We start from the raw sequence: 245,017 nt of genomic DNA, 5'->3' as shown, positions 1-245,017 counted from the left end.
AAAAACGAATTCTGTGGGGATATAAAAATTTGACAATATAAGCAGAGGTTACAGTAGCTGTTACATTTAAATATTGGATGTAGAAGTGCAGTATGTTGGAATAAAACGTGATTGAAAGTTGTCTGTTTTGCCATTGAAACCTATGGGGATGGGTGGGGTTACACAGCTTTCTGAAACCGAACAGCAGGGGGCGCCCGACCTGTGGTGGCTTCACTTTTGAGAGACGATGCTCTGTCCAGATATACACAGTCTTTAATATTCTGATTTTCTGACATACTGACTTTTAGGTTTTCATTGGCTGTAAGCCATAATCAACACAATAAAAGAAAGAAACACTTAAAATAGATCACTTTGTGTAATGTATCTATATAATAAATTAGTTACTGAATTACTGAAATAAAGTAACTTTTCAGTGAGTTCACATATATATATATATATATATATACAAATACATACATTCAGTTTTGTCCAAAAATATTTAGAAAGATGCATTATCACAATGAATTTAAAATAAACAATTCAGAAGCAGTTGAAGTGCACTGTATTTAAACCGATTATACTTGCAGTCTTTATATTAATTTGTTGAAGCAAATATTCCCAGTGGTTTTCATTAAGCTGATAAGGTCCCCAAGCTGAAAGTGTCAAAATTACAAATAAAGAAGCAGCTATAAAATAAAGCCTTTTAACAAGGCTCTTAACTTACCTTTAAAACTTAGGTTATGAGGGGTCAGTTAAATGCCTGTGAGTCAGCAGAGAGTCAAGAGTTCTTAGTCACATTTACACAGCTCTATATACTTACAGGGGAATTCCTACAGAAACGTACAGACTTACTTCTACTCCTTACATTTTTTTGCATAATTATCTGAACTATCTACTCATTACATTTTAAAAATAGCCTAATTACTCCTATTTAATTTTGGTTTGTGTTTAATTTCCGGACTCTTATCATTAAAAAAAAAACCCTATCCAGATAAATCTCTCCATCCAGATAGAGTGAATCTGATTGTGGTTGGATGTAGAGAAGTATAAACATATACCATTCCGACTCCCTATTGGTTTATACTGTGATCCATCACACCTGCACATCAAGTCACGCCCCCCACACTCCAGCAAGAGCATAGCAGACGTATATAGCTTAGTATGAACATGACCCGTGCAGAGAGACTCAAGAGAACTCGAGCTCTGGAAATGTCACAACTAAGATATAACTTGAATATATTTGCATTGTATTAAAATGCATTCATTTTCAATGAACATATATGCAGCTGAAGCACTTGGTAGTCTAGTGCATCCCAACTTTATTAACATTAACATTTTAATATAACATTATAGTCATTGTGGCTTTTTAGAAAATATGTTTTAATGAGGAAGGGTAGTGCACTATAGGACTCTGTGGTGCTGCCTAAGCTTTTGTCCTTACATTTCATTTACTTTAATACTTTAAAATAGTTTTGAAACCAGTACTTTTACACTTTAAAAAAAAAGCTTAAGAGTTGGTACCTCAGCATTTAAAGAAGTATTTTAAACCTTAGTACATATACTTCTACCTACAGAGTAATGCATGTGAATACTTTTCACATCCTTCAATTGTGACACATATGCACATGGGCTTTATTGGGATAATATGTATTATTAGTGGTTAAAAAAAGAGGTAGGCCTATGTTGTTTGAAATTATTAACCAGGATCTCACACACACACACACACACACACACACACTTAAACAAGAGGATGGAGGATGGTGGCAATGAATGGAGTCATCCAGGGTCTCTGCTGCCCCTCCTCTGAAGACCTCACCCCTCCACTTTTGGCTCAGTTCTCCCGTATAAACTGAAATGCGGTCAGTTTTAGAGGTTTAGCATGGAGCAGTGTGTTCTCAGGAGGAGCTGAAGGAGAGCGTGGACCCTGTTCTGGAGTCTTAGCTGAACTTCAGAGGAGCGGGATGAGCAGGGAGCCGGAGCGGCCGCGGGTTCATCTCCTGCCCGGCTGGTTGCTTATTTTCAGCCTAATGGCACTGAGGGCTCACGCCATCGAGACAGGTATGAAGATGGAAGCTCAGTTTTGGAGATTTATCAAGGATTTCTTTATTGGTGTTGGCTAAAGTATAAATCCGTTCCGGAATTTCGTTCCAACACGCACGGGCAGTTCTGCTGCAGCAGAGCCTTTGCGGCGGTTGGAAGTAAATCCTGGGATGGATTTTAAATTAACCGGACCTGGATCACCCACATGTATTAGTTAAAGTTTACAAAAAGAGAGTTTTTGTTTAGTCTGATTCTAAAACCCCTAGTTAATTGTTAATTGTGGCTTTTTAATAATAATTAAAACCCACATATCTAGATTTAGGCTACATAAATATCTTTAAATAAAAAATAATAATTAAATACTTATTATGGTACATTTAACAGCAGCGCAACTTTAATTCAGAGTTTATTTTTTTCCCGCCACTGTGATTAGCTGTAATTAGCTTAAGAAGCTAAAATAGCACACAAATATATTTTTATATAATATATGCACTCACAAAATAATTAATATTGTGAATTTATATAGAGAATGTACCGTTAATTCTGGTGGTTTTAGTTTAATAATATCAAAATAAAGTGTCTAAAAATATGTATATTGCAAATTTATAAAGTAAAATGTAACGTTACACCTTTTTATGTGGTACAAAATCCTTGATATTGGGAATGTAAATAACAAATGTACAGTCGATTTTATTTATGACCTTAACAATCTTCTGTGGTACGAAATTATTAATATAGCAATTTTTTTTAGCTAAATATACACGGTTTATTAGCTTAATATGCTTTTGTTCTACCAAATTATTTAGCATGGTTTGTTTCTTTCTCTATGATATTAACATCTGAACAAAAAAATAATATTTTTAAAGTAAACCTTCACATTTTAACATTTTTCATTTGTAAAATAAAACAAGTATTTTTTTATTTTAAGATTTTTTTTAACATATTATTATATTATATTATATTATATTGTATATTATACAGGAGATTTACATCTAAAATTAAGTCTAAAGGAATGTTTTCATATCTACATATCTTTCAAATTTTTAAATAAATCAATGATATCATCTAAATAGTTTTTTTTATTCCATGCAAACAATTTAGAATCATTTGCAACTAACTACAATACATACAGTTACAAATCTATATATTATAATGTTGTATTAATTTACTGCATTTAAATTACTCAAAACATTAAACATATTTGAAGAATACTTTATATTTTAATATATTACCCTTATAAAGACAAACTCGTTATCCAAAAAAATGAAAATATTTGTCCTTTGAAATTTATTTTAAAAAGTGTATATTTAAACATATATCTAAATATGTTTACCTTGTGACTAAATCCACCTGAAACCTGTGGATGTAATGTTACTTATGTTGCCCTAAACAGCCATAACATTAGAATCACTGAGAGGTGAAGTAAATATCATTGATGCTGTGGTTCCTGTGGCTTCTTTCAAGAGCTGGAGATATAAATTAGGCAGCAAGTGAATGGTCAGTTGTTGAAGATGATATTGCAGCATATTGGCAGCATACGTATTTGCAGCATGAATCTGAACCATTTCATCCAGAGACAGTTTTTATTTTTTTGATATCTAGATGACTGAGACACAGGGTCAGAACATCGCCAAAATATTAGTGCTCAATGAAGGACAGTTGGTGACCCAGCGTGTCCGGGGCTTATTGATGCTTATTGAGGGACTGACCCCACAGTTTACAAGGCATATTAAAGGACCTGCTGATAGCAATAGTCTTGGTGCCAGATACCCTGATACCACAGAACACCATCATTTAGAGATCATTTGAAGTTTTGGTGGCCCATAGGAAATATACACAATTTTAGTCAGGTGGTTTTAATGTTATGGATGTTCCTAGCCACTATGCCCTACGATTACACTTGGTTACTTACAATTCTTTCTGTATTGTGGTTTTACTGGTCTTGATTACTAGTGGGAACCCACATTGGATTTAGGCTTGTGCCTTTTTATTTTAACCAGTAAAGCCGTTTACGAGGAACGCACCATTCTGGCTCTGCTCATTTTTAGCAAGTTCAGTTCAGGGAACATGGTTACGGAATATTTTGAAGTATTGTTTCTTTCCCACTGATGGAGGCTTTCTCAGGACATTCCAAGAAGTCAGGCATCAGGGATTCACCGGTTACCCCTGGCGACAAAGCTAATAAACCCTGGAGCGGTTATAAATCTTCCTATTATTTGGTTCTTGCCACAGATGGGGGGACGCAGAGCCAACTCCCCCTTGTGGTCTTGCTAGATAAACAATTAAGGTTTGCTTTGGGTTCTCGTTTCGGAGGAGTACAGTAGGTCAGGCGAGAGGCGCAGATGTCTGTGTACGTCTTCTGCACGTACAGTCTTATATCACTGTAGGAAAAGACTGTGGAATGCACATTAATCTGATGGGTGGGTAAATGTCTCCACAGTGAATGTGGCCGATTTCTGCGGCCAGACGGTTCAGGCGGACGGCATGGTCGTCAGATCCCACCAAGAGTCACGGAAGTATTACTTCGTCACCAAAGGCACCGACTGCCACCTCACCATGCTGTCAGCCACGCCCCGGGACAAGGTGCAGTTCCACTTCCGCTTCTTCCTCGTCTACAGCCTGCTGAGGGTGTCCCCCTTCAGCCCCGTGCCTCTTTCGCCCGAGTCCGCCAAGGGGCCACCGTTTTTAGGCCCGACCCGGGCTGAAACTCGAATGGAGCCCACTCCTGGAGAGGGTGCTGCTGCAGAGGCAGACCCCTGCCACGCTGGCTCCTATATCCAGTTCTACGATGGACGGGATAAAACGGCACCCCCTATTGGCCCACCGCTGTGTGGCAAGAGCCCGCCTCGTCCGGTCCTGTCGACTGGGCCCTATCTGACCCTGCGATTGGTGACCAGAGGGACCCAGCCCCGGGTGGACTTCGTGGGAGACTTCACATCATTCAGACTGGGTAAGAAATAGGGTATAACCTTCAACCTTTAACCTGTGGGAGTCCTAACAAGTGGGCGAGATGGTCTATATGGCGAGGAATAATTGCAGACATCCCAAGTTGCAAAAATTTCATATGCACTTTAATATGCATTTAAATCACATTATGCACACTAGGATAGCACCTTTGTCTTCCTCTCCTTCTCTTTCCCACACATGTTTGGGTAAAAAAGTCTGTGTCGCCTGTGTGCATGTGCTAAAAAAAAAAGAAAACCCTATCCAGATAAATCTCTCCATCCAGATAGAGTGAATCTGATTGTGATTGGATGTAGAGAAGTATAAGCCCCCCCAAGACGTATATAGCCTAGTATGAAGATGATCTGTGCAAGACTCAAGAGAACTCCAGACAAACTCCAGTCCAACTAAGCGTCTTTAATATATATATATTCTACTAAAATACATTCATTTACAGTAGGCATATATGCAGCTGAAACACTAGGTAGCCTAGTGCATCCCACTTTTATCAACATTAACATTTTAATATAACATTATAGTTATTATGGTTTTTAGAAAAATGTGTTTTGGGGAGGACCCTGTTGTGTGGCCTAAGATTTAAATTTAACTTTTATACTTTAAGTAGTTTTGTAACTTAAAGTAATTTTACACTTTTACTTGAGTAAAAAGCTTGAGTTTATACTTCACATTAGTACTTCAAACTCTACTATCTATACTTATACCTGAGTAATGAAGGTGAATACTTTTGACACCATTGTCACTGTATGATGGCTCTGTAGGGTTTAATCAGTCTGAATGCAGTGGGGAGCCCTACTTCAACTGCCGTAATGGAAAGTGCATACCCATGAGTCTGGTTTGTGACGACGACAAAGGACTCGACAACTGCGGTGACGGAACAGACCTGCAAGACTACCCAGGATGCCTCAGTCAGTATAGAAAAATAAAAACAAATATACAGCTCTGGAAACAATGAAGAGACCACTTCAGTCTCTGAATCAGTTTCTATGATTTTGCTATTTATAGATATATGTTTGAGTAAAAGTAAAAGGCATGTCCTCTTCCACCAGTCTTACACACTGCTTTTGGATAACTTGCCAATCCTGGTCCATCTTCCTCTTGAGTACATTCCAGATGCTTTCAATTTGGTAAAATCAAAGAAACTTATAATTTATAAGTGGTCTCTTATTTTATTCCAGAGCTGTATATATATTTCTTATTATTTCCATTTTCTAGATTTCAGAACCCTATAGCTTAACATTATTAAATATGAAGTCATACCTTAACTCTTTTGTATGTTTCAGGTTTGTTGTCTACAGCAGCTGCCCGTCAACCCATAGTGACTCCTTCTCCAACCGTGCTGAACCTGCCTACCCTCAGGGCAACACCTCTGGAGAAGTGTAGTGGGCCTAATGCCATCCCCGACTTGGACTCTATTACAGGTAGACATGTAACTTCTTCTGATGCAAGTTTAGAACTGTACAAGGTGTTGTTAGAAAAATAATTGCACCCAGAAGGAAGTGGAACATTTATTTGCAGAAAATGAGAAATGGCTAAAATAACAAAAAAGATGCAGAGCTTTCTGACCTCAAATAATGCAAATAAAACAAGTTCATATTCATAAAGATTTAGGAGTTCAGAAATCAATATTTGGTGGAATAACCCTGGTTTTTAATCACAGTAGGGATGCAAATTATCGATTAATTCGTTAATCATTAGTTGATTGATCTTATCGATCGACTTTCGATTAATTGATAAGCGGCGTTTTTACCTGAATTTTAGTGTTTCAATAGGGCCTTTAAAAATACCAGCTAAATAGTTAAAACACTGAGCTCAAAAAGTATATATTATATTATGATAATTATATTGTATTATATTATATTATATATTCCTCAAGTAATTATGCATTAGGAAAAGAAAGCAGACTTTTTATGGTATAAGAAAATACATTCTTTAATTTAAAAAAAGAAATAAATTAAGGATCAGTTTTTGCGTTTTTGTACCATTAGACATATATATAAAAAAAAAAGAATAGAAGAAATTAAATAGAGAGCCAAACAGATTATTATTGAGCCTATAGATTATGAAGAAACTGCATCTAGGCTATTAATTAGGAAATCCTCAACAATCCTCAATGCAAAGAGATCCTGAAACCCTGTACCGTCAACTGTCTTGATCATGCTGCATATCCTCTCTGTAATGTCCTCCGCCCTTCTCTCATCACACGCTCGCGCTCTCAGTGAAACTGTGACGGCGTTCAAATGATAACTGAGTGAGCTAGTGGAACTGTTGTATTTCAATACCGCATTACACAGAGAACATTTGACTTCTTTGCCTAAATTAACACTGTTGAAATGGTCCCACACCGCACTTATTTTCGCCCGCTTCATTTTGTTTTCAACCCTGGTCTCTCGCGAGTCGTGTTCACCTCTCGTTCTCACGCTCTGTTCAAGTTACTACAGTAGCGCCCTCTAGCGATTAATCGCGAGTAATACATTTTATTCGAGCAACCTCTTGATCGACAATTAATCTAAAGTCGATTAATCATTTGCATCCCTAGTTTTCATGCATCTTGGCATCATGTTCTCCTCCACCAGTCTTACACGTTGCTTTTGGATAACTTTATGCCATTCCTGGTGCAAAAAGTCAAGCAGTTCAGTTCGGTTTGATGGCTTGTGATCATCCATTTTCCTTAGATTATATTCCAGAGGTTTTCAACTTGTTAAAATCAAAGAAATCATTTTTAAATGGTCTCTTATTTTTTTCAGAGCTGTATTCATATATTAAGCAAACAAATCTGCCAATGGAGTGTGCACATTTTTTAGTAAGTCTCAAAATGAATGAAATAAGACTTAAATCAAGCAAAAATAACAGATTTACTGACTTAAATTTGGACACAAGAATCAGAATAACCTGATTGATGACTTGTTGTGCTTATTTTTAAATTTACATTGCTTAAAATAAAAAAATCTGAATTAAGTCTGATAAAGATCATTATTCCTAAACTAATAAAACAATAAGAGCAAAATAAGAGAAAAAAATAAGATACCTTAAATTTAGATTATTGTTTTTGCAGTGCACACATTTTCAGTCAGGGATAGGTCTGGCAATGTGGCTGGCCATGGCATAGCATCTGCGTCTTTAAGGCAAGCTCTTGAGAGGGCAGCAGCATGTGGATGAGCATTGTCCTGTTGTAATAGCACATCGAGGTGCATTTACTTCTTTACTATCTACCACCACCGAAAAAAATGCAGTCATAGTCATCAAAGAACTGAATTTTAATTCCCAGCCCCTACATACAGAGTTCTTCAAGTTCTTTGTTTTCTTTGTTTATCTAAATGAAACGTGAATGGATGACGCACTTTAAAATAAATGACAATGAGCAATGGCCGCCCATCCGCCTGCAGCTGTTCTTTTGGTCGTTTGTGTTTTTTATGTCCACTAGAATGGTGTAACTGTGAATGACAAAGGTGATAAAGCTAATTGGGGAACGCGTGAATGCTCACTGTATCTTCCTATAGACACAGCCATAAATCACCTGTCAGCTGTAGAGACCAGAATCCGATAGCGCCCTAAAACCATTGTGCAATTTATGAGTCTGCAAATAGATGCTACGCTGGTTAGCCCCAAGTCTGCTCTTTGTATTTGGAAAGTCCACAAGTGCTGAAAAGAAGTAGAGCAATATACTCCAGCAGTAATGAAACTTGGCAGGTTGGAGTGACACATTATAATTATAGCTTATGTACACCAAAAACATTTCAACCAAAAACAAAGAAACATTTATCAACTGTCTTTCCATTTTGAGAAAAAACATTATTAAGAGCTTTATTAAAAAAGAAATATAAGCATAAATAAAGCACATTTTAGTATTTTATGTAAAAAGTTGCGTAAAAAATGCGTACCAAAGTACACAGACTCATCATCCACACCTATAGCACAGTTGAACCTGTTATGACAATAAAATTGCTTATTAAAATTTAGGAAATACAGGCATATACAAATTTTAAGCAGGACTGGTATGTTTCATTGACACATTTCAGCTATTAATAAAAAAAATATATGGTTAAGGGTTTTTAGGTGCCTCCTTAAAAGGGGTGCAACAAGCTGTATTTGTCCAAATCCAGACAGTAGGAATTTTTCAGCATTCCTACAGAAAATATGCAGTAGACTATATGCACAGTTATTGAGATTATGCACAAACTTGCATAACGCTGCTGATTGGCGTCCGACTATGGCGAGTGCAAGTCACATACTATACATACTATAATACCTAAAGACCCTGACAAACTGAAATCAGCAGTTTGATTTGTGGTAAACATTTGATTTCAAGTAATCCTGTCATGTCTCTCCCATGGTTTTCTCTCTCAGACTCGCAGACGTACGTCTCTCTGCTGGCCCTGTACGTGGTTCTGGGCGTGACGGCCGGCTCTGTGGTGCTATGCTGGTGTTGCTGGTCCCCCGGCTGGTTCCTGTGGCGGGTGAGTGTGTGTCGTTTCCTGCCCTGCTGTAACTCCTGCTGTGCCTCCTGTCAGCTGTGCGGCCGGAGCTGCTCCCCAAACAAAGAGCATCGTCTGGCTAAGGTCACGCCCCAGGCTGCCCCCTCACCCGTGGCCTCGCCGACCACCGTGGCCGTGTAGACTCACAGAGGCTCCACAAAGGACCAGAGACTTGGCGGGAAACAGGCGGCACTCCAGGATGGACGCTCAATAAAGGAAAGCTTTTGTTTGACGAAGGAGGTCGTTGAATTGGTAGAGTGTGTGTGATGATTAGGGCTTGACCGATGTGAACATTTTGTCACCAATGTCTGATTTAAAGAGCGCAGAATTCTCAAGACTGATAATGAACAGTGACGTTCATTAGCAAACATTTTAGTAAAACAGTGCTTTAGTCACAGTTGACAAATAAACAGCTGTTTGGTTATTGTTTCCCTTGCATTTGGGCATGCATTTGAATGATATGAACATTTTGTGTTTGATAGTGATGCAGATATTTATTTTCTTATGTTACATAAGGTCACTTCATTCACAAGGTTTTTATTTATGTTGCCAACATATTCAAAGCAAAAAATGCTCCTGTATAGTATTGAAAACATGGAGAACATTGGAGAAACAATGATATTATTCTGTACAGAAACACTTGACAAAAAAACCCTGAATAACCTTTTTTCTCAGTGTAGGGGCCACCTAATTTACTGGCTGTCTAAGGATTCACCCTATCGTGGATCAAATAATCACAAATTGAACTGGTTTGTGCTGGTTTGAGACTTCCAATCCCATTTCTAATTTTCACCCCTACCCAGATACAGATATAAAGCAATGGGGCGCTAAGTTCAGCAACCTAGCTGCTGGATAGCTAGTTAACTATAGGGAAACGTATGTCTTTAGAAGGGGCAGGTGGTGAATCAATTAATTAGTATTATCTACTGCATACTTCCTATGTGGTGGGGAGCTAATATGAACTTTTATTAGCTTTTATTTTATTTTATTTTTCCGTTCCACCTTAAATGCTGCAGCCTCTGCCGCCTGTTGCACCATTTAAGGTGAAACGGTAAAGTTAGTTAGCAATGTTTTTTATATTACAATAGAGATTATCGCACATTTTAACAAAGAAAATACTCAAATTTGTTGTTTTTTTGGTCGCTTATGCCTCCATCTTGCCAGTGATTCTTAGGACCAAATGGTAGAGCAAAAGGGTAAAATGGGCTTAGGCGCTGAAGCCATGACCCAGGGACCATGTGTTCAACTTCTTGGTTATGCTGCTTTGCCAACAGCAGCCGGAGCCTGAGAGAGCACAGTTGGCCATGCTGTCTCTGGGTGGCTAGATGGTGCGCTGTTGTATCAGAGCTGTGATCTGGCATTTTGCACTGGTTTCCTCATAATGCTGCATTAGTGGCTGTTCAAAAAGTGGTTGTGGCTGACCTTACATGTATCGGAGGAGGCATGCGTGAATGTAAGACAAGACCCATCAATCAACAGCAACTGTTGAATCGTTACTACAGGGTGTTTCGAACATCCTGGTTCTAATTTAGCAAAACATCAAATAAAAAACAACACTGCAGCGTGGTCTTGGTAAACATTTATCCCTGTTGTGTAAACGGGGCCAATAATATTCCCTTCACCTTTATTGGTTTTAAAGTTATGGATGATATAATTTGATTGGTGGAGATAACATTCCTGGGGGTGTTTTTCTCAGATTTCCCAGAACTGTGTAGAAGCCCTTTCCCACTCCCAGAAAGAGCAGAATGGTCACTGCTGGCTACAGAAACAAATGGCCCGAGGAACTAAATCCATTCACATTCCCTCTCGCTTCTTTTTCCGAAAAAAATATTTGTTCACAAACACTTTCATTATTCCTCGAGCCAATGTTTGAAGATGCTTACATACGCCGATTAGTCTGGGTGTCAACCGGTGCATTTCTTCGACGTGATCTGAGGCATTTTTCTCCCAGCTGTTGCTCAGATACTAAGCTGTGCAGTGAAGTGTGTACCCACTCTGAGAGGGATCTGCAGGGAACGTCCCTGAGATACACCAGGAAGTCACTAAGCCAGCAGCAGGATGCTGCTTAGCATTAGTTTGGTTTGGTACATCAGTACTTGGAGATGCAATGAAAGGATTTTTTTTGCCCAAACTAAACAAAATTAAACATTAAACAACAAGGATCATGGAGAGTGTAGGTGATTTTACTACATGTGACCATGCAGCATTATTATGAGAAGATGATCTAGGCAAAAAAAGTCAACTATTTTAGGAAGGTGACGATATTTATGAAACACTCAACATTTTTAAACATCCCAGCCGACAAACCAATGAACTACTATACATTTACCTCAGCAGTGCTATTCTAATCATTAATTTTTTTCAGCAGAGCTATTCTAATCATGAATTTATTTCAGCAGTGCTATTCCTATCATGAATTTATTTCAGCAGAGCTATTCTGATCATTAATTGATTTCAGCAGAGCTATTCTAATCTTGAGCTTATTTCAGTAGTCAGTACCTCAAAAATATATTTTTACCTCAGTAGTGCTACTCAGGTCACATGTTAGTTAAATGATCCTAAAAAAAAAAGAAAAAAATCCTAATTTTAGAGAAAACACTGCAATATGACTTAAATATATTTTTATTCTTTCACTTTTTCGGCCAAGCATCGAAAGTGCTTTTTTCATTTTCGGGCACCTATTTTCCCTTGATAAATATTCACTGCATTCCTATCAAGCTTAGCATTATGCAGAACGACATTTATTTGCTTTTTTATATACAGTTATTATAGGATGCAGGTGAATTAAGTAAAAGGCAGAAAATTTGGTGTGGGTGTGTCCATATCATAAACCCCAACCCTCGTAAATTCCCACCTACTAGGAATCGCTCAGAGACCTAGTTTTGATCACTGAGAATGTCTTTTTTTTTTATTCTGTATTAAAAATTGTTACACCCCTAATATTTACCAAAATGTCACTGTGTTTAATATAACCTGAGGTTATTATAATTCAGTGTACTGCTGTACTCTACTATGCATTCGCCCTGTTATTTCTCCTAATTTCTGGCTCTATGTTGGATTAAGATAAATTTGACTGTAAAGGAAGTGAGATCAGACAGGTAAAACACGTTATTTGTAATTAATTTCATAGATATTTGTAAGAATTATTAAACCGTATACCAAAAAGACCTGATAGGATAGCTTTCTGTGCTGTCATTTGAAAAGTGCCTCACTTCTTGTGGATCTGTCTTTCTCTCAGATAGTTTATTGGATGCCACTGTAGATGATTTTTGTAAAGATTGTCGCTCTATTGTGATACTTTTCATGATGTAAATACAACTGTGGGGTGGAATGAATGATGGTGACAAGGTTTTGGCTGCTTAAGAACAATACAGTACTTTTTTCATACAGATCAAATTAAAGCAGTATTGAACTAAACATAATGAGAATGTGTGTTTATTTTGGAATAAAATATTACAGATGTGCTTTGTTTAATCAGTTTTTTGAGAATGTTATCTTAAATCATTACATACCAGGTTTGACAAGGTTTTAGACCTTGATTAGCAAATGAGGCCTAAAGACATGCCACCTATTGTAATCAGAAAGTGTCAACTGATTTCAATCTGAAATGATTTAGACAACTTCCAACAGTTAGTGGACGTGACCCACAAGCTGGTCCCAACATAGTCTTTATGGGTTTGTGAAAGCTGTTCACAGTGCTGCAGCTAAGCAAATACCTTAAGATAAAAAAAATACAGTAATCAATGCCCACGTCAGAAGAGTCTAATAGAAAAAAAATAAGAAAACATTTCTGAAGAGTGGAAATTTATCAAGAAATTACAGTTCAGGGGATCTTTGGAAGACCAGGAAAACTTCTGGAGAGAATCACTCATATGCTGGTAAGACAGGCAAATCCAAAGCTCCATTCAACTACCAAGAACTTGAAATAAAGACACAAACTTTTTCCCAAAATTTTCCACACTGCAAAATATCAAATCAAATCATTTTTTCCAACCACATCAGCTTTTACTGGTTACAGCAACAGTGCCCCAGCTAATGCTGCTGATACAAGAGCTACTGCGAACATGTAAATATAAGAAAAGCAATCTCAGTCTTCACCTTCTCATTCACACTTTGTTGACCCCTTAAATGCCTTGAACCTTGTACAAGGACTACAGGTGTAGTTAATACAAATCCCTTTTTCTCTGCAGTAAAATAAGTTATTTACACTCTGGAAACTTTAAGGGCTTTAAAATCTCCTACAGGACACTTGAAGAAGCTGCCTGTTCACTCTCTACTCCACTTAATTATTTCAGATCACTAACAGTCATTTTTCCAAGTGGTACAAGCAGTATATTACACTCACCAACACAAATCCAAAGCATAGGTCAATATACTGTTGCACTATTTAACTCGTTTAAAGTTTAAAGATCTAAGAAAAATAGTTAAATATATATATTTTTTAGTATGAAACTTCTTCTGCTTGCCTTAATTAGTGTAATCCACATATAATATGAAAATGGTCCATCTCACATATTTGTGACCACAACCTGCAAAAAAATAAAACTAAAACAAAATTGCAATGCTATTTTCAATGTTATGTAAAACGATTGTGTTTTATATGGTGATGTTTTCAAAGTAATAAAGTAGAGAAACATTACAGTAGTAACATTATTTATTTTAAGAAAGAATTGTGAATTATCCTAATTGGACCATTACCTTTTAGAGGTTTTAACACCATTTGGTTGCACCAAATATTGATAGAATTATTAGCAGTGGAGTTAGTAATGAAATATTTTGAATAATTAAACATGCACCAGGTCAAATTGACCTGGGAACACCATTGCTGTTCCTGACAAATTAACATAACAGGAGGGTTTACTTCTCTACTTAAAAAGAAAGACTGAAACGAAGAATATCCAGCTCATTGAGCTGCAGTGAGCTCATAGTTGAGTGTGTTTGTAATCTAACAGTGACTTTCTTTCTGCCACATTCGGCTCCAGAATAGCTCAGTATTGACAATGGAGGCAGGGGAAGCTTGGCAAGCGCTCCAACCTCAAACTGTGTGTGTTGCTACTGTAACTATGAGCAACCTTTCAGAGCAAATCCTCTCTCCTTTCCCTTTCAAATGATTTATATAATCTCTCGCCCTTTGCCCAAACATCCCTCTCCAGGTTTAATATCTGAGGCCTTTGTTAAAGCGACACGGCGGGATTGCTGTGAATTGATGGTCAGCTGTACCTGAAAACACTGGACTGACCCCTGATTTTACTGTGTCCTCAAACGCAGGCCGAGTACAACAGCGGCATTAAAGCTGTTGGGTTTTACAGGTTAGATTGGGGCTGTTTGGTTTAACCTCCATTCATAAATCCTTGACTGTGTTTCAGGATTGATGACAATGGATTGTTTTTGCTGCTATCTCTGACACACACACACACACACACACACAAATAAAGGCCTTGTCCTGCATCAGTTTTTTTTGTTTCTAAACAAGGCCAAGTTAGTTGTGCTAAAGAACAAAAGATAAGGCCTGCATCTCATGCACTGATGAGAAAGGCTTGCTTAAAAAAGGGATATAAAAGAGAAAATAAGCAGATAATAAATTTTATCTATTTTCATAAAAAACACAATAAGCCATTGCTCCTCTATTTTTATTTACGATGCACAGACATGGGAATTGTGGGTCAATATCTATAAATGTATATCATATTTGATCCTGATTATTAATAATCACAACCCCTGAGAGCTGCTTGGTTCATTAGCTATGAAACAAAAGGACTTTGAGGCCACGTCTTAATGGCTATGATTTAATTAACTTGTTCCCACGGCTTAATAAGTTGTGGCCACACCTTAATTATCTTGTTGCCAAGCCAAAGGTTCTCGTTCCAATTCCTTAATAAGTCGTGTTATCTATCATATTGTTATATGTTGTCTAATTCTGTGAATTTTCCTGTTTAATGAGCATGTTGGTTCCAAGAATAACTAAAGAAGTCTGTACCTACTAATAACTTGGATGGTGTTAATTGTCAGATTTTATTTGTATACTTGTTTGTTTAATACATAATAAAAAATAAAATAAAATAAAAACTTGCCTAAAATAGGAAGACTTACTTTTGCCCTATTATACATTTTCCGGGGATTTTTATTATGAAATAACTGGTCGCCAGTATGTTACATAATAAAAATATTAAATAAAATAAAAAACTTGCCTAAAATGGGAAGACTTTACTTGTGCCCTATTACATATTTTAACGGGGACTTTTATTATGATACAACCGGGCGCCAGTATGGTACACACTAAAAAAATAAAATAAAACAAGCAACGTAACTCAGTACAGTTCATACGAGACTGTAAAATTCCGCGTTTCCACGTCGAAAGCCGTGGGAGGAGGAGCGTTTAGAAACGTGAATATAATAGTAATAATAAGACGATCATGAATAATAAAAAACTTTACTTTACTTTTGCCCTCTTATATAAATATATATTTTTATTGGGACTTTTGTTATAAAATAACAGAGGGCCAGTATGGTACACAATAAAATATTTAATTAAAAAACTTGCCTAAAATTTGAAGACTTTACTTTTGCCCTATTACATATATTCTTTTTCTGGGACTTTTATTATGAAATAACCGGGCGCCAGTATGGTACAAAATAAAAAATTAAATAAAATAAAACTTGCCCAAAATTGGAAGACTTTACTTTTCTCTATTACGTATATTTTTTTCCGGGGGACTTTTATTATGAAATAACCGGGCGCCAGTATGGTACACAATATTTTTTTTTTACGTTTTCCTCAATAAAAAAATTAAATAAAACAAAAAAAAATTGCCTAAAATGGGAAGACCTGATTTTTTCTCTATAACATATTTTTTCCGGGGAACTTTTATTATGAAATAGCCGGGCGCCAGTATGGTAGCCCCCGTGCCGCTGTGTTGAGTGTCCGGTGCTGAGAGCAGGCGTGTGCGGGTTGTGCCGGTGAGCAGTTTGGGACTGAGAGCGCTGAGAGCGGGGCAGAGCGGGGCTTTCTGCGGGTGATCGGTCCTCTCCACTCACCAACATGTCCTACTGCAAACAGGAAGGTATGATCCGGCTCAGATCTGCTGATCTGCTGCTCTGCGTTCCTCAATGTCATCGGGCTTTAGCCTGCTAGCCCGCCATGTGTTCCTGTTCCCTAGCTTTATCCAATCACCATCACTCTACAGCATTAAACACCTGCTAGAGGCAGAGTACCTGAACACAGGGCTGAGTTACTGCAGTGTGCGGCTGTATAATGATCTGATAACTTCAGTTAGTTCAGTTATGTATGTGTGGTTGTGTAAACTGTAGCTTGGAATATTAAGTAACAAGCTAATAAGTAGCTAATCATCTACCTGTTCCTGGGGTCAAACTCTGTGACCTCCATGGTGTTGTGTAGAGACACAATATAGGGATAGTATGAAAAAGTGTGTCTTGAAAGTGTGTAATCAGCTTTTCAGTTCTGTATCAGTGTCTGATGCAACCTACAGGCAAAATCTCAATTAGATCATCCTTATCATGATCATCATCCTTATTAGGCTTATCACATTAACCACATTAACAGTATTTTGTACGGTATTTTGTCTCAGAAATGATTGCGATAAACCATATTATCATTATTTTAAGGTCATTTAAATAGCACTGTATTTATGATGATATAATAGCATAAAAAAAACATTATATCATTTAAAAGAGACAACAAATTTGTTAATCAATAATCATAGTTTGGGAAATATATACACTTTTTGTTCACCTACTGCAGCCTAGACTGTGTGTACAGAGTCGCAGTTATTGAAGAAAGTTTAGAGCTCCTGTGTTTCAAAAATAAATATATATACACATATACTTTATGATAACATCACAGACAGAAAAAATACAATATATTGCAATATTGATCATTATTCCCCAGCCCGGGTTCAGATTAGCAAAAATTTAGTTTTTTCTTGTTGTCAACACACCTATTCTAATTAATTAGGACATATATTTGTTTGTTATATTAAATTGGTCCTTTTTATTATATTTTATATATTTTTTTAGAATCATCAGCATGGTCCAATTTGGCCAGTTTTCAATGGCCTCGCTACTAGTTTTTTTAGGGTATAATTCTAAGTTATAAAGTTATAATGGGTGTCCAGACGCTCTGTAATTTGTAAATGTGTATATTGGCAGATATATATGTGCGCAATATCAGATATGGACATTAACCTATAATTCGCACATCGGGGCGTCACAAGAGAGAATGTTCATTCAGTTTATTTAATAAATGTATGAATGAATGGCTAAAGTGGTTGCTCAAGTGGGCGATATGAGGAAATTGTATAATTATTGTGATCAGTTTTGCTACAGCAGCACAAAAGAAGTATGAGAATCATTGATATTGTCTTTGACTATTAGAAAATACAGCATAGTTACAATGAATTGTCCTAAAAGCTTGTGTATGTGTCTCTGTGCTGTTGTCCATAGAGTATATATTGCATTTTATTGCAATATAATCACAATATGTTTAGACAGTATTTATACCATGTTGGTAAATGTAGTAGTGGTGGTGGTTGATATATGCGACACCATGTTAACGCTAGTCACCTGAAACATTAGCTTACGTTTACATGTATACATTAAAACTAGAGGTCAGATAAGGTAATCATATAGAAACACCAAAGTCCGGGCTCACAAGGTTGGAATTGCATTAGATAAGTTTGATCAATGGTCATTAATGCTTATACAGTGTTGATATAAAAATATAATAGTATTGCAATATGTTATGCAGGTTACAATGGTAGAAAATCCCAAGATTGAGCATTTGCTGGAATTGCTTTTTCCCAGACTGAATGTACTCACTCTTTTTCTCGTCTTCATGGCAGGTAAAGATCAGATCATCTTTGTGACCAAGGAGGACCACGAGGCCCCAAGTAATGCCGAGCTGGTAGAAGATGACCCTAACGATCCTTATGAAGATCACGGTGAGCTTCTAACTTTATTTAGTTTATAAGTATCACGTTAAAAGGGAGGTGTGTTCAGTTTTCTAACTGATTACGGAATAATGGCACTCTATTCCAAATGCTCAAGCCTTTTCCACAGCCTTTACACAACAACAGCTTTAATAGTGCAGTATTAAAATAATTATACAAATAAAAAACACCTTGCTAGCATTTTTGGGCGAAGTACTGAGCTAATATTAGAGCTAATGCTAAGACTGCTCAGAAGTCATTTTAATCAGATATATGCTCATATTTATCATTTTTGGAGGAAATTCAGTACCAATCGTTAGTTCATGCACACCTTAAATTGAGTGTTTTTTTTCACTTATGTAAAATGTTCTGCATTGTAGATTAATACTAAAGTCATCCAAAGTATGAGAAAAAATAATTTAATATATAATATTTAGTAAACAAAAAAAGTGTTAAACAAAGCAGAATATGTTTTACATTTTAGATTTTGCAGGTTTGCATATCTTGGCTGGATTTTCTCAGTCAGCTTTATGAGGTAGAGTCAGGCTTTCAGTTAACAGCTGTGCTGAACTCATCAAGAGTTAATTACTTGAATTTCTTGCCTCTTAATGTGTTTGAGATCATTAGGCAATATCCCTATTTTAGCCCTATGTTCCAATCCATATTATGATAAGAACTACTCAACTAAATAAAGAAAATACTTTAAGAAATAAAGGTCAGTCAATGTGGGAAAAAAAAAAAATCATTAAATTACTTCAAAACAGTAAGATGAAACTGGCTCTCATCAGGATTGCCTCAGGAAAGAAAGACTAAGCCTAAGAAACTGTAAGTTAACAGCTTCCCAGATAAGAGCACCTAAATGCTTATTCACAGAGTATTTTGGTTTGTTTAACAAACAAGTTATTACATTATTTCTTATATATTTCTTTATAGTCTGGATGACTTCAGTATTAATTCTCATAGACTCGTTAGTTTTTAAGCATTTTTGGGCAAAGTACTGAGCTGTTATCATAGCTAATGTTAAGTATGGTCAGTTTTATTCACATCATGACTTTGTGACTCCTCCCAGGTCTGATTCTACCCAATGGGGACATAAACTGGAATTGCCCGTGCCTGGGCGGGATGGCCAGTGGTCCCTGCGGTCAGCAGTTCAAAGACGCCTTCTCCTGTTTCCACAACAGCAAAGAGGAGGTTAAGGGCTCTGAGTGCATAGATTTTTTCCGAGGCATGCAGGAGTGCATGCAGAAATACCCTGAACTGTACCCGCAGGAGGACGACAACGAGAGCGCCCCCTCTGGGGAGGCGGAGGCAGAGGCGGTGCTGCCTGCCGACTCCACAAGCTCTGACTCTGTTTCTGCTTCTGTTCCTACCTCAGAGGAAGTAGCGTCTGGAACAGAAAGCCCAGCTACCAGCTAATGTCACACACACTTTAACTCTCGGCCTGTTGATCTGAATCTTGATCTCACTGCTACTCTTTGACTTACACAGAGTCTCACACACACACACACACACACACACACACACACACACACACACACACACACACAACTACACACCCGGACCGACTGCCTCACCTGCCTTCAGGATGATTACACCGATGATTAAAAAGACGAAGACGAAGCTGCTGAGGAACTCTCACCTCTTAAAGACACTTAAAAAGAAGCAGACTGACGATAATAATAATAACAATAATAATAGTAATAATAATGAAGAAATATAGTTAAAGTATACTATTATAGGGGCATCCGTGGATTGATGTGCTCTTAAATAAATATTACACATCTGGATGTGTGAGGTATGCACTGTAGGAGAAGAGGGGATTAAAAACATGAAGAAGTGATGTATTGATTAGCTTTTAATACAGATCAAATCACCAAATCAGTTTTGAGTTCTGATAATTAATAGTAATTTATATATATATATATATATATATATATATATATATATATATATAATAAGTTACACATGCACTGCTTTTTTTCACAACTTACCAGCTGAACGCCACTACTGTAGACAACTAGACTTGCTTGATATACAGTACCGTGCAAAAGTCAGAGCACCTTTTCTGAATTCAATGTTCAAAGTTCAGTCGAAACTGCTATTTCATTTTAAGTGTCAAGAACATGTTGGGGAAAATGCTAAAATCAGAGGTTTGAGTGTTTTAGTTTGATTCTTACACCTTCCATTCTTTTTAAAAGATCTGCTGGGTGAGAATCTTCCACACATTCTGCATGCAAAGCTGGAGTTAGCTGATCTGTTAAACATGGTGGTGGAAGTATTGTGAAATCAACAGGACTCCAAAGTTCAGTCTTAGAAGTTGTAACCAGACCATGGTTCAGTAGATCTGGACTGAGACTACCTCTTGTGGTCTGGACCGTGGTTCACGACCCCTTTTCACACCTGCTAATTTGGTTTGGACCCAAACAGAAAAATCCTATAGTATGAACCAAATGATCGCCGGATTACACTTTTTGATTAATTAGTTATTCTTCAAACAAATATAGCCACAGTGACCATATGCTAATAAAATTGGACACCCCTGGTCCAGAAGGACTTGCATAGTTGTTAATATATTAAATATATTAAAATATATTAAAAATCAGTTTTGATGGAAACATGAGATTCAGTAATTAAAGGTTGGCTCCTGAGGTTTGCACAGCACTGTATCCTATCCTATTTAAAATTGTCCATAACATACTTTTAAGTGTATTTTTCTACTTCTCCAGAGTGGTCATTCTGTTCTTTAGAGGGCTCATACTGCAGAAAATTTTGATTTATAATTAACACACTAGCATACAGCATAGTACTTCATCTGAATTAGCTTATTTCTGACGAGTAATGATTAATACCAGGCTAAAAGAGCAATGGTCTATATTTGATATTCTCTGTGTCTGGATCTCAAATACAGTTCTGAGGAAAAAGTATTTGGACATCTGAGGAATTAAAAAGGCAAAGCTGTTTATCTAGACAGTAAGATTGTATTTGTTTTAAAGCTCTAATATTAAAATAAATACAAGTAAACAAAAACTGATTTTAAGTTGAGTGTGATCATGTTAGATTAACTAAACGTCTAAATATTTTCCTATCCATCAACCAGTGTTTTGTTAAAGTTTATGTTTTGACCAACACAAATTCACAACTGACTTTATTTCAGTTTATTTGTATTTATTTATATCTATTAAGCTTTAAACATGCTTAGATAAACTGCTTTCTTATCTGTCTACAGTACAGTTCTGTATTAGCTCCATTACTTCATTACCCGTATGCACTGTGTAGGGATTAGGGAGATATTTGAGATTCATGCTGTGTGTCCAGGTCCCCAAATATTTTGTTAATATGTGTGTAATATGTGTGATTGGTGTGTGTGTGTAAACTGTCCATAGAATGGAAAGAAGGCCTTACCTATCCTAGGCAGGAACTCTTTTTAGCCTCAGAAATTCCATGTTTCTGCCCATAATTTCAGATTTTTGTCTTGTTTTTTGGCCTAAGCATTGTTATATGTGACTACATATTCTAATTTAGTGTTCTTATGGCTCTTACTGGCTGAACTCCTACTAAGTGCTACAGATCGTCGTATATGTCTGTTTTGTTCAGTACCAAAAATCCAATTCAGTTGGGAATCCAATAAACACGCCTTCTGATAAATCTATACTGTTTGTTGATCGGCTGTTTTGGCTGTTAAAAGTACATTCCATCCATATCAGAACTGCTCTATTATCTATCTGCAGTATTTTTGCTGTCAATATATAAGCCCATTCAGTTCATCGCTGATTTGCAGGTTAGAAGAACTTTAATAAAACCCAATAATGTTCTAGCTAGTCTGGTTCTGAAAGGCTGGTGCCCACCAGAGTTTGGTCAGAGCTGGTTTAGGGAGAGCCTACCCAGTTCCTATCTTCCTTGTTATGTCAGAAAATGACTGCATACCACTAAAAACTATTTTGATTTTTAAAAATAATGTAATGTTTGGGTAAATGTAAACACGCTGATTTAATGCTGTCTGCCTTCATTCAGACTAATAAAAGGCAGAGTCGGGAGGACCCCAATTGCAGAATATACAGAAATGTGATATTTCAAGGGTCCTTGTAATTAAGGTCTTAAATTGTATTAAATTTACTGGAAATTTGCTGTAGGTATTACATTTTCAGATGGTGCGTTTAATGCCGGTGGGAAAACACAGTGGCCCACCATGAACATCTAATTCGGGGAGAGAACATGAGGTTAGCCGAGAGCTAGCTAACATTAGCGGCGAGCTAGCTACGTTACCGAGAGAAGAACTAAGATTAGCGGAGAGTTAGCTAACATACTGACCTTACCGGCGAGTTAGCTAACGCTACCAGGAAGAGAACTAAGTTTAGCGGAGAGTTAGCTAACATGCTGACCTTACCGGCGAGTTAGCTAACGCTAACGAGGAGAAAACTAAGGTAGAGGTCTGCGCGGGACTGCTTTTTTAAACCCGCTCCTGCGTGTTTTTGTCCTGTTACCACCTGCTCCCACATACACATTTCTGCCGCTCCCTTATATGAATTGAATTAATTACATTTAGTGCTTCAAATTTACTTATATCTATGTTTAAGTAAAATGAGCATTGTTGTTTTATTCTATAAACTACAGACAACATTTCTCCCAAATTCCAAATAAAAATATTGTCATTTAGAGCATTTATTTGCAGAAATTAAGAAATGGCTAAAATAAAAATAAAGATGCAGAGCTTTCAGACCTCAAATAATGCAAAGAAAAATAAAACAAGTTCATATTCATAAAGTTTTAAGAGTTCAGAAATCAATATTTGGTGGAATAACCCTGGTTTTTAATCACAGTTTTCATGCATGTTGGAATGTTCTCCTCCACCAGTCTTGCACACTGCTTTTGGATAACTTTATGCTACTCACTCCTGATGCAAAAATTCAATTCAGGCAGTGCAGTTTGGTTTGATGGCTTGTGATCATCCATCTTCATCTTGATTATATTCCAGAGGTTTTCAATTTCATTTGGTAAAATCAAAGAAACCCATCATTTTTAAGCGGTATCTTTTATTTTTTTTATTTTTCCAGAGCTGTATACTCTTGTTCATGCTGACAAGAGTTCTACTTCATATATGGATGGGGCTTCAGTCATCCCTGATTCATTTTACAGTAAATGGGCATACAAGAGGTCCTCAGAAGCTACTTTTGGGTAGTGTACCTCTTGGTGAGAGACTGTTGATTGCTAGACATGCCTTTACAACACATTCAAAAACTTTTTTCCTCAGTTGACAGACTTTGAGAGGGGGTGCATCATAGGTTCTGTCTCTGCCTGTCAGTCAGTCATCCATCATAATTTCTTTCATTTCCTGTGACGTTGTGAACAAGCAACCTGGACCTGGGCTGCTACAGACTGGAATTATTTTGTATTAAGTTAAGAATCCAGGTGGGTGGGGGGTCGAATACTTCCGGGAAGTCAAAGTATATGACAGTCAGTCACCCCTAGTAGTGATGTGAGGGCTTAGTGATATGTTCATGACGTTCTTCCACATGTTGCCCCGACAATCTTCAGCACCCTGAACTTATAAAACACTTCTGGATAAAAACAGATGTGGCTTGTGAGTTCTCCATGGTTTTGGTATCTCCATGTCTCTGTTAACATCCTTTATGCTGTGTCATATACATCCCTGCCGTAGAGCTTCTGAGACCAGGAAACCAAGTGTAGGGGTCCACGGCACTACCAGACTCTGCATGGTGACCAGCAGCCGTCCTGATTCTACCTCCTCTGGGCCCGCCAGCAGGTAGTCCACTCCTGATTGAGAAACAAAGAGTTGTATTTTAAAAACATCATAATAAATACACCATAGTCATAATAAAACATATCTGATATATTCTAAAGGGCATGAGGGCAGTACCTGGGTTGAGGACGGGGCAGGTGCAGCCTCGACTGGTCCAGGACAGAGGGTACAGGCTGTGGGTGCCCTGAGAGAGCAGCAGGAGCCCCGAGCGAAGCACCTTCCTCACCTTCACCTGCACCACGGCATGAGTGCCTTTATCATGAGCCGACAGAACACTGGCTTTTATGACTGCAGGACAGAGAAGCAAATATTTTGTACACATATATTAGGGGTGTAACAGTACGTGTATGACCGTCACGGTTTGAAGTTCACAGTTTGGTTGGCAGAAACGCAATTAGAATATGTGGTACAGCCTATAGGAGAGTAAAATGAACATTGTTGTTTTATCCTTTAAAGGACGGACAACATTTCTCCCAAACCCCCCCCCCCCCCCCCACAAATATTGTCATTTAGAGCATTTATTTGCAGAAAATGAGAAATGGCTGAAAGATGCAGAGCTTTCAGACCTCAAAATAATGCATAGAAAACAAGTTCATAATTATAAAGTTTTAAGAGTTCAGAAATGAAGATTTCATGGAATAACCCTAATTTTTAATCACATTTTTATGCATCTTGGCATGTTCTCCTCCACCAGGCTTACACACTGCTTTTGGATAACTTTGTGCCACTCCTGGTGCAAAAATTCAAGCAGTTCAGCTTGGTTGGTGGCTTCCGATCATCCATCTTCCTCTTGATTATATTCCAGAGGTTTTCAATTTGGTAAAATCGAAGAAACTCATACTTTTTAAATGGTCTCTTATTTTTTTCCAGAGCTGTATTTTCCAAGACAATGCAAAACCACAGGCTGCACACATTATAAAGGCATGCATAAAAAAGAAGAGGGTACTGGACTGCCTGTATTTTGTCCTATTGCAAGACGAATGGGCCAAAATAACACCTCTAAACAATTTATCAATTGGTATCCTCGATTAAATGAGGTTAACCAGACAAAACGTGAAATTTCTCTAGAACAGAGCGTTTCAAACAACTCTAATAAATGACTTTACTAACTTTCAACCATATATTTGTCTGGATATATTAAAACATTTAAATACTCCCCCTTAAAAACCAAGTTGAAGCAGATAAAAAAGATCAAATATATTTTATATTGCAAGATTATATCTTCTTGCTCTTACCATATGAATGTTTCATCTTACACAGGTCAGATACACTCTTCAGCTTCCTCTCTTTACAGTTGCATTTACCTGTGAAGACAAAAAAACACATATATAAATAAACATACACAGTTTTTTATATCACAGACACAGACTGATAAAAGTGCAGAACTTCCCAGGAAAAAAAAAGCAAGGCCCTGTTAGCTCACCTGTGTAGTACAGTGCAGAGACAGCGAGCTCTTTGGACCACACTTTGTCCTCCTCGTGTGGCCAAAAGTGGGTCAGGTCAGGAATTTTGCCTCCAATGGGAACATTGTAAAACTGAGCGTTGGCTTTGCTGTGAAGAGAAAGAGGATACAGCGTGAACACAATAAAAGAGAAAGAACAGAAAAGACAGAATATCGCATTCAGAATCGCTGTGAACCAGACAGAGAATGTGACTCTTAAGGGCAAGTTCACAGAGATACAAACAAACACTGGAGTACAACCCCTTTCAGTTAGAGAAGTATAGAACCACTCCAGCACTGGGCAGTGTAGTAATCAGGGTTCATACACTTTTTAACCAATACATTTCCATAATTTTTTATGACTCTTCCATGCCTTAAAGGCAACTTTTTATAACCATAATTTTTTTTTAAATCAGTTTAAAACATGGGCAATAAAAGCAAAAATCAACTAAAACTAAAATCAAAATTTATTATATCAATTTATTATACCAATTTATTATAGTAGGTCTAAAATTAATCTGATAAAAATGTTAACACACAATCTTTAATAATAAAATGTGTGTCAGATCCTGAGAGCTCCATTTTGTAGGTCTACAATAATTACTGAATTAACTCTGAGCTGACGTATTTTTAGCTTTGATGTGTAGAACAAATTTCCCTTTTTTTCCAAAACTTTCTGGGAATTTTTACTTTTCCAAAACTTATACAGGCCTGGAAACTGCCTTCTACACACATGTACTGCAGATTCATACTGGAATAAACTCACTCCACAATTTGCTTTTGTTAGACTGTAAAAACTACATACCAACTGCAGATTCATACTGGATTATCATAACTCCATATATGTTACTTCAAGGCTGTAAAAGCTAAATAGGCCCCAGATTCATACTGGAATAAGATTAATACACAATTATTAGTGCCAAGTAATAAAACTACAGATTCATACTGGATCAAAATCTCTGCATATTTATTACTGTCACACATGCACTGCAGATTCATACTGGATTAAAATCACCCTACATTTATTACTGTCATGTGATAAGGCTTACACACTGCAGATTCATACTGGATTAAAATCACAGCTCTGAGAATAGAATCTCTTCCATTATACTAAACCGGGACTCAGTGAGAACAGACTCACCCGTCTGAGCAGTGCCCTGTTACGGGGTCACAGGTCAAAGGGCACGTGCAGGGTCTGCAGCCACCCAGTCCGAAGCCCCAGTGTCCAGGAAGACAGTGACCGCAGCTCGTGCCCCCAACTCCTGGCTTACAGTGGCACTGCCCGCTTCTGGGGTGGCACCAGGTCCCCTCTGCACCGTTCAGTGCTGGAACAGATCCTACTGGATCACACCAACAGCCTGAAACAAGAGTTTAATTTCAGATTAGATACTGAAATGACATTCATAATGTTCCATTTCTGAAATTTTGTATTTTCAAAGACAGGTAATGTTTGTGTGAAACTTTAAATATGAATAAAATTACAGTACTGAGGCTTAATATCTAAATAATATAAAATTATTAATCCAAATGTGATAGAACATCCTTTTTAACTCTTGACAGAAGCGCAGTTTTTAGATTTTATTGTTAAATCAGGGCGGGAGAAAAATCAGTAAGTCAGTACAAGTGATTTGACTGAATTATAGATTATAGTTGATTTTTAACCCTTCTATTATCTTTGGGGTCAGTTTGAGCACATTCATTGTTTAGCCTCTATGAAATAAAATAATTGTTATTATTTTTGTGCTTCATATTTAAATGACTTTTCCAAATATTTTTAACAACCAAGTCAATATACAGCTCTGGAAAAAATAACAACTTAAAAACAACTTAAAAATGTCTTTGATTTGACCAAATTTAAAACCTCTGGAATATGAATATTGCATTATCTGAGGTCTGAAAGCTCTGCATCTTTTTTGTTATTTCATCCATTTCTCATTTTCTGCAAATAAATGCTCATAATGACATTATTTTTATTTGTAATTTGGGAGATATGTTATCCGTAATTTTTAGGGAAAAAAACAACAATGTTCATTTTACTCAAACTTATACCTATAAATAACAAAATCAGAGAAACTGATTTAGAAACTTTTTTTTATTATAATTTTTAATTTCTGTGTTAATTCAGAAAAGTTTTTCCAGAGCTGTACAATTATTATTAATTACCATTTTTTATTTCTGTGTTAATTAAATTATTAATTTAATTGTTTTCGTGATTTTTGAATTTAGCTGTATAAAACCTAGGAACTATCAATATTTTTCACTCTTTTGTGTTGAATAATATGGACAACACTATTACAATTTTATGACTTCCTGCTTTAGGTCCTGACCACACAAAACTTATATGTAAAGCAAGAACCACAGGGAGTTCACCAAGAAACATAAAATACATTTTATAACAGGTTTAATTCTAATCATATTCTGGATGACAATTGCTTGGGTCAAACTGACCCTAAGAGATATAGGGTGTAGTACATTTGAGGATAACAGGAGGATTAGGTGAAACTTCTCTGGGATCAGTATTGTGGTTTTGCTACCAGCAGGGGGAGACAGAACAGTATATATATATATAATGATAATAAACCTCAATATAAAAAAAAAGAAATAAATGAATAAATTAAGCATATATAGAGCAACAGTTTATATAGTATATAGTAAAACAGCGGTAATAATCGTCTATTTAAAGGTAAGCTGGTGTCAGATTAGCTCAGGTGTTCTTCACCCCTACCCCCCCCCCCCCACACTGCACCCACCCCCACCCCCCCCTTCTTACGTGTGCAGGCCTGTGGTGAGTTCAGCGGTCTGGCTGGGTGGCGGTGGTACCCCGGCCGACAGCGTTGGCACCTGCGACCCACTGTGTTGTGCTGGCAGTTATCACACACGCCTCCGCTGATGCCCCCTGTGGAGCGCCACACCCTCTGGGAGAAGTGGCAGCTCTGTGCATGACCGTGACATTCACACTCTAAAAATGCAGAGAGAGAAAGAATCAAAACATTTACATATTTCTGAAATATACAGGATGATCAATCAAAAAGTCAGACAAGCAATGAATTCATTATTGTGCTATTTAACACAGTTGGTCTGTACCTCAAAAAATGTAAATATCACTGAAAAGTTATTTTATTTTAGTAAATCAGCTGAAAATGTAAAACTCATATATTATATAGATGTACTACACACAGAGTGATCTATTTTAAGCATTTATTTATTTTATTGTTGATGATTATGGCTTAAAGCTAATGAAAACCTCAAAAATCAGTGTCTCAGAAAATTAGAATATCATATATGACTTATTGATTTTTTGGCAGGAAAATGAAATCCACATCTCCATAAATGTTGTCAGCAGAGGGAAGCATGAAGTGCTGTAAGATTTTGTGGGAAAAACTGCACTGACTTTAGACTTGATAATAAAACACAGTGGATCAACAGCAGCAGATGTTGCACATGACTCTCCAAACCATCACTGATCATCAGTAAATTTTACATTTCATTTGTAAATCAAGGGAGCAGAGTTTGGAGGAAGAGTGGAGAGACACACAGTCCAAGCTGCTTGAGGTCTAGTGTGAAGTTTCTACAATTAGTGATGGTTTGGAGAGACATGTCATCTGCTCGTGTTGGTCCACTGTGTTCTATCAAGTCCAAAATCTTACATCACTTCATGCTTCCCTCTGCTACTGACAACTTTTATGGAGATTCAGATTTCATTTTTCAGCAGGAATTGGCACACTGCCCACACTGCCAAAAGTACCATTTGGTCTTATATAATATTCAAATTGTCTAAGACACTGATTTTTGGGTTTTCATTGGCAGTAAGCCATCATAGCCAACAATAAAATAAATAAATGCTTAAAATAGATCACTCTGTGTTTAATACATCTATATAATATACGAGTTTCACATTTGGAAGTGAATTATTGAAAAATAAAGTCGATTTTCATTGATATTTTAATTTTTTGAGATGCACTAGTACATTAATTGCAGGCATTTTCATACTTTGGCAGGGGTTTGGTTCCCCGCTGCTGCCGTTGGCCGCCCTCCAGGGACGATCGTTGTACAGGGGGGCACACCTCTCACAGTGAGCACCTGCTGTGTGGTGAGCGCAAACACACCTGCCCTGCACCTGTTAGCAAAACAAACAGGAGCATATGGGTGATCCTCAGTACCGCACCTCAGTTACACACACCACAACAGAGAGCAGATCATAGCTACTGAGCATCTGCCAACAAAAGCCAATTATTAGATACATTACCTACAGCTTATTCACACAAAGGAGCTTGGTTAAAAGTGTTTCATGTACTTCATGTAATCAGACAACATTAAATAAAACAGTTATTTGCTCGGGTGATTCAAAGTGATCAAATATTATTCCCATCCGGAACGACCATGTTTGTGTTTTTCTCAGACGTCCTCTAAGAAAATTACAGGCTGAATTACTTACTGATTTTTGCTGAAACAGATACACATCTTTGAGTTTCGTCTCCTCGCGTTTAATAAAATAGCTATTTGTCCACTGCCACCCACCGTAATTACACTGTGAGCGTGCATTTCCACAGAGATCCACGTAAGCACAACAGTGAGTGGAAATGGAGGAGCTACTGAACACGATGTCGTGTGACCGAGAAAGCCAAAAAAATTAATTGGTCTTCCTGTTTTTTTTTTTATGCAGTCTGGATGCACGAGTTTTATCACTGAATAGAAGTGTGTAATATTTTTCACAGACGTCCTCCTGAGAAACTAACCCAGAAGGTTATTTGACTCTGCTCTAAAATATCTAGATTTTATTAATTTCACTGTGTGAAATGATGTAATATATTTTAAAATGTAGACTAAAGTTGGCAATTACAGGACATCTCACGATACAATATTATCATGATATGTTGTCCACGATAATGATGAGGGTCTTGATACTGTGATTCTATGATGATTTGCGGCATTTGTGTTAATGTAGAGGATAAAATACTCCTAAAAAGTAAATAACAGGAATTATGGAATTAATGGTGTCAGTTTCACAGAATTTAACAACCAATTCACTTCACTGTAGGTTTACCCTATTTATTTGTTTATAGCGCTACCATGTGGAGTTTTATCTAATTTTCTCCCAATTTACACAGCCAATTATCCAACCCACTCGGTAGGACTCCCCCCATTATTAGTAATGACCCAACACCAGGAGGATGTAGATTAGCACATGCCTCCTCCAATACATGTGAAGTCAGCCACTGCCTCTTAAGCCACGCTTACGCACGCTAGGAGGAAAGCCCAGCGACCTGGTTCCAATACATCAGCTTACAGATGCCTTGTGCTGCGACATCACCCTTTGGAGTAATGTGGGGAGACAGCGCCATCTACCCACCCAGAGACAGCAAGGCCAGTTGTGCTCTCTATGGGCTTCGTTAGCCGATGGCAAGCTACATGAACAGGATTCGAACAGGCGACCCCTGATCATAGTGGCAGCGCTTGAGTCTACTGGACCACTGTGAGCCCCCTTGAAGCAGTAACTTTAATAAGTCAAATAAGGAGGCAGGTCTTAGGGAGCGCCTATGTTTTAATTAAAATACTGATACTTGATGGCACATATGGATAATTATCTTAACTGAATATTTAAGATATTTTGTCCCACCCCTAAAATACACATGTTGGAACATAGTAGATTATAGTAAATAGTTTACTGCAGTTTCTCACTCACTCACCACAGTGCTGGTTTGCACGGCGTCTCGTCCTCCTTCAGCAGGCAGGCAGTGCTCTGCGTGGCCATGGCACAGGCAGGTTCCTCGGGCCAGAAGCGAATACACAGCATACGGGGCAGAAAGGTCCCGGTGTGCCGAGCTGCGCAGTAACTGTCCAGATACGCCTGGGCTGATTCTGTGGTGTGGAGCAGTGTGTCTGCAGTGGTGAGGCTTCAGGAGGCGTATTCGTAGGTTAGTGAGGGTCAGGACTGAAAGAGCTTCAGGGCTGTAAGGGTCATCTATCCGGCCAGCTTGACCCATAGAGCGGTAAATGACCTGATGAAAACATATTACATCAATATGATTACAATACACACTGTCTGGCCAAAAATAAAAAAATCTTCAACTGGTGTTGCTGCAGTTGGTCTGTAGGTCTAGGTTCAGCAACAGTATGTGCTGAAAGAATGAGGTCAGCTGACCTTAATACCTGAATATACTGAATATAGATGTCAGGATTCATGGGGCTGGAATTGTGAAAGAGTGATTCAGGGTTCAGGGAGCATGAGATCATCATTTTCACACATGGATTGAGAGAGAGTTCACCACAGAGTCCAGACCTTAACCTCATTGAGAATCTTTGGGATGTGCTGGATGGAGAAGAGCTGCTTTGTGCAGCTGTCAGACTCTACCATCATCAATGCTGCTGCAAGATCTTGGTGAAAAATGAATAAATTAATGCAACACTGGATTGAAATAAATCTTGTGACATTGCAGAAGCTTATTGAAACAATGCCACAGCGAATGTGTGCCACAGCCAAAGCTAAAGGCAGATATTTTTTTTTTGCTTTTCAAATATTAATTGTTTACACAGGGGTTATAAAGACTTAAAGTAGGTAGAGTTTAACAGATGTTACCCACAAAAAGGAAGGAGTAAAGGTATAAAGCCTGTTGGGCATGATGGAGATATTAGGGGTGTGCCATATCGTATCGTACACGAAAATATCGCCATTTTTTAAAATATCGTGAACGATATTATACCCTAAAATATCTTGCCATATCACCCACCCCATTTCCAATTATATATCTACTAGAGACAGATTATATCTGTCCAGTATCATTGATTTTACTTTAATCCTGGATATATGGAGATATTTGGAGTGCATTATTATTAGCATCATGACATTCTAGATCATTGATTTCTGTTACAAATCTGATAAAATTCTTGCATTTTTAATATCTCACTTAGGAGTGTGCAGTATTATATTGTATGTAATAATACATTTTTTTTTTATTTTCTTGCAGTGTATATTGTATTTTTTAAAAGTGTTTTGTCATATCGCCAATAGTATCGTTATCGCGAAACACAGGGACACAACTACAATGTGTATTTTAACACATGGATTTATTATGAAAAATATATATTTTTAAAGCATAGATGGGATTTGGCTCACACAAAAACTACATTACATCTTTAAAGGATTTTAATAATTATATTTAATGGTAAAGTTTATAGCTATAGTTAGAGAGTGGGTGGCAGATAACATGCTATAATGCTATTTTTTCAGTGTTTTAAGTAGTTTTTATTATTATTTTTTTAATTACACACCTTACTTTTGCAATTAGGTCAATGTACGAGACTCTATGCTTAATGATAAAATGTATTTTAAGGTTGTGTGGACAGTAGAATGGCCCATATATGTACTTCTCCTTACAGAGTAATGAATGTGATTTTTGACTTTTGACACATTTGGTCCTGTATGTATCGCTGAGCTGTTGGTGTCCCTCGCTTCACTACTAGGGGTAACTGACTATTATTTGCGATGACTTCCCAAAAAGTACTAATTTCAAGCCCTGGATTCGCCTCTTAAATTGAAACAAAGAAAAATTTTGTTCATGACATCCCTGCAAATGAACATGATGATGGATGGCTCCTTGCAACTCACTCTCGAAGCCTTATAACTGGGTAAATGTCTTGAGTGCGTTATAAACTCATGTCTAGCAGTCTCAACCACAATCTCTCACCAAGAGGAACACTATCCAAACATTTTACATACTGTAGCCTCTGAGAGCCTCTTTATATGGACATTTTGTAGCAAGACCCTGACTGCATTAACTGATTACAGCAATCCGAAGTGCATTGTTTTCTTTGTCAATGACAGCAGTTAATAATTTAAAGTCTTCCCTGGAACTTTAAATTCTACATAATGAATGAGGAAAATATAGGGCAGGCATGTTCTGCTCCTCCAGACCTCTGGGGCCAGAATAAAACATACCTTATAAAGGCAGTGCAGCTATATGAGAGCAGTGTGTGACTGACAGGAATAATAGGTGTAAAAGCTTCAGTTATTCAAAAACATACTGGAAATGCCTCACGTTGGCTCAAACAGAACCGGTTATAAAAGGCTTCTGAGCCACCAGGCTCTCCCAAAGGCATCTCACTACAAAAGGCATTGTGCACTGTTTAAACAAGCAGCACTTTAACACAAGAATATTTAGTCCAGTCCTCAAGGGTCAGGTCACTTTCCCACCTTTCATTTACCAAAGAGACGTCAAATAATTGCACTGCTTTCAAACTATTAGCTCTCAGTGATAAGAAGAAGTGGATTTGGCTTCAAGGGCCAGATCTGATTGCATGTAATCTAAAAACCTCTGTGTTGATATTAATTCTCCTCGTGGGGATACACCTAATGCACCTAATCCATTGAATTAAGAGCATCTGAAGACATTAACAGGATGAAGAAGTGCTTGAGAAGCTCTATATGCCCCAGTGTCCTACATATAGATCAGTTTTATATACAGTTAATAGAAAATACCATCAATAAAATTGCTAAATTGACAAAAAGAATAATGCACATGCTTTCCCCACAGCCCTTTAAAAAGGCTCACATTACAAGCCTCATTGCTCAAATCCGATTTTTTGCTCAGATTTGCCCATACAAGTTTTCCCAAAACATACTTCACTCTCCTCTCTCACTCTCTAGCTATTTCCATCAGTTCATAAAGACACTTCAAAAAGACATCAATCACCAACAGCAATAACATTAAAACAATTCATTTGACTGTTCACATTTATGTCGCATGTTCATGGATCAGATACGTATCCGATTTAGGACCACATGTGAAAAAAAAAATCGGATTTGGCACGTTCACACAGCCATGAAATGAAATCAGATCTGAGCCACATTGAGCAAGAATCAGATTTGAGTCACTTCAGCCTGGTAATGTGAATGTAGCCTAAGAGGCTACTTTTGGGTAGTGCACCTCTTGGTGAGAGATAGCTGACTGTTAGTTATGCCTAGCTAGTCATGCTGCTAGTCATGCTAGTCACATCACTGGACTTAAAAAAGCTGTATGGTTGTTTCAACAAACTGTCCGCCATTTGGACAGTCCATCAACCATCTACAGTACTGTCACCTTTGTTTGTAGTGATGTCATGAATGAAATCATGAAAACCCCATGTTCTTTTGGGATTTCCCAACCTTTGCTATGGAGGGACACACTGCCCCAACTGTGGTCACGTTCAGTTGCTTTTTTTTAATGACAGGGCTTCCAATTTGCATATTTCAGCCGGATAATGCTCACCTACACAAAGCATGCAAGGTTACACCTACATATATCAGCATTACATTCACACATAGAAAGCTCATCTTTGTGAGTTATTTTATATTTTATCAATAAGTGTATATTCAGGTCATCGCAGAGTCTGAGCCCATAATTCTCGATCGTTACCTCTCCTCCAGTGCACGGCACCGGACTTGAATATCTGGACGTACAGAGTGCCCCCTGCTGGTGCACATCATCTGCCTCTCCGAACACAGCACTGCAATTTTCGGCAAACAGCTTCAGCGCCTCCCAACTGCGCCCAAAGTCCCGCGAGCGCTCCAGGCTCATGGCGGCGGGGCGGGGCGAGCGGAACACCATCACCACATGGGTGAGGCAGAAACGGTCCTCCAGGTTCAGGTGGATCTCGTCCTGGCCCCCTGCGGCCGCACCTGAGTCCCACCAGGTGTTGGGGTGCAGGAAGGGGTCGTCCACCATCAGATCAGGGGGGTGAGGATCCTCCTGGATGGAGCTGTTGTTGCAGCAGGACGCGTGTGTGTGGAGGGTACTGAGGGTCCTGCCAGCAGCCAAGTTACCCACAGGGGGGCTGCAGGCATGGCCTGCACATCTTGAGGCTGAGAGAGAGAGAAAGAGAATAAGGATAGGAGCAGAAAGGGAGGGGGGGGTGGAAGTGGGGAAAAACACACAAGAATGATTGATGCTGAGTTAAAACATCAAATAGGGGGTGGCCTTACTTCAAATGAAACACAGTAGTTCTGAAATTCTAAACGAGTAGAAGCGTTCAGGGTCTGCATTATCGCAGCTCTGTGTTTGACAGCCAGAGAAGGCCGCAGTTTCTCAGTCAGGGAGCTGCCAGCTGTACCTCTTTGGAACATGCCATGAAGAATAATGGTTCAGTTTAGATCTGAAATACTGGATCAGTATCAGTACAGATACCTGATTTCTGCAGATTTCAGATTTCATCTGTTAGATGGGTTGGATCCATACTTGATGCTGTTTCTTAATCAATGGCAATTTTTTTATAATATAATCCTCTCTCTGCATTGCATTTACAAACTTGCCAATAATTCTGTATTAAATATACAGCTCTGAAAAAAGTTAAGAGACCGGACTTTAGTTTCTGAATTAATTTATCTGATTTTGCTATTTATAGGTTTATGTTTGAGTAAAATGAACACTGTTGTTTTATTCTATAAACTACAGACAACATTTCTCCCAAATTCCAAATAAATATATTGTCATTCAAAGCATTCATTTGCAGGAAAAGAGAAACGGCTGAAATAACAAAAAAGATGCAGAGCTTTCAGACCTCAAATAATACAAAGCAAACAGCAGTCCAGAAATCAATATTTGGTGGAATAACCCTGTTTTTTTTATCACAGTTTACATGCATCTTGGCATCATGTTCTCCTCCACCAATCTTACACACTGCTTTTGGATAACTTTATGCCTTTACTCCTGGTGCAAAAAATCAAGAAGTTCAGCTTGGTTTGATGGCTTGTGATCATCCATCTTCCTCTTGTTTATATACAGTATTTACAGCATCTATTGACTGTTGACTGCTCTTCATTACATATAACAGCTCTGTCTGTTCTTTAATAATGTTCATATTGGAATATTAGTATATTTTGTATCAGCTTGTCGACTCGATTTATACATTTTGATGTATCCTTTAAACCGTGTGCCATGAGTGTTATCAGAAAGTGCAAATATTGGCAGAGTAAGACTGGCCCTAATAGCATCTATTCAGAGCTGAAGTTACAGCCACCACCCTCCACTACCCTTCTTTACTGCTGAGCGACTGCGTCTGCGGCCCTGGCAGTGCTGGGCTGAATTCCCTCCAGTGATTATGCAACTGACAGTAATCGGACAAAACGCGCAGTTAGCTGATTTGGCTGCGAATGAAAGGCTGCAGAGTTAGCAGCATTTACACTATTTCTGTCACAGCTGGGTTTAGCCAAACACCATACTGACCTCAGGGATATCTTTCAGACGGGCTGAACTTCACTGAGCTGATGAAAATAAAGACGTTGTGCTTCAAAAGCATCAGTATTGTGAATATTCTTCTAGGGCAAGAACAAAGATTTGGTATTTCTTTGTTGTAAAAACAATGCTTCTTGGTAATAAGTCTTATAATTTTTCTTTTTTTCCTTTATATTTTCCCATTTTCTCCCCAATTTACAAGCCCAAATATCCACCCACTCATTAGGACTCCACCCCTCACAAGTGATGCCTCAAGACCAGGAGGGGGAAGACTAGCACATGCCTCCTCCGATACATGTGACATCAGCCACTGCCTCTTTTCGAATTGCGTGTAGCATCACAGCACATTTAGAGGAAAGCGCAGCGACTTGGTCCTGAGTGATGTGCCAATTGTGCTGCTCTCACAGGGCTCCGGTAGGTAGGGCTCATGTATTTAATATTGATGTACAATGCAGAAAATAATTTAAATAAAGAAAAACACTTAATAGAAGGTGTGTTCAAACTTGACTGGTACAGTATCTCCAGGAGAAACTTTAGTCATCATTGAACTGTTGTCTTCTCTTAAATAATAAAAGAGACAACTTAACTTACAAAAAATTATGTTTTTCTTGATTTTACCAGTTTTCCAAAAGCAGTGTGTAAGACTGGTGGAGGGAAAAATGTCAAGGTGCATGAAAACTGTGATTAAAAACCACGGTTATTCCACCAAATATTGATTTCTGAAGTCTTAAAACTTAAAAAAAAAATTATTTAGATTTTTGGAGTAATGTTGTCTGTAGTTTATAGAAAAAAAACAACAATGTTCATTTTACTCAAACATATACCTATAAATAGCAAAATAAATAATACATATAAATAAATATAAACACATTGCAACGTGAGATATCTAATCTACAATGAGTTTAGACTGGTCTATAATAATTCAATTGTCTGCTCGGATGACTAACAAACAATACAGGCCCAGGTTGCTTAATTATTTATTATCATTCCAAGCATTTTTAATTATTAATTAGTCACAGTGATTTGCATAATCAACAACCCATGTTACAAAAAACTCAAACACTGATGAATAGATAAAATATACATTATTTACATAAAATTCTCTGTATAATTCAACTTTAGGATCTGTTGAGCTGAGATTAATTACACACACACACACACACACCAGCTCACCTGTCACACAGTGCAGGATGGAGGCCACAGTGAGGATAGGCAGAGCCGGACTCTTCATGCTTGGCGGTCCCGGGTATCACACACAGCCGGCTGCAGAGATGCGCTTCTTCTTCCAGCGGTCAGTCTGCAGGTCCTGGAGCTCCATGCCTCCTCTCTCATTGTTTAATAGCCTCCTGCTGTTTAAAAGCAGCTGTCAGGACTCTCCACTGGAGCTCAGAGACCGGGTTTATCTCCCTGAGCTGAGCTGCGGTGATGAGACTCCGCTGAAGCTGCTGGTTTAAAGCTGCTTTGTGCTGCTGCTCTTCAGAACTGCCTGAGTTTTGTTTTGGTTTCTGGACCCCTGCCCCGCCCCCGTGTAATCTGATTGGTTGGGCACGTTGGGGCTGCGTTCCAATAACAAGCCTACACCCAACAAGTGTACTCGGGTACTTCTACTCTAGGGCATTTAGAGCAGGATTGGAACAGATCCCTGACATTGTTTCTGGACCATTCCACCGAATGGGTGGCATTTGTTTGTTATAACTCTTCCAAATTAAAGTAAAGTAATTAATTAAATCAAGCTGCCTGAGTTTTACTAGTTTGACCTATATATATATATATATATACATATATATACATATATGTATATATATATATATATATACATATATATATATATATATATATATATATATATACGTATATATATATATATATATATATATATATATATATATATATATATATATATATATATATATATATATATACGTATATATATATATATATATATATATATATATATACATATATATATATATATTGGTCAAACTAGTAAAACTCAGGCAGCTTGATTTAATAATTTAATTACTTACAAGGTTTATAAACAGAAGATTTTTCTCAGTCCTGTTACCAAAACTCTTTTCTCTAATTCTTTTGATTTTGTTTTTATTTGAAAGAAATGGTTCACTACATGTTCAAATAATTGATGTTTATGACAAATAATCACTATATATGCACGTACATTGTGTTTTTCTAAAATATTAAAAGCCATTTTTTTATTTTCAAGAAGACCCAAACCTGAAATTGATCAAATTTATTATCATGTATTTTTTAATCACATTAATAAATCAATAAACAAGGGAATAATACTCATTCCTGTTACTGGTACTCACTCCTGTTACTGGCACTCATTCCAGTTACTGAAACTCAGTCCTGCTACTGGATCTCAGTCCTGTTACTGGCACTCAGTCCTGTCACTTTTTATGTTATGAGCAACAGGATTTAAAGTAACAGCAATTAATTTGGATCTGGCTAAACTGAATGAACTGGAATCTATTTCATAAATCACAGTCAATTTTGGAAATCAGAGGTGATACCCAGACAGATATCTATCTTACACTGTGTTTAGATTGGTCTATAATAATTTAATTTTCTGCTCGAATGACTAGCAAATAATGAAGAGGCCCAGGTTACTTAATTATTTATTATAATTCCACACACTTTTAATTATTAATTGCTCACAATGATTCTCATCAGTAAGATGTATAGAGAAAATATTGAAGAATACACAGAAATCTTCTTTTTAGCTAAAAATTCAAGCCTCTTGTGTCTATAGATTTTTTTCTTTGTAATAACTAATGATATGTGTTTTAGAGTCAAGCAAGTGTTACATTTTGCAATATATTCATTGTAATCAACATTTTATACGATCCAATAAAAAACTGTAGTTAACAGTAATATATTGTCATAACAACAGAAATTTAATGGTGCTAAATCAATGCTAATTAATAATTATTTTACTGATAGTTTTGCTGAAATTGCTGTCTAAATGTTGTTCAAAAACAGACAATTAATGTATTCCAATTACACAGATTTTATTTTCATAAAATCACACAATACATTGCAGTCAACAGTGTATTTTTAACATTTTTTAAAAAAAAGTTGCATAGACCCAATACATTCATATTCAACAGTTTTGGCATCAGAGTAAAAAAAATACAGCATTAGTACTTGAAAAAATCCAAATAATCTGCTTGATGTTGAGAAAATACCACTGCATTCCAGACCCCCTGCACACTCCTCACCACACACTATAGTCCACCAGTTTTATGGTTAAGTGTAAAAGCAAGAGGCGCGGAAAGTTCTAGTAAAGTCACATCAAAGTTGTTTACGCCTGGCAGAAGATATGCAAATAAAGTGCACCAGTACCACTTCAGCATTCTCCTGAGAGCTTCTCTTTTAATTCTGTAAGCCTGAAGCAGCCTGCTATAATACAAAATAACACACACACACTCTCTCACACACACACACACACACACACACACACACACCAGACTGTATTTAAACTTTTTTCCTATTCTGTCAGTTTTCCTCTGCTGGAGTGTGACCTGTTGGAAAAAGACTGACACTGGATTAGTTGCGCAGGACGAAGCAATTATCACTCACCCTCTAATGAGTGGAAAGAATGTAGTATAAAAGAAAAGAACAAAAGATGGGCTAAAAAAGAATAAAAATAGAAAGACTGGCCAGTTAAATAATTCCTGTGTCCTTTTTAGACAGGCACCATTCAGCCCTGCTGAACAAAATGCTCAAGACCAACTTCTGCCAGTAGCTTCTTGAAAAGCTGGACATTCAGAAAAAAACATAATAGGCCCAAAGTCAAACATCTGTTCACATCCAACATCAGACCATTGAGGGCTCAACATCAAACATCGGTTGATACCCAACGACAGACCAACACAGGCCCATCCTCAGCCCAACATAGGCCCAAAGTTAAGGCCCAACATCAGACCAATGTAAGCAAAATGACAAACATCTGTTGACACCCAACGTCAGACCGACATAAGCCCAACATCGGTTGACACCAAGGGTCAGGCCAATGTAGGTCCAAAATCAAACATCAGTTGACACCCAACGTCAGACCGACATAAGCCCAACCTGACACCAATGTGGGCCCAACGTCAAACATCGATTGACACCTAACATCATACCAACGTAAGCCCAACATCAAACATTGGTTGACACCAAAAGACAGACCAACACAGTCAAACACTGGTCAACGTTGGGTGTCAACCGATGTTTGATGTATGGATAACGCTGGCCTGATGTTACCAGCCATAAACAAGACTGATTTTATGGTGTCAGTTTGAAAAAGTTTTTAAATCCTTTGTTTCTTTCAGTGTTTTATTTTAATCCCACAAATCTCCAGCCTTTCTGTGTTAAATTTAAAACTCATTTTTATTTCTTTGACTTCTAGATCTGCTCTTTATTAATTCCCTCTGGCTCCATCTTACGCCACTGCGCCTCACTCGTTCCTGCTTTCATCCGTCTCCCCAGCACTCTGCCTGATGTCTGGCTCTTTTCCAGACCTTAAACCATACAGAGAGATTTCCTTCATCTTCAACCTTGCTGCTCTACACACTTCCGCTGCCCCACAGGCTGTGTGTGTGTGAACAATGTCTTTATGGGTGATCCCATTAATCCTTCTGGTGGCAAATCAGCTGTTAATATTCAATATTTCCAGATGTGTCAGACCCATTTTGGCCTGATTTAGAGACTGTTAGTGCCTTTTGACAGCAACTCAAAGGAGACGAGGGATCTGTGGGGGTTTTGTTTTAATGGCTTGGCCTATGTGTGTGTTTGAGATTGAGCCAAGATGTTCTGATAACCAGGAATACAGCAAAAATGTTTTTTTTTTTCAATAGCACAACCTACTTGCATACTGGGTGTGTTCTCCAGTTTCTGACGCTCACCATCAGTGTGTAGTAGTTTCCCTCAGGCTACCTTAGGTGAACATTGTCATTTTTTAACTTTTTTAACTTAAATAAATGTATTTTATTCACATGGCCATAAAATAAAAGTAGAATGGATGTGCCATGCAACTGATATAACACAAAAACATTATTTATATTCACTTACAATTTAGGCTTATAAAATATCTGTTTCTAATTAACTGAAGTTGATTTAAATCCAGCTTATCCAGGCTTACAGTGTATGTAAAATAAATGAATAGTTTCAATGTTTTATGACTGGATTAAAGCTAATCAAAGCTAATTTTACCACTTCAGAAGGGCTACACTCGAAAAGAAGGGGTAGGGGTAAGTGGTAGGGCCAAGGGGTGAAATGGGATTGGGCCAGGACTGCTACAGATTGGAATCGCATATAGTCTTTAGCAACAAATCCACAATCTGTTTGAGGGCCACTATTGATCAGATGTTCTTTGGGTGGTGGACCATTCTCAGCACAAATGTGACAATTGATTGGTAGTATTCACCATGACACTTTAAGAAATACTTAATGGTTCCTACTGCTAGGTTGAGAGCAGTTCCACCACCCAAATTCCAACATTCCAGCTGAGAGCAGCTCTGTAGTCAAAAACTGAACCCTACCCATCGATGCAGTGCTTCAAAGAAATGGTTCGTAATAAAGTTGGCAGTAAATACATGTGGTTGTTTGCCACTGTAGATTCATTACTGCAAACGGCACGCACGGCTGCGTGTTTGCTGTTTAGGTTAACGTAAACAGTTGTTAAGCTGCTTCCAATAAAGCTGTATGTGCATGCCAGTGCTTATAGTTGGCCGCCAGTTCTGGTTTGAGAGTGAAATGCATTTTGAAGAGTTAATTGAAGTGGCGGTAATTGTGTGGGATTTATTGTGTGGGGAGAGCAGCTGGGATTGAGCCAGGCCCCATGCAGGAAACGTTTTCACCAGCTCATTACAGTAACAGGGGGAGCAGCAGGCCAGAAGTTATTGTCTGGTTATTATCCATTGGCTCCCTGATGGGACAGTCACTGGGCAGCTACCTGACTTATACAGTATGTTCACGGCTCATTGATATCTAAGTACTGTGAGTTAGCTTTAGCGCTTATGGGCCCCTGTAAAAAGTAGGGTTCTTGTTTACACAGATATTACATATAAATGTAAAAAAAAAAAAAAAAAAAAAATATATATATATATATATATATATATATATATATATATATATATATATACATATATATTAATTTGATGGATCATAATTAGCCATTTTTATTATAAATGACCATAATAACCCTTTAAAATGAAGCAAGCTGTAGTTATACAGGTATATATTACTATGTCATGTGCCTTTGACACTGATATATGTAAATGACCTCTGTTCCGATTGACCATTGGAAAGGAACATAATTTAAAAGGCACTCCTTGCAACTTTCTAATGTGTATCAGGCTGAACATATAATACAGTTTTATTATTACTATGTCATATTACTCTGTTCCTAGCAAAAGTCTAAAAGTCCAATAGTCCACATATTGCTCTCAGGACAGAAGAAATTCTGTAGGAGGGTTCTACTTTTTTTTACAAATTTTTAATTACTTTGATCCTAATTAGTTCTTTATACATATCCATAATCCTTTAAAATGAAGCAAGCTGTAGTTACAGTTATACGTACATAATTTAAAAAGTTTCTAATGCGAATCGGGCTGAAAATACGATTCCATTTTAACATGTATTATTGTATAAAACGTTCCCTGGTCTGTTCCCAGCAAAAGCCAAAATTACGCTGCCCTCGGGGCAGAAGAATTCTGTAAGGAATCTCACATACTGTATTTCTAAGTGTATAATTAAATGTATAATTAAGTGTTTTTTTTTAAATTAATTATACCGCAGTTAGTTCCGACCTTGCAATATGATTGGCTGAGAGGCGTTCTATGAGTGCCGTTATCAGCCGGTAATACACTGTAACCACCACATACAGCTAACCTAGCAACGATGCAGCGCTTACAAGCCAAACACGGAGTGTTTAACTCACGGAGTGTTTATAACCAAACTGATCGTATTTTCTCATCCTCTTAAACTCAAAATCAATAAACAATAAACAGCGATAATCAAACTGTGGTATAATCGCAACAATACACTCAAGGTTCATGCTTTAACATGTAATATTGGCACTTAAATATATGTTTTAGTCCACACCTTATTTTGATATGATTACAAACACATAGTGGCCCACTACAATAATACACACAGATAGAGAGAGAGAACATAGAGTGTATATTGGGGTGTGGTTGTCAGGTGTGTATTTGCACGTAAACTTTTTTTTGTATGTTTGCCCACATGTGTGTGTGTGTGTTTGTGTAAGTGTGTGTTTGTGTGTGAGAGAGAGAGAACTCCCATGCAAACATCTTTCCTGTGTGAGGGTAATAGGGTTTTGTACTGCTTTGATCTGAGAGAATGAATGACACAGATTAAGCTGTCAGACCGGCCACTGCTGATAGAGTCCAGATGGGGCGCTGTGACAGGCCGCTGCCCCTGTGGAAAACGCAGGCGGGTTGCCAGAGAAATCCAGTTTAAGCGTGCATGTGTGTGTGTGTGTGTTTATTTTCAGTACCTTGTGTAACGTTCATGCCATTCAGTTCACATGGTGCCTGTTTTGGAGGTTGTGTGTATAGCATGCGTGCGTGCCAGCCACTGTAATAATGCCTATTTCCACATTTATATAGGCTAGCTATAGTGCGGCGTTGTGTGTCTGTGTGGACGGTTGGTTGCATGCGTGTTTGCACTTGAGACAATATTCATAAACACTCACACATGCGCTCGCTCACATAATACGTTCGACTTCAAACCGATTAGCTTTTAAGAAGCTGAAATGAGAGGAATGTTTGGATTCAATGCGCACTGGGAGAGCTCTTCAGTCTTCAGCTCTATTACAGCAGAAACGAAGATCTACAGCTCGCTAAGGCTTCAGTCACGCACAGGGACACACAGTCACACAGTGTCGGTACTGAGAATTCTGTAGGAGAGCTTTGGAATTTTTTAAAAATTAGATTAGATCATAATTTATTATGTATAAATGGCCATAAGCATTTAAAATGGAAAAAAAATGAAATTTAAAGGTATATGTCTGAGTAATATTGATGTTTTATTCTATAAACTACGGACAACATTTCCCCCAAATTCCAAATAAAACAATTGTCATTTAGAGCATTTATTTGCAGAAAATAAAAAAGGTATAAATCAACAAAAAAATATGCAGAGATTTCAGATGTCAAATAACGTAAAGAAAACAAGTTCATATTCATATTCAAGTTTTAAGAGTTTAGAAATCAATATTTTGTGAAATAACCCTGGTTTTTAATCACAGTTTTCATGCATCTTGGCATCATGTTCTCCTCCACCAGTCTTACACACTGCGCTGAGTACAATAATACTGCTCTACTAAGCAGAAGAAGAAGAGACCAATCAGGATGTAAATCCTCCCAACACACATTCAGAACACTCTTGGAAACTGGAGAAAACTGCTACAGGAAGAGTCACGTCTGGCTGACCCACATGGCAACAGCTTTAGCCTTTAGCTCGGATTAACGCGATTGGACTAAGTCTCAGTTTCAGCAGTGAAGAGAAGAATTAGCGGTCTTACAGCTGAATAACTGCAGTAATAAGGTTATTAAAAAGATGAGAATAAAAAATGGTGGTGTAAAACTTTTGACTGGAAGTGTATGAGAGAGCCTTTATGGCCTCTCTTGGTTCTGATCTATGATCTGTGTTGTCCAGAGTTCTGTCTCTTAAAGTCTAAATGAGAAACAACCATAAAAAAAACCCTGGATTCAGACTTCACTCAACCTCCACTCATCCTAAATTTCTTTCTTTCTGAACTCGGATGTCCACCTGGTGTCCACTCTGACCTCTCAGCCACTTTCTCCTCTCAGAGGTCATGGGATCACCATTAATGGTCACCCAACAAACAGGCCACTCTTTCATTCATTCCCTCATAAAATATATGTTACACCGGCTGGGCTGTAGTGTTTACATTTCACCCATTAACTTGGATAGATGATGGTCATATAACACTGCAGTCCTACTGCTTAACCTCCTTTTGAGTCTATAAATAACAAACCCCAATGCATTTTAACTACATTTCCACCTCTAACTGATTAGCTATTGGCTATTGAATCATTGACAAAAACTCTTTGTCAGTTTGTGAATTGTTTTTTCCATCTCAAATTGCAGCAACAAACATTTGGATAAGATCCAGCATCTAATTGTGTTTCAAAGCCTTTCCACAACTTCCCAACTAACAGGCAATGTTCCCACAACTTTAATGTCTAATGTTATCTAAAGGTTCTCCCAATGTTATTAGAAAATGTTCCCACAATCACATTAATAAAAGTTTTTTTAGAAAAATGTTCTGGGAATGTTAAGAAAACTGGACAGATTCATGATAAAGGAACATTCTGTGAACATTAAATATTGTCTGCAAATAAAGTTTAAGTGACATACTAAAAATGTTAAACAACCTTGTTAAATGTTCCCCAAGTGCTAGGAAAAAAACACTTTCCCACATTACATTAATGTAACTATTTTAAAAGTTGAATTTAATTTGTACAAAATTATTTCCAAAGTAAAATTAAGGGAACATTAAAGTTACGTAACGTCATTTAAAGTTCCCCAAATATTAGGAGAAAATGTTTTCACAATTACATTTATGGAACAATCTAAAACATTACACAATCCTTATTAAAAGTTCCCCCAATGTTAGCAAAAAAAATGTTCCCATTTAAAAAACAGTGAGAGGTTTTGGAATTGCTAAGGAAACAAGACAGGTTAGAATTGAGGAAACAACGACAGAAGTGGCAATCAGACCCAGAGAACCTGTCATCAGGGTCCGTGGTTATGATTGTAGACACACAACTACCTCGAGCACTCTGGCTGATAGGCAGAGTGATAAAGACACTACCTGGACCAGACGGAAGAGTGAGGACTGCAGAGATTCAAGTGAAGGATCGACGTTACATTCGACCTGTTGCACGTTTAGTCACTCTTCCAGAATACCACAACAATGAATGAAGAACACCTCTGGACAGATCAAATATGCATTGCATATTTGGGGGCGGCGATGTTAGGAAGGCCAGCCAGGCAGCCAATCAGAGACGTAATTAAGGGAATGAGCACCAGGTGTGTTCAATCTAATGGGGGAGGGGCTTCTAATTGGCTGCTACTTAGAGTTCAGCACACACTGTTTCAGTTTGGGTTAAATCTTCCTCTTGTATGGGTTAGTTTTGGAGCTACCTTGGCTAATAAAGAAAAAACCAGTTGTCTTCATCTTGCTTGGAGTATATTCTCTGCTGCGAACACTACCACACCTAACCAGCACTCACTCCACTCCTAAAATCATTAACAACAACATTCAATGAACATTAAATAATGGCTGCAAATAAAGCTCAGATCATGTGCTAATAATATAGATTTTTGGGACATTTGGGAAATGTTCTAAGAAGTTATGTTTGTTAGGTAGTTTGTTTTATTGTTGGCAGAGTTTATTGAAATGGCTTATTTGAACCAACAGCTTGGACTAATTTTTGCTATTTTTTAACTCACTTATGGAACTTCATTTGACAGCATTTGATAGGTTCTAATTGTAATTTTAGTTTTAATTTTACTTCAGATGAACAGTAATTGACCCATACAAACGTCTTACTAGAATGCACACATTGTTTACTGCCATTCTAAATAGATTTACTGAGCTGTACATAAAGCATGCAAGATCTAATAAATGTGAGGTTCAGCTGTATATCATTCATCAGGCTCTTTTCCACAATGGAGGCTTATTTGAGTTTAAATTAGACCACACAGTTCTCTTCTCACATATTTCATTAAGACCCCACATTCAATTGTGTTTCAAAGTCTTCATACGTCACTCTGGAGTTGTTGGGTGTATTAGAAACAGCTGCTTTGACTAATGACAACTGCATTTTCTTAATTATGTACATTGAGTTAATACTTGCCACATCTGTAAAAATTACATTGATGTAAATGGGTCCAGGCGTTACAGTTCTATAAACCATTCATTACTGTCCTTAACTAGTTTTTGAAAAGAATTCTAAAAAAAAAGCACAGACCGCATTCAAAGCATTTAGCACAGGAGGAAGGTTCAGTGTAGCAATATGTGTACTGCATTCTATATTTATACAGTTATTTTGGACCCCCTTGGTCAGCTGGCTAAGCGGTGCCATTATGATTAGGAGATCGCTGGTTTGAATCCTGTTCATGCAGCTTGCCATGGGCTACTGGAGCCCTGAGAGAGCACAATTGGCCTTTCTCTCTCTGGGAGGGTAGATGATGCTCTTTCCCCTCATCACTCCAAACGGTGATGTCGATCAGCACAAGGCGTCTGTGAGCTGATGTATCAGAACCGAGTCTCTGCACTTTCCTCCGAGCGCCATAAAACGTGGTAATAACACAACAGTGATGACTTTGTGATAACAATAGAAATAGCACAGTAGTGACATATATACAGTAGTGTCTATATATATATAGACTCCGCATAGTCTGCCTCCTGGCATCGGCTGCTATGCTCTGCGGAGTCTATGTATATATGTCTATGATATTATCAATGGAAGATAGCGGCGCATGGAGCTGAAGCTAGCGTTATAGAATGTAAACAGTGTTTTGTAATAAGCTTTTTGTGCACTTTTTAAGTTATTAATGCTTTGTGTCAAGGCTCTCCAGATTCTAGCAAGTAGGTGTGGAGCTACTTTGAGTCTCAATAACGGTGGAAAAAATGATTTATCGGGGCAAATTGTGCCCCGTGTCACCCAGTTTGAAGGGTTTTTGGGCAAACTGTTAAAATTACTGGATCTCAGAAAGCTGTGGGACAACAGAGGTGTGCTATTCATCTAAGGCAGTGGTTCCCAACCTATGGGTCGCGACCCAACCTATGGGTCGCCAAAGATCCACGATGGGTCGCGAAGCCCTCTTGATTTTAAGGGGTTTAATTTTAATACTATATATAGTCTAGGGTAAGCAAAATTCGCCGCGCTGCGCTGCGCTCTCTCTGTCTCTCTCTCTCTCTCTCTCTCTGGCGCGTGCGCGGGCGCTCTCTCCGGCAGCGCGGAGCTGAATTCAGCGCGAGGCTGAATATAATAATATAATAATATAAGAATATAAAACTCAGTTTAGTTAAATAAATGAAAATGAGCGAGGGCCTGTAAAGGAATCAATTATTGTCCAATATTTGGACAGGTTGAGGTTTTGGTGAGCTGTTTTACTGATTTGAAACTGAAACTGAAACTGATATTATTCTTTTTTTTTAATTTTTTTTATATAAATTATTTTTTATTCATTTTAAATAGTTGTATTATTTTATTGATCTAATTATTTTTTTCTTCATAAGATAAAAATTCCTTATGTTTTATGTATCAATTTTTCCTTTTTTACGTGTTTATTTTATTCATCTATAGTAAATGTCAGTTTTTATTTGTCATTTCTAACCCCCCCCCCCCCCAACCCAATTATACACTTACATCTTTTACATTTGGGGGGGGGGGGTATGTTGGGTCACCAAAGCTTACAATGGTAAAAATATGGGTCCCTGAAGAAAAAGGTAGGGAACCACTGATCTAAGGTAAGTACTTCTTTTTATCATGTTTTGCTACGCTAAAAGTCAAATATTTTACACTGGAGTTCTCCTTTAAGGGCCTCAAACGATTACAGTAATACAGTATTGACTGACACTGATCCAAGTAAAACATCCTCAGTAACCATCTCAATAAATCAGTAAGCTCGATAAATCAGGCATTTATTAGCTGCCGTATTTTAGTTTATTCCGATGGATTCTGAAAATTACATAATAGCCCTAAATTGGCATCTGCTTCCGTGCATCATTTTGAGGCCTCCAGCATTTAATACACAGGGCACAGGTTCAGTACAGTAACATGCACGGATCTCATTTTACATGCTTCACTCACGTGCATTGATAACGTTTGGGTCTGCACGATTTCAGATGTGTTCAGATGTCGCCAGCGACCCATGCAAGCCCCTTAATGCCGTACACACTTCCTGTACCAGCCCCCTACTGCTGTTAGGCATCCTGGCTGGATTTACTGAGCCGTACGTAAAGCACTCAAGGGCTGATAGATGTGAAGGTTTAGCAACTTTATATTGTTCCAGGCCCTTTTCACAGTTAGACCCTCAACCCCTCACCACCGCCGAGCCCTCAGAAAAGAGGCTCCATATGGGGATCATGAGGGACTAAACTTAGAAGCACATGCTGCTTTCATTACCGTTAAATAGGAGCCACACTCAAGCAGGCGTGACCTCCACAGCCGCCACAAAGCCCTGTAAAAACCAAATGCGAAAGGGGGTGATGAGCAGCACTTGAGGAGGAGAGGGTTTCATGTGAATACAGCTTGAGAAAGATGGCGTTTGTGTGCGAGCGTAATGTGTGTTTAGATCATTTGTTCATTTTTAGAGCCCTTGTTGAAAGTGGATTGACTGTTGACAAGACAGGATGAGCCAAGATAAATAGAAAGGCTCAACTACAGCGTTTAGGATTTATGACTTTTGGATCTTTTGGCTGGTTCGGATGATGCCCAACCATGCACAGAATTGCTAATATACTCTTTTGTTTCTCTGATTTTGCTATTCATAGGTATATGTTTGAGTAAAATGAACATTGTTGTTTTATTCTATAAACTACAGACAACATTTCTCCCAAATTTTAATATAAAAAATTGTCATTTAGAGCATTTATTTGCAGAAAATGGGAAATGATTGAAATAACAAAAAAGATGCAGAGCTTTCAGACCTCAAATAATGCAAAGAAAACAAGTTCATATTCATAAAGTTTTAGGAGTTCAGAAATCAAAATTTGGTGGAATAACCCTGGTCGGTTTTTAATCACAGTTTTTATGCATCTTGGCATGTTCTCCTCCACCAGTCTTACACACTGCTTTTGGATAACTTTATGCCACTCACTCCTGGTGCAAAAAATCAAGCGGTTCAGCCTGGTTTGATGGCTTTTTAAGTGGTCTCTTATTATTTGTGGATTTTAGGAGTGTAGAGTTTTAATCAAGAACCTATTTTGATATAATTCACTTGTGGTGTGGTGCTCCAAGTCAGCCAAGATGTTAGGGATCCTGGTGAGCAAGATGTACTAACACTGGAGTAGTGATGCTATAGGAGAAGCTGGCTTATGGTAAACACTATTAAACGAACTATTTATTAAGTATGCCGGTACAGCACCTACTGTTCACGCGCAGACCTTGAGAATACATACATATGCCCATTCACAATGCTATATTTTAAATGCACCAGTGTTTAATATTTAATTTTTAGTCCCAAATATTGTGTCCTTACTTTCTTAGAGGGGTCTTACTCGAAAAAACGTTTTTTTTTCACTAAGAAACACCACATGAACTCCCTTTAAAGTGTGATCCTTAAGTCAGAAATTATGTAAATGATTTCCAATGTGGCTGAGCACACTGTGAAAAAAACAAACATTTGAGCAATAGGTTATAATCTCTCTTTTTTCAAGTTGTTTTTTCAAGTTGTTTTTCAAGAGTCAACCTTTCAATGCACGTTTTTATGTTAGTTTAATGAAGTGGTCAGTTAGAATGAACTAGTTAAATGAACTTGAGACTGTGAGTAATAGCTTATACCTTTCCCATTGGCTTCTGAAACCATTTATTTGCATAGTGGGTGTGTCTCCCAGGCTACCTTCTCTTATTATTTTGTTATATTTTAGGCATTGGTTGACTGGTCAGCCTCAGTGTTGATGGCAATAAGAGCAAGTTACCATTCGTTGCATAGATATGTTTCGTTTATTTCTAAAATAAGAACCACCCGACTTGTTTGGGAATACAGCATAAAGTCTTCATTCAGGACATGTACTGTAAGGCCACATCTCCATGCAGATCTTGTCAACAAGGTCAAACACCTGTCAGCAATTAATGACTAATAGCCTTGGCCTGCAACAGTATTTGAACAGTACAGATAATGCTGTCCCAGCGGACTGCATTACATTCTCTCTGCAGCAGATCAGCACAGATCTCTCCCTAAGGACGAGTGAAGTCAGTGTTAGGACGGAGATGAGAGAAGTGTCAGTCATCCAGCGGAACATGAGAAGAATGAGTTCAGGATGACTGTATGTGTTCAGTACATCATCTAACGCCAAAGACAGTCCTGAAGAACCCCAGTCCAATGCTGGGTCTTGAGCTGGTTTTGAGCTGGAGAATTGAAAGCATTAATGTAGGAAATTAACTACTATTGCTAGCTCCATATTCCACATCCAACAACTTGGAAAGGCAATGTGCCAGCAGCTGTGTGTGTGTGTGAGTGAAAGAAAAAAAGAGATTTAAAACATATATGATCATAAACAAAAAGTAATCTAACTTCTGAACTCAGCAGTTGAGTTTACTTCAATAAACAGCGCAAAAAAAATGGTAATACATTATCAGGTTCTGTAAAAAAATGAGTGAATTACGAAAACAGGCTGCAGCCAAATCTAGTGAGATGATTATCTACATTAAAAAATATAAAAATTCCAAAAGAATCACAGGCGTTAATGTGTGTGTTTTTTTTAACAATTTTATTTGTATTTTTTTTCCCCATTTTCTCTCTCGGGGCTCCGGTAGCCAATGGCAAGCTACAATAACAGGATTCGGCGATCTCCTGATGATAGTGGCAGCGCTTAGCCCGCTGTGTTAAAGTTGACAGCACTACTTTTTACACAAGATGGTGAAATACTTTTAATAATTCAGCATGTGTGGTTATATATAACGTGTGTGTTCTTAAAAAAAACAAAAAACAAGCAATAAATTTGTTACCAGTTTCTGACATGTTATATTAATTAATTTATTTTATCACACAACGATAGCATCATTAAAACAATGGTTGTTTCTGATTAAGGACCATTAGTTTGAACTGTTTTTACTCAAAAACAGTTTAATGCTGCAGATGAGAAGCATAACGTAGCTGATCAGATTCTACTACTGAAAATCCAGTTAGCCAATCAGATCACAGGCAGGAAGTCAATTTATCAATTAGATTTTGAGCAAGATTGAGGGTGCATCCCAATTGTGTGTTAACTACTAATACTAACTTGTGCATTCTAAAAACAAACAAACAAGCAATAAATGTGTGACCAGTTTCTGATGTTATATTTAATATTTCTTTTTATGAAACAATGATAGTGCGATTAAAACAATAATTGTTTCTGATTAAGTACCATTTGTTTTTGCGTCAGCATACCTTCAAATCTTTTCTTTTAGAGTTATAGCAGAGGTGACAGGGGCATAAATCACTGACTACAGATTTAAGTGTAGCACATTAAGGATAAAAAGCATGCAGCTGTAATAATGGCGCATAATCCTCCGGCGCTGAGTCTATGCTCATTAGCTCTATACACAGGGTCTACGGCCTGTCGGCTTGGCCTACGTCTCCGGCCTGGTTCCTCCAACCCCTAATGATCCCTCTGTCACGTCCGTTTCCGCTTCTTTAAAGTGATGGGAGTCGTAAGCCGCGCTCCGAGTCAAAAGGCATATTTGCCGTCTCGTTTTAAGTTTCACGCGAATGCTTGACCTTCGACCTTGGCTGACCCTGACCTTGGGTGTGCAGTGATGCACTTGCCTGTGAGTGACACGTGAGCTCAGACATGTAAAGAAGTAGCTCACGGGCTTCACTGAGCACGCTCAGGACGATATGAAGAGAGTACAGTGATGTGAATGAGATTATGGTTATTATGGGTTATTAGGTGAGCGATGCCTAAGGTTTCAAACAGGGCCTCAGTGTGGATTCTGTGACCTGCTGGCCTAAAGGTGTGGGGATCACCCTTCAGGAGCTTGGCTTTTATAGCAGAGAGTGGCCTCTGGAGACACATTCATGCAGGAAAGGGCAGAGAACCAAGGTCCTGACGGGGAAAGCCTTCCATTATGTACACGTTGACCATCATTAGTGCCATTATATTCACCATTCAGTCTGATGTGGGGTCAAGAATGTCAGTTTGAGCTGTTATTTGAAGTCTAGAACTCAATTAAAGAGTTACTTAAAAACAGTTTAATGCTGCAGATGAGAAACATAAAGTAGCTGACCAGATTCTACTACTGAAACTCTAGTTAGCCAATCAGATCACACATAGGAAGTCAATTAGATTTATAGCAAGATTGAGGGTGCATCCCAATTTGCGTATTAATTAGAAGTATAGAGTAAAATTAGTAGTATAGATAAAAGTGTTAAAGTTGAGTATACAAAAAAAACTCACGTCTGAAACTAAAGTTCTTCTGGTGGAAAAGCATTATGGGTGATGTATGGGTTTAGAGGCAGGACTGGAGGAAGAGCTGATTGGCTGAGCAGCAACAGCAGTGCCTCTGATAGCGGTCAGCTGACTGACCTCCAAACTACACGAAAACAAATTTTAATTGTTTTAAACAGGACTGGTATGTTTTATTACTTCAAATAAACACATTTCATTTATTAATGGAAAATTTAATAACTGGCTATAAGGCTTTAATTTTTTATTAACTTGTTTTTAGCCTAAGAAAACATTACTATGTGATCTGTTTTGTTAAGCAACTTTTAAACAGTACATCTACTGAAAACCTCATGAATATAATCAAGAGGAAGATGGATGATCACAAGCACAAGCTGAACTGCTTGATTTTTTGCATCAGGGGTGGCATAAAGTTATCCAAAAGCAGTGTGTAAGACTGGTGGAGTAGAACATGCCAAGATGCATGAAAACTGTGATTAAAAACCAGGATTATTCAAACAAATATGGATTTCTTTGCATTAATTGAGGTCTGAAAGCTTCAGCCACTTATCATTTTCTGCAAATAAATGCTCTAAATGACAATATTTTCATTTGGAATTTGTGAGAAATGTTGTCTGTAGTTTATAGAATAAAACAACAATGTTCATTTTACTCAAATATATACCTATACATAGCAAAATAAGAGAAACTGGTTCAGAAACTGAAGTGGTGTATTTTTTCTGTACTTTGTTAATAGTTTTGAGAGTGGAAAATGTATTTTTATATATTTTTTTGCTCAGTTGCTCCATAGGAACCCATTCATTTTGGTTTTGGAGATGCACAGCTCTGTTTAGTAATGGTACAGTCCCTCCACCAACCCCCCCCCCCCCCCCCCCCTCTTCTGGGAATGGTACTACCCTAGCGACCGTTGCCGCGTGCTGTAGTTACCGCAGGGACGCAGCACAGATTGCAGCACTGAGAAGTTTGTAGTTAAGTTAAGCTGAAAAAGGTACGATTTTAATAAAAATGGGATAAAATAAGATATTTTAGATCACCTTTTAACATAGAGCATTTATATGGATGTAAGAGTAGGCGGTAACAAAACTGTGTTATATTTTATTTCAAAGGATATTTAACATAAGGTGTTTGTTCCACCTTAAACCCGTTATATGTTTATATTTAAATTCTACACTTGCGTTAACTATCTACTAGTGCATCTAAAAAAATATTGTTAACATATTACTCACAAGTTACTTTATTTCAGTAATTCAGTTTTAAATGTGAAACTCATATATTACATAGATGTATTAAACACAGAGTGATCTATTTTATTCGTTTATTTATTTTATCATTGATGATTATGGCTTACAGCCAATGAAAACCCAAAAATCTGTGATTTAGAACATTTGAATATTATTTAAGACCAAATGGTACTTTTGGCAGTGTGGGCAGTGTGCCAAGTCCTGCTGGAAAATGAAATCCGCATCTCAGTAAAAGTTGTCAGCAGAGGAAAGCATGAAGTGCTGTAAGATTTTCCAGGACTTTGGACTTGATAAAACACAGTGGATCAACACCAGAAGATGACATGTCTCTCCAAACCATCACTGATTGTGGAAACCTCAAGCAGTTTGGACTGTGTGTCTCTCCACTCTTCCTCCAGACTCTGCTCCCTTGATTTACAAATGAAATGTAAAATTTACTGATGATCAGTGATGGTTTGGAGAGCCATATCTGTCATCTGCTGGTGTTGATCCACTGTGTTATATCAAGCCTAAAGTCAGTGCAGTTTAGTTTCCCCACAAAATCTTACAGCACTTCATGCTTCCCACTGCTACTGACAACTTTTATGGAGATGCAGATTTTATTTTCCAGCAGGACTTGGCACACTGCCCACACTTCCAAAAGTACCAATTGGTCTTATATAATATTCTATTTTTCTGAGAATCTGATTTGTGGGTTTTTATTGGCTGTAAGCCGTAATCATCAACAACAAAATAAATAAATGCTGAATTCATGAAATAAAGTAACTTTTTAATGATATTTAATTTTTTTTTTTTGATGCACTAATAAACTGCCAACAATGTACGCACTGCTGTCTAACAACCTGTCTGTATTACAGGCTAACAGCTAGCTGTGAGCTATGAAAAAAGGCCAGGGACAACAAAACCATGGCAGACCAGTTTTCCTACCACATCCACCCACTACCACCAAACCTGAGGAACACAAACCCACCCAGCATCAGCACCACAGGGGCAGACTGCCCCCAGTGAGGAGATATCCCATAGCAGAACCTAGGATCTTCTACTCTGAGCTGATTAGCTCAAGCCCAGCCCAAGCCCAAGCCCAATCTCAAGTGCAGGTAAAAACTGTTGTTTTTGGTACATACGTTTTTTGTACACCACAGATGGCAAGCTGCATGAACGGGATTCGAACAGGCGATCTCCCGATATCTCCCGATATAGTAGCAGCGTGCGTAAACATGTTAACATCTGGGCTTGATCAACTTTACCATAGCTCGAGAAAAAAATTTATGTGTAAATATACAGTATATGCTTATAGTAAGCAAAAAAATATGCTATTGGGGTAAGCATTTTTTATTAGTAAGATTAAGTATTACTTAAATCAGGTAAAAAAAATCCTGATTTTATATCTTAAATTTGGACACAAGAATCAAAATATTTTCACTGGTGGCTTTTTGTGCTTATTTTAAGCTTAAATTACTTTAAAGAGTGGTGTAAATTCTAAGAGAGACTGTCTGTCCCAATTCAGTCTAAACTTTGGGAACAACAAATTGCAACACATCAAGAGATCAAATTTAACATTTAAAAGAGAAGACAAATAAACACTGAGTTTAGTGCTGTAGCTCAGTTTTAAGGTGTGAGCTTCTTATAGCCTAGGTCAAGGTGAGCAACAAATCTATTTCTCACATCCTCAGAGAGTTCTTTGCCATGAAGTGCCATGTTGAATATGCAGTAGGTCATTGTGAGGAGATTGTACCCAAAACACCAAATTTAACAGCCCTGGCTCCTAATGAGTCTGAGGGAAAATTACAAAATTGGGCACAATTTGGACATTTGTGATGTGTACCCTCTCGGAATTGTTCACAATGGTGGTAAATAGAATTAGACATGGTTGAATTTTGTGCAATGTGCAATTACTGCTGATAATTTGACTTATAATCAGTGCTGGTTGTAATCTTACACACAGGTCCCAGTGTTTGAGCCGAGTTTGTTGTGCCAAGCTGGATATGCTCCCAACACTTCGAAAGGTAAATCTGTCTAGATTGCTATTAATTTTGGTCTGTTTTACTGTGTGTTATTTTGTGAGTAATAATTTAAGTTCGCTTACATATATTTTTGCAGTAATTTTTGACAGTCAGTTATGCTTTTAAAATATTATGTAATATACTAGTGATCTGGAAAACAGCTGTATAACCTTGGCCAACATGCTGTAGCTCAGTTTTAGGGTGTAAGCAGTCTTCTTTTTTGTGGAGAGCAGCAATTCTATTTCTTACATCCTCAGAGAGTTCTTTGCCATGAAGTGTCATGTTGAATATCCAATAGCCAATATGAGGAGATTGTACCCAAAACCCCACATTTAACCTGCTCCACATTCACACCTGACAACTTGTGACTCTAACAAGTTGTATTTACATTACAGTGTTAATTAATTAAAGAGTAAATGCATTTCCAGGATATTATGGGTTGTTGATTATGTCAGTGCATCATTGCAGTCCTAGATTGATTGATGTTTAGCTTGACTTATTTATATATTTATATATTCTGACCACAGCAAGCATTTTCCGGACTCCCACTGACCTCTTCAGTATCATAGAGAAGGACAGGCATGGACCAACCACAGAGATCCTGCAGAAATCAGACTTCTCCTCAAGGGGCTACACAGCTAAAGTGCAGTTGCCTTACAAACACCCACCCGGCCAACCTCCCCGCAAGCTCGTGATCGAGAGGTGAGAGAAGGGCATCATGTAATTAGATCTCTCTTATTCCTTTAGTTCAGTTTGATTTATTAGAAATAAAAATATTTGCAGGGAAAATTTGAGTCACAAATGTTTGCCATAAATAAAACAGTCTGGTTAAATCTTCATTTCTCTGTGCTCTAATAGTGACGTGCTATGTTACTGAACTTTCAGGCTGAGGCAGGAGTATCTAAAGTTAGACATCGATGAACTCCTGGCTGATCTTGGCATTGATTCCAAACAGCTGATACCAAGAGAGCTGAGCAGTGAGGGCCACACAGAAGACGCCCACACATCCAGATCTAAAAGCCCCTCTCCACCTGAGGCAAAGAAACCATGCCCACCAGTTTCTAACTACCTTCCTCTGGAGGTGAGATTGAGCACTGAAGCCAAGCCATCAAACCAAGGAGTGGCATAAAGTTATTCAAAAGCAGTGTGTAAGACTGGTGGAGGAGAACATGATGCCAAGATGCATAAAACTGTGATTAAAAACCAGGGTTATTCCACCAAATATTGATTTCTGAACTCTTAAAACTTTATGAATATGAACTGGTTTTCTTTGCATTATTTGAGCTTTGCATCTTTTTTGTTATTTTATTATTTGTTATTTCTCATTTTCTGCAAATAAATGCTCTAAATGGCAATATTAAGTCCGCAGAAGCTCTGGTTGGGATAAGGTAAATAGATGCCTGAGTAGCCATGCTTATTTTCAGTCGGAACACGGCATTCATAGTCAGGCACGAGTGAAGGACTGCCGCTGTTCTCCAGACTTTATGTGGCTTTATGTGGGAAATCAAACAGAAGTTACAAATCTCTGTGTATCTCCTGTTTAAACAGTGTAAAAGACTGCAGCAGCAGTAAAACTAAAGTGTGTGAGGTATTGTTTGTATGATACTTATTTATTGTTTGGTAAGTGTATGTGTTAATTTTGTTTTAAATTGTACCCTCCAGATATTTGACAATGAGGAGTTTGACTGCAGGACTCCTGAGGACTGGTTAGCTCTGGGTTTTGAGCTAGACTCAACTGACCACAAACCTGTCCCAGCCAAGGCCCTCCTGCCAACCAGTGACAACATCTCAGACACTGGTACAGAGCGTTCTCAAACCTTTCTTTCTTCCTGGAATCAACCTGTTTTTTTTGTGGGTTTGGGGATTTAGGTTAATATAAATATGTTGCTGGGTGAAATTGCAGTGTGTTTTCGAGCATATTGTTGGGTTTATTTAGTTCATTTCGGAAATGTGTACACCGTGTAGCGTCAAATTAAGATATTTTAATAAAAGTTTGACTCATTACTCCATGCGGTGGAGTAAAAATACAATTCTAAACTTATGTTTATTTTTAATAGAGAAATTTGTATTTTTGTATTCATTTTTTTTTTCTATAAGCTTATGTAAAACGGATTTGAAAGATTTTAGTGTGGCATAGTTGTGTTCTATCTATACCAGGGGTGTCCAAACTACGACCCGCCGGCCATTTGCGGCCCGTTTCCTTTTTTGGAGCGGCCCGCGAGGTATATTAGAAATAGAATGAAAGTTGGCCCGCTGTTAAGCAGGTTTTTATAATGTGAGATTCAAAGTCAAGAGAGAGTGCGCATTTCTAGCGCAGAAAAACGCGGCAAAGAATCTAAAAGCGGAGAGAGTGCGCATTTCTAGCGCAGAAAAACGGGTCAAAAGAGTCTAAAAGCGGAGAGAGTGCACATTTCTAGCGCAGAAAAACGGGCCAAAGAGTCTAAAAGTTAAGGAGTTTAATATTAAGAGACATCATGAAATTAAACATCAATTTGAAAAATCTTAGTTTACACAACACTGTCAAAGATAAAGATAGTTAGTCAAGTAAAATGGTGTGTAAATTAAATAATCAGGAAAAAGTATTATTTAAAGTGGTATATTTCATTATTTGTTTTATTACAGAGTGTGGCCCGTGACTTCAAATATATTTCTCCTTCTGGCCCCCAACAAGAAAGTTTGGACACCCCTGATCTACACATTTTAACAGCAGCAGTACAGTTCTATTTTTATTATTTTTTTTTTGCAGTTTATGACTATTTTACTAACATTGGAATAATTTCAAACTTGGAGGAGTTTGGAGGAGTCTGTGTATGCATGTTAGAGATTCTACGCAGTGGCCATGAAGTACTGTAGTGAATGTATTTTCTTGCGACATATAGTATTATATGTATTATAATATATATTATTACTTTGTTGTAATATGGTGATAATGTATCATGATAATATTGTATTGTGAGCTGCTCTGTGATTGTCTCCCCTACTCTAGAGTACATGTGGCAGTCTGTGGGGGTTCTGGACTATTGCCCTGAGAAGAAGCAGTACCTGGTTCAGAAAGCGGATCCACTCGGCCGGATCAGAGACAGAAACGGAAAACCAGCTGTGCCTGGAGCTCAGCGGAACAAAGGCAAGTATTTAAACTCAGAGAAACAGTTCTTTACATTATTACTATAACAAAGTACTGTATATGTCTTTCTATCTGTTTCTTTCTTACACCGCAGATTCACTGCTGGCAGGTCAGTTTTGGGTTCCGCGGATCAGGCTGATGTTCTGTGCTGAGGACCCGCGCATTTTTGCTCAGAGGGTCCAGTTTGCCCTCAACTCCAGGAAGACCACCGAAGCCATGCTGCTCTACAATCTCTGTGTGGACTGCATGCCGTTCTCCAGCGTGACGCCCACTCTCGATCCTACCAGCCTCCAGCGCATCAGAGACTTCACCCTCAGCACACCGGGCCTCAAACTGCCGCTGTAAGAAACTTAAAAAAAAAAAAAGTGCTCTCAATGTATTTTTTCTCATTTTTAATCCATTTTCTCCCCAATTTACAAGGCCAGTTACCCAACCCATGCATTAGAACTCCCCTATCACTAGTGATGCCCCAACACACCAGGAGAGTAAAGACTAGCCCATGCCTCCACTGATACATTTTAAGTCAGCCACCGCCTCTTTTCAAACTGATGCAGCATTGCTGAGTAGCATCACAGTGCGATCAGAAAAAAGCGCAGCGATACATCAGCTCACAGATGCAGCATTGTCCTGATCAACATCACCATTTAGAGTGATGAGGGGAAAGAGCACCATCTACCCACCCAGAAAAAGCAAGGTCAATTGTGCTCCCTCAGGGCAAGCTACATGAACGGGATTTGAACAAGCGATCTCCCGATCATAAAGGCAGCGCTTAGCCCCTCAGACTCGGACCACTCAGAGCTCAAGTGGTCTTAATTTGAACGTGCTAATGCACACAATTTGTCTTGAAACTTTAATGCATTATTTATTTCCAAAGCGAATTAATAGCTTAGACAAAGTTTACAGAGCCTGGTGACGCATTAGCGGTTTTATTTAGCTTCTGTTAATTTCAGAAGGTAGATTACGTTTTATTTATGCTGAAATGTATTTAATAAAATAAATAAAAACAAAATCTCTCTCTCTCTCACACACACACACACTCAAACACTCACACAGCTGATGGCATGTGTCCTCTTACCAATTTGCTGAATGTGGAATATGGAGCTAGACTAGTGTTTATTTCCTGCATTATAGCTCTTTATTAACCTCAGTAACTCATTACCACCTAAAAGATTCAATTTTAAACAACCCCAACCCGAAAAAATACAGGAAAACACCAGCATTTAATAAATGTAATCAGAATATTGTAGTGATTAATACAAATTAATATTTTAAGTGATTATTTAATTTAATTCAGAGAATCTAACACAGATTATTTTATTTTCATTTAAACACACTCTATTTAAAAGCTTTAATCTTAAGGGAAAAGAAAAGGTACTTGATCAAAAAGTAATTAATGACAGAATTCTGATTAATCAGATTTTTTTTATCACTAGAAAAAAAAGGTCAGAAGCAATTGTTTCTGTTGGTCTTTTTATCATGACATTTTAATGTTATGCAATAAGTGAAAAACAACAAAAAAAGTAATGTTAATGCTTCTATTTTGCTTTTTTTCAGGTTTATATTTTACAGTACTTAATTGAATAATATTAGACTGTATATTGTAATAATACAATAGTATTAGTACAAAACTGTATATTATTTAAACCTACAGAATCAGGGCTTATTTAATAGATTATGTTTTCAGTGCTGTTCTATTGGCTATACGGTTTGTTCAGTCAGTGATTCATAATTGTCTGTATTGTGCCTGTGCTCTTGTGTGTGTGTGTGTGCAAATCAGTCTCCAAGAGCGTATGAAACGTCTGGAGAAGGAGGTTGAGCTGCATTACAATCGCACCATGAACAAACTGAGCTTTGACTGGGTCGTGCAGAATAAACCTGAGGAGTTCTCTCATATCACCCTGCCCCAGGAGGAACCAGAGAGCGTGCCCCAATCAGGTATCTGTGTGTGATGTGGTGTAATTGAGTGAATACTGTACTGTACATCAGCATTTTGTGCATGTTTTATATACATACATGATACTGACATCACAAAAGATTGATACATTATTCATATGTGGTGAAAAAATGATTTGAATTTTTGCACCAGGTGTGAGTAGCATAAAGTTAACCAAAAGCAATGTGTAAGACTGGTGGAGGAGAACCTGCCAAGATGCATGAGAACTGTGATTAAAAACCAGGGTTATTCCACCAAATATTGATTTCTGAACTCTTAAAGCTTTGCATTATTTGAGGTCTGAAAGCTCTGTATCTTTTTTGTAATTACTCATTTTCTGCAAATAAATGCTCTAAATGACAATATTTTTATTTTGAATAAAAATATTTTCATGGTTGCATTGCACTGTTTGTACTGTCTGTGCTGTGCTGTGCTGTCTGTACCTGGCAACCCTGAGTCAATGCACCCATAGAGACCCATAGTGTCTGACATTTTAAACCTGTTGTCTATATAAACCTGCAGGCTTGGTGGCTGTGCCAGACTACCCCTTTAAGAAGAATCGTGCTGCCTTTGCCTTCAACTACCTGCTGACCAAGCCAGAGGTCCTCTCAGCTCTATCGAAGGTTAGAGTAGAGTGCGACCGAGTTGCAGCCATGAGCCTCTTCCAAGTCAAATCCTTCAAGCCTCTACGCCTAGAAGAGTTTGAGCTGGCTCAGTCCCAAACATACACACAGGTAATGTTCTGCCAACACAGGGTGATCCATTTAACCAGATGTTATTTATGTAGACCATAAAGAGCTCTTTAATTTATCTTTCACTCTGTTCCTCCTCAGGTGCAACTCTTCCTAAAAGATTCCTGGGTGTCCACTCTGTGTCAGGGGATCTGCTCCAGCCTGAGGCACGTGGGTAAAGGTTGGTTTAACCTGAAGGAGTCCTGTTGGGAAGTGTACCGCATGTCCAAGATGTGTCGAATGATGGCATTGGTGCGCTACAGCCTGCAGGACTCGCTGCGTTTCCTGGTGCAGGACTCGCTGGCCAGCCTGGCCAAGCTGCTGATGGACGCCTGCCACAGTGTGCTGGACTGCCCGTCTGAGCTCACCTGGGGGCCTGACCTTATCAACAGCCCATACATGTGAGAACAGCTCAAGTCTTAGTTTTTGTAAATGTGTTTATATATATATATATATATATTATTTTATTTTTCATTTTTCCCCATTTCTCCCCAATTTTGCACAGCCAATTCTAACTCCCAACCTACTCATTAGGACTCCCCCTATCACTAGTAATGCCCCAACAGAACAGGAGGGTAATGACTAACACATGCTTTCTTCGATACATGTGAAGTCAGCCACCATCTCTTTTTAAATTGCTGCTGATGTAGCATTGCCGAGTAGCAGCGCAGCGACTCGGTTCTGATACATCAGCTCACAGATTCCTCGTGCTGATCGACATCACCCTAGGAGTGATGAAGGGAAAGAGCGCCATCTACCCACCCAAAGAGAGCAAGCCCAATTGTGCTCTCTCAGGGCTCCGACAGCTGATAGCAAGCTGCATGATAGGGATTCAAACCAGCAATCTCCCAATCATAGCGGCAGCTCTTTAGACCACTGGACCACTCGTCATTCTGAGTAATGTAAATGTAAATGTTTAGATCCATGTTCAGACACACAAACATCATATGATATGAAGTCTATATTTCGTAAAATGTGAATGTCGTTGCAAACGGATCATAAACTAGTTTGGGCCTAGGCTTGCTTTGTCAGTGTGCCATAATGGATGCAGTTGGTCAAGTTTCCTGGACGTTTCCAAGCATATGGTGTAAAATTATAGAGACAATTTGTTCTTTCTGGACCTGAATTTGCTGCCTGTGCCATAAGCACAAATATCAGTACACACTAAGCATTGGGATTTAAACCCAAAACCTCACATTCCTAGCTAAGCAAAAAGTACAGCTGAGCTGTTTAGTCCAGTGGAGCAAAATTCTAAAAAGGGCTTTTCCTTTCTAGACCTGAATTTTCCACCACAATTGGTAAATTAGGAAAATAAAAATTGGAACTGGCAACCTCCTAGTTGCTAACAGACCAGAGGATAATCATTGCCACAATGGATGCAGTTGGTCAAGAAAAATCTTTTGACAAAATTTAGCCTGGTTACAGTTTATATTTCCGTTTTTTCTGCTTTGCTGATGAGTTTGCATTTAATTTACAGGCCCAAGAAAAAACCAATATTCTCAGTGGGTCTGGTGATTGATCAGAGTGGAGTCCACTATAGCACTCCGCTGGAGAACTTTGAGACCTCTGTTATCAACCTAATGGACAAAGGCATCCTGTCCACACATAATGTGCCTCAACTGGAGAAGGTTAATAATAGACACCATCAACTGTAGATATCGCATCAACTGTAGTGTAGACAGCATGATGTTTAGCTGCTTATATCTGACTTTTCTCTCTCTTTCAGTTTGTGATGGAGAATTTGTTCATCAGTGGAGTTCCTCTGCTGGAGTCGGTGGGTCTGTATGAGCTGGAAGTGAAAAAGCTCAGAAAGAGAATAAGTCGTACCCTCAGCCAGGCTGCCATTCCTCTCCGAGCCTACGCCCGAGAATACGAGGGTTACCTGGATCTGCACAACTCTGACATCAACACCCTTCTGAAGTACAACTTCCTCTGTCTTATTTCATTTCATTATTTTCTGTACAGTTCAGGCTGCTTTTTTTGCTTTTAGATGGTTCTTTGGGATTCACACAAATGTTTTCTATTCTTCTCTTTCTGCAGGCATCACAGTGAGGAGAACATCACCCCAGCAGACGTGAAGCGGGAGGTGGAGAGGCACCTGATGGAGAAAGAGAATTTAGAAAAGTCTCTCCCATCCACTATTATTATCGGGCCGTTCTTGGTTGTTGTGGAGACTGTGCGACGGAATCTGTCGGAGAAATGCAGCACACTTGCCAATGCTGTGTTGGACAGCTTTGCTCTGAAGCTTCGCAATCAAGTGGATCAGGCAAGTTTTCTGAAGAAATTGCACTTTTCCAACCAAATTTTGCTGCCCATACCAAAAGCACAAATATAGCACCCGTTTAATATTGGGATTTAAACCCAAAACCTTTCGGTTGATAGCAAAATGGAAGTTTCCATGCATTTGGAGTGAATTGGAAATTTCTGGAGGGGATTTGTACCTTCTTAACTAGAATGTGCCGCCTGTGCAAACGACACAAACATTAGTACCCATTTAATATTGGGATTTAAACCCAAAACCTTTCTGTTGATAGCAAAATGCAATTTTCCAAGCATTTTGAGTGAATTGGAAATTTCTGGAGGGGATTTGTACCTTTTTAACTAGAATGTGCCGCCTGTGCAAACAACACAAACATTAGTACCCATTTAATATTGGAATTTAAACCCAAAACCTTTCGGTTGATAGAAAAATGAAAGTTTCTAGGCATTTGAAGTAAATAGGAAATTTGTACTGTCTGGACTTGAATGTGCCACCTGTGCAAAAAGCACACATATTAGTACCCATTTAGCTTTGGGATTTAAACCCAAAACCTTAGATTCTGCAGATTTTCAGTTTGCAACAGCATAGCTGTTTAAAAAAAGTGGAGCAAAATCTTGGGGAGGACTTTTTCTCTCTGGACCTGAAGTACCTTTCCAAGTACCCATTTAGTGCTGGGATTTGAACTCACAACCATCTAGTTTAATCCATCCAGATGAGTTATTTGGGGAAATCAGAGCATTAATTGCGGAACAGTTGAACAGCAATTTGTACTGTCTGGACATGAATTTGCCACTGCCAAAAATATGCGAATCAGCACCCAATCGTACTGAAATTTATACTAACAACCTTCTGGTTGCATGATAAATGGAAGGTGTTTGGTTTTCGGTTCAGCAGTAGAGGTGTAGCAAAATTCTGGGAAATGTTTTACTTTCTGAAAAAGAATTTGCCATCTCTGCCAAAGACACTGACATAAGTACCCATTTAATGCTGGGATTTGAACCCACAACCATCTAGTTGCTAGCTATCCAGTTATTCAGTTAACAGTTTAACAGGACTTTTCCACCTCAACTTCAAATGGCTACATCTGTTTAGTTATTTAGTTAAGATTTGAACCCACAACCTTTAATTTTCTTGCTTATAAAAGACTGTTGTGTTTTTCAGGCATGTGAGGAGTGCAAATCCATCAGCAGAAGGCTGTATGAAAAGCCTGACAGCATCGAGGAGCTGACAGAACAGAGGGAGTGGATCAAACAAATCCCAGATCAGCTGAAAGCTCATGAAGTAAAAACCCATTTCATTCAGTACTACACACATAGAACTAACTGTTTTTGTTACACAGGGCAACAGTAGCTTTTTAATTTTACTTATCTGCTGATCTGATGCTATGCACTATGCTATGAAACTATGCGATGATATTGAATTTTTTAAATGCATAATTCCACTGTATAATGCTGTTTTCTCATCTTGCTGTATTTTTTTTGTTAAAACTCGTTTGCAGGAGCTGTTATCAAAAGTCATGACTGACTATGAAGTAATAGATGAGTTTTTCTACAATCTCCCCAATGAGGATTTCAAAGCAAAGTAAGTCAAACAGCATTGTTGAGTTTACTGCTACATTACTTTAGCCAGGCATAGTATACGTCTACAGAAATCAATATTTGGTGGAATAACCCTGGTTTTAATCACAGTTTTAATGCATCTTGACATGTTCTCCTCCACCAGTCTTACACATTACTTTTGGATAACTTTACACTCTAAAAAACAGAGGTCCGATATGAGTACTTTTTTGTACTCAAAGGTACACTCTTCATAATTGTACCCTCAAAGGTATAATATTGGTCTTTACAGGGTCAGATTTGTTCCCTCTGAAGTACAAAGTCATTTCTAACAGCAATAAGTACAAATTTGTTCCATTTAAGCCGCCAAAGGGTACATTCACTATTCTGTATCACTGTACTAATAAACAATATATATTTAAATTGCACATTTTTTATTTGAAAGCCAGACAATTTTCGATCATCAAGTTTTTGAGCCATATTTAGTTGATGATAATGTTTATAATTTTTATAATCTTTATTGGCACAAAAACCAAGGACTTTCACTGAAAGGTACTTTTTTGTACCTCAATATAAGGTACAGCCCCAGCGACAAGCTTTGTTCCCTTTTAAGTACAAATCTGTACTTACTTTCCTTAGTGTGTATGCCACTCCTGGTGCAAAAAAGTATAGCAGTTCAGCTTGGTTTGATGGCTTGTGAGATTTTCAATTTGGTAAATTCAAAGCTCAAAACTCATAATTTTAAGTGGTCTCTTATTTTGTCCAGAGCTGTATAGTGTGTAAAAGTATTAGGCTTCTCATTCTTTTATTATGGGTGCCATAATAGGACAAATTTGACGTCTCTCTCTGAAAACGCGTAGGCAAAAACACTAACTGTCTAACCACAGGTTAAACAATGGTGTGTTTGTGTTTTTTAAAGGTGGGCAGCGAAGGCTTGGCCCCTGAAGATCCTCACTCAGATAGAAAGTGTGCAGGTACAGCACCAGGAGGACGAGGACCGCTTCCAGAAGATTCAGCTGGCTGACCAGAACAACTTCCAGGAGCGTCTGGAGTCCTTACAGGTTAGAGATTCTCTCAGTTTCAGCACCTGAGCATAGTGAGGCAGGTAAACCCTCCTTTATATATGTAGCAGGCCAAGCTTTATGGTAAGTACCTCCACCTTGTGGAGACTTGAGGTATGGCACCAGTACATTGTGTTGCTAAAGTGTCTGTTGTGTGTGTTGCATTGAATTGTTTTGCTGAAGTGTGTGTGTGTGTGTGTATGTGTGTGTGTTTCAGATGGTGGTTGCAGGTTTTTCAGCCTACACAGATGTTAATCGAGCTCATGAGGTGGCGAATGAAGTGCGGCGTATTGGAAAGCAGCTGAAGGAGTCTCAGGCCATGGCTCAGGTTTATAATAACCGTGAACGCCTCTTCAGCATCCCTGTCACCAATGTATGTGTCCAATCTCAAACACATTTTTAACTGGGATAATAGAGTTCATAGTCTCTCAGTAGGATTTTGGCTGTGTCCCAAACCACACACTTCTGTATCTAACTTTTTACACTGAGTAATCTCACTTGATCTGCCATCATTAAGCAGTGATTTACCAAATAAGGTGTTGCTACAGGGCATCTGCAGAAGTCTTATTTCAATTACCTATACCTATGTGGAATGTTAAAATGCCTTAAATCTATAACTCAAACATCTTAAAAATGACACAGACAATAAATACAATTTCACACATTATACATTGCATTTTGCAAATTTGATATTTAGCTTACTGATTACTGATAACAGACTGACTTAACGGTAGCACCATAAGAATCAGTTTCTATAAACTACAGATAACGTTTCTTCCAAATTCAAAATAAAAATATTGTCATTTTGAGCATTTATTTGCAGAAAATGAGAAATGGCATATATATATATAAAATAACAAAAAAGATGCAGAGCTTTCAGATCTCAAATAATGCAAAGAAAACAAGTTCATATTCAGTTTTAAGAATTCAGAAATCAATGTTTGGTGGAATAACCCTGGTGGTTTTTAATCACAGTTTTCATGCATCTTAGCATGTTCTCCTCCACCAGTCTTACACACTGCTCAGTTTTACTGAACACGAGCGGCTGGTGGAGCAATGGAGACTTCAGAAGGGGAAACTAAGACCTCAGTAGCTCATTCACCCATAGTAAAAATAAAGAAATGAAGGAGTGAAGTTTCTGACTGAGCACTCTATCTCTCTCTCTCTCTCTCTCTCTCTCTCTCTCTCTCTGACTGAACATAACATAACCTGGAATCGGATTTATCTGCTTTGAAAAGAGACCGCATCACACCCGCCTAGCTTAAAAAGATTCTTCGGCATGCTCTGTGCAATTACCCATTCTTACCAGAGAGGGCCCTAAATCCCCCAAATACGAAAATTTGCAGACATCAGCTTTAGATATTATCTGTCTCTAGTAGATATATAATATAAAATGAGAACAGTGTACGATACCATATGGCACACCCCTAGTGGCACATTCTGTAATATTTTACCCCCTAATTTTTGTGATTTCTGCAGTACGATCGGCTTCAGAAGCTTATCCGAGACTTCCAGCCGTTCCAGGACCTGTGGTTGACCACCTCAGATTGGCTACGGTGGCATGACGGCTGGCTCAATAACCCGCTGTCCACTATCGACCCAGAAGAGCTGGAGCGCAGTGTCAGTGATGCCTACAAAACCATGCACAAGTGTGTCAAACAGTTAAAAGATGTACCAGGTAAGCAGAACTAAATACTCACATAGTAATTAAACCAAATCAGAACTTTTAAACAACGCTTCTCTCTTTGTCCCCTTTTTTAGTATGAAATTACTTTGTCACCTCTCCAGATAAAATTACAGCAGGTTTTGTTAATTTTTTTGCACCAACTCTCATTTGGAGGGAAAATACATGACAGAAATAATATTTAAGACAAAATATATATTTTAATAATTTAGATTCCTGCTTTATGACTAAAATTAAAATTTGAATACTTACTAATTTTGTCTTTTATCATTATAATTGTTTGAGTCCAATTATAATCTATAATCTAAAATTGTAATCTCATCTTTTTTCTTCCTCTCCCAGCCTGTCAGGAAATGGCATCCTACGTTCGTGGCATCATCGAGGACTTCCGGCCCTTCATCCCGCTGTTCCAGGGCCTGCGGAACCCGGGCATGCGCAGCCGGCACTGGGAGCTGCTGTCCGAGCGCATTCAGATGAATGTGATGCCGAAAGCCAGCCTCACGTTCTCCCGCTGCCTGGAGCTCGGCCTCGAGCAGCACGTGGATGAGATCGCCCGGGTCGCAGAAGTGGCTGCTAAAGAGTATGGCATCGAGCAGGTGCGTCAAGGAAAACAGCAAAACAACAGTAATCAGCCCTTTAATCAGGCATTTAAATGGTTTTTTAAAAGGTCAATAAGAGCATTTGTTTTTCTGGGATTAAAAGTGTGAATTCAGCTGTAACTGGAAATATCTGCGCCGCAAAACTGTGCTGGACTGAGGTGCACAGCTTTTGGCACATAAGTTTACAAGCCCGTGCCCAACCATGTGGATAGAAGCCATGCAGTTACCTCGTATTTACTCCTGCCCCCCTTCCTCACACTTCTCAGGCAGCAGCAGCCTGTCACTCACACAGACTCAGAGACAGCGCTGTGTATCTACTTCCTGTGACAAGGTTCAAAACATTGCAACATGACATGTTTGATTTAATTGTCTTAAATGGCATCGCATGTCCTGCACATCACGATGACGATGCTTAAACGATATATTGTGCAGCCCTAGTGTGAAATAAGAATCTGCAATGTCTGTAAAGTTAGGTCAGCCTAAAACAATGCTTATTTTAGTTAAAAATTCACCTAACTCACATTTTTTAACTTTACAATATATCTTAGTTCTGTCAACTGTTCATTCGTTCAAATCAATTAGTGGGGGCTGTCCCAGAATGTGAGGCTTCTGTGATGGAGTACTGAGCTTTTTGATCTCATTTAACTTCATGAGCAGCAGTTAGACCGAAGGGCCACTCAAGTGCAGTGAAATTACACTACATAAAAACACATTTTTAAGTAAATTTACCTTTCCGTTTGTTCTCAGACATGAAACCTACATCATTTTACAGCACTTGGCTGGAGCAACTGACTAACTGCATACAGTTTAAGCACTTATTCATGTCATATATGTGATTAGGCTCTGGACAAGATGCAGCATGAATGGTCATCTGTGGAATTTGAGGTTTTGCCATATAAGAACACGGGAACCTATATCCTGAAGAGTCCTGACGAGGCGTCTCAGCTGCTGGATGATCACATCGTGATGACCCAGAGTATGTCCTTCTCACCGTACAAGAAGCCGTTCGAGGAAAGGATCAGCGCCTGGGAGAGCAAGCTCAGGATGACTCAGGTAGGGGCTGGATGCAGTTAAGATAGATGATGCACTCTAAAAAAGTTAATAATCTATTTCTATTTTATAGTGAGTGCTGTTTATACACAGTTTATTCGTGTTTTTGTAAACTGACCCCTGCTGGCAGGATGTCCTGGAAGAGTGGCTGACCTGCCAGCGCTCCTGGCTCTACCTGGAGCCGATCTTCAGCTCGGATGACATCAACAGGCAGTTGCCCTTGGAGGGGAAGAGGTACCAAACTGTGGAGGGCACCTGGAGGAAGGTGATGAAGGGAGCTAATGAGAAAAGACAGGTGAGAAAAGACCTTATTCTTTAAAATGAAAAGGTATAGATACAAAAATAAGGTATCTATGGTGTTAATATTGGTGTGTGTATCTATGGTGTTAATTTCGGTGTGTGTGTATGTGTGACAGGTGATTGAACTCTGCCCAGACCCTCGTCTGTTGGACAGCCTAAGGAACTGCAACATGCTTCTGGAGCAGGTGCAGAAAGGGCTGAGTGAATACCTGGAGACCAAACGTGGAGCTTTCCCCAGGTCAGTAATCCACAATCACTAAAGCATACATTTACTATAGTACAGTTATTGCGGATTTTTTGTACAGCACATTTACGCTACTGGGCAAAATGTCTTGATGTTCATCATAAAAGCATGTCTCGCCTTCAGTGATCTCTCACCAAGAGGAACACTACCCAAAAGTATCCTCCGAGATCCCTTTCATAAGGCAGTTTTTTCATGTGAAAAGAAAAAAGACTAAACCACACTTGTAATAATTTACATTTCTGCCTGTTTTATCAATTAGTGTATATCAAAAACTGTAAAAAAAGATGGATGTTGTGTCTCCGTTCCCGTTCATTCAATGAAAAAGAAGCCAAAATCTTCCGCCATGTTGGCGATCCTGATACCCGAGTCTGCGCAGTAGAGACCAGAGGAGGGAGAAAGACTGTGGAGAGACAGCCTACTCATTTACATAACCCCGCCCCTGAGGGCTGCCTCGCGGTCACAGGCTGCAGAGCGGGGAGGAGCGGAGCTGGCAGTCTGTTATTGGTCCCGCCCATAACCAGCCCTTTTACAATAACCACACCTATTTTGAATAGAGCTGAATAACGTTTTAAAAAATGAATTCTGTGAGTGTATAAAAATGTAATAATATAAGCAGAGGTTACACTAGCTGCTGCATTTAAATAATGGAGGTAGAATTACAGTATATTGGAAAAAAACGTGATTAAAAGTTGTCTGTTTTGCCATTGAAACCTATGGGAATGGGTGGGGTTATACAGCTTTCTGAAACCGAACAGCAGGGGGTGCCCGACCTGTAGTGGCTTCACTTTTGAGAGACGATGCTCTGTCCTGCTATACACAGTCAATGGTGTATATGTTTATTCTTGGCTTTTAGATTCTATTTCTTGTCTGATGACGAACTTTTGGAGATTCTATCTCAGACCAAAGACCCAACAGCTGTTCAGCCTCACCTGCGCAAATGCTTTGAGAACATCGCCCGGGTCAGTCTACATTTAAACACTTATACATACATACACACACATACAGAGACAAACGCACATACATAGATACTCTGTATTTCTAGGTTTAGAGTATCTATATACATACATACACGCTGTTCATCCATCAAACTGATCCTTTTGTGTTATTCAGCTCCATTTCCAGCCAGACCTGCAGATCACACACATGTACTCTGCAGAAGGAGAGGAGGTCAAGCTGTTCCTCCCAGTGTGGCCTTCTGGGAATGTGGAGGACTGGCTGCGTGACGTGGAGAAGTCCATGAAGCTCAGTCTACGGGACTGTATCGACCGATCCCTCAGGGTCTACCCAGAGGTATATAAAGATATACAGCGCTGGAAAAAATAAGAGAGCACTTAAATATATGAGTTTCTTTGATTTTACCAAATTGAAAACCCCTGGAATATAATCAAGAGGAAGATGGATGATCACAAGCCATCAAACCAAGCTACACTCCTGAATTTTTGCACCAGGAGTGGTGTAAAGTTATCCAAAAGCAGTGTGTAAGACTGGTGGAGGAGAACATGCCAAGATGCATGAAAACTGATTAAAAGCCTGGGTTATTCCAATAATTATTATTATTTTTTTGTTTGTTTATTCAGCCATTTCTTATTTTCTGCAAATAAGTGCTCTATGACAATATTTTTATTTGGAGTTTTGGATAAATGTTATTTGTAGTTTATAGAAAAAAAAAAAAACAATGTTCATTTTACTTAAACATATACTTATAAATAGCAAAATCAGAGAGAATGATTCAGAAACTGAAGTGGTCTCTTATTTTTTTCCAGAGCTGTATATATAAATGTATGTAAACTATATTGTAGGAACCTCGCACAAAGTGGGTGCTGTCGTGGCCTGGGCAGGTGGTGATCGCGGGCTGCCAGACGTTCTGGACCACAGAAGTCTCAGAGGCTCTGGAGAAGGGAGACCTGGCTGAGAGACTTTACCCTCAGCTCCAGATACAGGTACTGTCCACTAGGGGTGGGACAGTAAATCGATAAAACGATATATTGTATTGCTTCTATTGTATCGGTAGGTAGTGTCAAATATCAGTATTTTTATTTACACATGGTGACAATAATCAAATTATAAAGTAAACCTGTGGTGAAGAATATTGGTTGACAAATTCTGCAAAACTGAATCACAGTATCGTGATATCATCATCAGTATCGTGGAAAATGTATTGCGATAGTAATGTATCATGAGACCCTTTGATGTCCACTCAGACAGCCACAGTTACCGTGTATTTGTGTGTGTAGCTGGGGGACCTTGTGCAGTTAGTACGGGGCCGCCTGTCTAAAATGCAGAGGACCATCCTCTCTGCTCTCATCGTGATTGAAGTGCACGCTAAAGACGTGGCCGCCAAGTTGGTAGAAGAGGGCGTGGCCAGCGTCAATGACTTTGAGTGGATAAGCCAGCTCAGGTCAGAAGACTTTCTAAACTTCTCAAGTATTATATATATATATATATATTTATATTCTGATTTGACAGCATACAGAGCATGTGTATATATGTGTTTGTGTGTATGTTTTTTGCAGATATTACTGGATGAGAGATGATTTGTACATCAGAGCGGTGAATGCTGAGTTTCTCTATGGCTACGAGTACCTGGGTAACTCGGGTCGACTGGTCATCACCCCACTGACAGACCGGTAAAACAGTCTATCAATGGTCTTAAGACCCTTTAACCCCTTAAAATGCCTTGTCCTGAATACAGGCTACAGATCTAGGTGATATAAACCCCTTTTTCCTGCAGAAAATCTATGTATTTACATTCTGAAAATTTGAGGGTTTGAAATCTCCTACAGGGCACTTGTAGAAGCTGCCTGTTTTCTCTCTACTCCACTTAATAATTCCAGATCAGTAAAAGGAATCAACCCAAATTGTGCAGGTTTAAAAAAAATAGATGTAAAAACTAAACAAACATAATGAAACTAAACGTTTGGAGGAGATAACAAGTTCAGGAAAAGATTTCCTTCTAAATTTCATTCGGGATAAATAAAGTATCTATCTGTCTGTCTGTCTGTCTGTCTATCTATCTGTCTATCTATCTATCTATCTATCTATCTATCTATCTATCTATCTATCTTTATTTCTATCTATCTATCTATCTTTATTTCTATCTATCTATCTATCTATCTATCTATCTATCTATCTATCTATCTATCTATCTATCTATTTATATTTCAGCAGATTTTATGATTTTATTCATTATATTTTGACATTAGCAGATTTACTTTATTCATTTTTTTATAAATTCTATTACAGCTACAATTATGATTTTCAGTAATGATCCTTATCAAACCAGAAAGCTTTTTATGTAATGCTTGAATAAAAATCCTCAAGATTTTGTGGTGTAATGTCAGGTACACAATTGACAAAAAGCCTGGCATATTAAGGGCTTAAACTAAAAGGGTGACATTGTCCATATTCAACATGTTATCATACATATCAGAAATGCTCTTTCATACTTAAATAACTTAGTTTTTCTGTCTCCTCAACCATATCTATGAAGCTTTAAATATAATAATCAACAGCCATGCATGTCATATTAATAGATTTTTACTTATTACATACAAAGTCTTATATTATGTCAAATCATGCTTTATAAATGCATCATTCAATGCTTATGAATGTGCTATAAAACATTCATTTTTACAGGTGTTATCTGACCCTGATGGGCGCTCTGCACCTGAAGTTCGGAGGAGCCCCAGCAGGTCCAGCTGGCACAGGAAAGACTGAGACCACCAAAGACTTGGGCAAAGCTCTGGCCATTCAGACTGTTGTCTTCAACTGCTCAGACCAGCTTGACTTCCTCGCCATGGGCAAGTTCCTCAAAGGTCTGGCTAGGTAAGTCCTGAACATCAGAAATCAGCACATTAAAATACTGATTTAAACTTGCATACATTTGCACTGATGCTATTGTAGGTAAGGTGTGCCGCACACACAAGCTGTGTTTGGAATGGTTCCCTTATTCACTCCTTCACTGTTCACTATATACCTTTGCTATATAGTCAACTGAATAAGGTTTTTTTTCTTTTGTGCTGCTCTGAGGATATCTGACACAAAACCACCGCATTGCATTATGGTATACATTGGAAATTCTAGAATATATCATCTGTGCAATACATTTTGCAATGCATTATGAGTGTTTTATAGGTAATTATCCACCTTATTCTACTTGTTATTTTGTAATCTTGTTATTTCTTAATCAACAGCCATTATCACGGTGATAATACATGTATTGAATAAGTAATACAATATACTCAGTTAGTTTCAGGGTGTCACATTATTTAGAAGAAGAGGAGAATTTAGCTTGAACATTGGAGTTTTGAACACAACACAAAAATATCGGGATCTTGAGGAGTTCCATTTATCTTATTTCCACCTCCTTCCACAGAAGAGAAGCTTTGTGGTTTAGCTGTGTGGAGCTAAATTTAGCATAAACATACATCCAAACATCCATACATCTGCTCTTATCATTTTATAGAGGATAAACCAACATCAAAATATCCTAAACCAGAGAAACGGCTCAAATTTACCTCATTCATCCACATACGTAATTCCCTTTCTTTAAAAGACAGTGGATATAAGTTAGCGCTAGCGCTAGCAAACTAGCTTCGCTAAGCACTCCTATATTTTTGTGCGTTAGCTATGGTTAGCTATGCTGCAAATAGCTGTAAATATGGTTTATTGCCTGTTCGAATGCTGGGTTAGCATAGTTAGCATAGCATACTCTATCAGTAGTGTCCACAGCAGTAGGTGGAGATGGTGGGTATAAAATGTATTGTTAAGATTTTAATCAGCACTACCTTTAAATGGCTGATGCACCATGTAGTGCACTATTTCTGTATTCCTGTAATAAAGTTTGTGTGTTTGTATATGTGTGTGTGTGTTTGCAGTTCCGGGGCCTGGGCATGTTTTGATGAGTTTAACCGCATTGATGTGGAGGTGCTGTCGGTTGTGGCTCAGCAGATTGCCACCATTCAAAAGGCCCAGCAGCAAAGGGTGTGCACACTCTCATCACAAAAACACTAATATAACTAATCATTTTGTGTGATTTTTGTGTCATTCACTCTGTTTGTAACGGTTACTGTGTGTAAATGTGTTTAGGTGGAGAGGTTTGTGTTTGAGGGAACAGAAATCCCACTTGTTCCTTCATGCGCTGTTTTCATCACCATGAACCCAGGCTACGCCGGCCGAACTGAACTGCCCGACAACTTAAAGGTAAACATTCTCCAACTTGTGGACAAAAACAAACATGTCAGAGATTTGCACATCTTTATTGTGGGGTGGGGCTCCCTCACCACTATGAAGAAAGTATGATAGCCGTGTCAGTCAACTGCGGAGCTTCAAAAGTGGCTTGTTGGTTTACAGGAAAACTGCGCTTTTAAGACAAGCAGATGTGGACTGTCTTGTATGTGGCAGCAAAAACATAGATGAGTGATGACTGCAGTAGTGTTCATGAATGTATGATGTGTTTCTAATATAGTAAGTTCTTACTTTCAGGCTCTTTTCCGTCCAGTTGCTATGATGGTTCCAGACTACGCCATGATTGCTGAGATTTCGCTGTACTCCTTCGGCTTCAGTGACGCCAAAGTGCTGTCCAAAAAGATCACCAGCACCTTCAAGCTCTCCTCCGAGCAGCTCAGCTCCCAGGTAAAAGATTTTTAACTTACACAAAAGTGTTTTGACTGTCCGTGTATTGTCATGGACTAAGCAGTGTGAAAGACTACAGCAGCAGTAAAAAGGTGAAGCGAACTCCCCTTTGCCTAGTCAGAGAGAAGAGGAGAGAAAAGAACAGTGTGACTGGTTAAAGGTAATGCTTGCACTAAACTAATGTCCATGCAAATAAACACAATGGCAATATCAAGGGCGACAAAAATTATTGATGTCATAATTTAATCTATATAGACTATATAGACATGCAAGGGGGCACTTTTGGCACTATTAAATAGGTGATCAGTAGTCAGCCAACTGACCAGAGTGGATTGAAAGCAAGCGAAGACATGCATAGGAATATACTCCACACTTCAGTGGCCTTTTATTGTTACTTTACTTCAGCGAAATTAACAAAATGGGTTTATTAACAGATATGAATTATCTTTTTTATTGTGTAAAGACTCACAGGGCATTCAACAGCAAATGCATCACAGATTAATACACCCAGACAAAACAAGAAAACAATTTTTAAGTAAATTTATGATATTTACTATTATGTTTAAGTAATTGATACATAGTAATGATGGGTCTGACACATCAGGTTGTAAAAAGTGCGGTAAAAAGCTTCTTCTGTGCAATTTTACACTGCTGATCACAGTAGCACGCAGAAAGCTCCACATGTAGAATTGTCCACATTCTTATCTGTTTTACCATGTGTGAGTATGTTCTTGTGTGCTCTGTTTTTGACAGGATCATTATGACTTCGGGATGAGAGCTGTGAAAACGGTCATCTCTGCTGCCGGAAACCTGAAGAGGGAGAATCCTGAGATGAATGAGGTGAAAATCACACTTATCTGTTATTATTGTCTCTCTACACTATAGTATATGTCAAGTGTGCCTTCTTAATGAATGCGTCCAGCTACTCTTATACCTGTAAAGTTGTGAGGTGTTATCTTATAACATTATAACATTGTAACATTAAGGCATTACCACCCACAGTGGGCAGTGCAGTGGGTATTAATGGCCATGACCAGCAGCTTACAGAAAAGAGACATCCATGTCTGACATCCAAAAGCCAGGCGGCTGATTCCATCAGAAACAAACCAGAAAACAGCCAATCAGAACAGAGATTATGCACATTTATTTTTCTTAAAGGTGTAGTACCTTACAAAAAAAAAGTTTGTTTAATTTTGTGGAATACAGAGAGGTTTAATATTAATGTAAAACTGAGTTAAGACTCTTGCAGTAAATCCATATGGTTTCTGCTGTTGTAGGAGCTGATCTGTCTGCGTGCAATCAGAGACGTAAACGTCCCCAAGTTCCTGCAGGACGACCTTAAGCTCTTCAACGGCATCGTGTCCGACCTTTTCCCCAAAACCCGCGAGGAGCCCATCGATTACGGCAGCCTGGAGGAGTCAATCCGCAAAGTCTGCGATGACAAATGTCTGAAGGACGTTAATGGTAAAACCAGTGGTCGAAGGTCTTTTTTTCTGCACATTTTAGATGCGTTTTCTATTTTTTTATAACAATGTTATTACATTATTATTACAATGCTATTAATGTTTGTGTTATAACTATTTAATTATGCTTGTTTTCAGGCTACATTACAAAGATTATTCAGCTGTATGAGACCACAGTGGTGAGACATGGCCTGATGCTGGTGGGACCGTCAGGTTCAGGTAAAACTAAGGTGAGAACTTCTATACTTCTATACAAGTTCTTTGTAAGTCCATTTATATGGTCCCTCAGCTCAGTCTGTATGGTTCTTATTTTAAGATCTCTAAACTCTAGTTTTGAAATGATTATAAGGGATAGTTTTTGCCAGAATATTAAAAAAAAAATGATCATTGGAACCATCCAGACAGTGGTGATCATTCCCCGTACCCAACACCCCCAAAGCCTCATGAATTCTCCCTGTGTCTGTCAGTGTTACGAGGTGCTGGCAGCAGCCATGACCGCTCTGCAGGGTCAAGCCTCGGTCAGCGGCGGCGTGTACGAGGCTGTGCAGACGTACGTCCTCAACCCAAAGTCCATCACTATGGGGCAGCTGTATGGAGAGTTTGACCTGCTGACCCACGAGTGGTGAGTCGCTGGGTAACATTTCACAGGAACAGTTATACACTGGTCACAATCACAATGAGTATTGAATAACTCTATTTAACTTTCTCAAAATGTGATCTGTAAAATGCCTTATATTGGTAAAAGCATCCAATCGCCTGCACTTCATTTGGTGATGTAGGGCTCAGTTGGAGCTGCTTGGCCATGGAAACCCATATCATGAAGCTCTCTCTATATTCTACTGTTTTCGAGCTAATCTGAAGCTACATGAAGTTTAGACCCTTTTACAAAGTCCACCACTTTGTTATTAATTTGCTTTTATTCCCAGTCACATCTGCTGTGTTATAGTATCACTGACAGTTGGCTGTGGAATATTTAGTAGTGAGGACATTTCACGACTAGACTGGATGCTGTATCCTATCACAGTACCACAGAGCTGGAGTTCACTGAGCTCCCGAGAGCCTGAGACCCATTCTTTCACTAATGTTTGTAGAAGCAGTCCCAGCATGACTAGGTGTCTGGTTTTGTACAGTTCTCTGTTTTGTACAGGTGGTTTGACATCACAAATTTTTGACATTTTGTAAAAGTTAAATCGATTTTCACTATTTATTTTGTTCAGTATTTTTCGTACGGTCCCTAAAGTGTCACTTAGTGCCTAATTCAATAAAGATGGTGGTTAAAGTTTGTGTTTTATCATCATTAGAACTGCACTCTGATATACGTTCTTATAGGTTAGAGCCCCTGATTTAGATTATATTGTATTTCTGGCTGTGATGTGTGTCTGTATGTGTGATCAGGACCGATGGGATCCTGTCGTCTCTGATCCGCACTGGAGCCGCTGCCATGGACGAGGAGAAGAAGTGGTACATGTTTGATGGTCCTGTTGATGCTGTGTGGATTGAGAACATGAACACAGTGCTGGACGACAACAAGAAGCTGTGCTTGAGTTCAGGGGAGATCATCAAACTCTCTGATGTGAGTTTAAACTTACTGACTTGCTGTGTCTGTGTGTATTAAATTCTGTTGAGTGAAATACGTCTTTAAACCAGCTCGATCATGCTTCCTAAACAACTTACTTCATAACTAGATCGTCTTATTTCCCTGCAGATTTAACAGCCTGGCCAGTTCAAGCTTAGCTTTGAATCAGCAGGTTTTGACTTATTACTACTGTGTTATTACAAAGTTAATACAATTTTGTTAGTACTGTTTTATTACAATTATTTTATTATAGTGCTTTAATTATTGTGTTTTTTCAAATATGTTATTACCATGTTATTACGGAGACCAGTATGACTGAGCTTCATTGAACATCATGACTAGCATGGTCAAATTGGTAAATCAGCATGACCCCCGGGGTGACCTGTGTTTTTACCAGTTTAGACCATCTAAAACCATTTATAGCTAAATCCCTATCCGGGCGCGATTAGTTTCACAGGGGGACGTCTGTGAAAAATATTTCACACTTCTACTCAGTGATAAAACTCTTGCATTCAAACTGCAATTAAAAAAACAGGAGGACCGGTGAGTTCAGTAGCTCCTCCATTTCCACTCACTGTTGTGTTGTTACGTGGCTCTCCATGGAAACGGTTCGCTGCAGTGGACAAATAGCTATTTTATTAAACGCGAGGAGACAAAACTCAGATATAGAGTTCAGTGAAAAATTGTAGATAATTCAGCCTGTAATTTTCTCAGAGGACGTCTGAGAAAAACACATACACGGTCGTTTCGTATAGGAATAAAATCACAGAGGACCCCCTATAAACGAGAAAATTACCCCAGGATAGGGCTATATTTATTATTTTTACGGCAGGATTCAGGCTGTATCTTATCTGTGTATGTGTACAGGTGATGACACTGATGTTTGAGGTGCAGGATCTGGCTGTGGCGTCTCCAGCTACAGTGTCTCGCTGTGGAATGGTGTATTTGGAGCCCAGTATTTTGGGGCTCTCTCCGTTCACGGAGTGCTGGCTGCGCACTATTCCCACTCTGCTGCAGCCGTACGCTCAGCAGCTCGACTCACTCTTCACCCGGTTCCTGCAGGTCAGTATGAGTGGCTTCAACAATAAGGGATTGCATTGGTTTACAATGCAGAGATTAAGGCAAATTCCCATTTCACCCTACTACTTACACGTACCCCTTGTTTTCATGTGTAACCCTTCCCATTGGAACAAAGTAAGGTTTTGAACAACCCTTCAAGCACCCGATACGTCATCAGTAGGCTTTTTTAGCCCTTCAAACTGAGTTTTTTCAGATGCACACTTCAAACCAAGAAGTATGAGAATCATGACAAGATGGCAGAACATGCAACCGAAAAAAAAAAACACCCAATCTCAGTAGTTAGGTAGCTAACTTTCCGGTTCCACCTTAAATGGTGCAACAGACAGCAGGCAGCATTTAATGCGGAACGTCTGAAGCATTTAATGTGGAATAGAAAAATATAATAAAATAAAAGCTAATTAAAGCTAATTTTAGCTCCTCATCACAGCGGAATTAAGGAATGGACAATAATAATTAATTTCTGCACCTTCTTCCCACTTTCTGGAGACATACAACAAAATACGCTCTAAAGTTAGCTAGTAAACCAGCAGTCAACCAATTCTTAGGGGCAGGATTTCACGTCTTCCCCTTGTAACTCTGTAGGGGTAGGGAAAAGTGGTAGGGCCATAGGGATGAAATGGGATTGGAATTTTTTTTTTTTATGAAAAAGTGATGCAACCTTGATCTGACCTATCCCAACTATCCAATACACTTCTCATATTTAAGCTAAACGGCTGTTCAGGTGCAGTTTAACCTGAATTATTCCCCAGATCACTACTACAGCTGAATCCCCTCTACTGTTGCACATGTAGAATTCATTCTTAGTTTTAAATTAGTGCTTAAATCAAAACACATTTATGTGTGTGTGTGTGTGTGTGTGTGTGGTTTCAGCACTCGATCACATTTGTGCGGAAGTCGGTAACTGAAGTGATCACCACGATGGACAGCAACCTGACCTGCTCTCTGCTCAAACTGCTAGACTGCTTCTTCCAGCCTTTTGTTCCACAGGAGGTTTGACACACATTCAGATTTTTAATTAGAATTAATATAAACAATAATTAAGTTCTTGGTGTAATTATTACAGTACGTTTGTGTGAGTGTATTTGTGTGTGTGTTTGCAGGGAGAGAGGCCTCCTTCTCAGGAGAAGTTGGACCGTGTGTGTGAGCTGATTGAACCTTGGTTTATCTTTTCTCTTGTATGGAGTGTTGGGGCCACTGGAAACGCTGCAAGCCGCCAACGCTTCAGCTCCTGGCTCAGGGAGAAGATGGTCCAGGAGAAGGTATTTAGTCAGGGCAGATCATTGCTGATCATTATGAGTGTTACTGAATATGAATACAGTATTTGAATAGAACTAATAATAGGGTTATAATTAAACCAGTGGGTGTGGCACCATTCCTTATTAAACTTGTATATGATAATACACTACAACTCTGGAATTAAAATTAAGAGATCACTTCGGTTTCTGAATCAGTTCATATTCATAAAAAGTTCAGTCCAGAAATCAATATTTGGTGGAATAACCCTTGTTTTATAACCACAGTTTTCTTCATCTTGGCATGTCCTCCTCCACCAGTTTTACACACTGCTTTTGGATAACTTTATGCTGCTTTACTCCTGGTGCAAAAATAATTAAAGCAGTTCCGTTTGGTTTGATGGCTTGTGATCATTCTTCTTCCTCTTGATTATATTCCTGTCAGGGCCAGACAGGAATGAGACTGGTGCAGATACAATAAAATAACTTTTATTAAAGTTATAGAGTAGACAGGGGTAGTCAACAGAAACAGGGTCAGTAACAAAAATGCACAGTGTAGAGAAACCATACCATAACCGGAGGACAGTCCAGAGTTCATACACGGGTAGGCAGTATCACAGGGTAGGCAAAAATCCAGAGTACAATAAACAGTCCAGGTCATACACGGTAATCCAACACAAGGGAGCAGGCAAAAATCAAAGTCGGTAGAAAACAAAAACAAGATCATACACGGAGAATAGCAAGGGCAAGAGAAACGCTTTGTATTGTAGGATTACCAAACAGATACTCGGCGAGGTGTGAGCGTGAGCATGGTCCTTAAATACACTGAGTAATCAGTACTCGGGACTTCCTGGTGGCGTCATGTGACGTGTCATGTGATCGGGAGTGTGTGTTGTGTCATGGAGTGGTGCGTTCTGGGTATTGTAGTTGTTACTGTGAGAATCGCAGATAGAGCTGGATGTGGGAGACACAGACGTGCTTTCAGCACCAGACATGACAGTACCCTCCCCCTGAGGGACCGGAGCGGAGGCAGAACGGGGCCGACCCCGGCGACGACCACCCGGCGGACAGGGAGTACCGGCGGGAGGTGCAGGTGTCGGAGCGGAGGTGCCAGACAGACGGGGCTCACCAGAGCGAGAAACCCGACGAGTTGGAGCAGAGGAGGTCGGAGGACGCTTGGGACGTCCACGGGGCCTAGGAGCAGGCTTACCAGGAAAACGAGCATGAAACTCCACGAGCAAGGCAGGGTCCAGCACGTCTTTGGCAGCCACCCAACAACGCTCCTCCGGACCATACCCCTCCCAATCGATAAGGTATTGGAGCACACCCCCACGTCTGCGTGAATCCAGCACCTCCCGGACAGCATACGTGGACGACCCCTCCCCCTCCACAGCCGCGGGTGGAACATCAGCCGGTGCAGCGTCAGCGAGCGGACCCGGGACCATAGGCTTGAGGAGAGATACATGAAAAGAATTATTAATACGATACTGAGGGGGTAACTCCACCTTGTAAGTAACTTCATTAATACGTGACAAAATCTTAAGAGGACCAATAAACTTAGGCAGGAGTTTTCTACAACTACCCTCAAACCTAAAGTCCCGGGTAGAAAGCCACACCCGATCTCCTGGTTGGTAGTCTGGGCTGTCACCACGGTGCTTGTCAGCACGCTCCTTGTACACGCGCAGTACCTCAGAGACTTTACGATGCGTGTCTTCCCACACCTGCTCACTGCGCTTCATCCATTCATCCACAGCCGGCACATCAGTGGACACCGCTGTCCAGGGAGCTAGAGGAGGCTGAAAACCCAGAACACACTGAAAGGGGGTGAGGCCAGAGGTAGTATTAACTAGGGAGTTTTGTGCAATTTCAGCCCAAACGAGGTATTGTGACCAATCAGTGGGATGTTTGAAGCAGTATGTGCGGAGGAATTTCCCGAGTTCCTGATTAACCCTCTCACATTGACCATTACATGTAGGGTGGAAACCAGAAGTGAGACTGACATGTACACCGAGATGTTCAAAAAATGCCTTCCACACACGAGAGGTAAATTGAGGACCACGGTCAGACAAAATATCTTCGGGGATACCAAAGTGTCTAAATACATGCATATAAATAGCTTGAGCAGTTTGGAAGGCAGTAGGCAGAGCTGGGAATGGAATAAATTTAACCCCTCTAGAGAAACGATCAACAACAGTGAGAACTGTAGTATAACCCTCAGATACAGGCAGATCAGTGACAAAATCAACAGCAATATGCGACCAAGGTCTCTCAGGTACAGGGAGAGGTAGTAGCTTACCGGCTGGAAGGGTTTTAGGCGTTTTACATTGCGCACAAACAGAGCAGGAGGTAACGAATGAGTGAACATCAGCACGCATGGAATTCCACCAGTAACGGGCAGAGAGTAATTGTAACGTGCGTGTGACACCAGGATGACCAGAGGTTAAAGCGGAATGAGCCCAGGTGATGAGCCTGTCTCGAAACTGGACGGGTACGAACGTTTTACCCTGAGGACAGTCCTCAGAATCGGGCTGATTAGCGTTACTTTGGCGAATCTGATCGTCTAACTCCCATTGAATGGCTGCGATCTGAACAGAGGGAGGAAGAATGCGTTCAGCCTCCTGGGGCTGGGATGCGCTGTCCACAGTGCTGTAAACCCTGGACAGCGCATCAGCTTTAGTGTTACGGTTTCCCGGACGGAACGAGATCGAGAAGTTAAATCGAGAGAAGAAAAGAGACCAACGTGCTTGTCTCGGATTAAGTCGTTTAGCCGTGCGGAGGTATTCCAAATTCTTGTGATCAGTATACACAGTAAACGGATGAACGGACCCCTCCAGCCAGTGACGCCATTCTTCTAGAGCTAATTTCACAGCAAGTAGTTCCCTATCCCCTATCCCATAGTTACGCTCCGCAGGGGAAAGCTTGCGTGAGAAGAAGGCTACAGGAAACAATTTGGGTGGCGACCCACTACGCTGAGAGAGAACCGCGCCAACACCCGATTCGGAAGCGTCCACTTCCACTACGAAGGGCAACTCGGGATTAGGGTGCCTAAGTACAGGGGCTGAAATGAACGCAGCTTTCAGCTCACAGAAAGCGCGATCCGCTTCGGTTGACCATTTCAGGATTTTAGCAGCCCCCTTAGTGAGGGCAGTAAGGGGCGCAGCAATGGAGCTAAAGTTACGGATGAACCGCCTATAAAAATTAGCGAAGCCAAGGAATCGCTGGAGTTCTTTAATGGTCTGGGGCACAGGCCAACTAGTAACGGCAGTTACTTTGTCATCGTCCATAAGGACACCGGAGGAACTGATAACGTAGCCGAGAAATGTGACCCTTTGAGTATGGAACTCACATTTCTCGGCTTTGGCAAACAGACTATGTTCTCTCAGGCGTTGGAGAACTTGACGGACATGCTGAATGTGTGTGGGGAGATCTGGTGAATAGATAAGGATATCGTCTATAAAAAGGACAACAGAGTGATTAATTAGGTCACGAAATATGTCGTTCATAAAGGACTGGAATATGGCTGGGGCGTTAGCAAGACCGTAACTCATGACCAGGTATTCATAGTGGCCGTTGGTGGTGGAAAACGCTGTTTTCCATTCGTCACCCTCCCTGATGCGAATGAGGTTATAAGCACTACGGAGATCGAGTTTGGTGAAGTACACGGCATTACGTAACTGTTCTAATGCTGCTGGGATTAACGGGAGCGGGTAAGCGAACTTTTTGGTAATGTCGTTTAAGCCTCTGTAATCTATGCAGGGTCTCAAACCCCCATCCTTCTTCTTCACGAAGAAGAAACCGGAACCAACAGGGGATTTGGATGGGCGGATGAAACCCTGCGCCAGAGCTTCACTAACATACTCTTCCATAGCCTTCTCCTCATCACGAGACAATGGGTACACACGAGCTTTGGGCAGTACAGAACCCTCTATTAAATCAATAGAGCAATCATAGGGGCGATGCGGAGGTAACTCGGTAGCTTTGGATTTACTAAACACATCAGAAAAATCATAGTACTCGGAGGGAATAGCAGGGGTATCTACAGAATTAGGGCTTTCAACAGAGGTAGATTGCAAAGAGAGTGAATTTAAAGATAAACAGTTCTCACGACAGAAAGGAGACCAGGCAGTGATGTCTCCCAGGCTCCATGAAATGACGGGGTCGTGTGTCTTTAGCCATGGCGCTCCCAAAACCAGTGGATGTTCCGTGCGTGGGAGCACATAGAGAGAGAGCTGTTCCACATGTAGAAAGCTGGCCTGAAGGGTGAGAGGAAGAGTCTGCTGGGTCACAGGTTTGGAGCGTACAGTCTTTCCATCAATGGCATGGATGGGGATAGGCCTAGGGAGATCCTTCGTGGGTATGGCGTACTCCTCCACCAGATCCAGGCTGATAAAGTTCCCCTCCGACCCAGAATCTACAAGCGCTGAGACACAAAACACATCCGTTGGAGTGGTGATAATAACAGGCAACACGAAACATTTTTCTTTAAGTTCAGAAACAGGGGTACATACCACGTTAGCGCGTGGAGTACACTCCACGCGCTGTCCCAGAGCAGACGCTTGAGCAGAATTGGGCCGGAGTTCACAGTTAGCCCTCAGATGACCTGGACCACCACAATAGGGGCACAGGTGAAGGCGAATGCGACGCTGCCTCTCAGTGACAGATAGTCTGGATCGTGTGATCTCCCTAGGTTCAGAGATGGATGCAGGTGCAAATTCCGGAACTGGATTCCCGGACTGGAGTAGTGCAGGGTGAACCACAGGCGTGTGGCTAACAGCTTTGGGTTTACGGGAAAGGAGCTGATCCAGACGGATAGACAGAGTGATCAGCTGATCCAGGGTGAGTGAATCGTCCTTGCATGCAAGTTCTCTTTGAATCTCGGGGTTAAGTCCGTGTCGAAACATGGAGATGAGAGCAGGATCGTTCCAACCGCTGCTAGCGGCTAACGTACGGAACTCCAGAGCAAAGGCTGCCACAGATAGTTTACCTTGCTTCAAGGTAATCAGAAGCTCTCCACTAGATTGCCCATAGCGTGTATGATCAAAAACGCTGCGAAAAATAGACAAAAAAGTGTCGTAGCTGGATTCAGAAATGTTCTCCCAAATAGCTGTAGCCCAGTCCAAAGCCTTGCCAGACAACCGAGAAATTATAAACCCGATTTTAGCTTTATCAGAAGCAGGAGGTGAGTTGCTAAAAAACACGGAGCACTGGAGCAGAAACCCATTACACTTCTCAGTGTTACCGTCATAGACTTCGGGTTTACACACAGCGAAAAAGGGAGTAGTGGTTTCGTTAGGGCTGGCTACAGGACTAACCACTGGGTTAGGGTTCTGGGTGGATAAACCCCGGAGATGACTTATAATCTCGGCTAGCTGCTGCTGTTGGTTAACCTGGTGGCGTGCTAGCTCGTCAACAGCTTGGGTCACACCAGCGAGCGTTTGCTGGTGCTGACCTAAAAGCCGACCCTGGTTAGCCAAACCAGACTTAATAGACTCTGTATCCGCAGTCTCTGTCATTATGGCCGAGTATCTTGTCAGGGCCAGACAGGAATGAGACTGGTGCAGATACAATAAAATAACTTTTATTAAAGTTATAGAGTAGACAGGGGTAGTCAACAGAAACAGGGTCAGTAACAAAAATGCACAGTGTAGAGAAACCATACCATAACCGGAGGACAGTCCAGAGTTCATACACGGGTAGGCAGTATCACAGGGTAGGCAAAAATCCAGAGTACAATAAACAGTCCAGGTCATACACGGTAATCCAACACAAGGGAGCAGGCAAAAATCAAAGTCGGTAGAAAACAAAAACAAGATCATACACGGAGAATAGCAAGGGCAAGAGAAACGCTTTGTATTGTAGGATTACCAAACAGATACTCGGCGAGGTGTGAGCGTGAGCATGGTCCTTAAATACACTGAGTAATCAGTACTCGGGACTTCCTGGTGGCGTCATGTGACGTGTCATGTGATCGGGAGTGTGTGTTGTGTCATGGAGTGGTGCGTTCTGGGTATTGTAGTTGTTACTGTGAGAATCGCAGATAGAGCTGGATGTGGGAGACACAGACGTGCTTTCAGCACCAGACATGACAGTTCCAGAGTTTTTTTAACTTGGTAAAAATCAAAGAAACCAAGAACAAGACAGAGTGGGACTTTAGGGAGCGTAGAAAAAGATACAGGACAAATTAAGTAATGAATAAACTTAATATAAACAAAATGTGATCTTTTACTGTAATTTTATCCATGTTGGTGTGTTTGTTGTATGTTGTGCAGATAGAGTTGTGCTTCCCAGAGGAGGGACTGGTGTACGACTACCAACTGGATGATTCAGGAATCAGTAACCTGCATGAGGATGATGAAGATGGCAAGGAGGGGAAGGTGTGTACAATGTTTATTGTTGTTTTAAATGTCTTTAAGTGTTTATATAATATAAGGCATATATTTGTGGATATATATTGGAGATATATTTGTGAATTTTTGATTGGTTCTGTAATTAAATAAGACATTGTCTGGTGTGTTTTGTAAGGTTCATTGGGTCAACTGGATGAAGTACGCTGCAGATGTTGTCATCACCCCAGAAACCAGCTACTCTGACATCATTGTGCCCACTGCTGACACCATACGCATGTCCTTCTTGATGGACATGCTGCTGTCCAATAAGAAGCCAGTATGTATACTTATTAATGTAGTGGCTAAAATCTGTTCTTAAAGTCTTGACCATTTCTTTCGTTGGATACTAGGGGTGTCACGAGATCTCGTGGCACGGGTGGCGGAGATACGTTCTGTCATTACTAGCCCACCGCGCTCCACAAAACCAGCAAGCTGATTGGCTGTTTCTCCTGAGAGAAAATTTATTTGGGGCTTTCATTTGCCGCCCCTTTAGTGCAGCGCCCCTATGCGTCGCATTGGCTGCATACTTCCTTTTTACGTTGTATGTCTGGCTGCATTTTGGCTCCAGTGGAAATAATAAACGGTAACAGAGTGACCAAAAAGAAACAAACCATATGTAAATACTGTAAGTAAATCCTACACGTGACTGTTTCATAGACAGTTGTACTAATCCCTAAAAATTCTGTCTCTGTTTGCACTTCAAGCATAGTCTTAATATGACTGGTTGTGGTTTGCACTTATTGTTTGCACTATATAAGACCTAGAAAAGTTTTATTTTTATTTTTTATTCTTATTTTTTATTCTTATTTCTATTTCTTATAGAATCAATGTGTGAGTGAAACCAGTCTGTTAAGTTTGCGTTATATTTGTCAAACAAAACTCTATTTTTTAAGCCATTTTTCATTTTTGAGGTTTTCTTTAAAATTTTAATTTTAAATCTCGTCTCGTTCTCGTGAACCCGATATCGTGTCTCGTCTCGCCTCGTGATATTAGTGTCTCGTCACACCCCTATTGGATACAAACAACCACTCAATCAGACAGAAAGAACGAGTCTACACGTGTTAAAAGCTGAACGACGGTTGAAAACAGTGTGTTCGCCCCGTCTTTACTGAAGATCTTACGTTACAAGGAAAAAACACACAGTTACTCTCTCTCTCCTCTGCATGCGCGAGCTTCACATGTCATACCTTGCTCAGCATCACCCCCTAGTGGCTATTCATAATAGAAATTCTAAATATTAAACTGAAAGCTGATTAAACAAAGTACAACTTAGACATATCATTATACAGGTATAATGTAACATAAATATTTTCTAATATGCAAATATTACATATATTCAAATAAGAACAACTAATTGTGAGCATAAATTATTGAATAGAAAATGGCACTGATACTTCCGGCCCCTAATTGCTCAATATGGGAATGAAATTACACTAAACTAAATAAACATTTTTTATACTTTATTCCACAGTAAGTGGTTGTACTAAGATCTAAACCAACATACACTAGTTAACATCACACTAGCTAAACAATAATCTGAATGAAAATGTCTTTCATTGTCCATAATGTTCCATAATGTTTATTTTCTAGCATGCTTTCTAGTGTAATTCTAGTTTTCAGAAGTTTTAAATAGAACCACATTTGAAGCCAATCTAAAAATACTCTATTATTAATATTAATATAATCGGTTATTAATAGTAATTTCAGGAAGAGTAAAAGAAAGTTGAGTTCGGATGAACAGAAATTGTAATGTTTCTCATGAATTTCATTATAAACAGTTCAGAATGAGCTTTTAAATACACTACCTAACCAAAAGATAGATAATACACTAATATTTCACTGGACCACCTTTAGCTTTGATTTCGGCATGAACTCTTCAGACCACATGACCTTCTTGCATTGCTACAGAGTCTGATATTTTTTTTTCCCTAGGAAATTTAAGCTGTTTTTGCCCCCAGTTATCCTCATTTATTAGTGTTTTTCTTATGGCAAAACAATGTTTTACTCAATATCCATTTAGTTCCCTTTACATTGTGCGTGTGGAAATGCTCTTACTTTCACTATTAAACATAGCCCTGAGATCTAGTGCTGTTTTTCTACCATTTGATTTTGCCAAATGTTTAATAGCTGATCACTATCAAGATTTTTTTAACCACATTTCTTTCTCAAAGATGATGTTTCCTCACTGTCCTTTCAATTTTAATGATGCGTTGGACAGTTCTTAACCCGATTTTAGTAGTTTAGCAATCTTTTCCACGACCACATGATGCCTCTTTCCACATGGTTGTTTAACAAATGAGAAGCTACTCACTGCATCAGTTAGGGTTGAATAACTTTTTCATTTCCTTAGTTAAATCCAACAGTTTATATATATATATATATATATATATATATATATATTTTTTTTTTATTATTATTATTAAATGAAGAAACAGAGCTGTTATAGCAGAATGAATTAGCAAATTGAGTTGCTTTGATGCTGTTCACTATGGTTAATGTGGTAGTCTTTAAAGGAGAACTCCGATGTAATGATAAAAGTTCTTACCTTTAATGAATAGCACACCTCCGTTCTCCCACAGCGTTCCGAGATCCAGAAATTTTAACAGTTTGTCCAAACACCCTTCAGACTGGGTGACACGTGGCATAATTTGCCCCGATAAATCATTTTTTCCACCGTTATCCAGCTCAAAGTAGCTCCACACCTCCTTGCTAGAATCCGGAGAGCCCTGACATTTAAAACAATGTGTTAATAGCTTAATAAATTAATAATAACTCTTCTTTAATCAGTACTTTCAGTAGCATTAGTTTAGTTACTGGCTCATAAAATGGTACTGCATATTTAGAACAACTGTAATATGTTTATGTTAATCACTTCATGCGCGCTGTGTGTTGTTTTAATCCCTCAGGTGCTGTGCATTGGGCCCACAGGCACAGGGAAGACGTTGACTATGTCCGATAAACTGCTGAATAACATGCCAGCTGAGTACATTACACACTTCCTCACATTCTCAGCTCGCACTTCTGCTAACCAGACTCAGGATTTAATCGACAGCAAGCTGGATAAAAGGTGGGCCTATTTAAAAATAAAATCTAATTCTAAAGAATGACCCCCACATATATAGAATAGAATATAAGATGATATTTCTTCACTAATTTATAAAGTATGGGTGTTTTTAAATTTTCTTGCTTTTTGATGTGAATTTGATGTGATTTTTATTTCAATGATCCTACAGTATATAAATTAATATAAACCTGAAAGCGTTCTTTAAATGTTTTAGAAGTAAAGCTAAGTTTTCTTTTTCTCACTCAGAATTACTAAAGGGTGCTAGACTAGTTAAACAAGGTTCCATCTTTTCATCTTTCCACTTTAAATTCCACCTTAAATGCACACGCAACAATTTGTATTTGTTCTCTCACTCCCACTTTTAAATTGATAATTATTGTAGTGTAATAACCATTTATACACAGTCATAAACACAATCATAAACACAGTCATAACCCTTGTGTTTGTGTGTTTCAGACGGAAGGGTGTGTTCGGTCCTCCACTGGGGAAGTACTTCATCTTCTTCATCGATGACCTTAACATGCCCATGCTGGAGACTTACGGAGCGCAGCCGCCCATCGAGCTCCTGCGCCAGTGGATGGACCATGGGGGCTGGTATGACAGAAAGCAGATAGGTAGGTCTTTTACAGCCTTTTGCCATAACTGTGTAACTACTTAAAGAGTCATATTTATTTGTGTAAAATAATGTAATGTTACTCTACTTCCTCATTTTTCACTTTATATGTTGTTTGTGTATCTCTTAGCTTGTCAACAAATGCATGTGTACAGCTGTTCTGACTCTCTCCACCTGTAGGGAGAGTCCACAAACAAAGAAAAAAAACCAAAGGTGCTTTAAATTAGCTTTGTTTTCAAAGAGCAAAGTTTGTTTTCAACACAAGAGAGTGTGAGAGGAGTTATCTTTAAAGGTGACCATCTGCTAAAATCCATTTTTTCTTTGTGAAATACAGTAGGTCTCTCTGAGTTTTATATGATGCTACACATGAAACTCATCCTCATCCTCAACCTCCATTGTCTGCAGTAGCTTGTAAAAGAAACTATTCAGAAAAACGAGTCGATCAGGAAAAGCACCGTGTCTACGACAACCCGTGAATTAGTATTCATGGCCACGCCCACCTTGGATCATAAATGTCCCCAGGCAGCAACGTCGTCTCGTCAGAACAGCATGGCAGTTTTTTCCTGTGTTATTTGCGCAAACATCACAACAGTGTTTTATGCTTTATCCAGTAATTCAACGCAATTCAGAACAAATGGTTAAAATTTGTCTATAAAACACCACCAGTGAAGTACAATTGAGATAGATAGATTTATTTGTAGTAGAAGAGTTCTGTTTACACTAGTTAAAGGTAAAAGTCCACCCCTGGGCTGGATTTTTACTTTCTGGACCTGGTCTACCCACCTCTGTGTGTAAATAACTATAGCTTTAAATAGGATCTCCGGTGGATTTGGCGTTTTACAGAGACTCTAAGACTAGGTCAGTGGCTGAATGCATGTAAAGTAGCAGGGCATTACTCGTGTTTTAAGTAACATATGATATTGTAAAAATCTTTATCTTTATTTTAAAACATTTCTAACTGAACTGTTGTCCGTCTCGCTGCCTCCTGGCATTGCGGTGCTGTTAGCCAATCAGAGGCGATATGTTTGCATGTATGAATATTAATAAGCAAGAGAAAAATCCTAAAATCCTTTCGCTTCTTCTCGCCCACTTCTCTGGCAGACTAAAACAGCTTTATACCAAATCACCGGAACACTTTTTTTTTTTTTTTTTTTTTTTTTACAAAAAAACACCTCACATGGCATTCATTCATACTAGAGACCACAAGTAGATCTTGTGAAATGAATGAAAAAACAATAGAATGAGACTTTTAATGAAATGGCGACTCAGCAGTGGAAACTCTTATCCACCCTCCAACCCACTATCAAGAGAGTAAACAACACTCCTCCTTTTCTTTTACCAGGAACCTTTAAGCAGTTGGTGGACATCAATTTCGCCTGTGCCATGGGTCCTCCCGGCGGAGGCCGGAACCCCATTACCCAGCGTTTCACCCGCCACTTCAACTGCCTCTCCTTCACAGAGATGGCGGACTCCAGCAAGAGGACCATCTTCTCCACCATCCTGGGCAGCTGGATGGGTGAGCTGAAGCTATTTGACAGTCGTAGATCATCCAAGAAAAGAGCCGTTCGGGTTGTTTTTGTCCTGTGTTGTTGTTTTTCACTCATCAGATAATTGTCAGTCTCTCAGGGAGTCGATGCAGGTGATGTTTTAAAGCATTAAAAGCACAAACATGGTAAGCATGAGTTTTCCCACAGGACTGTTATAATAGTTTTAAAGCAAAACAAGGATATTCTGTGTTATTTACTGGTTATTATACGCCAACTCACATAGGAACTGTGGGATTATTTTATTAATTTCCATTAATAACAAAGATCTGAATGTTTGAGAGGTGTAGGTGTTGTCAGTGGTTGTTATTTTTGTTCTAAATATTTAACAATTGCAATATTTTAAAAGAAGTAGCTTATAATAATAATAATAATAAAAATAAAAATAATACATTTTAAATTCAAAACAGTGCTCCAAACTATTTTAGTTTTGAATTTATATTTCTGTTTAAAACTTGCAAATATTCAAAACTTCTTTTTTAGTTATGGATTATCACAATAAAAACAACAGGACTGCAATTCAAATTCTTAACTGTAAAAGTTTAAAATGAGAAAGAAATTCTAATCTGTGCTGCAAAAAAATTGTGAAAGTTTCAAATTAACTGTGAAAAAAAAACGTGCTCCAAAATATTATAGTACACAAAAAAATCTGTGTTTTATGTTTTCAGTTTGTGAATTATTTAATTTTTAAAATAATTTGAACTGTGCTTATTTAATTATTGTGAAAGTTTTTTTGAAAAAAAAAAACAGATTTTTTTAAGATGTAAAGGTTTAAAATATGTAACTTAAAAATATTTTTTGGTTAAAATTTGTAGTCCATAATAATAAGCCTTATAATAATTCAATATGTTTTGCTTCAAATATCATTGACATAAAGAGAGAGAGAGAGAGTGTAATGGAGAGACAGGGGCAGGAGAGTTTTTTGTTATTTAATCAGATGTGGGTAATATAAAGCTCTGGAAAAAAATAAGAGACCACCTAAAAATTATTTTATTAAAAATAAAAATTATATTATTAGTTTCTTTGATTTTACAAAATAAAAAATCTCTGGAATGTAATCAAGAAGAAGATGAATGATCACAAGCCGTCAAACCAAGCTGAACTGCTTAAATTTTTGCACCAGGTGTGGCATAAAGTTATCCAAAAGCAGTGTGTAAGACTGGTGGAGGAGAACATGATGCCAAGATGTATGAAAACTGTGATTAAAAAACAGGGTTATTCCAACAAATATTGATTTCTAAACCCATAAAACTTTATGAATATGAACTTGTTTTCTTTGCTCTGCATCTTTTTGTTATTTCAGCCATTTCTCATTTTCTGTAAATAAATGCTCTAAATGACAATATTTTTATTTGGAATTTGGGAGAAATGTTGTCTGTAGTTTATAGAATAAAACAACAATGTTCATTTTTGTAACGCGGGACCAGACGGGAGGCGGACGTAAAAGCGGGTAAGACAGACTTTAATGAATAATAAGTAAACAAACAAACAAACAGGGGAATAACGAATAAATATATATACATAAACAAACAGGGAAAACCAACACAGAGCTAAGCTAAACAGATAAGAACAAAACAAGGTTAGGGAATATATAAAGGAATAAATACGTAAATATGTACAAAACCAGGAATAGTAACAAACTAGAGATAAACAAATAATACAAACTAAACAAAGAACTAGAAACGTGGCAAAACTATAGCTAGGACGTGACGAGACAGACAACGTTGGAAGGTGCAAAGACCGACCGCAAACGTAGACTAACAGGTACTATTTATACTAAACATGAAACAATGAACACCTGGGGAGACAGGTAACGAGGGGCGGAGCTACAAATTAGACACGTGACGGAAAATTACAGGAGAAACACAGGGGAACAGAGCGAGACCGTGACAATTTTACTCAAACATAAACCTATAAATAGCAAAATCAGAGAAACTGATTCGGAAACTGAAGTGGTCTCTTAATTTTTACAGAGCTGTATATTTAAACTTTTAGAACAGAACCTTTGTGATACTTGTTCCTTCATCTATTTCTCCAGAAAAGGCTCCTCAGCTGCTGCCACTGAATGAGCCGGTGGTGGACGCCACTATTAAGGTTTATTCCACCATCACCTCTGAGCTGCTGCCCACCCCGGCCAAATCCCACTACACTTTCAACCTGCGCGACCTGTCTAAGGTGTTCCAAGGGCTGCTCATGGCTGAGGCTGGAAAGATAGAGGTAATGTTTACTACACCAAAACAGTGTTAATAAGGATGGAAGGACAAATGGTACAAAGTCTATTGCCCTATCCAGTCAGGATTAGTCTCTCAGGGGGATCTCTTTTATAGGGGTCATCTGTGATTTTATTCCTGTTCGGAACGACCATGTACATGTTTTTCTCAGACGTCCTCTGAGAAAATTTCAGGCTGAATTATCTACTGTTTTTCACTGAACTCGTTTTTCATGGTCCTCCAGTCATTTTAGTCCCGTCCGGGCGCACCTCCCTGAGATTCTTCTCCTCGCGTTTAATAAAATATCTGTTTGTCCACTGCCACGCACCGTAATTACACTTTGGGCACGTGTTTCCATAGAGATCCACATAAAAACAATAGTGAGTGGAAACGGAGAAGCTACCAAATGAAAGAGTTTTCTCAAGTAGTAGAAGTGTGTAATATTTTTTAGTCCCCCTGAGAAACTAATTTCTTCCAGATAGGGCTTATGAGAATCAAGAATTAAAAAATTATACATTGGACACTGTTTGACTAATCAGTTTGGTCCGATCAAAAGAGTAGTTCTTGGTCTGGATCAATTGAACCAGAAGACGTAGATAATAAAGACGTAGCAGTGTCGCTGCTGGGTGATGGTGGGGGTGATTAAGTTAAGTAAAGCAAAAATAAACCATGTAAACGTCGACCGACAGCGCTACACTGAGGAATTCTGTTGAGTGTTACCACTCAAGCACTAAACGGCTTATTGTGGTTAGTGGCTAATGCTAATACTGCTCCAGCAGTGCTAGCCGAGGTTAGCAGCAGGCTACAGGCCGATAATACTCACTTCTGAACGGCAAAAGAGCTAGCGCGGTTAGCCGCTAATGCTAATACTGCTCCAGCCTCAGTGCTGGAGAAACTTATAATGCAAAAAACATGGTTTTACTATATTCACTCTTTTAGGGCATTTTACACTGACTGGTACATCATTATTTAGCCCTGTAAGTGTTTGGTCACTTTGTTTGTCCCCCAGGATAAGGTTCAGCTGCTGCAGCTGTGGTACCACGAGAGCTGCCGTGTGTTCCAGGACCGGCTGGTCAGTGCAGAAGACAGAGACTGGTTCGATCAGCTCCTCCAGCAGCGCATTAAGGAGTTCGGCTGCAGCTTCCAGGAGGTGGTGCCCCACCGGCCTCTTCTCTTCGGAGACTTCATGATCCATGGTGCTGAGAACAGAGTATACCAACTTATTGAAGACAGAGAGAAGGTGGGGTGGCTTTTATGCCTAATTTATTGTTTTTTTTTATTGCGAAAACTGCTTTGAAGTCAACTGTTCTGCAGTTGGGTTCAACAACCCTCTGAGCTGGAGAGCTACTAGTCTGTAGCACTTCACATGTATATAGGTCTGATCACACTGTTTCTCCTTATTTTTCCTCTCTCCACCTTTCCTGCAGCTGGTGCGGGTCGTAGAGGAGTATATGGAGGACTATAATCAAGTCAGCACCACTAAAATGAAGCTGGTGCTCTTCATGGACGCCATCCAGCACGTGTGCCGAATAAGCCGGATCCTTCGGCAGCCGCTGGGGAACGCTCTGCTGCTGGGGGTCGGAGGCAGCGGCCGCCAGTCCCTAACCAAACTGGCCACATACATGTAAGGAAGTTATAGTTGTTAAATTTCTTTTAGTTAAACAGTTTTGCAAATATGTTTTTTTTTTTAATTATGATATAGTATATACTTTTTAATTAACCACCCAAAGCAGTACCTACAGTATTTCTAATAGAGTAACTAATAAAATCGTGGAATGCTGTTACCATATGTTTCGCACTATAAGGTGTAGTTAAAATCCTTTTATTTTTCCATAAATGGACAGTGCGTCTTATAAACCAATGCTCCTTATGTAGGATTTCTGCCGGTCAGGTTGTAAGAAGCTGTAAAGCAACTTTGCTGAAGTACAGCATTATACGGGAGTTTAGTGAAGTTTCTCCAGCTTCACTGGAGCAGTATTAGCGTTAGCCGCTAAATCTTTATCTCTTAATTTAATTGTAGAACATCTAGAGAGAAAGATAACACAGAAATAGTTATTAGGGCTGGGTGATATGGCCCTAAAATAATGCAGTGATATTTTAGGGTATTTTTGTGATAACGATATTCTTGACATTGATTTCTTTTTTTATTCATTTCAAGAATATATGCTGCAACAAAATAAATACTTTAATTCAGTTTAATTCAGTGTTAATATTGCATACGTTCTTACGTTTAGTAAAAACAAAAAAAAACAAACAAAAAAAAGTCTCTTTTATAAATAGTATCTTATGGTATAAGATCCTGATTTTGCATAAAATAATAATAGTTAACACAATTAAAAATGTAAAAAAATAAATAAAACATATTTAAAGCATGCACTAAACAAACATTAAAAGTAAATGAAATCAAATGATACGGATTTATTTCTTTTACTGTGATAAAAACATCACTACCGCATCATGTGGGAGACCAGGGTTCAATTCCTGGTCTGGGTGACTGAATGCTGAGCTACACCAATAAGAGTCCTTGGGCAAGACTCCTAACACTAAACTGGTCCACCTCTGTAATCAGCTTAATGCCAAAAATGCGATGTAATGTAATGTATTTCGATATGGTATAAAGATATGGCACGCTCCTACTTTAGCACTGCACTAACAGTGTCAAAATTCCCGATTTTAGCACACTCAGCACACTCTTAACTCGGGTCAGAACACACAAGCACCCGCGGCCCCCCAATGTGTTCCCCTCAAAGCCGAAACACATTGACCACACCATGAAAACCAACCTGTCATTATAACTGAACAAGTTCCATATCTGAGCGTTCAAAACATGTGCTAGTGATCATAATACTGAGTACAAAGCCATACACGTGAAATCGAAGCCATCAATTAGTGTCATAAATACAAAGCAGTGCTCGTGAAACACAGTGAATGTGTATAATGTGGCCACACATGTTGGACATTAAGGTTTTAACACATGACGGGTCACTCACGCACACAACAGTGCACACAACCCTCCCACAATGCTCACTATCAGGGCTTTCTCAGCCTTTCCCACCACATAAGGGACAGACATGTTTAATAGAAGCTAAGCAGTAGCATGTCTGCTGTTATATTGTTATATATCATGGATCTCTGGAATACAATCAAGAGGAAGGTGGATGATCACAAGCCATCAAACCAAACTGAACTGCTTGGATTTTTGAACCAGGAGTAAAGCAGCATAAAGTTATTCAAAAGCAGTGTGTAAGACTGGTGGAGGAGAACGTTCCAAGGTGCATGAAAACTGTGATTAAAAACCAACCAGGTTTATTCCACCAAATATTGATTTCTGAACTCTTAAAACTTTATGAATATGATATTTTTCTTTTGTTTTCTTTGCATTATTTGAGGTCGGAAAGCTCTGCATCTTTTTTGTTATTTCAGCCATTTCTCATTTTTTGCAAGAAAATGCTCTAAATGTGCCTCTTTGAAAAGTGTCTGACTTCACATGTATCAAATAATGAGTGGGATTGATTAATTGGCCTTGTGAATAGGGAAGAAAATGGGATAAAAAAAAAAAAGTATTTTAAGCATAAGTAAAATTCATGTAAAGGAAAAGAATGCCATATTTTTACCTTACCTTATACCTTATTTTTATGCTTTGTCCGTATACCATATGGTAAGTCTTAATAATATCATAATTACTTTCACAAGCCAACATTAAAAATTCTGTTGACTTTACATTGTGTAAATGTTGTTTTATAATAAATAGACCAACAGAAATATTTGCATTCTTTTATAATGCATATATTTTGTAGACACAACAAAGTTGAAGAAACGAATACAGTTAGTATTACTAATACAATAGCGATATTGTATTTTACATTCTATGATTTTTTGCTTTGTTCTGTATCTTCTGGGGCTCTGTGTTCTTCTTGGCTGTGTTCCTTTTCATTTTTGCATGCTGAGCTGATGTGTTCTTACATGTCATGTCGTCCTGTGCTGTTCTTTTGTCGTCTATGCTGTTGCCATTGTTGTCGTCATAGTCATCATCATCATCATCCGCATGGATGAAGGAACATCACCTCCAACTAAACCTCTCAAAGACTGAACTTCTGGTCATACCAGCAAAACCTTCTATTCAACACAACTTTGCCATAACCATCGACTCTCTCTCTCTCTCTCACCGACAAAGGTTGCTAGGAACCTGGGTGTCATGGTTGATGACCAGCTTCTCTTCACGCACCATGTGGCCTCAGTTGCTCGATCCTGCCGTTTTGCGCTTTACAACATCGGAAAAATTTGAGCGTTTCTGACGCAACAGGCCACCCAACTCCTGGTACAAGCTGTGGTAATCTCACGCCTCGACTACTGCAATGCCATACTAACTGGCCTCCCGGCCTGTGTAGTAAAACCACTACAGATGATTCAGAATGCAGCAGCACGTCTGGTCTTCAACCAGCCAAAACGGGCACATGTCACTCCGCTGCTCATTGAGCTCCATTGGCTACCGGTTGCTGCTCGCATCAAATTCAAAACTCTTACAATCGCCTACAAGGTGATGACAGAACAGCTCCTTCCTACCTGCACTCACTCCTGAAGGCTTACGCTACCTCCCGGCCGCTGCGCTCCTCCAATGAACGTCGCCTCGCTTTGCCAAACATTCACACAAAGCAATCCACACTGTTCTCATACAGAGTTCCCCAATGGTGGAACAAACTACCTTCCACTACCAGATCAGGAGAATCTCTCGCTATCTTTAAGAAACTCCTGAAGACAGAGCTCTTCAAAGAGCACTTACTCTCCTAACACCTCTAACAAACTAACTAATTCTAACCTCATCTCCTTCTTCCTCTTCTCTACTCCTCTATCCCATTATTTCCCTCTGACCTCCTTAAGGCCCTATAGATCTATAGATGTTTTATTTTTAACTTCTATTATTTTTGTACTTAACCTCTTCTATTATTTGCACTTCAATATTGTAAGTCGCTTTGGACAAAAGCGTCTGCCAAATGTAATGTAATGTAATGTAATGTAATGTAATCCTTATAGACATTGTCTGTCTTGCTTTGTCAGATCTGAGTACGAGTGCTTCCAGATCGAGCTGTCTAAGAACTATGGCGTAGCAGAGTGGAGGGAGGACATTAAGAGCATTATGATGAAGGCTGGCCTGAGGAACGTTCAGATCACCTTCCTGTTTGTCGATACGCAGGTTTGAGCCTTATGATTATTTATCTTTAATATCAGTACACCATTAATACACAGGCAGGGACTAGATTAGAATAACTTTTGTAACTTTTTCAAATATTTGCCATGTTAGATATCTGACCCAGTCGGTGACTGGGAGTCAGGAGTAGCGGCTACATACTGCCAATGGAATCACGGAGAAAGAGAGAACCATACGAAATGCACTCCTGAATTACCAGAGCTGTTTATAGAGAGTCTGACCACTTTCTGTTTCCCACAACCAAAACACAACCAGTCGTGTAGTGTGAACAGCATAAAGACTGCTTTGAAAAAGCCAGTCATGCAACGTTCCTGTAAACAAACATGGCGGTGTTGTGCTGAAAAAAAGCACCCCTCTCCGCTTTTATTAAGTAGACGCGCTGCAGAGAGAGGGTGCTTTTTATGGCGGGGGTGTTGAATTTGGCACAACATGACAACAACCGGAAAGCCCACTGAGCAGTGTGTGAGGTAAGCGTGCTCGGGCACGGATTGTTTAAGCGTAGTGTGAATGCAGGCCAGCGGGGGAGAGGGTAGGGGGCATGATTGAACAGAACTGTGCCTAGTGTGAGTTCACCCTTAAAAACCGGTCTTGCTTGTTTTTTTTTTTTTCAGATTAAGAGCGAGTCCTTCCTGGAGGACATTAACAACATCCTGAACTCGGGCGATGTGCCGAACCTGTACAGCGCGGATGAACAGGAAAGAATCCTGACCTCTATGAAGCCCGTGGTGCAGGACCTCGGCCAGCAGCCCACCAAGGCCAACCTCATGGCTGCTTACGTCAAAAGAGTCCGCAGCAACATCCACACTGTGCTCTGCATGAGGTCAGAAAAAACATACCAAACATTTCTTACACTGATATCATATTGTTATTAATAAAGTAGTGCTGTCAATGTTAAGTTGTGATAAATCTGGAAACTTAAATCCCTTAATGTTTTTTTTTTTGTTATTAAACGCAATTTAATCATGTCACCTAGATTTTGTTTTTTATTTAGCTTTGTAAATACAGCTTTGTTTACTACTGCTAAGTTCAGACATTAGCAACCACCTAGCAACCGCTTAGAAACAACATAGCAACCGCCATAGGCACCTTAGCAACACCTTAGTAACCATTTAGCAACTTCATAGCAACACAATAGCAACAAGCCACAAATCAGCACTGCAATAACACTCACAATTTCTGCAGGAAATGCAATCTAGTTTATTCAGCAACCACCTAGAAACCACTTTGAAGCAACATAGCAACCGCCATGGAAACCATAGCAACACCTTTGCAAACACCTAGCAACATCTTAGCAACCAGTTAGCAACTTCATAGCAACCACCACAGACACCATAGCAACACCTTAGCAACCACCTCGCAGCACCGTAGCAACCACCTACGAACACAAATACCAAGATACCATAGCATCACCTTAGCAACCACCTAGCAACACCTTAGCAACATCATAGAAACTAGCCACGAATCAGACCCACAATTACACTCGTTTATACTGATATATGAATTAACCCATGCACACACTTGCTGGCACGTTTCCAGGTGGAATATGGAACTAGTGTTTATTTTCTTCATTAATGCTCTGAATTATTTTTGTCTTTCTCTCAAAAATACAAGAAAGTGGCGTTTAATTTTTTTGACTGCATATTGTTGTGATAAATACAATATATTTTTTAAACAATTGACACTAATTCTAATTAGAAATATAATTAAAATCTTCCACGGATCTAACACTGATTATTTTACTCATGTTTAATGCCCATTATTGAAAGCTTATTCTTAATGAAAAAAGAAAGAGTATGATTCATCTTGATTAATCACAGATTACTTTTGTGATTAATCAGATTTGTTTTGTTTTTTTATCGATTGATACTGTTATAAACCTAAATTAAATACATCATATGGATTAGTGAAAGGTCTCGTGTTATAAAAAGCACTCCTCCTGCAGTCCAATCGGGGAGGTGTTCCGGGCGAGGCTCCGGCAGTTCCCCTCTCTGGTCACCTGCTGCACGATCGACTGGTTCAGTGCCTGGCCACAGGAGGCGCTGTTGTCTGTGGCGGCGTCCTTCCTCAACGAGCTGCCTGAGCTGGAGGCCAGCCCTGCTGCCCTCAAAGGCCTGGTGAGGAAAAGACTGATACACTGCAATAAACACCAGTGTATTTAAGTTGAAAGGTACTGTACAGACTGACAAGTGTGTGTGTGTGTAGACAATGATGTGTGTGGAGATCCATCAAATGGTGGCCCAGAAGTGTGAGCAGTACCGGGCTGAACTCTCCCGCTACAACTACGTCACACCTAAGAGCTACCTGGAACTTCTTAGTATCTTCTCTAATCTGATTGGCCGGAAAAAGCAGGAGCTGCATGGAGCTCGGCAGCGCATGAAAACCGGTTTGGACAAGGTGAGAGAAGCTGGAAAATGAAAAAAGTTTTTAACCTTTGAAATGGGTTTAAATTGATGCATCTTGTTTAACACAGTTTCATGTCCCCAATATATAATATTATATATTAAATTATTTATTTTTTTATGAATCAAGCGTTACATGTACACCTGTAACACTCAACTTAGGGGTAAAAAGGGTACCACGTCAACCATACAGAACCATCTGAAATGGCATACCAACTGCCTAGTACATAACCTAACCTAGCAACACCCTAGCATCCACTAAACATCATAGAAACCCCTTGGCAGTAGAGTTTAGATTGTCTGCCCAAGCACAACCCGATGCCGGACACAAACTCGGGCGGGGTGGGTCGAGATTTTCCACCACTTTCCTCGGCCCAAGCTCAAGAACATGTTCTGTGATGTAGGCGTATGTTTTTTAATGCTATTTTTATTTTATATAAAGCTATGGCGTGATAATCAAGTTGGAATGATATAATCATGCAGCCCTGGGGCTCACGCACACGTGAGCTCCTCCACTTGTCTGCATTACGCATTTAAATTTCAGCGCTGTGTGTAGCTGTTCTTAATAAACGTTTTCTTAAAACGGTCTATGCTTCTTCAGTGTTGCAATGTTAATTAATATCATTCTTTGGGCCTGATCTAAGCTCTACTTTGCAGCAAACCACAACAACCTCAGCAACCACCATAGCAACAACAAAGTACCCACTCATTAGGACTCCCCCTATCACTAGTAATGCCACAACACACCAGGAGGGTGAAGAATAACACTTGCTTCCTCCGATACATGTGAAGTCAGCCACCGCTTCTTTTCGAGCTGCTGCTGATGCAGCATTGCCGAGCAGCCAGCGCACTTGGAGGAAAGCACATCAGCTCACAGACGCCCTGTGCTGCAGACATTACCCTAGGAGTGATGTGGGGAGAGAGCACCATCTACCCACCCAGAGGGAGCAGGGCCAATTTTGCTCCCTCTGACGCCGGCAGCTTGATGGCAAAGCTGCATGAGCTGGGGTTCGAACCTGCGACCTCCTGCTCATAGTGGCAGCGCTTTAGACCGCTGGACCACTCGGCGCCCCTGAATGACATTATTAGCTGGTAATGCACTGTAACCGAAGCTCTCCATGTATTACTCCACCACCTACAGTTAACTTAGCAACGATGCAGCGCTTACAAGCCAAACAGCGCAGCTACAAACAGAGCAGCAATGGAACTATTTTAAATTTCAGAGTTTTTATAAACAAACAGATTTAACTGTTGTCCTCTTTAACTCAAAATCTTTAAGTAAACAGTGATAATGGAACTGTGGTATATTTAATAGCTCTCCCTCTCATTTATAATTGCGTATGCAACCCACATATGAATATGGAGACAGTTATTTAAAGGTTAATCAGATTATTCTGTATGATTTAGTTTTTAGGATGGCATTGTTTTTTTTTTATTATTTGTGTTTGGATAAACAGACACGTATGGGTTGCATCACTGTGTGTATATATGTGTGTTTGTGTGTGTGCAGCTCCTGAGCACAGCTGAGGATGTGAGTAAGATGCAGGAGGAGCTGGAGACGACGCGGCCTCTCCTGGAACAAGCAGCCAAAGACACTGTCGTCACGATGGAGAAAATCAAGGCATTATTCACTCTAATTGACTCTAATAAATATCCCATAATACAACACACTTAACCCCACTACACCTAGAGTGGAAAAGCCTTCTTCTTATTATGATTGTCATCGTGTATCTATCTGTGTGTGTGTGTATAGGAAGATACAATGGTTGCGGAGGAGACTCGTGCTGCGGTGCAGGAGGAGGAAGCTAAAGCAACTGAGAAAGCTAAAATATCAGGAGCCATCGCCGCAGACGCTCAGAAAGACCTGGATGAAGCACTTCCTGCTTTGGACGCTGCTCTGACCAGCCTGAAATCTCTTAACAAGAATGATGTCACTGAGGTGATTGATATTAATAACTTCATTAAGTACAAAGCTGGATAAATTTCATTGACATGCCACTATTTTAGTTCCCATCCCATGGCTCTTGCCCTGATGTAGCACCCACTGTGCTGTACTGTCCACTGCTGGTGGTGATGTCCGCAATACTAATGAAGGAGTCACAGCCCAAGTCTTTGTTGTTTTTTATGAGTGTTAAACCAGAGTCACACTAAACAATTTTAGCCCAGATTTTCGTTGATTGCCGACAGTTTTTCGTTGATCATCAAAAAAAAACTCAGCTCGGAGGCAAATCTGGGATCTCTCAGCGCTCACACAATCGAGTATTGTGAACTACTGAAAGCTGAAGACTGCTCGACTGATCGCCGACACCTAGCAAATATTTGGGATGCTAGATATCCGACCCAGTCGGCGACTGGGAGTCAGGAGCAGCGGCTACATACTGCCAATGGAATTACGAAGAAAGAGAGAACACCAAAATAGGCTGGGGTTCAAAGGGTTAAAATGCTTCAAAACTATAAAATATTATGTCTGCTGCACTAAAACATTTTAAATAGTTCTTGAGTGTTGAGAACATAGGTACATATTTAAGTATAAAACTAATCAGACATTTATAAATTCAGATTTTGCACAGTTGCTTCATATGAACCCATTCATTTTGGCCTCACTTTAAGTGCGTATTCTCCTCTATAGAGATTTTCTGGCACGGCATCGCTAGTTCTCGTGTGTTTAGTCTCTGGTGTTCTCGTGAAAAAACAAGCTGTGAGTCTGCAATTTCCCACATCGAGAAATTGTGTAATTTGTTGTGTAGTGTGGAAGTCTCAACAACCAAAGGACTCGTGATTACAGCTCAACCAATCAAGTAGTGTGAACAGCACACTGACTGACGAATCAAAAAGTTGTAAGTTGTAGTGTGAAACTAGCATTACTAAATTGTGCAAGTATTGTTGTATATTGTTGTCCAGGTAAGGGGAATGCAGAGACCTCCTCAAGGTGTGAAGCTGGTCGTTGAGGCGCTCTGCATTATGAAAGGCATCCCACCTAAGAGGGTGGCTGGTGAGAAGCCTGGAACCAAAGTGGATGACTACTGGGAACCTGGCAAGGGTCTTCTGCAGGACCCCGGGAAATTCCTGGAGAGTCTATTCAAGTTTGATAAGGTCAGGGTATACACACACACAAACACACACACACACACTACTCATCTTAGGGCGTTTTCACACCTGTAATTTTAACCACAACAAACAGTGCTGGTGTGAAATCACTCCTAAACTTCATCAATCATTCCATGTTTTTACAGGACAATATCCCGGACTCTGTCATAAAACTGGTGCAGCCGTACATAGACAACGAGGAATTCCAGCCGGCCTCCATTGCCAAAGTGTCCAAAGCCTGCACGTCCATCTGCCAGTGGGTGCGAGCCATGCACAAGTACCACTTTGTGGCCAGAGCTGTGGAACCCAAACGAGTGAGGACTTTTATTTTGTTTCCTTTGCTTGTCTGGCACCATACTATCGATCACATGACATTCTGCTACTGCGTTTGGGACCATGACCTTTACACTGTTCAACCATGCTGCCCTCTTCAGTTCAAAGATCATAATTGCAATATTTATATTACTATTTACAAATGTCATGGAAATACTGTTTATTTATTTATTTTTTACTTAATTTTTATCAAGTTTTAACATACAAAAACCTAGAAAAAAACTAAGACAGAACAACAGAAAAGGCAGGCGTTTAACAGGGGTCTTCAAAGGGACATTTAAATGCTAAACATATATAGTATATTTTTAGTAGATAAAGAAAAAGAAAGGCAAATTGTAACGATTACTACAGAGTAGTAATGTGTTAGCTAGTTTTCAATATTTTAATATCAAGCACTAATATACTGAGCAATAGAAAGGATAACTATAGGCCGGTCAGAAAATACCAGGATCGTCTACGGAGCCCAGGACAACACCACGTGAGAAACAACACTGCACCCCGTCTCTGGAATTTGGAGCTTAGTGGAAGCCTCCATTTATTGAAAAGGTAAGTACGAATACTATTAAATAAAAGAAAATAATAAACAAAAGATATAGAATATTCAATATGAATAATACCAATATTATCTTTCCCTGATGTTGTTGTATGTGATACTATTTATATTACTACTACCCGGGTAGGAAAATCTATAATAATAAGAATTAAGTTCAATTAAAATAATAACACAATATACATATATCAAAACCACAACAATATAAAGTTCTTTTTTCTTTTGTTTCACAGGTGGGAGTTGGAGTTTGAAGTGTGGGTATGTGCATAGAGTCCAGTCTATGGCATGGTGAATATTTCTCCTACCGCTCTGAAGATGAATAAAGGTTCAGCAATAAGGGAAAAAAGGGGTTTCACAGATCAGAGTTGTCCACAGTACTTGCAAACAGCTTTCAGGGTCGAAGTCCAGGGAGGCTCGCCATCAAACGTAGGAACGAGGGAATCCAATTCGAACTCTAGTCAAAAAACCTGACCTATAATAGGTCATAAAACTCAGTCAATATCAAAGTTTAGCTCTATATGAACAGATATCAGCTCTAAACACAATAATTCACACTTAACTACACATATTCACAATATAACTGAACACATTTACAACATTTTAGGATTTATGTACAGAGAAATAAAGATAAATGCACCGCTTGTCACACAAGGGGTTAAATTTCTGCAGCGCGGGTCTGTACTGCGCGCGAATTTGTGGCGCCCACTTCTCTCGGCCACACACGGCCCAGCCTGTTTGCTAAACAGGCTGAAAAATACCCGAAGTGTATAAATACGCACTCTCTACCTCTACAGATCCCACTCCTTGCTTAGTTTCAGTTATAAGAGTCAAAGATAATTTTAAACAGTTAACTTATATTGACTCGTTTAAGCGCTGGCATCGCTAGAATTCCATAAAAAATACATTGTTAGCTTAGCATAGTCGTTAGCTTAGCATAGTCGGCTAGCGCCGTAAGTATTAAAGTAACTCACCGATGCAAAAAAACCTCTGTGTATCAGGCTAATAAGCTCCTCATTCACCACAAACTGCGTCTTGGCTCCACCAGCTCAGCGTTTTAGAGTAGATGAGAGTTATTACTGGTAATAATAAGGTTTCTATCACCTAAGTTTGGCTTGTATCTAGCTTTCTGTCAACTTTCTTCCAGCATTCACCTGCTCCTGACGGCTGCTTGACCCAAAAGGAAGTGCTGGGTCAGGGTCAACAGTATTTCCCACTCATGTCAGCGTAATACGATCACCATATTGGCTGCAATAGGTGACGTGCTACTAAAACAACAAAGTATTCCCAAAATATGAAAAATAATTATTTATGGATTAAATAAAGTTTATTTTCCTCTAATATTTGTGTCTGTATTTATTTACATTATTTTCCCAGCTCCTTATTTAATTGACTTATTTTATTTATTGTGTTTTTATTAAGAATTAGCTATTCTTAATTGTAATAGACTATATATTAATTATGTGCCCTTTTTAATAATAAAATGTACTTTTTAAATAATTCAGACTTTTATAACCTGGGTTACAAAATCATGTGAAGACACAAAACACATAAGGTCTAAAATGGAAATTACAGTTTATGAATCAATTAAATAAATCAGCTCAGAGCCAAGTAAGATTTCTAGTTTCTCCAGTATTTTTCTCCAGTATAATTTTGAATTCATGTCGTAATGAAAAAGTCATTTTCTCCATGACACAAATCTCCTGAACAATTTCAACCCACTCAGAAAAAGTTGGAAATTCTTTACCTAACCACTTCTTAGTTATAGCTTTTTTTTACTACCATCAATAGTATTTGTAACAAATACCTATCCTGGTTCCTCAATTCAGCTGGTACAGGAAATACTGTTTAATACTGTATTAAACACTAATGCACAAGTTGCATATACTGTATCTCTGAACAGCAAGCTCTTGCAGAAGCACAGAAAGACCTGGCAGTAACGCAGCGTGTTCTAGATGAGGCCAAAACCAAGCTGGCGGCGGTGGAGGAGGGCATCGCCACCTTACAAGCCAAATACCAGGAGTGCCTGGCCAATCGTGACGAACTGGAGAGCAAGTGTCAGCTGTGTGAGGGCAGACTGATCAGAGCAGACAAGGTGATCAGAAACTGTTCAACATACACCTCTCCGAAAATCATACACCTGTCGAATTTAAAGTATAACTGTATGTCACACACATGTCTAAATGATTTGTAAATATATACCTGTCCAAAACACCTGTCCTAATACACCTGTCCACATTACCTATACAGCATACACCTGTCCAAAGATCACTTGTATAACATACTCTTGTCCGATTCACCTGTATAATATATGCCTGTGTAGATCACCTGTACAACAAACACCTGTCTGAATTACTTTTCTAATATACACCTATCAAAATGACCTGTAAATATATAACTGACCAGATCACCTGTACTACGTACACCTGTCTAATTCACCTGTATAATATACACCTGTCTGAATCACCTGTACAACAAACACCTGTCTGAATTAACTTTCTAATATTCACCTATTAAAATGACCTGTAAATATATAACTGACCAGATCACCTGTACTACATACACCTGTCTAATTCACCTGTATAATATACACGTGTCTGAATCACCTGTATAAAAGACACCTGTCCAGATTGCCTACAGAATATACACCTGTTCAAATAACCTGTATAACAGATACCTCTCTGAACGACCTATATAACAAGGACCTGTGCAACCCCTTTGCTTAATATAAAACTATCCAAATCACCTATAAAATATACACCTTTACTGCAGCTGATTGGAGGGCTGGCTGATGAGAAGGTGCGCTGGAGTGAGACGGTGCAGCACTTGGAGTATCTGGTGGAGAACGTAGCTGGAGACGTGCTGCTGGCTGCAGGATACGTGGCCTACCTTGGACCATTTACTGTGAGTACACACTGGTGTGTGCATATGAAAACATAGGGCTTTTTGTAGTGTATCACAACTGTGTTATGTTCTAGTGCATCTTAAAAAATTTGAATATCATTGAAAAATTTCTTTATTTCAGTAATTCTCGTATATTATATAGATGTATCACACACAGAATGATCTATTTTCAGCGTTTATTTCTTTTATCGTTGGCCATTATGGCTTACAGCCAATGAAAACTCAAAAATCAGTATCTCAGAAAAGTAGAATATTATAAAAGACCAATTGGTACCTTTGGCAATGTGGGCAGTGTGCCAAGTCCTGCTGGAAAATGAAATCTGCATCTCTATAAAAGTTGTCAGTAGCAGAGGGAAGCATTAAGTGCTGTAAGATTTTGTGGGAAAACAAAACTGCACTGACTTTAGACTTGATAATAAAACACAGTGGATCAACACCAGCAGATCACATGTCTTTCCAAACCATCACTGATTGGTGGAAACTTCACACTAGACCTCAAGCAGTTTGGACTGTGTGTCTCTCCACTCTTCCTCCAGACTCTGCTCCCTTGATTTCCAAATAAAATTTAAAATTTACTGATGACCAGTGATGGCTTGGAGAGACATGTCTGTCATCTGCTGGTGTTGATCCACTGTTTTATATGAAGTCTAAAGTCAGTGCAGTTTTGTTTTCCCGGATAATCTTACAGCACTTCATTCTTCCCTCTGCTGACAACTTTTATACAGATGCAGCTTTCACTTTCCAGCAGGATTTGGCACACTGCCACACTGCTAAAAGTACCAATTGGTCTTTTATAATATTCAAATTTTCTGAGATACTGATTTGTGGGTTTTCATTAGCTGTGAGCCACAATCATCAACAATAAAAGAAATAAACGCTTATAATAGATCACTCTGTGTGTAATACATCTATATATATGAGTTTCACATTTTGAACTGAGTTACTGAAATAAATAAATAAATAAAATTCAATTATATCATTTTTTTAATTTCTTTTTTGAGCTGCGCTAGTATGTTGTGTGTATATATGTTGTGTGTGTGTGTTCTGTAGGGCGAGTATAGAGCCTCGATGGTTGAGGAGTGGTTGCGTGGTTTTAAGGAGCAGCAGGTTCCCCACACAGCCGAGCCAAACCTCATCTCCACCCTCGGAGACAAAGTCAAGATCCGCTCCTGGCAGGTCTCAAACACTCTTCTGCATACTTTTACACAGCACTATACTCTTACACACATGTATAATTTGTGTAGATGTCACTGTCAATGTGTGGGTTAATGTCTTTGTGTGTGTGTGTGTGTGTGTGTGTGTGTGTGTGTGTGTGTGTGTGTGTGTGCAGATCGCAGGCCTGCCCAAGGATAACCTCTCTGTTGAAAATGGAGTGATCACTCAGTATTCACAGTGCTGGCCTCTGTTCATAGACCCTCAGGGTCAGGCCAATAAGTGGATTAAAAATATGGCAAGTACCCCAATATTCAGTATTTAGCATAATGCTAACTGCATGTATGACACACTGCTATCTACAGACATGAAGAAAAACAAGGCTATATTGTAGAACCTAACCTTTAGGGCTGCATAATTTTGGGTATTTAGTTTTTCTGCAAAATACAGCTCTGGAAAAAATAAGAGACCACTTAAAAACGATATTTGAGTTTCTTTGATTTTACTAAATTTAAAACCTCTGGAATATAATCAAGAGGAAGATGGATGATCACAAACCATCAAACCACCAAACTGAACTGCTTGTATTTTTGCACCAGGAGTAAAGGAATAAAGTTATCCAAAAGCAGTGTGTAAGACTGGTGGAGGAAGACATGCCAAGATGCATGAAAACTGTGATTAAAAATTAGGGTTATTCCACCAAATATTGTTTTCTTATTTGAGCCCTGAAAATTCTGCATCTTTTTTGTTATTGCAGCCATTTCTCATTTTCTGCACATAAATGCTTTAAATAACAATATTTTTATTTAGAATTTGGGAGAAATGTTGTCCATAGTTTATAGAATAAAACAACAATGTTCATTTTACTCAAACATAAACCTATAAATAACAAAATGATATACATGATACAAAATAGTGAAATAAATCGTGTTGGGTAGATATAATTAATAAACTTTAGATATTGTCATGCAAAATGAGGACAGTGTGATTTTTTTTCTGTGTATCCAGCAGCAAAAATGTACATTTACAAATGTAATTTAACATTGCACAAAACATTGCATGTCCTGGGATGTATTGCAATATCAATGCTAAAGTGATATATTGAGCAGCCCTACATAGTTGTATCCATACGATCCATAGCTACAATTTTGCTTTCTTGAAGATCCTGAAAATGTTCTTTCTCTGTCTCCAGGAGCGTGATAAAGGACTGGATGTGATGAAGCTCAGCGACAGGGACTTCCTTCGTAATTTGGAGAACGCCATACGGTTTGGGAAGCCTTGCCTGCTGGAGAATATAGGGGAGGAGCTGGACCCTGCGCTGGACCCTGTTCTGCTGAGACAGGTACAAATCAACCCCATTCCAAATACGTTTACTTTCCATATTGTTCCTCTTGTTCACGGTCTAAATATCTGTGGGTGTTGTGGCACTGTGGTCAGTAGGGCTGTTTCAAGGCATTTTTGGGGCCCCAGGCAAAATGGGTATAATTTATCCAAAATAAATGATCACTTACCACTGTCTTGTTTTTTCTCTTCTTCTTCTATTCTTTTCTTTCTTTTCTGGCTTTCTGATGAATAAATCAAACGCTTCATGATTGCTGAAGGTTCATATTTTGCCGACTGCAGGAATAATGAACCTGGCTGGCTGCTGCCTACTGTCAGTAACTAGTGGGAGGGACTTTCTTTAGGGGGATTCTGATAACAGTGTTGTTGCACTTTTACTGCTTTGACCCTCACAGAATTTGGATTTTTTTCTCTGAGCAAAAATCAGTTTCTCTGATTTTGCTATTTATAGGTTTATGTTTGAGTAAAAGGAACATTGTTGTTTTATTCTATAAACTACAGACAACATTTCTCCCAAATTCCAAATAAAAATATTGTCATATAGAGCATTTGTTTGTGGAAAATGTGAAATGGTTGAAATAACAAAAATATGCAGAGCTTTCAGACCTCAAATAATATTCTTAAAGTTTTAATAGTCCAGAAATCAATATTTGGTGGAATAACCCTGGTTGGTTTTTAATCACAGTTTTCATGCATCTTGGCATCATGTTCTCCTCCACCAGTCTTACACACTGCTTTTGGATAACTTTATGCCTTTACTCCTGGTGCAAAAAGTCAAGCAGTTCAGTTTGGTTTGATGGCTTGTGATCATCCATCTTCCTCTTGATTATATTCCAGAGGTTTTCAATTTGGTAAAATCAAAGAAACTCATCATTTTTAAGTAATAACTTATTTTTTTCCAGAGCTGTATAGAGGCTAATAAGGACGCTTTATTTCTCACTATGTCCGTGTGTCTTCCTCACTCAACCCTTTTTTTCCGTTCTGATGGCCTGACATCATAGTGTGGGAGGGCAATTTGGTATGATGTTCATTACAGGAACATTAATAGCCCTGCAGCCCTTTCTAAATGCACACTCCAGTACACTGTTCCAAAAGAACAATGCTTATCCACATGCTGCTTCTCTTTAAAATGTGTGTGTGTTTGTGTGTTTGTGTGTGTGTGTGTGTGTGTGTTACTCAGACATATAAGCAGCAGGGCACTACAGTACTGAAACTGGGAGATACTGTTATTCCATATCACAATGACTTCAAGATGTACATCACCACCAAGCTTCCCAATCCACACTACTCACCTGAGATATCCACCAAGGTCACCCTCATCAACTTCACTCTCTCACCCAGGTACCCCAGCTTGTTATCCAATTTAAATTATTCATTTTATTCATGTTTTTGGCCAGATTTGGTTGCATATCTTGCTATGCAGGTTTTGAGATATTAAAACCATTCCAACTCCAAATTTCTTGATCTTATTTTGTGATTCATGCTTTTATATACATATATAATAACAACCACATAGCAACAGCTTAGCAGAATGGAAATTTAAATAATTTCTTGTTCATTTTTTATGTATTTAATTTGTATGTTTAACTGCATCTGCTACTGAATAATATTTTTTACAGTAAAAACTACACAACACTTATTGCTGAGAGGATGTTTTTTTAAGTTTTACATAATGAACAAGAGCTAGAAATAAACATTCTTAACTTGTTAAAATATTTGTTCGTCTTAGATTTTGTTCCAAGCCGTTCAGATTGTTTCTTTTCATCCTGAAATATTTACGCAGTTTAAAAAAGGCAGCTGGCATTTTCCAATTATGTAAAAAATAAAAAAATGCCACACGGTTCTGTTTTATTTATGTTTAAATAAATGAATAAAGATGCTGTAAAAAATACATGAATGCATATTTCAAGATGCTGGCTCCAGCGTGACTCAGGGGAAAACGTGTTTAAGCTTCCAAGGCTGACAGCCAGTGTGGTGCAGTTGGGTTCAGATGAACAGAGACAAACACACTTAAACACACACATCTTGGTGTATAATCTCTAGTATTGGCCTATGGAATCAACTATTGGCCTATGGAAAGAGAAACTATGGACCCTAATGTCCCCATGACATGATCATAGCAGAGAATCTCTAATAGAGAGGAGAATACCCACCTTCCGGGTTTATCAGGCCACCAGAGGGCGTTTCTGAGTGAGTCCAAAATGAATGGGTTCATATTAGAGCTTAGATTGAGCCCAAATATTGGTCTGTGACCTAGGCGCCTTTTTTAAATGCTATTTTAATTTTATATAAAGCTATATTGTGATAATCGCAATTAACAAAGTAACAAATCAAACTGTTTAAAAAAAAAGGCTCGGGCAGAGTATCTAAACTCTAGTTCATATGAAATGATTGAGCAAAAACATATACTGTTTTGTACTGAAAATTGTACTAATTTCCTAATATTTAAAGCCTTTAGCATCAGCCCCCCAACCAATCAGCTCACAGTAGCAGAAATATTCCAAAATGTATAGTAAGGGACATCCCTAAATCCCCAAATTTACCCTGAAACAAAATGTTCACTTACACTTACACTGTTGCACACAAACAGCGACTCAAATCATTAAAACTACACTACCCAGCAGCCCCTACACATCACAACCACTGCAGGAAGTCAGGCAAGATATAAAAAAGGTGTAAAGCTGCTAAAATTACTACATATAAACACTAATGCTCTCCAGACCACCCTTTTATTCTTCATTTTTTATTCTTCATCAGCCCTCAACCCTCCCAGGTCCTAGTAACACAGCCCAGTATAATTTAAATACTATACATACTGTGTATGTCTACGCTGTCATTGTAATCTATATATGTATCTATTGTATGTGTTGTGCAGTGGTCTGCAGGACCAGCTGCTGGGCCGGGTGGTGGCTGAGGAGAGGCCGGATCTGGAGGAGGCGAAGAATCAGCTGATCGTGAGTGGTGTTCAGATGAAGCAGGAGCTGAAGGAGATCGAGGATCAGATCCTGCTCCGCCTCAGCTCGTCTGAGGGGAACCCTGTAGATGATGAGGAGCTCATCCGAGTGCTGGGAGCCTCCAAGCTTAAAGCCGGAGAGATCCAGGTCAGTAAAGTGTCGAAATATGTCTTTAGAGCACAACACATTCATAAAAATAAAAAAGACTCAAATGAACTCAGTCAGCTCATCATTTTCTTTTTAACTCATTGCTTAAAACATAAAGTGTGATGTTTTTAACTTTTTTAAACCTTTTTTAACTGTTTTAACCTTTTTAACTCATTGCTAAAAACATAAAGTGTGATGTTTTTTTCAACCTAAATATGTTTTCACTTATTATGATTAATAAGTGATTATTTTAAATACTGTGGGTTTAAAGAAATGAGTTTTGACAACTTCATGAAAAAAATTATGTTTGTATTTGTATATTCTCAAATTAAATCTAAATGAGTAAATTTAGAGTTAGTAAATACAACAGACAACACACTAGGTAAGAAAGACATGCCCAGTATGCAAATATATGGTGCCAGCCAATGGGAAATGTATGTTTTACAAACATAAACTGAAGAAGACCCTACGTCAGCGCATGTGTATTATATTTATATTTATAAGTTGTATTTACTCAGCATGATAATACTAGAGTGTAGGTGTAGAGTATAGTAATGATTCTCTTTTTATTTATTTTGTCAACAGGCTAATAAGCTAATTAGCATTTTTGTCTGCAAAATCAAACCAAAATCTCTGAGAAACGTAATGTCTCTAAACCATGAATTTTATTAAAAAAAAGAAAATATATATATATATATATATTTATATATTCTTTAGAAAGGAGTTTTTCCTTGCCACTGTTACCTTTGTGCTTTAAAGCTGCTTTGTAATTAAATTTTTGTAAAAAAAAAAAAAAAAAAATGTTGTAAAAACAGAGTTAAAGCACTGAAAATATCTGACATCTTTGACCATTTCCAGGCTAAAGTGAAGGTAGCAGAGGAGACCGAGCAGGACATTGATGCGACGCGGTTGGAGTATGTCCCCGTGGCCGTTCGCACCCAGATCCTCTTCTTCTGTGTGTCTGATCTGTCCAATGTAGACCCCATGTACCAGTACTCACTGGAATGGTTCCTTGGCATCTTCTTAGCTGGCATCGCTAAGTCAGAACGGGCAGGTAGGCTCTTCATCTAAAAACACAGTCACCATTACTGAGTATATCACTGTCTCATACTGCACTACTCATGTAAATGTAGTGCTAAAATGTCACACGACTCTCCCTCTGTCTCCCTCTGTAGACACACTGGAGCAGCGCATCATCAACATTAATGAATATTTCACATTCAGCCTCTACAGCAACGTGTGCCGCAGTCTGTTCGAAAAACACAAGCTCATGTTCGCCTTCCTGCTGTGCGCTCGCATCATGATGAACGACAATATGATTGACATGGTGATCTCACTGTCTGTCTGTCTGTCTTTCTGTGTTTCTATCTGTTTGTCTGTCTGTTACCAAAATTTTTAATTCAACTTAACTTAGTTTTGGGATTTGGGGCCCTCTCTGGTGAGAATGGGTAATTGCACCGAGAATGTGGAAAAATCATTTTAAACTGGGTGGGTGTGATGCGGTCTCCTTTCAGAGCGAATGAATCTGATTCCAGGTTATGTTCAGTCAGAGAGAAAGAGAGAGAGAGAGAGAGCTCAGTCAGTAACTTCACTCCTTCGTTTCTTTGGTTTTACTATTAGTGAATAAAATACTGAGCTCTGAGTTTTCTCTTCTGAAGTCTCCATTGCCCTACCAGCCGCTCGCATTCAGTAAAACTGAGCTGGTTTTTCTTTTAGAGGCTGTACGTGTGACGTAAGTACGTAAAGACGTGTGACGTGGCCAGAAGAAGAACTCCCGTGAAAAGCGAGCCGACACCCCAGTTTTTATAATGAATATATATATTAGGCTTAGCAGGGATGATCGTTCAGCACACTGGTACCATTAAACACAGTATTTTATCCCTTCTTCACTCAGAAATGCGTCTGCCACATTAACTACGTTTTATTTTTCTTTACTTGTTGTTTAAAATGTTGTTGGCTTAAAGAAAAATAAATAAAGGTAATTTGCTCTAACAACCTACAACACTGAGGCCTTGCAGCTACTCAATATATAAAATACATAAAATACATACTCAGGAGAAAGTAGCTTGTTACCAAAATTGTTGCAAGTTAGTAAAAAATGCTAAAATAAAGCCAGTAAATTCAGTAGCCCTGCTAAAAAAGAACAGCCTGAGCTGTTACTCCAAGCTGATTTAGCTGTTTAAACTGGTTAATTTGGTTAAACTGGTTGACCCTCCTTAAACTCTTATAGGTTTATTGTAAATTTTACAGTAAGATAGCATATTACATATAACTGTATAATATGAATAGTAATTTACAGCTATTTTTAGTATTAATTTTAGTATTTAGTATTTAGTATTAGTTTTTGGCATGAATATATACATTAGCATTTAGTTTAGTTGCCATTGAGGTACAGTTTTTTTAGTACTGTATATTACTGTAAAATTATAGCAAGCCAATCACTATAAAGAAATACTGACAGCAGAGATGCTGAAATGGTCCTAGATTGAAGTTCTCAGCCAGAATCAATTAATACTTTGCAGTAAGGAAAATGGTAACTTGTTCTTATAGCCTACAACTATATGGCCAGGCGGTCAAACAGCATTATATACAATATAGCAATGAATAGCCAAAGGAGTGTAGCCCTGGTGGGCAAGATTTCACACTGATGGTGTTTAAGGAGTGGCACTAACACGCCCATTATGCATTATGCATTAACCTCATGAATCCCAGATAAACATTATTATTTATTTATTCGTTTTAATGCAGAAGTTATGAGTAATTATTTGAATCCCACAGGGTTCGATTTTTGGACCTATGATACTGATGTTAATAATGACTAATGTATTTATAAAATAAGTTTAAATACAGGGTCTACAATATTTATTTCTTATTTAAAATATGAGATGGAAATTTGACTATTTGTTTAAGCCTTAGCTTGTTTTAAGTTTTGACATCTAACCTCGGTTTTCAACTTGTTAAACAAATAGAAAACAGTATGATGACATGGTCTAATCGTAGTGTCCTTTCTCCAGGCTGAATGGCAGTACATGCTCTCTGGAGGAACAGTCCAGCAGCAGCTGCCCAACCCATCGTCCAGCTGGTTATCAGAGCGAGCCTGGCAGGAACTGGTGGCCCTCAGCGATCTGCCCAACTTTAGAGGCCTCGCTGACACTTTCTCTGAACATGAGCTTCAATACAAGGCCATCTTTGACAGCAGCCACCCACACAGGTAACCAAACACAGAGCGGCTGTAGCAGTGCTGCTGGAGTTTTTAAACGCTGTGTTCACTCGTTGTCTCCTCTATTAGAATCTATATTAGATCCATAGTGTATACAGTATGTAAAGTCAGAGACAGAAGCTCATCTGTTGCTGTACAGCTTGTACAACAGCAGTGCCCACAGGACGCTGCCCACAGGACGCTCAGTCCAGCAGTGACTTTGAGGTGTTTAAAAGCTCCAGCAGCACTGCTGTGTCTGATCTACTCACTCATACCAGAGTATAATAATGAATAAGTCACCACTTAGAAATTATGAGTTTCTTAGATTTTCCCAAATTGAAAACTTCTGGAATATAATCAAGAGGAAGATGGATGATCACAAGCCATCAAACCAAACTGAACTGCTTGAACTTTTGCACCAGGAGTGAGTAGCTTAAAGTTATCCAAAAGCAGTGTGTAAGGCTGGTGAAGGAGAACATGCCAAGATGCATGAAAAATGGGATTAAAAAACAGGGTTATTTCACCAAATATTGATTTCTGAACTCTTAGAACTTTATGAATATGAACTGAAAGCTCTGCATCTTTTTTGTTATTTCAGTCATTTCTCATGTTCTGCTCTAAATGACAATATTTTTGCTTGTAAGTTGAGAGAAATGTTTATTTTACTCATACATATACCTATAAATAGCAAAATCAGAGAAACTGATTCAGAAACTGAATTTTTTTCCAGAGCTTTATATTATCTACTTTCATATTTAACTATGTATATGTTTAATACGTTTTAATTACAGTATATTAAAGTACCTTTCTATATAAAAATATGACATACTTACTGTATATGTAGCTTTGTACATGTAATAATATGAATATTATAATATAAAATTAAATCCCCACATACAAACAGACGCATAATAGAATAGAATAGGTATATGTCATGTGCATTATATATGTATTTGTGTGTATGTTTGTGAATGTACAGAGAGCCTCTTCCAGGTGAGTGGTGCAGTAAACTGGACAATTTTCAGCGTTTGCTGGTGCTGCGCTGTCTGCGCGTGGATCATCTCACACACGGCCTACAGGACTTTGTATCTGCGCAGTTGGGCCAGCGTTTTATAGAGCCTCAGGTAACGCTGCATTTCCACTGCACTACTGCTGAGCTTTATCTCTCAGTGGCTGTACACATCTTCCAAATTGCAGAAAGTTATTGTAGTAAAAAAATACAAATAAGAAAAATACACTATATTGCCAAAAGTATTCGCTCTTTGACTTTGCACACACATGAGATTGAATGACTTCCCATTCTTAATCCATAAGGTTTAATATGATGTCAGCCCTCCATTTGCAGCTATAACAGCTTCAGCTCTTCTGGGAAGGCCTTCCACAAGGTCTAGGAGTGTGTTTTTGTTTAGTCAGAAACTAATGCTGTATTAAAAAAAAAGCCTGGTTTGCAGTCTCCACTCTAATTCATTCCAAAGCTGTTCTATCAGGGTTGAGGTCAGGACTCTGTGCAGGCCAGTCAAGTTCTTCCACGCCAACTCTCAAACTTTATGGAACTTTTTGTGCAGTAGTGCACAAACAATGTTGGAACAAGTAGAGGACGTTCCCAAAACTGTTACCACTCTACACTGAAACTGACAAACTGGCTAAAACTTTTGCCATGTGGGTCAGCCAGACGTTTCTTCCTGTACTAGTTTTCTCCAGTTTCCAAGAGTCACTTTCTGTCTTCATCTGTAATTTCTCTAAAGAAAAGACTTCTACTTTTATAGCTTTTTATAGCTAGCCAAACAAAACATGCATAAAATGGGAGCATTGCTTTTACTGGAAATAAGTTGTCATGAGTTGTTGTCATTCCCAATCACGACTGGACTTCTTGCACAGGTGGCATCCTGTAACGGTGTTACACTAGCCATACTCTGTAAAGAAAGCCAACATAAAGGCACCCTTTGCAGTAAGAAAAGTGGTAACTTGTTCTTATAACCTACAACACTGGAGCATGAACTGGTCTGCTAAAGCATTAAGAGAGCATTTCCTGAAAAACAATCCTCACCATTATCCTCCCTTCACCAAACTTTACAATTTGCACAATGAAGTTAGAAAAAAGATCATTCAGACCACTTTTTGCACAGGTGCTGCATCCAGTAACAGTACCATGCTGGAATTCACTGACCCATTCTTTTATTAATGTTTGCATGAGTTGCTGCTTGGTTTTATTATACACCTGTGGCCATGAAAGTGATTGGAACACCTGAATTTAATTGTTTGAATGGGTGAGTGAATGCGTTTGGCAATATAGTGTATATGGAAAGGTCACTTGTTCAGTCTCTGCTAAACCACAGAAAAAATCGATGGTTTAAATGTGGAGGCTAAATTCTATTGTACTATAAAGGGCGATCTTAATCTTGATCTTTACCGTGCTCTCTCTCTCTCTCTCTCTCTCTCTCTCTCTCTATCAGACGTCGGATCTGTCTGCGGTCTTTCAGGAGTCATCACCGTCCACTCCGCTCATCTTCGTGCTGTCTCCTGGCACAGACCCCGCCGCTGACCTCTACAAATTCGCTGACGTCATGAAGTTCTCCAAGAAAATGAGTGCCATCTCACTGGGCCAGGGCCAGGTCAGACTAAAGGGGGTTCTGGAAACACCACCGCCAAACACAAATCAAATCACAGAACACATTTTCTCATACTGTGAAAATTATCATTTTACTTAAAGGTCTCATTACATTGTTTTTTAATTCATTTAAAATGTGTAGTTATGGTCTCTAGTATGAATGAATGCAGTGTTTATTGAGACGTTTATTGTGAAAAAAAAGTGCTCCGGTGTTTCTATTTAGCCCTGCTTTAGATCACTGAGTTAGAGGTCTCTGAAGAAAGAAAGGTTTGGCTCTTGCGGACCCCCGCAATCCCTACCCCACCTGCAGCAGAGCGGCGCCAGTCACCCCACAGCATTGATATCGTTTCTCTCAGCTAAACTAGCGCTGCTAAATTTTTACCTCAGACTTCACCATGTTGAAGCCCAAGAGTCCGCTCTATATCATGACCGGTGTTCTGTAGAGTTGCGCTGCCTAGTCAAAATGTGCTTCCCTAATGTATATTTCAGGTCTCTGTAAAACGCAGAATCAACCGGAGATCCTATTTAAACCTATAGTTATTACACAAAATAGCTAACGCTAACTAACTGATGTACACAGAGCTGTAGACAGTGTCAGCTCTGCTGCAGCCCGGGTTTAGCTCTGCCTGTGGGCGGTCCCGAGAACATGTGGGCGAGGCCACAACTCGTTTTTCTTGAAGAAAAGTTTCATGTGCAGCATCATATACAACTCAAAGAGACATATTGTATTTCGCAAAGAACAAGAAAAAGTGGATTTTAGCTGGAGACCTTTAAATTGGAAGCTTATGACTAAATTATACAGACTTTATAATGTTTTGCTTGGTATTCAATATGGACTATTAAATCTTACTACTGCAAAACTAATGGGTACATTCTGTGGTTTTAAGGTCTCTGTAGTCTTCATCTAGCCATGATGTGTCTTTTTTTTAATGTCGCAGGAATGCATGGAATTTTCCCATCACCCTGGACTGGCCTCCAGTAAATTTTAACAAAGCAGTGATGTAATAAATCCATCTCTCTCTTCCTCCACCCTGCTGCTAATTATCAGCTTATTCTGAGCTTCTGTATCAGCAGTCGTGCTCTAGGTCACTTCCTAAGGAGCTGCTGCATTCCTTACAAGCTCAGGGTTACGTCTGCGGCATTCAGTCACAAGCCAGCGTCTCTGAGCTCATAGCTATTACACTTATATAGTTACTTATTAGAGTGCAGAGCTGGATCTGGGTTTGCCTTTCATGGATTAAAGCATGTGATGTCTCATTAAATGTGGATTTATAGTAGATGATTGATACTGAAACTAATGCGAAAGAACAGAGAATAACAGACTGTAAATATGAAGTTTTCTAAGCATATATAAAATGTTGAAAAAATATATATAATTACCATATTTTTCGCACAATACGGCACACTTAAAATCCTTTCATTTTCCCAAAAATTGACAGTGTGCCTTATAATCCGGTGTGCCTTATATTGTATATGAATTTTACCAGTCAGGTATTAAGGAGCTGTAAAGCCACTATGCTGAAGTACAGAGTTATACAGAAGTTTTTCATCGAAGTTTCTCCAGCACCAAGGCTGGAGCAGTACGTATTAGCATTAGCCACTAACCACAGCGCTAGCTGTTTCACCATTCAGAGGTGAGTATATCAGACTGTAGTCTGCGAATCGCTAGTTGTTGAACTGTCAGGCGGCATTTACTAGCGATAAGTGCTGCTAACTTCGCTAAAATATAAAAGTATTGAAATCTAAGCTTACTGTAAAAAAACGGCAGCGCTTTACTTACCCAAATAAACTGTTTTCAGGAGAGAAATCTGTGTAGATTAACATCCAGCGCTTGTTTCACTTTGAAAGAAAAGTTTATTTTTGAGAATTACAGTTTTGTTTACTTGGGCCTTCTGATTTAGAAGGGACACCCTTGTTCCTTACTATTGTCGCTTAAAATGTGCCTTATCTATTAAAACAGAACAGAAAATATTGCGGTTCATTGATAGTGCGATTTTAATACAGTGTGCCTAATAATCCATAAAATACCGTAGCAAATTTTTAACAGGTCAAATTCACACATTTATTTTAACAAACATAGTTGCTCCCAGAAGCAATTATCAGTTTGTATTGCTATTCAGAAAATCTCACTGTCATCATTGTGATGATATTTTTCGTATTCTGCGATATACTACTACTTTACCACTGACTACTTAATTTTTTTACATTTTTATTTACAATGCTACTTACCTGCTGAAAGCTGTTAAATAATGAATTATTTGGTAAAAAAAAATCACCCACTCTTTTTAAAATCAATATATGTTTTTTTGTTTAGTTGTTTGCAAAATACTTTTACAATAAAACAGTTTTTTCTTTCTTTCTTTTTTTTTTTGCAATACTAACATTTCATTTTAGTTCATTTTTTTTTTCCTTAAAGGCCCTGGCAGTCTGCTACTGCAAAATTTTCGACACTGGATTTTGTAGAATTTCCAGTTATTGACTGGTTATTTATTATAATAGCTGTTTGATGAATAATCCTTTACTTTAGTAAAGTGATTTACCTTAACCTATAGCTAATCAACACACTGTATCCAGCAGCTGTTTCTGTGTGTGTTTCAATCCTCTTTGTTTGCCTCTCTCTTTTCCTGCTCTGCATCCTGGGACAACACCGGCCATTCTTCCTCTGCTATCAGGGTCTCTAGCTCTTTGATTCTATTTTAGTTTATCAAGAGTGATTCTGCTTGATCTCTATGTGTATGTGTGTGTGGTGTGTGTGTGTGTGGTGTGCTGTGCTGTGCTGTGGCGTGGTGTGCGCTCTTTGTCTCAATAGTGATTGCACTGTCAAGGTTTAAATGTCATATCTGACGTATTCTTTCAGTGTGTCGTGTGTCGTGTTTGTGTTGTGTTTGTTGCTGACGTCTGATCATGTGGAGGTCTTCACAGACTCAACTCAACTTAACTCAACTTTTTCCAAGAAACATTAGCATTTCTTTTGCTTTTGAAGGGAATAGCTTGGTGGTGGGAGCAAACCAATTGTTTCTTTTTATTAGTAACAGATGAAAACACGACACATTTGGGTTCTTTTAAAAGGTTTATTTGGAACGGTGGGAAGTTGTTAAACTTTTCTTGGAATTATTGTTGTTTTATATAGTTAATTAAGGCCCGTTCACCCTCAACTAAACACATTCATTTTGAAACAGAAGTTTTGCGCTATTTTAAAGGTTTATTTCATTTTATTAAAGCAGCAGTGCCTAACATTTCCACTTTTAAATTGAATGCAATAGAATTCCTAAGTCGGCAGTGGACAAAATAGTGTAATTAAGGGTATCGGAGTCCTTGCACGTGCATCGGTGCAATGTGTAAAATACTCATCTTAAAAACAGAGGAGTGGTCTGGTAGGTTTGCTGGATGTAATTGTTCTTTAAATTTTAAAAGTAATTAATAAATGAACAAAATGAATAAAATAACGCAGATTTTCATAAGGCATGTTTTTTTTTTTTTTTTTTTTTACATGAACCTGCATTAAAAGTAAAATGCAGGTGTAATTACACCTTCCCACCAGAGATGCTGCTAAATCCCCAAATCCCCAAAAAGTAATGACTAGTTGCAAAAGAGTCTGAGTCTCATATATTTGAAGAGGTGCGTGTTAGTTTTTATCCTACGAGTGTTGGTGTTACTAAAAAGATGCTTTCGGACCTCAAATAATGCAAAGAAAACAAGTTCATATTCATAAAGTTTTGAAAGTTTAGAAATTCATATTTGGTGGAATAACCCTGTTTAATCACAGTTTTCTCCTCCACCAGTCTTACACACTGCTTTTGGATAGCTTTGTGCCACTCCTGGTGAAATTATATATATATAATATAATTACATAAATTATTACCATATTTTATATTCTAATTGATTTTATACACAAAATACATATAAAACCAGTCGCATATGTAATTGCAGCGTAGTGATTGTATTACATTAAAAATGCTGTCTACACAGTTCTAAAAATGAAATGAGTGTAGTAGCCTGTGCTTTAGTCTCCAGTATTGTGTGAATGTTGAGAGTTGTTGCTGTATATGCTTTTTGTAATATCTGTGTGTGTGTGTGTGTGGGTACTTCAGGGCCCCTGGGCTGAAGCGATGATGCAGAGTGCGATGGAGAAAGGGGAATGGGTGTTCTTCCAAAACTGCCACCTCGCCCCCAGCTGGATGCCCTCCTTAGAGAGACTCATTGAGAATATTGACCCCAGCAAGGTGATGCCACTATGCCACACATGGACATGATGTCATGCCTCACACACACACACACTTTACACACACCACATTCAGAGTAACATTCAGTCCATTAACAGAGCAGCCAAACGTTTGTTTAATTGCAGAGCAAAATGTCCCCAAACTCCACAGACTGCACTAAAAGCTTCTCCCCGTCATTAGCTCTGCTTTCTGCTCCTGTGCTTGAGTTCATCTGAATATGTGTGTTCGTGTCTCTCTCTCTCTCTCTCTCTGTATTTCAGGTCCATCGGGATTTCCGTCTTTGGCTCACCAGCCTCCCCAGCAACAGGTTCCCAGTTTCCATCTTACAGAACGGATCTAAAATGACCATCGAGCCGCCGCGGGGCATCAAGGCCAACCTGCTGAAGACCTACATGAGCCTGAGCGATGACGTCATCAACTCCTGCTCCAAGGTACTGCTACAGTATATCTGTATAGTATCAGTAGTTCGGCTCCTTTCCCCAGTGACTGTATAGATTATATGTATTAACAGCTCTGGGATAAATTAAGAGATCACTTCAGTTTATGAATCAGTTCCTCTGATTTTGCTATTTATAGGTTTATGTTTGAATAAAATTAACATAGTTGTTTTATTTTATAAACTTCAAACACAGTTTTCTCCTCCACCAGTCTTACACACTGATTTTGGATGGCTTCATGCCACTCCTGGTGAAAAAAAAATCAAGCCGTTCAGCTTGGTTTGATGGCTTGTGCGTTTTTTTATTTGGTAAAATCAAATCAATCGTTTTTAAGAGCTGTATATACTGTGTAATTGTTGTAAATGATGCATACTATAATTATATAAATTATTACTATATTTTATATTCTAATATATTTTATAAATACATATAAAACCAGTGTATTACCCTGGGCTTTAGTCTCCAGTATTGTGTGAATGTTGAGAGTTGTTCACAGTTTTCATGCATCTTGGCATCATGTTCTCCACCAGTCTTACACACTGCTTTTGGATAACTTTATGCTACTCACTCCTGGTGCAACAATTCAAGCAGTTCAGCTTGGTGGTTTGATGGCTTGTGATCATCTATTTTCCTCTTGATTATATTCCAGAGCTTTTCAATTTGGTAAAAAAATTGGTCAAACAAAGTCATCATTTTTATGTGGTCTCTTATTTTTTCCACAGCTGTTTATATTGTATATAAAAGCTGCTGCCTCATTGTTTTTATTAATTACATATATTGAATATGCAGTCAGCGGTTCAGCTTTATGTCATATATACATTCAGTAGTTTAGCTCCTCCTCCCGGGTCTGTGTGTATCATATATTTTCTCTCTCTCTCTTTCTCTCTCTCTCTCTCTCTCTCTCTCTCTCTCTCTCTCTTTCTCTTTTCAGACTGCAGAGTTTAAGTCTCTGCTGCTGTCTCTGTGTCTGTTCCACGCCATCGCTATTGAGCGCAGGAAGTTCGGACCGCTGGGCTTCAACATCCCGTACGAGTTTACAGATGGAGATTTGCAAATTTGCATCAGCCAGCTCAAAATGTTCCTTAACGAGTACCAGGACATCCCCTTCAAGGCATAAATACACACACACACACACATACACACTGTAAGAGTGGACAAAAAGTCCAGTTCACACGAACGTATCCACTACATTCAGTAAATCAGTTACATTATTGTCATCATAAAAACACAGAGTTCACATCAATCTGAACATAAAAATCCTGTGATTTTTACTAAATGATCCTCATCACCAACATCCAGTGGCTGCTCCCCTAGTGACGGTGTAGATATACTATGTTTATTAAGAAGCAGTTAAGCTACTTTGCTGTAGTTCAGCATTATACAGGAGTTTTAGTTAAGTTTCTCCAGCTCCGAGGCTAGATCTGTATTAGCATTAGCCGCTAACTGCAGCTCTAGCTCTTTTACCATTCAGAGGTGAGTATAATTGGAGTGTAGCCTGCGTGTTTACCGCGTTAAAACAAGCTACCTGCGACAAACCGCTAGCTGATAGCGCCCTGGGTCACCAGGACACTCAGTTCACTTGGTTCCTCACTGTTGTTCTATCGGGTGGCATTTACTAGTGCTCAGCACTGCTGCTAACCGCGGCTACCGTTGCTGGTGACCGTGCTAAAATATTGGAAATCTAAGCTTACTGTAAATAAACAGAAGTGCTTTTCTCACCCAAAAAAAAAACTGTTTTCCGGACAACAATCTGTGTAGATTAACATCTAGTGCTCATTTGACTTTGAAAGAAAATGTAGTGCTTAAAATGCACCTTATACAGTAATCCGGTACACAGGGTTCTAGCAGGTCCTTAAAGCCTTGAAATGACTTGAATTAAAATCTACATAATTAAGGTCTTACATTGTCTTAAATTTACAGTACATTTGCTGTGGGAAAGCACATACTAACATTAGCGTGAGTTAGCTAACGTTACCAGAAAGAGAACTAGGGTTAACGGAGAGCTAGCTAACATTAGTGGCGAGCTAGCTAACATAATAACATTAGCAGCGAGTTATCTAGCTACATTACTGGGTAGAGAAATAAGTTTAGCGGCGAGCTAGCTAACATGGTAACGTTAGCGGTGAGTCAGCTAATGTTAGTGGAAAGAGAACTAAAGTTAGCGGAGAGCTAGCTAACATATAAACGGAACCAACTTTCTGAAGAGTCACTACATTACTACACACCTCCAAACTTCATGTAGCTTCAGATTAGACCAACATTAGTAGAGAGTAAAGATCCTTATGGAATAGGTTTCCATGACTGAGCAGCTCCATCCAAGTCATGAAGAACCCCTGATCTAAGCGGTACCTTCTATGGTCTCATCCAAAGAACTCTTTGTAGCACAGTTTACTTTCTTATGTTTTGTTTTAAGGCTCTAAATTTCCTTCCCCCAGCAGATCACAGCCAGATTTAGAAGAGTTTGGTTCGTGTTTATGAGCAAAAACAGAGCAGAAATGCTCAGCATACCTGTTTGGTCAGTGTGATGTGACTGAGTGCCTTAGCAGAGTACGAAAACATTCAGAGACACCAATGCATACACACACAACACACACACACACACATATATATTTCTTAAGCTTTCTAACTGTGGAGTCATAACTGTGGAGAGCCTTTCACTATGCTTAAAAATGCTAAATGTAGTCCCACCTTATTAAGACAAATATTTACTTATTCATTTACTTATTATAAATGCTTATATTTGTTTATATTGACTGTCATTCATTAAAACTGTGAAGCATGTTATGCTATAAGTGTGCTTTAACTCATACACTCTTTTTTCTGTGTCCAGGTGCTGAAGTACACTGCTGGTGAGATTAATTACGGGGGTCGTGTAACAGACGATTGGGACCGCCGCTGCATTATGAACGTGCTGGAGGATTTCTACTGTCCGGCTGTTCTGAACCCGAACCATATCTACTCGGCTTCTGGAGAGTACCGTCAGATCAGCACCGACCTGAACGTCAGGGTCTGTGTCTGTGTCCAGCACTGGCCACTTTATTGGAAACCTTTGATATACAGCTCTGAAAAAAATAAGAGACCACTTGAAAAGTATGAGTTTCTTTGATTTTACCAAATTGAAAACCCCTGGAATATAATCAAGAGGAAGATGGATGATCACAAGCCATCAAACCAAGATGAACTGCTTGAATTTTTGCACCAGGAGTGAGTAGCATAAAGTTATCCAAAAGCAGTGTGTAAGACTGGTGGAGAAGAACATGATGCCAAAAGGCATGAAAACTGTAATTAAAAACCAGGGTTTTCCACCAAATATTGATTTTTGAACTTGCAAATAAATGCTCTAAATGACAATATTTTTATTTGGAATTTTGGAGAAGTTTATATAAGTGTCTGTAGTTTATAGACTAAAACAGCAATGTTCATTTACTCAAACATATATATATATATATATATATATATATATATATATATATATATATATATATATATATAGAAAAATCAGAGAACCTGATTCAGAAACTGAAGTGATCTCTTTATGTTTTCCAGAGCTCTAGGTTTGCTACTATGTAATGAATGATGTGAGTGAGCCTGATGAAGTAACTGAAGTAACTGTATCTATCTGCAGGACTACCTGGCGTATATACGGAATTTACCCATCAACGACACGCCTGAGATATTCGGCCTGCACGACAACGCCAACATCAGCTTCGCCCAGAACGAAACGTTCGCCCTGCTGGGAGCCGTCGTCCGGCTGCAGCCCAGAGCAGCTTCCAGTGGGGGTAAAGCCAGGGAGGAGGTACTAAGCAGTGGCTTTGTATGATACTAATGATCAGTAAAACATTTGGACACAATGGGGAGCTGGGATTAAAACTGATTCTTATTCCCAGTTCCACTAAATTCTCAATGTAGAATTCCAGACAATAAAAACTAAGTGAGCAGTATTACTGTATTTTTTGCACTATCAGGCACATTTAAAATCCTTTAATTCTGCCAAAAATCATTGCGTCAATCAGTGTGTCTTAAAATCCAGTGTGTCTAATGTATAAATTTTAGCAGACAGATAATAAAAAGCCGTAAAGCCACTCTGCTGAAGTACAGCGTTATAAAGGAGTTTCAGTGTACCTCCAGCACTGAGGCTGAAGTAGCATTAGCATTAGCCGCTAATTGTGCTAAGCACTAGCTCTTTTGCTGTTCAGAGGTGAGAATATTATCAGCCTGTAGCCTGCTGCTAACCCCAGCTAGCACTGCTGGAGCAGCATTAGCATTAGCCACTAACCGCACTAAGTGCTAGCTCTTTTGCTGTTCAGAGGTGAGTATTATCGGCCTGTAGCCTGCTGCTAACCCCAGCTAGCACTGCTGGATCAGCATTAGCATTAGCCACTAACCGCATTAAGTGCTAGCTCTTTTGCTGTTCAGAGGTGAGTATTATCGGCCTACTGCTGGAGTAGTATTAGTATTAGCCACTGGAAATCTAAGCTTTGGACAAAAGCGCCTGACAAATGTAATGTAATGTAATGTAAAATAACCAGAAGCGCTTTACTCACCCAAATAAACAGTTTTCAGGAGAGAAATCTGTGTGAATTAACATAGCTTGACTTTAAAAGTATATATATTTTTTTAAAGAAATACAGTTTTCTTTACTTAGCTAAGCTTTACTTAACTTAGTTACCTCCTAATAGGAAACATGGCGACACCCTTCTTCCTTTCTAGTGTCGCATGCGATTTATAATCTTGCACCTTATAGTGCGAAAAATACATTATGTTAAACCTTCTCCTCACACAGGCTTACCACTACATATACCAGTAGTTTCATACAGTATGTACAGTAAACTCAAAATTTAAGCATTTGGAAATGTTAAATATTTTACGTTTGTGTGATTTAAAAAAAAAAAACAGCATATGAAAAACAGGAGAAGAGTCTGAAGTTCTGTTTTTTGAGTTTCTGGTTTTCATGCAGATTGTGGAGGAGATTGTGGCTGGAATCATGGAGAAAATTCCCAACCCCTTCAACGTGCAGGAAGTCATCACCAAGTACCCAGTGATGTATGAGGAGTCTATGAACACTGTGCTGATCCAGGAGGTTATCAGGTGCACAGACCTTGACGTCTATATTTAATATTTTAACCTTTTCTCAAAATACCGTACTGTATGACTTTTTATGTCAAGACTTTATGAGTTAAATCATTTCTAAAAAAAATGATTCTGAATGATATCAAAACAATCAAATGTGTGAGTGGAAATTTGAATTTGCATTGTTTTAAATGTTTTAAGCTCTGAACGGATTTCAATTGAACATTGCGTTTATGACAATATTTGTAGATGGTATAAACTTTCGATATCTAATGTGCACCAGCTGTGTTGTTCACTCATGCTTTTTCAGTGATAATAATAGTGTTATTAAGGGTGTACATACTAAAAACATTTAATTAAGATATAGTTGTTTTCTATTGCCTCTCTTAATTTAAAAAAACATTTTCGTTAAATGAAATAAATAAAAAACAAACAATAATTGTCGATTTATTTATAATCCTTGCAGACTGACCACTTAAGCAGTTGTACATTAGCTGGCAGAGCTCTCTAAACACAAAAAAGAAGAAGAAAATACAATCACTATAAAATAAAACAAACCTACAATGAAAAATCCAAATACAAAACTATTATAACCATGCCTCTCTCTCTCTTTGTGTTTCTGTCAGGTATAATAAGTTGTTAGCAGTGATCTCTCGGAGTCTCAGTGATCTGGTGAAGGCCCTGAAAGGTTTGGTGGTGATGTCATCAGAGCTGGAGCTCATGGCTAACAGTCTCTTCATCAATGCTGTTCCAGAAATGTGGAAAACCAAGGCAAGAATACGTCACCCTTTACCTCTGTGTTCTTTTTTTTTTTTTACGTTTACCTAATCCTTCTTATTAGATTGAAAGTACAGAACATTTACTGTGTGTGGAATCCTTTTATTTTGTTAATAATGTCTAAAACGGCTGGTGTTCAGCATGCCAGAGAATGCATTTTGTATGTATGTTATGTATTTAGATTGTTCTTTGTTGTATTAATAGTAAGTACATTTATACATTAGTACACTATACAGTACCAGTCAAAATACACTTACATACTCGTTTAGATTCAGTGCTTTTTCATTATTGTAGATTAAAACGTAAAGTTATCCAAACTCATATGGAATTATTTAGTAAAACAGTAATTGCGTCTCAGTCAAATGTAACCCTACACCTAACTCTAATTTTTTAATCCTTTTTTACGGTCAGATTCGAAGTTAGATTTAAAGATTTTTGGTCAGGGTTAGGTTTAGTGTTGATTCATGGTTGAGGTTAGGCTTAGCGTTAGAGTTGGGGGTAGAGTTAGTTTCTATATAGCATAGCAGGGGTCTGCAATTAAGTTTGGCCATATATTTTATATTTTCCAAGCCATTATCTGGCGGCCCACAAAACAAAATTTTGTTTTGGAAAATGAAGTGTAATGGGATGGAGTGCTACAGATTAGTAGCTCTGCAGCCCAGAGGGTTGTTGAACCCAACTGCAGAACAGTTGATCTCAAAAAGCAGGTAAACCCGGAAAGAAAGGAAAAAATAAATGAACACACCGCTCCTCATGTGGGATCAAACCCGCTTCGACCGGGTCGTGGTCCAAAACACTACTGCTGCCCCGGCTAGTGAATTAAGACATGACTGGGGAAAAAAAACACTCTTATAAGGAGATAGGGAGCCGAAGAACGGGTAAAAAAAACAGGAACAGGCAGAAACTAAAGTCACGCCCAGACAGGGAAGGGATATAAACAAAAGCTCACCAGAGAAGCATTGTAATTTTTTTTTTTCACTACCATTCATTATAGTTTAAACAACCTCACGAACCAGATGTTATTGCTGACCTCTGCTATAGATAATTTTTTACACTTAACTAAGATTTCAGTTGTATTTAACAGATATATTTTAGCATGTACACACATACTTTAGTATGTAATATAAATTTGTAAATATAACAAGTCAAGACTGTGATGTAAAAATTTTTGTTTTTTGAAATTGGCTCGTTTTCCAAACCTGTTTTTGCTGTGCTGGATTTTGTTTTAATTAGTTAATTTAATGCTGATGTTGGCACAGGCGTACCCATCTCTGAAGCTGCTGGGCTCCTGGGTGTCGGACCTGCTGCAGCGCATCAGGTTCCTGAACGATTGGATCTCTGGCGGCATTCCCTCCGTGTTCTGGATCAGCGGATTCTTCTTTCCACAGGCCTTCCTGACCGGCACTCTGCAGAACTTCGCCCGCCACGCCGTCCTCTCCATCGACGCCGTCAGCTTCGGCTTTAAGGTTTGACCACATAATAAGTGAAATGGAAAATTTCCATTCAAAGTTAAAATATGGGCAATTTTTGGATCCAATCTACAGATGCTACAGATCTTCATCTTACACCCACAGGTGATGAAGCAGCCGGTGGTGGAGTTAACAAAGCGTCCGGAGTCGGGCTGCTACATTCACGGCCTGTTTGTGGAAGGAGCTCGCTGGGATCCCCTCGCTGGCCTGCTCACCCAATCACGGCCCAAAGAGCTCTACACAGAGATGGCCGTTATCTGGATGATCCCTGTGCCCAACCGCAAACCCCCTCAGTCTGGCGTCTACATCTGCCCCATCTACAAAACACTCACACGCGCTGGTGAGCTGTGTCTGTGTGTGTGTGTGTGTGTGTGTTTGTGTGTGTGTGTGTGTGTAGCAGAATGGTAGATGTCTTCCTAATGAAATCTGAGCAGCACTGAGAACTCTGAATGATTCATGACTCTCTTAGTTTTGGCATTTCATCACAGAGCTTTTTCTCTCTCTATTTCCCTCTCTCTCTCTCCCTCTCTTTTATTTTTTTATTGTCTCTTTTATTTGTTTCTCACCACTGTCTCGCACTTTCTCTTCTTGTTTCACTATCTCTCTTTTTCTCTATTTTTCTTTGCACTCTTGCTGCACTTTTCACTCCCTCGTTATGTGTCTCTCTTTTTTCTCCTTCCATTTGTTTCTCCCCACTTTATTTTTTTTCTCTTTTCTTGTTTTGTTTCTGTCTCTTTTCTCATCTCTTTTTCTCTCTATCCACTCTCTCTCCATGTTTCATTGCACTTTCTCCCTCATTTTTTCTTCTCTTTGTTTCTCCTTATTTTATAGTTTTTTTTCTTTTTTCTTGTTTCTCTCTCCATCTATTTTTCTCTCTATCCACTCTCCTCCAATTTTTCACCACTTTCTCTGTTTTTCTGTTACCACTCTTTTTTTCTTCACTTTTTTCGTCTCCTTCTTTTTGTTTCTCCTCACTCCTCACCCTCTCGTTCTCCCTCTTTTTCTCTCTCTACATCATCTTGCATTGTTTCTTCACACTTTCTTGCTCTTCTTATCTTTCCCTCATTCTCTCTTTCTATTTCCCCATATATTTCCTTCTCTTTCTCTGTCTCTGATTTCTTTCTTTCTTTTTCTCTGTCTTGTTTTTCTCTCTTTCTCTTTTTTTCCTTCTGCTATTTTCTTGCTCTTTCCATTTTCTCTCTTTTTATTTTTCTTTAATCCTTTCTTCTCTCTTTATTCTCTGCCAAATATCCCCCCCCCTACTTTTCCTCCCTCTATTTTACTACTCTCTTCCCATTTTTACCCTCTTGTACCCCTCATTTCATATCTCTCAATTTCTCTCCCTTTACTCTCTTCTCTCCATTCCTACTATCTTCCTCTTTTTCTCTGTCTCCATTTCTTCCTCTTTCTTTTTTTTCCCTGCCCACTTTCTCTTCCCCTTTCTGTACCCCTTTTTTTTTCTCAATGCAATTTCTCTACACCTCCTTTTCTCTCTCCCTCTTTTTTGGCATTTATCATTCTTCTTGCTTTTCTTTTTTATCCTTCAATATTTTTTCTGTCTTTTAATGCTTTTCTCTATATATATTCCGTCTTTCTTTTTTCATATTATTCTTCATTCTTTATTTTTTTTTTCCAACTTTCCAATTCTCTCTCTCTCTCTCTCTCTCTCTCTCTCTCTCTCTGTAACAGGAACTCTGTCCACCACTGGTCACTCCACCAACTACGTGATTGCAGTGGAGCTGCCCACGGACCAAAGCCAGCAGCACTGGATCAAGCAAGGGGTGGCGCTAATATGTGCTCTGGACTACTGAACACACACATGCCACACACACACACACAGCCATATATACACACAGCACACACACAGCCATATATACACACAGCACACACACAGCCATATATACACACAGCACACACACAGCCATATATACACACAGCACACACACAGCCATATATACACACACCACACACACAGCCATATATACACACACAGAAGCACCCACTCTCTTTCTCACACACAGTGTCTTGGCAGGAAGTTCACACTGAACCAGTTTACTATTTAAAACTCTTTTCTGATAAACGTGTTTTTATATGCCAGCACTTGTTCTCACACTTGTAATCTGTCAATCAAATACTGTCAGAGCACTTCAACAATAAAGTTTCCTTCAGCATCTGAGAAGAAACGTCTTTCATTGGCAGTGAACAGCATTTTCCGCTGTTTTCATAAAGCGAACCATTTGTTTAAAGTCATATAACTGAATATAACTCCTGTATATCTCTCCTGCTCTGTCTGTGCTGCTGGTTTTAGCTGCTCTGTTGCTTTAAGAGACTGAAGTCTCTGTGGAAACTGAGGGGAGTGACGCAAAGGCTGCTCTCTTTCTCCACACCCGTATTGGTAGGAAGTCCCGCCCCCTGCACAGGGACTGGCTGGAATTGCCCCACCTTCTGCTTTCAGATTGGATAATAACTGTTGCATTACAGTTTTAAAGTTTTGATAATAGTAATAATTGTATTTAATTATAAAAAAAAAACAATTAAAAAGAAGATTTTGTGAAAGAAAATTAAATTTCCTTTAATTTCAAAAATATAATATAAAACAAACAAAACTTAATTTAATACAGAGTAAATAAGATATATTAATACATTTAATCTATTTAATCTGCTATACTTTTTACAGTGGACTATCACTTTATCATGCTGCTACTTTGCTCAATAACAGTTGTTATTCTTTGTATTATTTTCTTATTTTTATTTAGCTTATTCGTTTGTGTAATATTACTTTATTTACTTTATTATATCTATCTATATCTATACATACAATATATTTATTTGTTTCTTCGATTTTACCAAATGGAAAGTCTCTGAAACATATTAAAGAGGAAGATGGGTGATCACAAGCCATCAAACCAAGCTGAACTGCTTGGATTTTTGCACCAGGAGTGAGTAGCATTTTATCCAAAAGTTATCCAAAAGCAGTGTGTATCTCGACCAATCTAAAATCTTAAAACTTTATAAATATATATATATATTTTTGCAGTATTTGAGGTCTGAAAGCTCTGCATCTTTTTTCTATTTGTTATTTCAGCCATTTCTCATTTCCTGCAAATAAAATGCTCTAATTGACAATATTTTTTTTGGAATTTGGGATAAACATTGTCTGTAGTTTATAGAATGAAACAACAATGTTCATTTTACTCAAACATAAACCTATAAATATCAAAATCAGAGAAACTGATTCAGAAACTAAGCTGTATATAGAGATTGGTCGAGGACGATGAACTACTAGCCAATCCCAGCGCAGAAAGGAGGCAGACAGACGGACACTCCTGTCCAATCCCGTCGCTGGGGGCGGGGCTTGTCTGAAAACGGACGTGGTTAGGAGCGCGCTAGTTGGTCAGTGGTGGGATGGTGAAGGCAGAAGGGACAGGACTGGGGCAGAAAGATGAGCGTGGCGGAAAGCGCACGCAGCTTTCTACTGAACAGCTCGCGGAGTTTTACATGGGGATAAACTGAGGGGGAAAGCGAGGGCGGATCTGAGTCATTTTAGAGTTTAAATGACTGTGTTTTAATGACTTTTTAACCTTAATGCCAAACAGGATTTTTTTCTTGCCTAATGAAACGGATTTTTAATGAAATAAACTTTTTTATCTGCTAGTTTTCATGTTTAGTCAGTGTTGTGCTCTGATTTACTGACTGACTGATCCGGGGATCATGCTTCAGAATGGGAAGCCTAAAGAGGAGCAGAAGCCGGAGCCGGAACCGGAGCCTGAGCTCCAGAGCGAGGCGGACTCCGCTCAGAGCGAAGCCGCCAAACCGGCCGCGGACAGCGGCTCCACTCTTTTCCCCATGCCGGTGGCCTCCGCCGGATACCCCAAACTAGAAATCAAGCGCAACGCGGTGACGGACGACTACAAAGTCTCGAGCCAGGTGCTGGGTTTGGGCATCAACGGCAAAGTGCTGGAGTGTTTCAACAAGAAGACTGGAGAGAAGTGCGCTCTGAAGGTACAGAAATAATAATAATTTGCAGCCTAGTTGTGTCTCTCACTTTCTGCAACTCACGTCAGTGTGTAGTCATTCCCTCATGCTACCTTAGGTGAATTTATAGATTATATATTACGACAAACTACAAGTTTAACCCACGTTTACTTTGAACTCAAATAAATGAAGTCTGTTTTAAGTAAAAGTAGATATTTCCCAACATGCTCTATAAGTTGCAGCCAATTTGTGTCCCTCACTTTCTGCCACACACAGTTTGCAACAACATATACATTTAAACAGAGATCTGTCTATGAGTTGAAGCAAATTATAATAATAACAGATCTGTTGGTGTTCCTCACTTTCTGACACTCACTATGCGTAGTCAGTGTGTAAAGCTCAGAAATAAATTATTATAAATAATTATAAATATATATTATAATATATATATATATATATATATATATATATATATATATATATATATATATATATATATATATATTATAAATAATAAATTGTCATTCCCCCAGGTTTAAAAATATAAATTGACTAAGAACATCAAAATATAACACATTAGAATAATAAAATAATAAAATAAATAAAACAAATAAAATAATAAGAAAAATATAAACTAATTAAAACAATCACAGGTTTTCCGGTGGTGTTTAGAAGCTAAAAGTTTAAAATAGTTCAGTGACACCAGCGAGCTGAGCTTCAACGTTTCCTGTAGTGAACTCCAGCTCGCTGGTGCTCTGTAGCTAAAAGCAGACTTTGCCAGTTCACAAAAAAACGTACGTAAAGTAGAACATATATTACGATTGACTTCCCTGTAAAAAACTGTCCAATAAAAAAACAAGTATCTCCAAAACAGCAACTTTGAGAGAAAAAAAACTTTTAAACTTTCAATGGAAGTCATTGTAAAAAAAAAAGTTTATTTCAGGTAATTTTTAAGCATTTCTATTGGTCCGTTCATCAAGACATTTTGGCACAGTGTAAGGGACAGCTTGTCTGTTCAAATTATGTAATAAACTAAAAATGTACAAAAATGGAAATATTTGTTTTTTTATTGTACAACAACGATATAAATTTGTTTGTGTTCCACACTTTCTGACACCCACTATGCGTAGTGAGTGTGTAGTCATTCCCCCAGGTTAAAATATATTTTCCAACCGTAACATATACATATACAGCCACATATACATTTAAACATTATAGACTTATTTGCATTGAATCAATTTTTAATAATCAAGTTTTATGTGTTGCCATTGTTTGCTTTTTTTATTGAGAGTGCAGTTCTTTAGCCTTCATGGGGCATGGCATTTCCCATGACATTTGGCATGCCAGTGAATGATCAGGTGAAGGTGGTGAACGCTACTCAAAAGGTTGAGAAGACACACATTTTCCAAGGATTAGTATAAAAGTGTGTAACAAAAACATTGTTGCAGTTTAGTTCATTCACAGCTAAGCATTTACACTGACATGTGTAACATGTTGTATAGTAACACGTTGAAATGAGATAATTGGGGTTAAAAATACTTTGCGACAGGTCTAACAAATTAACAGACTTTTATACAGGAGTTCACAGTTTAAGTTTATAGTGGAAGTAAAAAAAAAGTCCTTGAAAGGATTGAGAAGTGTGACACAAACAATTAAAAAATGGGCAGAGTTCATCTCACAAATTCGGCCGTAATAACTTCTCTAACATCCCCTGAACTTTACCACGCTGTACTGTATTCTAAATTGAGCATATGGGTATTATTAGTGTTTCGTTTTTGAGTGTCGGAATATTCCAATCCAGTCTTCTATGAGAAACTGGACAATTCCCACGTTTCCCATGTGGTTTTTCATGACACTGAGTGGGGTCAAATTACTGGCAACCTCAAGTGTGGACTTAATTAAGTGATATTTTAGAATTTCTGGTATTTCTGCTTTGCATACTATATAACAGGGATGCTTTATAATCCTGAAGATGAAATGATGATACGTGAAATGATGTTAATTTATTGTATGATAAGTTGACTAATTAACCTAATTATTGCAGTAGATTTCTAAGAATGGGAAGCCAAAACCTCTGACAGGCTCTGAGATTTCCATACTTCCATACTTTAACTCACCGCATGATGTCAGCCAGACTGACAGACACTGGAACATAAAGCTATCTGGAGTAGAACTTAGTTCTTGTGGCATTCTTGTAGTGGTTTCTAAGGGCTATCTGCTTCCTATCCACGCTGGAAGTCTTCATGAGCTTCATGATTCGGGATTATTCTTACGTGCCCATGGTTTGAATTGTTTGCTTTTGGTAGAAGATCTTCTTCCATGCAGTCCATTCATCAGTTGTTGACACTTTAAGAGCAGGTCACTGAAGTACTGAACCTGTCAAGTGTCCTGTTTTGGCTGGGAAACTACTGTATTTTACCCCTCTTACCCAGCGTCCTCCCGTATTACTATTTTCCCGTAATTTTCCCGTATTATAATATAAGAAAAACATTATTAATGAGGAGGAAGGACACTGGCCATTATGTGAATAGGAAATCTCTTAACGCCAGTCATGGTGCCGGTTCAAGGATGAACCAAGTTCCGCCTCTCAGGAGAAACAGCCAATCAGCTTGCTGGTTTTGGGGATGAGAGTCATTGGGCTAGTGGGCTAGTGGGGAAGCCCCTTAGGACTAATATGTATTAATATTTCTTTCAAAAAATTGTTTTAGTGAGTCTTAAAAGGTAAAAGGACAATTTAGAAACAAGTAAATGGTTTACATTATCACATTCCCTCGTTTAAAATCCAAAACTTGACAGCTATGCTGTAGACGAAGTCCCTCTATTGGTAAAGATGATCTCAGCTAAACGTGTTGCACGTACTTTTGCTGCCGTCACTCTGGCGGCTCATTTATCCCTAAGGTCCTGTTACCTCAATAACTGATCAATACACAGAGCTGTCTTCCTTCTCTCTGAAGCAGGACACTCGACACCTTGAGTCTCACCCAGTCCGGGCCTGAAGGGATCTTGTGGACTGCTGACAGCTGTCAAACACGTGGGTTGTTTGACCATATTGATGACAGGATTAAGGGACTACTTAGTCGAAGTGGAGGGTAGTAGGGCCTGTGACTTCATCCAGTGACTGATGCCAGGACAGGGGTATTTTTATGTCCTGAGAACACCTGCTGAAGGTGTTCCATTGGTGAATGTTATGTTTACACCTCAACTACTTTGACCTCTGTTGGGATGACTGAAAAGCCTGTAACTGAAGTTCTAACTGAAGCTCCTTTTAGACAAGCATTTTGGTTCTGGTTACCCAGAACTTGTCTAGACATTACTTGAAGGAAATGGAAGAGTTATACATTGCAAATGTTCTTTTTTTGAAGTTATATTCTGAGATATTAAACAATGTAGGGCCATGATGTCAACCGAGCATTCAAAACCCAAAGAAAAACTGCAAAAAAACAGTAATCTGCCCTTTTATCAGGCATTTAAATGGCTTTTTAAAAGGTAAATACATTTATTTTTAAATTATTAAAAGCCTGAATTCAGCTGTAACTGGAAATATCTGCGCCGCAAATCTGTGCTGGACTGAGGTGCACAGCTTACGACCCGTGCCCACGTTTACAAGCACGTGCCCAACCATGTGGATGGAGGCCATGCAGTTACCTCATGTTTCTTAGGCAGCAGCAGCCTGTCACTCACACAGACACAGAGTCAGCGCTGTGTATCTACTGCTTGTGTCAAGACTCAAACCGTTGTAACATGACGTGTTTGATTTAATTGTCTTAAGTGACATTGCACGTCCAGGGATGTGACTATTGCACACACACATCACGATGACGATGCTTAAATCGAATTATATAAAGATATATCATGCAGCTGTACCAGATGTTACATGGACTTTATCCCGTCAGCTTCCTAGTGCAAAATCTGGGTAATGTTAAGTAAGCTCCTGTAGGAATAGAGCAGGTAGTTTTCCACAGAATTCACAGTGGACCTGTTGACGATGTTTATCATACAGCTGGCACAAAACCAAGTTCCTACTAGTATGAAAGGGCATCTCAGGAGAGTGTTCATAGAGTTGATTTGCCAGCTGAATCTGATTCTGATTCTCACACGGCAGAACGAGTGCAACACTTTCTGTTTTTAAATAAGGGTTAATGAACAATAGATACAGGAAACACCATTAATAAATCTGCACAACAAAGGGAGTCAGATTCCAGCGCAGCACCTTTTTTCCTCTCGTTCGTTTAAAAGCTGATCATAGCCTGCCTCAACGTCCTGTAATTGGTCCGAAAGTTTGAACCAACTAGAAAAGCTTTCTAGCTTTCACATTGCAGACGATTCGGACTGTGGTTTAGTAGATCCGGACAGAGAGTCTGGTCTTTAGGTAAAATTAATCTCTAATTAAATTAAATTAAACTTTTTTTCTGAGCTGTGGTTCAAGTCTGAAAGTCCAGACCAAACAAAGCTCCTTAAATCACACAGAAGAGAGAGAATGAATCAGATACGGAATATCCGGCAACATGTTCGAAAGAGCAACTTCAGAGAATGTCCAGACCTGATTTTCCAGACTTTGTCTTGTCTAAACTAGATGAAACATTTCCTGTAGGTAGAACAAATTCACTTGGAAAACATGTGGCTGTTTGCAACATGTTTGAAAGAACAACTCTGGAGAATGTCTAGATCTACGTTTCCAGACCTTTTTTCTTATCTAAACCATGCAGAACTTTTCCTAGAGGTAAAATGCATCAGACACAAAATAAATGTGTGGCTGTTCAGAGAAGTTCCAGATCTGGTTCTCCAGACATTTTCCTTGTCTAAACCAAACAGACCATTTCCTAGACGTTGAACGCGTTATAGACATATGCAAAAGGGCAACTTTATGAAGATCAGAGAATGTTCAGATCTGATTTTCCAGACTTTTTCATTTTTAAACCAGGCAGAAGATTCCTTGTAGTGAGAGGGTAATTCCAGAGAATGCCTGGATCTGATTCTCCAGAACTGTTTTTTTTTCTAAACCACACAGAACATTTCCTCTATATAGAATGTGTTCGACACAGAAAATCTCTGGCTATCTACTACATGTTGGAGTTTTTGCACCAGTAGTGGCATAAAGTTATCCAAAAGCAGTGTGTAAGACTGGTGGAGGAGATCATGATGCCAAGATGCATGAAAACTGTGATTAAAAACAGGGTTATTCCACCAAATATTGATTTCTGAACTCTTAAAACTTTATGAATATAAACTTGTTTTTTTTTTGCTATTTGCTTTCTCCAAATATTTGCAATTTGGGAGAAATGTTCTCTGTAGTTTATAGAATAAAACAGCAATGTTCAATTATTCAAACAAATACCTATAAAAAACTAAATCAGAGAAACTGAAGTGGTCTTTTAAAAAATTCCAAAGAAAAATAAATTAATAAAAAATACATTAACTAAAAATAAAACTGCTGGAGAACACTTCATACTTTATCACGTCTTGTTTGTACAAAACAGGTTAATATGTTAATATTTGCTGTACTAACCTGCCGAACCCACACAATTAAGATTAGTTTATAGTACATACCTAGTGTAGTGTTAGTTTGTAGTACCCATTTGGGACACAGCCCCACAGTTCTTCAGAATAACACTGATCAATATTCCCAAATCACATCATCAGCTTAATGTGGGATGGGGGTTAGAGCTGTGGAACTAGAGCGCATGGTTGTGGGTTCAATACCCAGGTAAAAAGTGCTCTGACCCCAGCTGTCTGTAGCAGGTATTTGGGTAGCTTTGCTCCTTAACCCTTGTGTGGTGTTCATATTTTTGTTACTCATTTACTTTGTTACTTGTATTTAATTCAGCAAAATTAAGCAATTTTACATTAAAATGCTTTACACATGCTTGCTTCACCTAAACTGCAAGCAATATAAACAGCTTACATGGTTAATATTTGCCCTTTCCCTTTCTTATGTTACATTTCTTTCAAAAAAGTGCTACTCTTTTTTTATTAGTTTTTTTTAATAAAATGTAAAAGAAAATAAATTAAACTCAAGATATGAGTAGAAAATTTGTTTAGTTTCAAATTTACAAATGAAGCAATGTTTATTAGCCCTTGGCCAAACATACTGTATGTAATATAAATGTGTGTGTGTGTGTGTGTTGGGGTGTACAGTGTGTGTTTATTGAAAATGTGTTTTGATATATGTTTTTCACAAACAATGAGCCAATGCCAATGAGTTTGAGTTAGAAAAAATATTTTTTTAGTATCATTTGATGAAAAATGAAAATGGGTCCCACAGACCTGAACACCACACAAGGGTTAATTAACTCAGTAATTAATGAATGAATTAAAGAGTCTTTTAAAGAGTAAAGGTACAGCTGTGTGGTTGACTGGGTCTACAGTACATGTGCTTGAGTGTGTGTCTGGTGTTTGTGAGACGTTATCCATCCATAACTGGACTGACTGCACAGCTGGTCTCTGAGTTCCTGGAAGACGTGAGGAATGTTTTTGGGTCATCAGATCCCGTGCGGCTCCCGCGATGGATTTGTGGTTGCGCAGTGGAAACACGTCACCGGCGAGTCTGGATTTACTGCCGACTGTAATCCAACAATACGAGAAGATCAGAGGGGTGATGATCAGAGTGTGCGTGTGTGTGTGTGTGTGTGTGTGAGTGTGTGTGTGTTCTTCTAACAAATGATCCCTAAAAACTTAATCAATTTCCTTACAGTTAAATTAGCTTTAAATAGAGCCTGGATGAGTTAAATTTACCATTTTTTTTACCATCATTTGTGGGCCCCAATTTATTTATATAATGTTTATTGAAAGCTTATTGAAAGAGTTCATTTTAGTTACTATGCCTATATTGTAAGTTAAATTAATTGATCTAATTTAAATTGTATGGCCTAGAGAATAAACTAGATTTAAATTTAATATATAAATGGAGAAGGAAAATGCTACAGAAGGGGTCGGCAATTAAGTTTGGCCGCAGGACAGATATTTTCCAAGCCATTACGTGGTGAGCCACAAAAACAAATCTGTTTTGGAAAATAAAGCGTAATGGGATGGAGTGCTACAGACTAGTAGCTCTCCAGCCCAGAGGGTTGTTGAACCCAATTGCAGAACAGTTGATCTCAAAGCAAGTAAACCCAAGAAAAAAGGAAAAAAATAAACACAAACTGCTCCTCACGTGGGATCGAACCCGTTTCATCTGGGTCACGGTCCAATACACTACCGCTGCCTCTGCTAGTGAATTAGGACATGGCCGGGGGGAAAAAATGCCCTTATAAGGAGATAGAGAGGCCAAGAACGGGCGGAAAAATTTGAAGCGTTGAATTTAAACACAGTTTTTATAAGTTGATTCAACTCAACTCAAGATCTCTGTTTGAATGCAAATGTGGCCACAAATGCTGATCTAAACTCTAAACTAGTTGAGAGATGTTTAAAAAATGTCACATTTTACATCAACTTAATTTATTTTAGTTCAAATAAATAACCCAATTTTTAGGTTTACAGAGTTCACTATAGTTTCTGGTGCTGTTTATCAGCATGCTAAAGTTTACGGTTAGAGTTAGGGGTAAACCTCAGGTCCGCGAGGTTAAGTTACACTATCTGGACCACGCCTGCAGTCTTAAAAATAAAGGTGCAAAAATAGAACCCTCTGGATTGATGCCACACTCTGAAGAATATTTAATCTGTGGTTCTTTAAAGCAGACTATTCATTAATGACCCCCAGACAGTCAAAACCATTTTTTCCAATTAATAGCTAAAATGTGTTCTTTTGCCGTAAAAAAACGTTTTTATTAAGGTAGTTTCCTCCTCTGCAGCGCTCTCTCAGGTTTAACTGTGCTATAGGTGAGTATAATGTGTACACAGACACATCACAAAATGCATATCAGTACATCAATAATACCACCCCCTGCTGACGTCCAACCATCCGGGTCTCATCGCTAGCAGCTCAGCCAATCAGCTCTCCCTTTCCCCGCCCCTAAACCCATACATCACCCAGTGCCCCTCCCAAATTACCACTTTCATTTTTTAGCATTTTCTCAAATTTGAGCTGAGAGTGGAGTCAGCTAAAACTAAAAGCAGAGGGTTTAGTGCCCCTTTAAGAATCACTTATTTAAAAAATATATTAAAGAGGTGTGTGCCAAAAAAACGATATCGCAAAAATGCCCTGAAATATTCTGATATTAGTTTAGGGACATATCGCGCACCTCTAGTGAAATGTGTTAGCTGCTTTATTGTAAGCTTTATTGTAAATGGTTAAAGTGAACAAACTCTAAAACTAATCAGCTAATCAAGTTTTGTTAATATTTCAGAAGTAACACTGCAGGATAAACCATATCAGCTCTAGTTTCCGCTTCCACCTTAATGGAGATCTTGATGTGATTTGGGCCTGCAGTGAGGAGTGTGTTCTGTGTTTTTTATTCACCAATAAAAAACTTTGGAGGACTTCCAGTCCACTTCCAGTGTTAGCTTCATTAGCTTTACTCTACACAGTAAATCTTCAGATTAAAGCACAATATAATTGGAAACCCAACTTTCAGAGGTTTTATCATTTTAACTACATCTAGAGAAAATGGAAAAAGGCTAAAGATAAAAGATAACCACTTTTTTATCTTTATCACGGGCGCTTCTGTGGACAAATCAATATCGTCATTAGAATTTAATCAGCTCATACTCTGAAGGTGTACGAGAAGGTAATTAAGCAGATGCACAACGAGCCAAAAGTGCTCCAGCTAATGGATTCTGGTGCGGGAGGTTTTAGCACGGAGGAAATGAGTGGTAGTTGGAGGGAGGCTGATTAACTGTGGCAGACAGAGTTTCCCTTTCATCTGGGACCAGTTTGGCTGGCTGTTTTCTGAAGGGTTTATGGGATTTACGTAAGGCTAGACTCAATTTGCGGCTGACAGTACGATCTGGAGTGTTGGTTATATAACCAGGCCTCCCGTGCGGAAAAGGGGGAATGGTTTAGGTTGTGAACCATCCTTTTTCTTTTAGTAAATGAAGGAGAATTAGCATAAATGTGTAAAATGTGTCTAAGCCAGACTTAGAACTTTTCAGAAGTTTTGTTCGTCAGTTTGTTGGCTTGTTAGTAACCATTTTTGGTACCACTTTAAAATAAGACTACCCTCATAAAGGTGTATAAGGGTGTTTATTAATGGTTATTAATTAGGTTGCAAATACATTAAAACCCTTTTTTTTTTTTTTGCAAAATAGTGATTCCACTCTCATTTATACCTCTTTTATCTTTCTAGATACTGATCTTACTTTGTGTTTTCCATCAATCAGCATTAAACCTGCCATATTAACATATTCATAATTATGTTTAACTATTTACCATAAATTAAATGACTAACCTGAATTAAATTACTAAAAAGTAAACAATGGATTACCGTTGCCTTTTCAAATGTATGTGTTGTTACAGCTTATCATTGGTTTTTAAGGCATTTACAACTCAATCAATAATAATTAATTATCTAATTTATAAACCATGTATGAATCCTTTTTAAGGTAGTCTTATTATAAAGTGGTACCTTTTTTTGTTTTGTTAATTTCTGACATGCCAATTAACCTTTCGCTAATATTAATTATTCTTATAGACTATTTAATCCTAGAACACTAACGTTTAAATTAGTAACACCATCACTAGTGTTGGGTTTACTCTGTATGACAAGTTTTGGAACCCTTCTTTAATTTTACTACATATAACATCACATAAAAAAGGTACAATGGATGACCCTATAAAAAAGCAGGTAATCCTTAACAGGTGATGTCCTAACAACAAAAAAAAATGCTGCTGGGAACTTAGTCTTTGGTCCACCCATTCCTGGGACATGTGAGTGCCTGATTTAAACACACAAACACTTACATTAGGTAAATGATGCATGAAACACCCATAAAATATATTGCTCTCTATCACTAACATGAATGAAAATCACCCGAACGCATGCCTCTTGAAAAAACTAAAACATTTTTTTTCTTGTTGGAAGTTGGACCATGCATTTAGCTTTGACACGCCCACAAGCGCAGAGTAAGGGAAGGAGCCACATTGACAGGTCTTGTGGGCTACCACAGTTACAATGTGACTAATGTAAAAGAGCATGACATGAGAAACTAACTAAACAATGACTTTTCCTATTCTGTGGTCTGACTACAAAGCCTTTACAGTAGATCCCGCCTCTCACCTACTTCCAACAACCAACACTATAAAGACCTGAAAACAAACCAAATCCACCACACCCGCTTCTGACCTTGACTGAATGAGCATTTCTGACTAAACACTGAAGCTTCTTTTTATGTCTACTTCAGGATACTCTTTAGATTGTTCCTGGGGGAGGCTGATTAGGATTTAGTTCAGTTTTTGGTTTCTACAACACCAAATCAGGAAAGGTTTGGACAGTATGGAATATCCCGGCACTGCATCAAGACCAGTTATTCAACAATAGCTGGTAGAATCAAATAAACAAAGGATTACTACAATAAAGCCTAATAAAACTCATAACAGAAGCCTTATGTGGGTTGATGTAAAAAGGAGACTGAAGGGAGTAAACCCCAAAACAAACACCTACTGAAAGAGGCTGCGGTGAATGACTGGAAAAGAATCACAAAAAAAAAATGCAAAAGTTTACTGATGTCAATGGATTACAGGCTAAAGAATTTGCAACTAAATATAATTCTTCTCATTGTGTTATTATAAGTCATATTTACTTTAATCTCTTTTAAGCTTATCTGTTCCTATACTTTTACTTAGAAATTAAATGGTAGGTTCAGACAAAATGTGCTATCTTCTGAAAGGTGTATCAGGACCATCAGAGACTCACGCTTATATGGTTTTAACAGTTTAAACACTTTAATAACAAAGGGGATGGGCATAAAGGGAGAGTCTAGGGCAAGCAGGGTCAATAACAATGCGTCAGTAACTAAGGTCATACACAGGTAATGCAGCAGAAGGGGAATAAGCAAGAGAGTGGCCAAAAATACAAGCTAGGTCGGTAACAAAAAAACAAGCAATAAAACTGGGCAAGGCAAAAAGTGTAATCGATAATACAGAAACGGGTCAAAACACGAAAAGCCAATAAACAATGAGAAACACGTAGAAGAGCTAGGCAACCTAGATTCAATACTCAGCAACAATAAGAACAAACAGAGGGGTATTTATACTCAAAGGTCCAGGTGCAGCAATCAGTAGCTAGGCGAACCGGAACTCCATAGTGACACTAGAACTGATGAGTCATCAATCAACCAAAATGTTTTCAGTCTGCACCAGAAATAAAGGCACTGGCCTCACTTTTCCAATACTGTTCCAATACGTTTAAGGGTGAGAGTGTATATAACCAGTTTTGTATATATCTGCATAGATGTATATGTGGCTGCATACATAAATCAAATTGCATATTCATGCTTATAAAATTATAAATACACTGTGCCGCTCATGTATGTTGCTCAGCAGCAACCGTAGTCTATTGTTAGCCATATATATATATATATATATATGTATAATTAACCCACCAATTTAGTCCCAGCTAGGTTTCTTCACCACACGATAGCATCACGCCGGGAGTGTTGTGATGTTTAATAATTGTGATTTATGATTAACTGATGTTGTTCGGCTAAAGGTCAACAAAACATTTTCAGCCTACACAATACTGTACAGTCTTAATTACCGTATTTTACACTGTGGGAAAGAGTCAGTTGTGCTGCATGAAAGCACCTCGCTGTCTTTGTTCTCCTAAACACTTCCCTTTCTGCTAAAAGTGAACTCTGATTTACTGGCATTAATAACGGCTCATCTCCTGGGTCGTACATGAATGTCATTACAGTCTTTAAAAAGATTATGGTTTTAGGGAAAGCCTTTAATTAGGAGACATAACCTAGTGAAAAAAAGTAGATTAAAGTATATTAAGCATTATTATGCTTTAGTGCACTAAAGTGTTCTTGTAGCCACATTATTATTAATCAGTATATTTAAAGAGTGCTAAAATAGAACAACGTTTTTTGTACTTATTAAACTTTTATCACAGTATAAAAATAGTACAAAAGTCTTACTTAAATTGTGCTAAGTGTACTTAACTGTACTAAAATGGAACTATTTTAAATATACTAAAGTTATATTTAAACATACTACTTCATGTATGTAACTCCATATTTTAAATATGCTTACAGTAAAATTATAATATATTTAGTATGTATTACAACTGTATTACTATTATACACAGAGTATATTAGAAATGTATTAAGAATTGATGTTAAATATATTTACATTACATTACAAGAGTACAAATATGCTTCTTGTTCCTGTCTTTTGTAAGTAGCACACTTCTAGTATACTTCATTGAGTATAAAAATATATTTTAATATACTGTACTACAATTGTTTAGCGTATTTTATAGGTATATTTTGAATTACATTAAAATAAAAGTGTACTTCACAGTAGTCTATTTTTTATATATACTATATTGTACTTAAAAAAAACTATGATGAAAGTTTGCTTTCAAACATTTGATGAAAGCATAATATTAATGTACTTTTAATATATTTTAAGTAAGCACATAAATCTATTAATAAATTAACAGCATACTTGAACGTTTCTGTTTTTAAGTATATATATATTTTTTACCAGGGTTATGTGGAGGTTCTTTAGCACATTAAAACAGAGGGGGTATTATTTAGATAATAATATTAAGACTTAGAGTACCAGTCAAAAGTTTGTACACAACTTCACATTTTTACTACATAGTAAATGAATAGAGAAGTGATCCAGACTATGAAGGAACACATAAGGGAATATGTAGTGACTTAAAAGTGTTACACAAAGCAAAACAATCTGTCCAAAAACATTTAGGCGCTCTTATCTGCGGTTAAGTTGTTAACTTGCGGTTTCTGAGACTGGTAACTCAACAGAGGAAACTCCTGCTCTTCCTTTCCTGGAGTGGTCCTGATGAGGGCCAGTTTCATCATAATGTTTTTAATGGTCTTTGCCACTGCACTTGAGGATACTTTTAAAGTTTTTGATTTTTAGAGTAGGTCAGTTTAGGTCGGAGTGGCCTGCAGTAACAGGTGCTTAAGTTATGAGTGATTAATCGAGCACCAGTTTGTACAGGCAAGAGAAACAGGTGGAGCTCAGATCACAAGTGCCGTCCTTCACATGTCCAGCCTCGTATAAACAACATAACCTTCATAATGAGGGAATGATCTTTTGACTTTTCCTTTAAAATGATCTTTGTCTGAAAATCAGATCAGCCTGTAGTTTTGGGGGTTAAACTGAATAGAATGCATGTAGTTTAATGGCGTAAATTAAGTAATACGTCTAATTTAATTGTTTAAACTAAGCACCACATTTGTAGTTTAAGATATTAAACAGAATAATGTGTTTAATACACATTAAGAAGGTCAATTTAATTGGTTAATCTACGTAATACAGTATTACTTACTACTTAAACTGAGAGATAAACTGTATCATAAGCCTGTAGTGTAATGGGTTAAACTTAATATAATAAAATAAGCCTAATTTAATAGATTCAACCAAGCATGGTTTTTGTAGTGTAATGGGTTAAATTAAGTGACCTGTCTGTAAATGAATATGCTAAATGAAGTAATTCAAGTTTAATATAAGTGGTTACACAAAGTAATACATTTGTAGGTTGAGAAAAAAATAGGATTTCGGCTCTTGCTCATGAATATTTATACATGCAAACATATCGCCTCTGATTGGCTAACGGCACTGCGACAGTGAGAGTGAGATGGACAACAGTTAGAAACGTTTTAAAGTAAATATAGACATTTTTACTCTAATAACACTCTTTGCAATGTCATATGTTACTTTACAACATGTGTAATGCCCTGCTAAGTGCAGGTTAGCCACTGACCAAGTCTTAGATTCTCTGTAAAATGGCAAATCCACCGGAGATCCTATGTAAACCTATAGTTATTTACACACAGACGTGGGTAGTCTAGGTCAAGAAAGTAAAAATCCATACGTTTTTTTTTTTACTACTTTTAACTGGTGTAAATAGAACTATTCTAAAAATATACCTACATATCTCAACTGTACTTCGCTAGGGGTGTTCTTCCATAAACAAATTCTACCTATTTGTTCCTTAGCTCTAAATTACTGGGTAAAGCATATAACACTGATGTGTCATTTGCACAAATAACACAGGAATTAACTGCCATGCTGTTCCTAGCGCTACCTGCCAAGCCAAGGTGGGCGGAGCCATGACTACTAATTCACGGGTTGATGTAGACGCGGTGCTTTTCCTGATCTACTCTTTTTTCTGAATATTTTCTCCATTTCTGCAGACAATGGAGGTTGAGGAAGAGTTTCATGTGCACAATAAATATACAACTCAGAGAGACCTATTGTCTTATTTCACAAAGAACAAGAAAAGTGGATTTTAGCAGAAGGATACCTTTAAAGGGTTAAAATATCTGACTCACACAGTCAGACCATAGCAGGGTTGTGTATTGTTTGATTTCTCTTTCTGGAGACGTATTATTATCACTGAACACACTGTGTTCAGGCCACAGAAACGTGGGTTGCTATGAAACAAGAATGAACCTGGTTGTTATCTTCACTATGTCCTGTGATTCATTCATTTACAGCCGCCGTAATTTACAACCTTGGTAACGTTTTAATTAAGTGTGTGAATGGCCAATATAGTAATAGTACTGCTGAAGGTAATGGATGTGTACTGGTCTAATCCACTGGGCCAGGCTGGAAGGAAGCCATCCTTTTAATGTAATTCCATTAGGTAGATCCTGATCTTTGAGAGAGAGAGAGAGAGAGAGTGTGTGTGTGTGTGTCTCAGACAGTGTGACAGCTTAATCGAACCTCAGAGACCGATCTGTCTCTATCACAGTAGGCCTCTATCTAGGAGCCTCTTTACTCAGAATAAGCCCAATATTCCGTCCAGCCCAGTGGCCACACTCTGTAATAAAACAAATAATGAAATATACCACTTTAAATAATACTTTTTTCCTGATTATTTCATTTACACACCATTTTACTTGACTTACTATCTTTATCTTAGACAGTGATGTGTAAACTAAGGTTTTTAAAATTGATGTTTAATTTCATGATGTCTCTTAATATTAAACTCCCTAATTACGGCAACTTTTAGACTCTTTTGCCCCGTTTTTCTGCGCTAGAAATGCGCACCCTCTCCGCTTTTAGACTCTTTTGCCCCGTTTTTCTGTGCCAGAAATGCGCACTCTCTCCGCTTTTAGACTCTTTTGCCCCGTTTTTCTGTGCCAGAAATGCGCACTCTCTCCGCTTTTAGACTCTTTCATTAGCCAACTTTTATTCTATTTCTAAAATACCTCGCGGGCCGCTCCAAAAAAGGAAACAGGCCGCAAATGGCCTCCATTTAAACAGTAATTTATACTTCAAACTGGCATTCTAACAATACAGCTTTTATACATGATTCAGTCTGATTCTTCCTGCACTCTCCAGTCTGTACTAGCACACCTTTTTCTTGTGAAGTGTAGACCTACAGGTGGGCACACAATTCTACCTAACCTCTGCAATTACCACTCAACAAAAGGGCGTAATTAATGTGCTCCGTTTTTGTGGAAAACATTTGTACCTCTTACTCATAAACAGTGCCATTCATCATACTGTATACTACTGTGTGTTTAAGAAAGAAATCACAGGCTTTTTATAGCCTGCATGTTACGCGTGTTCTTGTTCTCAGTCACGATTTCTGAGATGTTCTTCATAAACGGCACATAAAAATAGACCCAATCACGAACAGGTTGTGACGTGCTAATGACTCCTAGGTTCTTGGGTATATATTTATCTAAAGTATATAGTGTGATAGAATGAATATAATGGGATATAATGGCATATATAAATTAAGATTATACTTACTTTACTCAGTTTTGCACTGATGCTAAAAGGCTAATGTAGCTAAAATCTGATCCCTGCTACTGTCAGGAAAGAAAACTCTGGAAAAAGCTCCAGAGACAGGGCAGGACATTTTTACACTTGATAAATTAATGCTTCTAATTAATTTGTCAGTTTCCAATACAGAAAATCGACATAAAATTTTTTTTTTTAAAAGTTGGTTAAAAAGTCTTTTTAATATCACTTATGATTTACGACCCCAGATTTAGTCTGCTGCAGTCAATGAGTAATATTTGACGTCTGATATTTTCTTTAAAACAGTTTAGAATAGGAGATAACAGTGCTAAGCTAACACCATTAGCAAACACTTAATCTCCATAAATATAAACATATCTTAATCTGCTCACACATTCTGATTAAGATTTTAGTCAGCCTTTATGTGTATTTTAACAAAAAAACTATATTTATGACACAATAAAAAATTCAAAGATATTTAAATAAGAGTTTTTGGTTATTATCCAAAAATTGTAAAGTTTACCACAACAGGTTTGTCAAACACTTACCAGTGATTTATGGCGAATTCAACCAAAATCTGTGCAAAATCTGTCCCAGATTGTTGTCGTTAGCATTGTTACAGGTTAGCATTGTCTGAGGTTAGCATTATCGTAGGTTACCATTGCCCCAGGTTAGCAACCTCGGTTAGTGATTAATGGCGAATCCAACCAAAATCTGTTCTCCTTTTTATGTCCCAGATTATTATCATTAGCATTATTACAGGTTAACATTGTCTCAGGTTATCATTGTCAACGGTTACCACTGTCCCTAGTTGGCATTGTCCCACGTTAACATTGTCCCAGGTTAGTATTGTCCTCGCTTAGCATTGTCCTAGGTTAGCATGGTTAGCATTGTCATCAGTTAATAACGCATTTCACAGTATTTTGCAAAGTATTCCGAACATCATGAATTTCCACAGTAAACTAACCAATAAGCACAGATCAGATATCAAACATGTCTTTCCTAGAAATATTCCCAAAATAATTTAATTAACACATTTGTTTACGGTGATTTAGGACTGCAGTTAGCTACATGTGTAAATACAGCCCTAAAGAGACCACTTAAAAATAATAAGTTTCTTTGATTTTACCAAATTGAAATCCTCTGGAATATAATCAAGAGGAAGATGGATGATCACAAGCCGTCAAACTAAGCTGAACTGCTTGAATTCATGCACCAGGAGTGAGTAGCATAAAGTTATCCAAAAGCAGTGTGTAAGACTGGTGGAGGCGAACATACCAAGATACATGAAAACTGTGATTAAAACTTCTTACTCTTAAAACTTTATGAATATGAACTTGTTTTCTTTGCATTATTTGAGGTCTGAACGCTCTGCATCTTTTTTGTTATTTCAGCCATTTCTCATTTTCTGCAAATAAATGCTCTAAATGAGAATATTTATAGAATAAAACAACAATGTTCATTTTACTCAAACATATACCTATAAATAGCAAAATCAGAGAAATTGATTCAGAAACTGAAGTGGTCTCTTAATTTTTTTTTCAGAGCTGTATGAGCCTTGGTTACTTGTTGGTTGTTAGCACAATGCTAGATAAATGTTTTTGTATGAGATTCGGTTACTTGTTACATATTAGCCATATTAGCCTCACAGCTGTATGTTGTTGATGTTGTGTCCAGCTCTCTGACACTGGCTGGTTCAGATTGTTCCACTGTGGTTTTGCCTCCGTTTCCTGTTGTTCTGTTCTGATTCTGGGTTTCGTCTCTGTTCAGTCTGAGCTGGGTTTTAGTTCCTTCTCTGCTAAAAGCTCAGTTTTAGCAGGGTGAATGGACTACAGTGTTGTACAGTGTTTCTGCCATCTGGACAATGACTGGAGGGTGGAATTACGTTCCTCCACTTTTGAGAGAAAGTGAGAGGAACGGAAAAGCAGAAGAGTCTTTAGTTTCAGGACAGAGTGCCAGGTTTTGGTAAAAGTTGCCAGAAATAACACGGGGAGACATCAGCACCAGTACATTTCAGCTTTGAGGTATTATTTTATTTGGTTAGTTGTGTATTATCCTGCTGTGCTGTTACAAAAACCATGTGAAAACTGGTCTACAGAGAGCTGCCTGGTTAATTTCAGTTCAGCATAGCAGGAAATGCTAGGCTAATATTGCTAATAAACAGTGGACTAAAAAACAAAAATAAAATCATAAAAAGCAAAGATTAAATAAAGTATATTCAATAGGTGGCTCTAACATGCCAAATGTTATTAGGTATGCAACTAGTCTCATCTTGTCCCATGACTTGAGCTTCCTTTATGCAGGGCATTTCAAGGGCGTTTCAAGGCATTTGGGGGCCCTAAGCAAAATTAAGCCCATTACATACCATCACCTCCAACCCCTCAACCACTTCTGGACCACAGCAGCACAGAGCTAGACTGCAAATATAACTATATAAAACTCAGTGTAGTTAAATAAACTTACGATGAGTAAGGACATGTAAAGTCAATCATGTAAAATCAAATATTGTCAAATATAAAGGATAGATTGAGGTTTTGGTGTGTTTTTTCCATAAGCTTCCATAAGTTTCCATAAGTTGTGTTTACTTTACTTTTTTAAGGCAGCCGGTTTGCTCAAAGTGTTAGGGAATTAAAACTTGAGTTAAACTTAAGCATAAATTTAAACATCAAGTTATTACAACTAAAGAAGAACTTGATTTATTTCTAAGGTAGACCAGGGGGAATCACTTGATCAAGCAACAGACTAAACTGGCTGTTGGTTCAACTCAAAGATCTCAGTTTGAATGTACAGTATATGTGGCCACAAATGTTAAAATAACTCCAAATAGTTGAGTATAGTTTAGAAATGTCAAATTTTATATAAAACAGACTTAAATCATTTGAGTTCAAACAACCTATGAGTTTAAAGTGTATGCTTCTTCAGTGTTGCAATGTTAATTAACCTTATTCTAAATGGATTTCGCTCATTTAAGCAGCCCGAAAGAGGTTTTAAAAAGCTCAGTTTTTACACTCTACTTACTTACTAAAAAAAATATATGATCAATGTGCATGCTGCTATCCCATGATCGTGGAATGTCAGTTTAGACAGACAAAGGTTAACATCTTTCAGAAAAACAGGTCTGACCCTCAGCCCACGTGGTTACCCTCATTCAGCGGTGAGGAAATCAGACACACAGGCGTGAACTCTGTCCTGTTCTGAGGAGGTTATAAAGTGGGAATGATCGGCCTGGGCGTGCTGCAGATAAGAAGACTTTTAATGAACTGTGAACTGAGCGGCGCTCCGCCCGGCCTGCACCGTAATGCCCTGCCGGTTCGCTTTACAGTGAGCTTATTTTAGACCCTCCGATTATAGCTGTGTCATGCAACACGTGCACTGGATAACACATGAGTCATTCACTGCACAAGGCAAACAAAGAGTCACACACTTGGCATGCTATGATGCTAACACAAGAGTGTGTGTGAGAGTGTGTGTGTGTGTGTGTGTGTGTGTGCATGTTCAGAGGTGACCTGACCTCAATGTATTTCCTTTTGGTTGACATTTGCTTTGTTATCTTCTGTGTAAGAAACATATACAGCTCTGGAAAAATTAAGAGACCACTTCAGTTTCTGAATCAGTTTCTCTATTTTTGTTATTTATAGGTTTATGTTTGAGTAAAATGAATATTGTTGTTTTATTCTATAAACTACAGACAACATTTCTCCCAAATACCAAATAAAGTTTTAAGATTAAGGGTTAACAATAAACCTGTTTTTAAATTACAGTTTTCATGCATCTCCTCCACCAGTTTTACACACTGCTTTTGGATAACTTTTTGCCATCACTCCTGGTGCAAAAAATCAAGCAGTTCAGCTTGGTTTGATGGCTTGTGATCATCCATCTTCCTCGTGATTATATTCCAGAGGTAAAATAAAAAAACTAATGATTTTTATGTGGCCTCTTATTTTTTTCCAGAGCTGTATTTGACTGTAAACGCGAGATCAGAAGAGCTTGGAATCTAGAGCTGGTTATGTTCAGAAGCTGATATAAAATAAAAATAATTTCTTCTCATGAAATGGTTCTGATGAAATACATGCTTTTATTTGCTTCTGGTGAAGTGATGTGAAGTGATATACTGGCAGTGATGCATTCAGTTGTTTTGCTTTCAGGAATGCAGTCATTGTATAAACTGGTATTTGGGCTTTGTGGACTACTCATTTCCTGTAGCTGCTCTTTGCATGGCTTCATCTGGCTTTTTAAGGCTGCAAATAGTAATCATGTTGGTTAGTTGATTAGTAAAGTATTATTTCGGCCATGCTACCCGTCAATATGTGGCTCAGCACATGCATAAAACTCTAATTTTCACTGTTTCTATGTGTTTTTCCTTATAACTTGGGTGTATTGTCCAACCTGGACTCTTTTTGGTCATCGTTTGCTTGAGTGTTACAACCATGTAAAAAAGGTAATAAAAAAATATAATAAAAAAACTATAAAAATGGTTTCTAATCACCTATATTGCCTTAACTTTACACTGATTTAGACTATTCAAATATCATACAGAGACTTTTACTGCGAGGATGTTCTAATATTTTGTATTTTACCTTTAAATACACACTAGGGTAGCATAAAAATGGAAAGAAGAATGGCTTCTGTTCCCAGCTTTCTCTGTTGCTTCAAAACGATAAAAACAGCTGAACATGGGATTGAAATGCTCAGAAGGTTAAGTTTAAATGTGAAATTAGAAATTCTGAGTTTCTTTGATTTTACCACATTGAAAACCTCTGGAATATAATCAAGAGGAAGATGGATGATCACAAGCCATCAAACCAAACTGAACTGCTTGAATTTTTGCACCAGGAGTGAGTAGCATAAAGTTATCCAAAAGCAGTGTGTAAGACTGGTGGAGGAGAACATGATGCCAAGATGCATGAAAACTGTGATTAAAAACGAGGGTTATTCCACCAAATATTGATTTCTGACCTCTTAAAACTTTATGAATATGAACTTGTTTTCTTTGCATTATTTGAGGTCTGAAAGTTCTGCTCATTTTCTGTAAATAAATGCTCTAAATGAGAATATTTTTCATTTGGAATTTGGGAGAAATGTTGTCTGTAGTTTATAGAATGAAACAACAATGTTCATTTTACTCAAACATAAACCTATAAATAGCAAAATCAGAGAAACTGATTCAGAAACTGAAGTGAATGGATCCATTGAACTTGAATGGATGCTGGGTTAAGTGTTACGAGAATTCCCAGTCTTACTTTAACCTTATTTTAATTTTTAAGTTTGGTCTTCTCTTTAATAACATCTCTAGTGATAACCACTCCACCATATCCATGCAGTCTCTAAATAAGCCAGTCTGTCCTTGGTCAAACTCGGCCTTTTGACCTCCTACAGTCATTATTGGTTCCGTCCTGTATCTCACATGCCCTGCTATCAAACTGTAGTCCTTTATCCTAACACACACACACACACACACACACTAATCATGGTGAGGTTGATCTGCAGCAGGTGTGTTTAGACAGAGCTGAGTGTGAGTTTGTGTTCGACTTCCTGCTCTTCGGCTGGATCCTGCCCTCAGGAGACACTCTTCCTCATTACTCTCCGGCGGAGGCGTGTGTTTGCTCGGACACGATATATTATTCAAATCAATCCGCTCGTCTCCCGCTTCTTCTTTATAGCAGAGACTATTAAATCACGCAGCGACTCGGCCCAACCTGCAGACTCAGGAAATTAAATGCTGCCATAAACTATAAATGGTCGATAAAGTAGTTGTGCCAAAGGGGGAAGTTGTTAGTCCTGAAATGCACTCAGTGGAAATCTAGATTCACTCAGAGGATATATACTGTATGTACCAGATGTTTACCAAGAATGCACCTAAAAATAATTCAAACAGTGCGAAATAAAGAAACTCAGTAAAGCATGCTGAAATGTTTGTTGTATAAGCTTTTGCTTTGTGTGTGTTAGGGGTGGGCGATATGGCCCTAAAATAATATCACGATACTTCCAGGTATTGTCGTGATAACGATACTCTTGGCGATATGACAAAACACTGAATAAAAAAAAAATTCAAAATACACTACTGCAATGCAATATGATTGCATATGATACTATATGATATTGCACATCTCTAATTGAGATATTAAAAAAAAAGAATTTTATCAGATTTATAACAGAAGTCAATGATTCAGAATGTCATGATACTAAAAATAATGCACTCCATATATCTCCATATATCCAAGATTAATGTAAAATTATTTATTTATTTATTATTATTTGTCTCTAGTAGATATATAATGGGAAATAATGAGAACAGTGCAAATTTTTCTTTTGCTAAAACAGTAAAAAAAAAAAAATAGAACCCTAATGTGATAATTAGCACGATAATTCAGGGTATAATATTGTTCACGATATTAAAAATTGTTGGCGATATTATTGCGTATGATACGATATGGCACAGCCCTAGTGTGTGTGTGTTTTTTTCTCTTAGCCATATGTGATTAGTAGGACCTAACAATTCTAAAATCTAAACTTTGTGTTTGTAGAAGAAGTCATTTTTGCAAATAAAAAATTAGTAGTTTATGTATTTCTAAGTTTATTGCAAATTTTTTCCCCAATTTCAGTTGCTAGTCAGCTGTATATTCCTCATCACTAGTGATGCCCCAACACACCAGGAGGGTGAACACTAGCACATGCCTCCTCCGATACATGTGAAGTCAGCCACCGCTTCTTTTTGATCTGCTGCTGATGCTGTAGCATTGCCGAGTAGCATCACAGCGCACTCGGAGGAAAGCGCAGCGACTCGGTTCTGATACATCAGCTCACAGATGTAGCCTTGTGCTGATCAATATCACCCTATGAGTGATGAGGGAAAAGAGCGCCATCTACCCACCCAGAGAGAGAGCAAGGCCAATTGTGCTCCCTCAGGGCTCCGGCAGCTGATGGCAAGCTGCATGACCAGGACTCAAATAAGCGATCTCCCGATCATAGTGGCAGTGCTTTAGACCACTGGAACACTCGGCACCTCTAAGTAGTTTAAAAAGTAAATTTTTGCTTTCTACCGTAAGTAAATAGACAAGTTTCATACATAAAATTTTATGATTATTTTACCTAGCCCATATTTTTGGGATATTGCGTTATTGTACTATTGCATTCTGGGATATTGCGTTATTGTACTATTGCATTCTGGGATATTGCATTATTGTACTAGTTCTTCCGGCTCAAGGAACCATGTTTTAATGTGTATTACACTAAATAGTGCAGCACAAAATGAGAGCTTGCTCCTACAGTAGTGTTAGTATTAATAATTGTATCATGTTAACATTATTAAAAAAAAGGATTTAGCATAACACTGAAGCAAGTCCGCGTAAATGCATACACCCACACACACACTCACACACACACACACACACACAACCACACGCATCCAAATGCATAGCATAGCATAACACCCTAGGTCAGCAATCCTGCTGCGGGTTAAGCTTTAGATAAGACAAACGGGATTCCTTTCTAATGCAAGATGACACCTATACAGCGTGTGTGTGTGTGTGTTGGAGGGATGAGTGTGAATGATACTAGTATATCAGTGGAATATGACCCTAAAATAATATCACAACATTTCATGGTATTTTCGTGATAACGATACTCTTGGAGATATGACAAAACATTGAATTAATTTTTAAAAATATTTCAAGTATACACTACTGCAACAAAATGAAAATAGAGAATTTTATTATTGCATACGATATGATATGGCACACCCCTAACTAAAATATAAAAAATAAAATAACAGAAGTCAATGATCCAGAATGTCATGATACTAAAAATACACTTCAAATATCTCCATATATCCAGGATTAAAGTAGTATTAAAGTCTCTAGTAGATATAATAATATAATATAATGGGAAATTATACACAGCGTGAATTTTTCTTTTTGCTAAGAACATCAAAAAAAGTAGTGATAATAATAATAGGGGTGGGTGATATGGCACAATATTTCAGGGTATAATATCATTCATGAATTCAATGATATTCAAAAATGTTGCCAAAATTATAGTGTACATTATGATGTGGCACACCCCTAAATTGACCATACTGCACATTAAATGTACTTATTAACCCTTGTGTGGTGTTCATATTTTTGTTACTCATTTACTTTGTTACTTGTATTTAATTCAGCAAAATTAAGCAATTTTACATTAAAATGCTTTACACATGCTTGCTTCACCTAAACTGCAAGCAATATAAACAGCTTACATGGTTAATATTTGCCCTTTACCTTTCTTATGTTACATTTCTTTCAAAAAGTGCTACTCTTTTTTTATTAGTTTTTTAATAAAATGTAAAAGAAAATTAATTAAACTCAAGATATGAGTAGAAAAATTGTGTAGTTTTAAATTTACAAATGAAGCAATGTTTATTAGCCCTTGGCCAAACATACTGTATGTAATATAAATGTGTGTGTGTGGGGGGGGGGGTGTACAGTGTGTGTTTATCGAAAATGTGTTTTGATATATGTTTTTCCCAAAAAATTAGCCAATGCCAATGAGTTTGAGTTAGAAAAAATATATTTTTTAGTATCATTTGATGAAAAATGCAAACGGGTCCCACAGACCCGAACACCACACAAGGGTTAAAACAGCATAACATATTGAAATTACAAGTGAATCCAAAACTTTTTGAACATAAGTGTATTTTTATCCTTGAGAGTGTGTGTATGAGTGTGTGTGGTGTTTGGGTGGTGTGAGCTTTGCGCTGAATGAACGACTGACCAGAGAACAGCTGCGGGATGAATCATTGGCCGCCCTTCAAATCCTCAGTCAACATGTTTAACTCAGCTCTTTACCATAAAGAGCTATTAGCCTTCAGGTTTACACACAGACCAGTGGCTCTGAAACGCACACTCACACACACACACACACACCGGTCCGCGGTTTACGATCAACGGAATGGAATGCGTAAGTGGGTGGAGGTCAGATTGCATTACACATTAACGCCTCCTCTCATTATTCTCACAAAAACAGCTCTGGGCTTTAATTGATTGAAATCGATGCTCAGTTTGGCCTATCGGTGTGTTTTTCTGCTTGTTTGTTTATTTGTCTGCCTGTAACCGCGTGATGAGCAGCAGCCTAATGAAGGCCCGCTGAGGATTGGTGTGTATGGTAATGCGTGCTATCTCAGGGCCATTGTTAGCTAGGATGAAGAAAACCCAGGGCGGTGTGTTTTGTCTGTTTAAATAATGAATATTTTCATTTGGAAGCGAAAAGTGCTTCATCATGTTCAGTCACTTGATGCGCTACCATTTAGCATTCAGTCTGCTCACTCACAAACAGAGAGGCTTGTTTTTATACCTCATGCAGACGTGGGTCCCAAGAGTATTACATATAACAGTTAAAACACATACAGCAGTGTTTCTTACATTTACTTTGACTTTTATTTCATTGCAGACAGTATGAACCCAATGTATTTTAAGTTTAATCTGCTCAGCTTTATTTAAGTTTTTAACGTACACTGTATTGCCAAAAGTTTTGATGATGTGAGGTTTGGATGGAGCTGCTCGGATATGAAAACCCATTCCAAACCCATGGCTCTCTACACTTTACTGTTCTTGAGCTAATCTGAAGCTTCATGAAGTTGGGAGGTGTGTAGTGATGTGATTGGGTAGAGGGGTGGATTGGATGGATGGGTGAGTGGGTGGGTGGATGGATAATATAGAATACATTAAAGGGTTGGGTGGATTATATGGTTGGGTGGTTGGGTTTGTGGATTGAGTGGGTGAATATGATGGGTGGGTGAGTGTGATTTGGATTGGGTGGATGGGATTTGGATTGGGTTGGGGGGTGTGATTTGGATTGGGTTGGTGGGTGTGATTTGGATTCTGTGGGTGGGTGGTTTTGCGGTGGATTGGGTGGGATTTGGATTGGGGGTAGGATTTGGATTGGGTGGGTGGATTAGGTGGGTGTGATTGGCTTGGATTGGGTGGGTGGGTGGTTGATTGGGTGGGTGTGATTTGGATTGGGTGTGTGGGCAGTGTGGGTGCATTGGTGGATTGGGTGGGATTTGGATTGGGTGGGTATGGATAGGTGGATTGGGTGGTTATGGGTGGGTGGATTGGAGGGGTAGAGGTGAGTGGATTGGGTGGGTGTGATTTGGATTGGGTTGGTGGGTGTGATTTGGATTGGGTGGGTTGGATTGGGTGTATTGGGTGGGTGGAATTTGGGTTGGTTGGTTGGGTGGTTGATGGATGGATTGGTGGATGGGTTGATTTATTTTATTGAGTATTTGTTGCTCTAAGATTTTTAAGGGCGTTTTCATACCAGCACTATTTGGTCTGGTTAAAATGGTTTGTTTGCGCTCTTGGTGCAGTTAATTTGAGCAAGTGTGAAAACAGCATTCACACTCGGGTGTGGACCAAAGACCAAAGACCCAAGAGAGGAGGTGTCTCGTTCCGGCCCCAAGCCAACTCTGGAGTGGTGAGAACGTGAGCCAAACTTTATCCGACCCAACTATCAAATATACTCCTTATATTTGAGCTAAACAGCGGTTCAGGTGCAGTTGAACCTGATTTATTACCAACATTATTACTACAGCTATTAATTAATGCCAAGACTGGCTGGTCTTTAAAGGAGGAAGGGGTCTTTAAAGAAGGCCTTCAGTTGGTGTTTGTCTGACTGCAGTTTTTCTGATGGTTTAGTTTTGTCCTCAGTAAGTGAAAAGCTGCTCAGTTGAGTTGAGGTCAGCTGACTGGCTCTCACTTGTAAGAACTTCCTGTTTCTTTGCCCTAGGAAGCTCTGGAGTTTCTTTCGCAATATGAAGATTTGAGTCCTTATCTGTCTTTTCTGAGAAGCACTTAAGATTGAAGCTGCATTTTACTGAATAAGAGAAGAAAGTAAAGCTCTATACACTTCCTCATTGTGAGAAACGTTCTAATAACATTGCAAACTATTATTATTATTATTATTATTATTATTATTATTATGTCACTTGTTTTCATAACGTTCCTGGAATGTTATCTCTGTAACCTTACAGATTTTAAAAGTTTAATTAATGAATTAGTCACATTATTTTATTTGTGTATAAATTATAAATATATAGAAACCCTAGAAATAATTGCAATACATTACATTATTGAAAAACAGAAAAACAAGCACACACTCACACGCATTCACACAGAGGTGTGTGGTGTGTGTGAGCGCTGGGCCAGACGGAGATGGATTACTCTCTGCTGCCAAAAATACTCAGTGATGGAAGACGTGTGTAATGTCAAGGCCTCTCCCCTATTCCTGTCGCTCTGTCAGTCGCACTGCAAAATCAGGGGTCTGAAACAGAGAGAGAGAGAACCTGAGACAGAGGGAGGGTCTTAAGGAGTTAAAATAGATTTAATGAATGACTGTAAATATAACATTCCTCCTTTTCTGCTGTATTAGTGGTGTTCATTAGGGGTGGGACACTATATTAGTAATATACATTGTATAAATGTATAAATGCATGGGACAATATACATTGTACACATTGTATTTATTTTTTTCTGAAACATAGATGCTGTAAACTTAAGCCCCCCAATATTAAATTTCAAATGAATAAGGTAAACATGCAGTCAAGAATATTAGTTATTAATTCTGTGAAACTGAGACCAATAAGTCTGCTTTGAAGGATCATAGAGAATCTTGAAATATACTGAGTATCACAGTATCGCAATATCTTTGCTATCGTGGGCAACATATCATAATAATATAGTATTGTGACGCAGCTTATTAGCAAAGGGGCTAGGCTTACAGGAGTAGTAAGGGACAGGCAGGGTCAGAAACAGTCAGGCAGCAAATATTAACAACATATCAGAGCGTAGTCAGGCAAAAACAGGGTCATACATAGTAAAGCCAGAAAAGATAGGGCTAAGGCAAAAGAGTAGTCGTAAAAAAAACAAAAATACAAAATTCAAAAGGCAATAAACAAAGGAAACGAGTTGTAGAAGAGCTTAAAAAAAACTAGATTAAATATTCGGCAGAGAACACAGCAAATTGAGGGGTATTTATATTAGACAGGCCAGGTGGAAACAAGCAGTAACTGGGGGAGTGGGAATGCTGTTGAGTGTCAGGGAAGTATGGTGTGAGTGCATGCTGGGAAATGGAGTCTTTGAGTAGTTCAGAGACACTGTGATTCCCACCCCTATGTACTAGTGATTTATAATAATTGCTTATTATACTTATATACCTGAATTTGCTGCTGTACTCAGGCAGTGGAAGCAGTTGCTGGAGAACCTTGTTGAATTTAGGGATTTTCTGTTTTCTGTGTTTTGTCCCTTAAACTATGTCAAAATTACTTGATAAATGGACCAATAAAATTCTCCAAAATAACTCTTTACATTGACCTCCATTGAGAATTAAAAAGGTTTTATCTCTTTCCTGTTGTTGTTTTGGAAATGGACATGTTTTTCATTGGACAGTTATCAATGTTATCAAACTATTTAAACATTCTGCAAAATTGACAGCTCTACAGGACTAGGATAGTAATAAACTGTAAAATCTAGTTATGTTGGCTACTTTATTGTACCTTTGTCTCTTTCATATTTTAATATTTCGAATTGTCTTACAATTTGAAGCACCAACAGGGATGCTTTTTATGTACAAGCAGCAAAAACTATGACTCTGCTTTGTCCTGGGCTTGTTTTTTCTTGCTTCTGCAGTCTGTTTACTTTTCTATTTGCCAGTTTTGCTTCCTTTTGGCCTCTTTTGTCAGATATTTGTGTACTTTAGAGAGGAGCAGGCACAGGTACTCACTGTACGTGATGATTAGTGTGAGTCTGTCCCAGAGAAAAACGCTCCCAACGCGCTTCACTGAATTTAGATAGTTCAGTAAATTGCATAACACGGATGGATGGTTTCGCATTGTGCTCTCTGGTGAATAACTGCTTAGCTTTGGGGTCCAGAGAGGAGCTGAAAACTCTATGAAACCATGCCAGTTCCACTCAGATCAGAGAAATTTGTTAAAGTATGGAAAATGCTGGAGTCTTGGGTTCAATTCCCTGCTTGGATGCAGTATACTTGGTCTCTTCTTGTCTGTGTGAGTTTTCTCCAATGAGTCCGGTCTACTCTACAGTGCAAAAACATCATGAGATCATGTAAACTGGATATTATGAATTGCCCTGAAAATTGGATACTCTAGAGTGATCTATTTTAAGTGTTTATTTATTTTATTGTTGATGATTATGGCTTACAGCCAATGAAAACCCAAAAACCAGTAAAATTATAATATTATATAAGGCCGATTTTTACTTTTGACAGTGTGAGCAGTGTGCCAAGTCCTGCTGAAAAATGAAATCCGCATCTCCATAAAAGTTGTCAGCAGAGGGAAGCTCTGTAAGAAGTTCTGAAGATGCTGTAAGATTTTCCAGGAAAACACTGCATTGACTTTTTTGGACTTGATATAATAAACACAGTGGATCAACACCAGCAGATGACAGGCATGTCTCTCCAAACCATCACTGTTTGATTGTGGAAACTTCACACTAGACCTCAAGCAGCTTGGACTATGTGTCTCTCCACTCTTCCTCCAGACTCTGCTCCCTTGATTCCCAAATGAAATGTAAAATTTACTGATGATCAGTGATGGTTTGGAGAGACATGTCTGTCATCTGCTGGTGTTGATCCACTGTGTTTTATCAAGTACAAAGTCAGTGCAGTGTTTCTACATGCTTCCCTCTGCTGACAACTTTTATGGAGATGCGGATTTCACCATTTGTAATTCATCCTAGCTTCTTTATTTGTCATCTAAAGCTGATTTGAAAGCTTTAAAAAGCTTCCTGAACTTCTTACACATTAGTATTTCCTCAGAACTTCCAAACACGCCGGATCTAATCAGATAAAGGAGCAAAAGCATTCCAGTCTGCTGGGTTAATGGAGCTTTTCCCCTTTTCCCCTCCTAACCGCCTCTTCCTTTCCTCCTGCAGATCCTGTACGACAGCCCGAAGGCCCGGCGCGAGGTGGAGCTGCACTGGCGGGTTTCAGGAGGGCCGTATATAGTGCGCATCCTCAGCCTCTACGAAAACATGTACCATGGAAAAAAGTGTCTGCTCATTATCATGGAATGGTGAGGAAAGGTCACTGATTCAACTACATTTCCCAGCATGCTCCACTCCCACTTCTTTGTAATGCATACTGCAGGCCTCAGTCACCAGCATATGGTCACACTGACTGTAAATGGTTTTAGCCTACTTCCTACTGTTTCACCAAACAACAAAACCTTATTTACTCACTTCCCAACCTCTCTTACTGATTCCGTATTTAAATCACCTCTTTCCCGATTGGCTGTTTTTTATTGTGCCTTGTTTGAAAGAAAGCAGTCCGAGTTAAAGCACCCTAATGAATTCAGTTTGAAAGGCTGTAGGCTGGTTAGATGGTGAATGGTACAGGTGGGACAATACATTGAAATTGCGATATATCGTATTGTTTTGATTGTATCGTATGATATCGATACATGGTTTCATATTTTGATATTTTCTTGACACATAGGAACTTTAAACTCACTAAGTAAAAAACATAATTTAACTAAAGTTAATGCTTGATTATTCTACATGGTGGCGCTATAATCTAATGAATAAGGTTAACCTGTGGTGAGGAATATTAGTTGATAAATATAATGTCCTAATATATTGTGATATTATCGTTATTATGGGCAACATGTCATATATATTGACATGTGAAATGTCATGAGACAAGAATTATAATGTATCATGTCCCAAAACTTTTGGCATGTCCCATGGAAACTAAAGAACACTGACCTGTGGGATATGTAATAGGGCTTATATATGTCACTTTTCTGTATGCATGGACAGTTTTAGCCAGATGCCACCAGTCACCATCATTAGCTGATACTTTTATATGGCTACCAGATCAACCATAATCAATGTGACGACATTTTGAATGTAAAGTATAATGTGTTGGACGAGGCTAGTGCTAGTCTTCACCCTCCTTGTGTTGAGGCATCACTAGTAATGAAAAAATAAATAAAATAAATAAATAAAAAATTAATGATCCTGGAACATTCTATAAAAAAATTGTAACATATTCGTTTTTAACACAACATACCGCTCCCATTTGAACACTAAAATTATGGAAATGTTAAAAGTAACATTCCAGAGGCTCCGAGTGGCCATCAGCTGCCAGAGCCCTGAAAGAGAACAATTGGTCTTGCTCTCTGTCTCTGGGTGGGTACAGTAGATGGCGCTCTCTCCCCACATCACTCCAAAGGTTGATGTCGATCAGCACAAGGCTGCGTCTGTGAGCTGATGTATCAGAACCGAGTCGCTGCGCTTTCCTCCGAGTACGCTGTGATGCTACTCGACAATGCTGCATCAGCAGCAGTTCAAAAAGAGGCGGAGTCTGACTTCACATGTATCGGCGGCATAACTAGTGATAGGGGGAGTCATAATAAGTGGGTTGGGTAATTGGCCGTGTAAATTGGGAAGAAAATGAAACTTAGAAATAAACAAATTCATTAATAAAACATGTGGTAACATATTTTTGATGCACATGAGCAACACACCACTCACACACACACACCCATATAAACACATACACACACTTGTACTGAGGAACTCACCTCAGGAAGTAAGTTGCTGCTCTGAGGCTGTGGTTTTAAAGTCTCCAGTATTGCACAGTTCACACAGTATTTCCCTCCTTTTTCACACCCAGTGTAAACATGTGAAGTCAGGCCAACATAAAAAGACCCAGTCAATGATGACAGAGCATTTTTTAAATTAGCTTAGTTTAATAAAAAAATGTTTTATAACTTTCAAAAAATATATTTTTTAAGTTTGGACAACAACTGAGCCTTAAATACAAACTTTATTACATTTTAAATTGAGTAAGATGTTTAGTCTGTGGCTCCTCCCTTCTCAATTTGTTTACTGTTAATTCCCATCCGCAGATTAGAACTCCCTTGTCACATGGAAAGGCCTCCCTCTTTTTAAGCTACATTCACATTACAAGCCACATTGCTCAAATCCGATTTTTTGCTCAGATCAGATTTGTCTATCTTGACAGTTTACATTCACAAATGTAAGTGATCTGTATCTGTGTGTAATGTAAATGAATCAGTCCCTGAAATGCTGACTCACATGCTCACATTGATACCCGTATAAACGTCACCACCTACAAAAAAAACTCATATTAGAGAGACGAGAGACTCGTAGCTTTATAAATTGAAATGGATGCGTAAGCAGCTCATATGTGGAGCATCTTTTGCTGGAGTGGAGAGTAAACAGCTGGTCTGAAGTTCATGCTCAGGTCGAGGAGGTGAAAAAAGGCCAGGTGGTTTGCTTTTGCTGTTTTTTTGCAGCTATAGCTGCACAGCTGCACCAAAAGAGATGTGTGGGTATGAGAGAGAAGCATGTAATGCTAATGCTAATGCGTAAAAGCAAAAAGACTCATGAATTCCGCATGAATTTGACCATTCGCATACATGTCGCATATCCATGGATCGAATACGTATCTGATTTAGGAACACATATGAAAGTGTATCAAATCTGATTTGACCCCTTTTTATTTACACAGTCATGAAAAAAGAGATGTGATCTTGCTAGTTGTACTGTGCAAAACAGAAGCCTACAGGCTCTATAGACCAGTTACGATAATTGAGCCTTGTCTTTCTTACATTTATTTTAGTTGAGATTTTAGCTTAGCTTTTAGTTTTGCACTAAAGGGAGTAGCAAGTGAGTCAGCTTCATAAAAACACACACAGACACACAAACACAGAGCACAGTTTTACTGCTGCTGTAGTCTTTAAAGGTCACCTTCCGCGAAAATCCGATTTTTCTTGTTTTTTGTGGAATACAGTAGGTCTCTCCGAGTTGAATGTGTACACCTGCACATTAAACTGTTTTGCAGCCCCCATTGTCTGCAGGAGCTAAGCAAAGAAATCCCCCCTCCCCCCCTCCGTAAAACGGGTGAATTTTGAATTATCTTTCTGCCTACGTAGGCAGAAAATCACAGACCAGCCCACCTCGGCTCGAGAAACTCCCAGAGGCGGAGCTGAAGCGACGCAACATCACCGCTCATCAGTTAGGAGGTGGGAGGCAGTGAGCGGCAGAGCGGTGGAGGGGCGTCGCAGTGCTCCTAGCCAATCAGAGGAGAGATATTTGCATGCTGTTTGCATGTATGAATATTCATGAGCAAAGCTGGAATCCGGTCATTTTGGACACACCCCTAAAACAGTCCATTAAAAAAGAGCTATACAGAGACACCTGAGCACTTTTTTTTTTACAAAAACGGCTCACATGTCATTCATTCATACTAGAGACCACAACTAGACATTTTAAAATGAAAGAAAAAACGACGGAAGGTGAGCTTTAACACTGTTTGATCAAGCGATACACATCTGTATATCTGTAAATTCTCTAAGCTCTGAGGCATCTGGAAAAGATCCTGCTTGTTTATTGTGCATATTTTCATATTATCCCAACCTGATTTATTTATGATGAAATAAAAGCTCTCACTGACCAGATTAAGAGAAAATGAAGTGTTATATTAGAAGGCCAGGTCAGTGAATTACTCTTCAATCTGTTTCAATCTTTTTCCCTTACTTTCTACTGAAAAATGCAAATAATTTCCCTTGCTTTTATACCAGTCACTCAAACATCTTCAGTCATTCAGGGTGACTGAGAGCATTTGTTGTTCAACTGTTCTGTTCTGATGTATTCTGACACAGCAGTTTTATGGCGTATGTGGGTTTCTGGTTTGTGTGAACAGTTCAGGGAAACAACTTGTAGTATCGTTTGCAAAAGCCAACTTTTTGAGGGAAATCCCACTAGTTCTAAAAAAAATGTTTGCGTAAATAAACAGTTAAGTTGTGAACGACAAAAAATGTCCAATTGGTAAGGAGTGAAGAGCTCAGTTCTGGAGGAACTCAAAGTGTTTATTTTTTTAGTGGTGGTAAATAAAACAAGAATCACATTCCATTTGCTTTATTTAATCTTGGATTTAGTCATTTCAAAATTTTTAAGTAGGAAATTGTAACTGGAATGCCCCTACAAGTCAGATTTCTTACTTGGAAATCCAATATGGCGCCACTGCAAATCAACAGCAGTAAAAACACAGTGTAAAGCCCTATCCTGACGGGATTAGTTTTTCAGGGGGACGTCTGTAAAAAATATTTTACACTTCTACTCAGTGATGAAATTCTTGCATCTGGACTGCAATTGAAAAAACAGCAGGATCAGTGAGTTTTAAGGCTTTCCTGGTCACATGACATCGCGTTCAGTAGCTCCTCCATTTCCACTCGCTGTTGCTTTACGTGGATTTCCATGGAAACTCTTGCCCAAAGTGTAATTACGGTGCACGGCAGTGGACAAATAGCTATACGGGACTAAAATTACTGAAGGTCCACAGAGTTCAGCGAAAAACAGTAGATAATTCAGCCTGTAATTTTCTCAGAGGATGTCTCAGAAAAAACATACATGGTCGTTCCGGACGGGAATAAAATCACAGAGGATCCCCCATAAAAAAGAAAATTAACCCAGAACCCCCTGAGAAACTAATCCTGTACGGATAGGGCTTAAGCCTGAATCACAGCCAGCTCAGAAACTGATGGGGGATTGACTACAAACTGACAGTGAGTGTCACAAAGTGAGGGACACAAACAGAGATACAGTTGTGGTCAAAAGTTTACATACACTTGTAAAAAAACATAATGTTATGGCTGTCTTGAGTTTTCAATAAGTTCTACAACTCTTATTTTTCTGTGATAGAGTGATCGGAACACATACATGTTTGTCACAAAAAACAGTCATAAAATTTGGTTCTTTCATAAATTTATTATGGGTCTGCTGAAAATGTCACCAAATCTGCTGGGTCAAAAATATACATACAGCAACAAAATTTGTCAATTTTGGTGATGTAGCGAGTTGTGTCAATCAAATTAGCTTCATGTCATGGCCTCTTCACTTCTTGTAAGTGATTCTGATTGACTACAGCTGTTGACTTCTCATGAGCCCATTTAAATAGGGCTCATTTGACCCAGTGATTAGACTCAGCTACAAAAGCTACAATGGGAAAGTCAAAGGAACTCAGTGTGGATCTGAAAAAGCGAATTATTGACTTGAACAAGTCAGGGAAGTCACTTGGAGCCATTTCAAAGCAGCTACAGGTCCCAAGAGCAACTGTGCAGACAATTATACGCAAGTATAAAGTGCATGGAACAGTTGTGTCACTGCCACGATCAGGAAGAAAACGCAAGCTATCACATGCTGCCGAGAGGAGATTGGTCAGGATGGTCAAGAGTCAACCAAGAATCACCAAGAAGCAGGTCTGCAAGGATTTGGAAGCTGATGGAACACAGGTGTCAGTCTCCACAGTCAAGCGTGTTTTACATCGCCATGGACTGAGAGGCTGCCGTGCAAGAAAGAAGCCCTTGCTCCAGAAAAGGCACCTTAAGACTCGGCTGAAGTTTGCTGCTGATCACATGGACAAAGATAAAACCTTCTGGAGGAAAGTTCTCTGGTCAGACGAAACAAAAATTGAGCTGTTTGGCCACAACACCCAGCAATATGTTTGGAGGAGAAAAGGTGAGGCCTTTAATCCCAGGAACACCATGCCTACTGTCAAGCATGGTGGTGGTAGTATTATGCTCTGGGGATGTTTTGCTGCCAGTGGAACTGGTTCTTTGCAGAAAGTAAATGGGATAATGAAGAAGGAGGATTACCTCCAAATTCTGCAGGAAAACTTAAAACCATCAGCCCGAAGGTTGGGTCTTGGGCGCAGTTGGGTGTTCCAACAAGACAATGACCCAAAACACACATCAAAAGTGGTAAAGGAATGGCTAAACCAGGCTAGAATTAAGGTTTTAGAATGGCCTTCCCAAAGTCCTGACTTAAACCCCATTGAGAACATGTGGACAGTGATAAAGAAACGGGTTCATGCAAGAAAACCATCACATTTAGCTGAACTGCACCAATTCTGTCAAGAAGAGTGGTCAAACATTCGACCTGAAGCTTGCCAGGAGCTTGTGGATGGCTACCAAAAGCGCCTAGTTGCCGTGAGAATGGCCAAGGGACATGTAACCAAATACTAATGTTGCTGTATGTATATTTTTGACCCAGCAGATTTGGTGACATTTTCAGCAGACCCATAATAAATTTATGAAAGAACCAAATTTTATGACTGTTTTTTGTGACAAACATGTATGTGTTCCGATCACTCTATCACAGAAAAATAAGAGTTGTAGAACTTATTGAAAACTCAAGACAGCCATAACATTATGTTTTTTTACAAGTGTATGTAAACTTTTGACCACAACTGTAGATGGTTTCAGGTGTGTCAGTGTTATTGAATTAAAAGCCTACAAAAAGGCATCCACTGATTATGGGAGGTGGATTATGCATGCTGGTGAAGTTGAAAAAGAAAAAGAAATGTATAAAAAGTAAACTAAATCACCAGCAGGGAGCGCCAGTCTTCCTTTGCGTTTCCCTTTTATTTTTGACACTTAAAGCGCAGTCCACACCAAAAACTGAATCACAAACTCTCACTTTGCTATTTATTTTTCCATTTTGCGTTTTCATTTTAATTCTGTCAGACATGCAGCCTATTGCAAAGGAAAATAAAAAGGTTACCATTGCATTTCGATTTTAGTTTTGTCATTTATTATGCAGTTCATCGAGAAAAAGCAAGCCCAAAGTGAAGCTTTGATTTTTCTTTTTATAATTAGCTTTTTCATTTTAGATTTGACAATGAAATAGCCGAATGGCAATGAAAATGAAATGGCAAAAAGCCTTTATAATTTTAATTTTAATTTTGTCACGTATGACCCATGCTCAAGTGAAAAATTAAATTGCAAATGAAGTGATTTAATTCCTCATTTTTAATTTTGTCATAATATTTTCACACATGTTTGGGAAAAGAAAGAGCAAAACGGTATTTGCATTTTCATTTTAGTGTTTTCATTTCAGTTTTATTTTTGGCAGGATTTACCTCCCATACACTGATATGTTCTTTGAGGAATATAATGCTGTAGAGAAAGTGAGTTTGCTGCAGTTTTTTTTTAAAGCCGTTAGTTCCACAGTTTCCTTCTGGTTTCTGAGGTCAGGCCTGGATTTAGCAACACTGGGTTCAACGTTACAGTAAACCTCGGTTAAGGCTGTATTACAAGACGGTGGGCTGGTGTTTTTCCACGAGAAGCATGTCTGTGGAGCTTGTGAAAGAATTTGTCTCTCTCTCTCTCTCTCTCTCTCTCTCTCTCTTTTCTCTCTCTCTCTCTCTCTTTTACGTTTCCTTCTCTGCATATTTTCTTTCTCTGCATTTTTTCCACTTTTACTCTCTTTTTCGCTCTCTCTTTCTGTCTTTGCTCTCTGTCTCTCTATATCTCTCTCTACCTCTCACTCACTTTTTGTGCTCTCTCTTTTCTCTCTCTCTCTGTCTCTCTATATCTTCCTCTACCTCTCACTCTCTCTTTTCTTTCTCACACTCTTGGCCTTCTCTCTGTCATACTGTCTCTTTCTCACACGTTTTTCTCTCTGTCTAGCTTTCTCTTTCTCGTCCTCTCTATCTCTCTCATTATTTCTTTCTCTCTTTTTTTCTCTCTCACTCTCTTTATTTGCTCTTTCTCATCCTCTCTCTCTTTCTCATCCTTTTTTGCTCACACTCTCTTTATTTTCTCTTTTTTCTGTCTCCCTCTTCTTTCTCCATCTCTCTATGTCTTTCTTTCCCTCCCCCTCTCTCTCTCTCACACACACTTTTACTCTTACTCTTTTTTCTTTACACTTTTTATATCTCTTATACTCTCTCTTTCCCACACTCTCTTTCTCTCTCTCTCTTACTCTTTCTTTCTTTCTTTCTTTCTTTCTCACACTTTCGATCTCTTTCTATCTCTCACACTCTCTCTCTTTCTCTCTTTCTGTCTGCTTCATCAGCAGTTTTTTGAGACGGGAGGTTTACTCTGCCAAATTCTCACAAAAAATGTTCCATGATTTAATGAGGCCTTAGTTCTTTTTCTGAGTACAATCTCACCCTTTCTCTCTTACTTTCTCTCTCTCTCTCTCTCTCTCTCTCTCTCTCTCTCTTTCTATTTCATTCTCTCTTGTTTTTGCCCTGCAAGAACCCCAGTACAGACCCCCAGTATTCACTCCTCACTCAAACAGAGGCTGTTGTGCTCTGGTGTTATGGTCAGGGATGTAAGTGTGTTCAGTGCCAGATCACCATTCAATACCATTTTAATGGCTTTGATGTCCGGAAGACTTCTGTATGTAATCTATAAATAACCAATTTATATATATATTTTTCAGTTATATTATATTATTATTATTTATTATTATTATATGAATATATTACAGTTCAGTTATAGTTACTATCTCAGATAGTTTCAACATGATTGGTCGAGAGGTCTTCTATGAGTGTCCCTCTAACAACAGCTTCTTTACCTCTTTTTGTCAGTTTTATACTGAAAAAAAAATGTTATATGTTCGTGTGTGTGTGTGTGTGTGTGTGTGTTTGTTTCGCGTGTGTGCTCGTGTGTGTTTGTGTTTCAGTATGGAAGGAGGAGAACTCTTTAGTAGAATTCAGGCAAGAGGTGACCAAGCCTTTACAGAAAGAGGTAGGTTTTTGCTAACACACACACACACACACATGCAATACACAGTATTATATATATATATATATATATATATATATATATATATATATATATATATATATATATATATATATATATATATATATATATATATAGAAGTGAGGCCTTACTCCAACTCCCACAATTCACTTCGCCTTGTCATGAGCACACTGGCCAATGTTCAGTTTTACTCAACAGATTCAAGATGTAGTCTATTCTGTTCTATTAGCAGCATTTTTCTACAGGGGCTCGACAAGCTCTATGTGTGCATTTGCACATCTGTGTCAGCAATGGATGTGACTAAAAAGTAAAGCTGAATACAGTCCTTAGAATATGTGTCCACAAATATATGCACTTATACAGTATACTGTGTATAAAAAAGTAATATTTGTATTAGTATTATATTTATTATTTATACATATTTACAGAAACATACATTTGTTTTTGGAAATATATTGAGATCTGCTCACACAAAAAGTGTTTATATTTATATTCTTAACTAACATTTGCTGAGAATGTACACATAAACCCACACAGCCGGAAGCCACAATCATCAGTTAACCCAGAAAACGCCCAAACAAAACCCCCTCTATTCCGGCTCTGTTAAGTCCAAGTCTGATTAGGAAGATAAACAACAAGTGTCCTAAACTGTCCTTTTCACTGTACAACCACACACACACACACACACACACACACACACACACACACACAGATAACCCTGAATTATTTACGTCATTTAATTCAACTAGATGTGGTGAGTTTGTTTTAAGTGCAATATAAGAACTGATTTTGACTGGTTTGATATATGGTATCTCCCAAAAAAGTGAATACACCCCTCTCATCAATAATCTGCAAATATCTTATTATACCTTTTCATGGGACAGCACTAGCAGTCTTCTTTATATGCAGCCTAGACAATCTTTTATGGAGAGCATTAGTTCTGTTTCTTACATCCTCAGAGAGTTCTTTGCTATGAGATACCATATTTTGTCTTTAAAAATGAATAATAAACACTGTTTGACTATTTTAGTTACAGACTTTTAGCAGTAATGCACATCGTTACATAAACAAAGTGTATCTACACTCTTTTTGTGTTTATATAGAGGGTTCTGAGATCATGCGGGACATCGGCACAGCCATTCAGTATCTACACAACATGAACATCGCACACAGAGACATCAAGGTAACTTTGTGTATGCATGTGTATAAATCTAAAACCATCAAAATTTCTTATATTGGATATATTAGTATAAAAGTTCAAAAATTATTATGAAAACACTACCAAAAAGTATATTTTTATAATTTAATGTCAATTAATCACATGAAATTTCCACATAGAATTAAAATGTGACTTTTACATCCAGGAGAAGCAAAGAAATGGGTGGGAGGAGAAGGGAAAATGGATGACAGCAGTGAATAAGAGTATCAGTGGAGGGATACACCACCTAAATAAATATATATATATATATATATATATATATATATATATATATATATATATTTGAGGTGCTGTTTCTTTAAAAAAAAAACACTCAGTGTTTCTAATGAAATGGCGCAAGTGGCTAAATACTATTATTGGCTATTTTTGTGGATTGTCAGAAATATTCCCTTATACTCACATGATAAATGTTTTTTGCAGCCAGAGAACCTGCTGTACAACAGTAAAGATTCCAACGGCGTCCTCAAACTGACAGATTTTGGCTTTGCTAAGGAAACGTCGTTGCACAATCCTCTGCAGACGCCCTGCTACACTCCATATTACGTCGGTAAGTTAGTGTGGGTCCCCTGCTGGTGGTGTGATCTCTACCTAGTGGGCTGCTGATGAACTGCAGGTGGTTTGGTGGTGATGGGTGACATCAAAAATAAATCAAAGAAAGAAAATTAATCATATGATTGGTTTCATGGCCTGTAAAAGTTTCTTATTAATGTGTTGTTAACAGATTATTATTATATTCATGCCTCATGGTTTACATAAACCCTAACTTCTAGTAAAAGCACTGCTTAGTGCTGATGAAACTGCAGCTTTGTGCAAACATGGTGTTGTTGGTACTAGAGAGCAGCTCATCACCTCACTTCCTCACTTCCTGAGTTGCTACAGGAACCAGTTAATCGTTTTTTTATTTAGACCGTTCAATGCTAAAATATAAAGTAGATATATAAAATATTTAATTTTGATCATTTAGTGCAGTAAGGAAGAAAAGGCCTTTCATGCATTTTTCATCCATGTTTCTGATCAGATTTTTCCATTCTTGTAACAAAAGTAGATTGGATTATACCATCAGATTTTTGTTACAAGATCAGAAAAGTGAAAAAAAAAATTCTCCACTATATTTGTAAAAAGTGGAGAAAATTAAATATTATTGTATATAATTATCATATGTAAGTTTCACACCAAATTGTCTGCTTTTAAATTTGGCCCTAAACTGTCAGAATATTAAATTGATAAACATTAAACTGACCAACCAAGCTGACTACATTTTTGGGCCTTAATTTCAAAAATATATATTTTATTGAGATTCAGATTTTTGTTAAAAGATGCAAAAAGTGAAAAAATCATATTCGTTTCCTGGAATTCTGGAATAAAAAAATTGTGGCAACCCATTTCTTCTTCACTATACTTGTAAAATGTGGAGAAAATAAAAATATTTTTTATAATTATCGTGTATAAGTTTCACACCCAATTTTCTGCTTTTAAGTTTGGTCCCAAACTGTCAGAAAATAAAATTGCTAAATGTTAAACTGAACTTCTAAGTCTTGTGTCCACAAAAGAGAAGCTAAGACGTAACATACAGTGTAGAAAAAAAAACTGGGAGGCCAAAATAAGTCCAGGCTAGACTAGAAGCTAATGCTAATGCTTTTACCATCGCTTCTCTTTTTCTTGTTTTCTGAATGTGTGATTACAGTAACAATATCCTGGCTGCAAATTGTTTTATTAGCTGGCTATATAAACCCCACGGTAACTGCCGCGGTAACTCTCAGCACAGCCCTGGTATTTCCCCCGGTAAACAGTGCTGAGCTAGCTAGCATTAGCTAGCTATATAAACCCCACAGGCTGCTGATGCCACGGTAACTCTCAGCTCAGCCCCAGTATTTCCCCCGGGGAACAGCGCTGAGCTAGCTAGCATTATTTAGCTATATAAACCCCACAGGCTGCTGCTGCCATGGTAACTCTGAGCACAGCCCCGGTATTTCCCTCGGTGAACAGCGCTGAGCTAGCTAGCATTAGCTAGCTATATAAACCCCACAGGCTGCTGCTGCCGCGGTAACTCTCAGCACAGCCCTGGTATTTCCCCCGGTAAACAGTGCTGAGCTAGCTAGCATTAGCTAGCTATATAAACCCCACAGGCTGCTGCTGCCGCGGTAACTCTCAGCACAGCCCTGGTATTTCCCCTGGTAAACAGTGCTGAGCTAGCTAGCATTAGCTAGCTATATAAACCCCACAGGCTGCTGCTGCCGCGGTAACTCTCAGCACAGCCCTGGTATTTCCCCCGGTAAACAGTGCTGAGCTAGCTAGCATTAGCTAGCTATATAAACCCCACAGGCTGCTGATGCCGCGGTAACTCTCAGCTCAGCCCCAGTATTTCCCCCGGGGAACAGCGCTGAGCTAGCTAGCATTATTTAGCTATATAAACCCCACAGGCTGCTGCTGCCATGGTAACTCTGAGCACAGCCCCGGTATTTCCCTCGGTGAACAGCGCTGAGCTTGCTAGCATTATTTAGCTATATAAACCCCACAGGCTGCTGCTGCAATAACTCTCAGCACAACCCTGGTGTTTCCCTCGGTGAACAGCACTAAGCTAGCTAGCTAACGCTAGCTATATAAACCCCACAGGCTGCTGCTGCCGCGGTAACTCTCAGCTCAGCTCCAGTATTTCCCCCGGTGAACAGCGCTGAGCTAGCTAGCATTATTTAGCTATATAAACCCCACAGGCTGCTGCTGCTGCTACGGCTACTCTGAGCTCAGCCCGGTATTTCACCTGGTAAATCTCACTGTGAGCTGTGGCCGGGTGAGTGAGTGAGAGGTTTCTTTCACAGTAATTTTCTCTGACTCGTTTACTGCTTTATTTCTCAGTATTCATTTCTGAAGTATAATCCTCTGTTTATCCAGTGCGAGTTATCCATGTGTGTGTTAGTCACTGCAGTGCCCCTCACACAGTACCAATTTTGAGCATTTTTCAAAACTGAGCCAGGGGTGAAGTCAACTGAAATCAGGGGGTTTAGTGGCTCTTTAAAATCAGTGGTGAGCTAGCTAACATTACTGGGGAGAAAAGTAAGGTTAGTGTAGAGCTATCTAACATTAGCGTACAGCTAGCTAACATTAGTGTACAGCTAGCTTATGTTACGGTGAGTTAGCTAACGTTAACGGCGAGAGAACTAATGTTAGCAGAGTTAACATTAGTGGTGAGCCAGCTAACATATTAACGTTAGCGGAAAGTTAGCTAACATCACTGGGGAGAAAACTAAGGTTAGCGAATGTGACATCAGCAGCAAGCTAGCTAACGTTACTGGGGAGAGAACTAATGTTAGCGTAGAGCCAGCTAACATTAGCAGTGAGCTAGCTAATGTTAATGGGGAGAGAACTAAGGTTAGCGAATGTAACATCAGCAAGCAAGCAAGCTAGCTGTCTATGAGTGGTGAAGTGGAGCTGAAGTAAGCTCGTTTTTAAAGTAAGTTATAAACAATGATTATTAATTCCTCAATCAAATATTACAACAAATGCTGTTAGTTGGATGTTTAACGTTGCATTTTGGGTGAAATTCGATGTTAAAAGTGGGTAAAACCTAACGTGAACTAGTCGATAAAGTTTTCCCCACCCCTTAGCCTCAACGTTGTTAATCCTTCCCCACCCACCCGTTTTCGGCGACGCGGGCAGTTCCTCCCTACCTACCGGAATTTCAAGAGAAAACACAACGTGGATGGTCACTGACCTGTTTTAATGGAAAGAGGAAGGATTGACAATGGCCCCAGACTATATTTCAAACATAACAATAGTTTATTATTAAGTATTTTATTGTTTAAATGCTCAACTGTACGGAATACTGAAGTGTACGATATACCGTTCTCTTACGTTAGCTAACGTTACTGGGGAGAGAACTAATGTTAGCGTAGAGCCAGCTAACATTAGCAGTGAGCTAGCTAATGTTAATGGGGAGAGAACTAAGGTTAGCGAATGTGACATCAGCAAGCAAGCTAGCTAACGTTACTGGGGAGAGAACTAAGGTTAGCGTAGAGCTTGCTAACATTAGCAGTGAGCTAGCTAATGTTAATGGGGAGAAAACTAAGGTTAGCAGATGTAACATCAGCAGCAAGCTAGCTAACGTTACTGGGGAGAGAACTAAGGTTAGCGTAGAGCTAGCTAACATTGGCAGAGAGCTAGCTAATGTTAATAGGGAGAGAACTAAGGTTAGCGTAGAGCTAGCTAACATTAGCAGTGAGCTAGCTAATGTTAATAGGGAGAGAACTAAGGTTAGCGTAGAGCTAGCTAACATTGGCAGAGAGCTAGCTAACGTTACTGGAGAGAGAACTAAGGTTAGCGTAGAGCTAGCTAACATTAGCAGTGAGCTAGCCAATGTTAATGGGGAGAGAACTAAGGTTAGCGAATGTGACATCAGCGGCAAGCTGGCTTACGTTACTGGGGAGAGAACTAAGGTTAGCGTAGAGCTAGCTAACATTGGCAGAGAGCTAGCTAACATACTTACATTAGCGTCAGGTTATCTACGTTACTGGGGGAAAAACTAGGGTTAGCGGAGAGCTAGCTAACATTAGCAGTGAGCTAACTAACATGCTAACATGTTCTACATCACATTGGAACAAAATTGAAAAAAGAAAATTAATAACAAATGGGAAATGTTAAGTTTTAATTTTTAATACAACAAATTATTTTCTACTTAAGAAGTTATGACTACATTTTTGGGCCTTAAACTTTATTTATTGAGGTCTTAAAAAGCATTAAATTTGACTTTTAAAATGGAGCAAGAACCATGTTTTTATCACAGGTATTTTTTAGGTATTTTTACTATATATGTGTGAATGTTGATTTTTTTGTTATATGAAATGTTGTGTCATTAATTTTGTGTCCTTTTTTCTCTCTTTCTCTTTCTCTATCTATCTCATCTCATCTCTCAGCCCCTGAAGTTCTGGGCCCTGAGAAGTACGACATGTCGTGTGATATGTGGTCTCTGGGTGTGATTATGTACATCCTGTGAGTATATAAATGCAGTGTGTGATGTGTTATTCTTAGGTCAGTTTGGTGCGCATCTTTTTGCAGAGCCTTCCGCAATTAACACCACCATAAACTGCTGGTGGAAAGTAACGGTAATATTATATTTGCAGTGTAACTACAAAAGGCGTCATAACATATTCATAAGCATTGAATAATGCGTGTGTAAAGCAATGCTTTATTGTTTTTATAATTTACTGGCTTAAGCTAGTACTTCTTAATAAAATGTTGTGAATGAAAAATCTCATGATACAATACTATCGTGATACATTGCCCAAGATAGCAATAAGAATATTATCACGAAACTGTGATTATGTGTTTGTTCAGCTTTGTTCAGACTAAGCTTACAGCTATGTGCTGTCCACCTGCTGAACTGATGATATTGTTGTTTGATGTTTATGCAGGCTGTGCGGTTTCCCACCGTTTTACTCAAACACGGGCCAGGCCATTTCTCCTGGAATGAAGCGGCGGATCCGAATGGGCCAGTACGAGTTCCCAAACCCGGAGTGGGCTGAGGTGTCTGAAGAGGGTGAGTCCAGCCTGAATATAAAGTGTCTGAATGTAAAAAGCAGTGTGCCTGTGTGTGTCTGGCCCATAGACTGTATATAGCTGGACAGAGCATCGTCTCTTAAAAGTGAAGCCACCACAGATCGGGCGCCCCCTGCTGTTTGGCTGCAGAAAGCTGTGTAACCCCACCCATCCCCATAGGTTTCAATGGCAAAACTCTCAATCACTCTCAATCACGTTTTTTTCTAATATACTGTAATTCTACCTCCATTATTTAAATGCAACAGCTAGTGTAACCTCTGCTTATATTGTCAAATTTTTATATCCCTACAGAATTCGGTTTTTAAAACGTTATTCAGCTCTATTCAAAAAAGGTGTGGTTATGGTAAAAGGGCTGCTTATGGGCAGGACCAATAACAGACCGTCAGCTCCGCTCCGGCCTGCTCTGCAGTCTGTGACCGCGAGGCAGCCCTCAGGGGCGGGGTTATTCAAATGAGTAGGCTGCTCTCCACAGTCTTTCTCCCTCCTCTGATTTGGCTTCATTTTTATTGAATGAATGGGAACAGAGACACGGCGTCCATCTTTTTTTACAGTCTCTGGTCTGGCCCAAAAATCATGTGATCAGACAGACTATAGTTATTAGGATGTATTTTACACAGTAAACTGTATGTATTGGTAAGTGTCCACTAGCACTTTACCTTCGACCCATCCTATTCATTTCAATAGAGAGAGCCCACTCATGTTGCGGTGGATGCTGGGTTGCATTGCGTTAAACGCAGCCCCGCCCCTAGTCTGCCACACTGCGTCCAGCCAATCAGGAAACAGCAGGCAGTGACTTTACATACATACGAGCATCACACACACAGAGCAGACGCCTTTTAACCACAGAAAAGAAGCTGAAAATGGCAGAATATGGATGTGTAGAACTATAGCTTACAATGAGGTTAATTTAAAATTATTATATTATAATTTAAAACTTATAATTGCTTACTTCTGTAGCTTCATTTGAATTCAAAAAAGTCACAAACACCCATATGGTGAGCCGAGTGATCTGGCAAGGCTGCATGCATTGAAGAAAAATACAAAGTGCCATATGAATAACTACTGCTCTGGAAAAAAATAAGAGACCACTTAAACCCTTAAAAAAAAGAGTTTGTTTGATTTTACAAAATTGAAACCCTCTGGAATATAATCCAGAGCAAGATAGATGATCACAAGCCATCAAACCAAGATGAACTGCTTAAATTTTGCACCAGGAGTGGCATAAAGTTATCCAAAAGCAGGGTGTAAGACTGGTGGAGGAGAACAAGCCAAGATAAGGCATGAAAACTTATTTTCCACCAAATATTGATTTTTGAACCCTTAAAACTTTATGAATGTGAACTTATTTGAGGTCTGAAAGCTCTGCATCTTTTTTCTTATTACAGACATTTTTCATTTTCTGCAAATAAATGCCCAAAATGGCAATATTTTTATTTGGAATTTGGCAGAAATGTTGTCTAAAGTTCATAGAATATTTATTTTACTCAAACATAAACCTATAAATAGCAAAATCAGAGAAACTGATTCAGAAACTGAAGTGCCCTCTTAATTATTTTCCAGAGCTGTATATATTTTACGTAGTATAATACTGCAGATGATTATAAAATGTTTTTACTGCTGTGTTTTTATGTAACACTCTTAAACTCATTTCTCGATATATCACAAGACAATTATATATGAAACTTCATGTCATCTGTGTTACTGAAGAGGATAAAATACTCCTAAATAATTGTTTACCCTAGACACAGGGAGATCGTTGATTCGATTCCTGGGCATGCAGCTTGTCATCAGCTGTTGTCTGTAGTTTATAGAATAAAACAACAATGTTCATTTTACTCAAACATAAACCTATAAATAGCAAAATCAGAGAAACTGATTCAGAAACTGAAGTGCTGAAGTGATTTTTTCCAGAGCTGTAGATGAAAAATCACAGTAATTTATCTGAGTGTTGGCTCTGTAATTGGGAAATCCCTGGTTTAATCCCTGGTGATGCCACAGCCATCTGTAAGTTCCAACGAGAATAATGGACAGCCCCTTCTTCTCTCAGTCATCCCTCAGGCTGGGGTCTGTTAGCTGACAGAACAAAGGTTGCAGTAAGTGTTTATGCTGCTCCAAGCGTGTTGAGCCTTGCACTGTAGTGGTTTTTGAGAAGATTTTCAGAAGCTTCACATCAGAGGAGAAGTCAGAGAAAGCACATGGTAACCTTCACCCTTCCAGCTTGCTAGTATGTGCTAGCTAGTAGGAGGGATTTGGAGATATTAAAAACTATATTAAGCTCCTGATTTACTGTGTGTGTGTGTGTGTGTGTGTGTATTTTAGTAAATAGAAGACCGTAAATGCCTCAGCTGTTGTGGATCTGCAGTGAGCTCATATAGCAAGCAGTGTTAGTTTAACAACACTGTAAAACACACACAGTCTTTACTGAAACTGAAGCCCTGGTTCATAATAATTCTGTTTTAGATTTAGAACTGGTTCTAATCCCCTCACGTATAGAGCGTAAAATCACTGGGGAGAATTCAGCAAATGGGTTGAAATTAGAGACCGACCGATATGGGTTTTTCTAAGGCCGATGCCGATACCGATCATTAGTGGTCAGAGTCAGCCGATGGCCGATGTGACCTGCCGATTTTTAGGGCCGATATGCTATCGTATTATACTTATTTGGCATGCTTAAAATCATACTAGTAAGAGGAGGCACAACAGTTGTAAACTTCACACAATTTATTGAAAATAAGGTTAGCATTTTATAGTGACTTTAATGTTACTATATCACTATACAGTTGTGGTCAAAAGTTTACATACACTTGTAAAAAAACATAATGTTATGGCTGTCTTGAGTTTTCAATAAGTTCTACAACTCTTATTTTTCTGTGATAGAGTGATCGGAACACATACATGTTTGTCACAAAAAACAGTCATAAAATTTGGTTCTTTCATAAATTTATTATGGGTCTGCTGAAAATGTCACCAAATCTGCTGGGTCAAAAATATACATACAGCAACAAAATTTGTCAATTTTGGTGATGTAGCGAGTTGTGTCAATCAAATTAGCTTCATGTCATGGCCTCTTCACTTCTTGTAAGTGATTCTGATTGACTACAGCTGTTGACTTCTCATGAGCCCATTTAAATAGGGCTCATTTGACCCAGTGATTAGACTCAGCTACAAAAGCTACAATGGGAAAGTCAAAGGAACTCAGTGTGGATCTGAAAAAGCGAATTATTGACTTGAACAAGTCAGGGAAGTCACTTGGAGCCATTTCAAAGCAGCTACAGGTCCCAAGAGCAACTGTGCAGACAATTATACGCAAGTATAAAGTGCATGGAACAGTTGTGTCACTGCCACGATCAGGAAGAAAACGCAAGCTATCACATGCTGCCGAGAGGAGATTGGTCAGGATGGTCAAGAGTCAACCAAGAATCACCAAGAAGCAGGTCTGCAAGGATTTGGAAGCTGATGGAACACAGGTGTCAGTCTCCACAGTCAAGCGTGTTTTACATCGCCATGGACTGAGAGGCTGCCGTGCAAGAAAGAAGCCCTTGCTCCAGAAAAGGCACCTTAAGACTCGGCTGAAGTTTGCTGCTGATCACATGGACAAAGATAAAACCTTCTGGAGGAAAGTTCTCTGGTCAGACGAAACAAAAATTGAGCTGTTTGGCCACAACACCCAGCAATATGTTTGGAGGAGAAAAGGTGAGGCCTTTAATCCCAGGAACACCATGCCTACTGTCAAGCATGGTGGTGGTAGTATTATGCTCTGGGGATGTTTTGCTGCCAGTGGAACTGGTTCTTTGCAGAAAGTAAATGGGATAATGAAGAAGGAGGATTACCTCCAAATTCTGCAGGAAAACTTAAAACCATCAGCCCGAAGGTTGGGTCTTGGGCGCAGTTGGGTGTTCCAACAAGACAATGACCCAAAACACACATCAAAAGTGGTAAAGGAATGGCTAAACCAGGCTAGAATTAAGGTTTTAGAATGGCCTTCCCAAAGTCCTGACTTAAACCCCATTGAGAACATGTGGACAGTGCTAAAGAAACGGGTTCATGCAAGAAAACCATCACATTTAGCTGAACTGCACCAATTCTGTCAAGAAGAGTGGTCAAACATTCGACCTGAAGCTTGCCAGGAGCTTGTGGATGGCTACCAAAAGCGCCTAGTTGCCGTGAAAATGGCCAAGGGACATGTAACCAAATACTAATGTTGCTGTATGTATATTTTTGACCCAGCAGATTTGGTGACATTTTCAGCAGACCCATAATAAATTTATGAAAGAACCAAATTTTATGACTGTTTTTTGTGACAAACATGTATGTGTTCTGATCACTCTATCACAGAAAAATAAGAGTTGTAGAACTTATTGAAAACTCAAGACAGCCATAACATTATGTTTTTTTACAAGTGTATGTAAACTTTTGACCACAACTGTATGTTAATAAAAAAATATTAATTTTATTTAGATTGTATTATCCATAACATTTTATTCTATTCATTATATAACATATGTTCTATATACACTATATATTCATGTTTATAGTAGAAATATTATGTTGGCTATTATATAAAATTTACTGTAGGGGCCTACTAATTAACAAATGTATGACTTGTTGCAGTCTGTTAGTCTATTAATTATTCATTTTAATATGTTTAACAGAGTGCAAGAAGACTTCCATAATGTGACAACTTTAGATAGTTACTCCAAAACGGCAAAGCTCATTTCTTCTTCAACTCCATGCAGTTGAAAACGAATGGACATGGGAGGACAATGTTATAAAATGTTCACATTAGGGCTGCAGCTATTATTTTACAAAAATGGGTGACGTTTAAATTAAGAATAAAATTATAAATAATGCAAAAACAGACAGGTGCTGTAATTTAAATATAGCTTTATCTGTTTTTTTTTTCTTCTTCAAATGAGCTCCTTAGCCAGAGAAACGCGTCTCATCAGCTGTACTGGAGGTTCGGTGCGTGAGCGGAAAATGAGTTGAGAAAGCTGAAGAGCGCGGACTTTATAGGTTCAGGATAAAATGAGCTTTTATCAGAAAAGTCTGGAGGGGGTTCTAAAGTAGAACCCGACAAAACAGAAAATTCTGCTCATCGTTTCATTTAATATCTAACAGCGCAAACCGCTTTAAACGGGTGAGTTTTACAGCAGAACAGCAGGAGGCGGCATGATTTAATGTCTGTTTGTAGTGAAGGAAAAAGAGATGTTTTATTTTAACTCCATTATTTTAGAAACTATTTGTTTTATTAATTCGTTTACAATAAAGCTTATTTATATACAGTGTTGGGAGTAACGGCGTTAAAACTAACGGCGTTATTAACGCCGTTACTTTTTTTCAGTAACGAGTAATCTAACTAATTACTATGACTGTAACTATAACGCCGTTACCATTTCCGACACCCCGTTACTGCACGTTACTTTAGCAGCTCTATGAACTTTTTTTTTTTATTTCGCTTTGCCCTGGTTAACCCCTCCTCTGTCCGGTGAACTTGAGCTTCTGGCCGCTGTGCCTGTGGTTTGGCGTGGTGAAGTGAGGCACAATTGTGACGATTTGCGTGCTCTAATCAATTCAGTGATTGCCGTGGACAACCCAAGTTCCGAATTAAGGACGTTAAGCTCTTTTTAGCTGCTCCGGTTTTTGTGGTGCTGCTGCTTTCTATTTTAGAGCTTAGATTCTCTGCCCGAATCCCACCTGACCTGAGGACCGACCCGAAATCAGGCTCCTATTTTTATTTTATATAAAGGTCTGGTGTGATAATCACAATGTTGCTAAGTAACCAATTATTATTGTTCACTAAAGCAAACGAAATAGCGAAAATTGAAAGTGAAAAACATTTGTGTTAACTGAATCTAATAAAAACGGTAATTAAAAGGAAAAACATAACTATCTCGAACTGTATTTTGTGTTTATAAAACTAACTAAAACGAACTGAAATTACTGATAGAATACCCTCATTTTTGTGTTTAATTTATTTATAAGTGCTGTTGTACAGCGGAGTTGTACAGCGGGAGTTGTTGTGCCGAGCGCGCGGCACTCGTGGTCCGTTAGTTCTTGTGTAAAGCACTCGCGCTAGCAAGCCCACCCTAAAATGAACAGAAAAAATAAAAACAAAATAAAATTAAACTATAATAAAAATGAAAACTGTAATCACGTAGCTCTGGGCGCACGTGAACGCCTCCGCGTTTGACTTGCAGCATTGTGTGTAGCTGTTCTTAAAAATCATTTAAATTAAATAATAGTTCTATGCTTCTATGTTACAGTGTTAATTAACATAATTCTGATTATATTTCGCTCATTCAATCAGCCCGAAAACAGACAGTTTATGGGGCGGATCGGGTCAGGCTCATAATGACAGTTTATGGTTCGGGCTTGGGCAGAATGTGCACGGGCTCCGTCGGATTTTTTGGGCACGATCTAAGCTCTATTCTCTTTTGGTGAAGCTGTTATATTAATACCATTTTAACGGGCATTAAATTGTTGTTTTTGTCCATTATTTTGTTTTATATATACATATTTCTTTTGAGTGTGGCTTGGTTTGTTAAATTTCATCCCCAGACGCGTTTTTCCGCTTTTTTCAGTATTACAAGTTTTAGTAATTTTCTTTGGTTGTGTGGAGAATTTCGTTTTATTTTTTTGAAATTCGTTAGATTATATTTTTGTCAACATTTTGGGTTTATTTTCGTTTGTTATTTTTTGTTATTTTTCTAATAATAATAGTAAATGCATAATTGATTTCCTTTTTTTGACGGGCGAATAATAAAAAGTAACGCGATAGTTACTTTTACTGGTAACGTGCCCAACACTGTTTATATATAAGGAGAAGTACAGTCCTCTAATAATCCTGACTAACCAGTAATTATTATTTCAGCGCAGCTGATGCTGCGAATATCCTTAAACAGTTTTAGTCCTGCCCTTTTTCATTTCGTCTAAAATAATTTAAATACTGAAAATATCAAGTGTTAATTTGATTTTATTTACTTAGATTTTCGTTTCTGAAGAAGAGACGTCAGTTATTTTATACTAGAGCTTATAGATAGGGCTTGCCTTGCATAGTCAGGGCGCATTCCAAATGCACTCCTGCCATCAACGCTAAGCATAGTTTCGTTTGGAGAGAAATGCTACAACACCGATGCAGTTGAAATTCTATTCTTTTTCAGTAAATGAAGCAACATCACAGATTACTTATCATGAGAGAAAATATAGACTTTGGGACACTGGCTTGTAAATATGGATGCCTTACCCGTTGAAAGTCTTGCTCACTCTTGAAACCTTGCGCTGCGTTCCAAGTAGCTGCCCGCAGATGTGCCGGATTAAAATCGGCGCGGCCAAATAAGAAAATCGGCCGATGCCGATTGATAAAAAAATAACAAAAATCGGCCGATTAAATCGGCTGGCCGATCGATCGGTCGGCCTCTAGTTGAAATGCTTCTCGTGTGTGAAAGAGTGTGAGTTTGTGATATTTTGTGTAGATATATCTGTGTGTGTGTATGTGTGTGTGTGTGTGTGTATCTCTAACTTTGTCTCTTATTTCTTGTTCAGCCAAACAGTTGATTAACCAGCTTCTGAAGACTGACCCTAATGAGAGGATGACCATAACACAGTTCATGAACCACCCCTGGATCAATGTGAGTGTTGTAGTAGTTTGTGTGTGTGTGTATGTGTGTGTGTGTAGTTATACTGTAAACCCACAATATGTTGAACTCATTTAAACACATTAAGTCTGTTTTATGTAAAAATGCAGTTGTTCCAAATATTACTCAGCTATTTTAAAACATTTAAACAGAGAACTGTTGCCATTGGCCGCTTGGCTTTTGGTACAACATACAGCTCTGGGGAAAAATAAGAGACCCATTAAAAAAGATGAGTTTCTTGCATTTTACCAAATTGAAAATCTCTGGAATATAATCAAGAGGAAGATGGATGATCACAAGCCATCAAACCAAACTGAACTGCTTGAATTTTTGCAGCAGGAGTGAGTAGCATAAAGTTATCCAAAAGCAGTGTGTAAGACTGGTGGAGGAGAACATGCCAAGATGCATGAAAAAAAACTGTGATTAAAAGCCAGTGTTATTCCACCAAATATTGATTCTGAACTATTAAAACTTTATGAATAGGAACTTGTTTTATTTGCATTATTTGAGGTCTGAAAGCTCTGCATCTTTTTTTGTCATTTCAGTCATTTCTCATTTTCTGTAAATAAATGCTCTAAATGACAATATTTTTATTTGTAATTTGGGAGAAATGTTGTCTGTAGTTTATAGAATAAAGCAACAATGTTTGTTTTACTCAAATATATACCTATAAATAGCGAAATTAGTGAAACTGATTGTGTGATTCCCTCCAGGCTACCGTAGGTAAATCTGTAGATCATATATTATGACTGAGACTGCCTGGTGTCTATGTTGTAGGCTGTAAGAGCAAGCATCAGTCTCTGAGCTGCTAGATTTTATTTGAGAATATCAATAAAGAAAAATAAATATTAATCTATTTTATTCCCTGAATTCAAAGTAGAGTTATTACAAAGCAATTGGTGTAAAAGAACCATCAATTAAATGCATAATAACTCAAATAAATTAAATATTTCAATATGTCCAATAAACAATACTTTATTGTATTGAAAGTTGAGACAACAAATTACCTTAAATTAAACTAAAGGTAAGTTCAACTTGTCCAAGTTATTTATAGTCTGTTTTATTTTCCAGCAATCTATGGTGGTCCCTCCAACCCCCCTGCACACCACGAGGGTCCTCACTGAGGATAAAGAGATGTGGGATGAAGTGAAGGTAAAGCTGCAGTCAGTACTGACCCCTAGTGAACATTTAGTGTAGATTCATAACAACACAACATTAAAAAAATAGCAGTCATTTTTTTCTTTTACAGAATAAAATATCTTATTTTAATATAATTAAACACCTTTTATTAATATATACTTATATACTATATGAAATATATAATCAAATTATTTAATTAATCTATTTTATATGATGTTATGATTTTTTTTATTTGCACCGAAATCCACAAGGGGGCAGCATTACCTCAAATAACAGCTCTTTCAGCTTTCAGAGTAGTTTTATTCTATTATGTTCTATTCATTTTTATTTTTCTTTATTATACTTTCATTCTTTCTATTCTTCCACCTTCTTTTTTCTGTTTGTTCTATTATTTTATTCATGGTTCGTTCTTTCTACTCTATTTTGTCCTATTTTTATTATTTTTTATATGTTTTTCCTTTCTTTGTTACTCTTGTAAATATTCTTTCTTTTTATTTTATTTTATTCCATTCTTTTTTCTTTTTTGTCTTTCTTCTTTAATTCTTTTTTAATTGTTTTCTGTTTTTCATTCATTTTTTTCTTTTAATCCTTTGTTCTTTCTTTCTATTCTGGTCTATTCATCATTTATTCTTACTGTTTTCTTCGCTTTTGTTCTTTTGTTCTTTAAATTTTATTTTATTGTAATCATTCTTTGTCCTTTCCAATCTCTCCTTTCCCCATTTGACTTTTTTTCTTTCTTTGCTTTGTTTCTTTATATTGTTTGCTATTGTAATTATTCCTTGACCTTTTCTGTTTTTTTCTTTCTTTCTTACTTAATTTGTCCTTTCTTCTTTAATTATTTATTTCTGTTTACCATTCTTTTTCTTCTTTTAATTCTTTGTTCTTTCTTCATATTCTGTTTTGTTCTATTCATCATCCATACTGTTATCATTCTTTGACCTTTCGTTCTTTCTTTCTTTTTTTCTTTCTTTCTTTCCACCCTTTTTTGTCTCTATTTGTCTTTCTTTGTTACTATTTTCTTTGCTTTTGACCTTTCTTTACATTCTATTCTACTGTAATCATTCTTTGACTTTTTCTGTTCTTTCTTTCTTTCTTACTTTTTTCTTTGCTTTTGGTCTTTCTTTCTTTATACTCGATTATATTGTAATCATTCTTTGACTTCTTTATTTATTTCTTTACTTTATTTCTTTGTTAATATTTTCTTTGCTTTTGGTCTGTCTTTCTTTATATTATATTCTAATTTATTCATTATTATTCATTTATATTCTAATGTATTCATTACTTTTCTATTCGCTGTATCTCTCTCTGTCTCTCTGTCTCTCTCTGTAGGAGGAGATGACAAGTGCTCTGGCCACCATGCGTGTGGACTACGACCAGGTGAAGATCAAGGACCTGGACACGTCCAGCAATCCGCTGCTCAATAAGAGACGGAAGAAAGCGGCGGCGGCCGGAGGGAAGAGCACGGTCTGTAACAGCCAGTGAGGAGCGCCGGAGCGGCGCAGAGACAACAGCTGATTAAGGATGGATGGATTAATGAATTAGTCAGAAGTAAAGAAGACAGAAATGGAAAATGAGGGAAAATGCAGGAACAGAATGAAGGACAGATGGACGGAAGGACGGACGGACAGATGAGTGAAGAAGGAGAAGTGATGTGTGTATCAGTGTGGAGGGGGACGCTGGTGTAAAGTTGCTGAGGGGGCACAGCAGCTGCGGCGGCTCCACCGGCTGCACTGATCACTAGTGTTAGGACACACAGGAGCTCAGTGTGTGTGTGGTAGGGCTGCACGGTAATGACGAATAGAATATTGTGATTTCAATACATCTTGCAATAATAAAAAACACACAGTTAAAGACTGGATCATTTTTAGCATCTTGGGATGCTCGTCTGTGATTGGACAGCATGCTGTCAGCCAGAATTTAACAACCAGTATTCTTCACCGTAGGTTTACCCTATTCGTTTGATTATAGTGCCACCATGTGGAGTAACAAAGCATTATCTTTAGTAAGTCAGATTGGGGGTTTGATACCATATATTGATAATGTATTTCAAAAGATACAAAAAAAGGTACAATATCAATATTTTTGAAAGTGAAATTCTTTCACTTATTCATCTGCCATTTTCAGTAGTGTAAAAGTGTCTTTTCAAGCAAAAAGCTTGCCAAAATATGTGTCCTATTCCTAAGAACTGCCTGAATCCTGTTTAGACAGCCTGTAATAACACTTTTAACACTGTAGAAGTTTTAGGACCCTATCTTACACCCTGCGCAAGAAGTGCCAATAAAAACACAACAAGCTAAATTCATAATGTTAAAACTTTATTAAATTCCTTGTTCACGTCTAATGTCCAGTCAGTTATTTTTGGGTCCCCTGTCCAGTCTCTGGCCTCTTCTCAGGAGCCTTGTACCTGGGTGCTGCCACGGCGTCAGGAGCTGCGTGCACGGTAGCTGCCACGGCGTCAGGAGCTGCATGCACGGTAGCTGCCACGGCGTCAGGAGCTGCATGCACGGTAGCTGCCACGGCGTCAGGAGCTGCGTGCAGTTTTGTCCAGTCCATGTCCTTGTCCACGTCTAATGTTCAGTTCTTTGTCGGGTCCCCTGTCCAGTTCTTCTTCAGGTCCCCTGTCCAGTCTCCATTTGTGTCCTCAGCCTCATTGATTAGATCAAAACCTTTTGGCCAACACTAGCCGATCTCTGGGTGACACAAATTCGTGTATCATCCTCACACCGACTTTGTGACTTGCCAGAATTTGTAAGGCGTTCAGAGCATAGAGCCTGACTTCCTGGGCGGAGTCAAAAGCCAGCTTGGTGAGAGCAGGCAGAATCCTGTTGGTGAACTGTTTCCTGCCAGTCAGTACACTCGATGCTCCCATTACCTGGACCAGCTTCATCAGATGTAAGGAAGCGCTGGTCCTCACGGCACTGTTTTTGTGGCTAAATCCTCCAGCCAGCAGAGCTTTCAGGACATGGCCAGGTGAACAGTGTTGCACCATGTAGCTGAGAGCTAGCTCCACTGCCTCCTTAATAAATAGGCTGGGCTCCCCAAATCTGTGCAGGAGCGCGGAAGCTGCAATCTCCAACTCTTTGTCTATGTTCTTCCGCAGGTGAACAAAGAAATGGGCCAGGGTGGCCATGGCGGCCCGAGAGACCACCAAGCGCAAGTTCTTCACCTCGTCGGTGACGGCTATACAAACAATACGCAGCTCTGGCAGCAGAACCTCAGAATGGTGTTCTGCGAGAGCTCGTATCAGCCGTAGTCCCTCTATCTTCCTTTCCCAGTCCTCATCCTGCAGCAGACTAAATGCCTTGCTGAGTTTCTTCTTGGGCTTGTCGAGGGGCTCCTCGCTGATCAGAGCTGGTAGTTCCAGTGGTTGGCCACCTTCGTGCTGCTTCTCAGCATCGCGTTTCTTGCAGGCAGCCACCTCTGCCTCCACTGGCTTCTGCTGTTTCTGCCTATCTAGGCGAGGTATCTTGCTACCTGGTGAGGTGTAGTAGGCCGATTGTTTCTTCTCCTCCTCTGCTGACTGGGTAGGGAAGGGTCTTGAACAGAACTCCTGGTATGAGAATGAGGGCCCAAATTGCCCGTCCCCACAAGGAGACTGAACTTTCACATTCAGTCTGCGGAATCTGCTGCTGGTTTTGTCTGCAGCAGGTTTTGGTGGTGGGACGGGGGTGTGGAGGACAGGAAACTTAACAGCCTCCTGTTTCACCACAACCTTTGGGGCTTGAACTTTCTCCTTCTCTGGCTGGGTAGCCTCTGGTCTCCGCTCCCTCTGCTTATCTAGGTGAGGTATCTTGCTACCTGGTGAGGTGTAGTAGGCCGATTGTTTCTTCTCCTCCGCTGGCTGGGTAGGAAAGGGTCTTGAACAGAACTCCTGGTATGAGAATGAGGGCCCAAATTGCCTGTCCCCACAAGGAGACTGAACTTTCACATTCAGTCTGCGGAATCTGTTGCTGGTTTTGTCTGCAGCAGGTTTTGGTGGTGGGACGGGGGTGTGGAGAACAGGAAACTTAACAGCCTCCTGTTTCACCACAACCTTTGGGGCTTGAACTTTGCGTGGCACACTCTTCTTTAATGGAGGCAATTTAAGGGATGGTGCAGGTTGTTGAACAGGCTTCTTCTCGAGAGTGCTGGTTGAAATGTTGGCCAAGATGCGCAATTGTTGAAGACACTCCTTGTGCCTCTTTCTAATCCTCTCTATGACAGAATGAGCGACACAAAAGGGCCCATCGTCCTTTTCACCGCAGAGAAGGTCCACCATCCTGTTACAATCAATTTCACAGAACTCCCCAAATAATAATGTGGACCAGTAGTCCTCCTTCTCACGAGCAGCATGAATGTCCGCTTTCGATGGTTTTGGAGGCTCAACAGCCTCCTGTTCCAAGGCAACCTGTGGGGCTTGAACATTGCATGGTACACTTTGCCTTATTGGAGGCAATCTATTGGGTGGTGCACGCAATTGTTCAAGACACCCCATGTACTTCTCTTTAATCTTCTCTAGAACTCTATGCACAATAATAAAGGGCACTTCGTCCTCACTGTAGTCAGATTCTATCATCTCTCTATAATCAATAGACCTCTCTCTCTTAGATGCTTTCTCCACAGCAGTCGCACAGTCCTTTTATAGCCTGGTGTGATGATGTCATCACAATTCTAGACAAAGTTCCGTTGATGACATCACTGCACAGATGAGGCCCAACATTCCGTCTCACACACCAGCAGCAGCACGGAACCCTTTCTCTCCCCTGCTCTGCCCTGTACCTCCAGAACTCAACAGTTTAATACACTTTGTATTGTATTGAGTTTTTATGTAGGGAAAATAAAATTTGTATTATGTTCTAAAGGGCCGTGCAGAGACCTTTGGAGGGGCTGGTGCTCAAAGTCAAAAGGGGGAAAATCGAGCACGAATTTAAAAACACCATACAGAAACACATCTTACAACTTAAAATTATAAGCGGTTGATTTGTGGTCTTACTGAGGTGTTACTGTAAACTACAAATGAACAGAAGTCACTTTAGATCAGTGTTTCTCAACCCTGTTCCTTAATATTCCCACTGTTCTGCATATTCTACAGCTTTCTCTGCTTTAAAGGCACTTAATAAAATAAATGGTGGTATGTTGTGTCTAATACACTGCAGGATTTACATAATGATTGATTTATGATCCTTTTGGGGCTAAAACATTTTAACAGGTAAACTCAATAAAGGATTGTTAATTAGCTGATCAGTTTAATCAGGTGGAAAACACAATTTTAGGGCAGTGACCAGGGTTAAGTTACTGCCTTAAACTACCAACATTACCCAGTGTTGTACTAAATTCTTGCTATCCTCTACAGTACAGGGCAAAAGTTTGAACACACCTTCTCTTTTTCAATGCGTTTTTTTATTTTCATGACTATTTCCATTGTAGATTCTCACTGAAGGCATCAAAACTATGAATGAACACGTGGAGTTTTATGTAGTTAACAAAAAAGGTAAAATGACTTAAAAAAAAAAAACCCATCTGGATTGGGTTCAGGTCCGGTGGCTGTGGAGGCCAGGTCATTTTTTTTGTTAAGTACATAAAACTCCACGTGTTCATTCATAGTTGTCAAGCCTTCAAGAATCTACAATGTAAATAGTCCTGAAAATAAAGAAAACTCATTGAATGAGAAGGTGTGTCCAAACTTTTGGCCTGTACTGTACATCTGGCTTCTAGCAAACTAGTAAGCTAAATGGATTGTAGTTCATTATAGCTTACAGTAAGTCCTGCAATCCTAAATTATTGAACCCAATTAAAAAATTAAATATTGGGGGGTGTGGACATCGGCTTTCCCATTCACACAGCGGCCTGTTTCCTGATTAATACTGTTTTTTTATATATATAATACGGGAAATTTACGGGAAAATACTTATATGTTAAGATGGCGAGAAAGAGGGGTAAAATACGGTAGTTTCCCGTCCAAAACGGGTATGACTTTCACTCATAGACTTACAAAAATAAAATAAAAATTGACAAAAGGTCACTTTGGGCAGTAAGAGCCAAAGGGGCAGGTGCTCCAGCCCCCTCCGCCCCCCCTCTGCACGTGCCTGATCTTCTAAGTTGGCAGACTAATCAGCACCACCTTGTGACAGTTCTTTACACATATTCATGTTGTAGTTGGAGCTTGTTGTATATATTGCGGCGGTACAGAGAACGTTTTGGAGATACTAATCTGTAGCACACTGCCAGCCAGCCTACAGCATCCTGCACTCAGCCTTCCTCCACACTGCCTCCTCTTCCTCCTCCTCTCCTCCCAACGGAGGAATGCCTAGAACTTTCACCTCAGAGTCTACACACACTCTGTAGTGGGACTGATTGAGTGTGTGTTAATGTGAGTGTAATAGTGTGTGTATGTGTGTGTGTGTGTGTGTGTGATTTCTCTCTCCAGTGTCTGGTCATGCCTTCAGTTCACAGATTTTTTATTTGTCTTTGTCATTTGCTTTTTTGTCCCAATATTTTTGTTAGAAGGGAAAAAACAGGACTAAAAAAACATAAAATTTGAGTTTGTGTTTCTGTGTTTGTTAGTTTTGAGTCTTACTGTCTCATATTTCTGTATTTCAGTCACATTCTATGAAATGCAGATTAAAGCTAAGATAAGATAATGTCTGGGCTATGTTTGTTTTCTGGATGTTCTTAGAACAGTTTTATTTAACGTTTTTAAACATTCTGGAAACTTTGCTACATTGTCACTTGTGTCAATGATTTAATTTAGGGAATGTTACTTTTTTACGTTAGTGTTCGTCTAGCAGGGAATGTTCTGTAAGCAACGTTCTAATAGCATTGGGATGTCACACGTTTTCAGAACGTTACTGAAACATTATTTTTGTTTTGCTTGGTTAGCAGAACATTTTATAAATGTTTATTCACAATTAACGTTTCAAGATTTTCTAATAACATCACTGCAACATCTTTTGTGTCAAGGTTTTAACGTTTTAGTTTTCGGAATGTTACTTTTTTAACATTTCCATAACATTAGTATTCAGACATCCCAAGTTGCAAAAGTTGATTTCAGGGAGGTTTATTTTTGTTATGCTTGGTTAGCTTAACGTTTTCTGAATGGTTCAATTAATGTTTTAAAACATTCTAATAATCTTTTTTAAAACATTGCTAACTTATAACATGCTGTTAGCTGATACCTAGAACATCTGGAACATTCATTACACTACTGTCCCGTACACATTGGTGTAGGAACCGGGGGGGATGGGTGGGACATGTTATATTAGAAAAAGGTGGATTTGTCCCCCCCAAAAATAAAATGGTTTCGCTCAGATCAGCTGTACTATTAATGAGGAGACAGGTGACCGCTGAGTAAATGGGGAATCTCTTAACGCCAGTCACGGAGCCGGTTCAGGAATTAAGTTCCGCCTCTCAGTAGAAACAGCCAATCAGCTTGCTGGTTTTGCGGCGTGCGCAGGAGAGTGTTCTGGTGGGGGGGAAGCCCCTCTCCCGCTGTGAAATTAAGCAGCGCGATCGGGATGCAGCAGCTGATTTTAAACCAGATATGGATATACAGCAGTTTTTCTAAAAGAAAGGTAACGGTAGGCTAACCATGTAAACTGCTATGTTTCTGATAGCTGGTTAAAAATGCACTAATCAAAACATACCAACTCTGCGCTTAATAAAATACAGCCTGTGACAGTCAGTTAGCTTAACTTCGGAATTAGCTTTGGAATTAGCTTAGTTTAAAAAAAAGAAAAAACTATATAATGTTCATCGTGCCCTGTACCTGACTAGCTAATAACTATTTAATTTTCATTCATTTAGATAACTAGTCAGTTATAAGCTGGATGAAGATAATAGCTAGAATTTAGTACAAAACTTTATGTTGGTAGTTTAAAGCAGTTTCTTAACCCTGATCACTGCCCTTAATATTGTGTTTTCCACCAGATCCAACTATTAGCTAATAAACAGTTGTTTAGTGAGTGTACCTGTTAAAATCACTTAGCCCCCTATGGATCATAAATCAATCATTATGTATTTCCAGCAGTTTATTAGACACATCATACCACCAATTACTTTATTATGTGCATTTAAAGCAGAGAAAGCTCTACAATATGCAGAACAGTGGCAGTATGCAATAGAATAGGTAAGAACAGGGTTAAGAAACACTGATCTAATCTGACTTCTGTTCATTTGTAGTTTACAGTGAGAACACATGTCCCGACATCTAACGTTTATATTAACTTCTGACAAAAATCCCTATGAAACGTAAAGTTACACTATTTTTCATAAAAGGACACCATCATAAGAAGTGCTTTCAGTAGAAACAATTGAAAGTGCTGTAGCACTCGTTATGTGCAACGCAGCAGCCACATTAGCTAGTTCACAAAATATCAGAAATTTTATACAACAGTATTACAATAGAAAAATATATAGGCAGTAAATCCGGGGTTTGACCAGTATCAGAAGACTCTTTAGATTCGCTCGGAGGGCTCTGATTAAAATACAACAGACCGGGATATTTATACAGAGTTCAAGATGCAGGTTATTTATTAAAAGAACAAAAATAAATAAAATGTACCTTTAGTGACTATGAAGAGAATATGGGTGTGGATGAAATTAAATGGGGAAAGGAAAAAATAATAAAAAGGGGATGTGGCTTAATTCAATGGGGCTTAATACTGTAAATTCACTGAATGAGTTAATAAACAAAACAAAATCCAAAACCTCAAAATAAGGAAATACAGTGCATCTATGCAGTATCAAGTAAATCAGAACACAATCTGCTCAATAACCCTTACAGAACTCATTAACTAATCACAATCTTCTTCGTGAAACAGCATTTAAATGTTCAAAAAAAAACCAACAGTCCCCTTTTTTATGTTAGTTTCAGTCCGTGTCTCTTCTTCTTTTTTTCTTATGATTTGAGTTTGCTATTGTCAGAAAAAGTGGGTCTCTTCACTACCCGGGTAGACTACGTTTTTTTAGAGAGTGTGTGTGTGTGTGTGTGACTCTGCTCCTCTTATCTGTTTCCCTCCTCGAGGCGCCGTTGGGGCTCGGGTGGCGGGAAAACGCTCGCATAGGATTCTGGGGATCGTAGTTTCAGGGTTGGCTCGCCATCTTGGATTTGACAAGTTCACTCGTTTCTCCCGTCTATTAAAACAACCTATATAATACAGGACTTTGTTAAGTAAGTCTGTATAGCGCGAATATTCATCTTAACGTGTCTCTAACCGAGTAAAGAGCAAAAATACACACTTATAATCACATATATACATAAACAAAACGCTGGCTTAGCCTACAAATTAATAACGTTACTGAACTCAGTCATTTCACAGCACTTTCTCACATATTTCTCACTCCGGTTGTTTTAATAACCTTCTAACTTCACTATCAACACTTTTAACCACTTAGAACATGAAAACACTAAGTTATATTCGCAAACTCTTTCCTAATCAGCAATATATGAACTCACCGGAGTCTCCCTCAATCAAACAGCGCAAAAGTTTATCCAACTCGGTTGATAACTAAAAAATCTCCAACGAGGGTACTTGTGTATCACTGTAGTACAGTTTAAACAGCGTCTTTACTCAATATTTCCTCACACAAAACGGCCATTTATCTCCAGCTCCGTGCAGCACACACACGCTGGGAGAGAGCAAGGTAGAGAGGGAAGGGGGTGGAGAGAGGGGAGAGTGGGAGAGAGGGAAAAGTGGGAGGGGTCTACACACAGGCTCCTCAGAATGGCTTTACCCAAAGAGTGCTTATTTTACCAGGGTTACAGTGCGGAACACAATGCTAGTCAGTTTGGAGAAAATGTAAATATACAACATACAATGCATAATTAATAATAATAATAATCAAATATGTTATATTATTTTAAATATTAGGTGATAACTGATCAGTTTTGTATATAATTCAGACCTTCCACGTATAATGTTTTCTAGCAACAGTAAATGTAATGTGGAGTAACATGTTTAGGTTGTAAAATCACCTTTACTTGGATGTAACTAATAATAAACAGAATATAGAAAAAAATGATTATTTGGAATTAAAAGTAACTCCACAAATGTTTTTCTAGGAAACTATAGGGTGGGCTTTGGTTCATATTAGCAAATGTGTCATTTCACCTCTGACTACTCTAAAGTATATCCATGTCTGATAAAAGTAAAAAACAATGAAAGTCTTGCCCGCTGTACAGATTATAATAGTGATTTTAGCATTCCCCATGGGTGACAAAATGATTGCAAAAGGCATGTATATATATATTTATATATAAATATATATTTGCCAAAAGGTTCTGTTATACTTTGGTTTCCTTTGCTGTGTGCTTGTTTTTTTGCTTTTTGTTTTTTATTTTTATTTTTTTTGGACAGGGGTTCAAGTCCAGGTAATTTTTACACAAGTATTATCGAACTTCACGTTCTTCAGCTCCATCAGAGATACACAATCCAACCCAGCCTGAGCAGCGTCTGACCCGCTTCTAGCCTCTTTGTTAACATTCTTTTCAGAATTCTTCATTAGTAATACATGCAAACGTCACCGATATGACATTACCTTATTCACAGCACTGTCTCATTACTTCTGCCATGTCCTATGAGAGCTAAAGAATGATGCATTTAGCTAACAGAGCTGTGTCCACAAACTTTTTTGGACAACCTTTATGGTGCCTAAACTGTTGCCCAAAGTATGGTATGGTATCTGAATGCAATCAAATCCTCAAAGTCTTTCCAGAAGAGTAGAGACTGTAACTACAGCAGCAAATTCCATATAATGAATCTTGACCTTGGTTTCAGAGGAAAAAGCTGGTTAAGCAGGTGTCCACCTTTTTAAGGACTATGAAGGTTATGATAAATCATCCTTTTCTCACCTGAATTATGATTCCAGTGATGAGGTTTCTTTCACAGTAATTTTCTCTGAGGCATTTACTGCTTTATTTCTCAGTATTCATTTCTGAAGTATAATCCTGTGTTTATCTAGTGCGAGTTACCCATGTGTGTGTGTGTCTCACTGTAGTGCCCCTCCCACAGTACCACTTCCACATTAGCGGAAAGCTAGCTAACGCTAACAGGGAGAAAACCCGCTGCTCAACAAGAGACGGAGACATCAGCTGATTAAGGATGGATGGATTTATGAATCAGTTAGAGGTGAAGAAGACAGAAATGGAAAATTAGCGAAAATGTAGGAACAGAATGAAGGACAGATGGACGGAAGGCGAACGGACAGATGAGTGAAGAAGGAGAAGTGATGTGTGTATCAGTGTGGAGGAGGACGCTGGTGTAAAGTTGCTGAGGGGGCACAGCGGCTGCGGCGGCTCCACTGGCTGCACTGATCACTAGTGTTAGGACACACAGGAGCTCAGTGTGTGTGTGTGGTAGGGCTGCACGGTAATGATGAATAGAATATTGTGATTTCAATACATCTTGCAATAATAAAAAACACACAGTTAAAGACTGGATCATTTTTAGCATCTTGGGATGCTCGTCTGTGATTGGACAGCATGCTGTCAGCCAGAATTTAACAAACAGTATTCTTCACCACAGGTTTACCCTATTCATTTGATTATAGTGCCACCATGTGGAGTAACAAAGCATTATCTTTAGTAAGTCAGATTGGGGGTTTGATACCATATATTGATAATGTATTTCAAAAGATACAAAAAAAGGTACAATATCAATATTTTTGAAAGTGAAATTCTTTCACTTATTCATCTGCCATTTTCAGTAGTGTAAAAGTGTCTTTTCAAGCAAAAAGCTTGCCAAAATATGTGTCCTATTCCTAAGAACTGCCTGAATCCTGTTTAGACAGCCTGTAATAACACTTTTAACACTGTAGAAGTTTTAGGACCCTATCTTACACCCTGCGCAAGAAGTGCCAATAAAAACACAACAAGCTAAATTCATAATGTTAAAACTTTATTAAATTCCTTGTTCACGTCTAATGTCCAGTCAGTTATTTTTGGGTCCCCTGTCCAGTCTCTGGCCTCTTCTCAGGAGCCTTGTACCTGGGTGCTGCCACGGCGTCAGGAGCTGCATGCATGGTAGCTGCCACGGCGTCAGGAGCTGCATGCACGGTAGCTGCCACGGCGTCAGGAGCTGCATGCACGGTAGCTGCCACGGCGTCAGGAGCTGCATGCACGGTAGCTGCCACGGCGTCAGGAGCTGCGTGCAGTTTTGTCCAGTCCATGTCCTTGTCCACGTCTAATGTTCAGTTCTTTGTCGGGTCCCCTGTCCAGTTCTTCTTCAGGTCCCCTGTCCAGTCTCCATTTGTGTCCTCAGCCTCATTGATTAGATCAAAACCTTTTGGCCAACACTAGCCGATCTCTGGGTGACACAAATTCGTGTATCATCCTCACACCGACTTTGTGACTTGCCAGAATTTGTAAGGCGTTCAGAGCATAGAGCCTGACTTCCTGGGCGGAGTCAAAAGCCAGCTTGGTGAGAGCAGGCAGAATCCTGTTGGTGAACTGTTTCCTGCCAGTCAGTACACTCGATGCTCCCATTACCTGGACCAGCTTCATCAGATGTAAGGAAGCGCTGGTCCTCACGGCACTGTTTTTGTGGCTAAATCCTCCAGCCAGCAGAGCTTTCAGGACATGGCCAGGTGAACAGTGTTGCACCATGTAGCTGAGAGCTAGCTCCACTGCCTCCTTAATAAATAGGCTGGGCTCCCCAAATCTGTGCAGGAGCGCGGAAGCTGCAATCTCCAACTCTTTGTCTATGTTCTTCTGCAGGTGAACAAAGAAATGGGCCAGGGTGGCCATGGCGGCCCGAGAGACCACCAAGCGCAAGTTCTTCACCTCGTCGGTGACGGCTATACAAACAATACGCAGCTCTGGCAGCAGAACCTCAGAATGGTGTTCTGCGAGAGCTCGTATCAGCCGTAGTCCCTCTATCTTCCTTTCCCAGTCCTCATCCTGCAGCAGACTAAATGCCTTGCTGAGTTTCTTCTTGGGCTTGTCGAGGGGCTCCTCGCTGATCAGAGCTGGTAGTTCCAGTGGTTGGCCACCTTCGTGCTGCTTCTCAGCATCGCGTTTCTTGCAGGTAGCCACCTCTGCCTCCACTGGCTTCTGCTGTTTCTGCCTATCTAGGCGAGGTATCTTGCTACCTGGTGAGGTGTAGTAGGCCGATTGTTTCTTCTCCTCCTCTGCTGACTGGGTAGGGAAGGGTCTTGAACAGAACTCCTGGTATGAGAATGAGGGCCCAAATTGCCCGTCCCCACAAGGAGACTGAACTTTCACATTCAGTCTGCGGAATCTGCTGCTGGTTTTGTCTGCAGCAGGTTTTGGTGGTGGGACGGGGGTGTGGAGGACAGGAAACTTAACAGCCTCCTGTTTCACCACAACCTTTGGGGCTTGAACTTTCTCCTTCTCTGGCTGGGTAGCCTCTGGTCTCCGCTCCCTCTGCTTATCTAGGTGAGGTATCTTGCTACCTGGTGAGGTGTAGTAGGCCGATTGTTTCTTCTCCTCCGCTGGCTGGGTAGGAAAGGGTCTTGAACAGAACTCCTGGTATGAGAATGAGGGCCCAAATTGCCTGTCCCCACAAGGAGACTGAACTTTCACATTCAGTCTGCGGAATCTGCTGCTGGTTTTGTCTGCAGCAGGTTTTGGTGGTGGGACGGGGGTGTGGAGAACAGGAAACTTAACAGCCTCCTGTTTCACCACAACCTTTGGGGCTTGAACTTTGCGTGGCACACTCTTCTTTAATGGAGGCAATTTAAGGGATGGTGCAGGTTGTTGAACAGGCTTCTTCTCGAGAGTGCTGGTTGAAATGTGGGCCAAGATGCGCAATTGTTGAAGACACTCCTTGTGCCTCTTTCTAATCCTCTCTATGACAGAATGAGCGACACAAAAGGGCCCATCGTCCTTTTCACCGCAGAGAAGGTCCACCATCCTGTTACAATCAATTTCACAGAACTCCCCAAATAATAATGTGGACCAGTAGTCCTCCTTCTCACGAGCAGCATGAATGTCCGCTTTCGATGGTTTTGGAGGCTCAACAGCCTCCTGTTCCAAGGCAACCTGTGGGGCTTGAACATTGCATGGTACACTTTGCCTTATTGGAGGCAATCTATTGGGTGGTGCACGCAATTGTTCAAGACACCCCATGTACTTCTCTTTAATCTTCTCTAGAACTCTATGCACAATAATAAAGGGCACTTCGTCCTCACTGTAGTCAAATTCTATCATCTCTCTATAATCAATAGACCTCTCTCTCTTAGATGCTTTCTCCACAGCAGTCGCACATCTACTGACTGGAATACAGAGACAAGTCCTTTTATAGCCTGGTGTGATGATGTCATCACAATTCTAGACAAAGTTCCGTTGATGACATCACTGCACAGGCTAAAGTTCCGATAAGGCCCAACATTACGTCTCACACACCAGCAGCAGCACGGAACCCTTTCTCTCCCCTGCTCTGCCCTGTCACCTCCAGAACTCAACAGTTTAATACACTTTGTATTGTATTGAGTTTTTATGTAGGGAAAATAAAATTTGTATTATCTTCTAAAGGGCTGTGCTGAGACCTTTGGAGGGGCTGGTGCTCAAAGTCAAAAGGGGGAAAATCGAGCATGAATTTAAAAACACCATACAGAAACACATCTTACAACTTAAAATTATAAGCGGTTGATTTGTGGTCTTACTGAGGTGTTACTGTAAACTACAAATGAACAGAAGTCACGTTAGATCAGTGTTTCTCATCCCTGTTCCTTAATATTCCCACTGTTCTGCATATTCTACAGCTTTCTCTGCTTTAAAGGCACTTAATAAAATAAATGGTGGTATGTTGTGTCTAATACACTGCAGGATTTACATAATGATTGATTTATGATCCTTTTGGGGCTAAAACATTTTAACAGGTTAACTCAATAAAGGATTGTTAATTAGCTGATCAGTTGGATCAGGTGGAAAACACAATTTTAGGGCAGTGACCAGGGTTAAGTTACTGCCTTAAACTACCAACATTACCCAGTGTTGTACTAAATTCTTGCTATCCTCTACAGTACAGGGCAAAAGTTTGAACACACCTTCTCTTTTTCAATGCGTTTTTTTATTTTCATGACTATTTCCATTGTAGATTCTCACTGAAGGCATCAAAACTATGAATGAACACGTGGAGTTTTATGTAGTTAACAAAAAAGGTAAAATTACTTTAAAAAAAAAACCCATCTGGATTGGGTTCAGATCCGGTGGCTGTGGAGGCCAGGTCATTTTTTTTGTTAAGTACATAAAACTCCACGTGTTCATTCATAGTTGTGAAGCCTTCAAGAATCTACAATGTAAATAGTCCTGAAAATAAAGAAAACTCATTGAATGAGAAGGTGTGTCCAAACTTTTGGCCTGTACTGTACATCTGGCTTCTAGCAAACTAGTAAGCTAAATGGATTGTAGTTCATTATAGCTTACAGTAAGTCCTGCAATCCTAAATTATTGAACCCAATTAAAAAATTAAATATTGGGGGGTGTGGACATCGGCTTTCCCATTCACACAGCGGCCTGTTTCCTGATTAATACTGTTTTTTTATATATATAATACGGGAAATTTACGGGAAAATACTTATATGTTAAGATGGCGAGAAAGTGGGGTAAAATACGGTAGTTTCCCGTCCAAAACGGGTATGACTTTCACTCATAGACTTACAAAAATAAAATAAAAATTGACAAAAGGGCACTTTGGGCAGTAAGAGCCAAAGGGGCAGGTGCTCCAGCCCCCTCCGCCCCCCCTCCCCCTCCTCTGCACGTGCCTGATCTTCTAAGTTGGCAGACTAATCAGCACCACCTTGTGACAGTTCTTTACACATATTCATGTTGTAGTTGGAGCTTGTTGTATATATTGCGGCGGTACAGAGAACGTTTTGGAGATACTAATCTGTAGCACACTGCCAGCCAGCCTACAGCATCCTGCACTCAGCCTTCCTCCACACTGCCTCCTCTTCCTCCTCCTCTCCTCCCAACGGAGGAATGCCTAGAACTTTCACCTCAGAGTCTACACACACTCTGTAGTGGGACTGATTGAGTGTGTGTTAATGTGAGTGTAATAGTGTGTGTATGTGTGTGTGTGTGTTCTCTCTCCAGTGTCTGGTCATGCCTTCAGTTCACAGATTTTTTATTCGTCTTTGTCATTTGCTTTTTTGTCCCAATATTTTTGTTAAAAGGGAAAAAACGGGACTAAAAAAAACATCAAATTTGAGTTTGTTTTTCTGTGTTTGTTAGTTTTGAGTCTTACTGTCTCATATTTCTGTATTTCAGTCACATTCTATGAAATGCAGATTAAAGCTAAAATCACCTGTCTAACATTGTATTAGTGTTTTCTGGATGTTCTTAGAACAGTTTTATTTAACGTTTTTAAACATTCTGGTAACTTTGCTACATCGTCACTTGTGTCAATGATTTAATTTAGGGAAGGTTACTTTTTTAACGTTTCCATAACGTTAGTGTTGGGACCTGAAAGGAACGTTCTGTAAGAAACGTTCTAATAACATTGTGATGCAAACTGTTATAATTATGTCACACGTTTTCAGAACGTTACTGAAACATTATTTTTGTTTTGCTTGGTTAGCAGAACATTTTCTAAATGTTTATTCACCATTAACATTTCAAGATTTTCTAATAACATCACTGCAACATCTTTTGTGTCAAGGTTTTAACGTTTTAGTTTTGGGAATGTTACTTTTTTAACATTTTCATAACATTAGTATTTGTCTAGCTGAGAAACATTCTAATAACATTGTGATGCAACCGATATAATTACGTCACACATTTTCAGGGCGTTACTGAAACATTATTTTTGTTATGCTTGGTTAGCTTAACGTTTTCTGAATGGTTCAATTAATGTTTTAAAACATTCTAATAATCTTTTATTTAAAACATTGCTAAATTGCTAACTTATAACATGCTTGAACATTCATTGCACTTCTCTCCCGTACACACTTTCTTTCAGTCATGTTGATCTGAATAAGACTGAATATTTGGAACACAACACCTAAGTGTACTTAACAGGCATCCCAAGTCTCCTGGAAGTTGCGGGAGTCTACCGCATATAAATAATGGGTCCCTAAAGCCTGCAGATCAGATAAAATCTACTGCAATCTGGACAGGATGCATTCAGTGAGTAAGAGAAGGAGCATCATGGCTCCCATCAAAACTCATTTCACCTCTGACTACTCTAAAGTATATCCATGTCTGATAAAAGTAAAAACCAATGAAAGTCTTGCCCGCTGTACAGATTATAATAATGATTTTAGAATTCCCCACGGCTGACAAAATGATTGCAAAAGGCATGTATATATATAAATATATATATATATATATATATATATATATATATATACATTTTAATCATGGCTTTAGTCATATATATATATATATATGCCAAAAGGTTCTGTTATACTTTGGTTTCCTTTGCTGTGTGCTTGTTTTTTTGTTTTTAGTATTTTATTTTTTTTTTGGGCAGGGGTTCAAGTCCAGGTAATTTTTACACGAGTATTATCGAACTTCACGTTCTTCAGCTCCATCAGAGATACACAATCCAACCCAGCCTGAGCAGCATCTGACCCGCTTCTAGCCTCTGTTAGGAAATCAGCACTGCCCTCAACTGCTCCAGTGCGTTCCTCTTGATTCTTTAGATGGAAGCCCGAAGTAGAGTTGATAGAGAGACAGGACACTTAGATCTTCAGCAAATTAGCCATTTATTACAACAGAGCTCTGGGAACCCCTTCCACTCAGACAGAGTTTCAGTAGAAGAAGTTCAATGATCCTTACATTTGCAAGACCTTATATCCCCAAAACCCCACCCATACATCCTGTGCAAAGGTCAGTTAAACGGTTCCTCAGCAACTGTTTCTAACTGATTGAGTTAAACCATTTATTGATTACTACTGTTTTCTATGTGTCCTCCGGCCTCATCTCTGCTGCTTAGGCGCTGACTTCTGCATTACACACTACATACTGTACATTCAGTTTTGAGGTGTCAGCCTAACTGTCCTTTGCACACTCACCCACATACACAGTTCAGGTCAAATATCCAGAAACAACTCACTAGTTTCAGATACTTGGGTCAGCACAAACAAGATTTCTCACATGACACTTCATTCTCTTAATCATAATCAGGTTTTTGGATTAAATGTCATTATGTCTCATCAGCTGAAAAAATACCTTTAATATTAATATTTACTGTTTCTTAACAATCCCCCTTTTCAGGTGGGACATTTCCTACCTGAACTAAACCTGTTTCCCCCTTACATTTTAATCATGGCTTTAGTCAACCTCACAATTAGAGCTGCAATACATGGCACGCAACAACATCCACCTGTTACCAGAATAGCTACAAATACAGCAAGACATTATCAAGATCACGTTCACCACCTGGTGTTCTAACAGAGCTATGTAGTTTCTAAGTGGTTACTAGGTGGTTGCTGAAGTGTTTTAGGTGGTAAATAAGGTGTTGCTATGTTGTCTGTGGTTGTTGCTATGGTGTCTGTGTTGGCTGCTAAGGTGTTGCTGTGGTGTGTGTAGTGTGTGTGGTGTGTTTTGGTGTGTGTGTAGTGTATGTGTGGTGTGTGTGTAGTGTGTGTAGTGTGTGGTGTGTTTTGGTGTGTGTGTAGTGTATGTGTGGTGTGTGTGTAGTGTGTGGTACGTGTAGAGTGGTGTGGTGTGTTTTGGTGTGTGTGTAGTGTATGTGTGGTGTGTGTGGTACGTGTAGAGTGGTGTGTTTTGGTGTGTGTGTAGTGTATGTGTGGTGTGTGTGTAGTGTGTGGTACGTGTATAGTGGTGTGGTGTGTTTTGGTGTGTGTGTAGTGTGTGTGGTACATGTAGTGTGGTGTGGGGTGTGTGGTGTGTCTGTATAGTGTGGTGTGGTGTGTGGGGTGTGTGTAGTGTGTGGTACGTGTAGAGTGGTGTGGTGTGTTTTGGTGTGTGTGTGGTACGTGGTGTGGGGTGTGTGGTGTGTCTGTATAGTGTGGTGTGGTGTGTGGGGTGTGTGTAGTGTGTGGTGTGTTTTGGTGTGTGTGTAGTGTATGTGTGGTGTGTGTGTAGTGTGTGGTACGTGTAGAGTGGTGTGGTGTGTTTTGGTGTGTGTGTGGTACGTGTAGTGTGGTGTGGGGTGTGTGGTGTGTCTGTATAGTGTGGTGTGGTGTGTGTGTAGTGTGTGGTACGTGTAGAGTGGTGTGGTGTGTTTTGGTGTGTGTGTGGTACGTGTAGTGTGGTGTGGGGTGTGTGGTGTGTCTGTATAGTGTGGTGTGGTGTGTGTAGTGTGTGGTACGTGTAGAGTGGTGTGGTGTGTTTTGGTGTGTGTGTGGTACGTGTAGTGTGGTGTGGGGTGTGTGGTGTGTCTGTATAGTGTGGTGTGGTGTGTGGGGTGTGTGTAGTGTGTGGAACGCCTGAAACGTAAGAACTGGTTCTACGTGTTTGTCAATTTTTATGGTTCTACACTGTAAACCCATACGTTGTTTGAACTCAAATAAATTAAATCTGTTTTACATAAAATTGGAGATTTCTAAACAATACTCAACTATTTTGAGTTAGTTAAACATTCGTGGGCACGTATACACTGAGTTTTTTGAGTTGAATCAACTTATAATAACTGAGTTTAGTCTGTTGCCATTAACAGCTTCTTTTCCATTGGCTTATGTCACAATCTATTTGCATACTGGGTGTGTCCAACAGTTTCTGACAGACACTCACCATCAGTGTGTAGTTATTTTAATTTTTTACTGTTTTCTTTCACCTACTTTTCTATGAGTATTTAAAAAAAAATAGTTGAATGAAACCAGAAAGAAGACTAAATACAAGTTCAGGAAAATATTAATTTTAAATATATATGTTTATGTATTTGTTAACTTCACTGTACCTAAAAATTATATTACATGAACTTAAAATTTATTAGGTAATCGGTTACAACATTTAAACGTAGAATAATAATAATAATAATAATAATAATAATAATAAGAAGAAGAAGAAGAAGAACAGTAAGTTTGCTTTTCCAGCTGAACGCTCTGTATTTTTGACTTTCCTGTTCTTAGGTTGAGTGGAACCCCCTTTCTACTCCTACTGATTTATTCACTTTAAGACATCAAGTTTCTGCTAAAAGTATTAGAGTAAATACTGCCAGCCATAAAAATTATAACAATAAACCAAAAGAAAATCAAACAATACAGTTGTCCAGAAAACATTTCGTGTCCTTCTTTTCTTCTTTCTTCTGTTCTTCAGAGCATGGGAGTACACTGTCCCAGCTCTATTGCACGTGAGAGGGTTATTGTGTCTCTGTGTATCAGTGTAGGTGAATTGTTTTGTGAGGTGAGTCTATGTGAATGTGTTAGTGAGATGTGTAATGTCTCTGTGTGTGCTGGGTTTTGACGCAACAAATTACTGCTGTGTGTAGTGAGTTCTCTCACTCACTCGCTGTCAGGCCCTGAGACTGTGCTGCGGGGAAAGGTCCCCCCCCTCTTGCTGGTGTTGCTGCTGCTGTGAGGCCCCTGCTGCGGGGGACGTCACTCTTCCCTCCTGCTGCAGGCCTTTAGCTGGGTCAGACGGCTTTGCTGCTCCTGCGTCTCTCTCTGCTTTTGACAGTGATCTCTCAGGTGGGGCTGCTGATGCGGTGAACTGACTCCACTGGTACCAGGTGGACCCTCTGCCCTTCATCCGGACTGCGTGCATTGTTCTCTCTGTCATCCGGAATGGCCCAATCCAGCGAGGTTCCTTCCATTTCTCTTGTGGTGGCGAAATAAGACCCCCTTTCCTACTGGAATGGTCAACCCGTCACCTCCTCAGCTTTTTCTCCCACCTGTTGTGTAAAATCTGAAACGAGACTTATTTATATTCATAAAACACATGTTGTTGGGTGTTTCAAGGTTTCTATTCCAGTTTAAAGTCTTTTAAGTGGTCCTTTATGTTTCCTTCCTGCAAATTAAGTTGGTTAATGGACATTTATCATAATAGACTGGAGCTCCAATTTAACTTTGTAAGGGAAGTAGCTCTAAATTTTGTCTGTGCACAGATTTTAGCCCAATTGTTGTTGTCTTACCTCTTTTCCTCTTTGTTGTCTTACCTCTTTAAGTGTCCTGCTTATCGGGGGACTTCCGGTGTGACGTAGCATGGAGTAGATGCATGTTTGGAGCTCTCTGCAGAACGGAGTCTTATTTTAATATTTTGATGCACATATATACTCCTTGGCCGCTCTGTCGTCGTGCTTAAGTGCTTTGTGAACTTTGTGGACTTGTTTGGTGGTGGTCATTATGCCTCCTAAGGGCGCTAAAGCTACCAAAGATCCCGGTCCGTCGCAGCCACTTATACGGCCTGCCCTCCACAACACAGCCTCGCCGTCGAGTGGCAGTGGATTACTATGTCCGGCATGAGGTTCGCGGTTTTCCCTGACTATACGGCTAAAGTTGCGAGGGCCCGTGCGGCATTTAACGAGTCTCGTAAGCTACTACGGGATATAGATGGTGCCCGCTACAGCCTCTTGTTTCCGGCCCGGCTTCGGGTCACATATAACGACACGCAGCACCTCTTCACTTCTCCGGGTGAAGCCGAAGGCTTTATATCCCAGCTGGTAAAAAAGTAACTCTCCGACTGGCTTTGTTTGATTCTTCCTATAACATTGATTAGTTGATCCTTAAAAGTCACCCCTTTGGGTGATGGTGGGGTTGGCTGTGGGTTTTTGATATGCGGTGCAACAATCTTGATTAGTGTTTTTCACGTCGGAGTGTGTGGATTTAGGTTTCGAATGTTAGGAGGCGAATTTTAGTTCTCGTCACAGACTTACTAAAGCGGAATGTAAAATCCACCCGTATTCGGGCCTGATTCCCGTCACCAAGGTAATTATTTTCGGACTAATCACAATGCCCTCTCACTTTAATTGACATTTTGATCAGGCTTTATCAACCTGAAATTACTCATTGTTTATATACTCATGTTATGGTTGTTCACCTTTTTATGCCCTTTTGAGTGTTTTCTGTTATTATCATCATAGTCAAGGCTAAGTTCATCTTATTTACTGAGGCTTTTCCTCTCACATTGTTTAAATTCATATGTACATTTATATCTAGTTGTATATGCAGGGCACTATTACGGGTTTGTGCGTGCCAAGGTACAATATTTAAGAAGTTTTCATATGCGCTGTTAATAGTTACGGTTCATCTGGTCTGCAGGGGCTCCTCCCTTTTGTGTGTGTGTTCAGCTCTCATGCGGAGCCATCGGGGGTACGGTCTGTTTATATTCGGCTCAGTATTGAGCTACTACACGTGTCCTCATGTTGGGTTTAGAGGGCATTGTTTGGGTTATAGTTTGGGTAGGGTTTTGTTTTTGTTTTCTTTTTCCCTCTCCCTTCCTTTTTTTCTTTTCAGTCGGCTGGTACTTATCTCTGCTTCCACTTTACAATTTTACTCTATAAATGAGCGCTATGTCTAATTTAAATCAAGATAGAACTGGTGTGAGGTTTCTGAGCTGGAACGTGAGGGGATTAAACAATCCTGTTAAACGTTCCAGGGTATTAACCCACCTGAAACGTTTGAATTCAGATGTCATTTTCTTACAAGAAACACATCTCAGTAGTAGTGACCACGCTAAGCTTAAATGTCCCTGGGTTGCTGATGTTTTTCATTCAACTTTTAACTCCAAATGTAGAGGTGTAGCAGTATTGATTAGGAATGGGATCCAATTTGTCCCTGATAAAACTATTACAGATAGGGGTGGCAGATATCTGATTGTTCGTGGCACTTTATGTAACTCCCCAGTTTTGTTGGTAAACATTTACGCTCATAACTTTGATGACCCTAATTTTATGCAACAATTATTTAGCTCTATTCCCTCTTTAAACACTCATCTTTTAATCATGGGTGGAGACCTCAATTGTACAATTGACCCAGTCTTAGACAGATCGGGCACTCGTACTTTGTCACATTCTTTGACTTCCCAAGCTGTATCGGATTTTATGTCTAAAAATGGGTTTGTTGATCCTTGGAGATTTTATAACCCAGGTGCCAAGGTATTCTCCTTTTACTCTCACCCACACCAAATGTATTCCCGTATCGACTATTTTATTATTGACAGTTCTCTCATTGGTAATGTTGTCTCCTCTGATTATCACCCAATAGTTATTTCAGATCATGCTCCGTTAACAGTAAATATAACATTCTCGAATTATTGTCGTTTCCCAACTCCATGGAGGTTTAACTCACTGTTGCTGTCTGACAATGCTTTTAATAACTTCATCTCGTTCTCAATTGACGAGTTTATTGCTTTTAATAAGAGTGATTCTGTTACTTCTTCTGTTTTATGGGAATCTCTTAAAGGTTACTTACGTGGACAAATCATATCATATACAGCATATCGGAACAGATCACATAAACTTAAATTGCAAAATCTGATCACTGAAATAGAAGAGGTTGATCAACTTAAGTCAATAAATCCAACACCTGCATTGTTGAAACGGCGGCTTGAGTTACAAACTAATTTCGACCTTATCACAACAACTGATGCGGAGCAACTGCTATTACGTACACGTAGTAGTTATTTTGAACATGGGGATAAACCCTCTAGACTTTTGGCCCATCAGCTCAAGAGACAGACTTCATCTCGTTCAATTTCTCAAATTAAAGATTCGTCTGGTGCATTATGTTTAGATTCACCATCTATAAATGCTGTCTTTAAATCCTTTTATTCTAATCTCTACAAATCTGAATCTCTCGCAGATGATACTGAGTTGCTTTCATTCTTAGATAGTCTGCATTTTCCCTCTGTGAGTAGTACAGCCACACACACTCTTGATTCTCCCTTAGATTTAGAGGAGATTCTCCTCTCGATCAATTCTATGCAAACAAATAAAGCACCTGGTCCCGACGGCTTTCCCGTTGAATTTTTTAAAAGATTTCGAGATAAGCTAGCTCCTCTCCTTTTAGATGTGTATAACGAATCATTACTCTCTGGATCTCTGCCCCCTACTTTTATGCAAGCATCTATATCTCTTCTTTTGAAAAAAGATAAGGATCCCACCTCCTGTGTTTCATATAGACCTTTGTCCCTTCTAAATGTGGACGTGAAAATCCTGGCAAAGCTATTGGCTTTACGTTTGGAGAAATTCTTCCTGAAATAATTTCTCAGGACCAGAATGGCTTTATTAAGGGTCGCCACCTTTTTTTTAATGTCTGTACTCTCTTAAATACAATTTTTACAGAACATTCCTCCTCCTTTCCAGAAGTGATCATTTCGTTAGATGCTGAAAAAGCATTTGATCGGGTTGAGTGGGGTTACCTGTTTGAAGTTCTACATAGGTTTGGTTTTGGAGAGACCTTCATTTCCTGGATTAAATTGTTGTACTCTTCTCCCATGGCTAGTGTTCACACAAATCATGTCCGTTCTACATATTTTCCACTGTCACGTGGGACGAGACAGGGGTGTCCATTATCCCCCTTGTTGTTCGCCCTTGCTATAGAACCCCTGTCAATTGCATTGAAGTCTCTTTCACCTTTTCATGGAATATCTAGGGCTGGTATAGAAATGAATCTATCCCTGTATGCCGATGACTTATTGTTATATGTGACTGACCCAGTTAGTTCTCTTCCTCCTATTATGTCACTTTTGAGAGGGTTTGGATTAATATCAGGCTATAAAGTGAATTTGCTGAAAAGTGAGTGTTACCCAGTAAATTCCCTGGCTTTATCACTTAATCAGTCTGTTATTCCCTTTAAATATGCCCCTGCTGGGTTTAGGTACTTAGGAATCCATATCTCTCGAACTTTGCCATCACTTTTTCATACCAATTTCTCCCCTTTAATTGATAAATTAAAACTTGACCTACAAAGTTTGAAGTCTCTGCCTTTATCGCTTGTTGGAAGAATAAACGTTGTAAAAATGAACGTCATGCCCAAGTTTCTCTTTTTGTTTCAAACCATTCCGCTACTTCTACCTAAAAAATTCTTTAAAACTTTGGATCAGCTTATCACTTTTTTATATGGGATGGAAAGGTTCCTAGGGTGAAGAAGTCCTTGTTACAGAGATTTAAATTTGACGGGGGCTCGCCCTTCCTAATTTTCTATATTATTACTTAGCAGCCCATATCCAAAAGGCCTTGTGTTGGCTTCATGCCCCAAATTTGCTGTGGGCCAAACTAGAAATTCAATCAATTTCTCTATCCTCTGTATCTGCACTTCTAGCTTCTTCTGTACCTCTCAGAATCACAGATTTCACCACCAACCCCATAGTCCTTTCTACCCTTCGAATCTGGATTCAGTTCAGGCGCCACTTTAAACTCCTGTCACCTTCATTATCTTTGCCATTATTGGATAACCATTTATTTCCACCCTCCTTTAATGACACAGCCTTTAGAATCTGGCATAGTAGAGGTATTAAATCTTTTCACAATCTTTATAAAGATGGTATTTTTTGTAGCTTTGGTCAGCTATCAGCTGAATACAATCTGCCCCCTTCCCACTTGTTCAGATACCTCCAAATTAGACACTGTGTCTCTTCTCTTTTTTCGAATTACAATCACCTACCTGTTGGATATCCCTTAGATGACTTTTTGTCTCCGGATCCTTTTCAAAAATCGTGTATTTCAAATATTTATTCAAAGCTTATCGATTTGGACCCATTCTGCGTGAATAAGATTAGATCATCTTGGGAACGTGAGCTGGGACTTGCCCTTACAGATCAGTGGTGGGATAAAGCTGTTGCCAAGGTGCGGTTAAGTGCACCTTGTGCAAGACTACAACTGATTCAGTTTAAAGTATTGCACAGAGTTCACCGGTCTAAATCTCAGCTGTCTAAATTTTATCCGAACACCACCAGTGATGAATGTGATAAATGTCAAACCTCACCATGTAATCTAAGTCATATGTTTTTTTTCTGTCCCACTTTACACAAGTTCTGGCTTGACTACTTTAAAATTATGTCAGACATTTTAGGCATAGAGATTGAAATGAACTGGTCACTGGCGATATTTGGCTTTTCTACAGAGTTAGTCCGCCTTACCAGAGCTCAGTCAGATATTTTGTCATTCACCTCCTTAGTAGCGAGACGCTGCATTTTGTTCTTATGGAAATCCAAACCCCCCCTCAATTTCAAGGTGGCTTCACGATGTCATGCATTTTCTCAAACTAGATAAGATAAGGCTCACTCTGAAAGGCAATACTGCTGCGTTTTACTCCAAGTGGGACAGCTTCCTTCTTTATTTTGAGTCACTTCGGACTATGCCAGTTGACTGACACCCCCCCCCCCCTTTTTTTTTTCCTCTTTTATTTATTTATTTAAATGTATTTTTGCGTTCAGTATCTACTTGCTATTTCTATTTTATTTATGTATTATTATTTTATTTTTTTTTTTTTATTTTATATTATTTTTTTTTTGTTTGTTTCCTTATTCTTTTTGGGCTTACTGTGTGGGTGCCATTAGGGCTAATAGAAATGGGGTAACATAAAAGGAGGGAGGGTAATAAGGGAGGTGGAAGTGTGGGTGGGTGAAGAAAGTGGGGTAAAAATGGAAAAAAGGGTTAAAACTAGTGAAAATGGAAACATGATAATTGGTCTTGTTCCTTTTCATTTATTGGTTTCTTGTTTGTTATCTCTGTGACCTAACACCATATGATGTTTAGGCATTTTGTACAGGATTTGTTGTTTCCTTAATAAAAATAAAGATAAAAAAAAAAAAGTGTCCTGCTTATCAGTCATACGCAGTTGTAATCTTTACTCTCAAAGGTACTTACATTCCTACCAATTTCTAACATTTTTTATCTTTTTCAATAAAATTGCTACCCTTAATTATCCAAATTATCAATTAGTAACTTTTATCTTTCTTTTGCTCACACGCTTTCCCCTGCACACAGTCCTTTTATTCTAACTACTCCCCATGGCTCCAACTAATCACTTAGACAGTTATATTTTACTTTTTCCTGCTTCTGTCCGCATGTCCTGTATCTCGTTCCCACTTTTTCCTCAGTGTGCTATTTACTTATTTTATGTTTCTGACTTTATTTTGTCATAGATTTCATGAAGACCTGATTATTAGTTTATTTTATTAGGTGTTTTAAGTATTTTGTCCTGGGATAGAGGACTGCTCTTTATATTTACTCTACTGACACTTACTTAAACAATTTATCAAACCCAAACATTGTTTCTTTTAATCTGAAAAGTGGTTTACATGTTGAATAGTGGAAGGCTAATTTCCTGAATGTGTAATTTTCTAAATTTCTTATTTTAAAATTAGGATTGAGCATGTCATGTACTGTTTAGATTTTGTATTTAAAACTAGGATTAAGCATGTCTTAAAAGCTAAGACCCCTTTTTTTAACCTTTACTAAAAGTAATTGCCCATCTGCATAGTGGTGGTTTCAACAGCCAAAAAGTTTGAAAGCTGAAACCCAAAAGTTTGAAAGCTGAAAAGCTAAAATTTTTGAAATGCCCAAAAAATAATGGTCAAGTAATGGTAGTTAAGGTAACAATGGCTCTATTTATATTTCCCCCTTTTTTTTTTACTCAGAATTGCTCCAATTGTCTGTTGGGCCCGTCCACCATGCCCAGACTTTCACGGAGACACCCCTTTGCTTCAATCCTCTACTCACTGTTCCCTGGGTTTCGCCTCCCTTTTGTCCCCCTGCATTTTCAACTCCTCTTCCCTTCTTGGAACACTTTAGAGATGTTTCTCCGTGGTCTGTTGAATTGCATGTGGTGGTCAGATTGAGACTGTGCCTGCCTTAGGTTGTCCCGTTGTCATATGTTGGGATCTTACCCGTCTTTGGCTAACCAGCCTATCCCACTGAACCACACACAGCGTAGCAGCACTGTTTTATCAACATTCAGTGCTGTAGTGTTCCTGCAGGGTGCAGATAGGGAGCGCAAACCCGGGTATGTCTTATTGTCATAAAAGCACAAGCTGGTGTTGCCCGTGAAAGCCTGTGCGAGGCCCCAAGTACCCATAGTTTATTAATTATTTACATATTTTATTTATTACCATCTCTATTACCTTTACTCCCACACCTCTTTTAAAGAATTTAGAAATGATTGGCTTTGATAAAACTGCTCTGGAGTGGACCCAAAACTAACTAATAGAAAACAATGCATGTCATTGAATAATTATAAATCAGATTTAGCATCTGTCTCTTAAATGTGTACCACAAGGTTAAATCTTTGGTCCGGTTTTGTTTAATATATTCCTAAATTATATTGCTGGCTCTGCTTCTACCTCAGACGGCAAAATTCACCATTATGCAGATGACACAATTTTATATTTCTCAGCTGATCCTGTTTGTGCTGCAGCAAGAAAACTATAGAACTAATTTAATGTTTTACAGGTGACATTGTATAAGCCCAAACTAGTTTTAAATGCCATGAAAACTAAATTCATACTCTACATCTCTTAATATTGATTTAGAACTTTATATTACTACACTAGTAGGATCCCCCATTCAGAGAGTCTAAAAAAAACAGAATAAAATCATTTGGCATATCGTTGAATGATAAACTCTGTTTAAACTACACTTAAATACAATAGTAAGGAAATGCGGACAGTAGCTGGATTATTTTTATAGACACAAGTCCTTTTTATCCTGAACTTTCTTATTCCATATTTCTTTAGCTAGAATTCTAGCCTTCTCTAGTTCCTTCTGGGCCCTATCCTGTTTTACTTTTGCCTTTCTCCACTGATCCCATATTAAGGTGGCTAATTTAACTCCTCCTGTGTCTGGCTTGTACCCTTGCTCCTCCTGAATTAAGCTAATTCTTGCCCTCAATTCTGCTTCCCCCTTTTAAGTTGCTTTGTCTTGCTTAACACCCCATAATCTTTTTATTAAATTTTCTATCTGCTTGTTCATGGAGACCCACGTATAAGATTCTCCCTCCTGTTTTCCTCAATCCCCCATCTTTACTGTGTATTGCCCTTTCTTTTCCTCCTGAACTGGTCCTTTTTCTATTTTTATAATGTGTTTTCCTAGAATATTAATGCAAAATGAAACCTACCTTTCCCAATTCTGAGAACTGGCCCAACTTTACCCACCTACTCTGCCTTGGACTCCTCCCCTGCAGTGGGACTCGTCCGTACTTCTTATTTTCTCTCACACACCACTCTGTACATTCAACCACTCATACCTCTCACCGGAGCCCGACGGAGCTCCACACACGCTTACACACTTTCACTGCAATATACACACTCACCCACATACACAGTTCAGTTCAAATATCCAGAAACAACTCACTAGTTTCAGATACTTGGGTCAGCACAAACAAGATTACTTACATGACACTTCATTTTTGGATTAAATGTCATTATGTCTGATCAGCTGAAAAAATACCTTTAAAAATAATATTTACTGTTTCTTAACTACATAAAACTCCACGTGTTCATTCATAGTTTTGATGCCTTCAGTGAGAATCTACAATGTAAATAGTCATGAAAATAAAAAAACGCACTGAAAAAAGGTGTGTTCAAACTTTTGCCCTGTACTGTAGAGGATAGCAAGAATTTAGTACAACACTGGGTAATGTTGTATATTCTGTAGAAAATAAAGCAGAATCAGGCCGGAACTCTTAACAACAACCCTTTACTTTAGTACTGCAGGTCTCTATCTTCCTCAGAGCTTGTACATGAACAATGTGTGGAACATTAGTCACAACAGCGCCACCACATGGAAGGAAAGTACATTTCACTATACCACAGTAATGTTGGTAGTTTAAGGCAGTAACTTAACCCTGGTCACTGCCCTAAAATTGTGTTTTCCACCTGATCCAACTGATCAGCTAATTAACAATCCTTTATTGAGTTTACCTGTTAAAATGTTTTAGCCCCAAAAGGATCATAAATCAATCATTATGTAAATCCTGCAGTGTATTAGACACAACATACCACCATTTATTTTATTAAGTGCCTTTAAAGCAGAGAAAGCTGTAGAATATGCAGAACAGTGAGAATATTAAGGAACAGGGTTGAGAAACACTGATCTAACGTGACTTCTGTTCATTTGTAGTTTACAGTAACACCTCAGTAAGACCACAAATCAACCGCTTATAATTTTAAGTTGTAAGATGTGTTTCTGTATGGTGTTTTTAAATTCATGCTCGATTTCCCCCCTTTTGACTTTGAGCACCAGCCCCTCCAAAGGTCTCTGCACGGCCCTTTAGAAGATAATACAAATTTTATTTTCCCTACATAAAAACTCAATACAATACAAAGTGTATTAAACTGTTGAGTTCTGGAGGTACAGGGCAGAGCAGGGGAGAGAAAGGGTTCCGTGCTGCTGCTGGTGTGTGAGACGGAATGTTGGGCCTCATCTGTGCAGTGATGTCATCATCGGAACTTTGTCTAGAATTGTGATGACATCATCACACCAGGCTATAAAAGGACTTGTCTCTGTATTCCAGTCAGTAGATGTGCGACTGCTGTGGAGAAAGCATCTAAGAGAGAGAGGTCTATTGATTACAGAGAGATGATAGAATCTGACTACAGTGAGGACGAAGTGCCCTTTATTATTGAGCATAGATTTCTAGAGAAGATTAAAGAGAAGTACATGGGGTGTCTTGAAAAATTGCGTGCACCACCCAATAGATTGCCTCCAATAAGGCAGAGTGTACCATGCAATGTTCAAGCCCCACAGGTTGTGGCGGAACAGGAGGCTGTTGAGCCTCCAAAACCATCGAAAGCGGACATTCATGCTGCTCGTGAGAAGGAGGACTACTGGTCCACATTATTATTCGAGGAATTCTGTGTAATTGATTGTGACAGGATGCTCGACCTTCTCTGCGACGGAAAAGACGATTGGCCCTTTCGTGTCGCTCATTCTGTCATAGAGAGGATTAGAAAGAGGCACAAGGAGCGTCGTGAACATTTGTCCATCTTGGCCCACATTTCAACCAGCACTCTCGAGAAGAAGCCTGTTCAACAACCTGGACCATCCCTTAAATTGCCTCCATTAAAGAAGAGTGCGCCATGCAAAGTTCAAGCCCCAAAGGTTGTGGTGAAACAGGAGGCTGTTAAGTTTCCTGTTCTCCACACCCCCGTCCCACCACCAAAACCTGCAGAGGAGAAACAATCGGCCTACTACACCTCACCAGGTAGCAAGATACCTTGCCTAGATAGGCAGAAACAGCAGAGGCCAGTGGAGGCAGAGGTGGCTGCCTGCAAGAAACGCGATGCTGAGAAGCAGCACGAAGGTGGCCAACCACTGGAACTACCAGCTCTGACCAGCGAGGAGCCCCTCGACAAGCCCAAGAAGAAACTCAGCAAGGCATTTAGTCTGCTGCAGGATGAGGACTGGGAAAAGGAGATAGAGGGACTACGGCTGATACAAGCTCTCGCAGAACACCATTCTGAGGTTCTGCTGCCAGAGCTGCGTATTGTTTGTCTTGCCGTCACAGGGAAGGTGAAGAACTCGCGCTTGGTCGTCTCTCGGGCCGCCATGGCCTCCCTGGCCCATTTCTTTGCTCACCTGCAGAAGAAAATGGACAAAGAGTTGGACGTTGCAGCTTCCGCGCTCCTGCACAGATCTGTGGAGCCCAGCCTATTTATTAAGGAGGCAGTGGAGCTAGCTCTCAGCTACATGGTGCAACACTGTTCATCTGGCCATGTCCTGAAAGCTCTGCTGGCTGGGGGATGTAGCCACAAAAACAATGCCGTGAGGACCAGCGCTTCCTTACATCTGATGAAGCTGGTCCAGGTAATGGGAGCATCGCGTGTACTGACTGGCAGGAAACAGTTCACCAACAGGATTCTGCCTGCTCTCACCAAGCTGACTTTTGACTCCGCCCAGGATGTGAGGCTCTATGCTCGGAACGCCTTACAAATTCTGGCAAGTCACACAGTCGGTGTGAGGATGATACACAAATTTGTGTCACCCAGAGATCGGCTATCGATAGACAAAATGCTTTTGATCTAATCAATGAGGCTGAGGACACAAATGGAGACTGGACAGGGGACCTGAAGAAGAACCGGACAGGGGACCCGACAAGGAACCGAACATTAGACGTGAACAAGGACATGGACTGGACAAGACTGCGTAGCAGCTCCTGATGCAGTAGTAGCTGGCATGCACACAGCTCCTTTCGCCGTGGCAGCTACCGTGCACACAGCTCCTGAGTTTTAAAAATTTGGGTAATTCGGATTATTTTGTCCACAGGAATGAATGTGGGCCGAGGAAGAGTCTGGAGGCAACAATAACTCTCTTTATAAAGATATTTTTTTCTTTGAATTTAATAAAGTTTTCTCTCTTAACATTATGAATTTAGCTTGTGTTTTTATTGTCACCACTTATTGTAGTATCACATCTCAACTAGTGGGTATGGGTAAATTTCACATTTATTTACAAATAAAGAAGTTTCTGAATCAAGTTATGATTCTGTTTTAAGTAACTAAAAGGTAAAAATACATTAGCTGACTGTGTATGAATGTACTATTGTGTGAAACGTAGCTTAGTTTGATAATTTAGCTTTTATGACTTATACAAAATATTTATTTTATTATGGTTTTATTACTCATGCATTTCAACAAAGCAACTAATATATTTTTTTAGCATTATTGTTTTTGGAGTAAATCTTTTTATTGTCTGTTTTGCATTGACATTGAACATTGGGGAGCGCAGTAAATACAGCATATTAAGTAGCATTGTTCTGGTTCACAGAATATAACACAAAACAGTTCACAATGTAAATAAAATAAATAAATTAATGTAAAGTAAAAAAAAAAAATAAATAATAAAAAAATAAATAAATAAAAATAACTAAATGAAAAAAATAAATAAATAAATAAATTGTTGGACAAGGTTGTTTTTATATAGGTGACAGAATAAAATAATTAGGGGGAGAGGGGGGAAGAGGAAAAAAAAAAAACATTCCTCGGACACACAACATAAAGACATGCGTAAATTCTTAGTATAATTTTGAGTAAGGAGAATGTTCCAAGCTTTGAGTACAGGGAGAAACATTTTACCATTATTCTGGAATTGCAGCAAGTGAAAGATTATCCATGAAAGTGAAAAAGGGCTGCCATGATTTTTTACATTTTGAAAGAGAACCATTCAGAGTGCATCGAATTTGTTCCAGTGTGCTATACCGAAGGACATCCCTAATCCATTCAGAATACATAGGTGGAACCGAAAGTTTCCACTTCAATAAAATTAACCGTCTTGCCAACAAAGTCACAAAGGCTACAAAATCAGAGTGATGTTTGGACATTAACAAGGCAGATGGAAGGACACCAAATATTGCTGTAATGGGGTTAGGATCCAGCTGTATCTCAAAAACCTCAGATAATGTTGAGAAGATTTCAGTCCAAAACTTGAACAATGATGGGCATAGCCAGAACATGTGTATTAGGGAGGCAGTGTCCCAATGGCAGCGATCACATAATGGGTCTGTATCTGGATAAATTTTGTTAAGTCTGGCTTTAGTCCAATACACTCGGTGAAAGAGTTTACATTGAATCATTCCATGCTTAGCACAGAAGGAGGATGAATGAATTCTGTATAATATTTGTTGCCACTCATCCTCAGTTAAGAGTACATCTAGATCCTTCTCCCATTGCTCTTTAAGATTTCTTAAACATGTAGCTTGAACCGAACTAATTAAGTTATAAAGTTGAGAAATCATTTTTTGAAATATTGGCAGTGGTTTTAGAAACGTGTCGAGTGCCGTGGGTTCAGGGACTGAGGGAAACTGGGGATTTACAGAGCTGGCAAAACTACGTGCTTGAAGGTAACGGAAAAAGTTATTTTTATGGATTGAGAACTTTTCTACTAAATACTGAAAAGATACAAAAGTGCCCTCGACATATAAATCGTGCAGTGTTTTAATCCCTGCCCTATCCCAATTGTTAAACCCTTTATCAAGAGTAGATGGAAGGAAGAGATGGTTTGAGATAAGTGGGCAAGACAGGGAGAGATTTTGAAAATTAAAATGCCTTCTAAACTGTTTCCAAATTTTCACAGATGATTTAACAACTGTGTTTTTAATAGTGGTGGGAGCATTATGGTCTAAAGGAGTATATAAAATAGCATATAAAGAAAAAGGATGACAAGAGGCAGCTTCCAAATGTAGCCATTCTGGGGGAGAATGAAAAGAATCGTAACTAATCCAGAACTGCAATGCACGTAAATCGGCTGCCCAATAATAGAATTGTGTATGTGGAAGTGCCATAACGCCTAATGACTTCGTTTGTTGCAATAATGATTTACGTAATCGAGGGGGCCTTTTGTTCCAAATGAATTCCAAAATTAGGGTATCTAATTTTCGAAAAAATAATTTAGGAATAAAAATAGGTAGGGTCTGAAAGAGATATGATAATTTAGGTAGGGTATTCATTTTGATAGTGTTAATTCTTGCGGCTAAAGATAATGGTAATAAGGACCAGCGGGATAAATCTTTTTTAATGGAGGTTATTAGGGGACAGAAATTACATTTAAAGAGATTCTCAAATTTATCTGTGATAGAAACTCCAAGATACTTAAATTTATCATGTACTACTTTAAAAGGCAGGGTATGTAGTGAGTATTTGGTGGCAGCTGAATTGAGGGGGAATAATTCACTTTTGGACAGATTTAATTTGTATCCCGAAATAGAACTAAAAGAATCAAGGATTGAAAGTATAGTGGGTATAGAAGTGGGTAAATTGGAGACATAAATAAGCAAATCATCTGCATAAAGTGAGAGCTTTTGCTCCCTATTATGTCTGAATATACCAGTTATGTTGTCGTTAGATCTCAGCGCCTCGGCAAGAGGTTCTATGGCCACCGCAAACAATAACGGACTCAATGGGCAGCCTTGCCTTGTTGATCTTTGGAGCGGGAAGTAAACAGAATTAAGATTATTGGTCCTAACTGAGGCTTTTGGAGCGGAGTAAAGAAGTCTTATCCAGGATATGAAATTCTGTGGAAAGTTACATTTTTCCAGTGTGTAAAAAAGATAACCCCACTCCACCCGATCAAAAGCCTTTTCTGCATCCATTGATAAAATAACTTCAGGGCCATCTTGTGTTGGGCGAGAATAGATTACATTTAATGCGCGTCGGATATTAGAAAATGCATGTCTATCTTTAATAAAACCAGTCTGATCTGGGGAGATAATGCTAGGTAGCCATGACTCCATACGGGTTGCTAGCAGTTTAGCAAGCACTTTATAGTCCACATTGAGTAGTGAGATAGGGCGGTATGATCCGCATTGTAGGGCATCTTTACCTTTTTTTAATATTAAAAATATTGAGGCCTGTGTAAGAGTTTGCGGTAGACTAGCGTTATCGAATGAGTCTTGGAACATATCAAGTAGTAGGGGAGCTAATTTGTTAATACATTTCTTATAAAATTTCACCGTATACCCATCAATACCTGGGCATTTTCCATTCTGCATGCTCTGCACTACCCTTATGATTTCCTCCTCTGTTATGGGTTCATCCATTTCCATAGTTTGGTCTGCGCTCAGAGTTGGTAGTTTAAATTTACTGAAAAAATTGTCCAGTGCCAAATTATCACAAGGGTGTTCTGATGTATACAATGAAACCTAAAACTGTCTAAACTGGTCATTTATAAGTCTGGGATCTGATGTAATATCGGTAGGAGTTTGAATTTGATTTATTTGTCTAGCTACAGCGTGCTGTCTTAGTTTACCTGAACGATCCCCATGTTCAGAATGAGTGGCCCTAGATTTGAGCAATAATTCCTCCACATAATTTGTACATAGAAGATCAAACTCTGTCTGGAGAGTGAGCCGTTTTTTACATATCTGGGGGTCAGGAGAATTAGCCAGCATGCCATCTAAGTCTGAGATCTGTTGAGTGAGCTCCGATATTTTTCTTCTTCTTATGTAATTTTCATACTTTCTAAATGCAATAATTTGTCCTCTGATATAAACTTTTAACGTCTCCCATGAAGTAGAAGGTGATACCCCAGGGGTCTTATTCACACTAATGAAAAAATCTATTTCCGCAGTGATAACTTTGACAAATCTATCATCTGATAGTAAACGCTTGTTAAAACGCCATGGTGCTTTTGGAGAAAAATCCTGAGGAACAGATAAAGTCAATATAAGAGGGGCATGGTCAGAAAGAACTATGGCATTGTACATACAATCCTGAACCTGTGACAAAAGCCTATTATCTACTAAAAAATAATCTATCCGAGTAAATGTTTGGTGGACATTTGAATAAAAAGAATACTGTTTAGTCTGAGGGTTGAGCTATCGCCAAACATCCGTTACACCAAAATCATTCATGAATGTTTTAATGGTTTGGGCAGACTTGGATAATGTATTGGTCTTGGTGGAGGACCTGTCCATCTTCGGATCTAACCAGCAATTAAAATCTCCCCCTACCACCACGTGTCTTGTTGACAAGTCCGGTAGGTTGGCAAAAACTTCACCAAAGAAATGTTCATTATCCCAGTTAGGGCCATAGATATTAACTAAAGTGACATGTGTATTATAAATTCTCCCAGTGACCACAACATACCTCCCACACGAATCTGCTATAATATCAGAAGCTCTGAATGGTACTGCTTTATGTATAAGAATAGCTACGCCTCTAGCTTTAGCATTAAATGTGCTGTGAAATATTTGACCTACCCAGCCTTTACGGAGTTTATTATGATCCAATTTCTGTAGATGCGTTTCCTGCAGGAAAACAATCTGAGCTCCAAGATGCTGCAAATGATGTAGTATTTTGCTACGTTTAATTGGTTGGTTAAGACCCTTAACATTCCAGCTAATGAACTTGATATCACGTTCTCCCTCTTGTCTTACATTATCAATCATTGCCATACTGCAAAGTGCAGATATTGATCATTGTATATTGATAATCGAGAGTGCCGAGGATTTAAAAAAACAAAAAATATATATTTAAAACCAAAACGAGAAAAACAGAGAGAAACAAATAACTAAAAAAACGTGTTTGAGAGACTTGTATAAGAACTCCTAAGAACCTAAACTGCATGCGGCAAGAATCTTGCTCCCCACCCTCTATCCCCCCTCCCCACTGCTGAAGTATCTCCCCAAACGAGATACGCGCAAAACTACCCTCCCCTTTCTTAACTGCGATAAGACGCAAAGGATGGCCGTACCAACTAAACATTCCCTCACCCCTATTCCGTTAGGGCAGTGGATCATGACACATGATAAGCATATTTTTTCCAACAATGAAAAAGAAAATAGCATTGATGCCGTAAACTTATAACAAGCAGAAAGGTTCACCTTTATCTGGGCTAAGATTAGTATAACCAAATTACAGTTTACAGGGCTGTACTTAACCCCGCAGAATAATAAGTTACCTCTACATGTCCATATCAAGTCCACAAGGTGATAACCTGCTGCGATGTGCACCTTTATGTTCTAAAAAAAAAAAAGTTCAGTCTTTCCCACCTGCGGCCGGTGCTAGTGACTTTAAATCCTTCTGTATGAACTCCTGCGCTGCCAGCGGGTCCTCGAATTTACGAACTCGTCCATCTGGGAGAGTGATCCTTAGTTCCGCTGGGAAATAAAGCCCGAACTTGAGCCCTGTGTAATCCCGGAGCTGGCGCTTAACTTTGCTGAACTCGGCTCGTTTTTTGGCCACGGAGCTGGTGAAATCAGGAAAGATGGACAGTCTCTTACCCTGGTATTGTAAGGTTGAGACTTCTCTTGCACGTCGTAGAATCAGCTCACGGGTCTGGTAGAAATGAACTCTAATCACAAATGGTCGCGGGGGTTCGTCGCTTTTGGGTTTGGAGCGGAGAGATCTGTGTGCCCGGTCTAACATGGGTTTCTCCTCCAGATGAAGCAGCTCTTGCAACAGCTCACCAACAAATTCAGTTGGACGAGGTCCTTCTGCTCCCTCCATAACACCAAATAAACAGAGATTTTTCCGCCTCTGCCGCCCTCACATTTTGTTGTTAGTGCCTTGACTTCTGCCTGGAGCGAGAGCAGAGACGACTCCATCTTGGTTATAGCGTCACTGTGAGAGGAGGCTGTCTGCGAAAGTTCGGTCAAAACTTCGTTATGGCCATCGATCCTCTTGGTCAGTGAGTCAATGGAAGAGCCAAGCTCCGCGGTTAGCCCGTCAATCTTACCACATATTTCTTGACTCATCGTACTTATTGCTTTCTGGAAGGACTCGTAGCTCAGAATGCCCTCCGGTCCGGCACTCTCAGATTGCGGTGAAGCTGAAGAGTCGACCGCCGCGGTCTTGCCGCGGCCTGTACGAGATGACTCCGACTTGGTACGATTAGCCGCCATAGTAGACCGCACCGCACACACGGTATGATGTTAAAGTGTCCAAAAGTTCACAGAGACCAAACTTTGGTGTATAAATATGAAAAAAGGTGCACAAAAAAGTGAAATTAGCCCACTGCCCCACGGAGCTGATCAGTTAGGCGTCATACCCGTATGCGCCCCTAGTGGCCGTCCACAAAGCAACTAATATAAGAAATAAAATAAATGCATAAATAAAACTGACTATACTCTGAGTATGAAGTGAGCAAAAGTGTATAATTCAAGTAAATCATGAATATGTGTGAAGAGCTGTCACAAGGTGGCGCTGATTAGTCTGCCAACTTAGAAGATCAGGCACGTGCAGAGGAGGGGGGCGGAGGGGGCTGGAGCACCTGCCCCTTTGGCTCTTACTGCCCAAAGTGCCCTTTTGTCATTTTTTTTTTTTTTTTGTAAGTGTATGAGTGAAAGTCGGTTTTGGATGAGAAACTACCGTATTTTACCCCACTTTCCCAATGTCTTAACATATTAGTACTTTCCCCAAAATTTCCTGAATTTTATACTAAAAAAGTATTAATCAGGAAACAGGCCGCTGTGTGAATGGGAAAGCTCTTAACGCCAATTATGGTGCCGGTGTTCTGTCGAATTGTCCTACCCATCGATAAATGCTCCCCAAAGGTACTGCGCATGCGCTGGCCTACACAATTTAATTATTTCTCGTGTTTTTATTTATAATTTTTATATTTGTAGGGGTGGTTATGTGCATTGAACAACCTGGACGCACTGTCATTGCACAAAAGTGTAAATGGAAACTAATAATTACAATTATTATTATAAATAAATACAAAAGCAGTTTGTAATGAGCTATATTTGCCATAACTTTGCCATGATACAATGATTTATGCACTCCAAATCTAATAACCTACATCTAATGGAATTTCACTGGGTACATGCCCTAAAATAATGCTTCTTTTGTATTTTGTACACAAAAAATGCAGCTTGTGTCTAGTCAGTTCGCTTAACTTTGGAATTAGATAGATAGGTAGTCATGGTTTGATAAAAAAAAAAAAATATATATATATATATATATATATTATATAATGTAATGTATAACTTGCACTCATGTACCTGATCAGCCGATAAATATTTCATTTTTAAATTGTGTTAATTAATTTAAGATTGCAGGACTTACTGTAAGCTATAATGAACTACAATCCATTTAGCTTACTAGTTTGCTAGAAGCCAGATGTACAGTACAGGCCAAAAGTTTGGACACACCTTCTCATTCAATGAGTTTTCTTTATTTTCAGGACTATTTACATTGTAGATTCTCAGTGAAGGCATCAAAACTATGAATGAACACATGTGGAGTTTTATGTACTTAACAATAAAAATGATGACCTGACCTCCACAGCCACCGGACCTGAACCCAATCCAGATGGCTTGGGGTGAGCTGGAGCACACAGTGAAGAATGCAAAGGGGCCAACAAGTGCTAATAAACACCTCTGGGAACTCCTTCCTTCAAGACTGTTGGAAAACCATTTCAGGTGACCACCTCTTGAAGCTTATTGAGAGAATGATGCCAAGACTGTGCAAAGCAGTTACCAGAGCAAAGGGTGGCTATTTTGAAGAAACTAGAATATATATATATATATATATATATATATATATCAGTGGCGGATGCTGGTCTTTCAAGGAGGGGAAGCTCAATTTCGGCCTACATCTTAACATATGTAGTTTTATTTATACAAAAATTCTACTCTCCCTGAGAAGTGTTTTTTTTTTATATTTGTGAACAAAAGGCATTATTTTCAAGTTTTCACTAGACAACAAAAAGGTACCTGTTCTTTACATTGAACACTTACGTAAAAAAAAGACGCTATGACATGAATAAACATAAAATGATCAGTAAAAAAAAAACATTTTGCAAAACCTTGTTTTGTTGGTAAAGGAAAAAATGCAGTTAAATTTAGTTCCTTTTTGGACAATTTTAATTTCCTTGAATAATCCCTTTATTAATTTAAATTATTTAAATTATTTTTAATGATAACACAATACTTACTACTTGCCCCTGTTCATTTACGTCCTGAGATGGTTTCATCAAGAGGAATGGCCATCAGCACATTTTATTTATTACAGCACTTCCAGTCAGCCAGCTCACTTTATCATACCAGGACAGCTAAAAAATACCTGTTACTTTTCCCCACTTTTTACACCAAATTAATCAGAAAAGCACCAGAAATAGAAGCTGGATTTGTCTCTAGTAGTTTTTAATAAAGAAAATGCCGCTATAAGGATTAGAAAAGTCTCAGGTTCAACTCAGAACAGAATGAAAATACTCCCATCACAGAGTTTTACACTAAAAGATCGCTGATTCGCTTATATCGCTGTCAATCAAAAAGGGACTCCGCCTCAGACAGATCATCCAATCATCATGCAGAAGCTGAGCGTCCGGGCCGGCCGAGGCCAGCCCACTGCTCCATAGACCCCCAGAGACGCTGAGCGTCCGATAGGCGGGACAAAGCCCAGCATTTATCCAATGACTCGTCTCGTTTCGCCGCGCGCTTTGCTCCGCTGTTGAAGTCTGTGCACTGTTTAAAGCAGCGCTGTGAAGCTGCGGGAATGAGTGAGAGGAAAGCCGCGGCGTTACCAGTGATAAGAAGCTGATTCTGAACTAAGTTCAGCGCGGTGTAGCGCATATTTAATCAGTGACATGTACACACAACAGTATATATTTAATCACTTATTTTTTTTACATTTTAGGGGAAGCTGAGCTTGCAGTCTTAGAGCAATCGCCACTGATATATATATATATATATATATATATATATATATATATATATATATATATATATATTTGATATATATATATATATATATATATATATATATATATATATATATATATATTTAGTCATTTTACCTTTTTTGTTAACTACATAAAACTCCACGTGTTCATTCATAGTTTTGATGCCTTCAGTGAGAATCTACAATGTAAATAGTCATGAAAATAAAAAAAAACGCACTGAAAAAACGTGAGTTCAAACTTTTGCCCTGTACTGTAGAGGATAGCAAGAATTTAGTACAACACTGGGTAATGTTGGTAGTTTAAGGCAGTAACTTAACCCTGGTCACTGCCCTAAAATTGTGTTTTCCACCTGATCAAACTGATCAGCTAATTAACAATCCTTTATTGAGTTAACCTGTTAAAATGTTTTAGCCCCAAAAGGATCATAAATCAATCATTATGTAAATCCTGCAGTGTATTAGACACAACATACCACCATTTATTTTATTAAGTGCCTTTAAAGCAGAGAAAGCTGTAGAATATGCAGAAAAGTGAGAATATTAAGGAACAGGGTTGAGAAACACTGATCTAACGTGACTTCTGTTCATTTGTAGTTTACAGTAACACCTCAGTAAGACCACAAATCAACCGCTTATAATTTTAAGTTGTAAGATGTGTTTCTGTATGGTGTTTTTAAATTCATGCTCGATTTTCCCCCTTTTGACTTTGAGCACCAGCCCCTCCAAAGGTCTCAGCATGGCCCTTTAGAAGATAATACAAATTTTATTTTCCCTACATAAAAACTCAATACAATACAAAGTGTATTAAACTGTTGAGTTCTGGAGGTACAGGGCAGAGCAGGGGAGAGAAAGGGTTCCGTGCTGCTGCTGGTGTGTGAGACGGAATGTTGGGCCTCATCTGTGCAGTGATGTCATCATCGGAACTTTGTCTAGAATTGTGATGACATCATCACACCAGGCTATAAAAGGACTGTGCGACTGCTGTGGAGAAAGCATCTAAGAGAGAGAGGTCTATTGATTATAGAGAGATGATAGAATCTGACTACAGTGAGGACGAAGTGCCCTTTATTATTGAGCATAGATTTCTAGAGAAGATTAAAAAGAAGTACATGGGGTGTCTTGAAAAATTGCGTGCACCACCCAATAGATTGCCACCAATAAGGCAGAGTGTACCATGCAATGTTCAAGCCCCACAGGTTGTGGCGGAACAGGAGGCTGTTGAGCCTCCAAAACCATCGAAAGCGGACATTCATGCTGCTCGTGAGAAGGAGGACTACTGGTCCACATTATTATTCGAGGAATTCTGTGTAATTGATTGTGACAGGATGCTCGACCTTCTCTGCGACGGAAAAGACGATTGGCCCTTTCGTGTCGCTCATTCTGTCATAGAGAGGATTAGAAAGAGGCACAAGGAGCGTCGTGAACATTTGTCCATCTTGGCCCACATTTCAACCAGCACTCTCGAGAAGAAGCCTGTTCAACAACCTGGACCATCCCTTAAATTGCCTCCATTAAAGAAGAGTGCGCCATGCAAAGTTCAAGCCCCAAAGGTTGTGGTGAAACAGGAGGCTGTTAAGTTTCCTGTTCTCCACACCCCCGTCCCACCACCAAAACCTGCAGAGGAGAAACAATCGGCCTACTACACCTTACCGGGTAGCAAGATACCTCACCTAGATAGGCAGAGGCAGCGGACACCAGAGGATACCCAGCCAGAGGAGGAGAAAGTTCAAGCCCCAAAGGTTGTGGTGAAACAGGAGGCTGTTAAGTTTCCTGTTCTCCACACCCCCGTCTGTTCAAGACCCTTCCCTACCCAGCCACTGGCCTACTACACCTCACCAGGTAGCAAGATACCTTGCCTAGATAGGCAGAAACAGCAGAAGCCAGTGGAGGCAGAGGTGGCTGCCTGCAAGAAACGCGATGCTGAGAAGCAGCACGAAGGTGGCCAACCACTGGAATTACCAGCTCTGACCAGCGAGGAGCCCCTCGACAAGCCCAAGAACAAACTCAGCAAGGCATTTAGTCTGCTGCAGGATGAGGACTGGGAAAAGGAGATAGAGGGACTACGGCTGATACAAGCTCTCGCAGAACACCATTCTGAGGTTCTGCTGCCAGAGCTGCGTATTGTTTGTCTTGCCGTCACAGGGAAGGTGAAGAACTCGCGCTTGGTCGTCTCTCGGGCCGCCATGGCCTCCCTGGCCCATTTCTTTGCTCACCTGCAGAAGAAAATGGACAAAGAGTTGGACGTTGCAGCTTCCGCGCTCCTGCACAGATCTGTGGAGCCCAGCCTATTTATTAAGGAGGCAGTGGAGCTAGCTCTCAGCTACATGGTGCAACACTGTTCATCTGGCCATGTCCTGAAAGCTCTGCTGGCTGGAGGATGTAGCCACAAAAACAATGCCGTGAGGACCAGCGCTTCCTTACATCTGATGAAGCTGGTCCAGGTAATGGGAGCATCGCGTGTACTGACTGGCAGGAAACAGTTCACCAACAGGATTCTGCCTGCTCTCACCAAGCTGACTTTTGACTCCGCCCAGGATGTGAGGCTCTATGCTCGGAACACCTTACAAATTCTGGCAAGTCACACAGTCGGTGTGAGGATGATACACAAATTTGTGTCACCCAGAGATCGGCTATTGATAGACAAAATGCTTTTGATCTAATCAATGAGGCTGAGGACACAAATGGAGACTGGACAGGGGACCTGAAGAACAACCGGACAGGGGACGCGACAAAGAACTGAACATTAGACGTGAACAAGGACATGGACTGGACAAGACTGCGTAGCAGCTCCTGATGCAGTAGTAGCTGGCATGCACACAGCTCCTTTCGCCGTGGCAGCTACCGTGCACACAGCTCCTGAGTTTTAAAAATTTGGGTAATTCGGATTATTTTGTCCACAGGAATGAATGTGGGCCGAGGAAGAGGCTGGAGGCAACAATAACTCTCTTTATAAAGATATTTTTTTCTTTGAATTTAATAAAGTTTTCTCTCTTAACATTATGAATTTAGCTTGTGTTTTTATTGTCACCACTTATTGTAGTATCACATCTCAACTAGTGGGTATGGGTAAATTTCACATTTATTTACAAATAAAGAAGTTTATGAATCAAGTTATGATTCTGTTTTAAGTAACTAAAAGGTAAAAATACATTAGCTGACTGTGTATGAATGTACTATTGTGTGAAACGTAGCTTAGTTTGATAATTTAGCTTTTATGACTTATACAAAATATTTATTTTATTATGGTTTGATTACTCATGCATTTCAACAAAGCAACTAATATATTTTTTTAGCATTATTGTTTTTGGAGTAAATCTTTTTATTGTCTGTTTTGCATTGACATTGAACATTGGGGAGCGCAGTAAATACAGCATATTAAGTAGCATTGTTCTGGTTCACAGAATATAACACAAAACAGTTCACAGTGTAAATAAAATAAATAAATTAATGTAAAGTAAAAAAAATAAATAAATAATAAAAATAAATAAATAAAAATAACTAAATGAAAAAAATAAATAAATAAATAAATTGTTGGACAAGGTTGTTTTTATATAGGTGACAGAATAAAATAATTAGGGGGAGAGGGGGGAAGAGGGAAAAAAAAAAAAAACATTCCTCGGACACACAACATAAAGACATGCGTAAATTCTTAGTATAATTTTGAGTAAGGAGAATGTTCCAAGCTTTGAGTACAGGGAGAAACATTTTACCATTATTCTGGAATTGCAGCAAGTGAAAGATTATCCATGAAAGTGAAAAAGGGCTGCCATGATTTTTTACATTTTGAAAGAGAACCATTCAGAGTGCATCGAATTTGTTCCAGTGTGCTATACCGAAGGACATCCCTAATCCATTCAGAATACATAGGTGGAACCGAAAGTTTCCACTTCAATAAAATTAACCGTCTTGCCAACAAAGTCACAAAGGCTACAAAATCAGAGTGATGTTTGGACATTAACAAGGCAGATGGAAGGACACCAAATATTGCTGTAATGGGGTTAGGATCCAGCTGTATCTCAAAAACCTCAGATAATGTTGAGAAGATTTCAGTCCAAAACTTGAACAATGATGGGCATAGCCAGAACATGTGTATTAGGGAGGCAGTGTCCCAATGGCAGCGATCACATAATGGGTCTGTATCTGGATAAATTTTGTTAAGTCTGGCTTTAGTCCAATACACTCGGTGAAAGAGTTTACATTGAATCATTCCATGCTTAGCACAGAAGGAGGATGAATGAATTCTGTATAATATTTGTTGCCACTCATCCTCAGTTAAGAGTACATCTAGATCCTTCTCCCATTGCTCTTTAAGATTTCTTAAACATGTAGCTTGAACCGAACTAATTAAGTTATAAAGTTGAGAAATCATTTTTTGAAATATTGGCAGTGGTTTTAGAAACGTGTCGAGTGCCGTGGGTTCAGGGACTGAGGGAAACTGGGGATTTACAGAGCTGGCAAAACTACGTGCTTGAAGGTAACGGAAAAAGTTATTTTTATGGATTGAGAACTTTTCTACTAAATACTGAAAAGATACAAAAGTGCCCTCGACATATAAATCGTGCAGTGTTTTAATCCCTGCCCTATCCCAATTGTTAAACCCTTTATCAAGAGTAGATGGAAGGAAGAGATGGTTTGAGATAAGTGGGCAAGACAGGGAGAGATTTTGAAAATTAAAATGCCTTCTAAACTGTTTCCAAATTTTCACAGATGATTTAACAACTGTGTTTTTAATAGTGGTGGGAGCATTATGGTCTAAAGGAGTATATAAAATAGCATATAAAGAAAAAGGATGACAAGAGGCAGCTTCCAAATGTAGCCATTCTGGGGGAGAATGAAAAGAATCGTAACTAATCCAGAACTGCAATGCACGTAAATCGGCTGCCCAATAATAGAATTGTGTATGTGGAAGTGCCATAACGCCTAATGACTTCGTTTGTTGCAATAATGATTTACGTAATCGAGGGGGCCTTTTGTTCCAAATGAATTCCAAAATTAGGGTATCTAATTTTCGAAAAAATAATTTAGGAATAAAAATAGGTAGGGTCTGAAAGAGATATGATAATTTAGGTAGGGTATTCATTTTGATAGTGTTAATTCTTGCGGCTAAAGATAATGGTAATAAGGACCAGCGGGATAAATCTTTTTTAATGGAGGTTATTAGGGGACAGAAATTACATTTAAAGAGATTCTCAAATTTATCTGTGATAGAAACTCCAAGATACTTAAATTTATCATGTACTACTTTAAAAGGCAGGGTATGTAGTGAGTATTTGGTGGCAGCTGAATTGAGGGGGAATAATTCACTTTTGGACAGATTTAATTTGTATCCCGAAATAGAACTAAAAGAATCAAGGATTGAAAGTATAGTGGGTATAGAAGTGGGTAAATTGGAGACATAAATAAGCAAATCATCTGCATAAAGTGAGAGCTTTTGCTCCCTATTATGTCTGAATATACCAGTTATGTTGTCGTTAGATCTCAGCGCCTCGGCAAGAGGTTCTATGGCCACCGCAAACAATAACGGACTCAATGGGCAGCCTTGCCTTGTTGATCTTTGGAGCGGGAAGTAAACAGAATTAAGATTATTGGTCCTAACTGAGGCTTTTGGAGCGGAGTAAAGAAGTCTTATCCAGGATATGAAATTCTGTGGAAAGTTACATTTTTCCAGTGTGTAAAAAAGATAACCCCACTCCACCCGATCAAAAGCCTTTTCTGCATCCATTGATAAAATAACTTCAGGGCCATCTTGTGTTGGGCGAGAATAGATTACATTTAATGCGCGTCGGATATTAGAAAATGCATGTCTATCTTTAATAAAACCAGTCTGATCTGGGGAGATAATGCTAGGTAGCCATGACTCCATACGGGTTGCTAGCAGTTTAGCAAGCACTTTATAGTCCACATTGAGTAGTGAGATAGGGCGGTATGATCCGCATTGTAGGGCATCTTTACCTTTTTTTAATATTAAAAATATTGAGGCCTGTGTAAGAGTTTGCGGTAGACTAGCGTTATCGAATGAGTCTTGGAACATATCAAGTAGTAGGGGAGCTAATTTGTTAATACATTTCTTATAAAATTTCACCGTATACCCATCAATACCTGGGCATTTTCCATTCTGCATGCTCTGCACTACCCTTATGATTTCCTCCTCTGTTATGGGTTCATCCATTTCCATAGTTTGGTCTGCGCTCAGAGTTGGTAGTTTAAATTTACTGAAAAAATTGTCCAGTGCCAAATTATCACAAGGGTGTTCTGATGTATACAATGAAACCTAAAACTGTCTAAACTGGTCATTTATAAGTCTGGGATCTGATGTAATATCGGTAGGAGTTTGAATTTGATTTATTTGTCTAGCTACAGCGTGCTGTCTTAGTTGGTGCGCTAACAGTTTACCTGAACGATCCCCATGTTCAGAATGAGTGGCCCTAGATTTGAGCAATAATTCCTCCACATAATTTGTACATAGAAGATCAAACTCTGTCTGGAGAGTGAGCCGTTTTTTACATATCTGGGGGTCAGGAGAATTAGCCAGCATGCCATCTAAGTCTGAGATCTGTTGAGTGAGCTCCGATATTTTTCTTCTTCTTATGTAATTTTCATACTTTCTAAATGCAATAATTTGTCCTCTGATATAAACTTTTAACGTCTCCCATGAAGTAGAAGGTGATACCCCAGGGGTCTTATTCACACTAATGAAAAAATCTATTTCCGCAGTGATAACTTTGACAAATCTATCATCTGATAGTAAACGCTTGTTAAAACGCCATGGTGCTTTTGGAGAAAAATCCTGAGGAACAGATAAAGTCAATATAAGAGGGGCATGGTCAGAAAGAACTATGGCATTGTACATACAATCCTGAACCTGTGACAAAAGCCTATTATCTACTAAAAAATAATCTATCCGAGTAAATGTTTGGTGGACATTTGAATAAAAAGAATACTGTTTAGTCTGAGGGTTGAGCTATCGCCAAACATCCGTTACACCAAAATCATTCATGAATGTTTTAATGGTTTGGGCAGACTTGGATAATGTATTGGTCTTGGTGGAGGACCTGTCCATCTTCGGATCTAACCAGCAATTAAAATCTCCCCCTACCACCACGTGTCTTGTTGACAAGTCCGGTAGGTTGGCAAAAACTTCACCAAAGAAATGTTCATTATCCCAGTTAGGGCCATAGATATTAACTAAAGTGACATGTGTATTATAAATTCTCCCAGTGACCACAACATACCTCCCACACGAATCTGCTATAATATCAGAAGCTCTGAATGGTACTGCTTTATGTATAAGAATAGCTACGCCTCTAGCTTTAGCATTAAATGTGCTGTGAAATATTTGACCTACCCAGCCTTTACGGAGTTTATTATGATCCAATTTCTGTAGATGCGTTTCCTGCAGGAAAACAATCTGAGCTCCAAGATGCTGCAAATGATGTAGTATTTTGCTACGTTTAATTGGTTGGTTAAGACCCTTAACATTCCAGCTAATGAACTTGATATCACGTTCTCCCTCTTGTCTTACATTATCAATCATTGCCATACTGCAAAGTGCAGATATTGATCATTGTATATTGATAATCGAGAGTGCCGAGGATTTAAAAAAACAAAAAATATATATTTAAAACCAAAACGAGAAAAACAGAGAGAAACAAATAACTAAAAAAACGTGTTTGAGAGACTTGTATAAGAACTCCTAAGAACCTAAACTGCATGCGGCAAGAATCTTGCTCCCCACCCTCTATCCCCCCTCCCCACTGCTGAAGTATCTCCCCAAACGAGATACGCGCAAAACTACCCTCCCCTTTCTTAACTGCGATAAGACGCAAAGGATGGCCGTACCAACTAAACATTCCCTCACCCCTATTCCGTTAGGGCAGTGGATCATGACACATGATAAGCATATTTTTTCCAACAATGAAAAAGAAAATAGCATTGATGCCGTAAACTTATAACAAGCAGAAAGGTTCACCTTTATCTGGGCTAAGATTAGTATAACCAAATTACAGGTTACAGGGCTGTACTTAACCCCGCAGAATAATAAGTTACCTCTACATGTCCATATCAAGTCCACAAGGTGATAACCTGCTGCGATGTGCACCTTTATGTTCTAAAAAAAAAAAAGTTCAGTCTTTCCCACCTGCGGCCGGTGCTAGTGACTTTAAATCCTTCTGTATGAACTCCTGCGCTGCCAGCGGGTCCTCGAATTTACGAACTCGTCCATCTGGGAGAGTGATCCTTAGTTCCGCTGGGAAATAAAGCCCGAACTTGAGCCCTGTGTAATCCCGGAGCTGGCGCTTAACTTTGCTGAACTCGGCTCGTTTTTTGGCCACGGAGCTGGTGAAATCAGGAAAGATGGACAGTCTCTTACCCTGGTATTGTAAGGTTGAGACTTCTCTTGCACGTCGTAGAATCAGCTCACGGGTCTGGTAGAAATGAACTCTAATCACAAATGGTCGCGGGGGTTCGTCGCTTTTGGGTTTGGAGCGGAGAGATCTGTGTGCCCGGTCTAACATGGGTTTCTCCTCCAGATGAAGCAGCTCTTGCAACAGCTCACCAACAAATTCAGTTGGACGAGGTCCTTCTGCTCCCTCCATAACACCAAATAAACAGAGATTTTTCCGCCTCTGCCGCCCTCACATTTTGTTGTTAGTGCCTTGACTTCTGCCTGGAGCGAGAGCAGAGACGACTCCATCTTGGTTATAGCGTCACTGTGAGAGGAGGCTGTCTGCGAAAGTTCGGTCAAAACTTCGTTATGGCCATCGATCCTCTTGGTCAGTGAGTCAATGGAAGAGCCAAGCTCCGCGGTTAGCCCGTCAATCTTACCACATATTTCTTGACTCATCGTACTTATTGCTTTCTGGAAGGACTCGTAGCTCAGAATGCCCTCCGGTCCGGCACTCTCAGATTGCGGTGAAGCTGAAGAGTCGACCGCCGCGGTCTTGCCGCGGCCTGTACGAGATGACTCCGACTTGGTACGATTAGCCGCCATAGTAGACCGCACCGCACACACGGTATGATGTTAAAGTGTCCAAAAGTTCACAGAGACCAAACTTTGGTGTATAAATATGAAAAAAGGTGCACAAAAAAGTGAAATTAGCCCACTGCCCCACGGAGCTGATCAGTTAGGCGTCATACCCGTATGCGCCCCTAGTGGCCGTCCACAAAGCAACTAATATAAGAAATAAAATAAATGCATAAATAAAACTGACTATACTCTGAGTATGAAGTGAGCAAAAGTGTATAATTCAAGTAAATCATGAATATGTGTGAAGAGCTGTCACAAGGTGGCGCTGATTAGTCTGCCAACTTAGAAGATCAGGCACGTGCAGAGGAGGGGGGCGGAGGGGGCTGGAGCACCTGCCCCTTTGGCTCTTACTGCCCAAAGTGCCCTTTTGTCATTTTTTTTTTTTTTTTGTAAGTGTATGAGTGAAAGTCGGTTTTGGATGAGAAACTACCGTATTTTACCCCACTTTCCCAATGTCTTAACATATTAGTACTTTCCCCAAAATTTCCTGAATTATATACTAAAAAAGTATTAATCAGGAAACAGGCCGCTGTGTGAATGGGAAAGCTCTTAACGCCAATTATGGTGCCGGTGTTCTGTCGAATTGTCCTACCCATCGATAAATGCTCCCCAAAGGTACTGCGCATGCGCTGGCCTACACAATTTAATTATTTCTCGTGTTTTTATTTATAATTTTTATATTTGTAGGGGGGGTTATGTGCATTGAACAACCTGGACGCACTGTCATTGCACAAAAGTGTAAATGGAAACTAATAATTACAATTATTATTATAAATAAATACAAAAGCAGTTTGTAATGAGCTATATTTGCCATAACTTTGCCATGATACAATGATTTATGCACTCCAAATCTAATAACCTACATCTAATGGAATTTCACTGGGTACATGCCCTAAAATAATGCTTCTTTTGTATTTTGTACACAAAAAATGCAGCTTGTGTCTAGTCAGTTCGCTTAACTTTGGAATTAGATAGATAGGTAGTCATGGTTTGATAAAAAAAAAAAAAAATATATATATATATATATATATATATATATATTATATAATGTAATGTATAACTTGCACTCATGTACCTGATCAGCCGATAAATATTTCATTTTTAAATTGTGTTAATTAATTTAAGATTGCAGGACTTACTGTAAGCTATAATGAACTACAATCCATTTAGCTTACTAGTTTGCTAGAAGCCAGATGTACAGTACAGGCCAAAAGTTTGGACACACCTTCTCATTCAATGAGTTTTCTTTATTTTCAGGACTATTTACATTGTAGATTCTCAGTGAAGGCATCAAAACTATGAATGAACACATGTGGAGTTTTATGTACTTAACAATAAAAATGATGACCTGACCTCCACAGCCACCGGACCTGAACCCAATCCAGATGGCTTGGGGTGAGCTGGAGCACACAGTGAAGAATGCAAAGGGGCCAACAAGTGCTAATAAACACCTCTGGGAACTCCTTCCTTCAAGACTGTTGGAAAACCATTTCAGGTGACCACCTCTTGAAGCTTATTGAGAGAATGATGCCAAGACTGTGCAAAGCAGTTACCAGAGCAAAGGGTGGCTATTTTGAAGAAACTAGAATATATATATATATATATATATATATATATATATATATATATATATATATATATATCAGTGGCGGATGCTGGTCTTTCAAGGAGGGGAAGCTCAATTTCGGCCTACATCTTAACATATGTAGTTTTATTTATACAAAAATTCTACTCTCCCTGAGAAGTGTTTTTTTTATATTTGTGAACAAAAGGCATTATTTTCAAGTTTTCACTAGACAACAAAAAGGTACCTGTTCTTTACATTGAACACTTACGTAAAAAAAAGACGCTATGACATGAATAAACATAAAATGATCAGTAAAAAAAAAACATTTTGCAAAACCTTGTTTTGTTGGTAAAGGAAAAAATGCAGTTAAATTTAGTTCCTTTTTGGACAATTTTAATTTCCTTGAATAATCCCTTTATTAATTTAAATTATTTAAATTATTTTTAATGATAACACAATACTTACTACTTGCCCCTGTTCATTTACGTCCTGAGATGGTTTCATCAAGAGGAATGGCCATCAGCACATTTTATTTATTACAGCACTTCCAGTCAGCCAGCTCACTTTATCATACCAGGACAGCTAAAAAATACCTGTTACTTTTCCCCACTTTTTACACCAAATTAATCAGAAAAGCACCAGAAATAGAAGCTGGATTTGTCTCTAGTAGTTTTTAATAAAGAAAATGCCGCTATAAGGATTAGAAAAGTCTCAGGTTCAACTCAGAACAGAATGAAAATACTCCCATCACAGAGTTTTACACTAAAAGATCGCTGATTCGCTTATATCGCTGTCAATCAAAAAGGGACTCCGCCTCAGACAGATCATCCAATCATCATGCAGAAGCTGAGCGTCCGGGCCGGCCGAGGCCAGCCCACTGCTCCATAGACCCCCAGAGACGCTGAGCGTCCGATAGGCGGGACAAAGCCCAGCATTTATCCAATGACTCGTCTCGTTTCGCCGCGCGCTTTGCTCCGCTGTTGAAGTCTGTGCACTGTTTAAAGCAGCGCTGTGAAGCTGCGGGAATGAGTGAGAGGAAAGCCGCGGCGTTACCAGTGATAAGAAGCTGATTCTGAACTAAGTTCAGCGCGGTGTAGCGCATATTTAATCAGTGACATGTACACACAACAGTATATATTTAATCACTTATTTTTTTTACATTTTAGGGGAAGC

The 245,017-nt window shown here is 38.9% G+C and overlaps 5 protein-coding genes and 2 long non-coding RNA genes across 7 annotated transcripts; 4 read left to right on the top strand and 3 right to left on the bottom strand.

The window, feature by feature from the left end:
- Nucleotides 1–1,562: 1,562 nt before the first annotated feature.
- ldlrad2 (low density lipoprotein receptor class A domain containing 2) lies at nt 1,563–12,009 on the top strand. Its single transcript, XM_007254537.4, has 5 exons — nt 1,563–2,037; nt 4,460–4,969; nt 5,742–5,888; nt 6,264–6,401; nt 9,328–12,009. The coding sequence occupies exons 1-5, from the start codon at nt 1,941–1,943 to the stop codon at nt 9,594–9,596; spliced, it is 1,161 nt and encodes a 386-aa protein (XP_007254599.2). The 5' UTR covers nt 1,563–1,940; the 3' UTR covers nt 9,597–12,009.
- Nucleotides 12,010–16,337: 4,328 nt separating this feature from the next.
- Nucleotides 16,338–20,185, top strand: chchd4a (coiled-coil-helix-coiled-coil-helix domain containing 4a). The gene is made up of 3 exons (XM_007254536.4): nt 16,338–16,516; nt 18,314–18,412; nt 19,470–20,185. Exons 1-3 carry the CDS (start codon nt 16,495–16,497, stop codon nt 19,814–19,816), a joined length of 468 nt encoding a protein of 155 aa, XP_007254598.2. The 5' UTR covers nt 16,338–16,494; the 3' UTR covers nt 19,817–20,185.
- Nucleotides 20,186–23,036: 2,851 nt separating this feature from the next.
- si:dkey-202e22.2 (netrin-4) lies at nt 23,037–38,299 on the bottom strand. Its single transcript, XM_022682385.2, has 10 exons — nt 37,980–38,299; nt 34,992–35,437; nt 31,287–31,598; nt 29,590–29,716; nt 28,370–28,558; nt 26,741–26,957; nt 25,582–25,709; nt 25,394–25,462; nt 24,276–24,446; nt 23,037–24,172 (listed from the first exon to the last, which is right to left on the bottom strand). Exons 1-10 carry the CDS (start codon nt 38,035–38,037, stop codon nt 24,036–24,038), a joined length of 1,854 nt encoding a protein of 617 aa, XP_022538106.1. The 5' UTR covers nt 38,038–38,299; the 3' UTR covers nt 23,037–24,035.
- A 16,603-nt stretch (nt 38,300–54,902) lies between these two features.
- On the top strand, nt 54,903–136,597 carry dnah1 (dynein, axonemal, heavy chain 1). The gene is made up of 78 exons (XM_049471690.1): nt 54,903–54,973; nt 56,084–56,323; nt 57,172–57,232; nt 57,757–57,931; nt 58,115–58,310; nt 58,892–59,027; nt 60,216–60,359; nt 60,454–60,694; nt 62,131–62,288; nt 62,809–63,020; nt 63,120–63,418; nt 64,495–64,645; nt 64,744–64,937; nt 65,058–65,283; nt 66,439–66,558; nt 66,776–66,858; nt 67,753–67,894; nt 68,112–68,267; nt 69,374–69,572; nt 69,921–70,174; nt 71,018–71,230; nt 71,358–71,522; nt 71,644–71,765; nt 72,625–72,730; nt 72,882–73,061; nt 73,571–73,711; nt 74,006–74,169; nt 74,285–74,398; nt 75,408–75,596; nt 76,649–76,754; nt 76,860–76,973; nt 77,256–77,405; nt 78,159–78,245; nt 78,683–78,869; nt 79,007–79,098; nt 79,336–79,490; nt 80,264–80,441; nt 81,312–81,506; nt 82,395–82,514; nt 82,625–82,783; nt 89,026–89,130; nt 89,279–89,419; nt 92,049–92,209; nt 92,663–92,820; nt 94,162–94,335; nt 96,402–96,580; nt 97,583–97,813; nt 98,001–98,197; nt 101,629–101,764; nt 102,391–102,599; nt 103,722–103,893; nt 103,982–104,173; nt 105,689–105,799; nt 105,932–106,117; nt 107,080–107,271; nt 107,412–107,579; nt 110,049–110,240; nt 110,918–111,049; nt 112,100–112,225; nt 112,380–112,499; nt 113,394–113,543; nt 114,723–114,883; nt 116,418–116,643; nt 117,502–117,697; nt 117,819–117,970; nt 119,658–119,854; nt 120,822–120,966; nt 122,296–122,454; nt 126,542–126,673; nt 126,934–127,104; nt 128,042–128,221; nt 129,941–130,117; nt 130,736–130,906; nt 132,068–132,198; nt 132,807–132,951; nt 134,217–134,423; nt 134,532–134,766; nt 136,116–136,597. Exons 2-78 carry the CDS (start codon nt 56,105–56,107, stop codon nt 136,235–136,237), a joined length of 12,642 nt encoding a protein of 4,213 aa, XP_049327647.1. The 5' UTR covers nt 54,903–54,973; nt 56,084–56,104; the 3' UTR covers nt 136,238–136,597.
- LOC125787444 (uncharacterized) lies at nt 108,104–109,672 on the bottom strand. Its single transcript, XR_007429337.1, has 2 exons — nt 109,120–109,672; nt 108,104–108,620 (listed from the first exon to the last, which is right to left on the bottom strand). It is a non-coding gene; the product is annotated as an uncharacterized LOC125787444 (long non-coding RNA).
- A 1,205-nt stretch (nt 136,598–137,802) lies between the features above and the next one.
- mapkapk3 (MAPK activated protein kinase 3) lies at nt 137,803–194,197 on the top strand. The gene is made up of 10 exons (XM_022682383.2): nt 137,803–138,428; nt 168,153–168,292; nt 176,721–176,785; nt 177,907–177,986; nt 178,443–178,569; nt 182,930–183,005; nt 183,428–183,552; nt 191,115–191,200; nt 192,278–192,358; nt 193,676–194,197. The coding sequence occupies exons 1-10, from the start codon at nt 138,138–138,140 to the stop codon at nt 193,826–193,828; spliced, it is 1,224 nt and encodes a 407-aa protein (XP_022538104.2). The 5' UTR covers nt 137,803–138,137; the 3' UTR covers nt 193,829–194,197.
- A 6,626-nt stretch (nt 194,198–200,823) lies between these two features.
- LOC125787357 (uncharacterized) lies at nt 200,824–201,974 on the bottom strand. Its single transcript, XR_007429268.1, has 2 exons — nt 201,780–201,974; nt 200,824–201,470 (listed from the first exon to the last, which is right to left on the bottom strand). It is a non-coding gene; the product is annotated as an uncharacterized LOC125787357 (long non-coding RNA).
- Nucleotides 201,975–245,017: the final 43,043 nt, after the last annotated feature.

Source organism: Astyanax mexicanus, chromosome 24, assembly GCF_023375975.1.
Source record: "Astyanax mexicanus isolate ESR-SI-001 chromosome 24, AstMex3_surface, whole genome shotgun sequence".
NCBI classification, from domain to species: domain Eukaryota; kingdom Metazoa; phylum Chordata; class Actinopteri; order Characiformes; family Acestrorhamphidae; genus Astyanax; species Astyanax mexicanus.
Note: the sequence above shows the minus strand (reverse complement) of the source record. Positions and strands in the feature narration are given on the sequence as shown.

Excerpts from the sequence above, each read along its gene's own strand:
- ldlrad2 (XM_007254537.4), top strand. The coding sequence starts at position 1,941 with ATGAGCAGGGAGCCGGAGCGGCCGCGGGTTCATCTCCTGCCCGGCTGG. Across the intron at positions 2,038-4,459 it reads GGCTCACGCCATCGAGACAG|TGAATGTGGCCGATTTCTGC; the intron begins GTATGAAGATGG and ends ATGTCTCCACAG. Across the intron at positions 4,970-5,741 it reads CTTCACATCATTCAGACTGG|GGTTTAATCAGTCTGAATGC; the intron begins GTAAGAAATAGG and ends ATGGCTCTGTAG.
- chchd4a (XM_007254536.4), top strand. The coding sequence starts at position 16,495 with ATGTCCTACTGCAAACAGGAAG. Across the intron at positions 16,517-18,313 it reads GTCCTACTGCAAACAGGAAG|GTAAAGATCAGATCATCTTT; the intron begins GTATGATCCGGC and ends TCTTCATGGCAG. Across the intron at positions 18,413-19,469 it reads CGATCCTTATGAAGATCACG|GTCTGATTCTACCCAATGGG; the intron begins GTGAGCTTCTAA and ends GACTCCTCCCAG.
- si:dkey-202e22.2 (XM_022682385.2), bottom strand. The coding sequence starts at position 38,037 with ATGAAGAGTCCGGCTCTGCCTATCCTCACTGTGGCCTCCATCCTGCAC. Across the intron at positions 31,599-34,991 it reads TGCCGTGCACTGGAGGAGAG|GTCATTTACCGCTCTATGGG; the intron begins GTAACGATCGAG and ends TGTTTTCATCAG. Across the intron at positions 25,710-26,740 it reads ACAGGGCACTGCTCAGACGG|CAAAGCCAACGCTCAGTTTT; the intron begins GTGAGTCTGTTC and ends TTCTCTTCACAG.
- dnah1 (XM_049471690.1), top strand. The coding sequence starts at position 56,105 with ATGAAAAAAGGCCAGGGACAACAAAACCATGGCAGACCAGTTTTCCTA. Across the intron at positions 71,231-71,357 it reads GCAAGCTCAGGATGACTCAG|GATGTCCTGGAAGAGTGGCT; the intron begins GTAGGGGCTGGA and ends CCCTGCTGGCAG. Across the intron at positions 82,784-89,025 it reads AGAAGATGGTCCAGGAGAAG|ATAGAGTTGTGCTTCCCAGA; the intron begins GTATTTAGTCAG and ends TATGTTGTGCAG.
- mapkapk3 (XM_022682383.2), top strand. The coding sequence starts at position 138,138 with ATGCTTCAGAATGGGAAGCCTAAAGAGGAGCAGAAGCCGGAGCCGGAA. Across the intron at positions 178,570-182,929 it reads CTACACTCCATATTACGTCG|CCCCTGAAGTTCTGGGCCCT; the intron begins GTAAGTTAGTGT and ends CTCATCTCTCAG. Across the intron at positions 183,553-191,114 it reads GGCTGAGGTGTCTGAAGAGG|CCAAACAGTTGATTAACCAG; the intron begins GTGAGTCCAGCC and ends TTTCTTGTTCAG.